Genomic DNA, 288,358 nt, shown 5'->3' with positions numbered 1-288,358 from the left:
AAAAATAATAAAATATGAAATAGTTCTAAGTAAAATATTGAACGAAATAAATAATAAATTCAAAAAAGGAAACAGCCTAGATGAAATTATTTTTAAAAGATCAAGCTACTGTTAAAAATACAGTTTTTAGAATGAAAACATAATCATTGAAATTATAAAGTTTCTTTATAAGTAAACTAACAACTTAGATAAAGCTGAAGACAGAATTAGGAAATTAAAAGATTACCCTAAAGGAAGTACACAGAATGAAGCAGACAGAGAAAAGGAAATGCAATATATGAAATTAAAAGATAAATAGGCTTGAAGAACTGAATGAGAAGGTCTCATAAAGTAGTAATAGAAAGAATGGAGGAGAGGAAATATTCAGACATAATGTTTGAAAATTTTTCAGAACTGATGGAAGATTCTGAAAGATATATGAAAGATATCCATACCTACACATATTGTAGTAAAAGTTCAGAACACCACAGCTTAAGAGATCTAAAAAATAGTCATTTCTTCTGCAAAGAAATGATAACTATCTAAAGGCAGGCTTTCAATAGCCACAATAAAAGCCAGTAGCAATAGAATTATGTCTTCAAGAAATTATTTCAAGAAAATAACTCTCAACCTACTATTTTGTATCCATCAAAATTTCTTCAGGATTGAGAGTGAATTAAATATATTTCAAGCATTTTTAGATGAACAAAATCTGAGATAAAAACAGTATACTTTCACAAGAAATTTCTGAAAGATATACTTCTGAAAAAAAAAAAAAAAATCCCGGAAAGAAGATCTAAGGAGAAAGGTGAGCAGAAATTGGTAAACATATAGATAAATCTATATAAACTGTGTCTTATAAAATAATAAATAAAATGTCTAATTTGGGAAGTTAAATGATAGAACTTAAAGAGTAATAGCATGGAAGTCAGAAAAGGTGATTGGAATAATTGTTCCAGAACCCTTGTATTGTTCAAAAAGGGGAGGGTATAAATGGTTGATTAAATTTAGTCATTGTTAAGTTAGTGGACATCCCCTTAAAATGTCAAAATTATAAAAGAAAATAAGTTAGAATATATCATTTCTAATCAGTAAAGTAAGATAATTGGGTAATAAAACAAGCAAATTTGGAAGAAAGAGAGAAAGAAAAAAGGAAAGAGAAAGAAAAAAAAGAAAGAGGGAGAGGGAGGGAGGGAGGAAGAAGCATAGAAAAAAACAAACAGAAAGTATAAATGAAGATCATAGAAATAAGTAAATATATATCACTAATCACAATATTTATGTATTGATATATAGACCAAACTTGCCAGTTAAAGACAGAAATTTTAAGGCTAAACATAAAAATTCTACATTAGACACACCTAAAGTATAAAGAGAAAATGGTTGAAAGTTATGTCCAACAAATAATAGCCTAAAGAAAGCTGGGGAGAGCCATATTAATAATATAAAAAGAGTCTTTAAGATAAAAAAACATTATTAGGAAGAACAAGTGATACTACCTAAAGTTTCAAATTACCAGTAAGATTTAACACCTAGGTATGTAATATGGCTCTATCTCAAATTACACAATGCAAAACATTCAAGAACTCCAGAGAAAAATTGATAATCATCATGATAATATAAGAATGAAACACACCTTTTTCAATTATTGATAGTTCAAGCAGAAAAAAGTCTATAAAAATATGAATATTTTGGACTACCAAACTTGATTTAATGAAGATAGATAGATAGATAGATAGACAGATAGATATTCTTCTCAAGCACACATGATACATTTATCAAAATTGAATACATTAATCCATAAAGCAAGACTCATCTTACATACAATGTGTATGTGTGTGAATATATATATGTTCTACATTATATAGAGAGAATATAAATAGTCTATGTGGTGTGTGTTTTTGTGTACTTGTGTATATATTGTATTCTCTAGCCACAAAGAAGTTAAATCAGAAATCATTATTTAAAGAGATGAATTTTTAATATCTTCTCATGAAAAATTTCTAACACATGCAAGAGTAAATTAAGTAGTACATGTTGAATGCTCATGTATCCTTCATCTAGCTTCAATGATTATTCAACTCGTAGTCAATCTTTTAGCATCTATACATCCACGCCCATCTGAATTTTTCTGAAGCAAATTCATCCATAAATATTTGTAACTCTGTAAAGGAAGGACTTTTTTCTTTAACAGAATGATAATACCATTATATATATTTTAAAATATATAAAATTCCTCAAATATCCAGTCAGTGTTCATATTTCCTTGATTATCTTATATGTTTTCTTAGTTTGTTCAAGTCAGGATCCAAATAAGGATCATACATTGCATTCGATAGATAAATCTGTTAAGTCTCAAGTGGGTATATTATTAAGACCCCATATGATTGAAATTCTAAAACCACACTTCTAAATAACTCATAGATCACAGAAGAAATAATAACGGAACATTGAAAATACTTGTTACTGAACAAAGAGCAAAATACCAACGTAGTGTTACTTTGAAATGCAATGAAAGCAGTAATTTGAGGAAAACTTTACACTTTAGTGCTTATATTAGAACAAATTGTGGAAATTAATGATTTAAACATCCAACTTAAGAAGTTGGGTAGGGGGTAGAATGATAGACTATAAACAAAGAAAACAGAAGGAAGAAATTTAAAGAAAGAATGGACTACTGAAATAGGAAACTAAAATATAACACGGGATCAATGTGATGGAATACATAGCCCCAATTCTTTGACACTCATCCCATTGATAGGAGGGGTCTATTTCCCCTCCCCTTAAATCTTTGTTCTGCAACGACTCTGACCAAGAGTATGGCAGAAGGGATGCTTTGCCAGCTCTAGGTCTAGCCTTTAAGAGGACATGCAATTTCCACTTCCCATAGAACATTCTTAGCATTCCAGGCTGCAATGTAAGAAGTATAAATACTCCATTGGAGAGGCCATGTGGAGCAGCCCTGTGATACATGGATAGAGGGAGAAACCCAGCTGAGCTCAGCCCTCTAGTTCTCCTTGCCAAGGCATCAGGATGTGAGTGAAGCTATCTTGGACTCTCCAGACCAGACCAAGAACCAATAATACCACCAGGTAAACCCAGTCAATACCATATGACGCAAGAGAATGAGCCAGGAAAACTATCCCTGAATTCCTGACCCACAAAATCATGAGATAATAAAATGGTGGTTGTTATAAGCCAATAAATTTTCACGGTTGTTACACAGCAAAAGATAATGAGAGTAATAATGCCAAAAGTTGGTTCTTTGAAAAGACTAATAAAATTTGTCTCTAATCTCTAGTGATATTTGCCAAGGGAAGAAAAGACATAAAACATTTTTTTTTAATTAAGAAAAAAAAGGGCTTGGATGCTAACTAGACTTATTGTGGTGATCATTTGGCAATATATACAAATATGGAATCATTATGTTGTACACAAGAAACTAATATAATGTTATATGTCAATTATACCTCGACTGAAAAAAAAAAAGGACCACGTATCAGATTATATATCGAAGAGGTAACTCTGGATTAAAGCCATCAGGCAGGATGGGGACAATCTGATGTGGCAGAACAAGCAGTTGTTTGAGGTTTGGATTCTTCCACTAATTAACTTTGGGAAAGTTATTTAAATCTATCAGACCTCAGTTTGATAAAAATGAACTAACTAAAGCTCCTTCTATAGTTATAATTCTTTGACATTGTGATTTTTCATATGTTTAGTCTTTGCTATTTATAGGGGCTGTACTTAAGAAATAGTGAATTCAGGGCAAGGAACAAAGTAGAGTTCAGAAGGTACCCAGTACTACTTGTTCTCTTTGCTTAAACTGGGGAAAATAATTTGGAGACTAACCTTCCTTTTTTTTTTTTTTTACAAAATTTCACTATGTCTATTCAAGATCTTTTTGTGTCAGTAAAGTCAATAAACATCTGTTGAATTAAATTCACACAAACACACAAAAAGGTTATTTCCCAGAATAAAAGAAATATCACATTAGCTAGTTTGATAGACATAGTCTACAATCAAAGAACTAGTTTTTATCCTTATATATTCTATACAAACACTGAATACTAAATTCTGGTTTTATAAAGATTTTTCAAGACTTTGAGAGTCCTACAAATGGCTCATGTTACAAATATGATGTGGAGCTCAATTGCATTTAAGTGCTTATCGAAAACATGGCCACAATTTCTACTTTGCTCTACATTTTCAGCAGTAACTTAAAAGTTTTGTAAGACTTAACAATTTATTTGTGTCTTCCTGTTGGTTTTTAACATGGAATTTAGTTAATAAAGTTTTGTAGCATGTTAAATTTCTGCTGATATTTTGGAATGATTTTGAACCATATGGATGGAGGGGGTAGAAGGGCCATAGTTCTATCAAAATGTTCTAGCTTGTTACCTAAGAGAAAATAAAAAGCTCTATCATGTTTTCACCTTAGTTTCTGGTGAGGACGTTTATTAGTTTAAATGCCTATTTAAATTTCAAAATATTTATATCTCAATTTTAAAATTTAGTGTACAAAAAAAAAGCTAGACCAATTGACATAATGAACAGGTTATAGGCTGCAATGGAAAGATTAGGCCATTCTAAAAAAGATATCACCAGGATTTTTGAAATTTCATTTTAAATTAGCAAAGCCCATATTCAGTTGTTTTCTAATGAGGATAAATATTTGCATGGTAAAATTAAGAAACATTTATGATTTAATGTATACAGTATAAACATAAGAAGCATCATACTCACAAATAGGTACAGATTACTCTTACTCTGAACATATAAAGACATCTTCAAATAGATATAGCTATATAATATTGACATATTTATGTAAGGGTTCTTTACATTCTTACTAAAATTAAGATTAAGACATCAATCTTGACCTTTACCCATTACTATTTCAAAAAATAGAATGAAAAAACCCTAGCCACATGCTTTTTTATTTCAAAGGGTCTTCTTTATCTTTATGAGCTAGCTAGTTTATCTACTACAAGGCATTAATAATTTCTTTCTTTCCAAGTTATTTTTAGGGTGCTTTAGCTTTATTAAGCTGTCTACCAAATGTTAAAACATTAAATAATGAGTTTTCTCTTCTATGCCTACCCCATAGATAGGAGATTTCTTGCTTCAAACTTCAGTGCACACATGTAAACACAATTACTCAAAACAAGGCAACAAGTGAGAATCAGGATTAAAATAAGAACTCAGACATTCTAACTCACAATCCAGCATTCAACCCCCTAGAACTTGCTGTTTTCCTTTGTCCTCTTTGCTGTGAACCAAGATACTTGTTCTTTAGCAGGGTGTTTCTGCTGCAAATCCAGTTGCTACTGCATTATGCAATGAAGTCAGAAGCCTGAGCTTGTGACATCAATATAGGTTGCTATGGTAACTCTTTCCATAAGTATTACAGGTTCATTGTAGGCTCAAAAAAGAGGACTTCAGCAGAGTAGCAAAATAGCTGGCATTATTCAGCCTAAATTACAACAGTAATTGGTGCAAAAAATGTCTTATACTAGCTATAGTAAATGCAGATTTTTATATTTATGTTTTACGTTGTTATTGAAAGTCATTTTCTATTTTTTTAAAGAAATGAAAATTCTTCAACAGAAGGACCATTGCCACTGACCTTCTGATATAACAGATCCACATGATCCAGGCAGAAGAGAGTCACACTGTAATATAGCTAATTATTCCCCACATTGTGTCACTCCAGAAGTCAAGTAATGTTATACATTATCTGTTATGAATACATTCATAATAGCATGATTCCAATCCAGTTTTCTCATTACAGGCATTATAGAAAGGTCCCACAGAGCTGTTTGTATGAAAGCAATTTTAGATGACAAGTTTTCCCAATGAGCGTGCCTATTTCTACCCGAACAATAGAAAAGATCACCTTTTTATTGCACATGTTCATCCTTATTTCCCTGAATATTTTTGCTAATGCCTCAGTTTTAATGGTTAAATCCATCTCCCTGTGTAGGAGACATTTGGAAATATTCTTTATCCATTACATTCTTTTAACCTGAATTTGAAGCTTGTGGCTGACAATTACAAAGCCTGAATTCCTTTCTTCCACAGCTCCTTTTTTTTTTTTTTAAATCACCTACCATCATCAACATGAGGATGTTAGTTCAATTCTGCAACCATGCTCAGGCTAGGCACTAGGGTCACAATTTGTCAGGTGTTAGGTATAAGAAGCATAAGACATACATGTCACACATGTAATAGCAGCAACAACACTATTTACTGAGTACCTGCCATGTGCCAGACACTATGGTAAGCACTTTACATCCATTATCTCATTTAATCCTCACAACAATACAGGGAGAGAGGGAAGTACTTTTACCCCCATTTTCTGCATTGGAGAACTGAAGCTCAGAGGGGTAAAGTCACTTGCCTGAAGTCGCAGAGGTAGCTAGGGAACAATAGCTGGCATTTGAACTTAGATCTGACTCCAAATATTTATCTTTTGACAGAAATTAAGGAAAATTTCTTGTTACTGTGTTAAAATTTAAAATTGTATCACAATCCTATTGATAAAGAATTCCTTCACATACACTTCACTGAAGCATAAAGGCAATGATAGTCTTCAGGTTGACTTCATAAACACTTTTGATGACTGACTTTCCTGTTTTTGTAACACTCAGCAGTTCAGAAAGTGTTTGTATGAAGATATTTTTATTCCCTTAGGTTATAAATGAAAATATCTCTCAAAAATATTGGTCTATAACTTTTCTTAGACAGTTGCATTGATATTCTCATATACTCCAAGCTACTGGACTATCTTCAGCTCAGATAAATATATTAATAATGTGTATAGTGTGGAGCAGTTTACAAATCATACTAAACATTCAGCACATTTTCATTGAGCCACTATTATGAGTCAGGCACTGTGCAAAATGTTAGATATGAAACTACAATAAAAAACTGAAATGGTCTCCAAATTAAGGAAGCATATAGTCTAAAATGGGAGTCATTGATCAAATAACAACATAATAAATGTAAAACTGGAACTGTGTCCAGACAGTAGAAAATAAGAAAGGCTGAAAATAAACAATCTAAGCAATTCAACCCTGAATGATACAAAGAGAACAGAAGAAACACAAAGAAGCAGAAGGAAGAAAATAATAAAAAGAAAAGGAAAACCTAAGGAAATGTAATGCAACATATGATGGGAACATCAACACAGCCAACTTCCTTCTTTGAAAAGACAAATAAAATTGGCAAACCTCTGGCAAGGGTGATCAAGAAAACAGAGGCAAGGCAAAAGTAAACACCTTTTGAAATGACAAAGGGAACACAATTAGAGATACAACAGAGATTAAAAAGGAGATAAGATGCAATGAACTTTATGTTAATACATTTGAAAGCATAGATAAAAGGAACAAGCAAAATTGATCAAGAAGAAACAGAATCTTAAATAGGCCTAGACACACCAAAGAAATTGAATTAGAAATATAAAAACTTCCCAGATCAAAAGCATGGATGGTGTCACAGGTAATTCTACCAAAATTTAAGAATGGATAATTCCAGTCTTACAAACTCTTCTAAATAATTTTTAAAAGCAGGAACTATCCAAATAAATTATTTTATGAGTCTAGTATAATTTGATTAAAACAAAAAGCTAAACAAAAACAGTATGAGAAAAGAAAAATAAAGAACAATATCTCCCATGAACATAAATACAAAAATCCTAAATAAAGTATAAAATCCAGCAAGTGTAATAAAATGCTATATCCCTCTTTTCTTCCAAATGCAACCATTAATCAGCATTTTTGAATCTATTATTCTCCACTTCTTATTTCACATCTTAGTAATAATATTGAACTGTGGCATTTCCAAGGACATACCTTACATTTCTCACCTCTGTGCCTTTCCTGATAATACGTCCTCTACCTTGACCTCCATTCCTCATTTAAGTAGATAACTCTTACTTAGTCTGGAAAAAATCACCTCATCCCTGTCTCCTTCTGGCCAGAACTTTTTCTTATGATTTACCATATAGTACAAAGTATTTTAATGGGTGTCTTTCCCACAAAGAACTATATGGTTAAAGATTATGTCTTTTTCATCTTCTAATCCTTGGCTATTAATATGTGCCTGGAATGACACTAAATCTTCTAAATCAACTTCATGTAGTTTGCATTTCGACCACATAGTCAGTCTGATGAACTAATAGAATGACCTTCATTTAGATCTTCAATATCACCTATATTTACCTCCAGTACCTCAAAATGTAACCTTATTTCGAAGTAGGGTCTTTACAGAGGTAATCAAGTTAAAACAAGGTCATTAGGATGGGCCCTAATTCAATGTAACTGTTGTCCTTTTACCAAGAGGAAATTTGGATAGACATTTGCAGAGGGAAGACTATATGAAGGAAGAATGCTATGTGAAGATAAAGGCAGAGATTAGGGTGATACATCTACAAGGCAAGGAATGTCAAAAATTGTCACAAATCACCAGAACCTAGGAGAGAAGCCTGAAACATAGTCTACTCGACAGCCCTCAGAAGGAACCAACCCTACTGACCCCTTGATCGTAAATGTTTACCCTCCAGAACTGTGAGACAATAAATTCCTCTTGTTTAAGCTAAGCCACCCAGTTTGTGGTACTTTGTTACAGCCCTAGGAAAATAATAAGTATCTTCAAGAAACCTTAGAATGAATCTAAGCTTCTTGCTAATGAATAAGGCAATTCCCAACACTTTCTTTCATTGGGTACCATATTGATAGAGCCAGTTCACGATAAAAATAGCTAGATCGAACTTTCACCTGTGTTTTTATAGCCTCACAGGGAAAATTTGCAAATAAATTTGCACAACCTAACACGCTGCCACCATTTGCTAAAAGAAGGTTAATATTTTTTCTGGGGGCTTCCCTGGTGGCGCAGTGGTTGAGAATCTGCCTGCTAATGCAGGGGACACGGGTTCGAGCCCTGGTCTGGGAAGATCCCACATGCCACGGAGCAGCTGGGCCCGTGAGCCACAATTGCTGAGCCTGCGCGTCTGGAGCCTGTGCCCCGCGACGGGAGGGGCCGCGATAGAGAAAGGCCCGCGCACCGCGATGAAGAGCGGTCCCCGCACCGCGATGAAGAGTGGCCCCCACTTGCCGCAACTGGAGAAAGCCCTCGCACGAACCGAAGACCCAACACAGCCAAAAATAGATAAATAAATAAATAAATAAATAAATAAATAAAAAAGAAAAAAAAATCCTTTAAAAAAAATATTTTTTCTGGAGAGAATGCTTTCCTGTCTGCCAGAAAACAGACATCTGATTCCTAAATGATCATTAAAATTTTTGTATTCTAGGCTTCTAAGACACATCTAAATACTCAGAATGGATTGTTTACCCATCAGTACATAGCTAAGTTCACATTAAAACATTCTCAAATATCAAAAAAGTGTTTTATTTTAACAACAATTAATAATTCATCTAATGTCTAACTTTAAGGGGTCTGATGGGAAGCATGGTGAAAGATTCTTATTGAAGTTTTGGAAGAAGTCAAAAACATGGCATGAATCATAGTTAGGAATCTATATGAATAGCCACATTACCAAAGAACACACAGAGCTAAAACATTAAACATTCGCTATGTTCCTGTCGAACACTGCAGTCCCCTTTAGGGAAAAAGGCATAAATAAATGTGTCCCTCTGAACTTACTTTTTCCAGCCGGGTGGAACTTGAGGGATGCTCTGAGCCAGCAGAACGGTCACTCCCATGCACCTGCAGGGGGAAACATATGGCTTTTAGTAGAATCTAACAGAGTCACTGATCCTGTTCCAGGACTTGATATGATTTCCTTCCTTTCTTCCTCCCTTTCTTCTACCGTCCTTCCTTCCTTTTTAGTATAAACATGCTTTTCTATTAAAGTAATGCATGCTTGAAGTTTTAAAGGAGCCCCATTGTTTTCTGCACAGAACTGTCAAAATGAAGGAGCATTCTGAAGCAGGCATCCTGTTTCTTGTTTTCTCAGTTCTGAGTATGAATTCAGCAGCATAACATATTGGTTGGGTACATGTTTCAGAGCCAAATAGCCCCTGTCAAACTGACAAGATCTCTTATTAGCTGTGTACAACTTTAGGAGTAGTATTTAGCCATCCTGTGCTTCCACACCAGTAATTAAGGATGAACATTGTACCGCCATCATATGGTCTGAGAACCAAAAAAATATGGTACCTGAAGAGCACATAACATAGGGACAACCACCTGGTGAATACTTAGTAAATGTAAGCTAATAATTATGCTTATAAAGAAAGAAAACACCAATTATATGATATTCTGGAAAAGTCAAAACTATAGCAATGGTAAAAAGATCAATGGTTTCCAGGGGTTTGAGGCACGGAGGGAGTTAGGTGAGGTTTGAACACATTAAGCACCTTTTTAAGATGGTATAACTATCTGTATGATACTATAATGGCAGATATAAGATAGCACACATTTGTCAAAATGTATAGAACTTTATAACATAAAGAGTGAACCTTACTGTATGCAAATTTTTAAAAAACCTATTTTGGAGGTCAGGGTATTCCTGGGTGGAATGCAGAATGTGATAAAACTAATTATATCATGAATGTATGAAATAAATATAAATATTACAAATGTATGAAGCAAACTCACTGCAGGGGCTGGGGGGAAAAGATGACCTAAGTAACTCTGGAAATGAATGGAGTCTAAAAGACTCTAGGCAAAATAAACTGTTACATAAGCACTGTGTGTTGGTAAAGTTGATTCTCAGGAGGATATCAGTAATTTTGATACTGCTATACATATATACTGGAATTGAACAATTAAGTAATTAGATGCTGGATGTTGGGAGCCAGGTTTCTCACTGTAGGTGCGGGAGATTACAGATAAGAAATAGGAGGAGGCCAGAAAGAACCATGTGGTAATAGATTAGCGTTGGAGACATCAGTATGAACTCATGTTTAGCTTGGTATAGATACAGATGATTACATATAGAAATAATTATAGAAATATGTATATACATGGGTTAGTATATACACATATAAGCCCTTGCTCTGTCAGTAGAGAGGGCCTAGAAATAATGACACCCCAGCAGCAACAAGCACACCTATCATCCAGATCTTGTTTTCTAATACCATATTCCAATTTTTAAAAAATCAGGGCTCCTTGGAGAAAGGCTGATTCTAGGACTGAGACAAAAAATATATAAGATGATCCTAGAGCATCCTGTAGTGCCAGAAAGTAAAAAAAAAATGCTTTTTAATAAATAATGGAGTATGCAAAGGGACATAGCAGACAACTGAAAAAGTCCCCAATTGTCAGGTTGGAAAATTTTATCAACAAAATAAGTGGCATTGGCTTATAATCCAAAACAAAAAATAAATCTATGAGTCCATACTGATATAGATAAATAATTGAAAAAATAAATAAATATCAATCAATAAATAAGGGAGAATAGACAAATCTCCCACACAGAAAAATTCCAAATAATTAGTGTCAATACTCTGCCTGCAAGGAGGTGAAGCATAAATTCCCACACGCTGGATGTGAGCTGTTCATAGTGACTTCCTTCCAAAAAGTACAGTATAGAAAAGGGGCAGAGAGAGCAACTTTATAGAAAAGAAACCTGGCACACTAACTCAGCCAATTGACCAAGGTAAAGATGGACAGTAATAAGTCATGTTGATAGTATGTACCCTTGACATGATGTGATGAAAATGGCACTTTACCTTTTTAGTCTTCTTCCCAAAAACCCACAACCCCAATCTAATCACAGAGAAAAAACATCAGGCAACTCCCAACTGAGGAGCATTTTACAAAATACTTGACCAGTACTTTTCAAAACTGTCAAAAGTCACCAAAAACAGGGTAAGTTTGATAAACTGTCACAGCCAAGAGGAGCCTAAGGACACATGAGGACTAAATATAATGTGATATCCTGGAGGGGATCCCCAAAGAAGAAAAGGACATCAGGTGAAAACTAAGGAAATTAGAATAAATTATAGACTACATTTAAAATAACATATCAATATCGATTCAACATTGCAACAAACATCCCATACAAACATACAAATATAAGATGTTAATAAGAGGGAAAGTATGTAGAGGATATATGGGAACTTTGTAGTGACTTAATCTGTTTTAAAATTTAGAATTTGTTTTAAAAAAGAAAAAAAAATAAAGACAGACTATTATGTTGAACCTAAAAACAAAAACATTAACCAGCATTACTAAGTATTATTTTTTTTTAATTCGGTAGACAATTAGTACAGGAAATACCTAGCAACTACTAGGACTTATAAACTTGAATGTTTTAATCATTACTCCAATTAATCCTGATCTAATTCTTATACTTGATTCAATTTACGTTGAATCTCTTCTCAAGGTGAGACCCTCCTCAAAGTTGATCTGTTATGTTCAGAAACTTTACCACCCACTTTAATTTGCCTACAAGGAAATCTTACAGATGTCAGTGGCTTTTATACTCAACCTGCAGTTCCTAACTCTATTTTTCAGCACTCCTTGATTTATAGCTCAAAGGACAATTTGCCCTTTTTAATCCAGTGAAAAACTATTTAAAAAGTAAAAGGTCAGTCACAAATTACATTAACTTACTAGTAACACAAATCCACACATGATGATTTCTCCCAATATAAATTAGGTTTCACATCACTTATGTCTCCTGTGTTTAGTTCTTGGCCTTCTGAAGTCAGAATTTACATATTTAGTTTTTTTCTCAAGTAATTCCTCATCTAACAAACTTCACCAGCCACAGTAGATTTTATGTGGTACTATTTTCTTTTAAAAATGTGAAACTGCAAAAAAAACAGTAACTTAATAGTTTTCTATATACTCCCAGGAAGTTGTTCCTTCCCTCCCTACTGTAACACAGAAATGTACCTCTCTGAATTGAAGCTTTTTGTGATGCCCATGCTTTGGGGGGGGCTTGAAAGTGACTGTGAACAGAGAGATGAAAAGAAACAGTACAGACAGGAAGTTGAGCTCCACCATCATACAGTTTTTGAAGGAGCTATTTGCATATGGTTATTCATCCCATTTCTCTCTCCTCTGTACACTCTAGATTATACCCCATAATCTCCCTATCAGTGTTCTCAGGTCTTGCACATGTAGAATCTGATATGAGTATAAGATAAGCATAACTTAGAATTTTATGATTCTTCACAAGGTCCTAAAACACCTAGAGACAATGGCCCTTGACTTAGATGGGGCAGGTAGAAATGCAGATGAAAACAGAGAGACTGAGAAATTTCACCACTTCTCAAGTGCTCAAAACCAGCTCATCTATTCCCAAGCCCAGAGGACCTTTCCCCCAACACGCCGTGTACATACACCACTCGGAGCCAACTTGAACCTACATTTGGAGGATATTTTACTCAGTGTGAGTATCCCCTTTCTTCCTTCTTGGTAAAGTATAAAGTGATGTGGTAAGTTGGTGATCAGCTCAGTGCTCCTACCTTGTTCACTGGAAAGAAAAAGACTTCCTCTGGTGACTGGTAAAGGGAACCAGCCCTGTGTCCAGATTGAAACTCTAACTTGAAAATTCCTCCCAATCATAGAAAATATTTGCAAATGAAACAACTGACAAAGGATTAATCTCCAAAATTTACAAGCAGCTCATGCAGCTCAATATCAAAAAAACAAACAACCCAATCCAAAAATGGGCAGAAGATCTAAATAGACTTTTCTCGAAGGAAGATATACCGACTGCCAACAAACACATGAAAGGATGCTCAACATCACTAATCATTAGAGAAATGCAAATCAAAACTACAATGAGGTGTCACCTCACATGGGTCAGAATGGCCATCATCAAAAAATCTACAAACAATAAATGCTGGAGAGGGTGTGGAGAAAAGGGACCCCTCTTGCACTGTTGGTGGGAATGTAAATTGATACAGCCACTATGGAGAACAGTATGGAGGTGCCTTAAAACACTAAAAATAGAACTACCATATGACCCAGCAATCCCACTACTGGGCATACACCCTGAGAAAACCATAATTCAAAAAGAGTCATGTACCAATATGTTCATTGCAGCTCTATTTACAATAGCCAGGACCCGGAAGCAACCTAAGTGTCCACTGACAGATGAATGGATAAAGAAGATGTGGCACATATATTAATGGAATATTACTCAGCCATAAAAAGAAACAAAATTGAGTTATATGTAGTGAGGTGGATGGACCTAGAGTCTGTCATACAGAGTGAAGTAAGTCAGAAAGAGAAAAACAAATACTGTATGCTAACACATATATATGGAATCTAAAAAAAAAAAAAAAGGTTCTGAAGAACCTAGGGGCAGAACAGGAATAAAGACACAGACATAGAGAATAGACTTGAGGATATGGGGAGGGGGAAGGGTAAGCTGGGATGAAGTGAGAGAGTAGCACTGACATATATACACTACCAAATGTAAAATAGATAGCTAGTGGGAAGCAGCTGCATAGCACAGGGAGATCAGCTCGGTGCTTTGTGACCACCTAGATGGGTGGGATAGGGAGGGTGGGAGGGAGATGCAAGAGGGAGGGGATATGGGGATATATGTATACATATAGCTGATTCACTTTGTTATACAGCAGAAACTAACACAATATTGCAAAGCAATTATACTTCAATAAAGATGTTAAAAAAAAAAAAAGAAAATTCCTCCCAACCAAAATTCCAGCCTGCCCAGATTTCTATACAGTGTGGCTTCTGAGTGAAATGGAAAAAGCAAGTGGAGCCAATTTATATACCTTATACTTCTTTAACATATTTGGTAATTCACAAGCCTTACAAAGCCTTATGCAGCTGAAAGCTTGGTGTCTATGGTTGAATTTGTGTGTGTGAGTGTTGGGTTGATTTGCCTTTTTATGCATCTGAAAGTCAGTTACAAAAGGAAGATAAGCTATTTTGTGAAACTCAAACGCTTTCAACCATAGTACTTGTGACAACTGCTACTGCATGTTTTATCAAATGACATGTGGACTTAAATTGAGATAACACATTTTTAAGCTACTGGGACTCTTTAAAATTAAATGTACAGGCAAGGTTATACACATTGGAGAGGCTAGATCCCCACAGAACCATGAAATAACATGATAGAAGACAACATAGCTATTTGCACCTTGCCTCACCTCCAATTCTGGAAGCTGGCTTAATTCCATAACCAATCCTGACTGCGTCTGGCCAAAGGTATCTTGTTCTGTTCCACAGAAGCCCGGTGAATCTGACTTGTCCCTGGCCATCTTCATTATGTAGTACCCAAGGGAGGCCAGATTATTTTACAGTCAAACCTCAGAAATGTGCCTGCCCCACAGCAAAGCAAGCAATCCATTTAACACCTTAACTTTCCCAACCAGACCAGACCTAACCTAAAATTAACCCTTCCATACAAAGTGACCCAAATCTGGTGTCTGAATACAGGCCTTTGAAAAGACTTGTCCAAGGGAAGGCAAAGGACTAACTACTCCGGTGTACTCACAATCCTTCTTTCTTCTGCTACCACCCCCCTGCCCAGATCTCACTTCTGTGATGATTCTGGATTAGCCTACTGAGTGCAGGATTCAAAAATAGAGGCTCAGGTTCTCATAAAAATGTTCTGCAACTTTAGGTCAAAATCACATTATTAATTGTGGTATTTTGCTCAGTTCCCAGCCAGGGTAATTTTGTTCAGTTCACCAAAGTATGCCTTTGCAGTTTCAGTTGAACTCCGTTTTTCCTCACTATTAAATAGAATAGTCAAAAAATTATAGGTCTGCTAGTTTTCACCCTACAAATAGATATATTTTTCGGTAGGTGAAGTGATGCTCTACTTATTCCCTTTCCCTGCCACAGATTTGATTCTTGTACTAACCGCTTTGACGCTCCAGGACCTGCAAAATTGTCAGTGCCTTTCAGTCTAATCCCTTTAAACTTTAAAAATTATTATTCTTCTGACATATTGTTTTTTATGTCATGCTATTTTTCAGAGAAGTGGTATTAGGAATGAACAAGTGATTATAGAAATGAGCAAGCCTCTCCAAAAAGAGGAAACATAAAAGATAAAGGTGACATTGAGAAGTAGAATCTCTTTTTTTTTAAGCCCCAAGCTAAAGCACACTGCTCATCCCACTGTGAAGGAATGCTAAGTAAAACTCAGTTTCCTTTGTTTTTTTTTTTTTTTTAAGATTATATCATGTGTACTAAGTTTATAGAAAAACAGCCTCTGCTTTTATAGAGCCTGAGAGTCCTTGCTTTATCACAGGAAGAAATCTGCACAGTGTCAGGTTCTAAACAGCTGTGTGTTCATTCATTGGCCAGAAGGCATCATGATGACAATGGGCCAGGGGTGTCAGGCTCTGAGGAATAGTAGGAGTAAACAACACTTCCTAATATCTAGTAATGAATAAGGTTCTATTTAGTCTTTCCCCCAAAATAACCCCTTGTCACTTTTCCCATTCACCTAATATTCCCCTATATAAATCCTAGTTACTGTTATTTTACTTGTTATAAATATGCTCAGGAGAAGACCTGGTTTTAGAGAATCAATCATCTCTCTACTCATTGGTGTCTTTATAAAATTTTAGACTAGTAGAAATCCAGTAAACTAATAAATGACAGAGTCAGATCTACTACAAATGGCTGTTGCTGAACAGAAGCAAAGGCATTACCTTGACATTTAGTGATAGAACTTTAGCAAATGGCAGTTCTTAGAAGAGAGTTTAAGTAGGAGTGAATTTTGAAGGCCTCTATAAGAAGGGGAAATTTTTCAAACATCATATGTATAATTGTTCTTGCATTACCCAAAAATTTAAGGTATGTAGACTTGAGCTCACAAAAAAAAGTAAATAATAGATGTTCTCTTAGTCAACAGTTAACAAATGTTTATTGAGTACCTACTACTTGCCAGGAAATTTCTAGGCACTGAGGATGCAATGGAAACAAGGCAATGTCCCTATTCTCAATATAAGCTCTTACATTCAGAAGAAGAAAGAAAGAGGGTAAACATGTAAATAGACAAGATCATTTCAGGAGATAGTAAGTGCTATGAAGAAGATAAAAAAAGAAGTATAACTGGGAGTTACTGACGAGATGGCATTTGAATTGAGACCTGTTGAAGTCATGCATATCTGACCATGTCTTTATAAACGTGGTTCTGAGATTGGCTTTCCCAATTTGAAATGGGTGTTTCTGAATAAGGGCCTTACCTCCATCTCTCTCTCCACGTACCTTTTTTTTTTTTTTTCCTATCTTTTTTCCTCTGTCTCCCAATCTAACCTTCCTCTCTTTCTACCTTTATGCCTACAGGTCACTCTCCTTTTTCTTCTCTCTCCCCTTCCCCTTTTCCCTTATATCTTCCATTTTGCTTTCTTCCTACCTCTTCCCCTCAAGCTCATTGCTTCCTCTCTGCAATGTTTTCCTTAGCTTCTTAAAAAATGAGTCTGCCTGGCCCACTGAGGCCACCTGAATTTCTGTTCTAACACTTTCCTTCTTACTTTCCTTACCATAAAGCAAAACTCTTTGTATTTCTTGTGGAATTTAACAAATATAGTCTTACATTTGCTTCTCTAAAGTAGTTATGTCCTTCTTAACTTACTTTAGCCTTTGAGTTCTCTCTCTGTACCCCTTACTAGGAAAAAAAATTGAGATATGCAGTGTTATACCAGGTCAATAACACGTAAATATTTGAAAATTTTTGAGTGTTTTGATTCTCCTGAATACATGTAAATTTTAAAACACAGTGCTGTATTTTATATTTGGAGGAAGTATGTGCTCCAATTATATGCTTTTAACTGCAATCTCTTCGATGTGTTTCAATGATTTTCTCTACAATAAAAGTATGCAATTATCTATACTTATTATGAAAGTCATATTAATAGAACTTTTATTAAAACAGGGAAGGCTTAATGTACCATAATAAGACACACTGAAAATATTTATTTTCAGCTACAGCCTCATAAAAAATGTACGTTTCCTTAGAAAGGAACTCTGCACAGAATTATTTTGTGTTAATTTAATTCTACTAAAATGGAAGTACATTTTACAAATTAATACATACATAAAGTAACACATTCTGGTAGGTTATTTCTAATTTTTGTTGTAATTTTCTTGAATGAAACTTTAAGTTTGAAACTATTTACAAAGTCAAGAAATGACTTAAATAAGACTGGGTAAAAATAAGAAAGAACAACAACATAAACATTTAAACAATGTCGAATAGGACTCACTGTAAAGATATTTCACCCCAGTACATTCTCATTTCAGAAATATGGTAAATACTGGGACTTCCCTGGTGGTCCAGTGGTTAGGGCTTGGCCCTTTCACTGCCAGAGGCCAGGTTATATCCTTGGTCGGGGAACTAAGATACTGCAAGCGGTGCAGCATGGCCAAAAAATAAAATAAAATAGAAAATTGTAAAAATTAAAAGAAAAGAAATGTGGTAAATACTGCATGCTTATCTGGTAAAATATACAGTAATAAGACACATCCTCAAACTGATGAAACTCCTGCACGTTTAGAAGATTCTTCCACCACAGACAGTATTCCCCGGCCAATAACCCTTCCTCGGCATGCTCACACAGTGTCCCATCTAGCTGTCAGCTTTGGCCTACGGAGGTTATAGTTTGGCCTCACAGCTTAAACAGGAATTTTTTTTTTTCTCAAAAGGGAGTACACCTTTGTCTTCTGAATTTAAGGATAGGTAGGCCCATCTTCCAGAAAGCAAAATATTTCAAAGAGGAAACTCTAGGTGTAAGGGGACCACAGTGAAACAAGAGCGCCAGTAGAGTCTGAGGGCTGTGGCAGAAATCTGGGGCATTGGCTACTGGGTATTCATTTCACTCCACACCAGAACTTCAAGGGGTAATTCTAGGACAGACGGAAGTGTCAAACAAAAGAGATTTTCATCATGTTCTCAAGCGAAAAACCTACTGAGTCCTTTCCACTTCACTCTTCTGACGTAATTGCTCTGTGACTTCATTTCCTCAGTTTGAAAATGGGAACTGGATAAATCTCATAGTGTTGTTGTGGGGATTGAATTAGTTAATTCAGTTAAAACACTTAGAATCATGCCTAAAACATATTTATCATTCAGTTAATGACAGCTATTGTCCTTGCTGCCACTGCTGCTGTTGTTATGATAGTTAATAGTACCAAATGCAGAGATGGTACTAATTATGTAGTTGTGGGACTTAAAAGAATCTGTAAATCTGAAACATATACGTAACCTAGATGCTAGAAACATCCATGTTTACCATCATTTTCTAAGATCCTTGTCAGATATATTTCATCATTAAACTCATCTTTCTAATTACCTAAAAAGAAACTTTTATAAGTCTAGTTTTATTTAATGTATTTTAGGCAACTACGCTTGAAAATGCTTTAAGGAATAGAGAAAACAAATTCAAATTAGGCTCCTAGTTTTCAGGGAAACAACCAACATAAGAGACCATTATCATCTGTGGGAGAGTTATTCGGAAACTATGGGATTTACCATATAAAACAGATTAAGGAGGACTTTGCCTATCTTGGTAAATTGTTTGCAAAATGGCTGATTTAATATCCTTCTCTGCACCATGGGGAGTTCCCTCCTATGATGACTCTGGATCTGGCTATATGACTTGCTTTGGCCGATAGAACAATAGCAAATGTGGTGCAAGCAACAGAGTGAAAAGTGCTTGTATTAGTCAAGGTTCTCAAGAAAAAAAGAACCAATAACACTCCCTAACACCATACACAAAAATAAACTCAAAATGGAGTAAAGACCTAAATGTAAGGCCAGACACTATCAAACTCTTAGAGGAAAACATAGGCAGAACACTCTATGACATAAATCACAGCAAGATCCTTTTTGACCCACCTCCTAGAGAAACGGAAATAAAAACAAATGGGACCTAATGAAACTTAAAAGCTTTTGCACAGCAAAGGAAACCATAAACAAGACGAGAAGACAACCCTCAGAATGGGAGAAAATATTTGCAAATGAAGCAACTGACAAATAATTAATCTCCAAAATTTACAAGCAGCTCATGCAGCTCCATATCAAAAAAACAAACAACCCAATCCAAAAATTGGCAGAAGACCTAAATAGACGTTTCTCCAAAGAAGATATACAGATTGCCAACAGACACATGAAAGAATGCTCAACATCATTAATCATTAGAGAAATGCAAATCAAAACTACAATGAGGTATCATCTCACACCAGTCAGAATGGCCATCATCAAAAAATCTACAAACAATAAATGCTGGAGAAGGTGTGGAGAAAAGGGAACCCTCTTGCACTGTTGGTGGGAATGTAAATTGATACAGTCACTATGGAGAACAGTATGGAGGTGACTTAAAAAACTAAAAATAGAACTACCATATGACCCAGCAATCCCACTACTGGGCATATACCCTGAGAAAACCATAATTCAAAAAGGATAATGTACCACAATGTTCATTGCAGCTCTATTTACAATAGCCAGGACATGGAAGCAACCTAAGTGTCCATCGACAGATGAATGGATAAAGAAGATGTGGCACATATATACAATGGAATATTACTCAGCCATAAAAAGAAACGAAATTGAGTTATTTGTAGTGAGGTGGATGGACCTAGAGTCTGTCATACAGAGTGAAGTAAGTCAGAAAGAGAAAAACAAATACCATATGCTAACACATATATATGGAATCTAAAAAAAAAAAAAATGGTCATGAAGAACCTAGAGGCAAGATGGGAATAAAGACGCAGACCTACTAGAGAATGGACTTGAGGACATGGGGAGGGGGAAGGGTAAGCTGGGACAAAGTGAGAGAGTGGCATGGGCATATATACACTACCAAATGTAAAATAGATAGCTAGTGGGAAGCAGCCGCATAGCACAGGGAGATCAGCTCTGTGCTTTGTGACCACCTAGAGGGGTGGGATAGGGAGGGTGGGAGGGAGGGAGACGCAAGAGGGAAGAGATATGGGGATATATGTATATGTATAGCTGATTCACTTTGTTATAAAGCAGAAACTAACACACAATTGTAAAGCAATTATACTCCAATAAAGATGTTAAAAAAAAATTACATTTACTTTAATATATAAATTGGCCAGGTTTCTGGAAATTGCAAGAGAATTTTTAAAATAATAAATAAATAAATAACTTTTATAAGTTCATTAAAGAATATCAATAAACTCCAGTATATTAAGAAAGCATAGAAATTAATTAAGAGAAACAAATAAAGAAAAAGAGTGAAAACGAAATCTACGAAACTTGCGACAATAGAAGAAATCAGTCTAATATATAATATGTGTACCTGTATATCAGTCTGAAAAGTGAAAGTGACTTTGGTAAAGATCTAGTTGAACTTTACTTCACATTAGAGAATCAAAGCAAAACTGTGGAAGGTCATCAGTAAACATCTGACACTGATGTAAATGCAATTGTAAATTCAGTTAAAATGTTCAATATTGAAGGTAACATTATTTGATTTTTGTTGATAATATAATAAATACGAATTTTGGAAGAAAAAAAGAACCAATAGACTTTTATATTATATAAAAATTAATATATTATTATGCTAAAATACATTAATATATTAATGCATATAGGTTTATATTTATAATTTAAAATATTAAATATGCTAAAATGATAACATTTATAATACAATAATATATTATTTGTATGTATAAAACCTATTGGTTCTGTTTCTTTGGTGAACACTAATACAAGCATCTTTCACTCTTCTGCTTGCATCACATTTCTCTCTCTCTCTCTTTCTCTCTCTCTCTATAAATAGAGAGAGAGAGAGAGGGAAAGAGAGATTTATTTATTCTAAGGAATTGGCTCAGGTGATTATGGAGGCTGAGACATTTCATGATCTGCCACATGAAAACTAGATACCCAGAAGTGCTGGTGGTGCAAGTTCCAGTCCGAGTACAGAAGACTGATGTCCTAGCTTGAAACCAGTCAGGCAAAGAGCAAATTCACGCTTACTCACCCCACCTTTTTTTCTAGTCAGTCCTCCAAGGAATTGGATGAGGCCCATCCACATTGGGGAGGGTAATCCTCTTTATTCAGACTAACAATTCAAAGGTCAGCCTCGTCTCAAACACCCTCACAGACATACCCAGAATAATGTTTAACCAAATATCTGGGCACCCGTGGCCCCATCAAGTTGACACATAAAGCTAGTCATCAGTGTTCATCAGCGGGCTTCCCCTCTTTTGCTGCTGGACTCTTCCTCCATCATGTAAACAAGTTCAGGTGAGCCGGCCCGAGGCTGAGGGACCACATTGCAGAGAGAGACTGCAAGTCTACCTGTCTCAGCTGAGGTCCCAGATGCATGAATGAATTCCACCCCCACCAGCCAGACCACACAGTCCCACAGAAATGTGAGAAACAATAACTGTTTGAGGTTGAAACCATTAGGTTTTGAAATAGTTTTTTATATAACAAAAGCAAACCGATTTGCTAACTGAACACAATTTTAAAAGCTGATGTCGGGAGAGAGAGAGAAGATGGCGGAAGAGTAAGACGCGGAGATCACATTCCTTCCCACAGATACAGTAGAAATACACCTACACGTGGAACTGCTCCTACAGAACACCCACTGAACGCTGGCAGAAAACGTCCGACCTCCAAAAAGGCAAGAAACTCCCCCCGTACTTGGGTAGGGCAAAAGAAAAAAGAAATAACAGAGACAAAAGAATAGGGACGGCACCTGCACCAGTGGGAGGGAGCCGTGAAGGAGGAAAGGTTTCCACGCACTAGGAGCCCCTTCGCGGGCGGAGACTGCGGGGGGCGGAGGGGGGAAGCTTCAGAGCCACGGAGGAGAGCGCAGCCACAGGGGTGCGGAGGGCAAAGCGGAGAGATTCCCGCACAGAGGCTCGGCGCCGAGCAGCACTCACCAGCCCGAGAGGCTTGTCTGCTTAGCCGCCGGGGCGGGCGGGGCTGGGAGCTGAGGCTCGGCTTCGGTTGGATCGCAGGGAGAGGACTGGGGCTGGCAGCGTGAACACAGCCTGAAGGGGTTAGCGCACCACAGCTAGCCGGGAGGGAGTCCGGGAAAAAGTCTGCAGCTGCCGAAGAGGCAAGAGACTTTTTCTTGCCTCTTTGTTTCGCGGCGGGCAAGGAGAGGGGATTCAGAGCGCCGCCTAAACGAACTCCAGAGAAGGGCGCGAGCCGCGGCTATCAGCGCGGATCCCACAGCAACAGGGGCGCAGAGGGAAAATCGGAGAGACTCCCGCACAGAGGCTCGGCGCCGAGCGGCGCTCACCAGCCCGAGAGGCTTGTCTGCTCCCCCGCCGGGGCGGGCGGGGCTGGGAGCTGAGGCTCGGCTTCGGTCGGATCGCAGGGAGAGGACTGGGGCTGGCGGCGTGAACACAGCCTGAAGGGGTTGGCGCACCACAGCTAGCCGGGAGGGAGACCGGGAAAAGGTCTGCAGCTGCCGAAGAGGCAAGAGACTTTTTCTTGCCTCTTTGTTTCGCTGCGCGCAAGGAGAGGGGATTCAGAGCGCCGCCTAAACGAACTCCAAAGAAGGGCGCAAGCCACGGCGATCAGCGCGGACCCCAGAGACGGGCGTGAGACGCTGGGGCTGCTGCTGCCGCCTCCAAAAAGCCTGTGTGTGAGCACAGGTCACTCTCCACACCTCCCCTCCCGGGAGCCTGTGCAGCCCGCCACTGCCAGGGTCCCGGCATCCGGGGACAACATCCCCAGGAGAACGCACTGCGCGCCTCGAGCTGGGGCAACGTCACGCCGGCCTCGGCCGCCGCAGGCTCGCCCCGCCTCCTCCGTACCGCTCCCTCCCCCCGCCTGAGTGAGCCAGAGCCCCCGAAGCAGCTGCTCCTTTAACCCCGTCCTGTCTGGGCGGGGAACAGACGCCCTCAGGCGACCTACACGCAGAGGCGGGTCCAAATCCAAAGCTGAACCCCAGGAGCTGTGCGAACAGGGAAGAGAAGGGGAAATCTCTCCCAGCAGCCTCAGAAGCAGCGGATTAAAGCTCCACAAACAACGTGATGCGCCTGCATCTGCTGAATACCTGAACAGACAACGAATCATCCCGAATTCAGGAGGGGGACTCTGGGAGCAGGAGATACTAATTCTTCCCCTTTTCCTTTTTTTTGTGAGTGTATATGTATATGCTTCTGGGTGAGATTTTGTCTGTATAGCTTTGCTTTACAATAGCTTTATTTTACTTCACTATATTGTAGCCTCTTTCTTTCTTTCTTTCTATTTTTTCTCCCTTTTACTCTGAGCCGTGTGGACGAAAGGCTCTTGGTGCTCCAGCCAGGCATCAGGGCCGTGCCTCTGAGGTGGGAGAGCCAACTTCAGAACACTGGTCCACAAGAGACCTCCCAGCTCCACGTAATACCAAACGGCAAAAATCTCCCAGAGATCTCCATCTCAACATCAAGACCCAGCTTCACTCAACGACCAGCAAGCTACAGTGCTGGACATCCTATGCCAAACAACTAGCTAGACAGGAACACCACCCCATCCATTGGCAGAGAGGCTGCCTAAAATCATAATAAGGCCACAGACACCACAAAATACACCACCAGACGTGGACGTGCCCACCAGAAAGACAAGATCTAGCCTCATCCACCAGAACTCAGGCACTAGTTCCCTCCACCAGGAAGCCTACACAACCCACTGAACCAACCTTAGCCGCTGGGGACAGATACCAAAAACAACGGGAACTACGAACCTGCAGCCTGTGAAAAGGAGACCCCAAACACAGTAAGATAGGCAAAATGAGACGACAGAAAAACACACAGCAGATGAAGGAGCAGGCTCAAAACACACTGGACTTAACAAATGAAGAGGAAATAGGTAGTCTACCTGAAAAAGAATTCAGAATAATGATAGTAAGGATGATCCAAAATCTGGGAAATAGAATAGACAAAATGCAAGAAACATTTAACAAGGATGTAGAAGAACTAAAGAGGAACCAAGCAATGATGAAAAACACAATAAATGAAATTAAAAATACTCTAGATGGGATCAATAGTAGAATAACTGAGGCAGAAGAAAGGATAAGTGACCTGGAAGATAAAATGGTGGAAATAACTACTACAGAGCAGGATAAAGAAAAAAGAATGAAAAGAACTGAGGACAGTCTCAGGGACCTCTGGGACAACATTAAACGTGCCAACATTCGAATTATAGGGGTACCAGAAGAAGAAGAGAAAAAGAAAGGGACTGAGAAAATTTTTGAAGAGATTATAGTTGAAAACTTCCCTAATATGGGAAAGGAAATAGTTAATCAAGTCCTGGAAGCACAGAGAGTCCCATACAGGATAAACCCAAGGAGGAACACGCCAAGACACATATTAATCAAACTGTCAAAAATTAAATATAAGGAAAACATATTAAAGGCAGCAAGGGAAAAAAAACAAATAACACACAAGGGAATCCCCATAAGGTTAACATCTGATCTCTCAGCAGAAACTCTGCAAGCCAGAAGGGAGTGGCAGGATATACTTAAAGTGATGAAGGAGAAAAACCTACAACCAAGATTACTCTACCCAGCAAGGATCTCATTCAGATTCGATGGAGAAATTAAAACCTTTACAGACAAGCAAAAGCTGAGAGAGTTCAGCACCACCAAACCAGCTTTACAACAAATGCTAAAGGAAATTCTCTAGGCAAGAAACACAAGAGAAGGAAAACACCTACAATAACAAACCCAATACATTTAAGAAAATGGGAATAGGAACATACATATCGATAATTACCTTGAATGTAAATGGATTAAATGCTCCCACCAAAAGACACAGGCTGGCTGAATGGATACAAAAACAAGACCCATACATATGCTGTCTACAAGAGACCCACTTCAGACCTAGGGACACATACAGACTGAAAGTGAGGGGATGGAAAAAGATATTCCATGCAAATGGAAATCAAAAGAAAGCTGGAGTAGCAATTCTCATATCAGACAAAATAGACTTTAAAATAAAGACTATTACAAGAGACAAAGAAGGACACTATATAATGATCAAGGGATCGATCCAAGAGGAAGGTATAACAATTGTAAATATTTATGCACCCAACATAGGAGCACCTCAATACATAAGGCAAATACTAACAGCCATGACAGGGGAAATTGACAGCAACACAATCATAGTAGGGGACTTTAACACCCCACTTTCACCAATGGACAGATCATCCAAAATGAAAATAAATAAGGAAACACAAGCTTTAAATGATACATTAAACAATATGGACTTAATTGATATTTATAGGACATTCCACCCAAAAACAACAGAATACACATTTTTCTCAAGTGCTCATGGAACATTCTCCAGGATAGATCATATCTTGGGTCACAAATCAAGCCTTGGTAAATTTAAGAAAATTGAAATCGTATCAAGTATCTTTTCCGACCACAATGCTATGAGACTAGATATCAATTACAGGAAAAGATCTGTAAAAAATACAAACACATGGAGGCTACACAATACATTACTTAATAACGAAGTGATTACTGAAGAAATCAAAGGGGAAATCAAAAAATACCTAGAAACAAATGACAATGGAGACACGACGACCCAAAACCTATGGGACACAGCAAAAGCAGTGCTAAGAGGGAAGTTTATAGCAATACAAGCCTACCTCAAGAAACAGGAAACATCTCGAATAAACAACCTAACCTTGCACCTAAAGCAATTAGAGAAAGAAGAACAAAAAAACCCCAAAGCCAGCAGAAGGAAAGAAATTATAAAGATCAGGTCAGAAATAAATGAAAAAGAAATGAAGGAAACAATAGCAAAAATCAATGAAACTAAAAGCTGGTTCTTTGAGAAGATAAACAAAATTGATAAACCATTAGCCAGACTCATCAAGAGAAAAAGGGAGAAGACTCAGATCAATAGAATTAGAAATGAAAAAGGAGAAGTAACCACTGACACTGCAGAAATACAAAAGATCATGAGAGATTACTACAAGCAACTCTATGCCAATAAAATGGACAACCTGGAAGAAATGGACAGATTCTTAGAAATGCACAAACTGCCGAGACTGAACCAGGAAGAAATAGAAAATATGAACAGACCAATCACAAGCACTGAAATTGAAACTGTGATTAAAAACCTTCCAACAAACAAAAGCCCAGGACCAGATGGCTTCACAGGCGAATTCTATCAAACATTTAGAGAAGAGCTAACACCTATCCTTCTCAAACTCTTCTAAAATATTGCAGAGGGAGGAACACTCCCAAACTCATTCTACGAGGCCACCATCACCCTGATACCAAAACCAGACAAAGATGTCACAAAGAAAGAAAACTACAGGCCAATATCACTGATGAACATAGATGCAAAAATCCTCAACAAAATACTAGCAAACAGAATCCAACAGCACATTAAAAGGATCATACACCATGATCAAGTGGGGTTTATCCCAGGAATGCAAGGATTCTTCAATATACGCAAATCAATCAATGTGATACACCATATTAACAAATTGAAGGAGAAAAACCATATGATCATCTCAATAGATGCAGAGAAAGCTTTTGACAAAATTCAACACCCATTTATGATAAAAGCCCTGCAGAAAGTAGGCAGAGAGGGAACTTTCCTCAACATAATAAAGGCCATATATGACAAACCCACAGCCAACATTGTCCTCAATGGTGAAAAACTGAAACCATTTCCACTAAGATCAGGAACAAGACAAGGTTGCCCACTCTCACCACTATTATTCAACATAGTTCTGGAAGTCCTAGCCACAGCAATCAGAGAAGACAAAGAAATAAAAGGAATCCAAATCGGAAAAGAAGAAGTAAAGCTGTCACTATTTGCAGATGACATGATACTATACATAGAGAATCCTAAAGATGCTACCAGAAAACTCCTAGAGCTAATCAATGAATTTGGTAAAGTAGCAGGATACAAAATTAATGCACAGAAATCTCTTGCATTTCTATACACTAATGACGAAAAATCTGAAAGTGAAATTAAGAAAACACTCCCATTTACCACTGCAACAAAAAGAATAAAATATCTAGGAATAAACCTACCTAAGGAGACAAAAGACCTGTATGCAGAAAATTATAAGACACTGATGAAAGAAATTAAAGATGATACAAATAGATGGAGAGATATACCATGTTCCTGGATTGGAAGAATCAACATTGTGAAAATGTCTCTACTACCCAAAGCAATCTACAGATTCAATGCAATCCCTATCAAACTACCACTGGCATTTTTCACAGAACTAGAACAAAAAATTTCACAATTTGTATGGAAACACAAAAGACCCCGAATAGCCAAAGCAATCTTGAGAACGAAAAATGGAGCTGGGGGAATCAGGCTCCCTGACTTCAGACTATATTACAAAGCTTCAGTAATCAAGACAGTTTGGTATTGGCACAAAAACAGAAATATAGATCAATGGAACAGGATAGAAAGCCCAGAGATAAACCCACACACATATGGTCAACTTATCTTTGATAAAGGAGGCAAGCATATACAGTGGAGAAAAGACAGCCTCTTCAATAAGTGGTGCTGGGAAAATTGGACAGGAACATGTAAAAGTATGAAATTAGAACACTCCCTGACACCATGCACAAAAATAAACTCAAAATGGATTAAAGACCTAAGTGTAAGGGCAGACACTATCAAACTCTTAGAGGAAAACATAGGCAGAACACTCTATGACATACATCACAGCAAGATTCTTTTTGACCCAGCTCCCAGAGAAATGGAAATAAGAACACAAATAAACAAATGGGACCTAATGAAACTGAAAAGCTTTTGCACAGCAAAGGAAACCATAAACAAGACCAAAAGACAACCCTCAGAATGGGAGAAAATATTTGCAAATGAAGCAACTGACAAAGGATTAATCTCCAAGATTTACAAGCAGCTCATGCAGCTCAATAACAAAAAAACGAACAACCCAATCCAAAAATGGGCAGAAGATCTAAATAGACATTTCTCCAAAGAAGATATACAGATGGCCTACAGACACATGAAAGAATGCTCAACATCATTAATCATTAGAGAAATGCAAATCAAAACTACAATGAGATATCATCTCACACCGGTCAGAATGGCCATCATCAAAAAATCTAGAAACAATAAATGCTGGAGAGGGTGTGGAGGAAAGGGAACACTCTTGCACTGTTGGTGGGAATGTAAATTGATACAGCCACTATGGAGAACAGTATGGAGGTTCCTTAAAAAACTACAAATAGAACTACCATACGACCCAGCAATCCCACTACTGGGCATATACCCTGAGAAAACCATAGGTCAAAAAGAGTCATGTACCAAAATGTTCATGGCAGCTCTATTTACAATAGCCAGGACATGGAAGCAACCTAAATGTCCATCGACAGATGAATGGATAAAGAAGATGTGGCACATATATACAATGGAATATTACTCAGCCATAAAAAGAAATGAAATGGAGGTATTTGTAATGAGGTGGATGGAGTTAGAGTCTGTCATACAGAGTGAAGTAAGTCAGAAAGAGAAAAACAAATACAGTATGCTAACACATATATATGGAATCTAAGGGAAAAAAAAAAAAAAAGGCCATGAAGAACCTAGTGGCAAGACGGGAATAAAGACACAGACCTACTAGAGAATGGACTTGAGGATATGGGGAGGGGGTGGGGTGAGATGTGACAGGGTAAGAGAGTGTCATGGACATATATACACTACCAAATGTAAAATAGATAGCTAGTGGGAAGCAGCCGCATAGCACAGGGAGATCAGCTCGGTGCTTTGTGACCACCTAGAGGGGTGGGATGGGGAGGGTGGGAGGGAGGGAGATGCAAGAGGGAAGAGAAATGGGAACATATTGTATATGTATAACAGATTCACTTTGTTATAAAGCAGATGCTAACACACTATTGTAAGGCAATTATACTTCAATAAAGATGTTTGAAAAATAAAAAAAAAAAAAAAAAAAACAATCTGCTTCTATTACCTACTGAATGGAAGAAAATATTTGCAAATGATATGACCAATAAGGGGTTGATATCCAAACTATATAAACAGCTCATACAATTCAATATATATATATATATACATATATATATATATATATACCCAATTAAAAGATGGGCAGAGGACTTGAATGGACATTTTTCCAAAGAGGACATACAAATGGCCAATAGGCACATGAAACTCAACATCTCTAATCATCAGAGAAATACAAATCAAAACCACAATGTGATGTCACCTCACTCGTGTCAGAATGGCTCTCATCAAGAAGACAACACATAACAAATGTTGGCGAGGATGTGAAGAAAAGGGAACCCTTGTACACTCTTGGTGGGAATGTAAATTGGTGCAGACACTATGGAGAACAGTATGGGGGTTCCTCAACAAACTAAAAATAGAGCTACCATATGATCCAACAATTCCATTCCTGAGTATATATATGAAGAAAATAAAAACACTAATTTGAAAAGATACGTAAAAAAAAAAAAAAAAAAAAAAAGCTGATGTCACAGTTAAAACCAAGACCATATTCTAATCTGTGCTTAATAAATTTCAGTCTAAGACAGAAAATTCTACTCTGTACCTATTGCTTGGATACAGAGCATGTGAAATATGTAAAACTATTTTGGTTTTTTGTTATTAGCATCAAAGGATTTATACAAATTTTTAAAATAACAGATCAAACTTTAAAAAATCATAGTTGAGTAGACACAAATGTAAAACGAATCCCAAGATCAACTTACAAAAAATGGCAAGAAGCAAATTAAATTTTATGTGAGTATAAAAAAATACTGGAGATACCACTTCAGTTCTAAAATAATGACATAAACATTAACTTCAAGCACCTTCAATATCAAATAGTAAAAGTTTTTGTAATATAATTCACATTCTATAAAATTCACTAAGGTGTACAATTCAGTAGATTCTAAAGTACTTAGAGTTGTGCACAAATACCAGAATATTTCATCACCCCAAAAAGAAACCCTGTACCTGTTAGTAGTCTCTGCCCTCTTCTTCCCCCCCAGTCCCTGGCAACCACTAATCTACTTTCTGTCTCTATAGATTTGCATATTTTGGACATTTTACATAAATGGAATCATACCATATGTGGCCTTTTATACTGGCTTCTTTCACTTAGCCTTGTGTTAAAGTTCATCCATGCTGTAGCACTTATCAGTACTTCATTTCTTTTTATTGCCAAATAATATTCTACTGGATGGATATACCATATTTTGCTTATCCATTCATCAGTTTATGGGCATTCAGGTTGTTTCAGTTTCTTACTACTATGAATAATACTGCTATAAACATTTGTGTACAACTTTTTGCATGAACATATGTTTTCAATTCTCTTAGATATACGCCTAGGAGTGAAAATGCTGGGTCATATGTTAACAGTATGTTCAACATTTTGAAGAACTTCCAAACTGTTTTCCATAGTGGCTGCACTGTTTTTCATTCCAGTCAGGAACGTATAAGGGTTCCTATTTCTCCCCATCCTTAACATTTGTTATTTTCGTTTTTATTTTTTTATTATAACCATCCTAGTTGATGTGAAATGATTTTGGTTTTGATTTCCATTCTCCTGATAACTAATGATGTTGAACATCATTTATATGCTAATTTTCCAACTACGAATCTTCATTAGAGAAATATCTGTTCAAATCATTTGCCCATATTTTAGTTAGGGTATTTTTCTTCTTATTTTTGAGTTGCAAGAATTCCTTATATATACTAGATACAATGTTCTTATCAGATATATGATGTGTGAATGTTTTATTCCATACTGTGGGTCATTTTTTCATTTTCTTGATGTTCTTTGAAGCACAAAATTTTTTAATGTTGATAAAGTCTAATTTGTCTATTTTTCTTGTGTTGCTCACGCTTTTTGTGTTATATTTTTAAAACTATTGCTTAAACTAAGATCATGAATATTTACTCCTATGTTTTCTTCTAAGAGTTCTATCACTTCAGCTCTTACTTATAGGTTTTATCCATTTTGAGTTAATATTTGTATTGATAGATAGGGTGAGGCAGGGTCCAACCTTATTCTTTTGTATATGAATATGCAGATGTCCCAGCATCATATGTTGAAAACACTACTCTTTCTCCCATTGAATTGTCTTGGCACGGTTGTCAAAAGTCAATTGACCATAGATGTGTGGGTTTATCTCTAGACTCTCAGGTTAAAATGTTATGTGATCTATGTGCCTATACTTATGCAAGTACCACACTGCCTTGATTACTGTAGCTTTGTAGTATATTTTGAAATCAGAAAGTGTGAGTCCTCCAACACTATTTTACTTTTTCAAGATTGTTTTGGCTTTTCTGAGTTCCTCACATTTCCTTGTGAATTTTAGGATTAGCTTGTGCCTTACTGCAGAAAGGGGAGTTGGAATTTTGATAGGGATTGCATTAAGTCTGTAGATCACTCTGGGGAGTACTGCAAACTTAACAACAGTAAGTCTTCCCACCATGAGCACGGTATGTCTTTTTATTTATTAGGTCTTCTTTAATTTCTTTCAACAATGTTTTGTGGTTTTCAGTGTACAAGTCCTGTGCTTCTTTGGATAAATTTATTCATAAGTATTTTATTCTTCCTGATGGAATAGTAAATAGAATTGTTTTCTTAATTTCATTTTGGGATTTTTTTATTGCTAGTGTACAAGAATACAATTAAATTTTGTACAGTCATCTTGTATTGTGCAACTTCACTAAACTCTTTTTTTGCTCTAATACTGTGTGTTTGTGTGTGTATACACTTAGAGTTTTATGTGATACATATTATCATATATATATGATATTGTCATCTGCAAACAGAGATACTTTTACTTCTTCTTTCCAATCAGGATGCCTTTTGTTTGTTTTTCCTGCTTAGCTGCCCTGGCTCATACCTCCAGTACAATGCTGAATAGAAGGGGTGAGAGTGTACCTCCTTGTCTTGTTCTTTATCTTAGAGGGAAAGCATTCAGTCTTTCACCTTAACTATGATATTAGCTGTAGGGTTTTGTAGATGCCCTTAATTAGGTTGAGGAAGTTCCCTTCAATTCCTAGTTTTTTGAACGTTTGATGCTGAAATAGTGTAGGATTGTGTCAGATGTTTGTTTTGTCAAATGTTTGTCTTGAATTTTTGTCTATTGAGATGATAATTTTTTCTTTATTCTCTTAATATGGCATATTACATTGATTTTCATATGTTGAAACAACCTTGCATTCTTGGGATAAATCTCACATGGCCATGGTGTTCACTTTTTATATGTTTTGGATTAATTTGCAAGTATTTTGTGGAAGATGATGGTATATTTATTCATAAAGGATATTGGTTTGTAGTTTGCTTTTCTGTGATGTTTTATCTGGTTTTGGTATCAGTGTAATACTGGCCTCATAGAATGAGTTGGGAAGTGTTCTCTCCTCTTCTTTTTTTTTTGGAGGGTGGGAGCTATGTGAATAATGGTATAAATAATTTTTTAAACGTTCAGTAGAATTCACCAGTTTGCTTAGTGATATTCCTGAGCTAATTCTGTAAAGTCTCTGTTCTTTGTCATGTGTGGCCACTGAAATCTTCTTCAGTTAGCTTAAGAATCAGCTAATGATAAGTAATTTTTTTAAAATTCCTGAAACCAATAAATCTCCCATTCTTTATTGAGCAGCTTTGTACACATGTTAAAATCTCCAACACTCAGCTTACAACTCTGTCTTAGCTTCCACTTCCTGCTTGGCTGCTTCAAGGTCAGCCAGAGGTGAGAGCTAAGGGCCTTCTCAGGTTCTTTCTGAGAATGCACACAGCACTACACATGTGCATGAACTTTTAGATTCCCAGGAACACGTCCAAACTTTCCAAAGCCCCTATGGACACCTCATTGCTCGGCTTTTTCTTTTCAAGCTGTTTTGGTTAATCTGTTGTCTGTGCCAACTGTTAACTATCACCTTAGGCATTATGGTTTTGAAACATCTGCCTGTAAATGTTTTTCATAAATGCCCCTTGGGGAGAGGCTTTTAGTACTGGGCAACCTTGAGTCAGATCAAAAAAAGACAAGCTTTTCCAGTTGGAAAACCATCTAACAGATCAAATAAAATCAATTCTTTGCAAATGCAGCTTTGAAAGAGCCCAAGCTCTGTTCTGCTTCCTCAAGTATTGGGAATGCAGGCTCTTCTTTTTCAAGGCCACTGCTGAGTTGGGGAGTGGGAGTTTGGAGTGGCTCTCCTTACCAATATTTGGTAGTTTTTCTTGAATAAGTACTTCCTGGCTTGCTTCCTTTGGTTAATTTCCAGAGTTCTGGAAAAAAAAAATGATCCTATTTTGCCAGTCTGTTGATGTTGCTGTTGTTGCTTTTACGGAAGGATACATTTTTGGATGCCAGTTTCACTACACATCGCCATTAATAGTAAATTAACCTTATCAAAGTTGAACTAATGTGATACAGTCAGTTCACCAGTATTGACCAGTAATCTTATGACAACTCAATCTTGCATACTAACAGAGGGAAAAATATACTATAATTAATTAATTAATTAACTAAAATAAATAAAAATATGCTAGTGCAAATCAGGTATTTCAACCATGAAACGTGGCTGCAGGTAGTGACACAGGAATACCTTCTGCAAATATGAAGAACAGTTAAGTATAAGCATACTTGTATAAGAGAAACACTATTCAATGGCAGCTCCAGGATCTAAAAGAATAAGTCAGAATTTTTTAAATTAGGACTACAAATTATAAGATGCAGCTAAGAAATTAAGAGTAAATTCTACTTGTAGAGTTAACTCATCAAAATGAAAGCAAAGGCTCTTTATTAGAAACAGCCTGCATAAGAATATTAAACTCACTTCGTACTTAAACTCTCATCAAGGATGATTGATGATAGAAGAAAAAACTAAGAAGAAACATATTTTTGTGACCATACTTTTATTTGCTGACACTACAGAAAACCAAATCTCTACTACACAAAGAATGAGTTCATAATGGAAAAACACCGAAGCATCTAAATTTGACTGTATACTGTACTAAGTCAAAAACAAACTCAGAAAATGCTCTATGTGAAAACAAAGTTGATTTGCTATTGATCGTATTGGTAATTTTGCATTTTCTATCAGCTAGAGGTTTATTTTTAAATTCAATCTCCCCTGACTGAAATGAGGTTTTTAAAAATCATGTATTTCATATTTGTCCTCACAGCAGTCAATGAGGTAGATGAGATAAACAGAACTATTCTGGGAGACACAGAATTCTAAATTAAATGATAAAGTGTGTCTTAAAATGACATGCAGTGCTTTGTGACCACCTAGACGGGTGGGATAGGGAGGGTGGGAGGGAGACGCAAGAGGGAGGAGATATGGGGATATATGTATATGTAGAGCTGATTCACTTTGTTATAAAACAGAAACTAACACACCATTGTAAAGCAATTATACTCCAATAAAGATGTTTTTTAAAAAAAATGACATGGACTAAGTGCTCTTTCAGTTGGATCATTCAGTATTTAAAAGGCCACTTTAATCTGATACCTTTTGGGGCACAGACAACAAAAAGACTTAGTTAATGATTGTACATCATTATAGGGGGCAATTTAGAAGTGTATACAGAGCCAAACCCTACCTACAAAGTCATCACAAACCCCTAGGTTAACTAAGAGGACTGCCATTGTCCTTTACATTACACCACATGGCTTTAAAAAGCTAACGTCCTTCTAAGAGTTTGACTGTCTCTCAGGATAGTGGATTAATCCCTAATCTCACTTATCTGACTTCTCATTGCAATTACAGTCACTTGCACAATGTGAATAATTTATCGTCCACTATTAGTTTTATGTGTTTTAACATTGTCTTTTTATGTAGATAATATGCTCCAGGAGTTCTTAAATTTCTCTATCACCCTCTCCTCTCCATTCCTCCCTTCTTTTATTCATGGGGTCTCATTCCATTCCATCCCATTCTTTCCTGGGCAACAAGTGCCTCAATGCTTCCCTCTACTAGAGCAATTCATTCGAACAGTTTTGAAACCCTAAAATCTTGCCTAATTAATTGAAAGAAACATTTCAACTTTACAGTGGTTCTGTCCTGTCTAAATATAATTTTGAGACTTCCTCCTATTTCATTCCTCGTTTTCAAAAACTCATTGTCCAGTCTTATGTCTGTAGAGGGTTGCCTATTTTACTGTCCCCATTCCTCATTATCTAGTCACTGAAATATGGATTCTACCTCAACTATGCCACTGAAACAGTTCACTCTTTACAGACTTTATCTTACTGGAAATTGCTGTAGCTCTTGAAATTGACCGCTCTCGCCTTATTAAACACTCTTTCTTTGGCTTCCGTAATACCGAACCCTCTTTCCTCAGCCTCCTCCTCGGACCCACTTCATATGCTCAAACACTGTTCTCCTTGCAGATCTCCTAGAGGCTCTCCTCTTTTCACTGTATATACTCTTCATGTGTGATTTCATCTTTCCCTTGGCAACAATTTCTAGCTTTAAATGAATGATTCCCAAATAATCTTTAGCCTGGAATTTTCTCTAGGGCTTTACGTCTCCATATACAACTGCCTTCTGAATATCGCCATTTGTATGTCTGACAGGATCCAAAATGTAATCCATCCAAAATTGAACTCATTTTTAGTCCCATAATTTCTGCTTTTCCTCTCAGATTCTGTATCCTAGTGAATGCTGCCACTGAATAGCAGATGCACTTGGATTCCTCCCCAAAATCCATCCTTGCCCTTTTCCTCCTTCCTAATAAAACTGCAATTTGTTCAGATTTTCGCCCTCCTCCATGAGACCCCTGAGCTCTAGCCCTGGGGTGTCCTAGTTCGTGGAAAATACTTTAAATCAATAATGGTAGAATGATTTCCCTTGCCAGTAAGTGGGTTTGCATGAGCATGTGATAAAATTCTGGCCAGTGAGACATGAGCTGATGTCTCCTGAGGTGTTTCTGGGAAAGGTTTCTCACTCTTAATAAAAGAAACAGGAAGAAACTTTCCCCTTTGCTGCCCTTGAATGTTGTTGGCCTTGGATTGTTACCTGAAACTGTCTCAGTCATCTTGTGTTTCCAGCAAGAATTTGCCTGAGAACAAACACATGATACAATAGAAGATAGAATCAAAAGAATGGTAAAGAAGCAGAACTAGAGTCCCATTCCTCAGGCTGCTCTTCTCTTGAATGATGGTTCAAATCAGTGGTTCTCAGACTTAGCCTGCAAAGACTTCTAAAATAGATATTGCTCAATTCCACCTCCAGAAATAGATAAAGAATATGTGGTACATATACACAATGGAATATTACTCAGCCATAAAAAGGAACGAAATTGTGCCATTTGCAGAGACGTGCATGGACATAGAGACTGTCATACAGAGTGAAGTAAGTCAGAAAGAGAAAAACAAATATTGTATGATATCGCTTATATGTGGAATCTAGAAAAATGGTACAGATGAACTTATTTGCAAAGCAGAAATAGAGACACAGATGTAGAGAAAAAACATATGGATACCAAGGGGGGAAGGGGGTGGGTGGGATGAACTGGGAGATGGGATTGACATATATACACTACTATGTATAAAATAGATAACTAATGAGAACCTACTGTATAGCACAGAGAACTCTACTCAATGCTCTGTGGTGACCTAAGTGGGAAGGAAATCCAAAAAAGAGGGGATATATGCGTATGCATAGTTGATTCACTTTGCTGTACAGCAGAAACTAACACAACATTGTAAAGCGATTATACGCCAATAAAAATTAATTTTAAAAAATTCCACATCCAGGGTTTCCCTGGTGGCGCAGTGGTTGAGAATCTGCCTGCCAATGCAGGAGACACGGGTTCGAGGCCTGGTCTGGGAGGATCCCACATGCCGCGGAGCAACTGGGCCCGTGAGCCACAATTACTGAGCTTGCGCATCTGGAGCCTGTGCTCCGCAAGAAGAGAGGACGCGATAGTGAGAGGCCCGCGCACCGTGATGAAGAGTGGCCCCCGCTTGCCACAACTAGAGAAAGCCCTTGCACAGAAACGAAGACCCAACACAGCCATAAATAAATAAATAAATAAAAATTTAAAAAAATAGAAATGACAAAATTTAAAAAAAAAAAAAAAAATTCCACCTCCAGAGATTCTGATTAGGTAGGTCTATAGAGGGACTCAGGAATTTGCATCTCTAACAAGTTCCCAGGTAATGCGAGTACTGCTTGAGAAAAGTACTTTGAGAACCACTGGTTTAAATCACTGACCCAAGTTTCCTACTATGTGCAGCCAAACGCATTTTAATGGATAAAGCTATGCACTCCATTGTCAAAACCAGAATCTTGTGTCTCACTCCAAACTCTCTTCTTTTCTCCACACGTACAATCTATCCTGAAATGTTATTCATTCTACCTTCTAAATAGTTCTCATATTTGTATGCTTTTTCCATAGGGAACATCATTTCTTAGTTTAAGCCACCATCATCTCTCCCTTGGATTACTGCAGCACTCCAACTAGCCTTCTACTCCCACTCTCTCCCCTTTTAGCAAGCAGTTCACTGCCATCAGGGGAAGATTTCAAAAATGCAAATTTTGTCATTTCTCATTTGCTTACAACTTCACAGAGGCTCCTCAGGCCTTCTAGTACCTTGAACAGCAGTCCTCGGTCCCACATACTGCAGACTCATTCCTGGTCGCTCTGCATCTCACACTTGCCTACAACAGCTTTAGCTTTCCAGAATGTCTCTAGTTCCAGAATGTCTTGAGTTCACTGTGCTCTTGGCTCCTCTGTGCCTTTCATACACTCTTCTGTTCTCTTCCACCCTAGCCCCTTCTCCTTTACTTGCATGGCCCTTATTTATCTCAAATTAAAGGTTCTGTTTAGATATTTCTTCCTCAAAGGATTCTTCCCTGATCTCCCAAGTGTGAGTTTGAGACATCTCCCTCGAGCTCTCACAACACTCTTTGCTTCCCTTCCAACGGCATGTCTTTTATTGCCTCATAATGACCTCTCCCCTCATCTGTACACTTGGGGGGATCAGGGACCATGTCTACCTCATCCGCCTTATGAATCCCTCACATAATGCTTAGGACCACACTGTCATTATCCTCCTCATCACCTTCCTCATCATCTTCATCATCTCATCTTCCTCCTCCTCATCTAACAGACACTAAACTAAAGGTCTTACATATTTAATGTTCTAACTACCGTATCTTGTCCATAAGGAAAATTAGGTTCAAAGAGATGAGGTGATTCACCCCAGGGGGCAGTTAGCAATGAAAGGGCAGGATTTGAACCCAAAGTGAGTCTAAACCTAGAGCTCACTCTGCATTCCTTCTTCTGCTAACAGTATAATGACCCCTGACTTTCCTCTAGGAAACCACCCCCTCTCCACCCATTCCCCACCTTCCCTTGCCTGAGATTTCACTTCTTCTATCACCAACCATCCCTCCCACCCCCTGCACACTTGTGCCACACATCCAGTGGCCTGCGGGAAGAGGCTTAATTGCAGTTTGCCAGAGGGGTGCAAAGCCTGTCAGTGGTCCCATTCCCAGTTCACCCAGGTATCTCTTCACCACTCTCTGGGGAATGACTGCCCAGTGATCCTTTCCACTACACAGGTACGACTGGGTGTATATTGGAGAGAAAGTGCTATCCTTTCAAGAATTTATGTAGTATGCCCCAATCCAAATTCTGAAAACACTAGGTCCTAAGAGGAAAAATAAGTGTCAATGGACTCTTTAGGTTTGATAAATTAATAAAGCTAATAGAACAAAAAGAAAAATTATTCTGAAATACAAAAATGAAAAATCCAACTGTTTATAAAGCCCATCTCCAGGCCTCTCCTGACACTTGCACACTCCTCTGTTGCTATCCTGTCTGTCTCTGCGGCATATGACAAATCCTGTGAACTCCTGAGCACAGGACTGTTTTTCATCCCTGGATGCTCATCACCAACAACAGTTCCTGACATAATACTGGTGGTCAAAAAAAATGCGAAAGCAGTTGTGCATACAATCCAATGTTTCCATCAAAGTCTCTTCCCTCTCAGCAAGATAGCTGAAAAAGAAATTTGGTTGAATAATTTTGAATTTGAGCTTTAAATTTGTCTGCCCAGGGGCGAGTGTTAGTATCTGAGAATTCAAATGGAAAGTTAAGTTGTCCTCTCTTCTGTCATCTCCAATCCTCTGAGGCAGAGAGATTTACATAACTGTCACCCTGCCCGTATTCCATCCAAATTTCACTTTGCTGCCACACATGGCCCCTCTGACCCTGGAGTAGCACTCTCTTACGCCTTAATCAACTTCCTTCACTCTGGGGCAGCCTATATACAGCCTCTCATTTTCTACACAGGCAGGCATCTTGATACCATTCAGTATTCTCTAGTGACAAGGCCACGCATGATAGAGCAGAGGGAAGGGCAAGGTGAAGGACAGACCCCGGGGCCTTCCTGCCATCACTCCTCTCTTTCCTTAGCCAGGCAGTGGCTGCCCTGGAGAAACGGTGTACAGATGCCTGGCAGCCTACTGGAGCAAACTATTCTTGACACTGAAGAAGTTTTTTTCTAGTCAGCACTGTGATACTGTAATGAGTAGACTTAGAGCCTCAAAATTAAAGCTTCCTGAGAAAAGAACATCCTGAAGATTGTTTGACTATATCACCGAAATTCGTTTTAATGCATGGTGACTCAATCCTGTTTGTTCATTGCAAACAAAACCAGGGCTGATTTGTAAGGGTGTGCCTGGTTAAACATACGGTAGACACCCTCTTTATTAAGACTAACACCTGGTTAGAAGCTGCAGTTTAATTTGTGGACAGTGTTTAGTTTTCACACAGAATAGAAATTGAGAAAGAGGTAGTTAAATGAGATTGACAGATGTCAGATCATGAGTGTCCTTCTATATCCTTCATTTTTACTATAAAGGACATTATTAGGACACTTGGCAAAACTTTGAATGGGGTCTGAAGATTAGAGGGAGGTGATGTATCATTGTTAATGTCTGATTTTGATGGTTGTATTACCGTCATCTTGGGCACCTACCATATGGAAAGAACTGTGAGGTACAGAAAAAAAGGACAAGAATTGTCCCAGGTTAATTACAGTGTAACAGGAGAGATATCAGGTGCATGTAAAAGATGGGACCTCAGACACTCCTGAGAGAAACTTTTGTATAGTTTTTTGAACCAGGGTTTCTCTATGGTCCATTAGAATCTTTCTTCAGCTATTTTTACACCTTGATTCTGATATTTTGTCCTATTTTAAGGGGACTTATAGAGTTTGGTTTGTTAGGTTGGGAAAGAAAATCTTATGTACTATTGTGTTTTAGTGGTACATTCCACAAAGCTTATCAGTTCTTCCTTTGTTTACTTTGTTTTTCTAGGAGAAATGTATGGAATTAAAACAGACTAAAGGACCAGGCTGTATAACACTACTTCAGGAACCTCAAACTTAAAGCCAAGGTACATGAGCTCCAATCCTCACTCTATTAATAAACTACTTGCTGTGCAAATTTTGGAAAATATTGACCTGTCTCCCTCATGAGGTTGTTCTGAGGAGCATATTAGATGATTTATAAAAGTAAGTTGACAACCATTGTAAAGCAATTATACTCCAATAAAGATGTTAAAAAAAAAATGTAGGTTAACAAAATATAATATGCAGTATAAAAATAGGGTGTCATATTTAAAGAAGTTACTAAAATAAGAAGATAAACACAAAGCCTGTGTGAAAAAGAACACATGAGACTGCTTTTTGCTTAGAATCACCTATTTTCTCTGCATACTTTCAAAGACCTTTGGAGTAGGGAAGACTTTCTGAATCTTAAGTGCTTGTCTTGTCTGAGAAGTCTAAAGAGGTAGAAGTCCTCTTCTACCATGTGATATTTAGATTACATCTATAAGTAAATTTAACCCAATAGGTGCTAGACTGTATTTTTGGTTATTCGGCGTAAAGGTCCAAATCAAAATTTGAAGTTCAAACGCTTCTCTCTGGCTAATTTGATCAATTATTCCTTAGAATTATTTAGAAATACGGCATGACATAACCAAAAGACCAACTGACTATGACTAACAGACTAACATCATCAGTGTGGGGAGCCTAATTGGATAATTTGGGTTCAAAGTGGATATGAGGAAGTGGACTCCATTTTTTTCTGTGCACAGAGCTTAGTTCACACCCCAGGCTTTCACAGCACTGAAGCCACTCACAAGAGAATAAGATTCTTACCTAAGCATCTAGGACTTTGTTCCTGCAGCATAGCATAACCACCTAAGCCTTACATCTAATCATTATTTCCTTTTATCTCATACAGTAACCCTTACATTTATTAGCAGAAAACCACCGTATAACACCCTTTATTCTACATTGCTATTTTTTTAGTGTGATGCTTATATTCTCAGTACTATTTATTGTACCATATTTTCACAAAATTAAAAAGGGTTAAAAACTTTTTTTTTTTTTTTGGTCTAAATATTGAAGATCAGTTCATTCAGATAGTATAGAGTGGATGAGTTTTCTAAAAGAAGATTTCTTTTCTTTCATATGTTCTTTGAAGGCTGGCAAAGAAAATGTATAAATACTCCACCAAGTCACATCTTGTTACGAGTCATTTGATTAGTGGTAGCTGGCATGTAGAGCAATGAAAATGCAGTTTTAAAAAATTAAATGCTGAGCTGGTCGCACTCAGACACCAGGCAAATATAAATACGAATCCTGTGATTTTATCATAAGGAGGCTACTTGTCTTATTTATTTCCAGCTTCCAGCACAGTGTCTGATCATAGTAACCCCTCAGTAAATATTTGTTTTACATGATCTAGTAAAATAGAAACAGCCAGAGAAAATAGCTAGATCTGAATATGGACTGTGGTAAGTTTTCTTCTTTGCTATGCTTTTCCTTTCTTTTCTAGAAGCCAAAAGTGTTTTCTATACAGGTAATTCACATCAGCAATTCCCTTACAGCAAATTTCCAAGTAACTATAAGTCTCCTTAAAAGGTTACATAGAGAAAGTCACTGTTCACAGTGGTTAGAAAGCATTTTAATAAGGCAGACTGCAGCTTTTTGAAAAGGATATGAAGTAACCTGAGCCCTGCACAATAGGCTCTTACCCTAGACCACCCTGTATAGAACTGCTTCTTTTTTTTTTTTTTTTTTTTTTTTTTTTTTACATTTAAAAAGAAGTTAAACCCATATTTATTTACTAGCACTGTTAAACATTACACAAAACACATTCAAGTGGCAAGTAATTATAATGCAAGCCCTTGCATGGCAATCCAAATTTATTGAACTACTGATGCTAAGTTATACAAAATTGCACCACTTTAATTAAGGCTTTTAGTTTACATTTGGCCACCTCAAAAGTAGTTGTAACATTAGGTTGGTCAATTTAAATACTGTGGCTCCCTGTTGGATAGACACACAATCTTTACACCCAAACGTTAATGCATACAAAGCAACAAGGCATTGTTAAATAAAACAGCAATAGTTACTGCAACTTAGGCCTTGTGACCAATTACACATGATTAAAATTACTTCCCACATTCACATCCACAGTACTCGTCCACCATTTAACATCTCAACCAAAACGTTACACATGTGAAACAATCACTAACAGGCAAAAATACTAAACCTGTATATTTGGTATTGCAAATACACTTATGCATGAGCAAGCAGGGGATTCACAGTGAGAATCTACAGCTGCAGAAGCCTGAAAATGATTTACAAAAATTGTTAAATCATTAAAAAATTGTTTGAAAATATACACTTCTTGTTGTAGACCCCCACTGTACACACAACTATAAACATTGTTCCCTATGTAAACAAAAAAGGAAACATATAATAAAAGATTTGAAAAGTCTGGACATTTCCTTCCCAACAGATATTAAAGGCAACGTCTTTAATCTAAGACATTATACTGAAAGGACTATCATATTTTAAAGACAAGATCACTGTCTCCACAGGTTTTTAAAAATTAAAAAAACTATATAGCTGTGTTAATCAAAGCGCTTATTTGTACAATACAATGATAATGACCTTGAATTTCTTTAAAAAAATTACAATAAGCTACAAGTATCAAAGAAGCGAAGTTATCTGGAGTAGTCTATATAGGAGCTCTTTGGACTTTCTTTTATTATGCTAAAATAGTGGTGCTTTTAGGATTTACATTATTGTACTCTCCAATACAAAGTATGGGGCGTGTTAAAGTATACAGTACACCATTTTCATACATGTACAACATTGGTGGATGAAAAATGTCTCTTAGCAGTAATACTGGATTGTAGCCTCTGGTTTTACCAGCTGCATACTCTAGGACTATTATATAAGTAAAAATCTCTCTTGTGATACTGGAAAATGATTAGAATGTGCAAACTGATGTAGTAGCTTTCATCCGCCTCTTAAAGGGTACCACCACAGAAAGTCCATTTAAGATGTTGGTAGGTTTAACAAAGTTGGAATGCTGGCACTGTTGAATTGGGCAACAGTTCTTCAGACCTGGCTCAGAGCTACAATGCATTTAGTATATTAAAGCAGCTGACATGACGACTTTTTGCGGGCCTTCCCAGGCACTGGAGTTTTTCTGTTAATTTGCCGCACTAGGTCATAAAAGATCTCATTAACATTTATTTTTGATTTTGCAGAGGATTCTAAGAATGCACAGTTGTTCCATTGTCTTGCTAAATTTTGACCTTGTTCCTTTCCTACAACTCTTTCATCTTCCAAGTCACACTTATTACCAACCAGAATCATTGGAACATCATCAGTGTCTTTAACTCGAAGAATCTGTTCTCTCAGATCTTGTAAATCATTAAATGTGGACTGTGCTGTGATGGAATAAACTAAGGCAAAGCCTTGTCCGTTTTTCATGTACAAATCCCTCATTGCTGTAAATTGTTCCGTTCCTGCAGTATCCAAGATTTCAAGCATACACTGTTGTGCATCTACTTCAACTTGCTTTCTATAAGAATCTTCTATCGTAGGATCATATTTTTCAACAAAAATTCCTTGAACAAATTGTACAGTCAGAGCAGATTTTCCAACTCCTCCAGAGCCAAGAACGACTAGCTTATACTCACGCATGGTGCAAACTTGTAAAATCTAGTACCTCTCGCGCTGTCACCGGGTCCCCGCAGCCAGCGTCGCCTCGCGCCCCCCCCCGGGTCGCTGCTACCGGCGCCACGGCGGTCCTGCCGCTACCGCCGCCGCCGCCGCTCCGGCTGGCTTACACGCCTGCCTCTGGGCGAGGTTTTCTAGAACTGCTTCTTACAACACGATTTGCAGGGGGAACAATCACCAAGGAAGAATAAATTAAACATGCAACCATTTTTCAAAGTGAGTTATTTTATATTCTAATAGTTTTTGTATGAGACACTTTCTAATTACTCTCAAACTCTTCAACATAAGCACTGAAAAATAAACCCTTAAATTTCTTTTCTCTAGGCAAAATGTAAAATCGAGGCTAAGAATCTATACTGATTGTGGGTCTGGTTCATCCAATGACACTGCAAATTCTTTAACTTTCTTCCCATCTCCCTACAAAGTATTATAAACCAAGAAGAATTTTCAACTTGAACATCATTATAAATTTAGGGGATGTGGTAGACACAAATGACACATCTGTATTAAAATGAAAATATAGACAGAAGGTCTGGAAACATTGTTTGTCTGTTTTTTTTTTTTTTTTTTTTTTTTATTTTTGGCTGTGCTGGGTCTTCGGTTCGTGCGAGGGCTTTCTCTAGTTGCGGCAAGTGGGGGCCACTCTTCATCGCGGTGCGGGGACCGCTCTTCATCGCGGTGCGCGGGCCTTTCACTATCGCGGCCCCTCCCGTTGCGGGGCACAGGCTCCAGACGCGCAGGCTCAGTAGTTGTGGCTCACGGGCCCAGCTGCTCCGCGGCATGTGGGATCTTCCCAGACCAGGGCTCGAACCCGTGTCCCCTGCATTAGCAGGCAGATTCTCAACCACTGCGCCACCAGGGAAGCCCTGTTTGTCTGTTTTTAATTTGTTTAAGTGGATGTGCTGTATGTCGTGAGGCCAGGAAGTAAACAAGGTTATCATGTTACAGTCAGAACCTGGAGAAGTTAGAAGCCTTTGTCCAGACAGGTATGGACAGAAACCACCCAGAGGAAGACTTTGCCAAGCTTTGAATATGCTGGTGCAAGAAGAAAAGAGTACGAAAAACAACTAAGACAAAAAGATCAAAGACGGTGGGTCTGAGAGACAGTAATATGAGGAGGGAGTGAGAGAGAATGAGAAAATAGAGGAGGAAAATCAAAGATAAATATGTCTATTCCAACATACTTCAAAAGTTTTAAGAATGTTTATATACACAATGGAATATTACTCAGCCATAAAAAAGAATGAAATAATGCCATTTGCAGCAACATGGATGGACCTAGAGATTGTCATACTGAGTGAAGTAAGTCAGACAGAGAAAAAGAAATATCGTATGATATCACTTATATGTGGAATCTAAAAAGAAATGATACAAATGAACGTATTTACAAAACAGAAACAGACGCACAGACTTAGAGAATGAATTTATGGTTACAGGGGCGGAAGGGTGGAGGGAAAGGATAGTTAGGAAGTTTGGGATAGACATGTACACACTGCTATATTTTAAAAGGATAACCAACAAGGACCTACCGTATAGCACAGGGAACTCTGTTCAATGTTATGTGGCAGCCTGGATGGGAGGGGAGTCTGGGGGGAGAATGGATACATGTATATGTGTAGTTGAGTTGCTTTGCTGTGCACCTGAAACTATCACAACATTGTTAATTGGCTATACTCCAATATAAAATAAAAAGTTTAAAAAAAAGTGTTTTAAGCTGGGACGAAGTGAGAGAGTGGCATGGACTTATATATACTACCAAATGTAAAATAGATAGCTAATGGGAAGCAGCCACATAGCACAGGGAGACCAGCTTAGTGCTTTGTGACCACCTAGAGGGGTGGGATAGGGAGGGTGGGAGGGAGATGCAAGAGGGAGGACATATGAGGATATATGTATATGTAAAGCTGATTCACTTTGTTATAAAGCTGAAACTAACACACCATTGTAAAGCAATTATACTCCAATAAAGATGTTTAAAAAAAATAAAATAAATGTGATGGTAAGAACTCAAAAAAAAAAAGAATGTTTAGATACTTTGACATGGTAATTTTACTTCTAGGAGTATACAATAAAGGAATAGCGTGAACTTTGAATAATGCATAAGAGTAATTTATGTTGAAAAAAACTAGAAATAATCTTGTGCAAAATAGGAAAATATTAAGTAAATTATGAAGCACTAATAAGATGGAATATTTAAGATGTTTAATCTTGACATAGAGTATTTCAATGACATGAGAAATTATTATGGCAGAATGTTAAAAAGAAAATAAAATTGTAACTAGAGTATAATGTCAACTTTGAAAATAAAAAAGAAATAAAGCTTGAAGTAAATATTTTTAAATGGTAAAAAAAAAAAAAAATGATAAACATGTCCATTCCAAAGAGAAATTCCTGAGACCAAAGACAACGATCCCACCTACTACATGGCCAGCAGTGGCTTAAAACCCTTCTTAGCATATCTTTGAATTCCTAAGAGTTTATCTTCTCATGACTCTTTGTCCCTAGCCCCTGCATCTACTCATGCTGTTTATTTCACCCCATGTCAACCTAATCTGGAAACCTCAGTATCAAGCATTATCATCAATTTTCATAAAATTGAAACTCACCCTGAACATTTCTGAGTTGAGTAGAAATCTACCGATGATCTTAATCATCAGGATGACTGATAGGAGAATGAATGATGAGACAGAAATACACTTCACATTACATTCTGCCATTTTACTGGCCTCATTCCATCTTCCTATCTTCTCTTTCTTTTCAGGAGTGAAACACAAAATCTATTTTCCTGTCTTACTTGGAACATCTTAGCAATGCCACTGAAACCTTTGCACCAGCCATAACTAAGCCCCTGGCTATATATAGAAGGAAGGGAGAGCTGTGGAGGCTGACTTTCTACCAATAATTGTCAATGCTTTCTTCAATTTCTTCTTTTTCTTTAAATCTTTGACCGCACTGTGAGGCATGCAGGATCTTAGTTCCCCGACCAGGGGATCAAACCTGTGCCCCCTGCACTGGGAGCGCAGAGTCTTAACCACTGGACCACCATGGAAGTCCCACTTTCTTCCATTTAAAGTAGGATGGTGTGAATATCATATTTTCACTTCATTACAAATATCAAACTTCTTAGGGATGTTATGCAGTCAATAAGATCTTATTTTCAAAGAACATTTGTGAACATAAAATGCTTATGATATGATAAATGGGGCATAAAGATATATATGTGATATAATAATTTATATAAAAGTCATATATATTTATAGTTGTAAAAATGACTTCAGAAAAATATATAAATACTTTTAAAATAAAATATTTAAAGTATCTCTGAACAGTGGAGTTGTAGGTGATTATCACTTTCCCCTTTAGAGTCTTCAGTAGATGTTTTATCATGAAGAATTTTTTTTTTAAATCAGAAAGAAAAATAAAACTCTTACTTTTAAAGATGTCTTAGGGTCATACTAAGTAAAATTGTTTTTATATTAAAGTAATATCTGGTTAGTTAGAGTTACAGAAAGCAGGTGAAGTCATTGCAAGTTTCCCTTTAAATGTGAAATACATACTTTACTTGTCCTTGAAACTCAAGCCATTTGATTCCTTGAGACACTATGGATTTGATTTCTCCTTGGGGAAGTCAATCCTTTTCAGAGTTTAAGTGATGCATTAGCTGAAAAGAAAGAGAAAAAGACAGAGAAATTGTAAAAATAATATATAAACTAGAGATGCAGTTGCATATATTTTTTAAAGAATTTCTTTCAATAAAAATTTTCATTATGAAGGATTTAACCAAGTTTTATAGTTTGAGGACTCAGCTATGATCTTCTAAAGTTTGGTGAAATGATGAAATTCTACCTGAGGGCCAACTTCTTAAAAAGTTGTTGATAATGATAATGATAAGAATAAGAAAAGTTCCTGTCCTTAAGCACTTCAGATTCTATGGAAGACACTCAAGACACTGGTAGGAAACCAAAGTTACACAGTTCCTTTCTTGCCTTGAGCCTCTAATTACAATTAATGCTTACTTTTCACCTCTGAAAAAATATTGTTACTACTTTGAAGTAATCATACCCAACTTCTTCCTCCTTCCTTCCTTCTTCCCTTTCTTTCTTGCTGTCTTTCTTTCTACACACCCTATACCTGCACTGTGAGGTATAGTAGCCATTAGCCACATGTGGTCATTGAGCACATGAAACGTGGCTAACCCAAGTTGAGAATAAAGTACATGCTACATTTCAAAGACTTGGTACGAAAAAAGAATGTAAAAGATCTCAGTGATTTTTTTTGTCATTTATTACATGTTGAATGAGATATGGTGGGTTGAATAGAATACATTATTAAAATTAATTTCATTTTTTTAACTTATTTTAATTAATCTAGTTAAATTTTTAAAAATTATATAAGGCTCACATTACATTCTGGCACATGTGCATTGCACTAAATGCACTCAGTTTGTGCATTTAGAAAAAAAATAGAGAAAGAAAAAAATAGAGGAATAAAAAAGAGAAGCTTACCACTTCTCAAGACATATTTGTGTAAAACGTAATGACATATGCTTTTATTTTAGTAGTCAGTTATGAGGGTCAGCCCATGTGAACAAGCATACAAGATTTAGCTAAGAAAGAATTGTGTATGAGCACTAATAGTTTTTGTGTATATTGTGATACTGTAAAGTACAGTGGAAACTAGTGACTTATCTCTTATCTTTGTGGGTAGGGTGTGAAGGAAGTTCTTCTCTACCTTGGTAATTTGTTTCATATGATTGAAAACAAACACTTTATTTACAAAACTCATCAACAGATGCATTCTTACGGGGTTGTTTTTTTTTTAACATCTTTACTGGAGTATAATTGCTTTACAATGGTGTGTTAGTTTCAGCTTTATAACAAAGTGAATCAGTTATACATATACATATGTTCCCATATCTCTTCCCTCTTGCGTCTCCCTCCCGCTCACACTCCCTATCCCACCCCTCTAGGAGGTCACAAAGCACCGAGCTGATCTCCCTGTGCTATGCGGCTGCTTCCCACTAGCTACCTATTTTACGTTTGGTAGTGTATATATGTCCATGCCACTCTTTAACTTTGTCACAGCTTATCCTTCCCCCTCCCTATATCCTCAAGTCCATTCTCTAGTAGGTCTGCGTCTTTATTCCCGTTTTGCCCCTAGGTTCTTCATAACTATTTTTTTCTTTTTTTAGATTCCATATATACGTGTTAGCATATGGTATTTGTTTTTCTGTTTCTGACTTACTTCACTCTGTATGACAGACTCTAGGTCCATCTACCTCACTCCAAATAACTCAATTTTGTTTCTTTTTATGGCTGAGTAATATTCCATTGTATATATGTGCCACATCTTCTTTATCCATTCATCTGTAGATGGACACTTAGGTTGCTTCCATGTCCTGGCTATTGTAAATAGAGCTGCAATGAACATTGTGGTACATTATCCTTTTTGAATTATGGTTTTCTCAGGGTATATGCCCAGTAGTGGGATTGCTGGGTCATATGGTAGTTCTATTTTTAGTTTTTTAAGGCACTTCCATACTGTCCTCCATAGTGGCTGTATCAATTTACATTCCCACTAACAGTGCAAGAGGGGTCCCTTTTCTCCACACCCTCTCCAGCAATTATTGTTTATAGATTTTTTGATGATGGCCATTCTGACTGGTGTGAGATGATATCTCATTGTAGTTTTGATTTGCATTTCTCTAATGATTAATGATGTTGAGCATTCTTTCATGTGTTTGTTGGCAATCTGTATATCTTCTTTGGAGAAATGTCTATTTAGGTATTCTGCCCATTTTTGGATTGGGTTGTTTGGTTTTTTGATATTGAGTTGCATGAGCTGCTTGTAAATTTTGGAGATTAATTATTTGTCAGTTGCTTCATTTGCAAATATTTTCTCCCATTCTGAGGGTTGTCTTTTCATCTTGTTTATGGTTTCCTTTGTTGTGCAAAAGCTTTGAAGTTTCGTTAGGTCCCATTTGTTTATTTTTGTTTTTATTTCCATTTCTCTAGGAGGTGGGTCAAAAAGGATCTTGCGGGGCTTCCCTGGTGGCGCAGTGGTTGAGAATCTTCTTGCCAATGCGGGGGACATGGGTTCAGGCCCTGGTCTGGGAGGATCCCACGTGCCGCGGAGCAACTAAGCCCGTGAGCCACAACTACTGAGCCTGCGCGTCTGGAGCCTGTGCTCTGCAACAAGAGAGGCCGCGATAGTGAGAGGCCCGCGCACCGCGATGAAGAGTGGCCCCTGCTTGCCACAACTGGAGAAAGCCCTCGCACAGAAACGAAGACCCAACACAGCCAAAAATAAATAAATAAAAATTAAAAAAAAAAAAAAAAAAAGGATCTTGCTGTGATTTATCTCATAGAGTGTTCTGCCTATGTTTTCCTCTAAGAGTTTTATAGTGTCTGGCCTTACATACAGGTCTTTAATCCATTTTGAGTTTATTTTTGTGTATGGTGTTAGGGAGTGTTCTAATTTCATTCTTTTACACGTAGCTGTCCAGTTTTCCAAGCACCACTTATAGAAGAGGCTGTCTTTTCTCCACTGTATATTCTTGCCTCCTTTATCAAAGATAAAGTGACCATATGTGCGTGGGTATATCTCTGGGCTTTCTATCCTATTCCATTGATCTATATTTCTGTTTTTGTGCCAGTACCATACAGTCCTGATTACTGTAGCTTTGTAGTATAGTTTGAAGTCAGGGAGCCTGATTCCTCCAGCTCCATTTTTCTTTCTCAAGATTGCTTTGGCTATTCGGGATCCTTTCTATTTCCATACAAATTGTGAAATTTTTTGTTCTAGTTCTGTGAAAAATGCCAGTGGTAGTTTGATAGGGATTGCATTGAATCTGTAGATTGCTTTGGGTAGTAGAGTCATTTCACAATGTTGATTCTTCCAATTCAAGATCATGGTATATCTCTCCATCTATTTGTATCATCTTTAATTTCTTTCATCAGTGTCTTATAATTTTCTGCATAGAGGTCTTTTGTCTCCTTAGGTAGCTTTATTCCTAGACATTTTATTCTTTTTGTTGCAATGGTAAATGGGAGGGTTTTCTTAATTTCTCTTTCAGATTTTTCATCATTAGTGTATAGGAATGCTAGACATTTCTGTGCATTAATTTTGTGTCCTGATACTTTACCAAATTCATTGATTAGCTCTAGTAGTTTTCTGGTAGCATCTTTAGGATTCTCTGTGTATAGTATCATGTCATCTGAAAACAGTGACAGCTTTACTTCTTCTTTTCCAAGTTGGATTCCTTTTATTTCTTTTTCTTCTCTGATTGTTGTGGCTAAAACTTCAGGAACTATGTTGAATAATAGTGGTGAGAGTGGGCAACCTTGTCTTGTTCCTGATCTTAGTGGAAATGGTTTCAGTTTTTCACCATTGAGGACGATGTTGGCTGTGGGTTTGTCATATATGGCCTTTATTATGTTGAGGAAAGTTCCCTCTATGCCTACTTTCTGGAGGGTTTTTATGATAAATGGGCGTTGACTTTTGTTGAAAGTTTTCTCTGCAACTATTGAGATGATCATATGGTTTTTATCCTTCAATTTGTTAATATGGTGTATCACATTGATTGATTTGCATATATTGAAGAATCCTTGCATTCTTGGGATAAACCCCACTTGATCATGGTGTATGATCCTTTTAATGTGCTGTTGGATTCTGTTTGCTAGTATTTTGTTGACGATTTTTGCATCTTTGTTCATCAGTGATATTGGCTTGTAGTTTTCTTTCTTTGTGACATCTTTGTCTGGTTTTGGTATCAGGGTGATGGTGGCCTCGTAGAATGAGTTTGGGAGTGTCCCTCCCTCTGCTATATTTTGGAGTTTGAGAAGAATAGGTGTTAGCTCTTCTGTAAATGTTTGATAGAATTCTCCTGTGAAGCCATCTGGTCCTGGGCTTTTGTTTGTTGGAAGATTTTTAATCACTGTTTCAACTTCAGTGCTTGTGGTTGGGCTGTTTATATTTTCTATTTCTTCTTGGTTCAGTCTCAGAAGTTTGTGCTTTTCTAAGAATGTCCATTTCTTCCAGGTTGTCCACTTTATTGGCATAGAGTTGCTTGTAGTAATCTCTCATGATCCTTTGTATTTCTGCAGTGTCAATGGTTACTTCCCCTTTTTCATTTCTAATTCCATTGATTTGAGTCTTCTCCCTTTTTTTCGTGATGAGTCTGGCTAATGGTTTATCAATTTTGTTTATCTTCTCAAAGAACCAGCTTTTAGTTTTATTGATCTTTGCTATTGTTTCCTTCATTTCTTTTTCATTTATTTCTGATCTGATCCTTATGATTTCTTTCCTTCTGCTAACTTTGGGGGTTTTATGTTCTTCTTTCTTTAATTGCTTTAGGTGTAAGGTTAGGTTGTTTATTTGAGATGTTTCTTGTTTCTTAAGGTAGGATTGTATTGCTATAAACTTCCCTCTTTGAACTGCTTTTGCTGCATCCCATAGGTTTTAGATCGTTGTGTTTTCGTTGTCATTTGTCTCTAGGTATTTTTTGATTTCCTCTTTGATTTCTTCAGCGATCTCTTGGTTATTTAGTAGTGTATTGTTTAGCCCCCATGTGTTTGTATTTTTTACAGTTTTTTTCCTGTAATTGATATCTAGTCTCATGGCATTGTGGTCAGAAAAGATACTTGATACAATTTCAATTTTCTTAAATTTACCAAGGCTTAATTTGTGACCCAAGATATGATCTATCCTGGAGAATGTTCCATGAGCACTTGAGAAGAAAGTGTGTTTTGTTGTTTTTGGATGGATTGCCCTATAAATATCAATTAAGTCCATCTTGTTTAATGTATCATTTAAAGCTTGTGTTTCCTTATTTATTTTCATTTTGGATGATCTGTCCATTGGTGAAAGTGGGGTGTTAAAGTCCCCTACTATGATTGTGTTACTGTTGATTTCCCCTTTTATGGCTGTTAGTATTTGCCTTGTGTATTGAGGTGCTCCTATGTTGGGTGCATAAATATTTACAATTGTTATATATTCTTCTTGGATCGATCCCTTGATCATTATGTAGTGTCCTTCTTTGTCTCTTGTAATAGTCTTTATTTTAAAGTCTATTTTTTTCTGATATGAGAATTGCTACGCCAGCTTTCTTTTGATTTCCATTTTTCCAATATCTTTTTCCATCCCCTCACTTTCAGTCTGTGTCCCTAGGTCTGAAGTGGGTCTCTTGTAGACAGCATATATATGGGTCTTGTTTTTGTATCCATTCAGCCAGTCTATGTCTTTTGGTTGGAGCATTTAATCCATTTACATTTAAGGTAATTATCGATATGTATGTTCCTATTACCATTTTCTTAATTGTTTTGGGTTTGTTATTGTAGGTCTTTTCCTTCTCTTGTTTTTCTTGCCTAGAGAAGTTCCTTTAGCATTTGTTGTAGAGCTGGTTTGGTGGTGCTGAATTCTCTCAGCTTTTGCTTGTCTGTAAAGGTTTTAATTTCTCCATCAAATCTGAATGAGATCCTTGCTGGGTAGAGTAATCTTGGTTGTAGGTTTTTCTCCTTCATCACTTTAAATATGTCCTGCCACTCCCTTCTGGCTTGCAGAGTTTCTGCTGAAAGATCAGATGTTAACCTTATGGGGATTCCCTTGTGTGTTATTTGTTGTTTTTCCCTTGCTGCTTTTAGTATTTTTTCTTTGATTTAATTTTTGATAGTTTGATTAACATGTGTCTTTGCGAGTTTCTCCTTGGATTTATCCTGTATGGGACTCTCTGCGCCTCCTGAACTTGATCAACTATTTCCTTTCCCATATTAGGGAAGTTTTCAACTATAATCTCCTCAAATCTTTTCTCAGTCCCTTTCTTTCTCTATTCTTCTGCTGGGACCCCTATAATTCAAATGTTGGTGCGTTTAATGTTGTCCCAGATGTCTCTGAGACTGTCCTCAGTTCTTTTCATTCTTTTTTCTTTATTCTGCTCTGCAGTAGTTATTTCCACTATTTTATCTTCCAGGTCACTTATCCATTCTTCTGCCTCAGTTATTCTGCTACTGATTCCTTCTAGACAATTTTTAATTTCATTTATTGTGTTGTTCATCACTGTTTGTTTGCTCCTTAGTTCTTCTAGGTCCTTGTTAAATGTTTCTTGTATTTTCTCTATTCTATTTCCAAGATTTTGGATCATCTTTACTATCATTATTTTGAATTCTTTTTCAGGTAGACTGCCTATTTCCTCTTCATTTGTTAGGTCTGGTGGGTTTTTGCCTTGCTCCTTCATCTGCTGTGTGTTTTTCTGTCTTCTCATTTTGCTTAACTTACTGTGTTTGGGTTCTCCTTTTCACAGGCTGCAGGTTCATAGTTCCCGTTGTTTTTGGTGTCTGTCCCCAGTGACTAAGGTTGGTTCAGTGGGTTGTGTAGGCTTCCTGGTGGACATGACTAATGCCTGTGTTCTGGTGGATGAGGCTGGATCTTGTCTTTCTGGTGGGCATGTCAACGTCTGGTGATGTGTTTTGTGGTGTCTGTGGCCTTATTATGATTATAGGCAGCCTCTGTGCTAATGGATGGGGTTGTGTTCCTGTCTTGCTAGTTGTTTGGCATAGGGTGTCCAGCACTGTAGCTTGCTGGTCGTTGAGTGAAGCTGGGTCTTGGCATTGAGATGGGGATCTCTGAGAGATTTTTGCCGTTTGATATTACGTGGAGCTGGGAGGTCTCTTGTGGACCAGTATCCTGAACTTGGCTCTCCTACCTCAGAGGCACAGCCCTGATGCCTGGCTTGAGCACCAAGAGCCTTTCTTCCACACGTCTCAGAATAAAAGGGAGAAAAAATAGAAAGAAAGAAAGAGGATAAAATAAAGTAAGATAAAATAAAATAAAGTTATTAAAATAAAAAATAATTATTAAGAAAAACAATTTTTAAAGTAGAAAAAAAAAAACAGACAGACAGAACCCTAGGACAAATGGTAAAAGCAAAGCTATGCAGACAAAATCACACACAGAAGCATACACATACACATTCACACAGAGAAAAAGGGAAAATATATATATATATCTTTGCTCCCAAAGTCCACCTCCTCAATTTGGGCTGATTCGTTGTCTATTCAGGTATTCAACAGATGCAGGCACATCAAGTTGATTGTGGAGCTTTAATCCACTGTTCCTGAGGCTACTGGGAGAGATTTCCCTTTCTCTTCTTTGTTCGTACAGCTCCTGGGGTTCAGTTTTGGATTTGGACCCGCCTCTGCATGTACGTCGCCTACGCTCAGACAGGACGGGGTTAAAGGAGCAGCTGCTTCGGGGGCTCTGGCTCACTCAGGCCAGGGGGAGGGAGGGGTACGGATGCAGGGCGAGCCTGCTGCTGCAGAGGCCTGTGTGACATTGCACCAGCCTGAGGCGCGCCGCACATTCTCCCGGGGAAGTTGTCCCTGGATCATGGGACCCTGGCAGTGGCGGGCTGCACAGGCTCCCGGGAGGGGAGGTGTGGATAGTGACCTGTGCCCGCACACAGGCTTCTTGGTGGTGGCAGCACCAGCCTTAGCGCCTCGTGCCCGTCTCTGGGGTCCGCGCTGATAGCCGCAGCTTGCGCCTGTCTCTGAAGCTCCTTTAAAGCAGCGCTCTGAATCCCCTCTCCTCGCACACCAGGAAACAAAGAGGCAAGAAAAAGTCTCTTGCCTCTTCAGCAGGTCCAGGCCTTTTCCCGGACTCCCTCCCCGCTAGCTGTGGCGCACTAGCCCCTTCAGGCTGTGTTCACGCCGCCAACCCCAGTCCTCTCCCTGCGATCCGACCTCCGAAGCCCGAGCCTCAGCTCCCAGCCCCGCCTGCCCTGGCGGGTGAGCAGACAAGCCTCTCGGGCTGGTGAGTGCTGCTCGGCGCCGAGCCTCTGTGCGGGGATCTCTCCACTTTGCCCTCCGCACCCCTGTGGCTGCGCTCTCCTCTGTGGCTCCGAAGCTCCCCCCTCCCCCACCCGCACTCTCCGCCCGCCAAGGGGCTTCCTAGTGTGTGGAAACCTTTCCTCCCTCACAGCTCCCTCCCAGAGGGGAAGGTCCCGTCCCTATTCTTTTGTTTCTGTTTTTTTCATTTTTCTTTTGCCCTACCCAGGTACGTGGGGAGTTTCTTGCCTTTTAGGAAGTCTGAGGTCTTCTGCCAGCATTCAGTAAGTGTTCTGTAGGAGTTGTTCCACATGTAGATGTATTTCTGATGTATTTGTGGAGAGGAAGGTGATCTCCGCGTCTTACTCTTCCGCCATCTTGAAGCTTCTTATGGGTTTTATAATTTACACATCTTCATAGGATTATTAGATATTTTAAGTACAAATTCTACATACATGTAGATATATCTTTATACCAGAGAAGAGCCTCTAATTGTAAACCCAATGACCATGAAAATTATAAGAATGAAACAGCACTTCTATTTTCTCCTTAAGAGTTAAATCAAATTCTCTTCCCATTTGCTGTGACTCAGAGTTAGTATTTGTAGTTTCTAGGTTAAATGTATGGAGTCAGTGAAATGTCACTAGAAATTTTAAGACTCATAATACATAAAAAAGACATTTTTAGCAAGACAATTACTAGAATAATACTGTATCTTTCTATTAAATGTATTCTTCAATTTTTATAGAAAGAACATTCAAAATTTTAAACTCAAGTTTGGTTTTTAAAAAAAATGCTATAGGGCTTATTTGTATTTTCCCCAATAATACAGTTTATAGTGTTTATTTGTAATATAAACCCCATTATAAAATATTCCATATAAATTTTACAAGGATCATTTTTACAGTGAAATGTCTGTAATATATTAAATGTGCTTTTCAAATAATTTTGACTATAATAAAACATTTGAGCAAAACTCTGCTAAGCATATCTTACCAGAATCCACTCTCTGTCTCACCTTAAATTACTTTGAAATAAAGAGTAATAGCAGGCTACATGATACATAGCCACACCTCTAATGTGTAAAAGATACATTTAAAAGGAAAAATATATGCACACTTTTTGTCTGATGGAATCATTGCCTTTAATATAGATCACAATAAATAAAATGGTCTTTGTTTTTCCAACACATCCACTCATCTTTCTCTCTTTAGAAATCCAAAACTTCTAAAATTCTCATTTCTGTGATTTGTTTGTTGAAAACTTGATTAAAATTTTACATTGATTTGTATAAACTTTGAACAGGATAATTTTTTTTCATTGAATAAATTTTTACTGAGCGTCTACTATGTTCCAGACACTATGTTAGGCCCTCCGGATATGCTGATGAACAAAATTATTATGATCCTTGCCTTCAAAGAACTTAGAAATTGAAGGAAAATTAGACGTTTCATAAATAATCTCACAAACAAAAACGCAGCTACACACCTGAGGAGTCCAATGAAAGAGAAGCACAGGTTTTACAAAAAAGCTTAAGAGGTTGAGGGAAAGGGTTAACTTAGGTTAGGGAAGTTAAGGAAAGTCTATCTGAGGGAGTAACTAGTTCTGCCTGGAAGAAGAGAAGGATTTAGCAGGTGAAGCACTGGAGGAGGAATGTTCTAGGCAGAGAAAGGAGTGTATGCAAAAGGCTTCCAATACAAAAGAGTTCCATGCATCTGAGGTACTGAAAATAGCTGGGTAGCAGCAGTCTGTGGGGATGATGGGAGATTGAGGCCAGCAAGATTGACAGTGGTCAGAGCTCACCTAGTCTTATATGTTCTTTATTGAGATAATTGGCACAGCCTGAATGGGGCTTGAACATAAGAGGGTAGTGAGGTTAACTTCCTGGTTTTGATGGTTACATTTTGGTTACATAACACAATGCCCTTATTTGTAGGAAATATACACTAAAGTACTCAGGATTAATAAAGCATCATTTGGGCAATTCACGCTCAAATATTTCAGGGAAGAAAAAAGTTCTTTGTGTGGTACTTGCAACTTTTTAGTAAGCTTGAAATTGTTTCTAATAACAAAAAAAGAAACAAAATTGGAGAGTGAAATTTCCTTTCTCCTACCCTTTAAGAGATTTCCATTCCATTTTTGTGGTTTGTTTTTTTTTTAACAACAACAAAAATGTGAATGGAAAAATTTTACAGTATTCAAGGAAATATAACTTGTGGGGCAATTTGTCTTCCTTATTAGATACAGATTCATGTAATATGTTTCCTGTATATCCAGAAATGAGATATTAGGAAGCAGTTATTTTTTTTTAACATCTTTACTGGAGTATAATTGCTTTACAATGGTGTGTTAGTTTCTGCTTTATAACAAAGTGAATCAGCTATACATATACATATATCCCCATATCTCCTCCCTCTTGCATCTCCCTCCCACCCTCCCTATCCCACCCCTCTAGGTGGTCACAAAGCACCGAGCTGATCTCCCTGTGCTATGTGGCTGGGAAGCAGTTATTTTTAATCCAGTGCTCTAACTGGGCTTTCTATAGACAGATATACTACTCTGTGTAGACAGGTGGTTTGGAACAGAGAGAGGGAAAAACAGTTTCCACCTGGGTGATCTACCTGTAGAGCACCTTTCTTTGACCCTTCAAAGTTCAGTGTTCCCCCAGGCTCTAGGACAGCAAAGACACTATCAGGCCTGCTCCGAACATTTGAGGAATGAATGGAGGCCTACATACCAAAGGTTGGAATATTTTAAAATTATAAACCAAGCTAATAAACTATCAAATAAAATATATTTTATCTTTCTTGACAGTACACCTTCATAGACATCTAGAAGGTGCATTTAGAATTTATAAATAAAAATTCGAATTCCAACTTAGAATTCCTCCCTAGAATACATAGTTCAAGGAAGAATGACCCATACCCACTCTCTTCCCACATCAGGGTCCCGCCCACATGCAAAGGCTGTTCCTTACACGTATGTGGACATCTCCACAGAGAGCTGCTCCCTGTATCACCACCCCTTGGGTCTAGGAATAAACTGTAGGAATTCCTCCAGTATCTCAGTGATTCTCTTGGGATTTCCATTACATGATTTTTTTTTATAACATTCCAGGACTTTTGATAAACATATACATTCATGTCTAATATTAGCTAAACATTATATGTTTACTAAACATCTATAGTTTTGTTTACATAGGTTCTTCTTCTTTTCTTTTCATGTAATATAAATAATAACTTGTATAGCTCTTCAGCATGTTTTGTTGCTCTAGAATAAGTCTTGGAGATCTATCCAACTTTATCTCTGATTTTGCCCTAAAAAATCATAGATATCATTGTGTACATCAGATTGAATGTACAATGGCCAGACCACGTAAATGGAACCCTGACACACAATCTATAGCAACCAGCTCAGGAAACCAAACTATTAGCTAGAGTAACCAGCCCAGAAAGCCAGCCTGCTAACTCTAAGTCAGACTTGTAGGAACTAGCAACTGACCCAGGAAGTTAAACAATAATCCCTAAAACAGTTAGCCCCAAATGGCCAGGACTTGATTAATAACTGACAGCTTCCCTAACTTTTGTCCTGGCTTCCAACTTAGGGCCAGTTAGGGGGCATATACTCACCCCTAACCAATCACATAGGATTTCCCACTTCTACTTAGCCCACCTACAGCTTTCCTATACCAACAGCCTTCAATCAGAGAACACCTGAAGCCTTTCCTTTTATTTTGTATACAGCTTTCTGGCTCCTCTGCCTGTCTTTGCGTCTCTGCCAAACACAAGTAATAGTGGCTGACTCTTTTCCTATAACAAGCTCAGAATAAATAACCTTTGCTTGTTCTCATTTGGTTAGTCTTTGTTTATTTCCACATGTAGCAGGCAGTGATAGATTTCATGCTTAATATCATTTATTGTAATGAAGCAGTTGGCAAATTTAACTCTAACATATGTTCGGTTAATATTTATTTATTTTTAATTTACTGAATTAAGTAGATAATTTAACAATTATTTATTATTTTATCATTAAAATTTCAGTTGGACTTGTTTCCTTTATAGAACTAGCTGTGGCTCTAGTAAAAAATAGAATGTAGACTGCTTAAAAAATATATTCACGGGCTTCCCTGGTGGCGCAGTGGTTGAGAATCTGCCTGCTAATGCAGGAAACACGGGTTCGAGCCCTGGTCTGGGAAGATCCCACATGCCGCGGAGCAACTAGGCCCGTGAGCCACAACTACTGAGCCTGCGCGTCTGGAGCCTGTGCTCCGCAACAAGAGAGGCCACAATAGTGAGAGGCCCGCGCACCGCGATGAAGAGTGGCCCCCACTTGCCACAACTGGAGAAAGCCATAGCACAAAAACGAAGACCCAACATAGCAATCAATCAGTCAATAAAGAAATCTTAAAAAAAAAAAAAAAAAAAAAAAAATATATATTCACAAGGCTTTATTCATTTCCACAGTTAGCAATAAAAGCAAACTTTTCAACAGTAATTTATGCAGTGAATGATAGATTCTTTGAGTTCTGCACATAAGGATGAGTCATTACCAGGGTGTTTTATATAGTGAAAATCAATGGTCATATCTATAAAGACTTTTTACATAATTCACTTAACAAAAAGATGTTAAATCTGAATATATAATTGATTTTATTATTGCAAAAGCATTTGGTAAGTGGAAGAAAACAGCATGACACTTAGAGCAGTAGAATTCTAACTCATCATAGGTTGAAAATTGACATGAGTTCCCAGATATCTTCTTAGTCCCTATAGTAAGCTGTTTACAAGGTCTGTGACATGAAGTTATTCTAAAATTCAAACCATGAATCAAAAGAAATCATTCTGAAGACAGATAAAGTAACTGGTAAATTCTAATTCCAGTATTTTCTGTTTTCCACAGATAGTAGCAAAGCCATTTCCAAATTGCAGCCATCTCTTCCTCTCCCCTTCATTGGGTACAAATCTTCCTCCAGTCTTCCAAATCACTCCCAAAGTCATTTCTTCAACTTTTTCTTCTTCCATTTTCCCAGGAATTTCTCAAGCTGTAGATGGGAGGTTCTCCCTCAGAATCATCAGAAGGCACCTGTAAAAATGCAGATTCCTGGGTCCCGCCCCAGATCTTCTGAGTCAGAATCTCAGGGCGTGGGGCCAGAGGAATGTGCATTTTCACAAGCTCTCCAGATGATTCTATTGCACATCTGGAGTTGAGAATTACTGTTTAAAACAATTGTCTACCTCAGAAATCTCGTCAAATCTCTTGGATTCACAGATGGTTTAATATGATAATGACAGCATAATATATATTTTTAACCTTAGTTTCTTTTTTGAAATTGAACTGGTTTCTCTAACTTCTGATACGATATATTTACTAGATAACTTACTGTCAATCCACAACTCAGGAAAAATAAAACCAAATTTGTTGTATTTGCTGCAAAAGAATCTCCTGCCCTTCCTTCTATCAGTCTCTTAGTTACCAACTATTTAAACATTTAAAAATAAGAGTCACTAATCATGTAGCTTCTTCTTTCATTAAGTGTCTGACTATAGGCAAATTTGATCTTTAAGTCAATTACTATTACCTGAGCACCTACTATGTGCTAGGAAGTGGTGATATAAAGATGAATCAGACCTGATCCTTGCCTTGAGATACTTACAGTCTAAGTAGCATGACAGTCCAATAAATAAATAATCCTCTGTGCTAAGTGCTATGGTGTAAACATGTCAAAAGTGCTAAGAATACATAGATAGTGAACCAGTTAATGATTCCTATGGGGACTGTGAAAGGTACAAAGAGGAGGCAACATTTAAGCTGGCGTTTTCTGAAAGAGAAGTAGCTCACCAGGCAGAGAGCAAGGAAAGGACATTCAAGAGAAAAAAACAGGACCAAGAACATGGGGATATAAAAGCAGGTTGGATAGAATAGTTCTTTTCCTGGTACATGCTGTGGAGTGACCATGGTATAGCCATAAAGGTGGGCTTGCCCAAGTTATAGAGCGTCTTGTGTGACATGCCCAATAGTTTGGGTTTATTCTATAGGCATTGAGAGTCACCAAAGGGCTCTGCTTTCTTTTTTTCTTTTTAATTAAATTATTATATTTAAGAAAAATGTAGATGTAGGAATTTAAAAGTCAAATTTTAATGGTTCTGATGAACCTAGGGGCAGGACAGGAATAAAGATGCAGACATAGAGAATGGACTTGAGGACACAGGGAGAGGGAAGGGTAAGCTGGGACAAAGTGAGAGAGTGGCATGGACATATATACACTATCAAATGTAAAATAGATAGCTAGTGTGAAGCAGCCGCATAGCACAGAGAGATCAGCTCAGTGCTTTGTGACCACCTAGAGGGGTGGGATACGGAGGGTGGGAGGGAGACACAAGAGGGAGGGGATATGGGGATATATGTATACGTAGAGCTGATTCACTTTGTTATACAGCAGAAACTAACACAACATTGTAAAGCAATTATACTCCAATAAAGATGTTATTTAAAAAAAAGTCAAATTTTATTACAAGGCTTAAAATAAAATCAGTATGTTTTCTATTTCATCCCTTTCCATCCCCAAGTCCTGCTCTCCTCAGGCAGCCACTTTCCTTACTTAGAGTTACTGCTAGTATTTGCCTCCATATTTCAAAATAATATGGAGCATTGAAGAAATTTCATTGTGAAATCAACAAATATCAGTATCATTGAGTCTTTTCTTTTAGCTGATCTCTTCTGCAAAGAGGAATTCTCTGGTCTCCTGCCCAAGAGAGGCAGTGGGATCAGGCTTCACTATTAGTTACACAGATTCTGACTCATCCATCATATGTTCTACTTACTTGACTTTTCCCTGGACAGCAGTTTCTGATGCTTAACATGTCCAGAAGACTTCCTTTGATCTGAAGTTACGTCAATTATTTACTATCAAAGAAATTATTACATTAATTTTAGCTTTATACTTTGAAGATTATAAGTCACCTAAATTGTATATAGCAACTGGACCTAGTTTCTATGAGACAGATGAGGAAAGTGAATACAGCTGTAGTAAGGGTAAAGGTTGGGAAATGCTGAAGTCTTCTAATGTAGAAGTCAGTAATCTATGGTGCATGGGCCAAATCTGCTTCACCACCCATTTTTCTACAGCCCATGAGCTAAGAATGTTTTATATTTTGTAAGTAGTTTAAAAAGCTCCAAAGATGGGGGAGACCTTCAAGATGGTGGAGGAGTAAGACGTGGAGATCACCTTCCTCCCCACAAATACATCAGAAATACATCTACATGTGGAACAACTCTTACAGAACACCTACTGAATGCTGGCAGAAGACCTCAGACTTCCCAAAAGGCAAGAAACTCCCCATGTACTTGGGAAAGGCAAAAGAAAAAAGAAAAAACAGAGACAAAAGAATAGGGACAGGACCTGCACCTCTGGGAGGGAGCTGTGAAGGAGGAAAGGTTTCCACACACTAGGAAGCCCCTTCGCGGGCGGAGACTGCGGGTGGTGGAGGGGGAAGCTTCGGAGCCACGGAGGAGAGCACAGCCACAGGGGTGCGGAGGGCAAAGTGGAGAGATCCCCGCACAGAGGATCAATGCCAAGCAGCACTCACCAGCCCGAGAGGCTTGTCTGCTCACCCGCCGGGGCGGGCGGGGGCTGGGAGCTGAGGCTCGGGCTTCGGAGGTCAGATCCCAGGGAGAGGACTGGGGTTGGCGGCGTGAACACAGCCTGAAGGGGGCGAGTGCGCCACAGCTAGCCAGGAGGGAGTCCGAGAAAAAGTCTGGAACTGCCGAAGAGGCAAGAGACCATTGTTTCAGGTGCGCGAGGAGAGGGGATTCAGAGCACCGCCTAAACGAGCTCCAGAGACGGGCGTGAGCCACGGCTATCAGCGCGGACCCCAGAGACGGGCATGAGACGCTAAGGCTGTCACTGCAGCCACCAAGAAGCCTGTGTGCAAGCACAGGTCACTATCCACACCTCCCCTCCTGGGAGTCTGTGCAGCCTGCCACCACCAGGGTCCCGTGATCCAGGGACAACTTCACCGGGAGAACGCACGGCGCACCTCAGGCTGGTGCAATGTCATGCCGGCCTCTGTCGCCACAGGCTCGCCCCGCATCCGTACCCCTCCCTCTCCCAGCCTGAGTGAGACAGAGCGCCCGAATCAGCTGCTCCTTTAACCCCGTCCTGTCTAGGTGAAGAACAGACACCCTCAGGTGACCTACACGCAGAGGTGGGTCCAAATCCAAAGCTGAACCCCAGGAGCTGTGCGAACAATGAAGAGAAAGGGAAATCTCTCCCAGCAGCCTCAGGAGCAGCGGATTAAATCTCCACAATCAACTTGATGTACCCTGCACCTGTGGAATACCTGAATAGACGACGAATCATCCCAAAGTCGAGGTGGTGGACTTTCAGAGCAACTGTAGACTTGGGGTTTGCTTTCAGCACCTAACTTGTTTCTGGTTTTATGTTTATCTTAGTTTAGTATTTAGAGTCTATTATCATTGGTAAATTTGTCTATTGATTTGGTTGCTCTCTTCCTTTTTTTTTTTCTGCTTATATATAGATATATATTTTTTTCTTCTTATATATAGATTTTTTTTTCCTTTTTCGCTTTCTGTGAGTGTGTATGTGTATGCTTCTCTGTGTGTTTGTCTGTGTAGTTTTGCTTTTACCATTTGTCCTAGGATTCTCTGTGTTCATTTTTTGGTTATTGCGTGTTTTTTTTTAGCATAGTTTTTAGCGCTTGATATCATTGGTGGATTTGTTTTTTGATTTGGTTGCTCTCTTCTTTCTTTCTTTTTTTTATTACTTTTTAATGTTTTTATTTTTAATGCTTTCTTTTAATTTAATAACTTTATTTATTTATCTTTTTTTTTTTCTTTTTCATCCCTTTTCTTCTGAGCTGTGTGGCCGACAGGTTCTTGGTGCTCCGGCGGGGTGTCAGGTCTGTGCCGCTGAGGTGGGAGAGCCGAGCTCAGGACATTGGTCCACCAGAGACCTCCTGGCTCCATGTAATATAAAACAGTGAAAGCTCTCCCAGAGATCTCCACCTCAACGCTAAGACCCAGCTCCACTCAACAACCAGCAAGCTACAGTGCTGGACACCCTATACCAAACAACTAGAAAGACAGAAACACAACCCCACCCATTAGCAGAGAGGCTGCCTAATATCATAATAATGTCACAGATCCCAAAACACACCACCGGATGTGGTCCTGCCCACCAGAAAGAAAATATCCAGCCTCAACCACCAGAACACAAGCACCAGTTCCCTGTACAGGGAAGCCTACACAACCCACTGAACCAACCGTAGCCACTGGGGGCAGGCTCCAAAAACAACGGGAACTACGAACCTGCAGCCTGCGAAAAGGAGATCCCAAACACAGTAAGTGAAGCAAAATGAGAAGACAGAGAAACACACAGCAGATGAAGGAGAAAGGTAAAAAGATGCCAGACCAAACAAATGAAGAGGAAATAGGCAGAATACCTGAAAAAGAATTCAGAATAATGATAGTAAAGACTATCCAAAATCATGGAAATAGAATGGAGAAATACAAGAAACTTTTAACAAGGACCTAGAAGAACAAAAGAGCAAACAAACAATGATGATCAACACAATAAATTAAATTAACGATTCTCTAGAAGGAATCAATAGCAGAATAAATGAGGCAGAAGAACAGATAAGTGACCTGGAAGATAAAATAGTGAAAATAACTATCACAGAGCAGAATAAAGAAAAAACAATGAAAAGAATTGAGGACAGTCTCAGAGACCCCTGGGACAACATTAAACACACCAACATTTGAATTATAGGGGTACCAGAAGAAGAAGAGAAACAGAAAGGGACTGAGAAAATATTTGAAGAGATTATACTTTAAAACTTCCCTAATATGGGAAAAGGAAACAGTCAATTAACTACAGGAAGCACAGAGAGTCCCATACAGGATAAATCAAAGGAGAAACATGGCAAGAAATATTAATCAAACTATCAAAAATTAAATACAAAGAAAAAATATTAAAAGCAGCAGGGAAAAACAACAAATAACATACAAGGGAATCCCCATAAGGTTAACAGCTGATCTTTCAGTAGAAACTCTGCAAGCCAACAGGGAGTGGCAGGACATATTTAAAGTGATGAAAGGGAAAAACCTACAACCAAGATTACTCTACCCAGCAAGGATCTCATTCATAGTCGACAGAGAAATGAAAACCTTTACAGACAAGTAAAAGTTAAGAGAATTCAGCACCATCGAACCAGCTTTACAACAAATGCTAAAGGAACTTCTCTAGGCAGGAAACACAAGAGAAGGAAAAGACCTACAATAACAAACCCAAAACAATTAACAAAATAGTAATAGGAACATACATATCGATAATTACCTTAAATGTAAATGGCTTAAATGCTCCAACCAAAAGACATAAACTGGCTGAATGGATACAAAAACAAGACCCATATATATGCTGTCTACAAGAGACCCACTTCAGACCTAGGGACACATACAGACTGAAAGTGAGGGGATGGAAAAAGATATTCCATGCAAATGGAAATCAAAAGAAAGCTGGCATAGCAATTCTCATATCAGACAAAATAGACTTTAAAATAAAGGCTATTACAAGAGATAAAAAAGGACACTACATAATGATCAAGGGATCAATCCAAGAAGAAGATATAACAATTGTAAATATTTATGCACCCAACATAGCAGCACCTCAATAAATAGGGCAAAAGCTAACAGCCATAAAAGGGGAAATCAACAGTAACACAATCATAGTAGGGGACTTTAACACCCCACTTTCACCAATGGACAGATCATCCAAAATGAAAATAAATAAGGAAACACAAGCTTTAAATGATACATTAAACAAGATGGACTTAATTGATATTTATAGGACAATCCATCCAAAAACAACAAAACACACTTTCTTCTCAAGTGCTCATGGAACATTCTCCAGGATAGATCATATCTTGGGTCACAAATCAAGCCTTGGTAAATTTATGAAAATTGAAATCGTATCAAGTATCTTTTCCAACCACAACACTATGAGACTAGATATCAATTACAGGTAAAAAATCTGTAAAAAATACAAACACATGGAGGCTAAAAATACACTACTAAATAACCAAGAGATCACTGAAGAAATCAAAAAGGAAATCAAGATCTCCCTAGAAACAAGTGACAATGAAAACACAATGATCTAAAACCTATGGGATGCGGGAAAAGCAGTTCAAAGAGGGAAGTTTATAGCAATACAATCCTACCTCAAGAAACAAAAAGCATCTCAAATAAACAACCTAACCTTACACCTAAAGGAATTAGAGAAAGAAGAACATAAAAACCCCAAAGTTAGCAGAAGGAAAGAAATCATAAAGATCAGATCAGAAATAATGAAAAAGAAATGAAGGAAACAATAGCAAAGATCATTAAAACTAAAAGCTGGTTCTTTGAGAAGATAAATAAAATTGATAAACCATTAGCCAGACTCATCAAGAAAAAAAAGGAGAAGACTCAAATCAATAGAATTAGAAATGAAAAGGGAGGAGTAACAACTGACACTGCAGAAATACAAAGGATCATGAGAGATTACTACAAGCAACTCTATGCCAATAAAATGGACAACCTGGAAGAAATGGGAAAATTCTTAGAAAAGCACAACCTTCCGAAACTGAAACAGGAAGAAATAGAAAATATAAACAGACCAATCACAAGCACTGTAACTGAGACTGATTAAAAAGCTTCCAACAAACAAAAGCCCAGGACCAGATGATTTCACAGGTGAATTCTATCAAACATTTACAGAAGACCTAACACCTATCCTTCTCAAACTCTTCCAAAATACAGCAGAGTGATGAGCACTCCCAAACTCATTCTAAGAGGCCACCATCACACTGATACCAAAACCAGACAAAGATGTTGCAAAGAAAATAAAACTACAGGCCCATATCACTGATGAACATAGATGCAAAAATCCTCAACAAAATACTATCAAACAGAATCCAACAGCACATTAAAAGGATCATACACCATGATCAACTGGGGTTTATCCCAAGAATGCAAGGATTCTTCAATATATGCAAATCAATCAATGTGATATAGCATATTAACAAATTGAAGGATAAAAACCATATGATATCTCAATAGATGCAAAAAAAGCTTTCGACAGAATTCAGCACCCATTTATGACAAAAACCCTCCAGAAAGTAGGTATAGAGGGAACTTACCTCCACATAATAAAGGCCATATATGACAAACCCACAACCAACATCATTCTCAATGGTAAAGAATTGAAACCATTTCCTCTAAGATCAGGAACAAGACAAGGTTGCCCACTCTCACCACTATTACTCAACATAGTTCCTGAAGTTTTAGCCACAGCAATCAGAGAAGAAAAAGAAATAAAAGGAATCCAAATCGGAAAAGAAGTAAAGCTGTCACTGTTTGCAGATGACATGATACTATACACAGAGAATCCTAAAGATGCTACCAGAAAACTACTAGAGCTAATCAATGAATTTGGTGAAGTATCAGGACACAAAATTAATGCACAGAAATCTCTAGCATTCCTATACACTAATGATGAAAAATCTGAAAGAGAAATTAAGAAAACCCTCCCATTTACCATTGCAACAAAAAGAATAAAATATCTAGGAATAAAGCTACCTAAGGAGACAAAAGACCTCTATGCAGAAAACTATAAGACACTGATGAAAGAAATTAAAGATGATACCAACAGATGGAGAGATACACCATGTTCTTGGAATCGAAGAATCAACATTGTGAAAATGACCATACTACCCAAAGCAATCTATAGGTTCAGTGCAATCCCTATCAAACTACCAATGGCATTTTTCACAGAACTAGAAGAAAAAATTTTACAATTTGTATGGAAACACAAAAGACCCCGAATAGCCAAAACAATCTTGAGAAAGAAAAATGGAGCTGGAGGAATCAGGCTCCCTGACTTCAGACTATACTACAAAGCTACAGTAATCAGGACTGTATGGTACTGGCACAAAAACAGAAATATAGATCAATGGAACAGGATAGAAAGCCCAGAGATAAACCCACGCACATATGGTCACCTTATCTTTGATAAAGGAGGCAAGAATATACAATGGAGAAAAGACAGCCTCTTCAATAAGTGGTGCTGGGAAAACTGGACAGCTACATGTAAAAGAATGAAATTAGAACACTCCCTAACACCATACACAAAAATAAACTCAAAATGGATTAAAGACCTGAATGTAAGGCCAGACACTGTAAAACTCTTAGAGGAAAACATAGGCAGAACACTCTATGACATAAATCACAGCAAGATCCTTTTTGACCCACCTCCTAGAGAAATGGAAATAAAAACAAAAATAAACAAATGGGACCTAATGAAACTTAAAGGCTTTTGTACAGCAAAGGAAACCATAAAAAAGACGAGAAGACAACCCTCAGAATGGGAGAAAATATATGCGAATGAAGCAACTGACAAAGGCTTAACTCCAAAATTTACAAGTATCTTATGCAGCTGAATATCAAAACAACAAACAACCCGATACAAAAATGGGCAGAAGACCTAAATAGACATTTCTCCAAAGAAGCTATACAGATCACCAACAGAGACATGAAAGGATGCTCAACATCACTAATCATTAGAGAAATGCAAATCAAAACTACAGTGAGGTATCACCTCACACCAGTCAAAATGGCCATCATCAAAAAATCTACAAACAATAAATGCTGGAGAGGGTGTGGAGAAAAGGGAACCCTCTTGCACTGTTGGTGGGAATGTAAATTGATACAGTCACTATGGACAACAGTATGGAGGTGCCTTAAAAAAATAAAAATAGAACTATCATACAACCCAGCAATCCCACTACTGGGCATATACCCTGAGAAAACCATAATTCAAAAAGAGTCATGTACCACAATGATCACTGCAGCTGTATTTACAAGAGCCAGAACATGGAAGCAATCTAAGTGTCCATCAACAGATGAATGGATAAAGAAGATGTGGCACATATATACAATGGAATATTATTCAGCCATAAAAAGAAACGAAATTGAGTTATTTGGAGTGAGGTAGATGGACCTAGAGTCTGTCATACAGAGTGAAGTAAGTCAGAAAGAGAAAAACAAATACCGTATGCTAACACGTACGTATGGAATCTAAAAAAAAAAGAAAAAGAATGGTTCTGAAGAACCTAGGGGCAGGACAGGAATAAAGACGCAGACGTAGAGAATGGACTTGAGGACACAGGAGGGGGAAGGGTAAGCTGGGACGAAGTGAGAGAGTGGCATGGGCATATATACACTACCAAATGTAAAATCAATAGCTAGTGGGAAGCAGCCGCATAGCACAGGGAGATCAGCTCGGTGCTTTGTGACCACCTAGAGGGGTGGGAGAAGGAGGGTGGGAGGGAGACGCAAGAGGGAGGAGATATGGGGATATATGTATATGTATGGCTGATTCACTTTGTTATAAAGCAGAAACTAACACACCAGTGTAGAACAATTATACTCCAATAAAGATGTTAAAAAAATTAAAAAATTTAAAAATAAAGATTTCAAAGTAAAAAAAAAAAAAATCCAAAGATGAATACTATTTCATGATGCACAAAAATTATATGAACTTCTAATTTTAGTGTTCATAAAGTTTTGTCGGAATATTACAGTGTTCAATTTTTACATATTGTCTATGGCTGCTTTCATGTTACAACTCTGTAACTGAGTAGTTGTGACAAAAACTACATGGCTTACAAAGCCTAAAATATTTACTATCTGACACTCTTTACAGAGAAAAGTTTACTGACCCTTGTTCTAGAACAATTAGTTGTGGCAATGCAAAGAGCATCAGGTATGAGGATTAAATGCAGGTAGTCTGGGTAAAGAAAATAGATGAGTAGTAGAAAAACTGGGAGGAAAGCTTTCTGCCTCAAGTTTTTTCTTCAGTTCTTTCTAATAGTCATCATTCTTCTGGGTAATATTAGGTCATGGAGCATTAACCCTGAGCAAATTTAAATCATTAATATTTCTCCATGGAACTTTCCATTTCAGGTTCCCCTCTCACTCTCTCCTACATCATTATTGTCTATACCACTTACCAATATATCTTTAATTACCTGCATACTTACACGCACATGACCTGTTCCTCAAATTAACTGTAAGCTCCTAGTGGGGTTTTTTTTTTAAAAAAAAGGGAGACTATTTTACCCTCTTTTGTTTTCTTATATTTCTAAGACCTAGAATGAGATGCTTATCCACGATGCTCATGAATGTTGAAGGTGATAATAATCTCCTGGGCATTTTTTGCACTTTTTTCTCAGGGAAAAGAAAATAAATCCTACAAAAAATATATTTCCAATTCTAAGAATTCCAACAAGATAGACTTTGATGGAGCTGAACCTTTTAGATGAATAGCACAGTCTAGCAGTTTGGAAAGTACCCAATAGAACATGTGTTCCTTGGTTGAACAGTTGATGAAAAGAGACCTTTAGATCTCTCTTGATTTCCTTTCTTTGGGACTCCACCCCGCCCCCCAACACACATACACACACACACAGGTGCACACACACACACACACACACACAGGTGCACACACACACACACCCTTCAATCATTCCATCCTGCTGTATTCCAAATCAGAGAGAAAACTTCTTGACAGTGAAATAAAAGTAGAAGAGCTTTGAAATAAGCATGTGCTAAGACGTAGAGCGAAAAGAAAACAAAATCCAAAAATAATTCAGGCTGATGTAGCTTGTGTCTCTGAATTTCACCCAGGATTCTGAGGAAAGAGTGAACTGCAGTTTTCATTTAATTCAATAAGACTCCCATTTGGCAGGGTTAACCTTTTCCCTCTTGTGTCTTCATTGTGACTTAGTTGATACAAATTGCTTTCATTAGGGCATTAATGGGCTTCTGGCTGTAGTCTCAAATGGAACCTGTTGCAGTGGTTCAGTGCGCAAGTAGTCAGGATGCTGTTAACTGTGGTTTAACATTAGGAAGGAAAGGAAGCAGGCTTATAAATGATTGCTGAAAGGTTCTGTCTGAATGGAAATTCTGGAACCTTAAGAGATCCAAACAGAATCACAGATTACAAACCTTTCTGGTCTAAGATGAAATTATTGAAGACATTCTCAAACCTTATTCAGTGACATCATCTGTATATTGTATGAAGGAAGCCTTGGTATATTTGACACTAATAAATTTCTCTAATGTAACCAAGTAAGAGTCAAGTTGGAAGAAAGGGAAACAAAGTGTGTTACATGGGCTGAAGGATTTGCCAAACAGAACGCAACGGAACTCCAAAGGTTCTGAGACAGACTTTAAGGAATGATAGGACGGGAAAAACAAACTGGCAATTTTTCAGAAAGAATAATAAAGATTAAACTGTCGGACTTCCCTGGTGGTGCAGTGGTTAAGAATCCGCCTGCCAATGCAGGGGACACAGGTTCGAGCCTTGGTCTGGGAAGATTCCACATGCTACGGAGCAACTAAGCCCGTGTGCCACAACTACTGAGCCTGTGCTCTAAAGCCTGCGATCCACAGCTACTGAGCCCGTGTGCCTAGAGCCTGTGCTCCGCAGCAAGAAAAGCCACTGCATTGAGAAGCCCGCACACCGCAACAAAGAGTAGCCCCCGCTCACCGCAACTAGAGAAAGCCCGCGCGCAGCAATGAAGACCCAACGCAGCCAAAAATAAATAAATTTATTTAAAAAAAAAAAAAGATTAAACTGTCATCATCTCTATCCCCCACAATGCCAGCCAGCTGATGATGCAGAGATACCAGGCTGCTTTGGAGACAGTTCTCCCAGCTTGACTCACAAACGCAGAGGACAACATATATCCAAGATGTTTGCCACTTTGCTACTAATTTTGGAACTCAAATGTGAGGAAATATTTCTTCAGTAATCTCAGTAATCCCATTCAAACCACAAAATAGAACAATGGACCCATTGAGCATCCTCCGTCTCCATAATAACTGAATATCCCTCATTGTTTGAACCGCGTCTAGGCTGTAAATTGCAATAATGGAGCTGAGAACATGGAATGTAGTAGGCGCTTGGTAAATATCTTCCGAACGAATGTATGGGTGAACTACTAGGTAAATAACAGGAGGTCTGGGTGTATGGCTGCACAAATCCTGCCAGTACAGATAAAACAAAGCATAAAGGAGTTTGTATGTATCATGGATAAAGGCAAACATTTTAAAGACTAGGTCCAAAGCAGATTTGCTTATAGAATTCTATGTGGGAGAGTTCTTGGTGAACACATTTCCAATTGTGATAAAAATATCAGCAGCACATTTGTTTATTTATTATCCAGCAGACATGACCAAATTAGTGTCTGTTCTTGTCGTTACTGTTTGATAGATCCTGTTTATTAAAGAATCAATGATTTCATCCTTGGAGAGAGAGGGATTTGTGATATTGCTATGGAATCTTTCTGCTATTCATTTGGGTAACATTTTGATCTTCTCTGGAATAGTACACATTGATCATGGCATGAAAATATTTTTTTGTCATCTTGTGTGAATAGTACCTAGAATTTGGAAAATATGCTATTCCACATGAAAGTTGAGGAACTTGCTTGAGGGCACATAGAAAATTAGGGACGGGGCAGAATTATGTGTCCCAAGATTTAATCTGACCCTAAATTCTTTTGCTCAGAATAATGCTCTGTATTAATCCTTTAATTCCTAGGAATACATGCCCTTCTAACCGAAAAGCCGCCTTTCTGAAATTTCCTTTTGTAAGCTTCAATAACTATTTTGTTTCCACTACTCCTTGAAAACAATGTTTTTGTTTCAAGTGTCACAAAATCAAATGTCTACAGGGGCCAGGCAGGCAAAATACACAAATTAAGTGATGAGACAAGTGGTAAGTGACACTGAGCCCCAGTTTCTGGGGGATGTAGATGATGGGACTGCGAGAAACTGGAGATAAAAGCCCAATGTTGAGGATCCAATTTTCTAAGAGAGGGCAGAAATTCACATTGGTGTATAAGGCTTTTAAATTTCATTGTGTTTATTTTGGTAACTAATTAAAATGTAGAACACTGTCCAGGCCAAACTAAGCATGTCTGTGGGCTGCATCTAGTTAGAGGGACAGCTCACTTCCTTTTTATACTGCCAGATTGAGCTGCTGGGGGTATTTTGCTCTCTGTTTAGATTGGCTTTTAATTTATCAGCAATCAATCACATTGAAGAAAGTACAGGAATGCCTTCAGTAATGCCAACATAGATGGAATTGTACAACCTCCCAGGATGGCTACTCAGCAGGACAACACATTTGAAGTTGAGAGGTAGTGTTGTCTGCTAGTTAAGTACATAAACTCTGTTGCCAGGTTGCCTGGGATCTTTCACTTACCAGCCACGTAACCTTGGGCAACAGATGTAATTTCTTCCTGGCTCAGTTTCTCATCTGTAAGATGAAGATAATGACAGTTATCATGACAGTTACATGAATACACACACATACACACACGATACTTAAAATCTAAGTTAGTGCTATCTAATTATTTGCTATTACTTATTAATCACAAATCATAGCATTGTTGAAAAGTAACAAACGTTTCCATGTTTATGTCATATTAGACAGCCACTGACTCCACAAGTGGCCTCAGAAAACTTTCTTCCTCAGACAGAACAGGTGCAAGAATCAGGCTGCTTTGGTATAAATTCCCACTATTTTGTCTTTAACACCAAATGCCATCACTTCTCGGAAATGTCATAACTGCATATTTCAATGAGAGGAATATATAAGCAAATTTTCGAAACACTAAAAATACTAGCAGTTAATAATATGTTAAGTTAATTTTTCATTTTTCCCTTCTTTGGAGATGATCCATTTTTTTTTTTTTTAATTTATTTATTTATTTATTTTTGGCTGTGTTGGGTCTTCGTTTCTGTGCGAGGGCTTTCTCTAGTTGCGGCAAGCGGGGGCCACTCTTCATTGCGGTGCGCAGGCCTCTCACTATCGCGGCCTCTCTTGTTGTGGAGCACAGGCTCCAGACGCGCAGGCTCAGCAATCGTGGCTCACGGGCCCAGTTGCTCCGCGGCATGTGGGATCTTCCCAGATCAGGGCTCGAACCCGTGTGCCCTGCATTGGCAGGCAGATTCTCAACCACTGCGCCACCAGGGAAGCCGATGATCCATTTTAAAGTCAGGGACATTCTGTTCCAGAGTTGAAAGGCAGAAAAATTAAAGGAACTTTATTTTCCTCTTTTATAGGTTATTGAAGCATGAAACTTATTGACAGATGCTTGAGCTAGATATAAGTTACCATGCTATTTCATCCAAGATTGTTTTCACATTCTGGAGGTTTTAATTTTTTTAAAGGGTACCCCCAATTTTTTTGAATGTCTAGAGATAGAGAAAACAGAAGGTCACATGTCATCTTATCTATGTTACTGAAATAATCATATGTTTGTGAATAGTAAATGATAACACAAAATTCATTTTCTGTGGCACAAGCATATTTACCCACCAATGAAAATTCAAGATACACTGCCCTTTAAAGATTCCATAACTTTGTTTTTTATTTCCTGTACTCCTATAAATAAATTTAAATTGTCAGGCCCACGTGCTTTCATTCTACCAAATCCTTTCTTCCCAAGGCAGGAGAAGAAAATGGTGAACTCTCAGAAATAATGCTGGTTGAATTTATTAAGGTTGCGAACATCTACTTCCACTCTGATCTCATCAAGTGCTGCTAGACAGTGGCCTTATGCTCATGTGAAACCCAACCCAGGAGCCAAGAAAAGCAGAAGTGCAGAAGCACTGACTCACATAAGATGGGAAGGCACATTAGAAATGACTTACTCCACATGCCACCTCACCCTCCATTTAACAATGAAGTACCAGTGCCCAAAGCGGGATGTGATTTACAAATGTACAACTGGATATCCAGGGGTCAGAAGCCAAACCTAATATTGCCAATTGATTAAAATATCTTTTCTATCCTGAACTGTGTCTACAAGCTTCTAGAAGTGTATTAAAATTGGAGATGCATAACTTACAAAATTAACTGGTTTTCCTCTCATAACTATTTCAAAATGCTCAGTTTTTCTCAAATATGATGGGTGATTCACCTGCATACAAATCACCTGAGGTCTATGGAAACTACAGATTCCCAAGCTCACTCCAGACCTACTGGACAGGGAGGAGATTTAGAATTTGGCTACATGCAGTTTCAGTATACAACTCAGGGGATTGTTATAAAAAATAAAGTATGAGAACCACTGACGTCTAGGATCTGTGATGTACATTAATACAGGTGGAATTATTGGAATAGGGAAAAACATTCCTACTTAATTTACTCACAAATTGATATACTTTAAAATCTCAAACTTGAGTGGTTAAACTGCTTTAAGGAATAGTTGCTTTATAAATTCTAAATGTGCTCTTGTGTATGTGTACTTAGTGATTTTTCATAGTCACTTTCTCATCTGGTTTTGAATCTTGGGGAATGACCCAAAATGACTCTTACTCAACAGTCAATGAAAGCACTTAGCATATATAAGGTTAAGGAGTTGTACTTTGCTGCACTTAAAACAGATGTGCAGCTAGAATTTAATCTTGTGTTTCTGAAAGGAGACTGTATGTGCAGGGTCAGGGCATCTCAAACCCAAACAATGGCATAGGAACTATCATCTGAAGATGATGCTTTTGTGGCACACTATTTTCTTGATTTATTCCTTAATGTAAAAGAACTACCATACTTAAAATGAAACATTAATATAGGTTAGAGTTTAAATTGTATATCAAATTTAGAAACATGACAACTTTTAAAATGCATTAAATCAGGAAATGGCATTTCAAATATAGAAGATCCACAGACAAACTTTTAGAATTTGAACTTAAATGTGGCTCTCTTCCTTGTCCTGCAGCCACTATTTCCTATCAGCATCATTCAGAGTAAACCTGGCACTCTATGTACCATGTGGGTGAATTGAGGCTTTTTTTGAGATTCTATTTTAAGACCAAAAAAATTCTTGTTTTAATTTATTGGTAAATCCCCAAGGATGCATGCTTAGTATTTCATGACAAAGGAGCTATTTCTCCTTGTTTTCTGAAAATGAATATAATATTACATCATTTTTGTATTCTTATTGTGGTAAAATATCTCTGCTTATTACATTTCCAGTATGCATAATTCATTTTTATTATTGCCACATTAAACTGGAGCTGTTTTCTCGATGACAGCTATTCCTTTTAGACAACTAGATACCCAGCACTCTTCTACCCATGATTTTACATCTTATAGGAAATGAATGTATTTAGAACAATAGTCAAAATTAATTTAACAATAGTCTAGAAAGATGAAGAAAGTTAAAATTATCCTTCTGAACTACTGTCACCAATCCATTGAAGATAATGAACATCTATAAAGTAGGGTGCATTATGCACCGTTTTCATTACATTTTCCATGCATTTGTTTTACATTGTCATATAAAGCTGGAGCCATCTGTAATATTGTCACACATTTTATTTACAATTATATTAGGACATAGGTTGAGTTTCAATGATTGCTTTCTGCAAATATTTGTGAAAAGATCTTAAATAAACTAGGTAGGGCTGGATAAATGTTTCCCAAATTTGTACTAGATTGGTTCTACAATGACTCAGCAAAATATTAGTATGCTTACATCTAAAATTTTATTGGGAAATGAGGGGCAGAGAAATTCCATCTGATTGGCTGACATTTAGAAGAATTAAGACCAATAATCAACCACTTCCCAGGAGACAAATGCAAGGATCCAGATCCTTCCATATCTGGAGTGTTATATGAATGCAAAGCTATGACTTGCTGTGAAACTCTACACCTGGGACCACATTTCTGCACCTGGTCAGCCTCACACTTTTTTTTTTTTCGTCTTTAAATTATTTATTTATTTATTTATTATTTTTTTTGGCTGCGTTGGGTCTTTGTTGCTACACGTGGGCTTTCTCTAGTTGTGGTGAGTGGGGGCTACTCTTCGTTGCCATGCGCGGGCTCCTCATTACCATGGCTTCTCTTGTTGCAGAGCACAGGCTCTAGGCACGCGGGCTTCAGTAGTTGTGGCACACGGGCTCAGTAGTTGTGGCTCACGGGCTCTAGAGCACAGGCTCAGTAGTTGTGGCGCACGGGCTTAGTTGCTCCGTGGCATGTGGGATCTTCCCGGACCAGGGCTTAAACCTGTGTCCCCTGCATTGGCAGGCAGATTCTTAACCACTGCACCACCAGGGAAGCCCTCAGCCTCACACTTCTAATCAGTAATCTCTCCAAAGTTCATTCCGGGTCAGTTGTGCTAAATTCTTTACAATCCCATTAGCTTGTAGAATTATTAAATCTCATTTTGCAGTTGAGAAAACTAAGAGTCTGTGCCCTTAATAACTGTAGCATATAATTGGAAACATCTTTTTTTCTTTTCCTTTTTTGTAAATATTTTTGTTTCTTATCCCTTTACATTTGGTTGCAATTCCTTTTCTTTTACTAAATATATTACCTAGGTGAATATACATAAATACATGCTACCATATTACACATAAATAGTTTAATATGTCTCTCCTAGGTTCCAAATGTAGATATTTGTACCTTTCTGGGAATGGGAAGCATCCTTTGTTATGTAAACGAAACTAGTGACTAGTAGTGTAATATCTTTGGACTGAGAAGTCATTCCAGTCAATCCTAGCCAGTATTCTTCTATTGCAGAATATTAATAAGGCCTTGTTGTCTATTAACCCTTAACATTTTCAAAGCGGACAATTGATTATTACAACTCCAAGGTAAGCAGGAAAGAAATTATGGTCTTTACTTTGGAGATGAGATAAGTGAAAGGAGGGGAACTCCAGTCAACTGACCTAACCAAGATTATATAGTTAAATAATGGCAGAGTTTTGTCTAGAATCTTGGCCTTCTGATGACTCATTCAATGTTTTTCTAATAAAATGTCTCTCAAATAACACTTAACTTTCTGATTATTCAATCTTTATAGCTCACAACTTTTATGAATTTGATAATTTTTCCAGAAATAAGTAACTATATATGGAATACCAAATTGAGCTGAAAGCAAAAAGATGTGGAGATACAAAGCAAAGATGTAATAAATTCCAAGCATATCATAAACAATCATAAAAAATATTTTCCGGAACATTGGATTTGAATTCTCAAAAAATTTATTCTCCTCTCTGAAGACCTACTTTCTCTGCTTATTCATTATCCCTGTTTTTCTATGTTCTGTCTGTAGTTTTGTATCTATTTCCTTTTTCCTTTCTAAGGTCCTAAATTTTCATATTTTACAAGTCTAGCAGCCATATTAACCAGCCATAGTTTTGTCTCTTAACTCAAATTTTCAGTAGATATAACAAATATACTCAGCCCTGTCTTTGGGTATGTTTCAATCAAATATGATAAATAGGGTGAAGACTCATATATAAATAATACCACTGAAGCCCACCAAGTCAGGATAGAGGATGGGCCAGGCAAACACCCAAAACATGTCCACCGTTAATAAACACTTGTAGAACATTATCCTAATTGCCACAATAAAGGAAACACACGGTGTTATGGATGAACATGGAACACGTGCTTAAACTAGACCAGAAGACATCACGGAAAGTTCCTAGAGGAGGTGATATATGAGGTGAGATTTGAAGGATGAATGGCTAATAAGAGTTCAGGAAAGACAGTGAAGTAGTGTGTTTAAAGCAACGGAATCAACATGTACAAAAATAAGAGGTATCAAAGAGTTTGACATGTTAAGGGAACTGTAGGTATTGCAATATGAATAAAGCAGAAGGTTAGAAGGGGAGAATAACAAGAGATAAATCTGGAGAGTTCAATAGGGACCAGATTACAGAATGTTAGCCAGGCTCACTAAAGGCTGTGATTTTATCCTAGAAACAATAATACTCCTTTAAGGAATTATAGGATTACTTATTAAAGGAATAATAACCCTTTAAGGAATTTTAAGAAGAATTATGATATGGAAATTCTAATAATAATAATGTTAACAATAGCTAACTTGTTTTGAGTCCTGCTATATCTCAGGAACCATGTTAAATGCTTGGCATCTAGCCAACGTTAGCTCTCAGAAAAACTCCAAAAGGTAGATACTGTGAGTATCCGTACTTTTCAGATGAGATCATTGAGCTAGTCAGTAATAAAACCACAGCCAAGAATGAATTTGAGGGGAGCAAGATTAGAGACAGAAAAAACAGTTATTGGGTTGTTGCATCAATCCCAGCCTGAGATGACTGGGACTTCGTCTAAAGCAACAGACAAGAGCATGGAGAGGAAGGGCTGGAGAGGCAAGCGATAAAGGCATCAGGACCAAGAAGATGTTCAGATTCGATATGGGCGAAAGGGAAAGGAAGTAGCCGGGAGTAACTCCACGTGCAATGGAGAGGTCATCTGGGATGATAATAATGCCAGAAATGAGAAGTAAATTTGAAGAGAAATATGTTAGACTTGAGACATCTCTCAGATACAAAAGTAGAAATATCTAGTGAGCAGTTGAATATACAAGTAGGGGGCTCAGGAGAGGCACCAAAAAAATAGGTAATTGCTCAAACAATTGTAAGGTATTTCTCACTCACATAAAATTCTAGAGCAGGTATTTCAGGCTGGTGGGTGGCTCTCCCTCATGCAATTATTCAGGGGCCCAGGCTGACAGTAGCTGTTCCAGGTTCAACATGTTTCTCTAGTCTCTGTGCTTGGAGAAAAGAGTGGAAGTCTGGGGCCAGAGAAGTCCACTTAAGCAAGTGAGGAGGAAGTTGCATATGTAACTTTTAATCATATTCCCCATGCTAGAACCACTGTATGTCCACACCTATTGCAATAGGGCTAGGAAATGTGATCCCTAGCTTAGTTGACACAAAGCAGTCAAAATTCTACAATTATGGAAGAAGCAACAGCTATAGAAGAGTAGCTGGAGAGTTTAGAGCCTTGGAAGTGAATTAGATTACCTAGGAAGAATGTTTAAATTGAGAGGAAAAGAAGGCCAAGAATGGGATGGACATATTAATAGTCTTTTTCAGTCTATGTGAGAGCCATCAGGGAGATTTCCTTGTCTTTTTGTAAATCTTGGGTCACATTGCTTACCTTGCCCCTCTGCTTTTTTAGCATTTGATAACCTAACTCTTGATTATCTATTTCATAACATAAAATACTATGGTAAGAAATGACCCCATTTCCAGTTACAATGCCAGGTTTATCACCCTCACCGCCAAAAGTATACTGTAGTCTCGACCTTCTGCTTTATCTGCAGAGAAGATCAGCTAAAGCCATAGAAAGCATTTTATAAAAACTCTGTATAACAGATAATTTGTAGGACAATTAATATATTAGCTAAACGAGGTTTAAAAGGGTCTGAAGGGGATGAATGATGGTCAAATACTAATAAGATAAAATTTCACAGGAATACATACAATACAGTTTCAAAAAACTAAGTTCATAAGAAAAGAGGTATCAGAGCTTGCTTGACAACAGTTAACATAAAGACCTCAAGTTTTATTTGATCACAAGATCAATATGCAGGAACACTGTGATACAGCTGCTAAAAATGTAAAGCAATTTAAGGCTTTATTAGTAGGTTTGGCACACACAGCAAAAAATGTTCGTTCACAAAACATTTCACACTGAACAGTTGGGAGTGCCATGCTAGAATTTACAATGTATGGTCACCTTGAATTCTTCCCCTTCCTTTTGCTAATTTCAATTAATATCAGATCCCATCTATTCTACTTTTTAAATATTTTATGACCCTTGTAATATTGAATTGGAATTGGGGATGTGAGTATGAACTCATTTATATATATACATACATTCATACCCATAATATATATACTATATAATTTTACAGAAAGAGGTATAAACACATGTATCAGTGTGTGTGTGTACATTTCTTAGATCTGTCAAATGGATGGGCCTAGAAGTAAAGACACCACAAGAGCAATGATCACATCTAACACCCAGATCTTTGTCTCTAAATACCATTTTCCACTAAAAGGAACCAGGGATCCCGAGAGAAATGAGCCCAGGGTGGGGCAGGGAAACCACAAAATGAGTCTGGAACTTTCTGTGGTACCAGAAAGTAAGAAAGTGCTAAGATAGGGACATGTCAAAAAAGAAAGGGGATCCAGCTTAATGAATACTAAAGACGAGTGGATGAAGGTTTGACGAGCAAGAAGATATTTACACAGTTTCAGCATAATCACCACAAGTTACTTATTAATTACAAAGAGAAAAAATAGTAACTTTATAGTAAGTTAACCTAACAAACACAAATTTATTAAAGTTATCAAGGCTAATGTCACTCATAACAAGACAAAACGATATGATATGCTTCCTGATATGATACCCTGAGAAGGACACAACATCACTTCTATGCTGTTACACTCAAAAATACAAAACCTGAAGCAAATTGTAAGGAAACATAAAAGAAACCCAAACTGAAGGATATTCTGCAAAGTTATTGGCTTTACTTTTCAAAAACATTAAGATCATGAAAGAAAAAGAAAGGCTGAGGAACTGTTTTGGATTAAAGGAAATGAAAGAAACATAACAATTAACACAACGTGTGATCCTGGATTGTATCCTGGACAAGAAAAAAAGCTATATATTATTCAAACAAGTTGTGAAATTTGAAAAAAACTATGAATTAGATATAACATTGTACGAATGTTACATTTCCTGACTTTGATAGAGGTACTTTGGTTATGTAAGAGACAGTCCTTAGGAAACACGTATTAAAGTATTTGTGCATTAAAAGAAGATAGAGAGAGAGGGAAAGAACAAATGCTAAAGTAAATGGGGCAAAATGTTCAGAATTGTTGAATCTGGGTGGAGGATATAATACAGTTCTTTGTAATAGTTTTTGTAACTTTTATGTAGGTAAGGAATTATCTCAAAATTAGAAGCTAAAAAGATAAACTTCTGAATCTGACCCAAATAATTAGCAATAGGTCGTTTCCCGAATCTGGTAAATACTTCCAATGCAATCTAGGAGGTTCAATCTGCTATGTACAAAGAAAAAAATGGAAAAGTGTATAAAGTCTTTGGTTTACATTACCCCTGTTTTTCAATATGCCTTATTAAAACATAACCTGTACCCGGGAAATCATATCATCGTCCAGCAATCATCAGGTAGTCAGCTTTCAACCATGGAATTTCAAAAACTAAGAAAAATATAAAACTAGATATAAAAGACTATGTTTTAGGATACTAAGTGTGATCTCAAATAATCTAAAAATATGCCATAGGTGTCACATTTGGGCATTTTCATCCTTAGGATATATCTGCCAGAGCTAACACTGAATGCTAAAAAGAGAATTCTCAGCAGAGTGCTCTAGCCTCAGAGTTATAATTCAACTTCACTAGTCACTAGATGAATTTTAAAAGATACCATTTATATATTTAGCATATTTATATTCCTAACAAGAACCCTATAAATAAAATACTATTATCCCAATTTTACAAATGAACTAAAGCAAAGAGATGTTGAGTAATTTTCCGAAGTTCACACAGCCTGTAAGAACTTGAGCTGGGACTCGAACCCCATAGCGCCACCAAAGATAGTGCCTTTTCTCCTTTCTCATCTCTACTGTTACGTGACTGACATAAAGACTCTAACACACATATTCTAAGAGAGACTTTGCTCAGGTGTGGTAAGTAGAAGAAATTCTATATAGAGTCAGTGTAGCTATCCTCTCACCGAGGAGTGTCCAAAAATGTTATTCATACTGGCAAAAATACATATGAAACAATCTAAATGTCCAATAATAGAAATTGGTCAAATGAATCGCGGTAGATAACATTTTCAGAGAACGCTAATGAGCGTAAGAAAACAAATGCCATAAAATGATCATTAAAAAAGAGAAGAATACAAAATTATTTAGACAGTATGATTCATGTATATATACCTATAGAATAGATTTAGTATATATATGTGTGTATATACACATACATAGGAAAAAGGCTAGAAGGAAAGAAATGTTTATCACGGAGTATTGCAGGTTACTTAGGTTTACATTTGCGTACCTTATCTTTATTTTCAAAGCTTTCGAATAGTAGTCTCCATCATTTTTATAATTTAAAAAAGCCAATAAACAGCACTGAAAAGATTCAATGTAGCTTTTGAAAAGATAAGAAGAAAAATAATAGACAAGTAAACCTAAGAAAGCTGGGAGACTGGGTCTACATTCATCAAATAGGCCAGGAAGTGAAACGAGAGAGTCCCAACCAGTTGTAGGTTCTGTGAGGAAGAGATCTGGTGAGTCACTGACCAAGAGAGCTAGTAAACAGTATGGGAGAATTGTCAGTCTCACAAACACCCTCACGTAGGTTTCCAATGACGACACTGGTGCCATCTTCTAAGTGAGGGGCAGCAAAAAGAGTCAAGAAAAGTGTAGTGTATCTAGTGTTTATAACAACATTCAGAGAAAAAAATCAAAAGTAATAAGTCTCTGAATTCAGAAATTAAAAAGAAATGAAAATAGAGCACTGAAACTACTCTGTACAATACTATAATGATGGATACGTGGCATTTTGCGTTTGTCAAAACCCATAGAATGTACAGCATCAAGAGTTAACCTTTAGGGCTTCCCTGGTGGCGCAGCGGTTGAGAATCTGCCTGCCAATGCAGGGGACACGGGTTCGAGCCCTGGTCTGGGAAGATCCCACATGCCGCGGAGCAACTGGGCCCGTGAGCCACAACTACTGAGCCTGCGCGTCTGGAGCCTGTGCTCCACAACAAGAGAGGCCGCGATAGTGAGAGGCCCGCGCACCGCGATGAAGAGTGGCCCCCGCTTGCCGCAACTAGAGAAAGCCCTTGCACAGAAATGAAGACCCAACACAGCCATAAATAAATAAATAAATAAATAAATAATTAAAAAAAAAAAAAAAAAAGAGTTAACCTTTAATGTAAATTATGGACTCCGGGGCATAATGATGTGTCAATATAAGTTCATCAGTTGTGACAAATGTACCACTCTCATGTTGATAATGGAAGAAGCTGTGTATGTGTGGAGACAGAGAATATATGGGAACTCTCTGCACTTTCCACTTAATTGTACTGTGAACCTAAAGCTAGTCTAAAAAATAAAGTTTCTTAAGTAAAAACTAAAATGAAAAAGAAATAAAAATGGAATTTTGTTATAAAATCTAACACAGTTCTCTAATCATTCCAACTTTAAGCTATGAAATCACTGAAGGAGATTTAATTGGATTGATTCAATTTAGATTGATTTAATCCAGTTGGATTTAATTGAATTAAAATTTAATATGTGCCTCTATATTTTGTGCCTACATTCCCTAAGAAGTAGAATTATTTTTTTGGTGAGTGTGCATATGTGTGAGCATGTATGTGGATTCATAGATGATAGAACTAGCTACTAGAGAGAAAAACAATTAAAGGCAAATTCTTGCCCTTTAAGAGAGTGGATAGTCTAGCAGAGAGGCAGACATGCAGTCAGCGCCACCTCTGCTGACATACATGCCGTGTACTGCATGTACTCCAGGGGGTCATCCACATAGCTGACGAGGAAATGACTGCTATAACTTGGAATTGCTTGGCGGTCCTATAAAAAGTTACAGGACGAAAAGAAGGGTGGGCCATGGGGGCCTACATGACTAGGCACCCAGTTTCTTGGGGGCAGTGATGGAGGCTTCATAGGCCAGGTGACGTAGAACTTGAGACTAATAGGATGAAAAGATGGACTGCACGTTCCAAGCATGAGCAAAAGCAGAACTGGGGAAGAGAAGACAGTGTTCCATGCTTCTGTAAAGTAAAATGCAAGGTGAGTAGTGACAAAAGATATACTGGAGAATTAGGCAGGGACCAGAGGGTGAGGACACAGAAACTGAAAATTTTATACTGAAGGCAGGGAGTGAAGAGACATGAGGAGATTTGAACAAGGACATGACAAGATTAGATTTTCATTCTAGAAAAATAATCTTTGGGCAGCAAGGAGGTGTTCCATACTAAAGACAGGAAGCCAGTGAACTCAATACTGCAATAACCTAAGGGAAAATAATGAGGATCTAAACTGGGGTGAGTGGTGCAATGGGGAGGAGAGGAGGAAAGAGACCAAGAGCTACTGAGAAGGTAGAATCCTAGTGTCTTCATACATGCAAATGACACAAATGAAGCTGAGTATACACACAGTGAGTATTTAAAAACATCCAGTTAAGAAAAAACAAATAAACCACTAGCTATCTTGCTATATTAGCACCAAAAAACACACTTATTATTAATAATATCACTGAGTGAAGCCCTCTGGTAGGCATTCCGTAAAAATCATTTAAACACTGTCCATCATCCAAGAGATTCTAGAGAACAAAACTTCAAATATAAAAATGGCACACAGAAACTCAGCTTTAAAGTGATTGAACATGAACAAATACATGAATATCAAAGTGTGTACTTTGAGGAATGGGGAGCTCAGAGATCTGTACTTGGAGGCACAATAAAATATAGAGAAACAGCCACCTCCCTTTCAAACTACTAGGACATTGAGGACACAAAACTTTAGCTGTGTGTAGAATGATGAGTTTGGACTTCTGGGAATAGGAAAACTTTCCACATAAAAGAAACAGCCTAGAATGGTTTGTAGGAAGGGGTGGGATAATCTGATAAAAGGAGAACTGTGTCAGTCTTCTTGGGGAGAGCTAATCTGTTGGATCTCTGAGGTAGAGAGTAGGGAATCATGGTTGCAACTTTCAACGGGGAGTCGTTTTGATTAATATTACTGATATAATGCCCGCACTTATCACTTAATAATAGTAATTGCTAAATTGAACTATGTAAGTTATGAGTACATATAACATTCACCCCATATTGTGGCTTATTAGATAGAAGTAAACTTCGAATTACATCACAGTTTTCTTAGGCATTCTTTCCAGGGTTAATTTGAGTGTTGTTACTTCTATTGCTATAGGTTTCCAGTTTTCAAGTATAATGACAATGTGCTTAAAAGTGCATATTTTAGCAATTAAAAATACATTTCTATTTTAGGTGAGAGAAATAAGCTGCATGACAAGAGGAACGCTTGAACAACAAGGAAATCATTGTCATCCAAATATCCTTAGGGATTAAAAAATAAAAAGAAACTAAAAAGAATTCAGAACATGTTCAGTACTACAATATTTCTGCCACAAAATATTGGTATGATAAGCATGTTTATAATTGCAACCAAACAACCTTCACCACTGGTAACTATAGGGGTAGAACAGCTTTTGCAAACTATAGCTTGTAAACAGAAATTTACCAGGCTAGAATTCTTTTATTCCTTATAAACATTAATGATAATATTTATTTTAAAAAAACACCCAAATAAAGGCAGTGATTTATCTTTTTAAATTTACAAGTCAGAAAGACAACACACGGGGCTTCCCTGGTGGCGCAGTGGTTAAGAATCCGCCTGCCAATGCAGGGGACACGGGTTCAATCCCTGGTCCGGGAAGATCCCACATGCCGCGGAGCAACTAAGCTTGTGCACCACAACTACTGAGCCCACGTGCTGCAACTACTGAACCCCGTGCGCCTAGAGCCCGTGCTCTGCAACAAGAGAAGCCACTGCAATGAGAAGCCCGTGCACCGCAACGAAGAGTAGCCCCCGCTCACTGCACCTAGAGAAAGCCCACGTGTAGCAACGAAGACCCAATGCACCAAAAAATAAATAAATAAAATAAGTAAATTTATTAAAAAAAAAAAAAAGACAACACGCAATTGTCATTTCGAATTGAATACATTTTTAAATCTTCATCAATCTGATCTGAGAGGGATTCACTTCTCACTCCACTGTATGCTAAATAATGATAACAATAAAACAATTTCTACTGAGCATGTACTATGTGTAAGGCATTGTTCTAAATGTGTTCCATGTGCTGAGTAATCTAAACCCCAAAATCCCTGTGAGGAAGTACCTTATATGATGGGAAAAGTTAGCACTATCTACAGTTTTAGGCCCTGAAACATTCTCATAAAGATTAATGTTTTCTGAGTATTAACAGGGAACAGGACACAGTATAAAAATTTCAACTCCTGAATTAAGATACTCAAAAAGAAATTTAAGGACGTACTATAGGAAAGTCATAGTAATTGGACTTTAAAGAAGATTTTTAATGAGGAGAAGAAAATTTGGCAGATGACGAATGTGGAAATTTTAGAGCTGAGTCAGATTTGGCCTAGAAGAAGAATTCACAAGAAAAAGGATATTGAAAGGAATGGAGAAAATCTGGTAGAGGATAGGGACTCATCTTTAAAATAAAGCCAAAGCATAATCCTGGTTCTGTTGTTGTGTTTTTTGTTTTGGGGGGTTATTTGTCATTCTATAACTTGAGCTATTCACAAAGGCAGTGTGGGTAGAAAAAAGGGTTCATAGACAGAGGGTCCAAAAAACTGAGTTTTCACCTTTACTCTGTCATTTATTACATTTATGGCTGTGTGACATTTTACAAGTAATTCTTCTCTGAGCTTTATTTCCTTACTCCTAAAATAGGGGCAATGATAGGTAAGTATTGTTGTGAATATTAAATAGATAATATCCTTTTAAAAGTGTAAAATGCTATACAAATGAAGGATATCCTCTGCATTCGTTTCAGGTTCAGTCACTGAACATTATTCTTCCTTTTCTTGATGTTTTTTCTTGTTGGCATAACAAAGTATCTTGGCATCAGCTTAGAATTCAACTATGCTAAGCTTTTGAAATTCTTAAGTAGAAAGGCAGTTAGATGACAGAAAGGGAAAGTGTTTCTGAGCCTGGAGCAGGACTAAATTCCTGAGCCCGCACTTCAACAACCCCTATACTCAGGTTCACAAGCCCCAAGTTAATAGAATTGTTCAGCCAACCCAGTCCATTGCTCATCAGGGAATCTATCCTTTGTGGACAGCTCCGGGCACGGGATAAGCCTGATCTTGGAATCACACACAACGGAACAGTAGATAGTACAAATGACCAACTGAACAAGTCTATATTGTGGTAAGAGACAGTCTATTTTCTGATCACAGTATATATATCTTGGAGAAGTTTAGCTTAATGGAAGGTTACTGCATATATTGTAGGTCTAACCCTCTTCCTCATCATCCTGTCCTGATGAACTCAGCTGGAACAGTGTCCGGAGGTTTGGGGTTGCACAACAGTGAGTAGGGGAAGCAGAGGCGGCCAGTCTGTGCCTCAGAGTTACAGTGGTGGTGGCTGGAATCAGTGGAAAAATATCATACTTTGTGCCCAAGGGCATGCCATTACCCCAGAGCCAGAGGTAATGGCAGAAAATCATGTAATGTATCCATTGGGGCAGAACAAAAGCCTGAGCCAAGATCTGGAGTAAAACAGGACAGAGGAACTGAGCCAATGAGGCAGGAAACCAGCCTAACAGAATTTTGATTTGCTGTGCTGACATTCAGTGTAGATTCACTAAAGGAAGGTACAATTCAAGAGTGTATAACTAGAGTGAGTGTAATAGATACATGTATATTTATTATTGTTGATGTTTTCATTTGGTTTTTGGTTTTTTTCTAACATTTTGAATAAGTACCTGCATACATAAAACATTTCAAGACATAATTAATGATGGATTATTGATTACGGGGACACCAGCATCAGGCACCATCACAGCCACATCACTCTGACCACCAGCTGTGATGCTGAACCTTAGGATTGTTACAGTCTTTTGAGTTTTCTAGTTGTTTGGGTTGTGAGCAATCAAGAGTCTATGCAACATTTTCCAAATTACTGATTTAGAAAATTCATTAATCACAAAAAGTAAATAAAAAGTCAGTGCCAACAAAGGAAAATCACAAAGGCAGAGATAGTAAAATATTAGGAGGAATGGCATTTATTCCAGTACTTGGGTAGAAAATCAACTAAAAACTTGGACAAGTGAATTGAAGTGAAATACAATGAAAACCTGGGAAAAAGATAACTGAATCCTGGAGAATGGTTAATTAAACCTGGGAGGAAAGACAAAGTCAAGGTGAATTAACAGAATATTTGCTATAGATGCTGCTTAAAGCTTTGATTTCGAATCTTGAAATTTTCACTGATGAGGTATAATATACCCCTAAATTCTAATCATCTCCACAGGTTATAAATGAATATAAAAACTTGATGAAATGTTTTAAAACAACACATAAAGTGATAGTTTTTAAAAATGGAACGGGAGACAGAAATTGAAATGTGGAGAAAAAAAATAATGCTCATTTGTCACAAATTCTGAAATTTATACCTACTATTCCTTTCCTTAGGTAAAGGTCAAGGGGGATAGTAAAGACCTAGAGAGGTGGATGGCTTAAATTCTTCAGGGAAGCATAGGTTCAGATGTGTTATGTGGAGGAGCTGGGGTCTCATATAAAAGCTACTGCACTGTGCAATGTCATCTAACATTGATAATGTATGTCAGAGGGTCTTGGTCTCTTAAAAAAAAGGAGTGTGGGATGTTATGTGATCTTATGTTGCTGACAGCAGCCCTTGCCTTACCTTGAATCCATGACTTTAGATAATCTGGATGTCAACACGTTTTCCTCTAAAGGGAGAAAAAAAAAACTGTGTGACACTTTTCAGAGTATATAGGAGAAAACCAAGGTGAATGTGGGTAACTAACTCTTGGGACTTTTATGATAATATTTTAAAATAAAATTGATGACTTCTTTCTAGAGTTTAAAAAAACGTATGTCAAAATAATAATAATAGTAATAATAATAATAATACAAGGATGTTGAATATAATGAAATATGGTAGGATAAGAAAAATGAGGTATTAATCAACATGATTTTTCTCTCACTCATTGTCTGCCCCTCTAACCACCGTCCTGCTTTTAGGCTCAGAGAAGTGGGTTCCTGTTTGGTCCATTGGGAGGTTGTGAAAAATTTGCTGGCAATCAAACAAGACATCTTAATTTTTAAACTTAAATTTTAAAAAGAAAGATTTAAGAGGCAGACAAAAGTGATGAGGGAAAGAAAAAGGAATTCTGTCTGTCCTTTCTGCCCTCCCCATACAGACACGAGAAGGGTAGGAAGGAAGGGTTGAAGAGTTAGGTGGAAGCCTGGGGAACCCTACTCTTCCCATATCCTCAGATGGAGTGCAGAGTTGGGGAAGGGCACCACACAAACATAACCATCTTTTCAAGTATCTTCTTTCTCCCTTCACTCCCTTTAAGTTTGATGATCCACAAGTGGAGAACCTGTGCCTTCTTGAATCTGAGCAGAACCCTGCAGGGCCCCTCCAAGTACAAAGGTCCCTCCGTGTCCCCTACCTCTTGTTTGTAGAAAAGCTGAGGTCTCCCAGGCTTCCCCTGAGTCACAAAAGAGCAGGCTCAAGCAGTTAATGATTAGGACAATACAGTCACAGAATCTTAAATTCCTGTCTGATGCACATTCCTGAGTTGTTTTACAGATACTATAACTGCCACCAGAGGGAAAAAGCTAACTGCATGATGACCAGACTATAGCTATGACATAAGCTGCTCCCTCTTGAGCCGTACTGAATCTATGGCTAGCACAATTCCAAGAACTGGCTTCAAGAGAATGGGATTAACACTATTGTTCATAATAATCTGTATCTTTGTGGGCATCAAAATAACCGTGGCTTGTTCTGCCCATATACGTAAACGGGCAACTAAAACTGTCAGCAGATTGACACGTATACACTGATGTGTATAAAATTGATGACTAATAAGAACCTGCAGTATTAAAAAAAAAAAACAAAACTGTCAGCAAGGAGATGCTGCAGACCCACGTCGACATCTTCCACTCTAAGAATATGGTGTCCTATGTCAGCATGAAGAAGTTACAGAAGATGGACCTTCACCCCTAATCCCATAGAAATGGAATCATGTCTGACAGTGGGGATTTATAAACAGCTCTTTGCAGGAAGCAGCTCTTTGCAGGAAGCAGCTCTTTGCAGGAGGCTCTTTGCCTTGCCACTTTAGTAAAGCTATATCTTAACTAATTTTTTTTTAAATTTATTTATTTATTTATTGATATTTTAACTGCTTTGGGTCTTCGTTGCTGCACGCAGCCTTTCTCTAGTTGCGGCGAGCGGGGGCTACTCTTCGTTGTGGCTTCTCAGTGCGGTGGCTTCTCTTGTTGCAGAGCATGGGCTCTAGGCACGCGGGCTTCAGTAGTTGTGGCTCACGGGCTCTAGAGCGCAGGCTCAGTAGTTGTGGCGCACGGGCTTAGGTGCTCCACTCATGTGGGATCTTCCTGGACCAGGGATCAAACCCATGTCCCCTGCATTGGCAGGCAGGTTCTTAACCACTGCGCCACCAGGGAAGTCCCTATCTTACCTAACTTTTTTTTTTTTTTTTTTTTTTAATTTATTTATTTATTTATTTTTGGCTGTGTTGGGTCTTCGCCTCTGCGCGAGGGCCCTCTCCAGCCGCGGCGAGCGGGGGCCACCCCTCACCGCGGCGCGCGGGCCCCCCACCATCGCGGCCCCCCCCGTTGCGGAGCACAGGCTCCAGATGCGCAGGCTCAGTATTTGTGGCTCACGTGCCCAGCTGCTCCGCGGCACGCGGGATCCTCCCAGACCAGGGCCCGAACCCGCGTCCCCCGCATTGGCAGGCAGACTCCCAACCACTGCGCCACCAGGGAAGCCCCTTACCTAACTTTTACATGAGATGCCCCCAGGCTTAACTAACCTCTGGCCCAAGCACACCTTTCAAATATTTTGCCCACACAATGCCTCGCATAACCTGTTGATCCTTTTCTTAGATTAAAGAAGCAGAAATGAAGAATAAGTGATTAACAGATCTTTTCCCCAGCTTCCCCTTCAGTAATCTGGAGAGCAGACTGTGTGAACAAGATAGAATCTAAAGAAAGATCACAAGAAGTCAACAAGCTTGCACACAATGGGAGATGGTGAGAATCTGACCCCCTACCTTAATGATTTACTAAGATTATTTCCCTTTTCCCTTTAAAAACTTTCATGGCTGAGCAGAATCTTCAGAGTTGGTTCTGGGACATGAGTCTGCCTTCTCCCCAGGTTGCTGGCCTCCTGAATAAAGCAATCTTTTCCTTTTCCAACCAACACTTGCTTCTCGAGTATTGGCTTTCGAACGGCGAGCAGCTGAACCTGAGTTCAATAACATTCTGTTCTAGGTGAGGTCCAGGGGAACTGCAAGCTCCCCAGAAAAGAAAGCACCCACCCCCATCTGGTTGGTGAAGCCAGTAAAGTACAAAGATAGCAGGACAGTAGGCATGAGAAGGCTGAAGAAAGGTCCCCTGGTTTGAGTCTCACAACTGGACAAAGGGAGGTCATATTAGATGGATATGGCATGGGCACTCCCCCCTAGAAATCTGTTGAGTCCATGGCTACATCTCAGCAGACTGTCATCTGCAGGGAGTAGAGTTGGCCTCCTAGGACCATCTCTTTGCCCTTTGAAGGACTGTGATTTATTTCCTGTGCTGAAGACCTGGCAAGTCAAACCAAGGCTGAGAAGTTGACACTTCTCTTTCTCCACCAGGGCAGCATTGAGAGAGGGGGACAAAAAAGCAAACACCTTGGAATGACTGAGTTTACAAGCTTACGGTTGAAAAAGCCCTTAGTTTACCTGATGTGACAGGACTAATTTTCTACATCAGGTTCAGAAAAATGGAGGGTGGGCTTCAAGTCAGGAAATAATTTTAGCATTTGAAGATGAAGAAAGTTTCACTTTCTTGTACACTGTGAACTTTGTGCCTGCTGCTATAATAATCATGTTTTAAATAAGCTCTTTTGGGGATCTCTGTCCCTTTCCCAAATATCCTCCTGGATAATTATTTGGCTGCCACCAAAGCAGCAATCTGAGTTGTATGGCAGCCAAGAAAATCTCAGATCCTACGAGTGCTAATTGGACATCACAATTCGTGCTCAGAGGCATCAGGCAAAATGGGCTTCACTCTGCCAGAATTGTTTTGGCTTCCATTTTTAAGTTAGCCTCAATCTCTCATTCAAAGTTTTCTGACCCCTGAAGCTACTTTCCCGGCGAATAGCACCCAATTCTCCACCCAGGTATAAGAAATGCTCATTCCACTGGATCTGGAGAGGCCAAGGCTTTCTATGGGAGAACATGAGGGTTTGCAGCTGGGTAGAGTTTTGTGCTTCTCTGAAACTTGATCACTTTAGAATTAATAAGAGCAAGTATGAGAATTAATTCACAAGGAACAAGAAGTCATAAACATTAGACAATAATATTCTGGCATATGATCTTTCTATTTAAAAAATCCTATAAATATAAATCACAGCTTGTAAATCAAATTACTGAGAAACAAATGGATCAGTGATATAACTCTAGATTTAACTGATTAAAATTTGAAAACTTTTAGTTCTTAAATTACAAAATGGAGGCCCAAATAATCACCTCTGCCAGATCTCTGTAGTAGATGTTTAGGTAATGAAGGAATGTTTGGGAAAAAAGGAAATTAGTTAGAATGACTCTTCAAACAACTCTTGAAGATTTCAATTTTTTTCCTCTATATACAAAGTTTGAAACAGAGAAAATGACCTAAAGAGGACACTACTTTGGTCATTTACAACTCTGAATAAGTCAAAGTTCTTTGATTTGAAGCATACTTATATTTTTCCTAAAAGAGATTAGTATGTAATGTACTAACAAACAAAACTTACATTCCTATTACCTTTTTTTTTTTTTTTTTGGCTTGTTGGTATTTACTATTTGATCTCTATAGCATGTCTTATCTTTTCCCCATTTCACAAAGGGACATTTATAACCTGAGGGGTTAAGTGACATGCTAAAGGGTTATTTGGCTTATACTAGAAACCAGAAGGAACTCCTGCCTTCTGGCCCAGAGCCCATTGATTCATTCTATCTCAGTCAACTGTTCCATGCCCCAGGGGCACAGCAGAGATGAAAATAAAGTCCCTTACAAATAAATGGATAGTGTGTCAGGTAATGGGCTTTGCTATGCCAGGATTGTTTTGGCTTCCATTTTTGGGTTAGCCCCACTCCCTCATTCCAAATTCTATGACCCCTAAAGCTACTTTTCAGGTGAATAGCACCCCAATTCTCCACTCAGGTGTAAGAAACACTCATTCCATTATATCTGGAGATGCCAAGGCTTTCTGTGGGAGAAGATGAGGGTTTACAGCTAGATAGAGTTTTGTGCTACTCTAAAACATGATCACTTTAGAATTAATAAGAGAATATATTAGAATTAATTCACAAGGAACTAGAAGTCCCTTACAAAAAGGTGGAAAAATAAAACAGGGTAAGGGGTCTGGAGTGCAGGTGGGAAGTACCGGGGTGGTGTGTGTGTGTGTGTTTGGGAGGGAGGGAGGGGGTAAAATGTGGAAACGGATCACACAAATATCTGGGGAAAGAGAAATATTGGCCAGAGGTCAGCTAAATTCAGCCCACCACCTGTCTATGTAAATAAAGTTTTATTGAAACACAGCCATGTTCCGATGTTAATTGTCTATGGCGGCTTTTGTGCTATATTGGCAGTGTTGAGTCATTGTGACTTAAGCTGTATGTGACCCATAGAACTGAAAATATTTACTCTCTGGCCCATTAAAGAAAACATTTGCTGACTCCTGGTTTATGCAAAAGGAACAACAAACGCAAAGCCCTAAGGCACAAGTGCGCCTGTTGTGTTCAAGGAATAGCAAGACAGCAAGTGTGGCTAAGGTGAGGGAACCAGTGGAGCATGAGAGGAGATAAGGACGAAGAGAGTGGAGACAGGACCCTGCAGGGCCTTTACAGGCCACTGTATAGAACTTTGACCTTTACTCAGAGTGAGATAGGAAACCACTGGAGGAACAGACATAATCAGACTTATATTTTAAATTGATCACTCTTTTTAGAATAGATGAGAGGGGGTTAGTTTGGGATATACTGTAATAATCCAGACGAAAAATTATTCAGGCCTGGACTAAAACATGAAGGTGGAAGTTGTGAGAATTTGTCAAATTCTTAATATACGAATATCTTGTACAGATAGTGCCGATGCGATTTCCTGGTAAACCTGAAATAGAGATATGTGTGGTGTGGTGTGTGTGTGTGTGTGTGTGTGTGTGTGTGTGTGTGTGTGTGGCGGGGGAGGCTTGGGAAGTGGGTGGTCCCAGTTCACTTTTGTGGGCCTGCACATCTGGGAGGATAGTGACCATGAACAGACGAAAGGAAGATTGTTGGGGGTGTAAGGTATAGCTTGTGGTTGGAAGTGAAGAATTCAGCTTGGACGGTAAAATTGTAGATGCCTTTTGGATATCCAAGTGGAGATGTCAAAGAGGCATATATGAATCACAACCAGAGTTCAGGGGAAAGGTTTGAAACAGGCATACAAATTTGGGAGTCATCAACGTTTAGATAACATTGAAGTCACAAGAACAGAATAAGATCACCTAGAGAGTTAGCTACAGATGTCACAGAGAATGACTTGAATAGCTACCATTTAATTTCAATGTATGTGACAGGTTTTGAGCTAGGAACTTTATACTTTTTGTCTCTTATCTTACAACCCTCTACTTGGGTTGTATTTTACACATGAGGAAATGAACACTTAAGTGACTAGTCTGACACTACCTAGTTAGTGACAGAATCCAGGTATGCCTGCCTCAGTGGTAGAGCCCTCTCTGCTCTGCCAGGACATAAGGAATAGAAATACAAGAGTGAGCATCAGCTCTGCGTATCTGAATAGTTAAAGAAGCAGTAGAGCTTCCCAAGTACATTACCCATTAACACGACATTATCACCAGATGGGTACCTCTGCTCTAAGTTTCAACTGTAGTGAGACGCTTCTTTAAGGAAACCACTAGGCTGGTGAACCGTGATAATGCTATCATGGAACTTCCTTCTCAATTTCCTGAACTTAACAAACTCTCTCATCATGAACAAGCAGAACATTTCTCATTTAAGAGCAGATTAAGAAGTGGACACTGCAGAGGAATTTATGCATCGATGTCATGCACTGCATTGTAGGCAAACTACAGGTTACTAAGGTTAGATGCTGTTACAGGACGCTGGACAAATCCTTGATTAAGTCAGAGGAAACAAACCTCATGACTGAAAACTGAGTATGAATCATTTGAAACAGCACAGAGACAGAGAAGATTACTAGCAATAGATGTGACCCAAGATGTTACTAAAATCCTTATAGTGTTGCTTTCATCCTCACAAAGTAAACGTTTCTTGGTTGCCTGATAATCTCAAACTTGATCTTGTTTCCACTGGCCTCTCAAAAGTGCAGTCATTCAAACTGCTAACAAAAATGTGGAGCAAAGAAAAGCCTCTTATCCTCCTTCCCTGTCTTCCTACAGGCCTGGGTTGAAAGTAGTCATCACTTATTTTATGCCTACAAAAATCAAAAGAGGCTCATCTCTCCATTTTGAAGGGTGAATAGGAACTAACCTGTGTGCATAAGTGAGAACTTCCACTTACCCCAGTAAGGGGGCCACACCTTGGGGTTACACCCTAGTTATAGTTATGAGGAAACCAAGGAAGGGAAGTTGTGTTTGAGGCCTGCTGAACAAGATTAAGTCTTGGTGGAAATATTTAGGTCATGGTGGTCTGGATGAAACGTAGTAGGAGTAGTTGGAGGTTTTGGATGAATAATAGAGAATTGAGTGATTCCAGTGTCTTTCCTCCTCCACCTTCATGTTTCCCAACCCCAGGTGCTGCTTCCATGGTAGCCCATCCTCTGCAGCAAGGTACCATGACAATGAGTACACACCCAAAGGGAGAGCGTTATTAGTATGGAGACTTTGAAATGATATAAGGTAATAATCCTCAGGAGAATCAAAAGATGCATTTGGCATTGATGCTTGTCACTCCTTTTAGGGATTTTGCTTCTTTATCACTGTATTGCCATCTTACTGAGTGCCACAAGCAAGTTGTGTCGTGTTTGTATTTCCCAGAACACCCAGCAAAGTAGCTGTCACCCAGTGGGCACAGAGCAAATGTTTGCGGAATGGAATACTAATCATCACCCTGCTGGCAGAACACATAAGCACCAGGATTCAGATTCCTGATCCTCTGTTTTTGAAACTGTACTAGTATAGCACACTTCTGTTTCACTCTTACTTTATAGACTTTAGACATTTTGTGTCCCCAACATCATGATTATTATCTCTCTGGATGTATTTATGGGCCAGGAACAAATAGAACTAAACCACTCAAGTGTACCTAGTCACATTTCTTGTCCCTTCCCTGTGAAGAGTATTCTTTGTTTGTGCTTCTGGGCTATTCACTCTTTTTTTTTTTTCCTGATTAACTGAGAATATTAGCTGAGTGTCAGAGAGAAGAGAATACAGGCTGCTACACAAGAAAGTATATAGAGAAGAAAATGTCAAGAGGTTTGAGGAGGGGTAATTCAGAGATAGTGAGTAAGTTATCCAGCAAAGGCTGGGCTTTCTAAGGAGAGAGGGATCTAGGGTATTGGAAAAACTGCCATGAGGTGGGGAAGAGTTGGGGGGGGGCGGTTATAAATAGGTGAAGAGAATTCTGGGGCAGTCATCCTAAGTATTTCATCATCCTTCAAAGGTTATCTTAAGAAATCATTCAAGAAAGATCTAAATTGTTCCCCAAGGCTTTGGGAGCTAGGGGTGTGTGTGTGTGTGTGTGTGTGTGTGTGTGTGTGAGAGAGAGAGAGAGAGAGAGAGAGAGAGAGAGAGAGAGAGTTATTGTGCTGAGAATTAAAAGGCTCAGTTTTATTTGGGGTACAGTTAATATCTTGGGTACTGACGTTAGTAGCAGTTTGGTTTACTCACATGTTAGTAGGTTATTTAACAGAGATTTTTCATTAAAAATTGCATGCCTGAAGGAACTTAGTTTGTGTCATTGGTCATAGAACCAGGAACAGGACAGTGGCCACTGGAGGTAGAATTGTGACTACAGGTGTGTGAAAATAGAATAACAGGGTAATATAAAAGAGCAGATGACCAGGAGGCCAGAGGTTACCTAAAAGTTGAACTTGTTTGACCCAGAGTTGAGGGAAGCAGTTACTACAACTACAGATTTGTAGACACATGGTTGTTGGACTAAGTGTGTGGTGTTTATTAAAAACACAGTCAAGGAGTCCATTCTGAGTTTAAAGCTAGATACCTGGTCCTATTTTGAGGAACTCCATCTCTCGTACTGAGACTATGCTTACCCACCTTCTATATACATCCTCCCACACTTAGTAAGTATCCCTTGCATATTTTCATTGTTGGTATTATTCTCTTGGCTCTTGATGGGTCCTTGGAGAGAGGCTTGCTCCCACTCTCCTTATGTTAAGGTTTCTGCTTTGATTCCTTTTGATTTCTCAGGTCTTTAGGATTAACCAGAGAGAAAGGAGAGTTGGCATCTAAGAGTTCTACAGCCAGATGGCTGAGACATGTGACACAGCTGTGTCTAGCCTCAGCGCCAGAGACGGAAGGCCCTGTCCTATCAGCCAACCACAACTGACACCATCTCACTGGGCTGCCATGTCAAGTGATTCTCTCTGAGGGAAAGAGGGTTCAGTTTTCTGTTAGCATGCTTGCACTTGATTATTGACCTGTGTGCTGAGCAGTGTTTAATTTTTTTTTTTTAAAGTGTGGCCTGGCAATTCCCTCGGAATCACACTTGGTGTGCTTGACCTGCCCTAAGGAATACTTTTCAGAAGTATTATCATATACAATTTATTCTCTTTTGTGTGTGTATGTTGGGCGGGGCACATTTGGAGACAGGGGACAGGTGGGGTGGAGAAGAAGGGAGCACTGGGGTTGGGGGTAGAACAAAATATTAACTTTAACTGCTTTTCAAAGCTTATTCAGTTTCCACAGTATATTAAATGTATATTCTACTGTGTATATTCAATATTATACACAGTATAATTAAATTTGTACTTCATTAATTGCATAAAGTACAAACTTTGTCATTAGCGCTTCAGTCCACAAATCAAATATAAGAAGTTATTTACAACAAGATTTAAATCCTAAAATAAGATACTGAAATTAAAAACTCTGGGAGCGTTATTCCTCACCTCAAATATGGTCCCTGTTGTAGGAATATTGTTCCCACTGTAGAAAGAGAATTTGAAATATTTGAGAATTTACTGAGGGAATCCTGATTGCCCAGTTTCTAAGTTTTAAGAATCCGACAGTATTTTTCACTTATATTACTGAATGCCTCATATTTTATGCTTAAATGCTCATTTGGCTCAATTTGTTTTGTTTTGCACTTCTGGAATTTTCTCTTCCCTTTAATTTACTGACTTTTGTCTAGGCATTTTTGTATTTAGTGTAATGATACTCTTACAAATAATATTAAATAGTGATACAGGTAATCTATGGAATAATGAAGGCTCATTAATATCTGCCTAATCAATTTTTCTAAAAGGCTAGAGCTTGACAAAGAAGATCACAACGTAGTGGATCCTGTTTGTTCCCAGACAAGGCTTGTTTATTTAGCTGATGATATTTGTCGAGTTCACTCAGGTACGAATGGTAACTGGAGATTATCCAGGAGTCATAAATGTGGAAATTACATTGTAACGCCACTCTTCTAAATGCTCAGGCCAAAAATGGGGGCATCATCCTTGCCTCTTTTTCTCTGATAACCACCGTCCTGTCAGCAAATCCTCTTGGCTCTACCATTAAAATATAATCCAGAGTCTGACCCTCTCTCACCACATACCATTCCACTCTAAGCCACCATTTCCTTGCTGGATGACTGCAGTAGCCTCTTAACTGTAGGGAGAATTGTGAGTATCGGGTAAAAATGACAGTGAAAGAAGGCTACAATATCTCTACGTTCCTTTACATTTTGGGCAGGTCGTGGCTAAATTTCTGGAAGAATATTTGATTTCAAGAACAAGAAACCTATTCAAACTCATTTACACAAAGAAGGAAAGAAAGTGTTGCCAGATTTCACAAGGAATAAAGACTGGGAACTGGAAAGTCAGGAATGGAGACTTTTCTCTCTACCTCACTAGACTCCCTTCTCTGTGTGTAGTTTGTGTGTCTGCTCTGTTCTCCTGGGTTCCATAGACATCTGCGCACTCTCAGCTTTAATCCCAGCTCTGCATGACTTTCTAGTTGAAACTAATTAGCATCTTTATGACTCAATGCCAGATTCCCAGAAGATGATCTCCTGGGTTGGCTTATTTCAGGTGTTTGCCTTTGATCCAATCAGTTTAGACCAAGACATATGGTCACCAGATCAAAACACAGTTGCCCAGTTCCAGCATTTCAGCAGGGCCTAGGGGACCCATTCAGAAAACGGGTCATGAACTAGGCAAATTAACTAATTAACATCTCTACTGCAATTTATGGATAATTTAAATTCAATATTCTGTTAAATGCTGCAGTGAATCAATTATTGTCATGCATACATCCTTTGGGACTCAATAAATGAAAATTAAGTTGATATAAATGAATGCTAGCAGGTGAGGTACAGTTGGTCTACCTTCCAGAAAGTTTTTGCCAATAACATAATTTCTTTTTAAAATATTTATTTTTAGTTGCTACTTTATTCCCTCAGTCAGCATCCAGCTGCCCCTGTGAGACCAATAACAGAGCCTTTGTTAGCCTGGTAGCCTTTAAACAAAATAATGAAGACTGGCAGATTGTTATGGGAATGTTATGAATTCTTAGTCTTTGGCCTTTCATACCAAATAATTTAGTGAGCTGCCTTTTTGTGTGTCAAATTTTTTTTGCATTTTAATTTTCATTGTATTAACTGACTATTGTTTAGAGCTGTCCTGACTCAGCTAAATGTAATACAGCTATTTATAACTTGTCAGTGGTATATATTATTATGCCATCATCTCCTGGTCCATTCTTTAAAATGCTCAGGCCAAAAATGGGGGCATCATCCTTGCCTCTTCTCTTTCTCTAATACCCACCGTCCTGTCAGCAAATCCTCTTGGCTCTACCATTAAAATATAATCCAGAGTCTGACCCTTTCTCACCACATACCATTCCACTCTAAGCCACCATTTCCTTGCTGGATGACTGCAGTAGCCTTTTAACTGTAGGGAGAATTGTGAGTATAAGGTAAAAATGACAGTGAAAGAAGGCTACAATATCAGGTAAGAAAGCAGGTAAGAAAGAATTCCATTTGGGAGAATGTCACTTACCCAAAGGCAGAAATCTATTAAATTGTTTGGAATCAGCACACTGATGCACTCATGAAAACAAAACAAAAATAAATAAATAAAATTTTGTTGAGAGATTACTACGGGTAAATACTATGGGTATGCTATGTGCTAAATTTTAAAAGGAATAATACAAATTATTGAATTTTTAGTCATTTTATTTTAGACTTTAAATTCCTCATTAATTTTAATTCTAAATTAAAATCCTAATTTAAAAATCAATTGATCAATTGAAACTGACTTACAAGAAATATCATGAGTTTGAGGATCCATTATTTTATCTTTGCCATCATAAAGGTAGATATTTGGGAGCAACTGTTTTTTTTTTACCTAACAGAATTCTGGATATGTCTCTGAGCTAGGAGAAGACAGACGGCAAGTTCACAAAGCTAACCTACAGTAGCAGATACGCTCCATATTCATCCTAAATTCTACGTTTCCTCTATGAACCAAAATTTTGGGAATACCACGATGAGTTCATAATCTGATGAGAGGGATGAGGTAGGAAAATCAAAACAAAATCCCACAAGTCAAAAAGGCGGGACTGGCTTAAATTGGTGATCTGAAGTTCCTTTCACCCCAAGGACCCTGATAGTAGTTTTTCCATTCTACTATGTGTAACTAATGTAATGCAAACTTTACATTTTTCCCCTAGTTTATCCTCCAAAACCCTAGGAAGCAGGTAGTATTAATCTTATTTTTCACATGAGGAATCTGACCCTTAGGAACAGTAAGGAATTTGCCCGAGGTTGCCCACATTACCACAGTCTGGATTGAAATCCATGTCTGGCAGACAACAAAGCCTAGGATTTTTCCACTCTACCACAAGGCCTTTCAGCAAGAAATTGTCCCTTCTCCAAAGGGTTTCATAATCCAATGATGACAAATCATCCAACAGATTTATTTTCAAACTAGATGAAAAGGTGGATCATAAACTTCTGCAGGGAAGTGACCTCTCTGTTTTGCAATTTACCCCTATGGAGGCATTTGTATTTTTAAAAAGCTCCCCAGGTAATTCTGATCACCTCCCAGCTGCCTCTTCTCCCTCCTTTTCACCTGGTCGACCCCTCCTCACCTGGACTGAACTATGGTGAATTCACCATCGCCGGGCCTTTTCCGGCCAATTAATTTACCCTCTTCATTCCTCTTGCATGATGCCATCAATGAGCTCATCATATCGTTTCACAATTACTGATTCACATGAGGTTCGCCCCCTTTTGACTAGGAAGCTTGTTGAAAGCTTTAAGAGTTGCATTCTGCGTCTTCAGTACGCAGCACAATATCTCACACTCAACAAAATGTGTTTCAGAGGACTAAACTGGTAAACAACAATCTCAGAGCCACTTGGAAATAGCCTGAGAAAAAGCTTCAAATCTGGTTTATCGCTCGTTACACCTAGTGAATTAACTGAGTAATTCAGTAAATATTAAAACACAAAACAATTTTGTAGGTCCCAAGCGTAAGCCACCGTCCTTTGATGCGGAAGCTCCACACAGGACTACGTTTGCCGAAATCCCTGAGGCCCAGTCGTGGTTGGTTTGCTGACGGTTCTTGAAAGCCTGTCACATCAACCAATACTGTGACGAGAATTTCCCTACGCAGGGCAGTAGGCGGCCAATCACAAAGTAGAGGGCGGGCACTTCTGATTTGGCTTCAGAAAACCCCCAGTAGCTCAGAACCGTCAGGGGTAGGGAGTTAGTAGCCTAGGAGAGTCTCCTTCCTCTCCACCCCCTCCCCACGAATTAGAGTTAGTCTTTATGCGCTTCCATACTTCTTTACGTTTTCCTTAGTATCTACATCCTTCCTAATCAAGTACCTCTGCTTCCCATCCACCTTTCCTTGTTGAACTCACTCTCGGGAAAGGGTACCCGCATCATTAATCTCTCCTCCTTTTCAAACTTGAGCCAGACATTTGTCTCTAAGCATCCAAGTGGGATTGTGACAGTGAAGCAGTGGAAAGGTTTGAGCGAAAACTTCATTCTTCCCTCCTTTCCCCTTGCGAGAGTGGAGAAGCTACTGGGGATTACTTAGTGGATAATCAGCATTACCGGGCGGATTGAAGGTCTGAGTGTCCGCGCTGTGTTTACTTCCACCCTCGCTCCCGCTCCCATCTCCACCCACGGTAGCGTGCGGACTGAATCCAAGGCTGGCGTGTCACTGGTCGGGGCTAACACCCAGCCCTGGAGCCGTTTCCCTTTGGCATCCTCTTCCCATTCTAGCAGCTACCTGCCACTGGCCATGCTTTCATCCTACCAACAGTAACAGCTACAGGAAAGAATTCATTTTTCCCCTTCTAGGTTCATCTCCTTTCCTGGTACCTTTCTAAGTCTGTCATCCCCTTGCCACAGACATAACCGTTGTCTAGACGCTGTTTTTCAAAATCCAAATCCAAATCAATCCAAAACAAAGCCCATCAATAAAGCAACAACAATAATATTGCAGCCAGCAGCCGGCAGTGTGTGCCTCATTAAAGGGTGAGAATATAAACCCCCGCTTTAATGACCGATTTTGAAATAAAGGATTCCTGCTGCTTGTTAGTCATCAACATTTTTACTCTCCCAGCTGCAGGAAAAGCAGCTGCATCCTCTGGCAAGGCGATTGAGATGGGAGAAATTTAGCCACGGTCTGGGATTTTCGCAGAGGATAATTTAAGCCCCAGCTCCACTCCGGTGGCGGAGGAGGGGGTGGGTACGAGCGGTGCGCATGCTCAGCAGCCCAGCTCCGCCGAGGCCCAGCTGCCGCCACCGCCGCGGCCGGGGCTGTAACCGCGGCTGCTGCTGATCCCCCGAGCGGGCGTTGGTGCCGTGTGCCGAGGCGCCCTGTCAGGCGAGAGGGAGCGGCCGGGCGGGAGCGCGGGCGGCGGCGGAGCCTGAGGAGGGCAGCCGGGGCTCTGAAGGAGCGAGGGCGGGCTGAGCCAGCCTCGGAGGAGCGAGGCGGAGAGCGCGGGGACCCACCCCGGGCGCCCTGCGTGCGACGGCCGGCGGGCAGCGGCGCTGAGCGGCAGGGAGGCCGAGCGGCGGCGGCGGCGGCGGACGGAGAGCCGGCGACCCCCGGGAGGAGGAGAAGCAGGAGCGGGAGGAAGCGCCGAGGAACTGCGGGGCCCGGGTGGGCGGCGGGGCCGCGGGCCATGGACTCGGCGGCGGCGAAGGCGAGCCGGGGCGGCGGCGCGGCGCAGAGTCAGCCCGCCGCCAGGTGAGGCTGGGCGGAGCGGGCTCGGGGCGCCGCCGCCACTGCTGTGCCGCCGGGCCGCGGAGCGAGTCGGCGGCGGCGGCGGCGGCTGAAGCGGCGCCACAGCAGCCGCGGCGAGCAGCGGCGGCCTCGGAGGAAGAGGGGTCGCCGCCCGGGGTTCTGGCGGCCGCGGCTTTCTTGTCGCAGTATATCCTGTTCGGATTATCTTTTGCTTCTCCCCAGCTACCTCCTTCCCCTCACACTCACACTCTGTCCCACTCCTCCGCGTCCTCGGTCGAAGCTGCCCTCGGCCCGGGCTGGTTCCCCCCCGCCTGGGGACGCCCCTTACCTCCCCTCCCGGGCTGCGGGGGACCCCGCCGAGACCATGAGGAAATTCAACATCAGAAAGGTGCTGGACGGCCTGACCGCCGGCTCGTCTTCGGCCTCGCAGCAACAGCAGCTGCAGCAGCAGCACCCGCCTGGGAACCGGGAGCCCGAGATCCAGGAAACGCTCCAGTCCGAGCACTTTCAGCTGTGCAAGGTGAACGGAGCGCGCAGCCCGGCGCAAATTGGGGTCGTTTAAGGGGCAACTCAGGCTTTACACCCGAGTCGAGGGATAGAGCGCCAATAATAATCATACGTCGAATAATGGTCTCGCTCCTCTAGCACACTTTGCTTGGTGGGCTATTTTGGAGATTGACATCATCTTACTCCTTTTCGTTGATTTTCACGTGCAGCAATCATTTCAAGGTTGCTTCTAATATATTATACTGACCTTTAATTCGTATGCTTAATCTTATGGCTTTTATATTCAAGCATTTTAATACATAATTCACTGACTTCCAAGTTTCCTTTGGGAACAGTGTCTAATGAATATTGTTTATCAAAAAGCCAAACGTGTTCAACTAGATATTTGCTCATCACTTTTCCCTTAAAATGTGGTAGGAGGCTTAAAATATGAAATCATAGGGTCTTTCTATCATTGTGTTTGGTGAAAAAGTTAGAGCTGTGATTTTTGCCTATTAATGGCACGACAGTTGCCATAGCGGTCTGTAATTCAGAAAGAATGATGCAGCGAATTAATTCACCAGCTGCTCAATGAGAAATACAAATTTGTGTTGGTATTAATACCAGGCATTCATAAGTCAGAGTTTCTTAAAAGTGTGTACATACTTTTTTGCCCCAGTGTCCCAAAATTATTAAGGATTTAATAGCAAAATGCAAAATATATATGCTGTGTTTATTTTCATTCTGTTACAGTTGCAAAACGATGAGATAGATGTTTGCTAATTGCTTTACTGAATCCTTAATTAAAGTAATTATGACAGCATTTCCTTAGAAGTACTTGTATTTAGCATCCAAATAAAGTAATGATGAAGTTATCACACTTGAAAAAAAGCATGAATTGCATTTTTAAATGAATATACAGAATTTTTGACCACTGCAAACTTCAGTAATTTGTTCTCAGACATAATAGAATATTAAATTTTTTTTCTAAAGACTACCACTATGATGGAAAAGCAGAAATTAAGATGTAACACTGGGATAGTTTTTTTGTTTGTTTGTTTTTGGTTTCAGATTCTATGTGCATAGGTTTTTGTTTGATGTAGACTTCATAGTTTTTTTTTTTAATAGCAGTGCCTGTATATGTGTTTTGCATCAATTATGATTGCTTCTAGGTCTAATGCCTCTATTGACTTTTCTGTTTTAAAACTTTGCTTTCTGCCTTGGTTGCTGTGATGTCACTTGCCCATCCCTAGACTGTTCGCCATGGATTTCCCTATCAACCCTCAGCCCTGGCCTTTGATCCCGTACAGAAGATCCTGGCAGTGGGAACTCAGACTGGTGCTTTAAGGCTGTATCCTTTCATTTAATTTTATTTTACTTTTTAACTTTTACTGTATTCTCCCCAGTCCTTCTGTATTGCTGATTAGTTGCTTTTCCTGTTTAATGCCGAAGAAATGGTATGATCAGGTATTATGTGAAATCATGTGGTTGTGTCTTTCCCCGTGATTATACTTGCATGCAGGTTGTATGTTGCTGTGATGTTTCTCAGCTCAGTTTATAGCAGCTAAACACGTATCCACATAGAGTTCTAAAGTTTTGCTATAATAATTACTGTCTTTGCAAGGAAGTAGAAGTTTCTAAGGGGAAATATATCTGCTTATACTAGTGGTCTATTGAACGGACTATGTTGAGGGTGAGGTTTAAAGACAATAGCACAAGGCACATTTTATTTGCTTTTCTAAAAATATTGTGCATGGTAGATGTTGAAATTATGACTGTTTATTATTCTAATGAATTAGAGGTTGAATTTGAATTTGTTTCTGACTTGTCCATCTAGAAAAATCATTAGAAAACAAATACAGGTTTTATATAAATAGTTATGAAGTATTGCTATTTCTAGAAGTTTTAGAGCATTTTCTTAGTATAATGCAGATGGAGAAGTGTACTGTCTTGATACGTTTTCCCTTTCATCGTCTACGTTTGTTATGTATATGTAAATACTGTTAGGTTAGCTGTACTCTTAAGTATTAGTATAGAGAATTATTTTTCTTGGTTATGCATGAACTGTAATTGTTTTGTCATAGCATTTTTTTCCAAATACCTACTCATTCTTCAAGATAATTTTTTCAGTCTGAACAATGGAGAATACTTCACAATTCCTCTCAAACTATTTAAATTGTGTTTACTTTTACTATGATATTTACCCGTATTAACCTAAATGCCCTTATTTTTAAACTTAAACATAAGATTTTAAAAAGAAAATGCTTTGTTCATCCATCATTAGGATATCTGCTTCCTACATATTATTGAAGTAACATGTTGGTAATAAATAGAAAAAAACACTAGATGATAAGAAACACGGAGGAGCAGGAAACTTTACTCCCCACGTGTTAGATTTATCTGGCTCCTGAGAAGGAGGAGGGGAGCCTGCATTTGAGTTAAACATGTGTCTTACCCTTTTTTATAATCTTTTAAAATCTTCATTTCAAAGTAGTGCTATATGTGGTATCAGGATATTTTATTTGTGATCAGTGTGCTATGTTCAAAATGCTTATAAAAGTTTTCACTGAATTGTGTTACTAAGTGAAGTCTGTCATTCATAGTAAATACCAGTAGTGCACTCATACCTGTAAAAATGGTAAAATCTGACCAGGCTAGATCTGAATCTGTGAATTTCTAAGACAGTATATCTAAATAGTTCTTACCCAAATATCTAGATAGTTGACACTAAAATATTTTTTACTTCAATTGTATAGATATTTTTATTCCGGTATCCAGTGATCAATACCTTCTAGTTTAGGGCTCCTGTTTTAGTCTTGTGAAGATGGGAATAAAATTAATTTCGGTAGTGTGGGTACTGAGTGTTCAGCAAAACCCCGTGTAGTGACGTAGTGTGGTATTGGATCCAGATGGACTGTTTAGAATGAAAAACAAATTTTTTTTTGTTCGCAGCAAAAGAGTATCACCTCTGGACTAAAAGGGAAAAAAAAAAAAAAAGTTGAATTAAATCAGTTATTTTTAGATTATTTTGGTTTTCTTTTAAGTGGGTTCAATTTTTACTGTTTTCCCAGTTGAGACCCAGTGTGGTCTCAGTTTTCTTAAGGTACATAACTTTTTTCTTTTAACAGCCAGTCTGCTCCTTTTATAGCTTAATATAATCATGAGTACTGCAAGCAAGGCTGATTTTATAAAATCAAATATTTTTCTTAGACAAGACTTTTTACCCCTACTGCATTTGAGGAATTAGCAAATTACACAAAGGGAGAAGTTAAAATGTTAAGGCCTAATGCTAACTGTCAAATGAAAGCAAGGATCAAGTGTATAAAATCATCACTTATATGTCTTTTGCTTTTATACATTTTTTATAGTTAAATACTGTATGAAAAGTGAATCTGTAATTTACAGTTACACTGTAAATTTTTTTAGAACCTCTTACTGTATTTACAGTGAAGTTAGGAAAGCAGTTTACCAAATATATTTTTACTTTACCTTTTTTACGAGATTTATATGAACATTCCAGAGTGATAAATTGGTTTGCCTACCAGTAATACCACTAGTCATTCCTTCTGTTAGGTTTAAGTAGGAGATAAGCTTATGAGCTTTCTTATGGCTTTGATTTGTAGAAAATCTAAAGTAAAATAGAAATCTTTTTTTATTTTAAAGTAAAATAAATATCTTTTTATTTATCTAAAATAAAAAGACTAAGATCTTTTTATTTTTATATAATTTCCACATATGTGGCTTAAAATTTATTAATTTTTCTGTTCTTTGTTTTGAAAGCTAGACAACTATAGTTTATTTCAAAGCTCCATATTGGTTTAATGTGCAGACTTATTGTAAGTCTCTTCTCTTACCCTAGTTCTTTTATATTTTTCACTGTTGCATTTGGCTTCTTATAGTCCTTCTCTTCATTTTCTTCTCATATTAGACTCTTGTAGTCTGTAATACATTTGTTCTAAAAGATGTCTTCAGAGCAGAAACAAACTTGTAAATAAAGTCTTCTTTCATCTAACTGTGGAGCAGAGTAGGAGGTTTTCAAAAGTGGGACTGGGTTATTAGAATGTGAATTGCATGCCTAATTTAACTAATAGAATGTCTTTCTAAATGTTGGAGGACTATACTAAGTTATCTATTTTGAGGTTAGAAAAAAAATGATGAAGAATTTACATCTGATATCTAATGTTTGTAGACAAGAATTGTGAAAATCTGAGTCCTTAAACAGTATCTAACAAATGATGAAGCAAGATAAATTTAATGTATTTGCTGCATTAACGTATAGCACATGGCTGATGTCATTATAAACATGCTTTATGTTCAACCTTTTTGGCTTCTGGAGTGAATATGAGGTTGGAATGAACTTACTGATGGGAAGCAGGAAAGCATAATTTTATATGCCAAGTTGTACAGTAATGATTTAATTATCTTAATTCTCCTCCTTTTGCCATGTAGAAATAGGTGCAGTTTGGTTCTTCTGAGTAATCTAAGCATCAGAACGATTGAGATAAAGTAATCATCTATCCCTGTATGGAATAAGTAAAGGGGAGAAAAAAGGTTCTAACTGAAGAATGAAGGCATTTCTAGTAATTCTGCTGTTGTCCTTATCTGGACTCCTGGTTTACTAGTATAATTTCGAATTGCTTCATAGTCTGTTGTAACTGTGGGCTACCCTCATCTTATTTTTAAGGTATTTTTGTCTAAACACAACAAGGTTGTTTTATGTATGAGTGTTTCAAGGACTATGCCAAAAAATGGACTTTAAAATTTACTTAATTTTTGTAAAAAATTGAGTTTTTAAGTATCAAAATTATCAAAGGATCTCATTTATTGTCTTCCTGACTTGTGGAAAATATAGTAGGCAGTCTCTGCTTTGATAAGGCATGGGCTTGTCTTTTTTTTTTTTTTTTTTTTTTTTGATGGTGAACTTTGACATTTATTTAATCCATTGCTTTAGAATGAGAGTCTAGTTCTTGGTGAAATTAATCCAGACTTTAAAACACTTCTCTTTGTTTGTTTGTTTATTTTTATTTATGGCTGTGTTGGGTCTTCGTTTCTGTGCAAGGGCTTTCTCTAGTTGCGGCAAGCGGGGCCACTCTTCATCGCGATGCGCGGGCCTCTCACTATCGCGGCCTCTCTTGTTGCGGAGCACAGGCTCCAGACGCGCAGGCTCAGTAGTTGTGGCTCACGGGCCTAGTTGCTCCGCGGCATGTGGGATCTTCCCAGACCAGGGCTCGAACCCGTGTGCCCTGAATTGGCAGGCAGATTCTCAACCGCTGCGCCACCAGGGAAGCCCCATGGGCTTGTCTTTTAAATTGCAGTGTAATTTTGCTGAATGCAGGCTTACAAAATGATTTCTGTACATTGGAGTTCATTTAACAAGCACTTGTTAAGTGTTAACATTCAATTATGAATTGTGGCCTTATTTCTTGTTCGTGTCTTGCCACTAAAGAATTATGTGTCCTTGAGTTAGTTTTTTCTTACTTTTAAAATGAAGGTGCTGTATTAGATGATTTCTTCGAGAAACAACTTTGTGATTCTAAGTAGCTATATGTTGTTCTAGGTGAGTATGCAAAAGAAATGAAAATATGATTCTTATGTTCAAGGACTAGAACTAGATAAACATAATTGAAATAAGAGTTATTTAGGGTCTACTGACATAACACAAAGTCAAATTACAGGGAAGTTTATTGCGTTTAATGACACTTCTGCACATTAGTAGATGAGGCTTGAGAATGGCAGGGAAGGAGGAGTCGGAAAATTATTCTACGCTAACAGTGTGGGCAAAAGTAGAGAAAAGGGATCATGGTAGTTTAGAGGAATACTAAAGACTGCTTGGAATTGTGATCCTAATTGAGTTGGAGGGAGAAATAAGGAACCAGTAGGTGGAAAAACCTCGAGTGTTAGCCTGAGTTATCTGGGTGTTATTCAGTAAGGAATCATTGTAGCTATATAAGGAGATATGCTCTCAGGAAGACCTTGTGATTTTTAGGATGATTAATAGTGCAGTGGTGTCATGGATGAAAAGAATAGAACCAAGGGAACCTTAATATGTAACTAAATCCATATGGGTAGTAAAGTGGATCCAAAGCAGGGGTAGTAGAATGGGAACTGGAGAAGGACTTGATGACTTCTTTGTATCAAATCTTAGAGGGAGGAACTAAACGTAATGATAAAGTTTTCGAATACAGCACTGAGGCAATTACAAGAAAGAAATGGAAAACTTGGTAAAGAGGGTGGCAGAGTAATGTGGAGTTTGGAATTATGTAATCTTTTACTTTTATCCTATTGCCATTTCGAGAAGGTAGCCTAGACTGATTCTAGCTTGAGAATTTGATACGCTTTTACATTTGATTTCCTTTGATTTGGTCCTCGGTGATTTCCTGGATTTTGTTATTGAATCGAAATAATTTAAAGTCACTGTTAGCTGTTTGGCTTTGTCTATTTATCCTTGATCAGTGTCTCTCAGTAGTGCTAGTATTTGGGGCTGGATAATTCTGTGGGTTTGTCTAGCACATTGCAGGCTATTTAATATCCCTGGCTTCCACTTATTAAATGCCAGGGTTACCTCTGCTGTTAGTGTGGTAACCCACATGCCCTCACACACTTCCAGGTGCTCCTGGTTGAGAACCACTACACTTTGTCCTAGTTCTTCACCAGTTAAGTAGGAATAATAACCCAACTAGCTCGTGAAGTGAGCGTCAGGATTAAATGCAATAATGTGTATGTTTTTAAGACCATGCAAGGACTGTTTTGGTGACTATTCAATATGATATTATTATAAATATGAGAGTTTTTCTATGGTTTTAATGTTCAGTTCTTTCATTCATTTATTCCAGCAAATACTTGCTGAGAAGCAGCTAGCTGCCAGGCTCTGTGTAGGAAGGCCTTAATTTCATTATTTTTGTAGCTGATGTAGTCAGTCTTCGAAGGAAAAGGTCTTAAAGTACTGTTTTTGTCTTCTTTAAAAATGGTTGTGTTCTTTTCAACCACAAGTTTCCAGGATTGCTATTTAGATGTGATAAGATAATACGTGAAAGTTTGTTTCACATAGTAGGTGGTAAATGATTGTGAAAGTTTGTTTCACATAGTAGGTGATAAATGATTGTTTAATGGCTTTGTACTATAAGATAGGTAGAATTGCAATGTTTGACTTGCTGCTTATTAATTTTATTTTATTGTAATTAACAAAACTGGAAAAAAGATTTGGAAATAGATTTTTGTTCAAAGTAGTTAAAAGTGAAACAGTTCAGCTAGAATTCAGCCAAATTTTTGTTACTCTTCTACCCCGCCATCCTTTTTGTTCATAGAAGAATTCTAGTCATTTGAAATTCTAGCCGTAGAGGAGAAACAAGGACTTCGAAGTACTTTTACTTCTCAACTCTTAGCTCCTCACTGAAGAGGACTTTGTATAAAAGGAAGAATGAGTACTGTGTCAGCTATAGGTTGTGATTCTCAGCGTGGATTACTGCAGCAAGGAGAATAGGCGCATTTACTTTAGAAACTACCAGAAAAGGTGTCTGCCTGGAAACAGTTATTTTGCAATGAATTTCCTGTGGAGGGAAACAAGGTATGATAGAATCTGAATGGGATTGAAAAGGGATATGTTAATTACTGGGGAATCAAGTCTGTGCTTGGTAAGCCTTTTTGCTTTAAGTAAGTTTGGTTTTTATTTCTGCTAGGTATTCTCTTTGTTTTCCATTTGTTTTTTAGTATAACTTGCTTTTAAAAATATAACTTGACTTTGCCATCCTGACAGAAAAAGGTAAAGGAATGTTGGAAGAATTACCTTATTAAAAGCTTGTGTTCTAGTCTTCAGACTAATTTTGGATAAGCCAACTAAAATCTCTAGGCATTAGTTTCCTTTTCTGTAAAATGAGGAAATTGGGATCTGTGATTTCTAAGAGTCCTTCCAGCTCTAGGATCTTGAATTTTTTTCTGTGGAGGATTTGGGAATGCTCTGGACCATCTCGGTCTAGAGTTGTCTTCTGATTGGTTGTTCTGAGTATCTGTTAAAGAGGGTGAAGTGTTGGACTCAATCCCATTGTGGGTCCCTTTACTTTGTACCCATTGCCTGCATTCGTAATAAGTCAGCAGATGCACAGTTGTAAACTTTTTGTTTACAAAAGGGAGCAGGAAAAAGCATGTGAGATACACTTTTTTCGTTGATGAAACAGCAGCTCACATTGAATACTAGGATGGTGGGTTGTTGCTTTTCCTTTGTTTAATCGGTATGGCCTTGTTAATGACATAGGAAACTTGGGCCATTTTTAAATATTATTAACAAAGTTTACTTTCCTTTATTGGGTGTTAATGGTCAGGATGTAAATTAAAATGAGATTGCTTAAAAATAATACTGGGTTCCTAATCATATGATTTTATTAATTTTTATGTAAGAAATTTAATAGAGACTAATTTCATTGACTTGCTAGCATGTAATTTGAGTAATTGTATAGTAAGTTGGAAAAGTAATAACTAGCAATGTACATGTAAATAAGTGGACTATAGGGGTGATTATCACTAAATAAAAGATAAGCTTTGGGTGTCTCGTTTTGACTTTAACTTCATGCATTGGAAGTGACACCTTATTTACAAGAAGGAAATTTATAATCAGAGTGTCAGCATTGTGACTGATAATGCTTAAATGAGAATATCCTCTCCTGATTTGGTGCATTATCATCATCGGAAGGTGTATTCAGTATCTTGGGATTGCAGATTAATGAAATGTCTTTGGTTTGAACTAAACAGATGTCTGTTCAAGAATATAGCAGAATGACAAAGAGAAAAGGATGTTTTACTATATACTACCTTTTATATTTGAATGCCTTTTATTAAACATAATATAGTACTATAAAACTTCCTAGGAAGCAAAACAAAGTGACTGTTGACTTGATTTTTGTAAAATAAACTAAGAGTTCATAAACTATAATCATAAAAGACTACCAAAAGGTATTTGATACATCTCCCTTCCCTTAGTCACATGTGATGTAAATCATTCTAAGGAGAAAATATCAATAGTACCTTCGGATTTAATTACTCAAACTTCTTCCTATGAAGATGTTCAGGCTTCTATATAATAGGTCTTGTACTTTAATTTAAACCTATTTCTAATATTTATTTGCAACACCAAAGAAGAAAGACAAGTTAGTTGTCTTCCATATATTATTACAATTTTTAACATTTTTGAAAAATTTAGTAACAGTCATCTACTTGCAGATTTAGCAATCCCAATTGCTTTAATCTCTCATTCTTTTGTATTTCATTTTAAAGAAATTTTGGATACTAGCTCTGTTTTATGTGTAACTTTTGTTTTTATTTTTGGGCTTGGGTGGAAGGAGGGGAAAGGGAAAGAATCGTTGACAATTTATTCCTTACTACTCAGTGTTCCACAATGGGCCATGTGTTTAGTGATTCCTTAAGTCTAGAACAGCGGTCCCCAACCTTTTTGGCACCAGGAACCGGTTTCATGGAAGACAGTTTTTCCACGGATGGGGGAGGGGGGATGGTTCGGGCGGTAATGCGAGTGATGGGGAGCAGTGGGGAGCTGCAGATGAAGCTTCGCTGGCTCGCCTGCCGCTCACCTCCTGCCGTGCGGCCTGGTTCCTAACAGGAACCCTAATGTGTTGGGGGCCCCTGGTCTAGAATACATTTTTCCCTGTTAAAGTAACCCTTTAAAGCCCAGTGCCTTTCTCTTTGTGATGTATTTTTGGTTTTAATTCCATCCCTTTTTCCACCCATGTAGCAATCTTTTTCTTAATTCAGCGTTTAAAATCTAAATTTCTACATTACCATCCTTTATACATAATATCACATAGTCATTAAATGGCTAAAATTAGTCCTTTTGGAAATTATAGCTATAATATTGAGGGATTTTTATTTTAAAATAAACTGTCAGAAATGTTACAGCATATGAGAAGATGCAGTAGAATCCAAAGCAGTGCAAATCAGAATCAAGCAGTATCCTCTGCCTTATAAAGAGGCCAGAAATTGGACAGTGGTCAATATACAATTATAAAATCAAAACAGAAAGAACATACAGATTCTTAAGTGATTAGCTTAATATCTTCTCTACTAAAGATCATATAAAAGATGAGTGTGTGTGTGCATACAAATGAAGTAATGAAGGTCTAAATCTGTAATTCAGGAGTCTGCAAACTTTCTGTAAAGTGCTAGATAGTAAATATTTTGGCTTTATTGTCTCTGACCCAGCTACTCAACGCTGCCAATGTAGCACAAAAGCAGCCATAGACAATATGTGAAGGAAGGAGTGTAGATATTTCAATATAACTTTATTTATAAAATCAGGCAGTGGACTGGATTCAGCCCACAAGCTGAAGTTTGCCATCCCTGCTTTAGTTTATTAGGCTTCCTTGCTTTTAAATTGGAGAGGAATGCTCAGGAAGGAATTACTACTGACATTTTTATAGTTAAGTTTCATAAATTACACTTGCATATCAGTTTAATCTTTTAGTCATAAATAGAAAACTATTTTAAAGAATCAATGATATATGGTACTGCTATATACCAAGTTAAATTATTTTCATAAGTATTTTTTGATCCTATGAAAGATGCATTATTTTTCTGGTGAATTATAATTAGTATGATAAGATGACTTATCAGGCATTGTTTGGGGACAGTTCAGTGTTCAGTTCTATTATTGAAGTATTCAGCTTGTTTGAGCCCTTTACTTCCTAATTTTAATTTAAAATATATTGGCATTTGTAGCTTTTTCCTAATATTTTCATTAATATTATATAGAGCTATATAGAAACATTTAGATACTTTTAAAAATAAAAATGAATGTAAACATTTTATTAAAATATTGTGATTTCTTAGATGTCTGCAAATTTTGATTAAAAATAAATCATTTACACTGTGGGAGAAAATAACCTGAAAAAATGTATTAACAACAATAACAAAAAAAACTCATAAAGCTCTTAGAAGCAAATTTAGGTGCATGGTTACCTTCTTTAGGAGTCAAATATGTTGCATGTCCCTTCTTGGAATGAACATACATGGGACAAATTGAAAACATTATATCCGCCATGAATAATTTTTATAGTTGCTCACTGTTTACATCGTTTTTCATCAGCAGTAAATATTAATTTTATTCAGTAAATAAGACTAATTTCTACTTAGTTTCATTTTTCCAACGGGTGTTAATCCTTTTGGAAGTTGTTATATAAGACAAATGAAATGATGACGTGCTGAGCATATTTCTTTATATTTACTGGTGCTATGATTTAAAAATGAGCATTGATCTAGAGTAACATTCCCTTAAACTGGGAGTGAATACAAAGGTTTTTAACTAAAAACAATAGCTAATACTTTTGGTTTTAGTACAGTCTTCGTTTGGAAATTAGGGTTTGCTAAACACATGATGTTAATTGCAAAATAATTTAGACTTAGATATTATATGGTAATTATTGTTAAATAATGTTTTGTTTTATGGTTTTTGGTTGTGTTTCCGTTTCAATAAGGGCTGTCTGGAACTTCTGAAGCTTTTCCTGGTGAGGTTGTCTGTAGAAGAGTGATTAATCCTACCCTTTCTTGAAAGTACATAATCTTTTCTTGTAATAGCAGCACCTCTGCTTTTTCACAGCAGTACTCTGCCAAAAGTGACTATAAATCTAGTGGCATCAACTATTGCAGTACTTTCTGCCAAATTGCTTTCCTTTTGTGTATTTTTTCCTTTTTGTCTTTTGAAAGGGAGGAAAAGTATTGAAACAGATTTTCCATCTATGCTGTCTTTGTACTGTATTTTTCATAATGTGTTTTATTCTTCTTTTAAAATTCACTTGGCCATACTTAAGAACTTAGCCATTAAGCATCTGAGAATGGATGCTGGGATAAAAGATTGTTATATGATATGTGAGAATGTATGTTCCTTTCTGTTTCTTTAACCCAGGCCATGATTATTTATGACTATATTTCATAGATGACTGAGCAAATGGTTCATTTGAAAGTATATTTATGTATCAAAAGCCATTCTGAAGAATTGCCTGTGATAATAAATATAATTCATTTTGACCCCTTTAGAGACAGTCCTAACTCCAAAGCAGTAAATTATAAGGATGAATATTTTTGAACCACTCTATTCAAAAATAATAAAAAATTCTTATTCAAAACAATAGTGGAAGATGTAACTAGAGGCCTATTTCAACCCAGTTAATGCTATAATTATATTTTAGTCTAGATGCTGCAATTACTTTGTTTTGATGTTTCACTCACATGAAAAGAAAGCAGTTGACTGACAGTTTTTCAAATACCATTTGACATTTACTGTAAAATATTACAATTGTGTTGGATTAAGGAAGTTTTAAATGTTGACCTATGCATCTTTCATGGTTAATTTTAGCATTTCGTTAAATTTTTACTGTAGAAATAGTGCACGTTATAGTTTTGCTTAAATAGCAGACTAGCAGGATGTTAGAATTGTGAGTGAGCAGTAACAGTTATGTCCACCCTTATAATCATCAGAAAATGGCTAGCTTCATTTCTTAACATATTAATTTTTTGGCAGACTTTACTTTTTAGAGCAGTTTTGGCCTCACAGCAAAATTGAGCAGTAAGTACAGAGATTTCCCATATAACCCTGTTCCCACTTGGCACAGACTCCCCCATTATTAGCATCCCCCACTAGAGTGGTACATTTGTTACAGTTGATGAACCTATATTAACACATCATCACCCAAAGTCCATAGTTTATGTTAGGGTTCATTCTTGGTGTTGTACATACTGTGGGTTTTGACAAATGTATAATGACATGTATCCACCATTATATTATCGTATAGAACAGTTTCACTGCCCTAAAAATTTTCTGTGCTCTACCTTTTCATCCCTCCCTTTCCCCTACCTCTTGGTAACCAGTGATCCTTTGACTGTCTCCATAATTTTGCCCTTTTCAGAACGTTACATATTTGGAATCATATAGTAAGTAGCCTTTTCGGATTGTCTTCCACTTAGTAATATGCATTTAAGTTTCCTATGTTTTTTCATAGTTGATAGCTCATTTCTTTTTAGTGCTATATAATAGTCCATTGTCTGATGTACCACAGTTTGTTTATCCATTCACCTACTGAAGGACATCTTTAGTTGCTTCCAAGTTTGGGCAATTTTGAAAAAGTGGCTCTACATATCCACGCACAGGTTTGTGTGGATATAAATTTCATTTCCTTTGGGTGAATACCAAGGAGTGTGACTACTAGATTGTATGAGTATGTTTAGTTTTGTAAGAAACTGCCAAACTGTCTTCCAAAGACAGCTGTACCATGTTGTATTCCCACCAACAATGAACAAGAGCGCTTTTGCTCCACGTCATCGTCGTCATTTGGTGTTGTCAGTGCTGGGTTTTGGCTCTTCAATAGGTTTGTAGTGGTATCTCCTTATTCCAATATGCATTTCCCCAATGACATATGTGGGGCATCTTTTCATATGCTTATTTGCCATCTGTATATCTTCTTTGGTGAGGTGTCTGTTAAGGTCTTTGGCTCATGTTTAATTGGGTTGTTTGTTTTCTTATTGTTGAATTTTAAGAGTTCTCTGTGTATTTTGGATAATGGTACTTTATCAGATGTGTCTTTTGCAAATATGTTCTTCAGCTCTGTGGTTTATCTTGTCATTCTCTTGATACTGCATTTCACAGAGCAGAAGATTTTAATCAAGTCCAGTTTACCATTTTTTTTCTTTCATGGATGGTGCCTTTGGTGTTGTATCTAAAAAGTCATTGCCATTCACAAGGTCATCTAGGTTTTCTCCTATGTTATAGGAATTTTATAGTTTGGAGTTTTACATTTAGGTCTACCATCCATTTTGAGTTAATTTTTGTGAAGGATGTAAGGTCTGTGTCTAGATTCATTTTTGGTGGTAAGGGGAGGGGAAGCGTTATTAGGTCGTAGTCTTTTAGTGAGCCTGTGCTTCTGGACTGTGAACTACACAGGTGCTCCTCAATTCCCCTCTCCTCCCACTTCCCTCAGAGGAGTTAGGATGGCTAGAGTGGGTTGAAGTTGGATATTTCCCTTCCTTCAGGTCATTTAGGCTCTGATAAGCCCCCAGCAGTTTAGGCTCTCGTTAGTTTCTCCAGAGGGCAGACCTTGTTATGAACAGAACGCTCCAGTGTATTTAAAAATGGTTGCTTTTCCCTTTCCCCCTCCTGGAAGTACGAGGGGATTTTTCTCAGATAGTCACTGTGAGAACCTGGTAGAGCCCATGGAGGTAAAACTCACTAATGTATGGGGATCCCTCCCATGACTGGGTCCTCCTGGAGTTTCTAACAGACTTGTCTACTTTAGGCCTCCAGCAGTTCATCAAGTACAGTTTAGGTTTTCCTGCCCCAGCACTGATTTCTGCAGAGGTGTCTGCTGGTTGGTTTGTTTCAGTAAGCTGTGATTTTCTGTATTGGCCTATCTGTGTCTGCAATTTTAGGGGCAGCCATTTGCCCTGTGACCTCACTTGTCTTATGAACCTAAGAAGAGTTGTTGATTTTTAGTTTGAACAGCTTTTTATTTATTGTTAGGACAGAATGACAACTTCCAAATTTCTTATGTGCTGGACGAGAAATAGGAAGTCTGTATTAATTTTTATAGGTGAAAAACACATGATCTTCAAAAAGAGGTTTTTAAATTGATGTTTGTCAAGCAGATGAAACTATACAGTTAGGGGGACTGTACTATGAAAGTGAAAATAATTGCTATTTGACAAAGGCTTTGTATTGCAAATACATTCATAGGTCATAAAATACAAAATGAGATGTTCTTCACTATCTTAAACTTTGGTAAAGACTTAAGTTCTTGTTTTGAGCATATTCCTATCAAGTTGATTAGAACTAGTTCAGATGGAAGTAGCAAATTTTTAGAAGTTTGGAAAGTAAGACCTGTGATGAGATATTAAGGGGATTCATGATAATTTTTCAGACTTTCTTTCTTCAAACAGAATAATTTAATTATTCATATATATACACAATATGTGTGTATGCATATCAATATATGAATTTTGTGGAAGATAATGCTTAGTTATACTCTTGCCCACAAGGTTTTGCAATTGTTCTGAACCATGGCTATATACATTAGAATGATTTGTGGAGCTGAAAAAAAAACCCAAAACAATGCCCAAACATGTGTTTGGATTTCTTCTCTAGATATTCTGATTCAGTGAGTCTGGCATGGGGTTTGACATCTGTAATTTTTTTTTATCTTAAATGTCCATGGATGCTTATAATGTAGAGCCAGAATTGAGAAGTACTGGTTAAATGTTTGGTAGGCAGGGTAGTAGTATTCTTAGTGAGGCAAATGGTAGATAAGAATCATGTTCAGTACAGTGTGTGTGGAAAGGATGTCATTTTAAAGCAATCATAACATCTTGAGACTTGTGGTATCACCAACCATAAGGAAATAAGCTGACACTTTGCTCTGTCATTGCCTTTGGAGAGAGGGCTATGAAGCTGTACAAAATATTTATGAAGATGGAAAGGAACTGGAATTCCACGTTTGAATTATTCCTCTTTCTAGCAGTGTATCACTGGACATGAGAACCAGCAATAAAAAAAAAAGACCGTGGAGTCTAATTATGAGGTTGAAAAGTCTAGTCTCAAACTTGCAGGTGATCCTCACACTGATGAGACGGAGGAGGCAGGCAAAGCAGTTCACAGAAGAGCACTCTGCAGCACGCGTAGGTTGTCTTAGTTATCACGGATCAGTATATGTATTTCCATTTTTTCTCTGGTTATCTGCTACTTTTAGAAATTTTATTTTTTTGAATAGGTTGTATTATCTTGACCAGGATAAATGTATGATGTACTGCCCCTTTTATTTGTTGCCCCCCATTTATTCCTCATAACAGTATAGAATAACAAAGAAATGAAAGCTTTCACGTGCTAATTGATTTGTTGTTTATGTTCAGGGTAAATGGTAGAGTTGGTCTGATGCTAAAGTTCACCCTCTTTTCGTTTTAAGGATGCTTTCATCAATATTCTTTGACCACACTATGGTGGTATTTAGATTTTAACTTCATTATTGAAAAATAATCACATTATGGTTCAAGACTCAGGCCATTAAAAATAAAAATCATCCACTGACCTTTTATTCACAGAAAAGTAAGCCAATTCACAGTAGACACCTTGAAGGCTTACTAGAATACTTAAAGAGTTATGAATTACCCTGTTTGCTAAAAGTCTAAGAATGTACTGAAAGAAGTGGTAACAGAAGGTAGTGGAAATCTTCAGGGTTTCTGATGGATTAAAATTATGCTCTTGGGTTTAGTATTTTTACTGTGGCAGGAAGGAACAATTTACCCTTAAAAGTCTTTCTTGGTTTGTTAGCAGAATATCTGCTCAAAGAAAGTTATTTCACAGAATATTACATAATTAAACATGGGATAATTTATTAGTCACTTATGAGTTCATGAAAAATACAGCTTTCCATATTCTTATTTTTAAACTTTGCAGGATGTAAGTGTATCTTCAGAAACTGCACAGGATATCAAAGTTCTCCAGTTCTTTTCCATTTTATAGGTACTCCAATCTTCTCTTTCTAGGTTGGAAAATTGAAAATGTCACTTCTGTAGATGTTGGAATAATGCCAATACTTTCTTTGCCTTTTTCCTTGGTGACAGGAATTGATGAACAGATTCTCTGAGAAGGTACATAATCTTAAAAATCTTAACAGTTTCCTAAGTATATACCACTCTTGATATTACCACATTCTTCATAAAAGTAGAGGTTGTCAAATATGTGTATAATCAGTGGTAGTGACAGCAGTGAAACTTGCCTAGGAGTTGTACTTTCAGAACTTATCACTGGCTGGGGTCCCATTGCCTGCTTCTTTTACTATTTTTTATTCTACTAGTCACAGGTGATGCCTGTTGAAGGCAACAAGGAAGTACCAACAGTATTCAATATGATTATATAAAAAGGAAGGAGGAAAACAAAAGAACAGCATGGACATAGAATACTGTAAGCCAGGCTAAAGCCCAAATGAACTGACGATCGTGAAAGTAATTGGAAAGTGTTTTTTCTTTTCAAGCTAAATTCTTGTCTACAAAATGAACACCATTTGGGAGTATCTGTGCACCTATCTGCTCTCTTGCTTTTATATTTCTATTGCTAGAGTTTAAAACTTTTGAGGATAGGGACTATGATTCATATCCCCAATGCATATTGAAGTTCTCAATTAAGAGAAATGAGTGGGTTAAGCAGACATGGTTAAGGAATATTCTGTTGCTTGCTCTCTTTACGTTTTAAGAGCTACAAGATGGGAAATGTGGAGACAAAGTAGAGTCTTTAGTATAAGAGGCTCTGCTTTGTTTCTTCTTTAATTTGCGTTATTATTGCTATCCAAATGGTAATTTTTTCCTGATAGGCTATAGGGTCTTAAGTGTTTGTGCGATAATATTTTACAGTGGTATATTTAGGTATGGATCTTATTTCATTTATCATTCTGGGTACTTCCATCTGAAGACACATTTTTTTTTTTTTTTAGAAGCTAAGTATAATACATTTTTGTCCTGTTACTTCTTTGATAACATTTTTTTTCCTCTTACTCGATGTTACCTTTCCTAAAAGTCTTTTATAGTACATTTTTTTTCTTATATTTTCCAAGTTTTTTTTTATCTTTTGGCTGTACATTTTTTTTTTAGCAGGTTCTTAAAACAAAGTTATAGCAGACATATATGTTCAGCTTACTATCTTGAACCAAAGCATCTTTTCCCTACTTTTTAATACATTGTTTTTTATATTGGAATTTCCTGAAAATTTTTTATCTGTATATTTTAAGGATTAATGTGTATTTTACACTATTAGATGGAACATAAATGATCATGATTTATAAAGGAAAAGACATATTTTTCTTGGGATTTTACTTACGTGTTTCTAAAACCATACTATTTCTTTATATGATTGAAGTTTTCATTTATTTAAGAGAACACTGCATTTTCATTGTTTCTTATCTGTTGAATAATTCCTGTGTTCAAATCTTGAATGAAATTAAAATGTTTAAAAATTGGGTGCAGGACAGAAAGAAAGAAGATTAATTGCAAAAATGTTTAACTCTAGTCTTATTTTGCCCTCTTACTATGCTGCATTTCATTTAGATTGCTAAATAGTTATATTCATTTGTTGCTTATAAAAGATATTTTTAAATCTCAGATAAAAGGGATTTTTAAATTATATTTAAGAATATAATGTTTTAACTTGTTTCATTAGTAACTACAATCATTTTTGCTTTAAATTCAGTCTTTTATTTTTGGCTATTTGTTTTCATTCATTCAAGCTGATTCTTTTTTAAGATACGTTTTATTGAAATATTTGAATATACCATAAAATTCACCCTTTTAAAGTGTACAGTTCAGTGCTTTTCATTATATAAGAGTTATGCAATCATCAGCACTTTTTAATTTCAGAACGTTTTCATTACCACAGTAAGAAACCTTATACCTATTAGCAATCCGTCCCCATCACCCTCTCTACCCAATCCTTCACAACCATATATCTACTTTCTTTTTCTACAGATTTTATTTAGGACATTTCATATAAATGCAGTCATATAATGTGTAGTCTTTTATGATTGGCTTCTTTTACTTAGCGTGATATTTTCAAGGTTTATCCATATTGTAGTGTGTATTATTTCTTTTCATGGCTGAATATTCCACTGTATAAGTCTACTACATACTATTTATCCAGTGATCAGTTGATGGACATTTGGATTTTCCTCTTTTTTGGCTATTATGAATAATGCTGCTGTGGACATTTGTGTAGAAGTTTTGTGTATGTATGTTTTCATTTCTCTTGTTTTTATCCATAGCAGTGGAATTGCTGAGTCATATGTTAACTCTGTGTATATAATAGAGGAATTACCACTCTATTTTCCAAAGTGGCTGCACCATTTTACATTCCTCCCAGCAATAATTGAGGGTTCTAATTTCTCCACATCCTCACCAAACCTTGTTGTTGTCTTTATTACAGACATACAAGAGGGTGTGAAGTGATAGTTCATTATGGTTTTGATTTGCATTTCCCTAATGACTAATGATGTTGAGCATCTTTTCATAAATATTTTGGCTATTTGCATATCTTTTGAGAAATGTCTATTCATTTTTCTTTCCCCATTTTTAAATTGGGTGGTCTTTTTGTTCAGTTGTTAAAGCTCTTTATATATTCTGGATATTAAATCCTTACAAGATATGATTCACAAATATTTTCTCCCATTCCGTGGATTGTCTTTTCACTTTCTTGATGGTGTCCTTTGAGGCACAAATGCTTTTAATTTTGATGAAGTCCAATTTATCTTTTTTTTTTTCTTTGTGGCTTGTGCTTTTGGTCTTATATCTAAGAAACCATGACTTTATCTGAGGTCACAATGATTAACTCGTATGTTTTCCTCTAAGAGTCTTATAGTTTTAGCTCTTACAGTTAGATCTCTGTTCCATTTTGAGCTAGCATTTGTATATAGTGTGAGATAGGGATCCAAATTCATTCTTTTTCATGTGGATATCCATTTGTCCCAGTACAATTTGTTGAAAAGACTATTCTTTCTCCATTAAAGTGTCTTGACATCCTTGTCAAAGTCAATTGATCATAAATATTTGTTTCTGGACTCTTAGATCATTCCACTGATCTATGTATCTACCCTTATGCTAATACCACACTGTCTTGATTACTATAACATTGTAGTAAGTTTTGAAATTGGAATTTTGAGTCTTCCAACTTTGTTCTTTGTCAAGATTATTTTGCTGTTCTGGGTTCCTTGCATTTCCATGTGAATTTTAGGATCAGCTTGTCAGTTTCTGGAAACAGCTGGGATTCTGATATTGTGTTAATTTTGTAGGTCAGTTTGAATATTGCCATCTTCACAATTATTATGTCTTCTGTTTCATGAGTATGGGATGTCTTTCCATTTACTTAGATCTTGTTTCAACAATGTTTTGTAGTTTTCAGTGCACAAGTCTTGCACTTCTTTGGATAAATTTATTCCAAAGTATTTTATTCTTTGTGACATTCTTATAAATGGAATTATTTTCTTAATTCCACTTCAGATTGTTTATTGACAGTGTGTAGAAGTACAGTTGATTTTTGTATATTGATCTTATGTTGTGCAACCTTGCTGATCTCATTTATTCATTCTAATAGTTTTTTTTTGAATTTTTTAGTTTATTCTAAATTTTAAGATTTTGAATTTTCCATCTACGAGATCGTGTAGTGGTAGTTTTACTTTATTTCTTCCTTTCCAACATGGATGCTTTGTATTTCTTTTTCTTGCCTGTTTTCCCTGGCTAGAACGTCCTGTATAAGGTTGAGTAGAAATGGTAGAAGTGGACATCCTGTCTTTTTCCTGAGCTTAGCACAAAAGCATCCAGTCTTTCAGCATTAGTATAATGATGTTAACTGTGGGTTTTCCATATATGGCCTTTGTCAAGTTGAGGAAGTTCCTTTCTCCTTGAGTGCTTTATCATGAAAGGGCATTGGATTTTGTCAAAGGCTTTTTCTATTGGTATGATCATGTGGTTTTTATCCTTTACTCTACTAATACAGTGTTTTGATTCTGTTTTTTGAAGACAGGGTTGTTTACTCATTTTAGTATCTTATTTAACTTTACTAGGAACTGTTCCTCTCACATGGCTATAGTCTCTAAAATGTTTGTTGGCTCATCATTTTACACATGATGATATTTGTAAGGAGACTATTCTGATTCTAGTTGAAATTTTGAGATAACAGAACTCCAGCTTTTTGCTTATTCTGCTTGTCCATAGTGCTTCATTATTAAAATAGGTGTTTATTACCATGAACGAACATGAAAAATGAACCTAGAAAAAAATTTTTGATTGGTTTATTGTTTATGCCTAATTGGTTTTATGGTGTTTACTTTCTACTAAAAGTTACATTTGGTCTAGTTTTATTGTTTTAGACAAGTCTGACTTTAGTGATACTGATTTTAAGTATTTCCTCATTGTTAATTCTCCAGTTTTAAAATGACTTAAAATAAGTCAGGAAGTGACATTTACATGTGAAAATTGGCTGTTTGAGCAGTGAGGTTTGATTTGTGTGTGTGTCTGCCTATCTGTGTATGTTCTGGTGTTAGACTGTTTGGGTTCAAACCCCAGCATCCTTACTGACTAGCTGTATGGCTTTGGCTAATCTATTTAACCTTGTTGTACATAGTTTCCTAATTTGTAAAAACAGAGCTTATAATAGAGGGTACTCCTTGTGAGGTAATACAGGTACAGTGCTTGACACATTAAGTTCAACAAATCTTAACTAGTACGATGATGATGATGTACTTAAAAGCCTCCAAATTCCTCTTTTCTCTCTCCCTTTCCAACCAAATATATACATATATATAATAACCATTTAGACAATTGGATGAATGCTTATTTTGATTTTTAATTTGTGGTACAGTATTATAAAATAAAAGATTTTACTGGATCTAGTCTTTGTTTCTGCTTATCTGTCATTACATATGTCTTCCTGATTATTCTTCATTAACTGGTAGGTTTATTATGTTATTTTTTTCCTTAAATATTTCTTTTTCCCCTATTGCTTGGCATTACTAAGTATTAACAGTTTTATTAAGAAATGCAAGACATTTGGTCCTGTCTAAAACACTCATAAAACATTTGGTCCATGCCAAAAGTTTCTTTAAATTTAGTCCTATCCAAAATGTCCATGAGCATATTTGGTCTATGCAAAATGGTTTTGGACAGGACCCAATATCAAGAACCTTTTGGTGTGGACCAAATGTCTTACAGTTGTTTTAGACAGGACTGAATGTCTGCTCACCCTGAGGATCATGTCTGAACTCAAAGATCATGTCTGTATTCAATGACTCTGCTCCCAACCAAACAGCCTTGCCTTCTGCAGCTCCTCTTCAGGAGTTCTGATGGTGCTTATCTGGACAAAATCCATGAGTGTAGCTGTGCAGGAAGTATCTGGCCTGTGTCATGGGTCAGATAAATTGCTGGCTTACTCCGGAAACAAAGATGACTGGTAGGGTTAGGTAGATATCAAAGCTCTTGATAGGTGAGCAGTAGAAAAATTGAGACTAAAGGTATCTAAGATAGGAAGATTGCAACATTTTTAAAAGAATACATTGGAGTTCAGAATTAGAAAGTAAGATAAATTGACACCAAGAAATACTCAGTGTAGCCTATAATTTGGATTTGCCTTACAGTGGATTCATGTGTATATAAAAGGGCAGATGTCAGATTAATAAGTGAATATTTCTACATATAAAAAATATCTTTGCAGATTGTTTATATGTAATCTTTCCTTTTGGTTTTTCTTCATCTTAATTTCAGATGCTTTGTTTTCTCGTGTAGTTTTGAACATAGCCACAATAAATGTGAATTTTCCAAGACCTTTGTTATAGTGAGTGACCATTTTTTAATAAAACTGTTAATACTTAGTAATGCCAAATATTAGGAGAACCGTATATGCAATAATCATTATAGGTAGGAAAGGATATGAATATTTGCATGTATGACATGGTCTTTTGTGATCTAATATATTGAGTTGACATTCTTACATTACCATTTTGTTCATTGTACGATAACTTTAATTCTTGTTAAAGTAGTGAATACATTGTGTTAAATAATGATAATAGCCACCATCTGGTTAGTCTACAGTTTTAATTCTCACCACCATTCTGCAAGCTAGACTAGATAGCATTTTATAGAGAAATTTGAGAAGTGTAGTAATTCTTCGCAGATCCCAGCAACTAATTATGGAGCTGGCATTGTCTTGAAAGTAGGTGTCTTAATTCTCGCTGTGCCTCAGATGTTCCTGTGGCACCTAAACGATAACAATGGACACAACAACAACAACAAAATACCCACTCAAGCTTCTTCTCCGGCAATTTGGGTTTAGTAAATCTGCAGTAGAGCCAGAATTCTGATACCACCAGGATTGAGAACTACTTGCTCTGAAACTTCTGTTCTTTCCACGCTAATATCTCTTGATTATATATAAGCAATATCCATTACCTAAAATTTAATTTTAAACTTTCTGTTATTATGAAGTAATTTGTTATAAAATTTTTCCCCATAGGGCTTTTTTAGTGTTAGGACCCTTCAGGGTCGGCTGCAGCAAAGTACTACCCTTTCCAAAGGAAAAGGGAAATAAGTTAGTAGTCACCTTGAAAAAAAAAAAAAAAGCACTTCTCTGAGCCTCAGAATTAACATCTGTGAAATATGGCTAACAAACTTTTTTTTATTTATTTATTTTTGTCCGTGCAACGCGGCCTGTGAGATCTCAGTTCCCCGACCAGGAATTGAATCCAGGCCCCAGCAGAGAAAGCCCAGAATCCTAACCCCTAGGCCACCAGGGAACTCCTGGGATAACAAACTTCTAAAGTTACTGTGAGGATTTAAGACACAGTGGCTAAAACTTAGTAGATACTCAGTAAGTGGTTCTTATTTTTAAGAAAATATATTTATCATCTTAGCTAGAAGTAAAATGACTATAAATACTAATGTCATAAAAAGCACAGTTTTGTCTAGAATAGTGTCACACGCAGAGTAAGAGTAAAACCTTTCTTGATCTCCATGTAACTGACTTCCTGGATTTACAGACACTTTTTCTTTTTAATCTATTTAGTTTTTCATATTTTATTTACTTATTTGGTTGCACCGGGTCTTAGTTGAGGCAGGCGGGCTCCTTAGTTGCAGCATGCATATGGGATCTTGTTCCCTGACCAGGGATCGAACCCAGGCTCCCTGCATTGGGAGCTCAGAGTCTTAACCACTGTGTCACCAGGGAGGTCCCTACAGACACTTTTCATTCTCTGTGAATAAATATTGATAGATGCTCACAGCATACTGAAGTTTTAAGACCAGTAGGCTATTTTCCAGGAGGCCCAAATTAGTAAAGGTGTTTGCATATTCTTTACTTACCATGAATCTGTTTTGTGTATTCACAAATCTGTTTGTGTCTTTTATATTTGATATTATAATCAAGTAATTCACTTTAATAATATATAACAATAATGATGAAATGTGAATGCAAATAGTGTTTTTAAAAATATAAAAATCCGGGCTTCCCTGGTGGCGCAGTGGTTGAGAGTCTGCCTGCTAATGCAGGAGACACGGGTTCGAGCCCTGGTCTGGGAGGATCCCACATGCCACGGAGCGGCTGGGCCCGTGAGCCACAGCTGCTGAGCCTGCGCGTCTGGAGCCTGTGCCCCGCAACGGGAGGGGCCGCGATAGTGAAAGGCCCGCGCACCGCGATGAAGAGCGGTCCCCGCACCGCGATGAAGAGTGGCCCCCGCTTGCCGCAACTAGAGAAAGCCCTCGCACGAACCGAAGACCCAGCACAGCCAAAAATAAATAAATAAATAAATTAAAAAAAATAAAAATAAAAATAAAAATCCGGGGCTTCCCTGGTGGCGCAGTGGTCGAGAATCTGCCTGCTAATGCAGGGGACACGGGTTCGCGCCCTGGTCTGGGAGGATCCCACATGCCGCGGAGCAACTGGGCCCGTGAGCCACAACTACTGAGCCTGCGCGTCTGGAGCCTGTGCTCCGCAACAAGAGAGGCCACAATGGTGAGAGGCCCGCGCACCGCGATGAAGAGTAGCCCCTGTTTGCCGCAACTACAGGAAGCCCTAGCACAGAAACGAAGACCCAACATAGCAATCAATCAATCAATAAATCTTAAAAAAAAAAAAAAAAATATAAAAATCCAAAATAGATACTTTGGAAAGACTTCATGAAGGTTAATCAGTTAAAATTTCCTGTCTGATGCTATATGGATGAGAAAGCAGTAGATGACTGGAAAAGAAATAATAAGACTCTGTGTGAATGTTGCACTTAGTTTGCATTTCCAGTATCTTTAAAATGCCATTTAAAAAATTAAACTGCAAATCTTATACCCGGGTAGTTACAGCTATGTTTTATTTGAGAAAAACAATTCTGAACCCTAAGTAATAGATCCACACTTAAAGAAAATAATCTTTGGTGAATATCACAAGATTAGCAGAATTGTATATGTTTTATGAAAAAATAGGTAAGTAGAATTTTTAATCCTCTACAGTAGCTTATATGTTTAATTAACTTAGTTAATCCTGATCTGGTCAGATAAGAGAAATTTTACTCCATTTATATAAGGTGGGAATATAGAATATGCTAATTGGTGCCAGAAAGAATTTTAACTGGAAAGATTAGAATTACTTAGAAATTAGTAATTTCTTAGGCTTACTTAGAAATTAGTAATTTCTTAGACTTACTTAGAAATTAGAAATACTGGCTAAAAGGTGAACGTCTCTGCTGTCATCTGACAAAAGAAATGGATACACAGAAATGTAGACCTATCTTTGGCCTATCAGGGTGTGACGTGGCACTACCAAGTGCCAATAGTAGCAATTTCAAATTTAGCTTCATGTACTTGCATTTGGGCAATTGATGTAGCAAAAATACTACTACTGATATTAATAATAGTAATAAAAACTTTGAAGTATTTAAAGAGTAGGGTACTATAGGCTAAACATGTTCAATTAGTCTACTAGTTTATAAAATAATAGAAGAGCTAATTGCTAGTAATAAAATAAAAGCCATTGAAAATAAATATCACCTAGAAAGACTTCTAGAAATCAAAGGGAAAAATACATATATAGAAAATAGGAATTTAACCTTTTGGTACAATTATTTTTAATTAAGAACCATAGGGCATGTACTAATAGAATATAGAAATAGTCTATTCATTTGAATGTGACTTTGTATAAAGAGGGCTATAATTTTATTAAATCCCATCAAATTTTATTTTTAGATTTAACTTTTTATTTTCAATTAATATTAACTAATGAAAATATTAGTGTAGCAGTGTGTTAAAATGGCTAACTTATCTCAAGTTTATGAAGGTAAAAAGCGTATAACAATACCTGGCATGTAGTAAGTTCTGTAAGTGTTTGGGGTTTTTTGTTTTTGTTTTTTTACTCAGCATAACTTACCAATTAAGAGTATAGACTCTGGAGCTAGAATGCTTATTCAAATTCAATTTCTGCTATACTTTCTAGTTGTATGACTTGGGACAAGTTAATTTCTCTGTGCTTCAGTTTTCTTATCTGTTTATATGGGGAAAATTACATATTCTTCATGGTTGTGAGGATTAAATGAATTAATATATATGACAAGTTTACTATAATGCTTAACACAGAAAATGCTGTGCGTTTCCTGTTATATGCAGATTAATGGATATTTACATATTAATCTGTGTTCAAGCGTATTGTAAAAGATAGATACATTCATTGGTGATATAACCTGCCACAATTACAAACATAGTTATGTGGTTCTTCATTATATTTTTAGCTACACTATTTAAAAATGACACTACAGGAATGAAAGATGCCAGTAAGAAGATTGTACCTAAAAGCAATATTCTAAAATGACATTTGTCTACTTTTCAGGTTTGTTTCTTGACTTCAGCAAAATTGGAAGTGCTACAGATCAACTCCCTTTTCTCTTCTTTTTATTTTAAGGGAAAGAAAAAGACTTGGGCCAGAGTAAAATATGTAGCTTGGTTCTGTATATTGCTGTTTTTAATTGTTTTTTTCTAGAAGGGACAGTTGTCTTATTTCTGTTAGACCTGAAATCTCTGAAAATTCTGATTATCAACAGGAACTAGCTGATTAGATTGCTGTGTAATCACCTAACTCTAAATCTCAACCTTAGTAAATAGCCTGTATCAGGTCATTGAAATATTTGAGTCTATTATATAACTTATCAATTGCTATAAAAAAGCTCACACATAACCATAAACTCCTTAATGAAATTAATGACAGCTTTGGTCGCCCAGGAGTAGAATGTTATTGCCAACATGACAGTGGAGCTGCAGTAATCCAGCTCCAGTTCCTGATTAATGAGGTTAGTGAATTGCTTTAATCTCACCTGCTTATGTATGAAATAGGGCCATATCCCATCTTTCAGAATTCTTGCATGCAATTATATTTAAATATTTGAGCAAAAATGAATTTCTTGTAGGTCAGAGCTAATAGTAATTCACTTTAAGGCATCATCACAGACAGTTACATAAATAATGTAAGATGTTTCTCAAAACAGTGCTGAAAATAGAATGGCATAAGGTAGATCTTTTTGGTACAGTGTGCTGCATTTAAATTTTATTTCAAGAATATTGAAAGTTATGTAACATATAAAAGTCTACATTAAAGTTTTTTCAAAGATTGACCTTATTGTAAATAACAAATTGTATTTCTCCAGTGGGTTGTTTTGAAATACATCCAGGAAACCAAAATCCATTAGAAACTGGTTATTGTCCAAAGTTCTCGTTGTGTCACTTATTGGTTGAAGTAATTGATGCCTTTCTTTCTGATAGAGTGTAAAGTTTGGAAGGAGCTAGAGATACATCATTTTATTAGCAGAGTAAACAATGTGTTTGCAGGTTTTAGAAAAGTATGAGCAGCTCTGACAGTAGATGTTTACTGCAAGTAGTGACAGGCAGGAGAAGCTAGAAGGAAAAAAGCTAGAAGCTAGAAAAGCTAGAAGAAAAATTACTCTAGAAAAGATTCTGCTATACTTAGATGTGAGGATAGTTTGTGGGCATTCTTTTTGCCCCTAAGTCCTTGAGTTTCATGGAATAAATTTCTAGATGTATATGAGAGAAAAAAAAATACTCGATACTTTCGGATTTTGATAAATCTTTTCTTCATATCAGAGGATTTAAGAGAAGCAGTATTGATGTAAAGAGTTAAAGAGGGTAATATAAAAATTTTAGTAAAACTATGATCCAAATGATATGCAATCGTGTAGGTTTTTCAGGGTCAGAGGAAGTGTTTAAAAACTTCAGTATTCTGTGTAGGGCTGAATAATAGGCATTGTAAAATGTTAAACTACACACATAAAAATATCACAGTGTAGAAAGTTGTTGAATCCATATGTGAGATTATTTTTCCTTTTTTTAAAAAAAAATTTTATTATGAAATAATTAGACTGGCAGTTAGCTTAAGAATAGAGAGGTCCTATGTACCCTTCCCTCATTTCCCCCAATAGTAACATTTTATGTAACAATAGTAAAATATTAAACCAGGAGAAAGACATCAATACAATACTCTTAACTAGACTACAGACCTTATTTACATTTCACCACCAGTTTCTACATGCACTCATTGTGTGTGTGTATCGTTTCATGCACTTTTATTCCCTACATACATTTCGTGTAATGACCAGCAGGAACAAGATTACAGATCAGTCCCATCACCATGAAGGAATGCCCTCAGGCTACCCCTTTATAATTAATTGCACCCCCTCCTGCTCTCAGTCCCTAATCCCTGGCAACCACTATCCTATTCTCCATCTTTATACTTGTGTTGAGATTTTTTTTTTAAGCAGTATGAGCCAATGTAAATAACACATGGCAAACAGATTACTTATCCGCCTAAATTTTAGAAATCTTAACTAGTTGATGCTCTCATTATTCATAACACAAGCTGCTTTTCTATAGAATTTATCATAAAGTTCTTTGATATGACTGTTATTTTACATGCTTAAATGTTACATTTTTAAGTACTTAAAAATGACAGTTTTAAAGAATGCTTAGCAGAATATGAATATTTACATGGTGATGGCTATGGGAATCTGACAATTGGGAGTAGCTATTTGCTTTCAGTTTTGGAAAATCACATGTAGGTAAGTGAGCCACCGTAGGCGGTCAGCTGTGATTGCCATTTTGGCTCCACATCTTCTCTTCTTCCTTGAAATACAAAGATGGGGCAAACATCTTGAGAAAGAAGATGACCTGGTCTGAAACTGGTGGAAGTAAGAATGAAAAGTACAAATCTTTTATACCCTGAATCCTTTTAGTTTCTCTGCTTCAAAGTGATAGAGATAAGAGGATGCTTTCTAGTGAAAGGAAGAGTATGTGGGCTTCCTGGATTTCTGTTTTCCAATAGTCATATTGTAGCAATAGGAGTTACACAGTAGAGTAGCCCTCATAGAATTTCAAATTGGGAAGGACTTGGAGAGATCATTTAATGTAAATCTTGTCTTCAGAGCTATTTTAGTTCTCTTAGATAAATGAGAAACTCTCCTATTTTAAAAGAGGGAAATTTTAAGATTTCTCATAATAACGTAAAGGACTGGAATTGCAAATCTTTTTTGAAATTAAAGTTCTTCGTGTTGCATCTTTTGTCTTATTCTCTCAGTGTAGATGAGGAGTATCTTCCTCTTTTGAGGAAAAACATTCATATGTCTTAATAAATCAGCCTTAGCCTATAGATTCTTAATCCTATTCACACATCAGAGTCACCTCTGGAGATTTTTTAAAATACACCTGCAATGGTCCTTGATCTGAAATTTCTGATTTGTCAGGTCTGGGGTGAGACTGAGCCCCTTGCATGATTCTCACATACTGCCAAAAGTTTTCTTCTCCAGACTTAATAGTATTTAATAGTACCAGCTGTTTTAACTTTCTAAATTAGTCAGATTTTTCAGCCCTTTGGCCATTGAAATTATACAGTGCTGAATGCTATTTTTGTTTTCCATATCATTCTAGTAGTAGAATTATGATCCAAGCAGAGTACATTCATAAGGATTTGTCTTAAGCCAAATAAAATGGGAAGGTTACTTCATATCATATAGTCAAGGAAGGATGAACTATAGGGACCAAGTAACTTATAGTCTGACTTCTAATTTTACATAGCTAGTTATCAACTAAAACTATATCCAACTAGATCCTAGTACACTTTTAGTTTATAAGGTATTAAATTATACTTTAAATTGTTGAAGTTGAAACATAATTTTTATACATACGTATACACATAATACACTCTTTTACATCTGCTGTTTAGAATTTGGGTGAGGCAAATGTTTCTCAGAACTAAATCTATTGGCAGAGAGTTTTGAAGTTTGGGAAGATTTTTTTGGTAGCTCTTTAGTAGCATTAATGTTTGTAAATGTATTCTATATAAAATATATTACACTTTATTTTTAAGGGAGCTCTTGTGAGTGCCTTGGCTGATGACACCTTACATTTATGGAATTTACGTCAAAAGAGACCTGCAATACTACATTCACTTAAATTTTGCAGAGAAAGGTAAGAATTTTCTCAGTTATTTTATATATATATATATATATATATATATATATATATATATATATATGTTATTTGCTATTCTTTTTTGAAATTTTCCTTTGAATTTTATTCTTTAATTTCATTTTTTTTGTGATGGATTTTATGCACAATCTAAAAACTAATTCAAAAACTTCAAAGCATATACAATAAAAAGCAAGTTTCCTTCCTTTCCAGACCCATCTTCCTCTCCAGAGGTACCCACATAAATTTCTTTTGTGTCCTTCTAGAAATACTTAACGGTCTGTATACATAAGCAAAAATCTCTCCGTATAGCTATTTTATTTGCATAAAAGAGAAGGCATTACAAATTCTTTCTGTAACTTGTGTTCACTTAGCAATATATCTGATAGGTCGTTTCATATTGGTATATTTAAATCTTCTTTAGTCATTTTCATAACTGCATGATATTTCTTTGTCTCAAAGTGCCATATTTTATTCAGTCTTCATCGATTGACTGGACATTTGATATATCCAGGACTGGATTTGGTATAAATGGACACATATCATTTTCAGTCTGCTGTTCATTATGCTCTGTGATGTTACATATATTTCTTTGTCCACTTACGCAAGTATATCTGTAAGATAAATTTGTAGACGTGGAACGACTTGGTCAAAGAAATCTCTCACATGACCTGAGTTTTGTGCTTTGATTGGAAAGGCCATTTTCACTCCAATTTTATTAAACGTTCTCCCATATTTTTTTATAGTGCTCTTATAGCTTCATTTTTATGCTTAAACTTTGATTCATGTGGAACTTATTTTGGCATGAACTATGAGTAAGGAATATAGTCCCCCCTCCCCCATTGCTCATGAGATATATTTTTGGTGTGTGTTTGTGTGTTAAGGTTAAGAAATCTGGGTCTAGCTAGTATCTAAATGCAGTGGAGTTAGTGTCAGGCCATGCTGTGGGAAGGCAGGCGTTAGACTGCCCAATCCATGTCCAAGGATCAGGCCATGTCCCTGTTTTGATAAATATCAATCCATTCAGGTTGTATAAACTGATCAGTCTGTTTGTGAGCCTGGGCTTCTGCCCACAGTGGCTTTCCAAAGTAGGCAAGCTGAAGAGGCTGCTGGGAATATAGCAATCCAAACTTTTCTAGCCAATGCCAGGGCATGTCTACATTGTATGCCAGGCCAGAGCTGACAGGGGGTCAGTAGCAAAGTTTGCTATTGGGCTACATCTTGTCTGGGAAGATAAATCATCTAAGTGGCTTGGAATCATGGTTCTACTTCTAGGAGAAGTAGAAGGAGGGGTTAATGGAAGGAGGGAGGGATGAGGTAGGGGAGGAAAAGCAAGCAAAAAGTCAAGATTCATTCTTTTCTGCCTGATGGCAGTAGGGCTATCTCAACTTGCTGGGCAGAGTTTCTTTGTCTGTTTGCCAGTGGGATCTCAAGGGGAGCCCTCCATCAGCCTCGAATGCCATAGGGCTGGTGGAAATAGTGGTGGGCCTCTTAGTCCCAGTACATATCTTCTTGCCGTCAGTCTCATACTGGAAATAGAAGTGTAGATCTAGCAGAGTTGTTGTCAACCTGGTGCACTTTTACCCGCCAGAGGGCATTTGACAATGTCTGGAGACATTTTTTTATACAGTTGGGAGTTGGGGGTGGGCGAGCAGTGCTAATGGCATCTAGTAGATAAAACCAGGGCTACTGTCAAATATGTTACAAATCGCAAGACAGCCCCCCATCCCATAACAAAGAGTTATCCGGTCCAAAATATCAATAGTGTCAAAGTTAAGAAAACCTGTGCTCTAGCACATCAAAGTGGTGTCATTTGATCGGTGTAGTGCTGTAGAAGTTCTCTTAAACCACCACCCACTGAAGAGTTTCTTCCAGGATGTAGAATTCTAGTAGAAGAATATTTCTGATAACTCATTCTCCAGTGGCATGCCCATATTCCTCATTGAGACACAGGAATGTGGCAATATGTGGTCCAAGTTCACAAACATACACTGCAGGTTATCATGGTAATCTTCAGGAAGGATCAAACCTCAAGGAGTTCCAGAGTGGCCAGAGTCCCATGATTGTCTGGTACATAGTAAGTCTCCTCTATAGTACCCCTAAGGATGGTCTCCAAGAAATTCTGATAAATGTGGATAAGGAACAGTAAGCTAGTCTCTAAGGTACCTGTAGGCACATATCTTGACAAACAGAAGGCACCTTTGTGTGAAATACAAAAAAGTAGCCCTTCTTGGTGGATGCAGCTTCAGAGTCCATCACTCCCCTCCTTGGTTGGGTGCTGTTATGCAGGGCACAGCCTGTACAATTGTATGAGGTGACCCTAAAAGTTACAAATGAAATGAACTGATGGAGTTCCCAGTTTTGAGTTCTGTAATACTCTTTACCCACCTCACCAGCAGAAGCTAGTTGATTCTGTTCAAAGTTGAGCTTCTCCTCGGCCTTTATTAGGACAACAAGAAACAAGAAACTGTAGCATGAGTAACTTGGTCCTTGAATATCTTCTTTGGATGAAATCCTCTAGGATGGCTGCAAACTTGTATGGCAGCTTTTGTACTTGCGTGCTAAGAAATGGGCCTGATGCCTCATGCGTGAACCTTGTTATATTCTCTCAAGACTAAAGTTCAGATTTCCTCAAATGGCAAGAAGGAGAGAGGTGGCATTTGGGAGGAGCCTACTTTTCCTCAGCACCTGGTTACAAGTTGGGAGGGGAAGGCATAGTAGAGGCTTTCCGCCAGCTCTAGCAACCTGCCTATGGTGGCAAGGCTTATTCTGCCCCTCACCCTGAACTCTCTGTCATTCATGACTTTTCGTAATGCCCTGTAATCAATACTCTGATGGAAGCCTTCTGTTGGAGCAGCTGCCCCAGGCAGGGGAGGGATAGAAGCCTGTCACTTCCTGCCCATCCTTCCATCTCTCTCATTTGTAGAAATCCATTCTTTTCTTTACACAACTGCCTTGCATTCAGTTTTTATATCTGTATCAGTATAGTCTGGTGTTATGCTATGGTAACAAAATACTCAAAATCTGAAAGACTTAAAAGAGCAACAGTTTATTTTTACTTATGCTATATGTTCTTTGTGGATTTGCTGGAACCCTCTTCCTTTTCATTATCAGTTTTATTCCAGAATCCTGGCTGAGGAACAGCCAGTCTTTACAATATTACCAGTCACTGTAGTGGAGAGAAAAAGAATATGGTGAAGCATGTTTCGGCTCTTAAAGCTTCTGCCTGAAAGTGATACTATCTCTTCCACTCTCATTTCTTGGCCCAGAGCAAGTCACATGGCCATCCCTAGTTTTACTCATCTAACCAAGAAGAAAAAGAGCTAGAATATTTATGAATACTTGTAATAACTACCACACAGCTTATTTTTATTGTTGACATTGAAGTACAATAAGCAATAGCCTAGTTAGTTTTCCCCTCATTCCACAATGGATTTGGGCTAACTTAATAGTTAAGTTACTCTATTTCATTTTTATGCTATTTGCATTTTTATTTCTGAAACTAGGAAAGGGAGGAGAAATATGAAAATTTTATAAACCAGTTTTATTACATTCTGAACAATTGTTAAATAATTCAAAGTTTTAATTTTAATATTGTCTTATTTTAATAACTAGTTAAATTCTCTTATTTTAGTAGAAATTCACATAAATAGAAATTGTAATGATTTAAACTGTATTTTTTCATAATGTAGATTTTTTCTGGTTTTAAAAAAATTGTGCTAATATACATAACATAAAGTTTACCCTCTTAACCATTTTTAAGTGCACAGTTCAGTAGTGTTCACACTGTTACGCAACCATGTAATGTGGATATTTTGACAGAATTTCACTTTTATAGTTTTTAAGAAAAAAATATAGAAATTGGAGTCTCAAGTCTTGGTTTAACTACATGAATTTAGACGTTACTTCACTGCTTTGTGTGTTGGTTTTGGTAGAAACTGTGCATTTGACAAGTAAAATTCTATCTGGCAGTTGCCTTATCAGAATATGTTCCATTTAGCTTCTATGTTTTTTTTTTTTCCCCTTTAAAGGAAGTTTAATTGGAGGAAGTTGTGGGTTTATAAGCAGCTACAACTGTCAGCTAGTCTTTCTTCATCACCTTGAATTAGCATGACCAGTATTCTTATCCATGTTAAATTTTTGCATAACAGTTTTTAAATAAGAATAAACTATATATCTGGGCTTTCCTATTTAGGACTTACTATTCCCTAAGTGAAATTTAAGAGGATAGAATCTTTTCTCCATAAATATATTAGACACCTGAATTGCTGAGTCTGTATATTGAAACCAATACATTTCTTTTAAAGGTATGTTTTCTTTTATTCTAACACTCTGATTTCCAGTTTATTTACTCTGATTTAAGCTTTTTCATTTGATGATAGATACACCTATAGGTTTAGGGAATAAAATAAGCCTGCATGCATTCTAAACTCATGGTTAGGAAAATACAGTATTATATGGATTAATAATCCATTAATAATCAAAATTTCATCTTAACAATTATCAATGGAGCATCAATGTCCAAAGTCCTCTAAAGGGGGAAAAATAAAAATCTGAAAAAAGGAGTAATCCATTCAGATAACAACGCAGCAGTTGGGAGAGCTGGTGCCTATAAGGTACTTCAGGAACTGACTGCTGCTGTAGCATCAGATTTTCTTAGTAGCATAAATAAAATAATGTAGAAACAAAAACTAATTTGTCCCATTATATTCTTATTATGATACTACTAAATACTGTGTTTTGCATATTTATGAGGCTTACAGTTTGCTTAGTCTGTACAAGAACAGGGCATAGCTGTAAAAGAGAATTTAGCTAGATATCGACCCTCAAAAAGTCTACACAGTATGGAGGTTCCTTAAAAAACTAAAAATAGAACTACCATATGACCCAGCAATCCCACTACTGGGCATATACCCTGAGAAAACCATAATTCAAAAAGAGTCATGCACCACAATATTCATTGCAGCTCTATTTACAATAGCCAGGACATGGAAGCAACCTAAGTGTCCATCGTCGGATGAATGGATAAAGAAGATGTGGCACATATATACAATGGAATATTACTCAGCCATAAAAAGAAACGAAATTGAGTTATTTGTAGTGAGGTGGATGGACCTAGAGTCTGTCATACAGAGTGAAGTAAGTCAGAAAGAGAAAAACAAATACAGTATGCTAACACATATATATGGAATATAAGAAAAAAAAAAAAAAAAGGTCATGAAGAACCTAGAGGCAAGACGGGAATAAAGACACAAACCTACTAGTGAATGGACTTGAGGATATAGGGAGGGGGAAGGGTAAGATGTGACAAAGTGAGAGAGTGTGAGAGAGTGGCATGGACATATATACACTACCAAACGTAAAATAGATAGCTAGTGGGAAGCAACCACATAGCACAGGGAGATCAGCTCTGTGCTCTGTGACCACCTAGAGGGGTGGGATAGGGAGTGTGGGAGGGAGGGAGATGCAAGAGGGAAGAGATATGGGAACATATGTATATGTATAACTGATTCACTTTGTTATACAGCAGAAACTAACACACCATTGTAAAGCAATTATACTCCAATAAAGATGTTTAAAAAAAAAAGTACACAGGTCTTCCAAAGATTTTAAATTAACGTATTTAACAAGAAAAAAATCATAATCTTGGAACAGATTCTACACCTGGAATTACAGTTTTTGTGGTAATGGCAAAATATTTTTCTTTGAAAGCAGGTTAATGAAAAGTCTACAAGCATTAGAAATGAGAACGATTTGGTGAGAGGAAATTCAGGACTGGAACAAAGGAATGGAATGATATCCAGGCTTGTTAGGAAGGCAGGCAGAGGGGTCTACTACTCCAGACTAATTCTAATCCACAAGAAGAGTTGCTTGTTGATATGGAAATGATGAGTCACCTTGGGAATTTTAAGTGTAGAGAACCACATACTGAGACAAAATTTAAAAAGGAAACAAACATTCTCAGGGTTCAGAAAAAAAAAATGTTTTGATTTGATGACCTTGAGACTGTGAAAGTCAGGAAATGTTGGATAACTTCCTAGAGTAAATTAATAACTAAGAAATCCTGACAAGGGAATTAGAGACAGTCAAAGAGACTGGCCTAGTTGCACAAGGGCTTTATAATGTACTCAGGTATAAAAAGATATGGAAGGAGGAGATACCAGTAACAAATACCTAAAGATGTAGAAATCACTTTGGAATTGGGCAGTGAGTAGAGGAAACATGATAGAGAAGCCTAAATTGTTTTGACAGGCTGTTTGCAGGACTCTGGACTTGGCGACTGCTGCCAGAGAGAGCTCAGAAGGAAGAGAGGAACATGATTTTGGAAATTGGAGGAAGTTCCTTGTTAAATAGTGGCAAGGAAGCTTAAAAGAAGTGTCTCTCACACAATGTATAAGTGTTAACTTGTATATTTAGCTGAGGAGATTTCCAAGGAAAGGCTTGGAGGTGTGATCTGACTTTTTCTTGCTGCTTTATAGTAAAATGCAAGAGGAGAGAAATAAATTGATGGAAGAATCGTCAAATGAACCAGGACTTGATGATTTGGGAAATTCTTACCCTGATCTATATGGCAAAAGGGAGATTGCTTCTGAAAGTGTGGCATAGGGAAAAACATGAGGGTGTGGCTGAACAACTTTTCACTAAAAATCTTCTATAGACCAAAAGGTCAAAGTATTTAATCACATAAAGGGCTCTTTTAAGAGATTGAGAATGCCCTACAGATCTTCTCAACCAAATAGCCTGTAGGAAGTTTGAGTATCATCCCTCAGGCCTGTCAGCAGCAGGCTAGATAGAGAAGGTGTTATCTCCAAAAGATTTGTGGGTGTGACTTTTGCTAATGCAGAAGACCCAGTGAAATGTGTTCAAGACCCACAAGTTTCTTGAGAAAGTTGTACAGCAGAAACATTGCCAGCTGGGACTTAAAGAAACAGAGTACAATGTGAAAGGAGGCTGCATCCGGAATCAGGCCCATAAAAGTACTCAGCTGTAAACAGTTGCTGTCTTTCATGAAAAAGGATGATTAGGAGGGCAGAAATGAGAGCCACAGAGGCTTATTCCAGGCCTTGAAGCTAATTAAGACAAATCCAACATTTGCCCACCTGGATTTCAAAACTGTTATGGAGTCCTTTTTACCTAACACTTTTTTTCATTTTGAACAGGAATTACTACAATTGTTATCCTACGCCTGTCCAACCATTGAATGCTTGGAGCGTTGGGGGCAGATAATCTCTCTTCAGTTTCATAGGTCCACGGATGGAGTGGAATTTTGCCCAAGATCTATCTGTACTGAATGGTAACACTCAGGACCCTCATCTGCAACAAATTTAGATGATGAGATTTGGAATTTTTGAGCTGATATTTTCAGATTTGGGACTTGAATTAATGTTGTGATTGGTTGAGACTTTGGGAATATTGAGATGGGTGAATGGAGGGATTGAATCTTTGGAGGGTAAAGGGAAGTCTATTAGAGGCAGAATACTAAGATGGTCCCCAAGATTCCTACCCCCTGGTAACCACACATCTTCTCCTAAGTATTCAATTCTAATCAAGGTACTGCTGTGGAGGGATTTTGCAGATGTAATTGAGATCCCAAATCAGTTGACCTTCACAGAGGGAATGTATCTAATTGGTTTTAGACTTGGATTATCTGACTTAAAATGGCAGCAAGTACATGGAATTGCCCTGCTTGGTTTGGCTTATCTCTGGAATTCAGTTTGGTTTAAGTGTCTCCCAAAGTATCAATATATGGGTAACTTGGGTAAGATATGGGCACTCTAGTGAACATCTAACTAATATTAGGAAGAAGTGGACTGAAGAGTGCATGGTAGGAAGATAAACAACCAATGTCCACTGTACTTTTCACTGCCTTCAAAGTGAAGTTGAAACTTAAATATTTAGCATTCCCTAAAAGATCTTGCAAGATCTGTGACTCTTCTTTTTAATCACTGTAATTTTATTTCACTATATTTCTCCCTCTCTTTATGATTATAATCCAGCCCTGACTTTTCAGTTTTTTAATGAACTGTCCTCTCTCCTGCTTATTTGTATGAGCTGATCTCCCTGCTCAAAAGACACTTAGGATTCTCTTTCCATGGCTAGCTAATGCCTGTTCATCTTTAAAGTCTTGTCATTTCCTTTATAGGTTTTTCTGTAAGTTCCCGAGACTAGGTTTTGTATTACCCCATAGTATGGTGTTCTTTCCCTAAAATAGCACATACCATTCTTACTCTTATTGCCTTGGTTTCTTGATTATCTTCTCGATTAGTAAATAAATTGTAAGTATTTTCCTTATTTTATTCTTGGCAGCAGTCTCAATGCCTGACATCTAGTAAATGCTCAAAAAAAATGTTTGATTGGTACCACATTGCCATTGCAGAAACAGAGGGGAATCTCTTTTTTCTAGAAGGCATGATCCTCCACAGACTGTGTTAATTACCTGGGAGATGGGTTCTAAGAGGGAGAGTCTTCAAACAGAAAAAACAACAAGAGTATTTGCTCCAAGCTAACTTTATATATAATCTTTATTCCTCTCACTAATCCAAAACTGGCTAGGTTGTTTGATTACCCTTGGACTGCTATTTGGTCTTTGGCTCATAGCAGAGCTTTTAAATTTTTTCTTTTTTTGTAAAAAGAGTGAGATGGGAGAATAGAGCTTTGAGCAGTGTATTTCTTTTTCCAAAACCAGCATGCCTGTGAGGTACAGCAGACTTGCATCTGTAATAATTTGGCAGGGATTTTCAAAATGAAAGTGAAAATTTTATTTTTCATTTTCCTGCCTTACCATATTAGCAAGAATTTCCAGAACAGTGTTCAATGATATTGTTGATAGCAAGTATCTTTTTCTTTGTAATAATTTTAATAATACTGCTTCTAGGGTTTTACTGTTAAGCATAATATAGGACGTAGATTTAAGATAGAATTTTTCCCCCTACGAGTTGGTGGTCAATTATGGAAGTTAAATTTTAATTGAATGCCTTTATAACATCTTTTTAGATTATCATGTGATTTTTCACTTCCCTTTTCCATATTGATTTAATCTATGACATTAATAGATTTCCTAACACTAAGCATTCTTGTATGCCTGTGAAATTTTTTGAATAAAGTTGAAAATTATTTTACATTGTTAAATATGATTGTCAGTATATTCTTCAGGGTTTTTACTTCTGTTCGTGAGATTGACAATAACAGGAAAAAGTTATATTCCAATTTTGGTATCAAGGTATCCTTCCCTCATATTAAAGAATTGAGTAACCTTTCTGTCTGTCTTTCTTTCCTCCCTCCCTTCCTTCCTGTTCTAGGTCAGAGAAATTAATAGAGGGATTATCTATTTTCTGAATATTTTCAGAGTATGCTTAAACTTTTTAGGGCTAGAAATTTTTTTGTACATACTTTAAATATGTTCAGTTTCATTTATGGTTATTGATCCTTTTTGTTTTCCTCTTTCTTGAATAAATTTCATGATTCAGAGTATGATGAATTTCATTAAGATGAGAAGGCTTGTATCCCACTGTATTCTTGTGTACTTAAATTTACTTTTGTATTTTCTATATTCCCTTTCTCACTTTGTGTTAACATATTTCTAACATGATTTATCAGAAGTTGTTCTATTTCACTGTCTTCCAAATGAAGTAGTTTGTGGATTTATTAAGTTTATTCTTACCTCTTATTGATATCTAATTTGTTGATTTTTATCTATCCTTCTCTTTAGTCTAACTTAAAGTTAAAATTTATTTATTGTAATTTGCTTAGAAATAAAAATACTTTAGAGCAATAGGGTGAATATGATAGAGACAGTGATAAGATAAAGGCAGAGGATGGAGATTTCAGCCCAAGAATTGTAGGGATCTTTTGGGTGGAGAAGACAGGAGAAAACAGAACAATGGGGAGAGAAGTAGTGATCAGAGGCATAAGTGAAGAAAGTTTTGTGGAGCTAAAATATCTTTAGGTTGAAAGGTCTAACTTCGGACATAACCAATAGAATTAGAAATACCTTTTTGAGCTATATTCTAACATTGTCAGCTATGGAAGAACTCAAAAAATATAACATTTATCTGACACTAAGCCCCCTGCAATACTCATTCTTTCAGACTTTGTTAGGAAGCTGTAAAGTTAGATGTGTCTTAGAAGTGTAAGAGTAACTGCTAAGATAGAAAATATATAATATTAAAACCATTAGAGAAGGAAATGAAGAAAATAAATAAGGGTCAGGAAAAGAGATAAAATGATAGAAAGAAAAAGGATGTTTAAATAAGGTTAAAAACTTAGTTCAACTATATCAATAATGAAAATCATTGTAAATATACTAAAATCATCTACTGAGATTTTGAGATTGGATTAAAAAACAACAAAATACATCTATTAAACTGTTTATAAAAGATAAACATAAAGCATAATTATACAAAGTTTGAAAGTAAATGGAAGGAAAAGGGAAAAAAAGCACAGATCATGCAACAAAGGTTACAGTGTTCCTAGAAATAACACTAGCAAAAATGTATACGATCTGTGTGGAGAAAATACTAAAACTTTATTGAAGGAATAAAAGAAGATTTAAACAAATGGAGAGCTTCAAAGGAAGGAATACTCAAGTTTTAAAATGTCACTCCTCTCCAAATCTATAAATTCAGTAGTATTTTAATCTAAATTTTAACACCATTGTTCATTGGACTTAAGCTGATCTAAAATTCATTTGGAAATAAGCTGATCTAAAATTCATTTGGAAGAAAGAAAGGCTCAGAGCAACCAGGACAGTTTTGAAAAAGAAAGATGATGGGGCTTATTTTATTAAATATCAAAAATTATTATAAAGGTATAGAAATTAAAATGGTACAGTAATTAAAGAGAAAGAGAAATGAATGAAAACACAGTAAATGGACTCCAGAAACATGTATATGCAGAGAGAGAGATCACACACACTTGATATATGACAGAGGTGGCATTACAAACAAAAAAGGATGCAATAAACAAAAGATGCTGTGACAACTCTTATCTAAATAGGGAAAAGTGGTCCCTACCTCATAAGTAAAATAAATTGCAAGCCAGTTAAAAACTTAAATGGGAAATGAACACAGAAAAATTAAAACTTGAAAGAAAGTGACACAGGGAATATCTGTAAGACCTGAGCAAGGTGCGCTTAACTAGCATACAAAAAAACCCACATGCTAAAAAGGAAAGGATTAAAAGTTCTGTACAACAAACACACTTACCATAAAGTTTTAAAAGACAAACCCCATCCACCAGGTGCTGATGCATAAGAACACAAGATTCAGAATAATTTGTACAGTACTCTTTTTAAAAACAATGACTCCCTCCCCACCCCAAATTCATGTTGTCTTATGTGTATTTAATGAACACGGAGAAAAAATATGGAAGAATATGTTGTTCCAGGCTGTTAATATGACTTATGGAAAGAGTCAATTTTAAAGGAGACAAACATAATAAAAACTAATAAAAAATGACTGAGATAGTAAGTTTGTGTAAATATACAAATAGGGTAATATTTATGTGTGTGTGTATATATATATATATACACAGAGAGAGAGAAACTTCTTTAATAATCAAGCCATAGACTGGAAGATATATAGAGTATACCTATCCAAACAGTAAAGAGCAATCTAATATAGAAATGGAAAAAAAGTACAGTTAACAGTTGCTGATGAGTACCAGATTGCTTTTGTTTATCATAGCATCTGTTGTATAAAAATACTCTCATCTTCATTCCTCAAGATAACATCATTAAAAACAGAACTTTAAGAAACCCCCCACACAACAAGGAACAGTTTGTTTGTTTTTTTTCCAGATGTTATTTATTATTTCTGTAGTTGACATATACTGTTTTCCTATTTGATATTTACTGTTTTACTTACTGATACTCAGTTTTTTTGATAGCCATTGATGATGTTGCAGTAAGGTCTCATTTCACAAGGAAGGTTAATACCATGATTTATTTGTCATATTTCCAAAAGTTCTTAAATGTTTTGTAAAAATTGGGATGTAATTGATAAAGCATATAGTAAATCAATACAAATGTAAAATGACCTTCGAAAATCTCTGAAGCTTATTTTTTGAAATATTTATTACATTGTACTGCTGTGTTATAGATGTGATGAAGATTTTTCTAAAGTAGCTGTGACAGTTTATCAGAAAAGATATGTGGGACTACAAATAAAAAGGAAATCCTTTGAACAGATTTATAAATTGCTGTCAGCTGACTACTGTTTCAATATATTTCCATGTTCATTAATGCAAACTTAAATTTTCATCTAATAACAGTATAAGGTACAATTAATTTAAGAAAAGTATCTAGTATTTGCTTTTTTATTTTCTTTTGCATTAATTCACTTGATAAACATTGATTAAGATTCTGGTTCATGCAAATACTGTCATCAATTCCGGAAAGACATGGAAGTTATAATTGTCTCAGGGAGATGAAATGACTAATTACAATGCAATGGAAAACGTGATATAATATAAATGTAGTGAAATTTTCTTAAGAAATTTTAAAGATTAACCAGAAAAAGGACATGTCACCATGTTTGGGGAATTTTAGATAAAGCATTACAAAGGAGCCCTTATGAACAGATTTATAGAGTTAGTAGCAATTTCCTACACTGACAAAGGGGAAAGGGAATTTCCATTATGTTCAGATGTACTGTCATAAAGCAGTCTCACTCTTGTTAGACATTGTTAGGTGTCTAACAATGATAGGATAATTTTGGAAGCAAGGACAAGGTCTACTTCTTGAAAAGCGTTTTATGCAGTTATAAGAAAGCTATTCTTAACCTTTTTCCAACTTTAAATCATTAAATGAATAACATTGTCTGAACAAGATACATTGTAAGTGGGTATTTTTTTGGTTACTATAAACTATCATAGATAAGTAGATAAGGTACATTTCTTTGCTGTATTAGTCAGGGTTCAACACAGGAACAGAAAGCACTGTAGATATTTTTAGCATAAAGGGATTTAATTCAAGGATATAGCTGTTTATAAAATGTTTGGAAGTGTGCTAGAACTACTGAGTTTTAGAACTTAATATTCCTGCCATACAACTGCGTCTCACCATGTGCATCTAAGGAGTAGATCTGGGAATGCTGTATCTGGTCCCCACTCCTATCTCTTAGTGCCTCTTACCTCTCAGGTTTTCATGAACATTCTTGTCAGCAGAAACATCAGCAGGAAGATGGTCTCTGCCTCACTTCTGCTTATAAATCTTAAGCACATTCAGTTAGTATAAACTTAATCTCATCTAGAATTCCAGTTGTAAGAGTGTCTGGTAAATGTAGGTTTTAGCTTTCTAGCATCTGCAGTACAAGAAGGCATGTAGGAGGATATGGGAGAGGCTGCTGAATATCAGTTGACCAAATCCAGCACACTTTACATCTATAACCCCCTCTCTCAGACATTTATACCACAGTGTGTCACTAAATATTGCTTCAGAAGCATTATGGTAGAAGGTAGGAAGCCATTAGAGTTTCAGGTAAGATAATGGTGTGTGTGACCTCTCTTGGCTTTGAAAGATAACTCTTAGGGCAGCTTGGAATTGATTTAACAGTCAGTGATAATGGTTTAAATTAGGGCCAGGCCATGAGGATAGAGAAAGGAATAAGTCAAGAATATCTGATTGGACATAGAGAATGGACTTGAGGACAAGGGGAGGGGGGAAGGGTAAGCTGGGACGAAATGAGAGTGTAGCAATGACATATATACACTACCAAATGTAAAACAGATAGCTAGTGGGAAGCAGCTGCATTGCACAGGGAGATCAGCCCGGTGCTTTGTGACCACTTAGAGGGGTGGGATAGGGAGGGTGGGAGGGAGACGCAAGAGGGATGGGATATGGAGATATATGTATACATATAGCTGATTCACTTTTTTGTACAGCAGAAACTAACACAACATTGTAAAGCAATTATACTCCAATAAAGATGTTTAAAAAATAAAAAGAATATCTGATTGTTAATTAACGTAATAAATCCTCACAAATTTTTATAGTTCATTTGTCCATTTAACAAATATTTATTGAGTACTCATTAGGTGCAAGATAGTGTGATTTTGCTGAGACTATAAAAGTGATGACATATTTCCTGTCATGTCGGGCTGATCAAATGGTGGTATAGGCATGTAGAAGAGCTTATTGGTTCATATTTCTTTCTATGGATTAAACTGTAAAGTTGTAATCATCTGTGTATTATGCCCTTGCTTATGGGTGATTAATTTCAACATAGGAGGCTGTGCATGTTCTTTTGCTAAAGAAAATTGGTAATAGTAAATCTTCCTAATATGGAGCTTGTTGACTACATAGTATTTGAAAAACTGCTGCTAAGGATAGTGAATAGGATATACATATCACCCCCTAAAACTTAGCATGTTATACTTTTTTTTTAAGTCCTTCAAGCAAGTATAAAAATTATTGTGTTCCCAGTAACGCTTTGAGTAGGATATCTGTGTCTAAGTCCAGTATAGGGATTCAGAATGCAGCTCCATTTAGTGACACACTGAGGGAATGCAACTTTATCATCTGTGTATTTCTGATATATTGGTTTCAATCACCCCCTTTTTTTGGCTTAACTTTTCCATTTTAAAGTACCTTATCAGTCTCAATTTAATATGCCATTCTTTCCTTTGTTTTTTTTTTTTTTAAATTAATTAATTATTTATTTATTTATGGCTGTGTTGGGTCTTCGTTTCTGTGCAAGGGCTTTCTCTAATTGCGGCAAGTGGGGGCCACTCTTCATCACGGTGCGTGGGCCTCTCACCATCGCGGCCTCTCCCGTTACCGAGCCCAGGCTCCAGACGCGCAGGCTCAGCAACTGTGGCTCACAGGCCCAGTCGCTCCGCAGCATGTGGGATCCCCCCAGACCAGGGCCCGAACCCGTGTCCCCTGCATTGGCAGGCAGACTCCCAACCACTGCGCCACCAGGGAAGCCCTAATATGCCATTCTTATAATATATAACCTTATTAGTGTTCACTGAGTTTTAATGTTTTCCATGTGATCTCAACTATATGTATTATAAATTATTTTGGGTATAACCTTTTGCCTTAATAATGTCAGCACATAAGCTTAAATTAACTTGGTCTCCTGGTATCAGTAAAAACTGAAGTCACTGTCATTTATTATGATCTTTATCACATTAAAATAAAAATTAATCTTTATAATAAAAATGCGTGAAAAACAATAGTCATGAATTTGGTTTTTTGTTTGTTTTTGTTTTTTTTTTAATTTATATATATATTTATTTTTGGCTGCATTGGGTCTTCGTTGCTGCACACAGGCTTTCTCTAGTTGTGGTGAGCAGGGGCTACTCTTCATTGCAGTGTGTGGGCTTCTTACTGCGGTAGCTTCTCTTGTTGCGGAGCACGGGCTCTAGGCACACGGGCTTCAGTAGTTGCGGCTCACGGGCTTAGTTGCTCCGCGGCATGTGGGATCTCCCCGGACCAGGGATCGAACCCGTGTCCCCTGCATTGGCAGGCGGATTCTTAACCACTGCGCCACCAGGGAAGTCCATGAATTTGTTTTTAATCTAAGGTAATGTTTTAGCTTCATGATACATGCACTTGCATTCCTAAAAAGTTTTCCTGCGGTCTTTTTAACCTAATTCTAGAACTATAAGAATTTGTTTTCCTGTATATATTTTTTTTTCCTGTATATTTTTATAGCTTGTCTTCATTTTCAACTAAAAATTTTAGTTGAGTGGATTATATTATGTAATAGATCAATTATCTATTGCTGCATATCAAAACATCCCAAAATTTAAGAGACTAAAATAGCAGTTATTTTGTTTGCTTACAATTCTGTGGATCAGCAACTTGAGTTGGGCTCAGCAGGAATGGTCTTCCCCTGTAGTCGCCTATGTACCGTGCTCATCTGGTTGCTCAGGTGGCTTGGATGATCTAGCTTGCCTTACTCACATGTCTGGTGGTTGTTGCCGTGTATGGGCTGGGCCAGTGTCTCCAAAATGTTATTCTGGGCTTCATCACATGGCATCTGGGTTCCAAAAGCATAAGGAAGAGAGAATCCCCAATGTGCAAGTGAGTGCTTTTCAGATTTCTGGTTGTGGCACAACAGCTAATGTTCCATTGCCCAATGCAAGTCACATGGTCAGTCTTAGCCTAAGTGGAGGGGAGGACTATACAAGGGAGAGGATACAGGGAGGGAGATGAGATCTTTTGGGGCCATCACTGTAGTATTTTGCCATATGTGATATTTGGTTCACTGTTGAAACTTTCTATTTATTTTCAGTATTTTTCACATCTTTTGATCTGAACTCCTTATGAAATGGCTATTCAGTGCCATTTGTTTCATGACTACTTTTACTGAAAAATATTAGATTTCTATCATGGATCACTTTCTTAGATTCATTAAATAACAACAAATCTCTCTCTATATATGTATATGTATATGTGTACATATCAGACATGTACATAATATATGTATATAGTTTTTAATATGTGTATATAGTTTTAAGTATGCTAATATATGTTATTCCTTTTAAATAATCAATTAATATAATAGTTTCATCAATTTAATTATTACATAAAAGCTTACTTAGTTATATATTCTTTTAATTTTCAACAGAGGAGGCTAAGATTCTTATTTTGTAAACAAGGAAATAAGGTCATGTTTATCTAACAAATTGAAAGGACACTCTTAATTATAATAAGTAAAGTCTAGTTTGTGTTAACCACCAGTTTTATGTTTTGGTAACTGACTGATTAAATTGCCCCAAATTTAGAATCTTGCAGTTCTTGGTAGGGCATGTTGATTGACTTGCTTTCTTTAGTAATATGTTTTGGGGGACCACATTTTCTTATTGGACTTTCCCTAAATCACTGGCATGGTATTATTTTATTTGATTGCAACATGGAATTTTATTTTTCTCACTATTCCTAATCCAACCTGTTCATTACCCATTAAAATTTGCTAGTTAATAAATTATCAAGTTAATTGTGATAAAAAACTATTTGACTTTCCCCCTTCTCAGTTGACTCAAATAATGATGGTAATAATGGAACAGAGTAATTTTTAAATTTGGTGGCGCATTGTACAAATATACTCCTATGATTCATATTTTTTTTTGAAGTGTACAAGACTCATTCTAGGGACAGTATTAAAGTCTTCGTGTCAGATCTGTAAGTAAACAGTTTAAGTTCCTCCTTAAAATGTTAAATATCAAATAGGATAAAGATTAAAACATAAAGTTGCTTAAAATTTCCCAGCAATGTAAGTTGGTTTTATAGTTGACTGGGGGAAAAAATCTTACTATGGCAGCTTATATTGAAAAAGTGAGCCTAGGGGAAAGTTCTGGATTTTCTTCTGAACAGTAAAGAATTTATTCTTCATTTCTTTAAATATTTGAGAAACAGCTGCAGTATGGTATTGCTGTGCTAGGAACAGAAAATATTGTATGATACATCCAAAACGTCTGCCCTTAAGGAGATAAGTTCAAACTTTGTAAACACATTATTTAAATAATTTTGTTAGTATTAAAATCAAAGATGGATCATGTAATTGTATTAAGCCAGTAACTACTGTTTTTTGAAGAATAATGGGAAATTGCAAAATAGCAGAACAGATCAGGAAGTTGGATATTTCTGATTTTTTTAAATCAAACTGTCATTATTTTGACTTATTTTGAAATTATTTTTGAATTTTCAGAATATTTGAGCTATATTCATGTTTTAGTTTAAGGCACATTTCAAATGAAATATTTGGGTTTTGTTTGTTTGTTTGTTTTAATATTTATTTATTTATTTGGTTGCTCTGGGTCTTAGTTGTGTCAGGCAGGCTCCTTAGTTGCGGCTTGCCAGCTCCTTAGTTGTGGCATTCAAACTCTTAGTTGCGGCATGCGTATGGGATCTAGTTCCCTGACCAGGGATCGAACCTGTGTCCCTTGCATTGGAAGGCGGATTCTTAACCACTGGACCACCAGGGAAGTACCAGAAATAGTTGTTTTTATGATATTTATTGCATTGTTCATTTTGTATCTGGCATGCTATTATTGTACCTTATTTTCTTCATGTCATTAAAATTTCCCTTATAACTTCTAATTGGTAGAGTATCACTTAGTTTTTTATAATAATTAGCTAACATTTATTGAGCACTTACCTGTGTCAGGCCCCATTTTAAGCATCTACCATGCTTGTCTTATTTGATCCTCAGGTGAACAGTGCGGTAGATGTGCTTTACCACTTAGAAACTGAGGCTCTGAGAGACTGAATGGTTTACCGAAGGCCACATGCTAGTGAGTGACAGAGCTCAAATTAAATCCCAGCAGTTTAACTCCAGAGCTTGTGCCTATGTATTAATCAGAGTCACAATCTTATTTTTCATAATTCTTAAAGCCACAAATCTCTGAAAACAAAAAATTTTAAAATAGCTTAATTTAGGTATAATTGACATATAATAAATGGCACATATTTAAAGTAATAAGCCATTTGATAAGTTTTGACACATATATACACTCATGAAACTGTCACCACAATCAAGATAATGAACCTACCCATCACCCCAAAATGTTTCCTTGTGGTAATCCCTCCCCTCTTCTGTTACTGGCCTCTACCCTCACAATCCAGGCAACCATTGAATTGCTTTCTGTTACAATAGTTTAGTTTGCATTTTCTATTGCATATAAATTGTATGTGAAACAATAAACTATGTCTTTTTTGTCTGGCTTTTGCTCATCTTAAGGATTCTGAGATTCATTGGTGTTGCATGTATGCATGTTGTATGTTGTATGCATGTTCTTGTTTACTACTGAATAATATTCTAAGTATATAACACAACTTTTTCATCCATTTACCTGGTGAAGGACATTTGGGTTATTTCCAGTTTGGGTCTGTTGCAAAGCTGCTATGAACATTTGTGTACAGGTCTTGTGTAGACATATGCTTTCCTTCTTTTGGGTAAATACCTAGGAATGGGATGGGTGGATCATATGGTAGGTGTAACTTTTTAAGAAACCTCCAGTGACTATAGGTAATAACACTGTGCTATGTATTTGAACTTTGCTAAGAGAGTAGATCTTAAATGTCCTCGTCACAGGAGGAAAAAAATTCTTACTATACCTGTGGCTATGGATATTGACTTGACTTATTGTGGTGATCATTATGTAATACATACATATATTGAATTATGTTGTACGACTGAAACTAAAGTTATAGGACAATTATATCTCAAGTAAAAGAAACTGCCAAAAATTATACCTCAGAAATAATCAGTGTGTTTACAAGGTGCTAGCACCATATCAGGTAATATATAAATACTTATTATGTACCTTTGTAAAATGTGGAAAATTCTGAATTCTGAAACCTATGTGGCCCTAAAGTTTTCATAGAGGTACTGTGGACTTACTGCCTTGTGAAGTAATAAGGTACTATAAGATGTTTTTTTGATTCAGTAGTCATTTCTTTGCTTTGTTAAATTTACATAAATCCTTTGGAAAGATGACATGCTATCATATAAAACACTCAACAAAAAATATAGATGATGAACCTTAAGTAATTATCTAAATGAACACTAGCTCTAGGAAATAGTGTGACCATGAGTTGCATGTATTTATTTGAAGTGTTTTCATCTTGAAAATTCTCTGTAATGAAATTATGTTAATGGGAATAGCAAATGTTCTGTATGCTGTATCTTGCCTAATGACTACTGTCAGTTTGAGAGTTCAGCAGTGATTATCATCATTGTGTATTACTGAAAGGGCTATTCCATTAAAATTTTAAATAGTATATTTTGAGAGACACAACAGGTAGTCTGAAAAAAATGAGCATTATATGGTTTCATAACATACTATCTTTATTTATTTGTTTTTACTAAAAATAAGTTCTACAAAAAGGACAAGGTATTTTCCATTCTTAACCTTGTTATCAACTGAGCTTATATAGAAAATGTTAGAAATTGTTGGAATGATTATAAAGTTTAATACATGCATGTAAATTATTATAATGTGTCAATGAAGGACTTTTATATCATCAGGACTTAGAAGGAGACAGTTTTGAGTATATTCCAATATCATTGTCTAAGCCTAAGTACAGAGGATCTTAGCCCTTCCAAAGGCTTACAAGTTAGTGAGGAAGGTAGACTCTCTTACAAGGCAAGCCTGATAGAGATACAGAAGTGTTGGGATATCAATTTGAATGAAGGTGGTATTTTAACTGAATCTTGAACAGAAGAAGAATATGAGCAGGAGGAGCATTTTGCGTAGAAGGAATAGTAAGCACAGGTACCGAGATGGGTTAGTGTGTTTAATAACTTCTGAGAAATACAGTAGTACCGAGGGGTGATGTGTTGGACTCACTTTGTGGCTTTAAATGTTAAATTTTTCATATGTCTGAAGTAACACAGTGGATGACATAGCCAGATTTGAAACACATACTAATGTCAAAACTCATCTTCTTTCTATCAGGTTATGCTGTCTATTTACTGTAAGGACTTACATTTGACAGTAAAGTTGAATTAGCATAATTGAATATTAACTACAGTGAGTTGATAAATCTGATGGTTGTATCTTTTTTGCTTTTCCTGAATTGTATATGTCATTATTAACCCTCTAATACAGTTAATAAAGTTTACCAAATATTTTTCTGATTTCCTTTTTGGATATATTTTCTCTTGCAGGGTTACGTTTTGCCATCTGCCTTTCCAGAGTAAGTGGCTCTATGTGGGCACTGAACGAGGTAATATACATATTGTCAATGTGGAGTCCTTCACACTCTCAGGCTACGTCATTATGTGGAACAAAGCCATTGAACTGTGAGTTTGAGCAAATATTCCATATCTGAAACTATCAGTACCATATATGATAATATTATGTAATAGCTAATTAGTAAATATAGAATTAAATTTTTAATATTAAATACAGATTTATTAGCCTTTTGCAAGTATTGCCCCATTGGCAGTTTGAAAATTTAAATGCTTTACATATATCTATATAGATACATATACGTATTATATATAAATATGTTCACATATATATAAGCTATAGCACAAGTTTAATAAAACCATTATTCTTATTAGGTGAAAAGCATTCCAGATTTTTTTCTGTTCATTTATCATCTAATTATTTTTCTTTCAAATGCTTGGTCATGCCCCACTAAATTGATTTCATGACCCACTAACGAGTTGCCACCAATGTTTAGAAAACACTGATCTAAACCACTACTTGCTATGTTTTAGTAATCACCAAATATAATGCAAATGTTTATAGTGTAACATTGCAGAATTAATTTGACAGTTAATTTTCCTTAGTTTTGATATGGTAATGATTGCTTTTATTTAACAGTAATGACAACAAAAACTGGGTTGTGCTATGGGGCCCTAAGGATCTTTAGTGCTAACTTTTCACTGTCTTAGAATCTTATCTCTTTCTCTAATTTTTTTCTTACTTTATTTAGACATAAAAATCAGAATTTAAGGATATTGGCAAGGTTCATTTTCAACATTTCTTCTTGTTTTTAAACAAATAGTTCCGTATTGTTGCATTCCACAGAATTTGACATAAGGGTGAATTTGTGGCGTATCTCCTAAGTGATGTGTTGTTGCAGCTGTAATGGTGTATTAAGTTTGGTTTTCCTTCCTTTATCAGGAACATTTTTATTTCTCAGTCCATTGGTACAAGGTTTTCTAGGTCTGTTCTTTGAGTTGATCACAGCATATAGTGGGGAGGCCTGGTGCAGTTGTCTTTGTGGTTTCACAAGTGGCTCTCAATGAAGTGGACTGGTCTCTCAACTCTTAGAGTTTATGAATGGGTTATTTCTGCTTATTTCTACTCTGTAGGCATCAGTTCAGCTACATTCTTATCTGTATGACTGCTTTTTTCTCTGAGCAAATATTGGTGGCATTATTTTGTTGATTTTTTAAAAGCCATAATGGAATTTTTCTTATTTTGGGTATGAACTGTGGAACTAGATGAGATGCCCCAACTGGAGGCTAGAATTGAGTAAAATAAAGATAGCAATATTTTAGATGCTGCTTTATTTTAAAATATTAACTTTGAGAATTCTACCATGAGAATAAATTTTCTGTGCTAAAATACAAAATTGAAGATTCTTTCCTATACAGAAAGTGTACATAATTTTAAATTTTGCTGACTTATATCAATGTGAGAGTCACTATTTTTCCTGATTCCTCTTTTGATCCATATTGAGAACTGTACATCTGTTACTGATCACTTGCTGAAATGTTTTCAACCTTTGTAAATATATCTTTGTTTTCCATTCATTATTCTTATTGTAATGAATATGTAATTGTATTGCAATTTTTAACTGAGAAAAAACATCTTAACTTTTTTTTTTTAGGTCATCTAAATCTCACCCAGGACCTATCGTCCATATAAGTGATAATCCAATGGATGAAGGAAAGGTAGTTTTTTTAAATATATATGTTTATTACTTAAATGCATGAATTTTGTATTTTTTAAATATGCATACTATTCCAGAACTACACTTACTCTGCAAAGTTGAGACTGATAACAAAGGTTGTATATCATATATACTTAATTGCTTATTTATGCATTATGAAGAACAAGTGAAAATTAAAATATTTACATTTTAAAGAAGAATTCTAAAACAAGTAAAATTTAATAAGTACAGTTAAAGGTTGTTAACTTGTTTTTGGCTTATTTAGAATAATTCCCCTTATTTTCTGATAATCCTGACAAAAACCATTTTCTTTTGGTTTTGAATTCTTTTTTACACTAGTTAAACAATTTTTATAGCACTTATCACATAACACCTTATGTTAGAGTTGTCTCTGTATCTCTCTCCCCTAAATTTTTCTCCATAAATAGCTCAAATCAATAGAGATTTTTTAAAAATAATATTTAATTTTTTTATACTTGAAACCAGTTTCATGCAGTCATTACCTAGCTATTGTTAATTTACGTTCATTAGTACACTGAAAAATAATAAAATTTCCTTTTCCATGAATCTCTTACTTCCTAATTCAAACCAATCTCTCAGTAGTTCTATTTAATGATATTTTTTCTACTTATAAAATTTCATGAAAATTAGTCTGCATCAATACCAGAAAGTTAATCACTATCAGAAATCAGTGAAATGAAAGTTCTGGATTTTGTGAAGTTTATTCAGGTTTTTCCTTTTCTCAGTTAGTGAGAGTGGTGGAGCCTATATGTTGTGTTAACACTGTTCTGTTAACACCGGGAAAACAAAAGAATAGCGGTACTGTTCAGAGCCAGCTTATATCATACAATTGTATGGTTTGAGAGAAACTACATGAAGCAAGTTACAGTAAACTATATCTTCACTTTACTTACTTATTTTTGGTATAAGATAATTGTCTAAAAGCCAGTCTTTGGGTGGGAGAGCTGGTGGAAGAATTGAAAACTTCCCTTTCTTCTACGTTGTATCAGTCAGTAAATCATTTCAGTCCTTCCATTGCAGTGTCTTTTCTATTCAGTCTCTTTACGACCACTGCAGTTCAAGGCATTCCAACCCATTCTTTTTTTTTTTTTTCCAACCCATTCTTGAGTCATTTCCAGTTCAATCTTCCTAGAGTGCCATTTTAATCTTATTGCTCTCCTGTTCAAAAGTTTTCAGTGGTTCTGCAGTATCTAACAAACAAAACAATGTTTCCTTAAAACATAGCCCTAGGTTTCATTATCTTTGAGAACATCTTTAGCTGAATGCTATGCTGAAGCAAATAGTTACTGTTGCCCAAATGTGAGCTGCTCTTTACTACCTCCATGCCTTATTTATATAAGTCCCTCTGTTTGGAATTCTTTCCCACTGTTCTTTCTCTGCTGAATTCCTACTCACATCTTGAGGCTCAGATTAAACACATATCTTTCATGATACCTTTCCTGATAATCCTAACATAAAATGCTTTCTCTCACTTCCAAATTTATTAGCACCTTAGTTGTGCAATTTTCTATTTATAAGTACCACATCCTTCAGTTAGTTCTTCTATTTTTTAATATTTAGGAGATTGTAGGGATTAAAGTTTAACTTGTTGGCACAGATTTCTAACATTCTTAGGAAGATACAGCTGGCTAGAGGGGTTAAAGTTTACTTTAACCCTCTTATGTTATTAAGATCTGGATGGGTAAAATTATTTTTTTAAAGTTACATAGCTACTAAGTGGCAGATCTAAGGCTAGAGCTTAAGTTACCTGTGTCCTGAGCAATCCAGTATTGTTTATACTGTATAGCAATTCTTAAATTTTATATTTTTCCATCTCTTTCCTTATTCCTTAAGTTCCTCTCTTACTGCCCCCATCAGAAAATGCCATATACATGTCCAAGATATTTAGAAGGAATAGAAAAAGGTAAAGGAAACAAATACCAGTTTTGTTTTTTTTTTCCAGAAAGAGTATGTATTTCAGATTGCCGAAGAAAGAAGAGTTTATGTTAGGAAAATTAAGTGTACTTCCTACCAAGGTGGGAAAATCTATTTTGTTAGTTTCAATGACTGGGTCTTCCAAATGTCCCCGTAGTCTGAAATCCACTAAGTTGCGATTTAGTTAAAGTTACTGGGTCTGCCCCCAAATTTGTTTATATCTCCAGATTACTTGAACAGTTATTGGCTAGCTACCAATCATTCATGTTTTTTGGTTTGTTTTTTAATTTGTTTATTTATTTGGTTGCGCTGGGTCAGCAGGCGGGCTCCTTAGTTGTGGCATGCAAACTCTTAGTTGCGGCATGCGTGTGGGATCTAGTTCCCTGACCAGGGATCGAACCCAGGCCCCCTGCACTGGGAGCGTGGAGTCTTAACCACTGGGCCACCAGGGAAGTCCCTTTTCATGTATTTATTAAACAAATATTTATTTAATAGCTACTATGCATTAGGCAGTATATTAGATATTAGAGACATATAGATGAAAATGTATTTACTAGTGTAGGAGAAGAAGCATCTCCATCTGTCCAGAGGAACTGAGTAGGCTTACCCAAGGAAACAACACTAAATGCTTAAAAGTGAATAAAAAGTGAATAAAAGTGAATTAAAAAGGGAGAAGGTTTCAAGCAGGGGGAATACTGAGATTTGGAAAATGCCAGTGCAGGAGGTGGTAAACAGTAGACGGTTTGTGAGGCAAGAACATGCATTTCATTCCGGAACTTATTCATTCACAAAAAATGTATTAAGTACCTACAACATATCAGGCTGTCTGTCTTATGTTAGAGGTATAGTAGTAAACAAGGTAAAACCAGTTCTTGCTTAAATAGAACAGTGTTACAGTTTGCAAGAGAATTCAGATAAGGAAAAAGACATTATTTTATTGTCTAGTGACCCTTCAGGTTAAAAAATGTACAGGTTGCTGTTGGAGCACATAGGAAGGGCATTGACTTACATTTGGTAGGTCAAGGAAGACTTTCAGGAAGAAGTGATAGCTAAAATGACATGAAGGATTAGTAGGATTAGTCAAGCAAAAAGGATGACATTCGAATGGAGTGGCCCAGTTAGGATGACAGCATGGGCAAAGGCGTAAAGGTAGGAGAGAGCATGACCTGAAAGATATACTGGAATGTATTGGGTAAGAGGGATGTGGAAAAGGATGAAGCTGGGGAGGTGAGCAGAGGCCAGACCATGATGTATCTTGTAGGTCAGATTATTCAGTTTGTACTTGATCTAAAAATAATGGTAAGGCATTAAAAAGTTTTAAACAAAAAGCTTACATTACATGATCAGATTTGCATTTTAGAACTATCACCCTAGCTACAATATGGAATGGGTTAAAAAAAGGGCCAAGACTGGAGAGTCAGAGAGACCAGAGACTAGAGAAGGGATTTTTGTATCTTGAACCAAGAGGGAGGTATTGGAGGTGGAGGAAAGTAAATTAGAGAGATATTAGAGTGTACTTTTTAAATTACTTGATGATTTTACCTGGTAAGGGAGAGACTAGAGTTAAGGATGACTCCAAGGTTTTTGCCTGAGCGACTTAATGAATATTAAAAAAAAAAGAATGCTGAGAGAGACACTGCAATAGGGAATACCAGAAAAGGAGGGTAGGGAAGAAAATAATGAATTCGCTTTTGGACACATTTATTTTGAGGTTTTTGTGGAATAAATATGTGAACATGTGGCCACTGGAATTATAAGTCTGAATCTCATGAGAGAGGTCTAGGCTAGATATAATTTGGAACTAATCAATATAGAGATGTAAAGAGTAAATGTATAAGTAAACAAGATGTATAGAGTAAGATGTATAGAGTAAATGAGATTGCCTGATAATGTGTTAAATTAGAAAAGTCTGTAAACTTTAAAGCGCATGAAAATGTTAATTTTTATTAGTAACCTATATTAATTAATGAAAGTATACCATCTGGACTTCAAAATGGTACTGTTTTCATTTTCAATAATCAGTTGTATGATATATGTTGAATCCCTAATGATCAAAGGCATATAAATATGCAATGCAGTATTCCCATATGTCATCCATGTGATTAGTAATTAGCAATGCAGATGTTTAATTATATTGTAATTTCATACCTGAAGCATATGAATGATAATAATTATCTTTATCGTCAGCAAATAAATGTTTCATATGATTTATGTCATTCCTAGGTAATGTGGCATTTTCTTTTATTACAGCTTTTGATTGGCTTTGAATCTGGAACAGTAGTGTTATGGGACCTCAAATCAAAGAAAGCAGACTACAGATACACCTACGACGAGGTAATAACATTATTTTTGCTAATCAAAAGCTGTTGTCATTTCTCTAGCTCTGAACGGCTTCTCTAAGAACTTAATTAGTGATTTTTTTAGGCAACCTTTTTAATTGCAATAACGCACAGTTTTTGCATATATATGAAATAATATATTAAAATAGGTCAAAAGATAGAAAAAAAAACTCTGCAACTCCTGTCATTTGGCCATCCAGTTCCCTTACCTCACATCCCAATGTTAGTTTCTCATGTATTCTTCCAGAGATATTTTCTGCATTTACAAACAAATTAATAAATGTATGCTATTTTAAAATTTTATACAAGTGATAGTATACTGTAAATATTTATAGTTTGCTTGCTTTAGGATCCATATAAAGACTGTGATTGATTGATTTTTTTTTAAAAAAAAAGGTGTCTTTTTTTGCCCTCAGATTTCCTATAAATTGGATGGTTTACTGAGGCATGATCATATTTAGTTTAATTTTTTTCATTTTTAGCAAGACCATTTCATAGATGATGCTGATGTTCTTCTACCAGGTTGAATATTAGTGTCTGTTTGTGATATTAGCAGCCAGTGATGTTCAAGGCCTAGATCTATTAGTGCGTAGTTGTTGCAAAATAGGGAAGTTCTAATTTTATAATTCCTTCTCTATCTATTATCTGGGACACTTCAGTAAAGAGAAACTTCTTGTCTACTCTTCTGGTTATATAGTAGGACAGTTCAGATAGGAAAGGCAGGATAAATGCTTGATTCTTTCTTTTTATTTCAGTATTTACTCTAAAGGGGTTGTTCTCTAGTAATCTTAATGATGGGTAATTTGTTCTTGTTTTCTGTTTCACTATGTACTCAAAGATTTAAACATATTTCATATGCTTTAGTACACTGAAGTTATTATCCTTATTGATTTTCAAATTGTCCTTTCTTTGGTCAGTGAATCTCTTCCAGTTGTTTCCCGAGTCCTCTGGTGATAATACTCTTGGATAGCTTCCTTGCCATCTGTTATAACAAAGTATACCTATTAATCTTGTATATTTCTGTCCCAAATTTAGAATATCTTTTTCCATGAAACTGGCTTCTTTCAGTGTGAAATGGTATCTGGTGACCATAATTTGGGTACCAGGAGTGTTCACAATTTCCAATTTAGTGAATAGATCTAGGAAATGTGTAAGTGGTTTTGTTTGTTTGTTTTTGAGAAATATGTCATGTGTTCATATTGATGCTTTCAGTTACTCAAGCAGACTACCTTGAGCAACTGTAGCAATACTTGGAATACTTCGTAAATGTCTTCGTATTATCTTTGTAAGCTTGACTTAAAGAATTTCCTTTGCTTTCATAGCTGTATACTTTTTGTATTTAAAGCTTTTTAGTTAGTAAGTATTCTGTGGTTCACCAATCAAGATCTTGAAGTTATTTTAAAAGAATATTTTTAATAAAGAGTTCTTGTCATTTCTCTGGAAGCTTTGGCCTGTAGAGCTGTTTCCTATGTCAAAATGAAAGCACATTTTTAAAATTGACTTTTTTTTGTTTTGCTTTTGTCATTTAAATAGTTATCTTGGCTTTAGCCACTATGGAGTCACAGGGAATTTACCATCTCACCTTAAATACACTGGAAAAATACATGAAAGAACCGTTTTTAGAAATTAGCAGGTAGTGTAGAACAGGGATTCCTTAGAGAGGGGAAGCAAGGTGAGCCCTTCAATTGCCTTAGCTTATGGCCTGGAGAGATCTTCCAGGTCTCAGCCCATGAAAGGGAAAGGGGGGAACCTAGGTTAATAAGCCCAACAGTCTCCCTGAGTTGAGGAGACAGAGTTGGGAAATTGGGGAAGATATCCATAGCTTATAAGACAAGGTAACAGAGAGTAGAGAACTGCCTAGAGATAGTTTTAAAAGTTCGCAAGGAGCCCTTCACCCTGCGTCTTCAGCTGAATACTGATTACTGCATGAGTGTGAGGCTTGGAAAAGATCCACTGGAAAGGAGTAGGTAGAACAATTCTCATAGCACACAGAGGACTGAGAATAGTTCACATTCCCAGCAGAATGGAGAAAGCTTGTAGTGGACAGGGTATCAGGAAGAGTACTCAGAAAGGTACTGCCTCAGTAGTGGGGCCAAACTAGCCCTGCATTACAGACTGGCTCAGCTAGCCTAACGGAGCTTAAAAGCAAGCCTTAAAAAGTCTAAGCTGTTTCCAAGCAGTATTTTTAACTGCATCCCAGAAAAAAAGGCTCAAAAATCTTTAAAAGTGTATAACAACCCATCATAAATTTCACAATGATTAGCATCCAGATAAAAATCTATGAGGCATGCAAAGAAGCAGGAAATATAATGCAAAAGGAGAATAAAATGCAGTCAGTAGAAACAGACTCAGAAATGATACTGATGGTGTAATTAGTAGACAAGGATACTAAAACAAATATTAAACAGACTCCATATGCTCTAAAAGGTAAATGAAAGCATGAAAATGTTGAGGAAAGACATGCAAGACTTCAGAAACACAAGTGTAATTTCTAGAGATGAAAAATGTCTAAGATGAAAAATTTTCTCTGGATGGGTTTACCAGAAGATTTGATATTGCAGAAGAAAAGCTTGATTAACTTGAAGACACATAGCAGTAGAAATTACTCAATATGAAAGATGAGCAAAGAATGAGCAGAACATCAGTGAACTGTGGTACAACTTCAAGAAGACTAATATATGTGTAGTAGGAGTCTCAGAAGGGAGCATGTGGACAGAAAACATATTTGAAGAACTAATGACCCAAAGTTTCCCAAATTTGATGAAGACTTTAAACCCTATAAACTTCTAGAATATACAGATATCTTAGAAGTTCAATGAACTCAAAGCAGAAGAAACATGAAGAAAACTACACAAAAGCACGTCATATTTCAGTTGCTTAAAAGTAGAACCTAGTGATACAGAAAATCTTAAAAGCAACCAGAGGGTGGGGAGGTGGAGGACAATTAAATACATTAAATACCGAAGAGCAGAGATTAAAATGATAGCAGATGGTTTCCTTAGAAACAACGCAAGCCAGAACACAGTTGAATGATACCTTTACAGTTCTGAAAGAAAAAAATTGTCAACCTAGAATTATATCCAGCAAAAATATCTTTTCAAAAACAAAGGTAAAATAAACACTTTTACACACATAAAAACTCAAAGAATTCATCATTTGCAGATTTTCACTACAAGACATGTTAAAAGAAGTCCTTCATGCAGAAGGTAAATGATATGAGATGGAAATTTGGATCTACTCAAAGGAATGAAGGATACCACAATGGCAGATATGTAGGTAGATATAAAAGCCTTTTTTTTTAAGGGATAATTAATTATTCAAACCAAACGTAATAAAAATGTATTGTAGGGTTTATGACATACATAGAACTAAAATACAGATAATAACAACACAAAGGTCAGGAGACCGAATATTGTTGGTTAATAAGGAATAATCGGGTTATTTTACTGTACCTAAAGTGATGTAATATTACTTGAAAGTGGATTCTGATAAGGTAAAGACATATATTGCAAATTCTAAAGGGAACATCAAAGCAACAACAACAATAACCCAGATAAGTAAGCCAAAAAGGAAATAAAATGAATTAAAAATTTTTTTCAATCCAAAGGAAGGCAGAAGAAAAGGAAAAAGGAAGCAAAGAATAGATGGGAGAAACAGGAAAAAAAATAGCAAGATGATAGATTTAAATGCAACTATATCAACGATCATATTAAATGTAAATGGTTTGAATACCCCAGTTAAAAGGCAGAGATAGTCAAATTGGATTAAAAAGCAAGATCCAACTATATGCTATCTGTAAGAAACCCACTTTAAATATAAAGACACAGATGTTTTAGGAAACAGTAATGTTAGCACTAATGAAAAGACAGCTGAAATGGCTGTATCAGCATTCGCAAAGTAGGTATCAGAGCACTCCACTTAACTACAAAATACACATTCTTTTCAAATATACACAGAACATTCATCAAGACAGACCATATTTTGCACCATAAAATCAGTTTTTTTTAATTTTTAAAGATTGAAATGATAAAAAATGTTCTCTCACTCTAATGGAATTAAATTAGAAATCAATAATAAAAAGGTAGGTGAAAAATCTATGAATATTTGAAAGTAAGCAGTATAACTTTTAAATGACCCATGGGTCAAAGAAGAAATAAAAGGGAAATGAGGAAGTATTTTGAACTGAAAAAAATATAAAAATATGACACTGAGTCTATGAAATGCTGCTAAAGCATTCACTATAGCATTGAATGCTTGTATTAGGAAGCAAGAAAAGTCTCAAATCAATGGCCTCAGCTTCCTCCACAAGAAACAAGAAGAGCAAGTTAAATCCAGAGTAAGCTGAAGAATTGAAATAATAAAGAACAAAAATTAATGAAATAAATAACAGGAAAAAATTAAATCTTTATTTTATGAAGATCAGGAAAATTGATAAACAGCCAGAGGGATAAGAAAAAAGAGAAAAAGACACAAATTACCCATACCAGGTATGAGAAAGGGGATATCACTTTAATTTCTACAAGAATGCAAAGAGAGCATTAAGGATATATGTACAGCTTAAATTCAGCAACTTAGAAGAAATGGACAAATTCCTTCAGCGACAGCAAATTCCTTGAAAGTACCAAAGCTCACTCTAGAAGAAATAGTTAACCTGAGTGACTCTATATTTACTACAGAAATTGAATTTTTAATGTATATATTTCCCTCAAAGAAAATTCCAGGCTTAGAAGGCTCACTGGTGAATTTTAGCAAATAATGCCCATTATACCCAAATACTTCCCAAAAATATAAGAGGAGGACACACTTGCCAACTCATCCTGTGAAAACAGCATTATCTTCATACCAACCAGACAAAGAAATTACAAGAAAACTACAGACTAATGAACAGAGATGCAAAATCATAAAACTTAGTAAATATTAATACACAGTTGATCCTTGAACAGTGCTGGTTAGGGGCACCAACCTGCCGCCAGGTTGAAACTCCACATATAACTTAGAGTCAGCCCTCCATATACTCCATTCCTCCATATCCATGGTTCCACAAGCGTGGATTCAACCAACCACATATTTTGCAGCATTGTAATATTTACTATTAGAAGTCTGCATATAAGTGGACCTGCACGATTCAAACCCATGTTGTTCAAAGGTCAACTACACAGTATACATATACTTACACTCTACTTACATAGTATATACATTACTGTAGCATAAAGTTTACTATACTATATATACATTATTGATATTTATATGTTTACATATATATGTACTTGGGTAGCACATATGTAGTATTACAGGTAATGGTATTAGACTATTAGGAAAAAAGAAGTCTTTTATCAAGTTGTATTTGTACTTTAAACATTGCAGAAATAATGGAAAAAGTTGTGCATGTTTGTTGCATTTAAAAGTTCACATTTGGTTATTTCTTTTTGTAGGGTATTTTCTGTTACTTGTTTCTGTTATCCAAAAAATTATGAGTTATTGGTCCTTGTAATTAGCTAGTATTTATTTTTGGAATGCTTAATAATTTAATATCTTAAAAATTAAAAGTACTTTTAAACAAGGATGTATATTGTTTTCTTTAGCAAAGTAGAAATATTAGTTCTCTCTATATAATATATACTTATGTATATGTTACACATTTTTATATATGATAAGATTAGAATGTTTTTATTTATAAGTTCCAGATAACACTAAACCTCTCTTGTATTTCTTTTATCACTTTTAAAAATATATATTTAAATAGCTTTGTGTATAGCTTCTTAACACTACTTATATTTTACAGAAATAATTTCATCTATTAAGGCGACTAAGAAATTGCTTATTTTAATTTTTTTTAACAAATAAATTTATTTATTTATTTATGGCTGTGTTGGGTCTTCATTGCTGTGTGCGGGCTTTCTCTAGTTGCAATGAGCAGGGGCTATTCTTTGTTGCAGTGCGTGGGCTTCTCATTGCAGTGGCTTCTCTTGTTGCGGAGCACAGGCTCTAGGTGTGCAGGCTTCAGTAGTTGTGGCATGCAGGCTCAGTAGTTGTGGCTCACAGGCTCTAGAGCGCAGGCTCAGTAGTTGTGGTGCATGGACTTAGTTGCTCTGCAGCGTGTGGGATCTTCCCGGACCAGGGATTGAACTCATGTCCCCTGCATTGGCAGGTGGATTCTTAACCACTGCACCATCAGGGAAGTCCCAGAAATTGCTTATTCTAACATTGAGTTTATGGAATGTCATGTGTATATTTTGGAATAAGTTTATTACTGTTTTAAGATTTTATATAGAATTTTGTTAGAGATACTTTGACCCTAAAACATTGTATTAAATATTGGCATTTAAAAATACAACTGAGGGACTTCCCTGGTGGCACGGTGGTTAAGAATCTGCCTGCCAATGCAGGGGACACGAGTTCGAGCCCTGGTCTGGGAAGATCCCACATGCCGCGGAGCAACTAAGCCCGTGTGCCACAACTACTGAGCCTCAGCTCTAGAGCCTGTGAGCCACAATTACTGAGCTCCACGTGCCACAGCTACTGAAGCCCTTGTGCCTATAGCCCATGCTCCACAACAAAGAGAAGCCATCACAATGAGAAGCCCATGCACCACAATGAAGAGTAGCCCCTGTTGCCGCAACTAGAGAGAAAGCCCATGTGCAGCAACAAAGACCCAGCACAGCCAAAAATAAAAATAAATAAATAAATAAAAATACAGCTGATTGTCTATCATCATTTAAATTTTAAAATGTGATCCATAAACATTAAATTATTTTATTTAACTTAAATTTATAAGCATATGAGGAACCCAAATAAATGGACATTGAATGATGATACTAAATGATGGCTTTGTATGTAAGGGAAACTCTTAACTTCCAGTTACATGGTTTTTGTGCTGCACTCGGCAGTTCAAGACATTCTAGTAGGATAGCTTCTAGAGTCTATTGACCATTAAGAACAAGAAGTGTATCAACTTGAATAGAAAAGAAGTAATTTAAAGAGAACGTAGGAGAGTCATTTTTAAAATTTTTTTACAGACAAAATTTAAATAATATCAGAACAAAAAATTGAAGGGTAACAAACTTTGGTCATATAAAAATATTTTTCATGAACATTGGGGTGCATGTATCTTTTCGAATTAATGTTTTTGTTTTTTTCGGATATATACCCAGGAGTGGAATTGCTGGATCATATGGTAACTCTGTTTTTAGGTTTTTGAGAAACCTCCATACTGTTTTTCACAGTGGCTGCACCAATTTACATTCCCACCGACAGTGTATGAAGGTTCCCTTTTCTCCACATCCTCGCCAACATTTGTTATTTGTGTTCTTTTGATGATAGCCATTCTGACAGGTGTGAGGTGATACCTCATTGTAGTTTTGATTTGCGTTTCCTTGATGATTAACGATGTTGAGCATCTTTTCATGTGCCTGTTGGCAATCTCCATTTCCTCTATGGAAGAATGTCTATTCAGTTCTTCTGCCCATTTTTTAATTGGGTTGTTTGTTTCTTTGATGTTGAGTTGTATGAGCTGTTTAAATATGTGGGATATTAATCCCTTACCAGTCATATCATTTGCAGATATTTTTCTCGCATTCAGTAGGTTGTCTTTTCATTTTGTTGATGGTTTCCTTTGCTGTGGAAAAACCTTAAGTTGAATTAGGTCCCATTTGTGTATTTTTGCTTTTATTTCCTTTACTTTAGGAGACTGATCCAAACAAAATATTGCTGCAGTTCATGTCGAAGAGTATTATGATTATGTTTTCCTCGAGGAGTTTTATAGTATCTATAGTATCCAGTCTTTCATTTAGATCTTTAATCCATTTTGAATTTATTTTTGTATATGGTGTTAGAGAATGTTCTAATTTCATTCTTTTATTGGGTTGGCCAAACTATACGTGTAGCTGTCTGGTTTTCCCAGCATCACTTACTGAAGAGACTGTCTTTTCTCCATTGTACATTCTTGCCTCCTTTTTCATAGATTAATCGACTATAAGTGCATGGATTTATTTCTAGGTTCTCTATCCAGTTTCATTGAGCTATGTGTCTGTTTTGTGCCAGTACCATACTGTTTCGATGACTGTAGCTTTGTAGTATAGTCTGAAGTCAGGGAGTCTGATTCCTCCAGCTCTGTTCTTCTTTCTCAAGATCATTTTGGCTATTCAAGGTCTTCTGTGTTTCCATATAAATTTTAAAATTATTTGTTCTAGTTCTATGAAAAATGCCATTGGTATTTTGATAGGGATTGCATCGAATCTGTAGATTGTCTTGTGTAGTATGGTCATTTTAACAATATTGATTCCTCCAGTTCAAGAACACAGTATATCTTTTTATTTGTTTGTGTCATCTTCAATTTCTTTCATCAGCATCTTATAGTTTTCGTAATACAGATGTTTTGCCTCCTTAGGTAGGTTTATTCCTAGGTATTTTATTCTTTTTGATATAATGGTAAATGGGATTGTTTCCTTAAAAGATACATGCACCCCAATGTTCATAGCAATTGCAAAGATATGGAAGCAACCAAAGTGCCCATCAACAAATGAATGGATAAAGAAAATATGGTGTATATATACAATGGAATACTACTCAGCCATAAAAAAGAATGGAATTTTGTCATTTGCAGCAACATGGATAGACTTTGAGGGCATTATGCTAGGTGAAATGAGTCAGACAGAGAAAGACAAATACTGTATGATATCACTTATATGTGGAATCTAAAAGATACAGCAAACTAGTGAATATAACAAATAAGAAGCAGACTCAAAGATAGTAGAGAACAAACTACTGGTTACCAGTGGGGAGGTGGGGGAGGGGCAATCTAGGGATCAGGGAGTGGGAGGCATAAACTGTTGGGTGTAAGATAGGCTGAAGGATGTATTGTATAACGTTGTACAACACAGAGAATATAGCCAATATTTTGTAATAACTGTGAATGGAAAGTAACCTTTAAAAATTTTATAAAAATTTTAAATTTTTTAAATAAATAAATGAATAAATTTTAAATAAATAAATTTAAAAGTTTAAAACGTAAAAAATATTTTTCAGATAGTTTTTAAGTGGCTCAGACATATAAAATAAATTTCAGATTTTAAAAGTCACCTTAATAATTACTGTGAGAAATGGGTAACCCATCTTAAAGCTCACTCTGAGGTATTTTTAATTGACCTTAATTCCAAATGTACATTTTTGTCTAAAAATTCTAAAATTTTAGTTAATTTCTAAAATTTGTTCTCATCTGTCAATGCAACTAGTTTTTCCAATGGAATATTGATTATAATTGCTTGGTAATTTATGTTTAGTTATTGTTTATTCTAAGAAACTGTAAGAATACATTTTGTTTTCCTGAACTTGTCAATAATACATATATCACTATCATATTATCCCTATGCTCACTTAAGGAGTAAATAAAGTAAAAAACATTAAAATAGTGTCAGAACCAAATTAAACCTCATAATGACAGGAGGACTAAGTTATGGAAATTTAACATTATTGACATTAGCTTGGGAAATAAGCAAAAGTTTAAAATGAAAAATTAATTATGAATAACTTGGTGTTTAAATAAAATTTTGATTTTAAAAATGGAATTCTTTACCCCTCTTCTATAGGCTATCCACTCTGTTGCTTGGCATCATGAAGGAAAACAATTTATCTGCAGTCATTCAGATGGCACTTTGACTATCTGGAATGTGAGATCCCCTGCTAAGCCTGTACAGACGATAACTCCACATGGTAAGAATGTATCCCTTTTAAATACTACCTAAATTGTGATGGACAGTAAACTGTTTTGAGTTTGCATTTGGATTGGTTTGTTTGTTTTTGATGATAAGGATGGGTTTTCTTTCGTTTTGAATTTTAAATATTTATACATATAGAAATAATTTGTAACAACCAGGTAAATAAAATCTCAAATAACTATATTTGCGGTTGGAATTGGAAATATGAGCTTTGAGAAAATGAAGTTATGTAATCTTCTGAGTATTCTTTTCTCCAGTAGTCCAAAAAGTAGATAATTTTGTGAGTGATATAGGACTTACTTTAAACTGTTGTCATCTTAAAGTTATCAGTTGCAAGTTGCTAATGTATATATAATATGTACTGAAACACTTGGAACTCTAAGAAGGTGATTTTGTACATTAAAGTATTGTTTTCAGAGTCCCCAAAATGACCCCAAGTTTGAATCACTAGGAAGACTCATAGGACTCAGCAAAAGGATGCAAAGCAAAATCAGCACAGGGAAAAGGCACATGGGGTGAAGTCTGGAGGAAGCCAGGTTCAAGCTTCCAACAGTCTTCTCCCAGTGGAGTCACACAGGACGTGCTTAATTCCTCTAGCAATGAGTTATTACCACATGTGTGAAACGTTATCTACCAGTGAAGCTCACCTGAGCCCAGAAGTCCATAGTTTGTATTGATGTCAGTCCACAGGTACCCTCTGCTTTAGCATGTACCAAAATTTTAGATGCTCAGAAGGAAAGCAGAGATTGGTCATAAACCATATTGTTTGTATAGTTAATATAGCATAGTGTGCCACCCTTATCAGTCTTGGAATGGTGGAAGCTGTCTTGAAAGCCAAGTTACCAGTTGCCAACCAAGAGAGCTAATCTTGCAAGCTGACCTTTCTAGGGATAGTGGTCTCAAGCCTGCTTTGTTAACTTTTTTCTGTACAAGTAATATATACAGAACCTCCATGAAGGTTTTATTAGGGTGCTTATGAACACATTATGAAGACCTTGTTTGAATTTTGGATGAGGCCTAGGAATTTGTATTTCTTTATTAAATCTGCATTCTCCCAATTCTACCCTAAGAGATTCTTAACCAGCAAATTTAGGGAAATGAACTGTTTTTTAAATTGGTAGCATACTAAAAGAGTACTTTTGTAGTTATTGCTAATGTTTCATTGTTTGCTTTAAAATATGAATGCCCACTTTTTTAAAAAAAATTGGTACATTCTGAATTATTACAATGTAGAATATAAACAATCAAATTAAAAACTTATCTTTCTGTAGCAATATGCATTTTTAGACTTGTTTTCTGGTAAAAATAACAATTCTTTTAGCCACATATTGTAATATATTTTACCACTGCTTTTTGGTAGTAGTCATCTTCTGGAAAAGCACTTATTTTAAATTTGCTACAGGTCTATTTATGTGTGCCTCCAGGATAGCCCTTTTGATAGTAGGTTCCAGTTTCCCTAATGTATGTTTGTTCTTCCTTCTGTTAGTGCCTAAGTCCCTAATCTTTGTGGTACTCCTGAGTATTCCCATACATTTTAGCATCTCCCAACCCCACTGGAACCTAGGAATTCAGAAAACCAAAACAGTAGATGAGTAGTTTCAAGACCTTTAATTTCAAATCCAGAAGGAAATAAAAATAACATTGAAGATGGTAGAAATATGTAATATTGGTTTTAAAGTTTTAAGTTTATCTAAGTTTTTATCTTTTTTTGTAAGTCTAGTACAAAGAGGTTTTTTTCTTTCAGACCATTTGAGAGTAAGTTTTCAACATATTGCCCAGTCATCCCGAAATATTTCAGTATTTGTTTCTTACAAAGACATTCTCTTATATCACCAAGTTTTGCCATTTATCAAAAGGGTCTATCTGCAGGATAGATTTAGTTGTCATGTTTCTTTAGTCTCATTCAAACTGGAACTGTTCTTGAGCCTTTTCTTGACTTTCCTAACTGATAAATTTTGAACATTACAAGTCAGTTATTTTATAGAATGTGTCTCCATTTGGTTTTGTCTGATGTTTTTTCATGTTTAGATTCACGTTGTACATTTTCAGCAGGAATATCCCAAAAGGATTGATGTGTTCTTTTTGCAGCCTCAGGTGGAGCTTATGTTTGATTTGTCCTAGTGATGTCTCATACTCTGATCCCTTGATTAAGCTTCTGTCTACTAGGTCTCTCCATTATAACGTTATTTTTTCCTTTTGAAATTAATAAGTGTTTTTGATTTGTTCCTTTAATCAATAAGTGTTTTGATTTGAAGGAAATATTTGAGACTCTGTAAACATACCGTTCCTCATCAAATTTTTACCCTCTGGTTTTAGTATCTGTTGTTGTTTCTTGGATGGATTACTTATTGGTTACCAAATGGTGATTTTCTATTTAATCTTGATACTTTTTTTTATACTAAAAACTTAAGACCTTGAGAGCAGACTTTTAGAAGTAGCATAAATAGATTTCTACAGGGTTTGTAATATCTTAGCAAAAAAGGGTAACTAGTTAAAATTACTTTTTTCAAACAAGACAAAGAATATTTGATATAATAAGTTTTTTTCAAAATTAGAATCCAAACAAAATGTAAAAGTACATTTTTTGCTGTGGCAGATGTTAGGAAGTTGGATGGCATTTGTTGGCACAGTATAGCAGCCTAAAAATGTAGATCATCAGAAGTACTGTTTCTTTATACAATATGAATTATTTTCAGCAACAGTCATGTGGTAGATACCTGCCAAAGTTAAATTTATGCTGATAGTTGAGTTCAGTGGCAAAACTAAGTGCATTTTTATACATTAAAGCACAAAAATGTGTTTTTCATACAGTAACAAGGTATCACATATTCCATATATACATATACCATATTTGTGGTGTGCAGTTTTTGGTATACTAAATATCTGCTTTGATGGATTGAAATTTAGGGCTTTTTTTCATTACTATCTTGTGTTGTGGTTTCTTGCTCTTACTTTCTAACAGTTACGGTAAATCTTGGGTTTTTTTCATATCTAAACCATGTAAGGTAGTGGTTAAGTATATCTTATTCTTAAAAAAATTAATAAGCGTTACCTTGATAATTTTTTTTAAATTTTTTATTTATTTATTTATTTATGGCTGTGTTGGGTCTTCGTTTCTGTGCGAGGGCTTTCTCCAGTTGCGGCAAGTGGGGGCCACTCTTCATCGCGGTGCGCGCGCGGGCCTCTCACTGTCGGCGGCCTCTCTTGTTGCGGAGCACAGGCTCCAGACGCGCAGGCTCAGTAGTCGTGGCTCATGGGCCTAGTTGCTCCGCGGCATGTGGGATCTTCCCAGACCAGGGCGCGAACCCGTGTCCCCTGCATTGGCAGGCGGATTCTCAACCACTGCGCCACCAGGGAAGCCCTACCTTGATAATTGATTGGAACTGACTGTACTTTTATTTATTCATTGAACAAATATTGGTTCTACTATGTGATAGGCACCATTCTACACCTTGGAACAAATAAGCAAAATGTAAGTGAAAGTACCTGGAAACTGACATGCTATATACATATGTGATTATAGTAAATATAAATTTGGATATCTTATTTACTTGGTAGGATAGGACCAAAAGATTTTTAGATTAGTTTTCCCCAAAATGTATTTCACGATGCTAATTTTTCCTATGTTAATGAGTTATTTGGTGAAAAGGTATTTTATGATCAAAGAAGTTTTAGAAATACTGAATTAAAATTGAACATTTTCTTCACTACAAGACTTCTTAATCTTTAACGTACACTATGAATTTCTAAGAGGGAAGGTACGTATACACATGTATACATACATTTATACGATTGACCCTTGAAAAGCACAGGGTGTTGAGGTGCTCACCGCTGCCTAGCAGAAAATCTTCATATGACCTAAAGTCAGCCCTTGGTGTCTGTGGTTCTACATCTGTAGTAGTCTAGTATTTACTACTGAAAAAAATTTGCACATAAGTGGGCCCATGCAGCTCAAACACATGTTCAAGGATCAACTGTATATTTATTATTTATGTTGGTTTATATATTAATTTATTTTATGTAGCTTTTCCCAAACTTATTTGACTTTAGCATCTTTTGTTCACAGAACATCTTGTGGTTGTCTAGGGTTCTGTGGAATACACTTTGAGAAATGATGGCCTGGTGCTTGAATTATAATTTAATTATAAGACAGTTCCCCAGATTTGGTAGCTATGTTCAGTTTACCCTCTGGTGGCATCATTCATTGCTAAAGCTGTTTGATAGTGGACTCTTATTCTGTGGGGCATAGCAGTTATCTAGATAATGATGATAAAATGGCCAAGAAAGGAGAATAATTTGAATTCATTTAAGGTAATTTTCTGATATAAAGTTGTATAATTTTATGCGTATCAAGATGGTTGATAGTCATATTTTTTCAGAAAGTCTCTATTTGGGTGTCTGAAATTACTCAACAGATGATTTTTGACCAAAACAAACAAAAAGTGATATCTCCCTTTAATCTAGTTTTTATGAATATCAAAGAACATTTCCCTGGCAGTCAATCTGGAATGTAATTCTAGCTCTGCTGTCTGTGAAATACTTTGTAGAGATAATTACTGTTTTCTGGGACTTCGTTTCATCGTATGTAAAATGAAAGGATTGAACAAGGTGATTTTTAAGGTGTAAAGTTTTATGATTGTGTGGAAATTAAGCAGGATTTGTACCATCTATTGACACTGCAAAGTCATTTCATCTTGGTGGGCTGTAAATTCTGTATGTCTGTATGGTAAGCCTAGTGGGTAAGCTCTACTTCCCTCTCTCTCTCTTTTGGCTTGTTTCTCTCCTATGGCAGATAGGCTTTCATTTTTTAGGAGGGAAGAACTTTGGTAGTCCTGGCATGGCTCAGGTACTTACCCTGAAGCAGTCATCATGGTTAAGTGATTTGCTGACCCAGAGCCCCAGAGGATCTCCCATGTAACCCTGGGTATGTGCATGTGATATGTTGCAGAGTGAGATTTTTCTGCTTTTGTCATGTTCACCAAAGTCAGATTATTCTCAGAGGAAATGGAGATGGTAGATAGTCAAAATCAATAGGTATCCATTACAGGAAATGACATTTTAAGATTTAGTTCTTGGAGCTTATTCATCAGTACAATCAATCCATTTATCAAAGAATAACCCAGGATTAGAGAACTTCTATTCTGTTAAGCGTTGCTGAAGGAAAGATAAATTCAAAGTTCACATAAGTAAAGGTAACTTAATGTAATATTTTAAGGATGTGACATATTAAAAATTTCTATTAATCTACTTTTAAGATTTACCTGAAGCATAAAACATTCAATAAGTAACAAATCCATACAGCAGTTCTTTAATGTAGTCCATTACAGAGTTTTCCCTAGTTCTTATATTTGGGTGTTATAAGATAGCGAAGAGCAGAGCAAGGTTATTTTAGTCAGAAGGTGCAAAGACATAATCAAAAGCAGGGTATTCTTGGAAAACTGCTAATAGTTTAATATGACCAATGTTTAAAATTCCTTTGGGCGAGTAGCAGGAAACTAAGACAGAATTGCATACAGAGGCAAAAATATACATTGTAGTATGCTAAAGAGTTTGGACTTCATGATGGAGACCTAGGAAATGATGTTATAGTGAGAAATATAAAATTTATATTTGGAAATACTGCTTTGATGGTATTGCATCAGATGATCTGGGAGCAGAAGAGGGAGGTCAATTAGGAAGCTGTTGTCAACAGTAAATAATGAAGATGTCAATTGTGACTGCTAATGAGAAGAAATGGACATACATAATAAAATTCTGGAATTAGAATCAATAGGACTTTGTTGATTGTGGCTGGGTAATTTGGGGGGATGGGAAGCAGGGCATAGTAAGAGACAAGAAGAAATCACATGTTACATGGAGGTTTATGTGATTTATTAAGTCGAGTTTTATATTTAACCAGATCTTTTCAATGATTTATCAAAGTAGTTCACAGGTAGTTGAAAGAGTAAGCACAAATTTTTCTACTGAGGTGGCATAGCAGTTAAGAAGTAAAATGACACTTAGTGGTGAAATCCAGTGATGCTCTAAATGTTTAGTTATATGTGCTTTATAAAATCTTAGCTAGTGCCTTATTACTTGATTTGATTTAGAAAATGGTTAGTCTAGGATTACAGATGAATAAACCTTTCAGGAACATAAGCAGTAATCAGTGGCATAATTTTAAAAACCTGAGTTGAAAAAAGATCAGAGTATGCAAATCAAAAAGACTCACTAATTTCCAAGCAAGATTAATTAATGAAAAATCACTATAAAAACTGTAACATTTTTAATTTATAGAGATAATGAAACTACTCTCTTAGCATCCTTGCATGGGGTGGACAAAAAGTTTATTTATAAAGAAGTAAAAATCAGACCGGCTTTAAACTTTAAGTTTAAATGCTGGACACAGTAGAGCAATACCAAAAGACTATTGAGCAAGACAAAAGTTAAGAATTTTGTACCTGGCCAGGTTTTATGTATCTGGTCTTCTTCAGAGCAAATATTTAAATTCCTGACTGAAAGGTCATTTATCTCTGAACAGATTGAAATAGAGGTTGAAATTCTTACTTTGTTCCTTGTACAACATGAGGGACTAGCTTTCAGATTTAAGCCTCCTTTTTTCCATACCTTTCTGATTTCCCCAATTCTCTCTCCCACCTCAAGAAACCAGTCTTCTCCCCTGGCAGTCCTTTCCTGTCCCTTGATCTGGTGTTCTACTTAACTCTATCACTAGTGACTTGTTGGTTCTTGTAAGTTAGGATGCCAGAGGTTCAAGATTCCGTTGTGTCATCATTTTCTGCATAAAGATGTGAAGAGATGTTTCCCTGGGATCTAAAGGCAGAATTAGATGTTCTAATACCAGTTGAATGGTGTGTATTTATAAAAATTTAATGTAATAAAAGTGCCATTTCATATCAGTGGGGGAAGCTCTGATGGTTCAGTAATAAGGCTGGCAGGTGCATACCTGTATCACAACTCGTCACATTGTACACTTTAAATACTTGCACTTTATTGTCTGGCAATTATAGCTCAATAGAGCTACACAAATAGTGCCGAAATTATTAAAGAAAAAATACCTTCCCTATATCAAAATATACTTCAGAAAATAAATGTAGTAAATGAAACGATAAAGCAATTACAAGAAAAAGCAAAAAAAAAAAAAAATTGTACTGATATTTGTGTGGGGAAGAACTTCCTAACCATGAAACCAAAGAGGCGGTGACAAAAAAGAATGATAGTTTTTTTTCATACACATACACATATGATGATACGGGATCGTAGCGTACCAGCCTCTTCTCCCTAAACGTTCCCCGGCATTAGCATCCCAGTCCCCTTTCCTGCCCCACCAGGTAAGCTATGTCAAAAACCTTACAGGTGTTCTTCCAAAATATATGCATTTCTAAAATCATATGTATTTACACACACATATACAAACATATGAGATTTTTTGGTCATTGTTTTACAAAAATAGAATAATATTAGTCTTTTTTGCATCTCACTTTTTTTTTTAACAAATTTATTTATTTATTTATTTATGGCTGTGTTGGGTCTTCGTTGCTGTGTGCGGGCTTTCTCTAGTTGCGGTGAGCGGGGGCTACTCTTCGTTGCGGTGCACGGGCTTCTCATTGTCGGGGCTTCTCTTGTTGAGGAGCACAGGCTCTAGGCACACAGGCTTCAGTAGTTGTGGCACGTGGGCTCAGTAGTTGTGGCTTGCAGGCTCTAGAGCTCAGGCTCAGTAGTTGTGGCACACAGGCTTAGTTGCTCCACGGCATGTGGGATCTTCCCGGACCAGGGCTCGAACCTGTGTCCCCTGCATTGGCAGGTGGATTCTCAACCACTGCGCCACCAGGGAAGCCCCCTCACTTTTCTTAATCCACTGTACTTGAGGAAAATCTCTCCATGTCATCTGGCATAGCCCTAATTCCTTCATTTTAATGGTAGTGTGTCAGCCAATTGTTTGTCTCACAGTTTTTCACAGTTTATTCAGCCATGCCAAATTGATGGGCATTAACTTTATTTTCAGTTTCTGATCACTACAGATTGTGCTGCCTTTACCTTTCTGTACGTATTCGATAGGAATTGGTCCTTTTGTTTCTGTGGAATAAATGCTTATGAGTAGAATTACTACTCCTCGAAATATACTAGTTTTACATATTTCTATTTTTCATAAATGTTCTCAAACTGCTTTTCAAAAAGACTGTATCCTTTGCATTTTTACCAGCCACGTATAAGTACCTCTCTTCCATTGTTCCTGCCAGCAGTGGTATTATAGCTCATTTTACTTTCTTTTTTTTTAACTTCCTGTTTGCCCAGAGTCTTAGAGTTGGCCAGAGATGAATGACTGGGGCCTTTTCCTTTCCTAGTTCTTTCCTGGGCATGCACACTGCCTTGCACATGTATACAGCCTTTTAGATCCCTAGAGTATGTCCAGTTCTTCAGGATTTTTTAAAAACTCCTGCCCAGGATCTTATTTGCCTCAACTAAAACCACAGCCTTAGGCAGCTGTGATATCGCCAGCAGATTGCTATTATTTCTGTGATGCCCTGGAGGCAGGGCTTTTTGTCTCCCGGAGCTGATGTCTGCTCTGTCAAGTGAAATCCCCACAATGCCTTGGGAGTAGAGTTTTTCAGGGAGCTGCAGACTGGGACAAAGTACTGACTGCCCTCTAGGGGATCTGGTTTTAATGCAACTGCAGATAAACTTCGGTCCTCTCTGTTGGCTGATGATGCTATTGCCTTTTCATGGTACTGGGCCACGGAGCCGGGGAACAAAGGGAATAGGAATAGCCCTTGTCAAAACATCCCAGTCCCCCTTGTCTTACCAAGGTTTGGTCATTTCCGTTGAGTAGATAATGTTAACGCTCATTTTGTGGCTTCAGTTAATTTGCAGAGTTCTGAAGTGATTAATTGTCTTGCTAGTATTTCAATTTTAGTAAGTGAGAGAGTTCAAGGAGGTCACACTTTGTCATTCTGGAAGTCAGTCTCCTTTTTTAGTTTTGTTAGCTGTTCATAGGCATTGAGCCCACCATGTGAACTTTAAGGTCATTTTGTCCACATCTAAGAAAAGCTGTTGGAATTCTAATTACATTAAATTTGTAAGTTAATTTTGGAAGAATTGCCATTTTAGGATTTTAAGTTTTCTTAAATAGAAACATGATTAAGACTGATAGACTTATTTAATCAATCACAAGTGACACTAGGGAGAGTATTTGCAACATATGGACACAATGTTAATGACCTTTGAATATTAAATTTATTTTTAAATATAAAGAAGATAACATACAAGCACGGGTAAAAGATATAAGTTATTTTTGAAAGAAGAAATACAGATGATCATAAAGCCTAAGAATTTTCCATTAGGGATTAAATCAATACAAATTAAAATGAGATACCCTTTCCACTTACCAAATCAGAAAAAAAAAAGGAGCACTGTTCAGGAAGCGTGTGGCAAAATACTCTCCTACACTTTCTTCTTCCTTTCTGGAATACAGTTCTACCTAAGTATCTCTTTTCTAGAAATTAATCCTAAAGAAAAATTATTAATTTATTCACTGATTAAATAGTTATTGAGTGTCCACTCTGTGCCAAACAATGTTTGTCACCATGGATGTATCAACAGAAAACACACACTTAAAAACCTTTGCTTTCATGGAATTTACATTCTTGTTGGTGAGGCAAACAACAAACAAAAGAAAATACAAACTACATTAGAATGAGCTAGTTACTATGGGTGAAAAAGCTGGGAGAGAGGATAAGAAGTGTTGGGATAGCGGTGTGTGTTTGGGATCTTCACAAATAATATAATAATGGTGAGACTGATTAATCCCTAAGAAATGGGAATAATGTGTTTTATTTTCTTTAATTTTTCTGAGTTGTTAATACAATGAACATGTAAAAATAGATAACAGAAATCAACCTTTTTAAAAATAATCAAAATTCTTTGACAGTATGAGTTTCTGACACATTTTATAGAGGTTGGTTTATTTTAGCAGTCTTCTGGACATTGCAATGGATGGATTTTACTTTAAGAGAATAAATGTAAATGAATTTATTAGCATAGGGATTTAATTTTGCAGCCTGTCACTCTGGGTAAAAATATGATTTAGTTTATTTTTCTCAAATAAGCTATTTTAAAACTTGAATTCATTGAGCAAGTTGAGACCCTATTTTGCTTATCTTCAATTAAGAACATTGGAAAGACTGAATTTCTCTTACTAGAATTTTATCACATAAATGTTGTTGACAAGTTATTTTATTTACTTTTTGGCACTGAATTTCAAACCATAAATTGATCATTTAAAATATCTTATTTTGTGTTAAATACTTCTTTCAAGACCACTTTAAAATGTTTCATGGTGGATTTCATTATATTTCATTTTATAAACTATCAATGTATAAGAGTTTAGAGTAACTTAGAATTTTAGAATTTAATGCAGGAAAATATATTTTAGGAAAACAGTTAAAGGATGGGAAGAAGCCAGAACCATGCAAGCCTATCCTCAAGGTGGAATTCAAAACGACCAGACCTGGGTAAGATTTTACTTCATTGACAGTATTCGTTGTATATAATTACTGAAGTAGCACTGATGGCTCTCTTATCATTTATTTTTGAAAGCCTACTTTAGAATGGTCTAACCCAGTCATAAATTTTATGCTTTCTTTATTTAACAAGATAACTAAAATGGATAATTTTCAGATAAAATATTTCATTGTGTTCTCTCTGTCTTTAGTAGTTTCACAATATATCTTGGAAAGTTTGAATTATTTTTCTTGTCCAACTTTATATGTTCTGTTAGCTTAGTCTTCAGTAGCAGTAGTGTTTATTCACTAGTGAAAATTGTGGAATAAGCAGTGAAGAAAAAAGATTTAAAATTTAACCTATTTATACAATATATGTTCATTATGAAAGTTATAAGTATTCTTCAAAAATTAAATCTTATTTTAAGAATATTTGACAATTCCAATAATAAGTACAGCTTCATATCAAAAGAAGATCATCAGTTATATTTGAAGAGACTGATTTACACTGTGAATTAGGTATAAGATTTATATGGTTTTTACAATTTACATATCTTACATATTTTTTTGTATATATCAAATGTTATATTTAAAAATATAATAAAGGAAAAAATTTTTTAAGGTTTCTTTGAAAATTCCACATCTCTTTAACCTCTGAAGGAGCCCCTTTATTTATGTTCTAGTTTCCTAGGAAAGGTGTATGGTTTTATTTACTAGAGCTATGTTGTAAGAGAGTGAATTTATGTAGTATGTATAGTGCAGTGGTTCTCAAATTATGGTCCCTGGGCCAGCAGCCTTAGATGAGAACTTGTTAGAAATGCAAGTTCTCAGCACTCACCCCAGACCCACTGAATCAGAAACTCTGTCTGTGGGTGAAGCCCAGCAATCTGTTTTTACTAGACCTGCAGGAGATTCTGATGCACACTAAAGTTTAGTACCACTGGCACATTTTTTTATATACCAGCTTATAACCACTGGTTATTATAACTGGCTTACTTCCCTTTTCAATCTGTTCTTTTCTCAGTCTAATTCAACTCAGCCTTTTTCTCATTCAAAAAAAAGATAGTAGGCTGAAGAATCTTAAGATTGCTGTTATTTTTCCTTGATCCTCTTTAGCCTTCCTCTGGGACCCAGAAGATATACTGTGTTCAGACAAAAGGTTGAGTGAACTCCAAGAGGAATAGCATCTGTTTAATTGACCGTGGCATCCCTCCCTGTGTGACCTTTGGCACAGAGTTATTATTTGACTTCTTTGTGCTTTAGTTTCCTCATTTATGACATAGATGTGATAATAGGTCAAAAGGTTGTTGTAGTGAATTAAGTGAGATAATCATGTATTCAAAACATTTCACACAGTGCCTGGTACATAATGAACTTTCTATAAACGGTTGCCCTTATTTTTATTGGGAAACCTCCAACTACCAATTGCCTTTTATTTGCTGTAGTTGTTCTATGGCAAAGGTATGTGAATAGGAAAGCATAACAGCGAAACGGGGTGGGGTGGAGAACCAGAAGAAAAAACGCTATGTTTATAATACAACATAAAATGAATTGTCTAAACATTTAAACTAACAGTGCTAACTGTCTTCTGAATTATCTAATCATTTTAACAACTAATGGTTGGCAACAAAGGCAAAAATACAAGGAAGACTTTTTTTTTTCCTCTCTGTGTTCTACCTATTCCCGTTTTCACTCCTATATAGTGGTAATATTTATAAGTTCCGGGTTTCTTCAGTATGGCAGTGATATTTTTCCTTTCATAGGATCAGAAATGAAAAAAGTCTGGCTCTTTTGTATGCATTTGTAGGTACTGTTAAATAGATCAATAGGATAACCCTCTGGTAACAGTCTTCTCCAGCTTTCTAATTTCTTTTTTCACCTGGGATAAGATTTTCAGTAAATTAAATGAGCTCTTTTTTTTCTCCCTCCATGACTCGTTTCCTTGAGATATCTCCCCAGAATTCTAGCACATAGCCAACATTGGGAACTACTGGAACACCCCTCCCATCGAGAGCAGAATCACCCTCCGTTAAGCAAGCTAGGCAGCTCTCAACCTTTCCTGTTCCTAGCAAGTGTCTCGGGCAGGTGCCAGCAGAATGTGTTCTATCAGTTCATGTTGGCAAATTACCAGATTTTATTAGAAGGGCCATCCTTCCCTGCTCAGCATCTTCCACATTTTCTTCTCTTACCTAGAAATAATTCAAGGCCGAAGAATTCCCTCTCATCCTTTATAGTTCAGCATAGATGTCACTACTTTTAAGGATGTCTTGGCCATGTGGACTAGATTGTGTCCCCTAGTAATATACTCTCAAAGCATGCTGTATTTTTCCTTTCTAAAACTTATACTTGTCATTAATAATGAAATTATTTGTTTAATGCATGCCTTTCCCATTAAATATTCAGATTGATGAAAGCATGAGGCATACCTGTCTCACTTCTAATTGTCCTAGCACAGTGTTATTGAATGTAAGGAAGAAGAAGATAGGCTGGTGTATAGAAAAGCACAGCCATGAAGACTTAGCTGTTTTCTGTTAATGATAAACTAGCTGTTACTGTTAATGTTAAAGGTAAACTGACAAAAAATGGAATCAAGATGTTGTGTAACTTTTATTTTCTAATAAAGTATATATTACACCAGGGTAGACAAGATTTTTCCCTTACATAGGGAACAGTGACAACTTAGTTAATATTACATTTTAATAGCACTTATATTAAAGATATGCAGCTATTCTTTACATGGCCAGTTCTTAATAAAGAGTCAAAAATTAAATGGTAAGTCAATTCTGTTGAAGCTGTTTTTTGTAAAATCTAACGTGACTCAAGTGTGAAGTCCTGCAGCCAGTGATGCTTGAGCAACGTGATTAGAGCGTGAGCTCTTGAGCCGGACCACCTGCGTCTGAATCAGCCTCAGCTGTCCACTCAGGTGCTACCTTCGGCAGATCAACTAAGCTTTCTGTGCTTGTCCCTTCTCTGTAAGGTGGGAATGAGAGTAGTACCTACCTCAGAGTTGCTATGAAGATACAACAATTTATATAAAGCACCATTTGAAAGAACCACCAGGTTGAGGGGAAGCCTCTCTGTTAGGGAACCTAAAAGTGAATATGATCACAGCTAAAGGTGGCAGTTTAGTTACATTTGGAGAAGCACAGCTAAGAGATTAATTTACTCCCTTTCTTCATAACACATGCTATGACAAGCCTTTTGTGTACAGGACCAAAGAGTAAATATTTTAGGCTTTACAAGCCATATGGGTCTCTTGCAAGTTATTCAGCTCTGCTACTATAGCCCCAAAGCAGCTGTAGACAACTCTTAATTGAATGAATGCAGCTGTGTTACAATAAAACTTTATTTACGGACTTGGAAATTTGAATTTCATATAATTTTCAGGTATCATTATTCTTTTGGGTGATTTTTTCAACTATTTAAAAACGTAAAATCCATTCTTAGTTTGCAGGCCATACAAAAACAGGCAGTGGGCCGTAGTTTGACGACCCTTGATAGTCACACACATACATACGCATGATGTAGTTAAGTTAATCTTTAAGGAAAAGTTGTTGGGCTTTTGTGTTTGTTTATCCACTTACTCTACCCCACTCCCACCCCTGGTGGCAGAATTTGTTTTCAAGTAGTTGAGTAGATATGGTGATGTCTTTAATTTTATATGTGGGCTAAAAGCTGTAGGTAGATTACCTATGTAATATAAAAAACCAGATTACAGTAAAAACTCAGGGTACATTCATGATATTCATGAAAATATCTAAAGATCTATTTCAGTAATCCTCACAAACTTGCTACCATTGAGTTTCCCCCACTGCTACCAGTGTCGTGTTTCTGATGAGAGAATCCTAACTCTCAGAAGCCCCAAAACTCCCCTGTGCACAAAGTTATTTCTCCAGAACACGGGCTCACTTTCTATGATTTTTATCCTTCTTGACTGTAGATTGTTCTTAAATAACTGTATCTGTTAACACTTGTGCTGGGCCTACTATGTGTGTGCTGCCAAAGTGCTTTACGCGTATTTATTTAATCTTAGCAACAACCCCATGAGGCAGGTATTATCTCATAGATGAGGAAACTGAAGAAGAAAGGTTGAGTAACTTGCCCAAACTCATACAGCTCATAAGCAGAAGAGCCCAGATTTAATTAAGTCTGTACTCTTACCTGTACTCTACTACTGCCTGCTCTCTGTTCACATTAACCACCAATCCCCAAGATTACACTCATACCTGCAGATCTCCCAGCAACAATTGCTCTGCTAAGCTGCTTGCTGAAACTGCAGATGAAGAAACTCACCTTCAATTCATTTACAGATATGTTGATCATTGACGACAATGTTTTGGGATCACAGGTTTGGTAACAGTCTTTACATCAATAAGTATGTTTGTATTTTCTCATCCATGGAACCTCTGCTTTTCTCTGAATTCTTGCCACCAAAGTATTGTTCAGCAGATGTTCCGTCTGCTCATCCATCTCTCTCATCCATCTCAATTCTTGATAAGCCATAGCAGCAAGAAGAGAAACCACATTCAGAATCACAAGTGGTTTCCTTTTGTCTTAGCAATTCTTATATTCTTAGTTGAGACAAAAATAGCATCTTATATCTTGAACTCAAGACCCTTACTTAGATGGCTTGGCTTTCAAGCGCCAAGAAGAAAAGAATTAGTAGATAAAGTGAACATCCATTACTTGCCAGGTATTCTGCTATGCAATTGGAATGCATTATCTTTCATAATTCTCATAACAGCACTATGACTTGGGTACTTTTATTGTCTCCTTTTAGGATTATAGATAATGAGCCATGGAGAGCTTAAGTAACTCGCCTCATGAAGTAACAGAGCTGGAATTTGAGCCCAGGTTGACTCCAGAGCTGGAGCTCTTCATCAGTGTACTAGGCAGTATCACAAACAGCCTGGGTTAGGATGGGATTATCCTAATGATTCACAAGTCACTCAGTTCACCAAGAACTGTATTCTCTTTTATATTTGCTAGTTTATCAGGTCGTCTTTTTAAATTTAATATTAAATCATACTCAATACAAGTAATCACACCAATGTGAGATGAGAGATCTGTCTGTGCCTCTAACAGGCTGGATAACTTAATGCAAGTAACCCTAGCTACTCAGGACTAGAGAGTTTCACAGATTGCTTCCAGGATGCATATTTAATTCTAATTTGATGATTCCCACGTTTGATTTTATGGTATCCCTTTGTGGTCATGGCACTTGGTCTTATACTCACTGTTTAGGAAAAATCCACAACCAGATTTACATTTAATTGTACCTAATGAGAAAAGACCTCTTTGAGTCTCTTAAAATTTCACATGCATCATCAGATAACCTTCCCTGTTTTCATGTTACTTTTACCATGTTGGTCAGCAAGTTTCAACCTCAAATTGGCTAATTCTCATTGTATCACTATCTTCAGAGACATTCTTATGACCCACCCCAGATTTATCTGTATTATATTCATTCTCTCAAAAGTTCAACATTTTCTCCCAGTCTTACTCTTCAAACCTTGTACCTAACTGGGATAAATTATTGTTCACTTTCTTGATTTTAAGATAACATTTGACGTGCAGTGCCTTAACGAACACTATTATGGTATAATCCTGTGTAGCTAGAAAAGTGAGACTACTAGATTGATAACTCTGTCTTCTGACATCAGAATACTTCACATTAAGTATATGCTCAAGATTGGGTTTTTTGTCCGTGGCTTCTATCAATTTAAAGTACTAAGATTCCTCTGTTTTTAAGCTTCTCTCTATATTAGTTTTTTTAAAATTTTATTTTATTTATTTTTTTATAAGCAGGTTCTTATTAGTTATCCATTTTATACATATTAGTGTATATATATAGACAATTCATTACTGCTGAAATATAATTGATATCACATATTTAATTAAGTCTACTGATGTACAAATCCATTTTTATATCATTAGCAAGTTTTACTTGTTAATTTTGTTTGAAAGTAAACGTGTATCAAGCCCTTGAAATATATTTAACCAGTAGTGGTTACTAGAATGGAGGTGATGTTTCCTGAGTATAAGACAAAGAAGCACATACAGAATGGTTCTCTGACAGCTCAGAACCCTTTAGCACCAAGGCTCCCAGCACTGCTATTTTATCCTGGAAGACACTAAAATAAAGATGTAGAAAGGAAGACTAGTAGACTCTGAACAGGGGGAGAAAAAAGGAAACCCAGGATATCAGGTTCTTGAAGTGTTTGTAGGAGAGAGTAAGGAAGCATTGTTTACTTCTGTAGAAAGATGGATTAGAATGATAACAGAAGAAAAATTAGGAGATATATATTGTAGGAAGGATTAATTTGTAAGGGTACTTTATTAGCATCATTTCAAACATGAGCCAGGATATAGGGACATTAAATTTAAGAAAGAAAAAGAAATGGGTGGATTCACAATAGAAAATACTCATTTAGAACATGTATTTAGTGAATTCACCAGTATATATGAGTAGCAGTTATATGTCATCAAGAGTAAGATGCAGATTTTAATTTTTACTTTAAATTAGGGAAGACCTCCATATGAGTATTGGCAGAAAAGAAAGAGCCTTTGGAATAGGAGACACTGAAAATGAAATAATTTTTTTATTTTTTTTTAACGTTATTATTTTTTTAACATCTTTATTGGAGTATAATTGCTTTACAATGGTGTGTTAGTTTCTGCTTTATAACAAAGTGAATCAGTTATACATATACATATATCCCCATATCTCTTCCCTCTTGCATCTCCCTCCCACCCTCCCTATCCCACCCCTCTAGGTGGACACAGATCACCGAGCTGATCTCCCTGTGTGATGCAGCTGCTTCCCACTAGCTATCTATTTTACGTTTGGTAGTGTATATATGTCCATGCCACTCTGTCACTTCGTCCTAGCTTACCCTTCCCCTTCCCCGTGTCCTCAAGTCCATTCTCTATGTCTGCGTCTTTATTCCTGCCCTGCCCCTAGGTTCTTCAGAACCATTTTTCTTTTTTTTTTAGATTCCATATATATGTGTTACCATATGGTATTTGTTTTTCTCTTTCTGACTTACTTCACTCTGTATGACAGACTCTAGGTCCATCCACCTCACCGCAAATAACTCAATTTCGTTTCTTTTTATGGCCAAGTAATATTCCATTGTATATATGTGCCGCATCTTCTTTATCCATTCATCTGTCGATGTGCACTTAGGTTGCTTCCATGTCCTGGCTATTGTAAATAGAGCTGCAGTGAACATTGTGGTACATAACTGAAAATGAAATAATTTTAGAAGAAAGTTTTAGAGTGGATTTCTCATGTTGAACCCAAAGTGTACAGATAGAGAAGATAACTTTCTTAAATATTGAAAGCATTGTCATATGATTATATGATCCATTCTTCTGGAAAAAATTTTTTGGCCACAGAACCAATAATCTTAGGATTAAGATTAGGTTTTAGGTCCTGAAATGGAACATTGAAGTAGATGACAAGAATAAAACGTGTGGTAGAGGGGAGTGTGCTGGCTAAAGGATGCAGTGAAGCCGGGGAAATTAAATGATGGAAAACAAGAATTCTTGGCCGCTGCTGCAGTGACCAGCACATATTAAGTGCTCAGTAAAATGCTTGTCAAATGGATGAATCATAATAATATCCTGACTTGATTTGTATAGTTTTTCTTGAGTGGCCTAGGAAGCAGAAAAATTTTCAGCATAAGCTACATTTTAACAGTAATTTAATACAAAGTGTAATGACCAATACGGAAATGACATTAAAAATTGGCAAACTATTTTCATGGTATTTCACATGAAAAATGCACTTTTTAAAAAGTTTGATTAGTTGCAAATACTGTTGTAATTCCACTATTCTAAAATAATTTTTTTCATTTGTTCATTTTCGCTAAGTCTTTTTTCAAATACATATCCATTTTCACTTAATTATATTCTTAGAGCATATTCAGTTTGGTATTTTTTTTCCTACTTAGTAGGTCTAAAGTATTATAGTTTTTATCAATTTTTTAAATTAGTTTCAAGGGTTGTGTAGTTTACTCAGTCATACCTCCCTTTTTCTGAACACTTAGTTTTTTAATATTATAATCAGGTTTATAATATAATTAATACAGTAGTGAGCATATTTCTCCTGATATTACAGAGGATTCAACAGAAGATTTTTACTATTTTACAATTACAGTAAATTTCCAGTGGTGAAATTTTGAAGATAAAATATTTTTATAAATCTTGACAAATTGCCACATTGCTTTTTGAAAGTATACTTTAAAGAACTGAGTATAAAATATAGTAGTTTCATCCGTCTCATCAATGTGGGATGACTTTTTTTGTTTTATTAATTCACTACCTTAAAAATCAGCATTTATGCTTTAGATTTATCTTAAATTCTCTAACCATAATTTGAACTCCTAAATGACTGCTGTTAATGGAAAGGCAGCCTGCTGTCATAATTGGGGTTGAAGTTAAATTTGTTTTTATCTGCAGGCAAAGCAGCAATGATTCATAGAAACTTTCTAATTTAATTTTCTATAAGCAATTGTCCAGCTAAGCTTTTATGTTTTGACGGGGACCAGAAATTATTCATATGCTTTTCTATAGTTTTGAATATGTATTATTTATTAAAATGTACAGCTTTATTTCAAACCTAATTGTTTTCAAAATTGTTCTTATTTGTTATGGCTATTCAGATATCCCCTTCTTATACTGCCTCTAGTTGATTCATTCTACTTTCCCTACTACTGAAGCTCATTCTGAGCTTTCCTTCAGTTTCTTCTTTTAGAGCCATGCCTCCTCCATCTCTAACTTGGTTCTCTGGTGCATCCTTAAAGCTTTATGGATTGTTCGAGCTAATGTAAGCGTATATTTTCCATCATTATACATCCTAATCTACACATTTTGTCCCATCCCTAAAATGCTTACACTTGAGATCTGTACATAGACTAAATATCTTAGTGATAGTTCACTGATTATTCTAGTACTTTTACTTAGATGTTTATAATATATATTGATATCAGCTTATATAATTTAGATTATATTTTTCTAGAGGACGAGAATCAAATCCATGTAAGGCTTTTTCTGCAATAAATGACATTTAAATGTTCTTTTATAAACAAGCTTTGAAATCATACTTGTAACTCTGTGAACCCTCATATATGGTCCATTTAATCAAAAATTAATTCCATATGGCAAAGATTACATTAAAAAGTTTAGATTTCTTTTTGAGAAAAAAGAAAGCCTAATTGTTACATAGTTAAATTCTCCTATGTGTATTGATTCTAGAAAGAACCAGAGTAATACACTAATATGAATTGCTGCTATATCCTTATAAATCTTATGCATCCTAACCAATCTGTATATAAAAACTGTAACAGATTGAAATACCAAAGCATAAGTTTTGTAGAATTTGTAAGGTTAGGATAAGTCTACTAAACTCTGTATCTTTATCTCATTAATTTACCATGTTGATGCTTACTGTTTGTTTTGCCTTCTAGTTTAACTTCACACTACACTTGATGCTCTGTCCTGCAAAGCACAGGTAGAGAAAAGTTATGTTGCCATAGACATGGCAACTTCATCATACTAGCTTTTGTTATGATCATCAGCCTTTTGGGCTACAAGAGAGTACTGTAATTCTTCTAAAGTTATTAAGGTTCATGAAATATTCAGTTCATAGGAGCACTTAAGCAAATTTCTGCATCCAAGGTAGGGAAGGTGTTCTGAGATCTTTTTTCCCTTTCATAATTAATCATTACGGTCCATTTAATCACAAATTAATTGCATATGTCAAAGACTACCTTAAAAAGTTTAGATTCATGAATTCTTCTTCTGCCCTTATCTCCAAATCTGTGGCTTGTAAACCAGTCATTTAAGTGAGGATTTCACATGTTAGAGGACTGATGCTAAATAACTCTTTAAAATTCTTAAATAATTAAGGAAGACATTAAAATTTGTCTAGTACAAAGAGAAATCATAGGACTTTGATAAATATCACTATACTAGTGGTCAAAAGTTGATAATTTAGAAAAGAACGCTACTTTATTTCTTTGCATTGTACAAATAGAATCCCCTTTAACAAACTCAAGCCCACTATTAATACCTTTATTAATTATAATACCCTTTTATATAATTATATAATCTCAATAATTACAATAACCAATTAATTGTTATAACCTTTATTAAAATGAAAACCTGTCATAGCATATTTTCTTTTGTGTGGGCTTAATTTTTAGGTGTATGCAAACAGTCCACAAACTAATCTAAGGATCCTTTACACTTTTAATTATGGAAAATCCCAAAGAAATTTATTTATATGGGTTTTATCTATTGATATTTACCATATTAGAAATAAAGGTTAGAATTTTTAAAATATGTATTACTTTACTTGAAAATAATAAAAACCCTTTGCATGTTAACATAAAAATATATTTTAAAATAACTTTAAAATTCTAAAAAAAATGAGTGGAATTGTTTTATTTTGGAAAATACTGATTCAGTGAATCATTCATATCTTCTAGTGTTGATACATTTTATTATGTAATATATTTTTTAATTGTTAATATTACCACTGATCTCATCAGGAAAGTCTTTAAGTATTGGGAAGCTGTGAAGCTCAGCATGACAGATAAAAGTTTTCCAAACTCTTGATATTTTTACCTGAAAGGCTAGATTTTATCATTGTAACCAAATAATCTCAATTGTTTTTCTTAAAATAACAGACTCATTTGATTCATTTTTGAGAAAACGACTATCAGTTACCCAAACCTAACTAATGGCAGTTTGTCAGTCATCCTTTAAGCAAAAATAATAGCAATTCAGTTCATAACTCAAACAGTAGTACAAGCGCTTTTCTAGAAATAACTGTCCAATTCAGTATACAGAAGCAGTGCTTTATGTATACCTCCCATTTTCTCAGCACAGTATTAAAAAGACATTGCTTTACATGCTACTAATAGAACCCCTTTTAATAAACTTAAGCCCAAAGGTCAACATGAAAAATTTTAAATTAGTCATTTTACTGCTTCATCAAGGACATTTTAAAGTGAGAGAAAAACACCTCTTTAACCTGTGGCAATAAAAAATACAAATAACTAGTGCTGTTTGGTGCCACTGCTTTGATTCATGCCGAGGTGCCAGGAGTTTTATTCGCCTACTGTTACTTTTGTGCCATCAGTGCAAATATCAACATAGTAAAAAGGTGAGTGACGTCTTTATATCACAATGAAAATGGTTTTGTTTTACCCTTAGTGACTGTTTGGCAAAGGTGCTGGGAACCCCTAGCAGTCACAGACCACGCTCTGAGCGTCACTGTTGTGTGATATGTGGGTGTTTAGAGGAGTTATCCGAAAGGAAATATTTTGAGGTTCCATATTTTTGATACCTTAAAGGATATGTATGAAGTCCGATTACTCATAACAATCTAACATAACAAAAATAATAAAACATTTAACATAAAATTATTTTAGAATCTTATATTTTATGCAAATACTGTAATATACAAATCCACTTTACCAAAGCTGTATTATCATTGTTAAATTGGGCAGTAAATGAACAGGAACTTGTTTAAATATGTTATGTTTCTTTATTCTTACCCCAAACTCATATCTTTTTATCTGAATTAGCAAAAGGGTCTTAGGGTTAGTCACTAGTGAAACATGGTCTGGAGGTGGCTCCCCTAGTTCCAGAGGGTCCTCTTAAAATTGGCAAAGGTGCAGATCTGAACTAGAAAGATACTGGAGTATCACCATCATCATACTAGTAAAATACTTCATTATCATAGTGATTTATTCTTAGGGTACCCAGGTGTTTCTCTGTTCACTCAGATAGTACTGTGATGAAAACTTCTCATAACTAAGCAGTAAACCTGTTCTTGGAATCAGTCTGTCTACCCAGCCACGCCCAGCCAAAGAGTTCCGTGCTTTCTGATTGAAGTCCATAGAGTGTGAGGGGTGTGGGGCCTTGTAGTGAGATCCTTAATGACACTAAGTCAAGGCTAAGTCAAGTAGTACCAATTACTAGGAGGCTCAACTTTCTGTGCTCCACTACTCAAAGTGTGATGCATGAATGGTTCCATTCTGCTAACTGGTCTGAGTGCAGAGGTAAAATACCATACTGTGTCCTGAAGGAGCTCACAGTACAAACGGAAAGTAGATAAACAATGACAATTCGGTGTGGAAATGTTGAGAAGAGGGTGCTTAGGAACACAGGAAGGGTACCCAACTCAGGGGGGGGAGGATGAGTCAGGAAAGGTTTTTTGTAGAAGATAATGATTGGACTGAGTTTTAAAGGAGGAACCAAAAAAATGAGGGGGAAGTACATCTCAGGCAATGAACAACTAAATGCAATTGTAATAATATAAGCTGCAGGTTATTAGGGTCAGAACTACAGAAATTGTGAAGATGAAATAGAGGAGACAGGTTCTTGAGATCCTAACGGTGTAACAGGATATGTTTGCACGATTTGGGGGTCATGGCATCTATTACCACGTGTTGCTTTACTCCCTGTGTTGCAACCGTGCTGACCTTTTAGTTCCTCAGATATTCCAAGCTCATTCTTGACTTGAGGGCTTTGCAGTGGTTATTCCTGCAGCCTGGAATGTATATCCTTCTCCCCCAACCCCAAGATCTTTGAATGGCTGGCACCTCTTCATTCTGGTTCCGGTTCATCTGTCGTTACTGTAGGGGCCTTTCCTGACTGCTCTATTTTACAGTAACCCCTCTAGCCCCTTCCTTATGTTCAGCACATCACTCAACCTTGCTTTATTTTCTTCACAATACTTGTCACAATGTGTTTACTGTCTGTCTAGACTAGGCATGAGAGCACCATTTTATTCTCAGGCGTACAGGTGCTCAAAAACTATTTGAGTGAATAAATGGGTAGTATTATAGAACTGAGTTGAGCAAGTTCGTTATACAAATGGCTTTTTGGGTAGAAAAAATACAGAACGTTTCACCTGGAAACACAGCTTCAGCCAAAGCTGTTATCAGGGCCAGCCTGGGGAGGCTGATCAGAATCAGGAAGCAGACATGCGTTCCTAAGGTGTCTATAGCCCCTTGCAAATCACCATCAAGGTTATAAAACGTTCAGACTAACACCTTCCTCACCTAGGTGCCTGCACAAGTTACAGTCTTGGATAACACCCAACAGCATCGTTCAAGAAATTCTTCTTAAATTCCTCTTAAAGTAATGGAATAAAACTTAATTCGCACATTACCTAGAAATAATCTAGATCCCTAGAACTTTTAATATAATTCCAAATGCCAACAAAACCTTTGAATTTTTACAATTTTCACCATCTAGGATTAAAATATTTAATTTTATCATTGTATTTGAGACTGGTTTTTCCTTGTAAACTATTTCATTAATATTTACGCCTCAAGATTTGGGGCATTACAATGAAAAAAATATATAGCCTGTGGGATTCCTAAGTCAGGTGATTCCTGCCTGGCAAACTGCACATAAAATAAGATTTTTTAAAAACAGCACATAAAATAAGAAAATATATATATATATATATATATATATATATATGCATTTATTGCTGAATTATGGAAACCTTTATTATTATGAAAAAGAATATTACCTTGGTGTTCTTTTTAAACTATCCATTTATTTTTATCCATGTTTTTTTCACTGTATTTTTTTTTCTCCTAAATTTAGAAAAGAAGTACAGGCCATTTACAAGGCCACTGAACAAACACATAGTTGCCTTTTGAGGACAAACCTACCTAAATGCCATGGTGTTATTTAATACGTTAACAGTTTGTCCAATAAGCTGATCACCTACCTGGCAATACCTACTTGGTATCTCCATGGAAATTTTATTCTGTAATGTAACTCAGCATCTTCCTGTTCATGGTTCTTACATTAATAATACTGTTTGTTTTTTTTTTTAAGTTGGCTATATGTAAAAACAAACTTGTCAGACTATTCTTGAAATACTGCATATAAAATACCTGGCCCAGGCCTCTCACTCTATAGGAGTATAAGTTGTTAGACTCTTCACCCTTCTTCTTAGTATTTTATATTCAGTTGTATGTTGTATTTCAAAATACAGATGAGAAGAGATATATTCTGTTTATTCACTATATGTGATGAAAAGTAGAAGAAAATTAAATATACTTTCCTGACCACAGTCAATAATCACAGTAAGCCAAAAGATTAGAGCAATGAATGTATGGGTATATAGTTCTATTCAGGGCAAAGTTTTAATCTCTGGTTACTGTCACTTAGCTGAAAAACTAAGATTACCCAAAACAGTTTAGCGCTGAAAAATCTAAACGTTAGTAAGCTAGACAATGGTTAACATAACATACATTTCTGTTAATTCATTCATTTACCAGTGAGGCACTGTTTTGGATACAGCAGTGAACAAAGTGGACAAAAACCCTTGCCCTCATGGAGGTTACATTTTCATGAGGAAAACCATAAGCAAAATAAATTAGCTCAATGGGTGATAATGATTATTTGATGATAATGACAATAATACTAGGTAATTCTTACTAAGGGTAGTCTGTGTGCCAGGACCTGGCCCCAGTGTTTTGCAAATATTAATTAATTCAATAATTGTCTGAAAATAAGATATTTATCACTCTATCTCCATGTTACAGATGCAGAAGCTAGGCATAGAGAGATTAAGCACCTTATCCAAGGTCATACAGAAAGTAAAGCCAGAGCTGAGATTTAAACAGACAGTTTAGTTCCAGAAGTAGCACTTTTAACCATTACATATTATTACATACTGCTTGTACTAAGTGTGAGAGGAGGGAGATAGCTACACTGGACTTAGAGTAAGCATTATGAAACTACCTAAAAAATTGTAAATGAAGAGATTTAAGAAAATCATACATGGAACACTTTAAATCATCTGTATAATGCACCATAAACAACTTCCCCACCAACAAATGGGAAGGTACATGTGTCAGATCAAGAGCTAATTTCCTTAGAATGCAAAGAACTCTTACAAACCAATTAGAAAAGAGTTACTAATCCAATAAAACATGGACAAAAAACATGAACAGGCAGGTCAAAGATAAAGAAATACACACAGACCAAAACACAGGAAAGGATATTTAGGTTTCTTTCTTTTTTGCATATTTAAATATATTTAAAAGTAGATCTAGATAAATCATTAAATTTAATAATGACTAATAGGGAGACGAGAGTTATAGGGCTAATTAGAAGTGGCAAAAAGGCAGCTGATAGATGTGCATGGAAGTTGTAGTTTGAGAGCATACCAGCCAAGGTTCTAGGAGAGAATTAAGCCCTACAGAAAATGATTTGAGCGACCATTTTCTCAGTTTTCTCAAGGGTGATTTGTAGCTAGTACATTGTTGATGCATCAATGAGAAGTTAATTCATTACATACAATGGATGCCTTAGGGTATTAGCATTCTCTCTTAGAATTTCTGTTGAGAAGGTCTCGTTATTAGGATTGGAAATAATGACAGTGCATTTAAGAGACTTATCAGGAGAAATCCAGAGAGAATATTTTGAAAATTGTATGAAGAGGATAAAGGGAAAAAACTTAGGGACCAAAGGGGAGGTATGAGAGTCAAATGTGGTCAGTGTTCATTCTTACTGTAGGTTAATTTTCAGGAACTCACCTGGGTCTTACCTAATGCAATTTAAAAAGCTACATGTGAGTATTCAATTAAATGATGCATAAAAATGTTAAAATTTAAGATTTTATTATTTCACTAAAAAAAAATTTATGATACAGCAAGAAAATAGACTCCACTATGCTATTTGTAATCCTAACTATGTATTTTATTTCTAGGGAACCTTTTATTATTTTATCAGGAGGTTTGTCATACGATACTGTAGGAAGAAGACCTTGCTTAACAGTTATGCATGGGAAAAGTACTGCAGTGCTAGAAATGGACTATTCAATTGTTGATTTCCTGACGCTGTGTGAAACCCCATACCCAAATGGTAAGCTTTGTGTCTTTAAAGTTCATTCTCTATAGATATGTTATTCAGAACAAAGACCTATATGTTATCTAAGTAGTTTCCTTATCCTATTGTGCTAATTCTTCCATGGGAGAGATGCTACCTTCATAACTTTGTAAATTTTATTTGAGAAGTAAATTTTGTTTTTAAACTGTATCTGTTTAATATTACATTTTAGTAGTAAGTGCCTTTGAAGAATAAACAAAACTGTCCACATTAAGAAACATTTTAAAATCCTCTAAATTACTAGTGTATTAGTTACGGTTCTCCAAAAAAACAGAACCAGTAGGAGATTTTAGAGAGAAAAAGAGAGCAAGAATATGAATTTATTTTAAAGGAATTGTGAAAACTTACTGCAGACTGAAAATTCAGGAAAGAGTTTGATTTGCAATCTTGAGTCTGAATTCTGAAGGCTGGAAACTCAAGCAGGTTTCTAAGTTGCCATCTTGAGGCAAATTGCATTTTTCAGAACACCTCCTGTCTTTGCTCTTCAGGCCTTCAACTGATTGGATGAGACCCACCCACATTATCTAGGATAATCTGCTTTACTCAGAATCTACTAATTTAAATGTTAGTCACATCTAAAAAATACCTTCACAGCAACATCTAGACTGGTGTTTGACCAGACAGCTGGGCACCATAGTAAAGACAAGTTAACACGTGAAATTAACCATTACAACTGGCATGTTATTATTTCAAGAGGAATTTAGCTGGGTCTTTTTTTACTTTATTTGAAGTTAATTGAGATATAAATATGTAATGCATTTTATAGTTAACATGCACATAGAAAATACCCAAGAAAGAGATTATAATATTATGGTAGTACTCTAGTGGGTTCCTGTGAGATCCAGTATGAGTTGTTCTTATGGGTATTCAGATTTAAATTTGGGGTTTGTTGTTCATGTCCTGCCTTGGACTTTGCAATACCATGGAAGGTACTGTGAGCTTCTTGTCTAATTCATCTTTACCGAATAAATAATTTTTTATGGGGTATTATATAGATTTATCTCATTTAAAACATACTGACCTTGCATTGTATGAAGTATAACATCAGAATGTTAAATACTTGAGAGAATGGAACAAAATAAAATAAAAACTAAGCAAGAAATGTTTGTTATCTCATTTGCTGTCCTCTCGCATATTTAAAACTATTGTTCATGCATTGTTTTCCTATTCCAGATTTTCAAGAACCATATGCTGTGGTTGTTCTACTAGAAAAGGATTTAGTACTTATAGACCTTGCACAAAATGGGTAAGAAATAAAATTTGGTGAGCAATTACTTTAGTGTGTGGTGAAAAAAAGAGTCTCTTTAGCATAGGATTGGCTGTTTCATTTCTTTGAAAATGCTACATTTATATCCATAACCTGGACCTCTGTTTAGAACAACAGATAAACGTTTCTCATTACCTGCCAAATTTCTCTGTTACGTTACTCATAGAAATTTCTTGTTTAAGTCAAAATTTGTTGAATTTCTGAAATTTCATATGATTCAACTCAATACTTGGATACTCTGGGGGCACACAAAATCAGATATGTCCAAAATTCATCCCCATCACAGCTTTCCTCCAGATAAATTCTTGTAGTCTCTCCACCCATATTCAGTTTCTGTTGCCGTGTGTCATAAACATTGTCAGGTAATTTTACATGCAACCCCAATCATGTTACTCTTTTCTTTAAACCACTATAGTTCTCTATTGGTTTTTTGTGTAAAAACAGTTTCTCAGCCTGCTTCTCTACACTGAAGGAATTAAGGGTACATTTCCAACCTGGTGCCTGTTCGCTAGAAAAACTGAATGGTGTGTTAAACAAACACCACACTTCTATGTCTTTTCTTACGTAGCTCCCAACAGCTGAAACATCCCACTTGCTTCACTGCCATCAAAAATCCACATAACTTTCAAAGGCAGCCTCTTCAAGCTTTTCTTATTCTCTCTTAACCAGATATATCATATCTGATCCATAAATTCTCACCATAGCTCCTTAGCAACTTTTTGTGGTATTTCCCATATTCTGCTTGTTCGTAGATGATAGTATGTTTACTTATAAATTTTTTGAATGGAAGAACATTGTATTACTTATTTGTATTTCCTGAGAGATAATCATTAAATATGGTTTTAAATGAGTTTACCCATTCAATATTTCAGTGTTTCTCGACTGGGGGCAATTTTGCCCCCCAAGAGATATTTGGCAATGTCTGTGTAGACATCTTCTGTTGAGGGGAGGGGAGCTACTGGCATCTAGTGGTAGAGGACAGGGATCCTGCTAAACATCCACAATGCACGGGACAGTCCCCATAATAAATTATCCGATCCAAAATGGGAATAGCACTGAGATAGGGAAACCCTAAAGTGTAAGTGAACAGTATTATTTACCTTACTTTAAAGCATTCCTAAATTCATATCAACTTAGTGTATGCTACCTGTAATAATGAATTTTTTTTTTCTTCTTGAAAATAACAAGACCATGTGGAACAAAGGATAACTTATTATTAAATAAGTTTAAATATTTTTTAAGTTTTCATTGTTGTATTAATCATAGGTAATAATTCATTAAGTTAATATTTTTCTTTTCCTGTTGTTAAAGATATCCTATATTTGAAAATCCCTACCCTTTGAGTATACATGAATCCCCTGTTACATGTTGCGAATATTTTGCTGATTGTCCTGTGGACCTTATTCCTGCACTTTATTCTGTTGGAGCTAGACAGAAACGTCAAGGTTACAGCAAAAAGGTACTGAACATGAGTTTTAGTAATTACTGTTACATTTCAGTATTTTATATTTATCACCTTGGAGTGGTTGATAATGATACCTTTTCGAGAGAAAATCCTTTTTGAATATGAAATATGTTGTTTACTCTTGTCATAGATGTATTATGAAGAAATATAGTATCCTTGGAAATTGCTTTATGCAATAATCTTTTCTTACAGGAATGGCCCATTAATGGAGGCAGTTGGGGCTTGGGTGCTCAAAGCTACTCAGAAATAATTATTACAGGGTAAGTAAAAGTCCATTTTCACCTAATGAATCAATAATAACTAAACAAGATTAAGACTACATGAAAATTAATTGGGCAGGTAGTGCTTGCAGTAACATAATAAGAAATAAGTTATTGTATAGAACCTGCCAGTTTACCCTAAATTTTACCTTTTTCCTCATTTTGGTGACTATCTTTTTAAGTAACAATATATTTAACTTCAAAGAGAGAAATAATGTAATTTTTTTTTCTTCAACACATTCTTAACTCACTTGCTTTTCACAGGCACGCTGATGGGTCAGTTAAGTTCTGGGATGCTTCTGCGAGTAAGTATTCTGAATCGTGTTTGTTACATGCTCTACAATCATTGCTTTTATATAGCCTGTTTTGTAATAATTGCATAACCAACATTTAATTTGAAATTTAGAGACTATAAATTTAATACCTGCTTTATCAAGTATATGAGTTTAGAATTTATAATAGATAAAGACATTTTAAGGATGTTAATTAGTAAGTCAAGAATAATTTTCAGCAGAAATACCCAAGTCCTTTCTTCAGTATTTCTTCAAACCTTCTCTTCCTAACTCAGAGATAGGAAAAGCGGGAATATGTTTCAAATCAACAGAAATCTGAAAAATTTTAATGCCTGATTCTAAACTTATGTCACAAAAGTTTGTGTTGTCTTTGAGAAATATATATGGTCGCTACATTAGCAAAAAAGGAAAGAATGCTTTGAATGAATAATGTTTGCAATTAGAATCCAGTTAACTCAGGGTATATTATGTTTCATCATGTAGAAGTGTTAGATAATATTGGTACCTTTCAGAGAGAAAATATGTAGAAAATAAATCTGCAAAGCAAAATATGTGCCTTACTATTTTTATTATATTTATGCAATTTTTTTAACAAAATCTTTTTGTTACTCATTGTTTTTTCAGATAATTTAAATTCATCATAATGGTGATTTTTTTTTTCTTTTTAATGAATACAATGAGTACACCTTTTTTGGTCAGTGAGTACAGTGAATGCATTATGTAAAAGAATAGTAGAGAAATGTAGACCTAGGAATAAAACTGTGGTTCAAAAAATATAGTTTATTTTCCTTATGTGGTATGACTGATTAAATATTACCTGATATTTATTCTTTTTATATTAAGATATCATATTTTATCTTTTTTTTTTTTTTTAGTAAATCTACAAGTATTATATAAATTAAAGACGTCTAAAGTATTTGAAAAGTCAAGAAATAAAGATGACAAGCCAAACACAGACATTGTAGATGAAGATCCGTATGCCATTCAGATCATCTCCTGGTGTCCAGAAAGTCGAATGTTGTGCATAGCTGGAGTTTCAGCTCATGTCATTATTTATAGATTCAGCAAACAAGAAGTGATTACAGAAGGCATTCCGGTAGTAGTCTCTTAATTAGTTTCAATGTCAGATGTCTGACATCTTAAAGTTTTAGAATTATTTAGGAGGTTCTTTGCAGTCAGTTTTAAAACACCTCAGTATTTACATTGCCATCTATCTTCTGTGACAAAACGTCATATTTCTTTGTATATCTTCTTACTGAACATTTAAATCTTTAAATATATTCTGTTTCATTTAAGGAAAGCTAATGTAAGTGTGAGCATACTCTAATTTAGTATTAACAGGCGTGCCATAAATTCTAAAATCATAATGCATGTGTGCGTGTACTTGCACACATACACACGATCGTTTTTAGAAAGCTGAGTCAGGAACGTTTTTTATCTTTGCTAAATCCTTACCTTTAGAAATCTCACTAAATTTTTCCTTTACTAATGTTCTTTCCACTGTAGTGTACATGTGTATATGTATAAACTGTAATAAAATGAACAGTAATTATTAGGAGAGGGTAAACTTTTTACTTTTACAACAGATGCTTGAAGTTCGACTGTTGTATGAGGTAAGTGATGTGGAATCTCCAGAGGGTGAACAGGCACCACCTTTGCCGACACCAGTCGGGAGTGCCAATCCTCAGCCCGTTCCTCCTCAGTCTCATCCTTCTACCAGTAGCACTTCATCTGATGGGCTTCGTGATAACGTCCCTTGTTTGAAGTAAGTTATCTAAAAATACAGGTGTTTTGGAAGTTATCTTTTAATTTAGATAAATTGTAAGCATTCGTAAAGTGAAGTAACATCTTCCTGTGATGGAGTAAAATGACATAACCACATCTCTTTTTGTGTTTCACCGTGGTTAATTCAACTCTTTTTTTCTGTGGCACCAAGAGGAATATGATTGCATTCCATGATTTTATCCTTAAAGTACTAAGATTTGATCTCTAAACATACTGGTAGGTGAGCATGGATCTTTCCTCTAAAGCTTCACCTTCTAAATCCGTCATTGTTTTTTAGTCTGGATTTATATGTGGATCAAATGTATATTTAGGCTGCTTTCTTCCACTCTGAAAATTCTGTTTTTTCAGTCTTTAGAGATTCAGTTGTTGGGTAATCATTTTCTTGTCTTTTTCTGAATCTTCTCTAGCATCACAGTATCGTTATTTAAATGCCTTCATTGTGGAAATCCAGATTTGAATACATTTTGCTTTTTTACAGGAATAAATTGGACAAAGTTTATTTTTCCTTTTTTCCTGTCCAATTTATATTATTGAGTGTTTAAATTTTGTTAAGCATACGTGCCTTAAATATGGCACAGAAAGGAAAGAGGAAAGAGTTAAAATCATTGAAGGAGTTCATGAAGACTTATTAAAAGTATTACATTTACAGAGAAGTCGGTTAGGGCAGTGACGGAAAACTGGTCATGGAAAACGTCAGAGATTCAGTACAAGAGTGGGGGACAGAAGCCAGGCTGTAGTAGGTTCAAGCTGGGGCCGGTGGCGAGAAAAACAGTTTGCATTTGTTAACAGAACTGGGCTTTATACTGTTTTGGCTTTAGATCTGCTAGAATCTTTTATTGGTGAATGGTTCAGCAGTTCCTGTGGAGAATGTCTGTGTAATCAAAATTGCATTCACCCCAGAGATAAGGCAGATTGGTTTATATGACAATCACTTGTGATATAAATCTATAGAAAAGTAGAGTTTGGTTTTTTTTAATCTTCTTTATATGTTTACATGAATTTGAGGTTGTGTGTTCTATGCCAGTGGTTCTCAAAACTGGGATGATTTTGCTCCTCAGAGTGTGTTTGGCAATGTCTGGAGATACTATTTGTCACAATGGGAAGAAGGGGTGCTACTGGCATCTAGTGTGTAGAGGCCAGGGATGATGCAAAACATCCTACAGTGCGCAAGACGGTGCCCCGCGACAAAGAATGACCCGGTTCAGAATGTCAGTAACGCCAAGGATGAGAGACTGATCTGACCTAACGAATATAAGCATTGAGGTTAAGCACCTATCAGTACATTCTCAGAAAGGTCTCAAGTTTCTCCTCCCTCTCTCCCCCCTCCCCTTTCCCATCCCCCTTCCCCTTCCCCTTCCCCTTTCCTTTCTCTCTCAGGTATATATACACACACCTCCTTTCTGCTACAGTCTGGCATATGTTTAGATAGAATGAGACTTGGTAGTAAAAGAATTCTACATCTTTCCCTTTTGTTACTTACTCTGTACTACTTTACTTTAAACTTAAATTTGTAAAATTTTTGTTAATGCCATTTCTTCTGATTTTAATGTGTGTTTCTCCTGCTTTTTGTCAATTTAATTTTTATAAGCATATAAAGTACAATTTGTCTTTGAGGTTTATTTTGGTAACGTATTTCTGGTAACAAGTTTGAGATTTTTGTCTAAAATCCACACATTCACTAGTGACTTTTTAAAATCATAGGCAATTTGAGTTATATTTCTTTTTTTTAACCATTTTAATAGTTTTCAGGTTAGTGCAGTTATTTATTAACTTCACATTGTTTTAGTCCACAATCTCAAAAGCCAATTTTTAAAAGTCAGAAATATAGCTAAATTGATGTGAAAATAACTAATACTTAGATTTTTTTTTGTTTGTTTTTATACAAAATGTTTTTGTACATAATTGGGTTGGGGAGTTTTTTGGGTTTTTTTTCTATTGAAGTCTAGTTGATTTACAATGTGTTAATTTCTTCTGTACGGCAAAATGATTCAGTTATACATACATATATATATATTCTTTTTTTAATATGTTTTTCCATTATGGTTTATCATAGGATATTGAATATAGTTCCCTGTACTATACAGTAGGACCCTGTTGTTTATCCATTCTGTATAGAAGAGCTTACATCTGCTAACCCCTGCCTCCCACTCCATCCCTCCCTGTACATAATTGTTTTTCTGAAGAAACATTTTAAAAGCAGCTATTCAATTTACCTCTTTTACCAATGAAAGTTTGGTTTTATTTAAGTATTTCAGTTGTGCTTTTGCAGGGTATTAGTCCAAACCTACAAATTATTTTGAAACTGCAAAGCCTCCAAACATTATTTTGACATTTAAAATACATTTGTACAAATTACAGAGCTTTTTATAAAAGTTCAACCCTTTATCTTTAAAAAGTAAACAAATTAATTTGTATATATTAAAAACATTAAAATGGTAACTTGCATATAACCGTTGTAGACATTAAACGTAACGCCCACCCAACCCCCATTTTGTATTTTTAAAATCTAACATATTTCATCATTTCTTGATTCAGTTTCTAATTTTTTACCAATTGGGGATTTTTCAGCAAGTTTGACTTATTTTTGCTTCAGAACTTTTTTGTTCCTTCATACTGAGTAAAATAAGAATTCCATGACTTCTGTGTGTCTTCATCACTTACACCTTAAATGTGCCTGAATATGCACTTCTAAAATTATCCCCGAATGCCTGTTCCTGCTCTTGAGAATCTAATCTAATGTGCACATTAAATATGCCAGAGGGAGGGTAGACACTTCCTTGAACCTTATCTAATTTATACAGGGAGAAAATAGCACACTCAGACTCTACAGGCTGTGCTTATATCAACAGAGGCTGTCTCTGGTGGAGGTGAAATGCTACTCAGTCTTTATTTTTGTCTTTCAAGATGGATGGCTGTAGCCAAGCAGTGGGTGTTTCCCTGAGGGAAATCAGAACTTCTGCATCAGCCAGTGTACTGTTCTGAGTGTGTTAACTTGAAGACTTTGCACAGGCAGATGTGACCGCAACTCAGTTTGTTTTAGGGGTACCCTCGGTGATTCACGTTTACTCTGAAATTTCGACAACATCCTGACCCTTTTCTTACCTAGAGTGAGTCTAGCAAGTAGGACAGCAAAAAGTCTGGTGTCATGGTGTTCTTCACTAGAAGCACCAAGTAAATGATCCAAAAGGTTCTCTGAGTTTAGTGTCAGGAGATTGAACATCGAATAGACTTCCTGCTGTCCTTCCCTTATACACTCACTCCAGAGCAGAAGCCCCAAGAATTGTTGGAGTAACCAGGCTTTATATATGTTTTGCAAGAACAATTACTGGAGAGAGTCTGTGCAATCAAAAATGTTCTCACTTTAAAGTAAAAGTAGATTTTTTTTTAATAGTAGAAGTAGTCACACACAAATAAATTGCTCACATTTTAAAAAAATTTTATCTTCCAAAATCACTTGAAGTTTGCAAGTATGACAGGGTATTATAGCTAAGTAACTTTATTCCTTAGAAAGTCTCACATTTATAAACCGCCCCCCTTCACTCCCTCTAACATGCTTATAACAAGTTTAACCAGTATAAGTTTTGTATGAACTCACTCAGTATAAGTGAGTATAACTGTTTGCTGAATAGTTCACTTGAAGATTCTACCATCACCTCAAAGTTAACCACATCTTCCTCTAAAACTAGCTCTTCATCTTGACATCTTTTTTCTTTCTTTTTTTTCTTTTTTGGAACTTAGAATCACTGTCTTCTTTTTCTCCCCTCCTGTATCTCTAATCAGCCTCCAGCTCATTCATTCATTCAGTAAATATTGAGTACTGTCTCTGCCAGAGTATTAAAAGTAACTGCAAGGTGTCTACCTTAATGGAATTTACAAGCCCTTTTGAGACTTACTTCATGTGTTTGAAATCTACCTTATTATTTCACATCACAAGAATCACAGGAACTTCCACATGGGTCTCATTGTACTTCGTCTTGCATACCTCTACGGTTAATCTTTCCAAAATATTTCTTATAAATCTTCACTGGCTTTTAATTCTTTAATAATGAAAATATATTACTTTTGTATAATCTGACCATTGACAAAACTCTTTCATAGGCACTCACAGTGCTGTCATACTGTGATTAGGTAATATTATTCCCACTTCTAGACAGGAAGACAACTAGTAAGTGGCAGAACCAAGACTCAAACTCTAGCTTTTTTGAGAGCCCTGAGTTCTTTCTACCAACATCAAACCTTTGCAGATGGACCTTAAAGACCCTGTAAAGTCTGGCCCTGGCCTGTCTCGCTATAGTGATTTTTTTTTACTGTTAACTACACACACCTTCCACTGTGACCAAACTTAGACACTTGTTAATTTTTGACTATGGGTTATCCTACTTTTTTATCCTGTTGGCATATTTTTTGCAAAAGCAATTTTTTTAACACTATGCAGCAGTTATTAGGGGAAGAGTCTGTGCAATCAAAACTACTACCAACTCAAAGTCAAAAAAGATTTTTTTTTAATAGTAAAAGTGGTTATACAAACAAAAATAAATTGCTCACATTTTTTATACTTTTACCTTAACTCCTTATGTTTTGGGCCAGTTTTCATTTAGTTATACCATACCTTTTTCAAGTTTTAAGCCTACTTTTCTAACTTGGATTTTTTTCTCTAACTTGATTTTTTTCCTCTTAATACCTAAGTGGCTGCTTCTCTTCATTCTTCTCCCCATCCTTCCCTGTTCTTCTTCCATCCCTCCCTCCCCAGTTTATATGTGGAACTTACATATAATTTCTTATTTTTGTGATTTATCTAGGTGTTTCATCTCCAACTAGACTAAATGATTCTAGAGGACAGGATTCTGATTTTTACATTTTTTATATTTTACAATTTTATATATAAAGTTATTTTCTATATAGTTATTCATGCATGACTTTATAATTACATAGGCTAATAAGATAATTGAAGATGGGTTAACAGGTAACATGTTTTCCTTTCTTACAGAGTTAAAAATTCTCCACTTAAACAGTCTCCAGGTTATCAGACAGAATTAGTTATTCAGTTGGTATGGGTGAGTGGAGAACCACCACAACAAATAACCAGTCTGGCAGTTAATTCTTCCTATGGATTGTAAGTATAATTTCTGTGTTTCTCAGTCTCTTCATCGTGTTCCATGCATTTTTATATTTTTAAAAAGAGAACGGATGATCTTTATTATAGTATCACTTAAAAAGATGTTGTGTAACTTTAATTTCAGAGCAAACTCAGTGTTTATTTGGAACATAGTTCTGTTTTGAATAATTTACTCTGGATATGCTTATACTGCTTCCTGATTTCAAGTTAAATATCTTACGGACCAGTGAATCTATCCTCTCCTGGATGTACTCTGAGACATAATTTCCTTGTAATGTTTGGTATAATGAAGGTCTAACAACATCAACCCAGAAGACTATGTTCTAAATTGATTCTATAAATGTTGAACCATAGCTGTATAATTTGTTCTTTCTCCTTCCATAGTTAACTTGTGTAAATTGTAAAGGCATAGTAATAGTTAAGTAAAGTATTCATCTATACTACAGCTGTATTTTTATTTATCAATTCATGCCTTCAAGTATATAGTGTTAGTAGTACATAGTTTTTATTATAATAGGATAGATTGATTTATTTTTTTAATAAATAAATTTATTTATTTATTTATTTATTTTTGGCTGTGTTGGGTCTTTTTTTTTTTTAAACATCTTTATTGGAGTATAAATGCTTTACAATGATGTGTAGTTTCTGCTGTATAACAAAGTGAATCAGCTGTACATATACATATATCCCCATTTCTCCTCCCTTTCGCGTCTCCCTCCCACCCTCCCTATCCCACCTCTCTAGGTGGTCACAGAGCACCAAGCTGATCTCCCTGTGCTTTGCGACTGCTTCCCACTAGCTATCTCTTTTACATTTGGTAGTGTATATATATCCATGTCACTCTCTCACTTCGTCCCAGCTTACCCTTCCCCCTCCCTGTGTCCTCAAGTCCATTCTCTATGTCTGCGTCTTTATTCCTGTCCTGCCCCTAGGTTCTTCAGAACCATTCTTTTTCTTTTTTTTTTTTTAGATTCCATATATACGTGTTAGCATACGGTATTCATTTTTCTCTTGCTGACTTACTTCACTCTGTATGACAGACTCTAGGTCCATCCACCTCACTCCAAATAACTCAATTTCGTTTCTTTTTATGGCTGAGTAATATTCCATTGTATATATGTGCCACATCTTCTTTATGCATTCATCTGTCGATGGACACTTAGGTTGCTTCCATGTCCTGGCTGTTGTAAATAGTAAAAATTAACTATTAATTAATAGTTAAAATTAATTGTGGTATAAGAGAAACCACATGCTAACTGCTCAGTCCAGAGCTATTTATTATGTGTAGGTCACTGTCTCCTTCCTTGATTCTAGCCCTAGGGACTCATTCATCTTTCTTCTTCCTCCTTATAACTACTACCACCTACTCTATCTCTTGCGGTTGTGCACCCAACTAAGACTGGCTGTAGTCTGAGATAGTGTTCTCTAATGTCTTTTATTTGGGCCCCACAATGTACAAACACAAACGTTCCCCTTTTTAATATTTTACTGCCCACAGCCATAAGAGAAACAAACAGGGAATAAGAAAAGGAACCGATAGAAAGTTTCAAAGAAAGTTGCAAATCAGTTGATCACATGCCCCATTGGGCTCACAGTTGTGTTTTGTTTAGCCTTTTTTGTGTATTTTTAAAATTTGAACTAGTTGCCAACACTATTTAATGTGAAAATCCATATTTAGAGCTTTAATTGAAAAATTTGATTATCTGGCCCATGTCTCCATTCCTGGTCAGCAGTATTCAGCAGGAACTGAGTTGAAGCTTCCCCTCTTTAGATGGGTTGTCCACTCTCCAGTTCACCACAGTCCTTAGTTAGCCTGTTTTACTTACTTATATAGCCCCTCTATATATTTTAGCTTTCAATTCCTGGCTTAAGGGATCTTAAAAGAATAAAATTCCTTTGTTCATAGTTGGTTTGTACTTCCCGACTCACAATTGAAAAGGTATTTGGAAGAGTCCAAAGGGAGGCCTCCAAGATTTATGCTTTCTACTTTTTATTTTTTTTGTTGTTGTTGTTAATTTTTATTTATTTATTTATTTATTTATTTATTTATTTATTTATTTATTTTATGGCTGTGGTGGGTCTTCGTTTCTGTACGAGGGCTTTCTCTAGTTGCGGCAAGTGGGGGCCACTCTTCATCACGGTGCGCGGGCCTCTTATTATCGCGGCCTCTCTTGTTGCGGAGCACAGGCTCCAGACACACAGGCTCAGTAAGTGTGGCTCACGGGCCTAGTTGCTCCGCGGCATGTGGGATCTTCCCAGACCAGGGTTCGAACCCGTGTCCCCTGCATTGGCAGGCAGTTCTCAACCACTGCGCCACCAGGGAAGCCCTCTACTAATAGTGTTTTGTTTCAAAAGGAATTTTCTTAGAGACCCATCATGATTTTTTAGCCCTGTAGACTGCAATACATTTCCTTGTAGCTGTTTATCTGTGCTAAAATATTTGCTCTTTCGCTATTCCTAGGGTAGTTTTTGGCAATTGTAGTGGCATTGCAATGGTTGACTACCTCCAGAAAGCAGTACTCCTCAACCTGGGCACTATTGAATTATGCGGCTCCAGTGATCCTTATCGGAGAGAACCCCGATCTCCTCGTAAATCTCGACAACCTTCAGGAGGTAAGAAGAAAAAAGTCCTGAGCTTTAGGTGTTCCATAAATGCCGAGTTACTTCTGTGAATATGAGTACTTCCATTAGGTAGATAGCTTGTCTGATTTCATCTGTTTGTATAAACTGTATCAGCCTTCTTTTTTGTTTTGTGTTGTTATTAGCTTATGCTTTTGTTTTTAATATTCTAGGATTTTATTTAACATTGGGAAAGAACCACAGTTTCAGACTTCTTTAGCTAAATTATAATGACAGGAAAATTCATCCCATTATTATAGAACAAAAGTTAATTTCACAGTTCTGTCCCTTTTATTGTTTAGTATTGTGAGACCAACAGTTTATTGTTTTGACTATTTAATTCAAAGGAATCATTTCCCATGTGAAAAAAAATGTAGATGCAAAAGTGAATTTGAACTCTATGAAATACAGCATTCTCTGATAGCTTTGATTCAATGCAAGCCCAGATCCATTAAGAATTCTCTCCATACCATTCTTTTGTGTTTGCTAGGTAATTAGTCTTATTTTAAATGTTTTAATACTAATTCCTCATGGAACACATGTATAGTTAGCTGTTTATAATAGTACTCCTCACCTTTTTTTTTCCAAACCTCATGGCACAGACAGAAAATGGCATTGGATCTCTGGCATATAGGGATATATTAATGAGGCCTCTAGCAGTAACTGGCCTCTGGGCTCCAGACTCCCCAGGACCTGCCCAGCTGGACCAGGGATTGAGGGGAACTCCATTTGGGGCAGACTTAACCTAACCCATTTGCAGAATGCCATTGGGAAACTCTGATCTATACTTCCTAACTCAATCTCTCTGAATTAAAATTCTTTCTGAGATTCATCTCTCAGTTGCTTTCAGGACATTATTAGCTGATACTAAATGCTTCTCATAATTCGTGAGAGAAGAAAAGAAAAAGGTGATGGGATGTAGACCTTACTATCATTTTGGTGATAGTTGAATATTTTTTTTGTTTTTGTTTGTGTGATCATTTTGTCATGTGTTATCTTCAGCAGAAATCGTTGTCCCAACCATACCATTCTAGTATCTTTGTCTCCTTTTTTTTTTCCTTCTGCTTTTCGTTGCTTCACTAAGGTATGCTGATTGTGACTTCTTGCATGTGCGGCGTTTCTAGCTTATATTCTGAATCTGTGAAAAAACTCCGTTCTTCTTTTTTATGTAAGTTATTTATTCCATGTCGGTAAAGTCATGACAGTGTATTTTGTCTGTAAAATTGTTTTTTCTCATTTATTTTTAAAAGAGCCTATTGAAGCATCCTATATCGAAAATAATATACTCATTCTTTAAATTCATCTCATAATATGTATATGAAAACAGCTATTGAAATGTTTGTGTCGCAATCCAGTTTCTTTATAAAGCAAAGGAACTAACATTTAGAGTCAGAAAGTTAAACATTGTCTTGATAGAAGAGTAGTAAAAGTTTTATTACTCCTGAAATTAATTAATTTCTTTTCTTGTTAGTACCTCATCATAGTTTACATAAAATTACTAGAAATTAAATACCTAAATTCATCCAAGGATAGAGACCAGTTCTACCGTGTGATTTTAAATTTTTTTTCTTGAATTCCATTGCTTGCTACTTTATCCTGTAGTAAACCTTACAATATTATTCATATTATTATTTGCTTCATTTTGTATTGAAGAGTTACATGTTTAGGCACAATAGAACTACTTAAGTTTTCATCAGTTTAAGATATTTACTTATTGTTGTTATGCTCACTTGAACAATATTTAGGATTATGTTTTAAATAAAAATTAAAAGAACATTTTAAAGCATACTTTAACATTTTAAGAATATTTGTGCCTTCTAAAATACATTATTTATATTTCAAATAAAATCTAATGTAGAATAATTGGTACTAAAATTCTTTAATTGCATTGATACGAAAATGATATTTTTGCTAAAGTGTATATTTTATAATATGTTCTTGAAGTGTAGACCAAGTACCATGAAATTGTCCTTCTATCTTTTGTAATCAGTATGAATGGAGAGATTTTTTTTTTTTGCTACTAATAGGTGCTAATATATTTTCGTAAAGAATAAGATGGCACTCAAATTATTTTATAAGGTAAAACGTTACTGTTTAAGTTTAAATGTTTTATAGCTGTATAAAATATCTATAGTATTTTCATAATAAAAATTATGAAACTGTCACAGGGACAGGTAGTGATAAAGTATTTCAACTACCTATATATATATCTGCTGATAGTCTTAATTCTGTTAAAAGTGAAACGTGATAATATACCTCTTGTTTTGCTGGCCACTTTTTTCACTCAGTGAAGGACACAATAAGGAAATTTCTATTCTGAATATAATATCTAATTAATGATGTGAAAGTAATAGACACATGAGAAAAAGTGCTTACTTAGGCTTGGAAATAGATAAATATAGAATTTAATAAAGAAGGAAATTAGATGCACAAAGCTGTATCTAGACTTTAGGGAAGATATTTTCAAAAGTTATAGAGAGGAGGCTCTAAAAATGAAGTTTTGGGCTCTACAGTAATTGCAGTTACTGTCAAGTCATCAATATTTTCGATAAGACAGTAAAAGAAATAGCCCAGTAGTACTAGTTGAAATTTCTGTCTTCGTGTTTCTTATAAGAAATGAAAGAGACTATATAAGAAATAAGGGATACAGTCAAGGATGGATAAAAATGTTGCATAGATCAATAAGTACTGTGTGGAATTAAGGCTGAATTCCCCAAAATGAGAAATATAGCAAAATGTTTGGTTACAGTGAAAACATAGTTAAGGAAGGATTAGGACACCACTTTAAGGATGATTTGCAATGATAGTTGAAAAATAGAGTATAGAACTAAATCACTTTGTTGCTCAACTCTCCATTAAGAATGATTTTTCTCTCTGGAAATTATGAAAAATAATAAAGAGAAATTAAAGTTTAAGCCACATTATGCAAATAAGGCAAACCAAGCAATAATGAAAAGATATCAAGAGAATTTGTAAAGAAAATTTGTAAATGGTACCCCCAATTGATGAAGGTCAAATATTTTACAAATCAGTAAATTTGATTTACAAGTCAGTCAGAATTCTAGAATGATTTGCTAAGTAGTTGATGCCTTACGTGCATATTGAAAATAGAGATAATAATAGAAGTCAGCAGGAATTCACTAAAAGTAAGTTGTTCCAAAATCAGCATTACTTTTTTAATCTGGTAGCTACATTGATAGTTCATGGCAGCCTGTTGACATAATATTTCCTGAAGTTAATTGGGTATTTGATAAAGAATTCCATGATACTTTTCTGAACCAAACAGGTGGAAGTGACCTAAATACCTAGTTCAATATGATGGTTGCAAGATTAAATCAGGAGTCAGCAAACTACAGTCTGCGGGCCAAATCTGGCCCATGGCCCACTGCCTGTTTTTGAAATACAGTTTTATTAGAGCAGCACCATGCTAATTCACTTAGGTGTTATCTATGGCTGCTTTTGTGCTTCAATATTAGAGCTGAGCAGTTGCGACAAATTGGCCCCAAAACCCAATCTGGACCTTCACAGAAAACATTTGGCAACTCCTGGATTAAAGCATGGTACCTAGTGGGTCGGTTTGTGGCCTGATACTAATTTGATGTAGTGTGCCTCAGTTAGTGGATATGTAATACTGAATAACATATGATTATACTTTGTTGAACATTTTAAATAGTTAATTAAACTTCCTGTTTAAACAATTGAAAGAGAAGGTGTGCTTATTTTTGCTGTTTAAAGGATAACTAATACATTTGATGGCAGAATAAAAACCCCAAAGGTAATTATAGGTAGAAATCATAAGCTTAAACCAGGGAAATGAAGTTTATCAGCAATAAATGTTAAGTCCTGTGTTTAGATTATAAAGATAATTACATGTATACAGAACAAAAAACTGGCCCAGGCAGTTCATGTGAACATGCTTGGAGGTTTCGTTGTTAGTTTAGGCAGATTTGTGTTAAATCTCAGCCCTCTTTTTATGTGTGTTACATTAGAGAAGATGCTACTCCGAGGCTCAGAGTCCTCAGAATGGGGGTGATCACTTCATAAAGTTAGTGTAGTTATTAAGTGAAAGGGCATATGTAATGTGCCTCATCTTGTGACTGGAATAGTGTTGGCGTTCAAGTGGTTGTTCTGTTACCACAACTTAAGGTACGCCAATAATACGACATAACTGCTGAATATACTAGTGTGAGAGATACAGAAGATTTTAAGTTATCCATTTATATTGTATTTCTTCCTCTTTTTAAAGCAGGCTGTAGAGAAAACAATTTTGGGCTCAAATGTACTCAAGAACTTCTGGCCAGTAAAATATCTATTACAATGACAGTGAAATTGACTGTCTTTAGACGTAATTAGGTGTTTGTCACTGAATAAGATACCTGAAACACTCAGTGCCTCAGTTTCTTCTTCTGTAAAATGAGGATAATACTGTCTACCTCACTGGCTTCAGTGAGAGTTAAATGTGTCAAGAACTTTGTAATTGTCATTTATTACCAGCTAGCTAATTGGGTTGGGATACGTTTAGGCAAAACCTAGATAACTGTATTGCTAGGAATATTGCTTGAAGGGAATCTGGCAGCAACAGAGAAAATGGATTAGATTATATGCTATGAAATCCTTTCATATATATTCATTCAGTTATTCAACAAATATTTATTGAGCACCTACCATGTGCTATGCACTGTTACAGGTAATAAAACAGACAAAAATCTCTGTCCTCATAGAACTCACATTATACTGGAAAAGACAGAAATTTTAAAAGATAGGTAATGTACAGTAAGTTGCATAATAGTGCCAAAGGGAAAAATAATTAAATGAGGGGCATTTGAAATATCAGTGACAAGGGTGTTACATTCTAAATAAAATATCTTGAGCAAAGATTTAAAGGAGACAGCTGTTTTCCATGAGGATGTCTGTAGAGAGAACATTTCAAGCAGAGAAGAGCAAGTACAGTGGCTCAGAAGCAGTGTAACTGGTGAGTTCAGGGTTACAGTGAACGGTAAGTGTGGCTGAAGTAGGGAGAGCAAGGGAGATGGGGAAGTACGTAGAAGGAGAGGAAATAAAGTCAGAGAGGATACACCATAGTCACATAATATATACCACAGTCATATACCATAGGATCATATACATCAACCAGTCATGTGGAGCTGGACTTCGGCTTTTACCCTGAGTCAGATGGAAGGCACGGAAGGGGTTTTTAGCTCATTCAATAATTTAATATCTAAATTAAATTATCACTATCACACTCTTCAATTTAGCTTCTTAAATGTTTCTTCCTAGGCTATTTTAAGAATGGGAATTACATCTCATACTACATTTTTATAGAGTTTAGTAGCAGTTGACAAAATACCAAAGGCTTTAAGTTTCAAATTTTATTTAGTACCAGGATCATTGTAATACTGGACTATATAATCACTACTATTTATTTATTTACTTAATTGAGGTATGATTGACATGTAATGTTATATTAGTCTCAGGTAGACAATATGATGATTTGGTATTTGTATACAGTGCAGAATGATTACCACAGTAAGTCTAGTTAACATCCGTCACCTCACGTAGTTTAAAAAATTTTTTTTCTTGTGATAAGAACTTTTAAGATCTACTCTCTTAGCAACTTTCAAATATGCAATACAGTGTTATTAACTGTGGTCATCATGGTATTCATTACATCTGCATAGCTTATTTATTTTATAACTGGATGTTTCTACCTTTTGACCCCCTTCACCCATTTCTCCTCCCATCCCCCGCCACCTCTGGCAACCATCCATATTTTTAGATTCCACATGTAAGTGAGATTATATGGTATTTGTCTTTCTCTGCCTGACTTACTTCACTTAGCATAATGCCCTCAGGTCCATCCACATTGTCACAAATGGCAAAATTTCATTCATTTTTATGGCTGAATAATATTCCATTGTATATGTATAACTCATTTTTTCGTCTGTGCATCCACCAGTGGACACTTAGATTGTTACTATATATCACTACTGTTTAAAGACCTGCTATCTTAGTGTTTTATCAAGAAAAAGTTTATTTATATATACAGATATTTTGTCAGAGATTAATAAATGCATACCTATAATTACATCTGTCATCTTAGAACTGTAAAGACTAGTTTTATTATTTTTTTCCAAAATCTTTAGTGTGATGAAAGTTAAAAAGAAAAAAAAAACTACTTGTTGTCATTCAAAAGCTTCCTATCCAATGAAGACAAATAATATATAGTTCAAAATAGAAAACACTCCTCATAAACCCAATTCAGTACTCAGTGTTCTCTAAATGTTACTATAAGAGCTTTCTTAGGGACTGTAGAGGTTGTGACGTCATGAATTTTACCAGACGAATTGAAAAGCAGATACTGGTCATACATGCACATATGTCGATATCATACCTGACAACTTCTGAGGCCTAGACGTGCAGCCTCTTGTCTGTTGCCCAGCTATCCCAAGCTCCTGGTGTGTGTTTATTTGTAATTTTTAAATACTTTGGAAGAATTCTTTTCATTTCAATCTCCAAGCAAATTAATTTCCATATTGTTTACTTTGCATTTTGCCATGCCTTATAGTTTTTGTCTATAGCGTAAAATACCTTGCTAGGGTTTCTCCTAAGAATTGAGGCCATCCTATAAGATAGATTAGTTTTATATGATTCATATATATCTGTGAAAAGAAAGTATTTCTTTAGAGCTCTTTTAAAAATGTGATAGTATAGTTTTTAAGAGTTATAGCCCTAGAAGATAAGTAATGTGCAGTACAGGCATACCTCGGAGATATTGCAGGTTCAGTTCCAGACCACCACATTAAAGCAAATATGGCAATAAAGCGAGTCACATGTATTTTTTGGTTTTCCAGTGTGTATAAAAGTTATGTTTACACTATACTGTAGTCTGTTAAGTGTGCAGTAGCATTATGTCTAAAAAAACACAATGTACAGACCTTGATTTTAAAATACTTCATTGCTAAAAAATCTAACAAACCATTATCTGAGCTTTTAGCAGGTCATAACCTTTCTGCTGGTGGAGGGTCTTGCCTCAGTGTCGAAGGCTGCTGACTGGTCAGGGTGGTGGCTGCCGAAGGCTGGGATGGGTATGGTAACTTCTTAAAATAAGACAACAGTGACGTGTGCTGCATCGATGGGCTCTTCCTTTCACGATTTTACTCACAATCGAACCCTCTCAAACCCTGCCGCTACTTTATCAACTAAGTTTATGTAATATTCTAAATCCTTTGTTCTCATTTCAACAGTCTTCCCAGCATCTTCACCAGGGGTAGATTTCATCTCAAGAAACCAGTTTCTTTGTTCATCCATAAGAAGCAACTCCTCATCTGTTAAAGTTTTATCATGAGATTGTAGCAATTCGGTCCCATCTTCGGACTCCCTTTCTAATTCTAGTTCTCTTGCTGTTTCCACCACATCTGCAGTTACCTCCACTAAAGTCTTGAACTTCTCAAAGTCAAACATGAGGGTTGGAATCAACTTCTTCCAAACTCCTGTTAATGTTGGTATTTTGACCTCTTCCCATGAATCACATATGTTCTTAATGGTATCTAGCATGGTGAATCCTTTCCATATGGTTTTCAATTGACTTTGCTCAGATCCATCAGAGGAATCACTATCTATGGCAGCTATAGCCTTACAAAATGACAGAAATATATTATATGTAAAATATATATATATAAAATATATAATATTATTTAAGAAATATAATAAGATGTGCAAGTTGAAATTACTCCTTGACCCATGAGCTGCAGAACAGATGTTGTGTTGGCAGCCATGAAAGCAACATTAATCTCATAGTACATTTCCATCAGAGCTTTTGGGTAACCAGGTACATTGTCAATAAACAGTAATATTTTGAAAGGAATTTTTTTTCTGAACAGTAGATCTCAACAGTGGGCTTAAAAGATTTAATAAACCATGTTATAAACAGAAGTATTGTCATCCAGGCTTTGTTGTTCCATGTATAGAGCATAGGCAGAGTAGATTTAACATAATTCTTAAGGTTCCTAGGATTCTTCAGAATGGTAAATGAGCATTGGCTTCAATTTCAAGTCACCAGCTGCATAGCCCCTAACAAGAGAGTCATCCTGTCCTTTGAAGCTTTGAAGCCAGGCATTAACTTCTCCTCTCTAGCTATGCACGTCCTAGATGGCATCTTCCAACAGAAGGCTGTTTCATCTACATTGAGAATCTATTGTCTGGTATAGCCACCCTCATTAATTATCTTACTAGATCTTCTGGATAACTTGCTGCAGCTTCTACATCAGCCCTTGCTGCTTCACTCTGCCCTTTTATGTTATGGAGATGGCTTCTTTCCTTAAACGTCATGAACCAACCTCTGCCAGCTTCATACTTTTCTGCAGCTTCCCCACCTCTCTCAATCTTCATAGAATTGAAGAGAGTTAGGGCCTTCCTCTGGATTAGGTTTTGGATTAAGGGAATGTGGTGGCTGATTTGATCTTCTATCCAAACCACTGAAACTTTCTCCATATCAACATTAAGGCTGTTTCACTTTATCATTCATGTGTTCACTGGAGTAGCACTTCTAACTTCCTTCAAGAACTTTTCCTTTGCAGTCACAATTTGGCTAACTATTTGGCTCAAGAGGCCTAGCTTTGAGCCTGTCTGGGCTTTTGACATGCCTTCCTCACCAAGCTTAATTATTTCTCATTTTGGATTTAAAGAGAAAGGAGAGCGACTGACTGACTCTTCCTTTCACTTGAACACTTAGAGGTCACTGTAGGGTTATTAACTGATCTACTTTCAATATTGTGTCTCAGAGAATAGGGAGGCCTGAGGAGACGGAGAGGAATGGGGGAAGGGCGGGTCAGTGGAGCAGTCAGAACACACACATTTATCAACTGAGTTTGCCATCTTACATGAGCGTGGTTCATGGTGCCCCAAAACAATAAAATAGTAACATCAGAGATCACCGATCACAGATCACCATAACAAATGCAATATTTCAGACTTTTGTATTATTATTATGAGAATTACTGAGATGTGACATAGAGACACGAAGTGAGCAAATGCTGTTGAAAACAATGGTGCTTGTAGGCTTTCTCAATGCAGGGTTGCCACAGCCTTCAATTTGTAAAAAAAAAATACAATACAAGCAAAGTGAAAAGTGCAATAAAACAAGGTATGCTTGTATTTTAAATATTGCAAAGTTAGAAGCACACGGTATTTTCTTAATTATTATTCAGTGATATTTAAGGGAGGTACTTGAGATATACTTAGGGGAAACCACTTTGAGGTTTGAGTTGAGAGTCCTTATGATGTAAAAATCACCAAATTTATTACCAAGTATTTATTCTCCTTCAAGTGAAATCCAATAAAAAGTATGTCATATGCCCTCAAATTGCCAACTTTAAACAAAATCCTGTGTTATATCTAATGTCCCTGAAAAATAGCCAATTATCTCTTTTGGAAATTGTTTCTTATTTGTTTAACTGATGACTGCTGTGTTAGTTTGAGGTGTTTTAATATCAGAATACTCCTATATTCTTATCTCAAAACTAATGAGCATAGTATCAATGCCAGCATAGTCTGCTAACCTGCTGGGTTTTTTTTTAAATGGACTGTCATTAAATACATACTGTAAATAGGAGGTAAAACTGCACTTATATAAACTTGTGGTGTGATTTGGTTTTGGTTTTGTTTTTTAGCAGGTCTGTGCGATATTAGTGAAGGGACTGTAGTCCCAGAAGATCGCTGCAAATCTCCAACTTCTGGTAATTTGGTTTTTATTTTATTACTAATTATAATTCTACAAAAAATACAGCCTGTCAAATTTTTATAGATAAGCGTTTAAAACACACCTACAAGGAACTTTTGTGTCACATATTTATTCTTAAAATCATAACTGTATTCTTTGCATTCTCATTAAGTGAAAAGGAATGCATTAGATAAAAATCTACAGCTGTTACCTGTTAAGAGTCATGTAACTGTTTACTTAGCTTTCTAATATTTACACTTTTTTGGGAAATTGTATTTTACTTCTTAACATTGGATCGAAGGTTTCGTCATCTACAGTTTTGTCTTTGCTCTCAGCATGCTGGAGTCATCTGGTAGAATAGTGCTCTAATCCATGAATAGTGTTCACCTAAATGTTATGAAAGATTTTTAATACTTATTATCTAATGGTGACTGTGGACAGTGAGAATAATTGTAGACTAGTTACATTTGTTTTTGCTTTTGATCAAAGTAATACAAGATATAATTTTATATCTGTAATAAAGCATTTGTCCTTTCTTATCCGTATATTAGTCTCATGTAACCTATGTATATATTAATATTTCAGAGTAACATTACTTTTTGAGTCTCCTTACAATTAAGAGGGTCCTGAATTTACTATTTTTTTTAGTGGATTGAAACTTTGCTAAAATTTAATAAGGTTAACTTCATAATTTTAACTGACGTATTTATTAAATCATTCTGGCTGGGAATTTTCATCATCTTTCTACTGGAAAGATTGTTCTTAACATAAAGTAACACTGTTCTTAGACAGATTTTGATCCTTGCGTAGGTAGTTCTATATCAGAAATAATTTTAAGAATGGGAAAAATTGAGAGGTGCATTTTACTTTACTCCCTCATATTTCAGTTTACCATTCTGTTAGATCTAGGACCAACAGAACTTTTGTGAGGTTTTCTTTTTAAAATTGCATTTTCCTGATATTGCTCAAGTTAATCATTTCTTTTCTTAAAATATATGCACCTTCTGGTTTTCTTAATATTCAAATTTCATATTTAAGTACACTCATTACACTAATAAAACATGGAATACAGGAATCACTCATATCATTAGCACCTAATATTAAGGCTGAACGTTGGTAGAATAACATTGAACAAATAATATGGAACAACACGTACTTCCCATCTCACAGGACTAGAGTTATTTCTGAATATGATTTAGAATTATAATATCTCTTAATTATTACTCTTCTTCCTCCAACCATATACAGTACTATTCTGATCTTCTCACCTTCCCTAAAGGCCATATGAATGCACTTGTCAGTATGTTAAGACTATAAGCCACATTTGATAACTTGGACATGTGATATATTGTCTTTCAGTATATTAAATGACTATCAAATGTGTTTTAATAAGACTCAGCCCAAGTAAATTAATACTCCTTTTCACCCTAAGTCAGACTTTCAATAGGTGTATATTTCTAGCAATTTGGAGTAACCCAACAAGAGGTAATTGTAGATAAATATGTAAGTACATTTCAGCATAATTATTCAATAGATAAATATTAAAAAATGCATACTGGTAAAAACCCTCCAGGTTCTCTCTTGTACCAGAGAAACTCAAACATCATTCAGCATTTTCAAATACACTGTGCTCTTTGGTTCACATGAAAAGAAAATATAGTTTTAACGTGCAGAAATTTGTATGTCACCAGGCATATTTTTAGGTGAGGTTGAAATGCAAAGTAAAAATTGTGACCTCAGAAATCATTGATAAATCATAAATTCTCATCTTTAGATATAAACTCTTAGTTTATTTAGTTTAGTCTTTGATTATGCTCTGAAAGAACGAAGAGTTACCTGAAGAGTTATATTCATTCATGCAGATCAGAAAAGACTACTTTTAAAAAAAACAAACCACACTTTGGTAGACAGTAGTTGTACCTAATACATGTTTCATATACCAGGAGATGGATGTCAGTCATGCATAAGTACTAAGAACTACCATAGAAACTAAAATAAAGCTCTGGAAATAGTTACTAGAAAACAACGTTTGTGTTTATGAGAGAAGAAATGTATAAAAAGTGGGTTGGGAGTTCAACTGAATTCCTAATAAATACTAAGAAGAGGACCTCTATTATAAAAATGAAAAGTAGCCATATGCCCTTTATCAAAACCAATATGTTCATTTGAAATAATACGTATAAGTGAAGAGAAACTTTTCTGAAAGGCTTTTAAAGCCCATAACCAAGATTTGTGATCTGAACAGTTTAGCCAACTAATATCAAAGCTCTATTCAAAAATCATCCTGAGAAAATCTAAGTTATGAATATAGTTTTCCCTTTCCATTTATCTTTAAATAAACCAACAATCTCTCTGAAATAGAAAATTAATTCTGCCATCCTGAAGTAACATACAAAATTATTTCTGCCATCTTCATTTGATCTTTATTTCAAAGAACTCAGATTGCTTCACTGAGCACTTCTCTAATGTTGGGATATATTTTAGTGCTGCATCCAAAATGTGTGTGTGTGTGTGTGTGTGTGTGTGTGTGTGTGTGTGTGTGTGTATGTATATATACATTTCAAATTAAAGAAAACCCAAGGCTACATACCATGAGATGGTGCCCTCAGGAGTTTCTGTGTGCCCTAAAAAAACCCAAAAGCTGTATGTATTTTCTGTGTTAATTTAATCTAATTTTAAAAATATATTCAAGTAGGAAATGCTAAAAACATTTTTGGAACTTTTTCATGAGCTGTCACAGAAGTTATGACAACTGGTAGTAGGCATTTTCAGTTCGGGGAAAAATATATCTGCTTCTTTTATTCACATTTACGGCTTATGTTGCCTATTTTTATGTTAGAAATACAGGACATTTTTATAATTTTATATTTGTGTTCAGATATGCTATCTTGCTATTAGCCTGATATGAAATATATCAAATAAAACAAGTGTTAATAAATTTTTGTACATCCATGTGGTTATGTAGTATCAGAGATGAATATTTTAAAGTATATGTAACATCTTCTCATAACCATTATCTTCTTTAAATCTGAATTATATTATATGAAAAAGGAGTGTACCCTATTTCTATTCCTGAAAATGTTGCTGAGCTCAGTGTTACTTATGTAATATTTTTTGATATAGGATTTATGAGGATCTATAAATGCTATTTAGCAAAAATAACATAGTTTTAAAAGAGTAATTTTTATAAGACTGTCTTAGAAGTAATTGGATCCTGCCAATGTTGACAGGCTTTACTTGGTCTGAGAAGAGACTTCAAGGATGTTTTCCACCTGGCCACAGAAAGAAAGTACGATTTTGTGGGGGAAGGTCAAATTTTGACCTTATTTATTAAGGCTCAGTACTTTCACCGGGATAAAAAAGAAATCAGCGTAGAAAAACCATTTTATTTACTTCCAGTTATGTTCTAGATAGTCATTTCTAGCAGAAAAGCTTTATTCGTTCAGCACATGTTTACTTAGAGATTCCTACATGCAAAGCACTCCACTGAGTCCAAAAGAGATGCAAATATCAATCAGATAGGGTCCCAGCTTCTCAATTCAGTTCAGTGGGAAAGGTCAGGTGTGTGTAAACTTAAAATATAGGGCGTTAAGTGATTAACATCATAAGAGAAGTAACAGGTGAACTTTTACAGGAATTCAAAGAAGGGGAGGTGATTTATAGCTGGAGAGATGGTGAAAATTTTAATGGGTGAGATATCATTTGAAATGTGTTATAAAGATAGGTAGTTTGACTCTAATAATAAAGTCAACTAGAATACTACTTAGGATTCCCTTTATAATAAAAGGTTTGTGTTAGAAATTAAAGAAATACAATGAAAATTAAGAACATCTTTTTAAGGAAAAAGGACTAAAAGCTTAATTATAAAATTATTAGAGAAACGTATTGAAAGTCACAGTTGAAATAAAATATTTCTTACCTCATTAAATTTAAGTAAATATTTGAACATATCTAAAATTATAAGTATCATCCTCAGTATTTTAAAGACCTCTATGGTACTAGTAGAATTTATATATGATTTTAAAGTTTGTATCTAGAAAGCTAACTCTAAAATAAACTTTACCAGTATAGTACTTATACAGGATTCTAAGTGCTACTAGATAAACCTTATTCGGTTAACTAATATCAAGAATTTTTACATTTTCTTTCAGAAACAGATAACTCCTGATATTTTTCTTTATCTGTTCTCTAACTTATAAATGTATACCAAGATTTTGCCAAATGGTTGTAACTTATGGAAAAATTATTATACATTAGGGTTAATATTTATATATACTAGAGATTGGTCGACCATGAAAGATAATGCACTACTGATTGCTGTTCTTACTGTAATATTATAAGAATTATTATTAACTATATACATGATATTTTCTTCTGGCCAGTAGTATGGGAACTTGTTTTAGGGGTTACCAGATTACTTTGTTTGTACTTTTCCCTGTGACAACTCAGTGTTTGTGACTGACTATGTACCTGTTCCTTCCATTGTCTTCATTTGTGTAGGTTCTTCATCACCACACAATTCAGATGATGAACAAAAAGTGAATAATTTTATAGAAAAGGGTATAGTATCTTTATTTTACAGTATTTTCTTTTAATTACATTTAATTCATTTAGTTTACTTTGAATAGATTTTGACATTTTGTATCAAAATATTATTTTCAGTGAAGATCAAAAGCAGAAAGTTTTCCAAGATGGTAGCCAGTGATATAGGTAGGAAATAGACATTTCTATTTTGTTTCTAATCCTTGCTATATGCAATGCTAACTCAATACCAGAAAATTATCTAATGCATTGCATTTTGTATATATTAATTTGTTATTCCTATGCTAAACAATCATCTCCTGGGCTGTGTTTCTTCTAAACTCATTGGGGCAATAATTATTAAAAATCAGTTAAACTGGGGTTGCAGTTCTTCCTCTGACTTAACAGTGTGAATTGTTCTATTAATTTTTATTTTTGCTTTATCTTAAAATAAAGCAGGGTTCAATTTATGCCATACGTAGTACAGTTTTATACTTCAAAGTTTTGAAATTTTTTTCTTTATAGTTTTATTTGTATTTTTTCCTACCTGTCTTCTATCCTCACATTATCCAGACTCCAGATTTCAAGGAAGTGGTTCTTTAAAATATTGACGTTTAGTCCGTAATCTGTACTACCCTTGGGTTAAATGGGGATTTTCTACGACTCCTTCCCCCCAAGTAAAAATGAGTGATACTTTGAAATTAATTACTCAGTCCAAGATTTTCAAAGTTTCAAACTGGGGGATAAAATATATAATTAAACTTTAGGGACATAATCAAACTAGGGTTTTTTAGTCATAAAAATTTGAATTTTGTCTGAAGATTTTTACAAGCCTGAGAAACACCATTTTACTAAAAGAGAATACATTTAATCTTTGATGTAAATCCAAAAATTTTATTACACTGTTAACGTATTACTTATTTCCCCCAAAACTCCCACCATATATTCATGGAATTGTATTAAATTAGATGAATTTCTAGGCAGCTGGAATAGATTTACGTCTTTTCAACTGATAAAGTTTAATATGTGGTAAATTTCTAAAATTCTTAGACGTAGCATCCATCTTGTTTGCATGTTGTAAATTGAACCCTGCTTAGTCATATTAACACTGGCTGACTTTTAGCACCTCTGGTCATTTTTTGAATAACGCGGTTTATTCTTGGGCAGAGGGCTCTTCATTTATGGAGTATCAATTATTTATCTCTATGTATTTGTGGTACTTTAGTGAATCATTTGGTAACATTTAAATCACTTTCATTATCTACGAGCACTACTGCATAATTCTTTTTCAACCAATTTCCTTTAAAGATATACTATCTTAATAGTACTTTAGAGGTTCTTTTACTGTCATGTAATGTAAGAAGTTAGAAGGGACTTTTCTACATATAATTTATCAAAGAACTTGTAGAATTTAATTACCTAGGAATTTTACCTTGCATGAAAGTTACTTTGTACATAATTAAATTTCTCAAATAATTTATCTGTTTGATTTTCGATCCTGGGGTTATGTTTGCTTTGTTAAATGTTTTGACTCACTTTCCTTTTTTTTCTGTGTTATGAATAGAATATGTAACGTGGAATATCTGAGTGTGATTATTTGAAAGGCTTTAATAAATTTCTTAGGATTGAGAACATTATTGGAAGGATAGTTCTTTGGTAACATAAAAAAGAAAGCAAGAATGTTATCAGCAAGTTTTTTTGTCATGCCACTTTCTATAGTTATGTTTTTTGGGAAACATATTAACTTTATTCAACTTTTCAAACTTATGTTAGCTATACAGTTATAAATAATTATTTTTCGTCTCCAGAAACCACTGTTATATCTCCTATTTTTATATATAATGTTAATTGTTTTCAGTTGGAATCTTTCAATATTTTTTTGAAGTATAATTGACTTACAATATTATAATAGGTTCAGGTGTACAACAAAGTGATTCAGTATTTTTATACATTATCTACCATACAAAGTTATAGTATTTGTGACTGTATTCCCTGTGCTATACATTACATCCCTGTGACTGACTTACTTTATAACTGTTTTTTAATTCCAACATATATCCCAAGGTATATAGAAGGCAAGCTTACTTCTCAATTTTTTCTTCATTCAGATGGAGACTATGCCATTTTAGATTGTAAAGTTTTTTCAGTTTAAACAAAAAAACACAGTTTATCTCCCTACATTAGTGTCTAGTTTCGTGATAAGACTTAGCATAAAATATGCTACTGAAAAACACATAACACGTCAATGAAACATTGGGAAAAAAATTCATAAAATCTCCTAAAGACCTCTCCTTTTTTCTATCAATACTTACAACTTAATAGTATCAAATGTGCTAGGACTCCTTGAGCGTTCTGACCTCACTATGTTCCCTATCATCCAATCCCATACTTGCTCTAAAGGATCCTGAACCTCATAAAATTATCACCTTGTTCTTCCTCAATCTACAGACATTTATTGCTTCAGCTTAGGCAGTTATGCTGTGGCCTAATAAAGGAAAGCATAAGAATTAAGCCTCGAACCTCCAAGATTGGCACTGGTGAAAGAACGACCTTATGTGGAAGGCTGACAGAATGTATTGGCTCTGAAGTTTTGTCCCTAAGTTTTACTTACACTCTGAAAGTAACTGCTGCTTGTGTCATATTGGAGAGGATGGGGCCAGGGGGTGTACAGGATGTCATTTTCATGTTAACAATCTGACTCAACCGTGGAAAATCAACTGTTTTTTGCTGCCTGACAGTACAGCTGAAATAGCTGAGACGGTAACAATCTTTTTAAAATATACTTAACAATTACAATTTTCCTAGCACGCTGTAGCAACCATTTATAAATATTTTTTTCTTATTTAATCCACTCAGTAACCTCAATTAGCTACTTACTGTTATTTCCCTGTTTCACAGATGAGGACACTAAGAGTTAAAGAGTATGTAGAGTATCTGTTGGCTACACAGCTAGCAAATGTCAGAGCCATGATTTATACTGAGCTTGTCCAACTCCACTGTTTGTCCTCTTAACACTATCCTGTATTACCTCTTAAGAAGATTTACTGAAGGCTGTAAGGATTCAAAAACAAATCTGTTGTGTGATTTGAAACTAGATAATCTGGCTCTGACCCTGTTCTATCTACATGGTAACCTGGAAAAAAGGTGGCTCATGTTAAATTCTGTCCAAGCACTAGGTCATGGGGGCCATCATGGTACCCATCACGCAAATATAATATACAGTGCCTGGAAGTCTACCTTCCCCAAAGAGCAGACTCAAGTGAAAGTAACTAGAGTGGACAGTAGGGTTCCCGAACCCATCTACCCAAAGTCTGGCTTCATTGTTTGTTTCCTGACCGACAGCTAACTCAGGTAAATGATACTGACAATGACTTCATTGTTCGTGCATAAGAATAGCAGCCTAAAAAGACATAACTTTAGTCTTGTGAATTTAACAGTAAAAATATAGCATAGTATAATGCAACTGCAGCATCCCTATGCATGTAATACACATATAGTGATTTGTTTTGCTTGTTCATACCTTATGAATAATTTTTGTTAGTAAAATCTTAATGGCCAACATTTCCAAAATCAATAACTTTCCTGTAGTTAGTTAGCAATTTCTGTAAATCATTTAGAAAATAAGATTGCTTATCAATTTTTTATTTGTTCATTATTTATATTTTATAAAATTTCAGAAATATATAAAGCTTTTTATTATTCTGAGTTTATATAAAAATAGTCCTAAAATATGTATCTTTGTTAAAGTATTAAACAAATTTTTCATGATATACTTATGAATAAAATATGGTCCAGATGTTAGCTAGATTGTTAGATCTTGAAATTACACGATTAAATTTCTCTAAAGATCATTCTATTTCATTATGAGTCTATTTCAGTCTGAAAGTAGATTTCTAGCTGGATCCTGTAGTCTACAACCCTGCCCATGCCCCATCTTATTACTAATTTTCATATAGAAGGAATGATTATCAAGTTGATTACATGAAACTGAAGGGGAAATAATACTGGAGATGAAAGAATAAAGATTTGAAAGTATGGTGACTTAATTAGTGCTGTGCCAAAACGAACAGAATATTAGCTCTATTTTTTCTTAATTGGGGTGTAGTTGCTTTGCAGTGCTGTGCTAGCTTCTGCTGCACAGTGAAGTGAATCAGCCATACGTATACATGTATCCCTTCTTTTTTGGATTTCCTTCCCATTTAGGTCATCAGAGAGCATTAAGTAGAGTTCCCTGTGCTATACCGCAGGTTCTCATTAGTTATCTGTTTTATACATAGTGGTGTATATATGTCAATCCCAATCTCCCAATTCATCCCACCCCAGTAGCTCTATTTAATGCACACCTCCTAAGTTCTAGACATTTTACTAGATATTTGTCATATGGTATTTATTAATATAGGAAAGGTAATACCTCCAGGGCCCTTTTTATGTCTCAAATTCTGAACTAGCAGTTACTTGGGGAATAATTGATTTTCTTTCTTAGCAAAAACTGAAGTAATTTTTGAAGTCTACTTAAATGAAGATAATGTCCAAGTGCTGTTTTCATGAGTTCTCCTATACATGAGTGCCAATGATTCCTTTTTTATATTGAAGTGTTCTAACAGACTTAAATCTGTTCTGAACCATTATATTCTAAATCACTAACTTATTAAATCCTACAGTTTTAAAGCAGCTCAAGCCCCTTTATTTTTCAAGGAAAGAATTTGAGCCTATCCAAAGTAATATCCCATGATCATGACTTAGTCAAGATCAGAATCCCGGTCTGTTGACTCTACACTGTAGCATGTCCCTGCTCTCATAGTGTATGGTCTCTTCTTGTGCTATCTTCCCAATTCTTTTGTATTTACAATTAGAAAAATAAGTTCTCAGAGGTTTATTTGGAGTTCGCCATATGAATTTGAAAAGGTATGTATGAAATCAAGTAGAATTTTAAGTTTTAAAATTATTCTAATTCATTATAAAACAAATTAGTAGTGATATTTCTAGTTTATATTCCCCAATATTCAACCCAAAATGTGGCTGCTACATCTATAGAAGTTCATCTTTACATTTAATCCACAATATGGCTACTGAAAGAACAGAAGCTCATCTGGAAACAGAAGATGAGTCAAGTGTGCAGTAACACCGTTTTTACAGGTAACTTTAATACTTTCCACTTTGAAAAAAGCGTATTACTTACTCTTAATTGTCAAGAATGAAATTTCACAGACAGGTACTTTAAAACCATTATACAAGTAGGAATTCCTCTAAATGAATTCTTTTTTCTTTTTCAGGATGACTAAAATCTGAAGAGTATGGCATATTGTGTACTCAAACTCTAATTCTATTTCTTAGTGTATTTTCTGTCAAATTTCATAATAAAATCTGCTCAGCAAAGTCTGTTTGTGTTTTATTACCAGTACTTACTGTATATGCGTCTCTCTATAGAATCATCTTTTTCTTACATTAGAAGGATATGCAATGATCTTTCTAGAAATAACTTGCTGTTTGCTTCCTAACATAAAGAAAATTAGTCCAAATTAAAGTTACGTTACTGAAATAGTTTTTTGTCAACTGTCGTTTGAACAGTACTATTGATGTGGCAATTTATTTTCTGTCATTACTTATTGTATTTATTTGCTAGAGTTGCCATAGGAAAATACTGCAAACTGGGTCGCTTAAACAATAGAAATTTACTTTCTCTAGAATAGTTCTAGAGGCTAGAAGTCCAAGATCAAGGCATTGACAGGTTTTTTTTTTCCTTCTGAGGCCTCTCTCCTTGGTTTACAGATGGTTGCCTTCTTTCTGTGTCCTCACATAGTCTGTTCTTCTAGGCACGTGCACCCCTAGTGTGTCTGTGTATCCAGATTTCTTCTTCTTATATGTGCCAATCAGATTGGATGAGCACCCACACTTAGAGGCCTCATTTCAACTTAATCGCCTCTTTAAAGGTCCTATCTCCAAATAGGTCGTATTCTGAGTTAGTAAGGGTTAGGGCTTCAACATATGAATTCGGGGGGAATAATTCAGCACACAGCATTTATTATGTTAAGTTTATGTAATACCTTCTATAGGAAATGCTTTGAGATGTTTTTAATTATGGTGATATCCTAGACGTTAAGTTTTATGAGTTTGTGGAAAGTACGTAGAGACAGGAAAAATAATGAAGACAAAAGCTCTAAGAGTTCAAGAACTAAGAGAACTTGTAATAGCCAGATCTTTAGCAGACAGGTATTAGTATCTCTTTAAAGTTTCTCCTTCATCTTAGGTAATGGATAAGTGTTTTGTATTTCCAAAAGTTGTCCTTTTGATTAATAAGCCTATATTTAATTTGTCCTCTTTTTCTCTCTATTTCATTTCGTGAAGAAATTCAGCTTCTTTCTAAAAATTCCAATAACAGTTTTTATTTATATTTTCATTCATTGCCATGTTTATTGAACATACACATTAAGTGCTAGACACATGCATAGATGCAGTAATTTGCAAAATAAATTCTGTTCCCAAATTCATAGAATTTATATTCTAGGATGGGAGGTAGAAACTGACATTATTAGTTCAAATGACTATTAAAATAGTGTGTGATAGGAGAGTTTCTACTTCTTGGTCCCACTTTCCCCCTTGGATTGCTTGCTCTATCCTACAAGCTGATTTTTAGTCTTTTTTTTTTTTTTTAATTCTGATTGCTTTTATTTAATATGCATACATTCCGACATTATCCATGAAAAGTGTTGCATTGGATCTCTGCAGGTGAGAAAAGTGATATTGTCACTTTATTCTAACTATTGAACTGCTCTCGATGTAAACAAAGATCCATTTGCTTTTTTGGCATCTTCTTCATCCTGTCATAATAAGAAGTCATTTTACCTTTTATTGTTGGTACATTGTTTAATATAAAATTCATAGTTCTGTTTTCCTTTAAAAAACCTTCCTTAGAAAAATAAGATGTGGGACACAGTGGGTAGAAAAGCTAAAGGAAAATTTCAAAGCATCTGTGTAATTTCAGAGAAGCAGTAAGAATCTCTATAATTGAGAAACTTTTCTTTGCAAAGAACTAAAAAGCATCAACCGTGACGAAACTGGCAACTCTGGTATAATGGCCCAAGCAGTCCCCTTGCCTTAAGATTTGCTTCTCTTGAACATCATGCATCTTTCCTTGGTGTTGAAACTACCATTGCAGACATGATTGTTGTGATTAAGTGTAACTTCATTATTCTTTACAATCAAACGCAGCTCTTTACTGCTTATTCAGCCAGCCAGCTTGATATTCTCATTCAGGTTTATAAGAAGAGAGAGCAAAGACTCAGGTTAACAGCCTGCTGAGACATATCTCTGACTCCAGTTTTCTTCAGACTGAAGAAACTTCTTTACTGTCATTCCCATTGTTTCTGCTGTGGACAAAGGCATAGAAAAAGAGAGCTATTTTATAGTTTCTAGTGACAGAGGATTTCAAAGCAAGGAAGATACTGGGTACCAGGGCAAGAGTTGAAGAATACACAGATAAAGAAGAGAAAAACAGGCAATTTGCCTTCCAAGAACTCATTCAGATCATATGTTTTCAGTTTGAAAACCTCAGTGGAAGCTGAGTAACTTCAAAGCATGAGCAGAAGTTTCTTTTTCAGTGTGATGAAATCAGGTGACAAGATAATTGTGTTGGCAAGTGCTTCTGAGACTCCTGAGAAGTAAAAATATGAGCTTCAGAAAATGCTGGATAAAGTCTGCAACTGCTTCCTCACAAAATTACAACCAGAGTACAGTTTATAAGCCAGGAGGACTAACTAGAGGTTCTCCAGGAGTGGATCCACCTCTCCTGGACCTGCCACCAAGGAGGTTGATTAAACACACCTGAAAACAAGGATATTCCTCTGAAGTAGTCACAAAAGCTGAAAGATAGAAACATTTAGCCTAAATTTCAACTTTAGACCTTGGGTTTGGAACTTAGCCTCTACAGAAGACGACAGTAAAACTAGTCAAAATACATGAGGCTCTTATTTCCAGGCATTGAGCAGTCCAGGACTGTCATCCTCACGAGAAAGAAAAACCATGAGGTGAAACACAGTTCTCTGCCAGAGAATACTTTTCCTGTTGCAGTGCAGAGTGATTAGAACCCAAGTGGAATTGCAGTCTCATTAAGCCAAGGAGGAAGAAATTGGAGTTCTGGGCTTCTAAAGTGACTGGAATTTGTGAGGGAGGGCACTAGAGAAGAAGGAAATGCTTCAAGGGGGATTCCTAGAAGTCCCTGTGGAGATTCAATGCAAGTCCTTGCCTTAGGGCTGGGCCGCATATGAGCTGGTCAAGACTTGAGTAGGCCTACTTAACAACCACCTGCTGTGAGGCTGAGAGCTGGCCAGTGATATCAGAGGTCATGCGATGCTGGGAGTAGACCTAGTGAGACCTTGCTGAGCACCTCATTCATTCTGTTTATATCCCAGCAAGGCCACTCTTGAAGAGTAAGGATCAGTTCTTAGCATAAGAGCCATACCCTAGAACAAAGTTCTAACTGAAATAGACCCACCCCAACAAAGAATAAAACCAAGCTTGATATCCACCAGTAATTTAACTGCATGGCAGAACAAAACTCAACACCAGTTAAGGTTGATGGTATAATCCAGGCTCCCTTCAACATATTATCTACTAGTCAGTCAAAACATATGTCCACATTCAATCAAAAGTTCCTAGACATGTGAAATAAAAATTCAAAATCATGAGAAATTATGACCCATAATCAAGAATTTAAAAAATCAGTAGAAAGACTATAAGATGACCTAGATGTTGAAATTAGCAGCCAAGAGTTTTAAAGCAGCTGCTATAATATTATGTGTTCAGGTACTGAAATGGGAAAATGGTCATAGTGAGTGAACAGATGGAGAATATCAGCAGAGAAAATTAAAACTTTAACAAAGTGAAATACTAGTACTGAAAAGTTCAGTATCTGAAACTATATGATCAATTCATCAGATGGGTTTAGTATCACTAGATGGAGACCACAGAAGAAAGGGCTATGGAACCTGAAGGCATAGATATAAATTACACAGGAAATGCCAAGGAATGAAATCTTTTCCCCCCTCCACCGCTTCCCCATAAAAATATAAATTACTCAGGTTATTTCGCTTCTTATGTTTAGATATAGAACATAGTTTTTGAAATGAACTTAAAAAGAGATTGAGCTTATAGTTGTGCATGCCATTCTATATTTATATCCTAAAAGTTTTTTTTTCCATTTTCTTGTTAATTGGAATATTACCATAGAATTAGAATAAAGAAATATTGGGCTGTTTACAAGTATATTAGTAGCTCATCTGTGTAACATTTTACAGTTTATGAAAAAGTCATTTTGTTTATTATTAATAAATAATAACTAACGTTTATCAAATCCACACTGTGTGTAAGGTATTATGCCTAATGTTTTGCTTATGTCATCTTATATAATCTTCATAACTGTGAAATTGTCATTATTATCTATTCCCATTTTACAGATGAGGAAATTTAAGGTTTAGAGAGGCAAAGTGATTGGCCTAAGGTCACACACCTAGAAGTCGGTTGAATTAGATATAAACTCATATTTGGTCTGATTCCAAATCCAGTCCTAACCACCGTACTTTACACTTCCACATTTTACAAACTAGATGTTGAAGCTTATTCAAGAAATGTTTGCTGTGGACTTATTGTATCTACATACTGGGTTTGATGAATTAGTCTTGTTCCCTATCCTGAAGTTGCTTTTAGTCTAGGGACCTTGATGCTCTCTGTGGTCCACATAACAGCAGCAGCAGCATCTCCTGGGAGCCTGTTAGAAGTGCAAGAATCTGATTTCACAAGATACCCAGGTGACTGGTGTGCACATTCAAGATTTATAAGCACTTGATTGAGTTTCAGAATAACTTAATCAAATCAGAGTAGCGGGGTCTAGAGAGGCATGCACATCATCTGATTCTGAAAGAGTATCTTTAGACTGTACCTGACTGATTTTTCTCCTTCGGATATTGTATAGATATTATTTATCAGTCTACGTGCATTGTACCTTTGATATTTGGTGAAAACCTCTGAATTCTTTCAAAAGTTTAATATTGCATTTTTAAAAACATTTTGGGAGGGGTATAGTATCTTCTAGGTTTAAGAGAATTGGATATTAAATACAAAAGCAGCCATTTATATGAGATCAACCAACCAGAGATTTCATTTGGCTATTTTAGTTTTCTGTTACTTTTTATCTTTTAGCTGGGATTGATTAAGTCTGTGTGAAAATGGGATAAGACTGATTCATATATTTGACCCATTGTCGTTATTTTTTAAAGGATGCTAATTAGATTAATGAAGCTTAGAAATAAATACTTGATTTCCCCCTGTCCCTTCCCAGTTTGCCTAATGCCTCTTTCCTAACACTGGATTTGTCATTTTTTTAGATGTGGAAGTTATGTACTATGACTGGATTTCTCTTTGTTTACATGGCGCCCTTATGGACTAGCAGGGTCTGTTCTTTAAATATCTCCTAACAGTCCAAAATTTAACCCAATATACACATTCATGTATTAACAAACAAATGCTTTTTCAAAATTTCACATAGGAAGCACTGTTCTGTTACGCATGCACTGCCACTAACATGATAGATGTTGTTAAACACCTCCTAACTTTAAATCACTTCCTAGATTTAGGCAATAACTGATTTTCAGGATGGAAAGTGAATTTCAGTAGGTTTTTACATAGGCTTTTGTATTATTCTAATCCAAAATAGAAATATCTGTAGTTTATATTTTTGTAAATACCCTAATTTTAGACTGAGCATGACTTTGTTTTTTTGTTTTTTACTAAAATGTAAATTGAGTTGTTGACATATATGAAGAAATGGAAGAGCCAAATATTTTTGTGATGTAATCAAATACTTCAATTTGATTGTAGATATAGGATGTCCTATATTCAAGAGATTAACTTAAAAAAGAATGAGCCTAATACCTGTGAAGACGAGGAGCTGGAAAGATTTTATTGTATCACATACCCAAATTCAGTCTTATGCCTCTATTGTCCTTATCTGCAACACCTTCTTTCTGAGAAATGACTTTGCTTCCTTAGAAAAGCCTAACCCTTTCCTGTGAGCCTAAGAAATAATTAACAGTTAGAATTTAAAAGGCTTCCTTGAAGTGAGAGCTTCAAGCACTCAAAGATGTTACAGTCAAGTAAGTACAAACGTTTTAAAAAGTTGAAAATAAGATTTACTTTCCACCCATAACATTATTAATCATATCTTAATTATCTTAACATCTAGACTTAGTAAGAAAAATATTCACTCCTATCTTGAAGAGCAGTTGGTATGAATAAGCATGAATCAGATATTCTTCAGAACTTTAAAAATGCATTTTATTTTTCAGCAAAAATGTCAAGAAAGTTAAGCTTGCCTACTGACCTAAAGCCTGACTTAGGTAAGTAAAATAAATAAATGAAAATACATAGTAGTTAAACTCTCTTTAATGGGAAGACAAGGAAATCAGGAGATTTAAAATGACCATAGACTAGATTTTCAAATCAAGTTTAAAATGACTAAGTGTTTAAGGATTAATAGCCTTCAGGATGCTATCTGTAAATTGTAAAGGATAATTATAATATAAATTTAAGCAAATCAAAATAATATATTTCCTCAGCCCTGTCATACTTTATATCTAAACAAAATTTAGTGTAAGATTAAAATATGTGTGATTTTAGATTAATTTCTATTAACCATCTGAAAACTTATTTTGAACTTTATTATTCATAAACTTATTTTATGAGAATTTAATATTTTCAAAATAAATGACTAGTTTTCTGTATTACAGTGAATCTCATATCAAGAATCATTATTACTTTTTGATGATAATAAGGTGGGAAATATATCTTTTCTGTTTCACTTTCTATGCAACCTATCCATTAGGAAAGCAGAGTGAATATATTCACACATTCCTTCTGCTTTATATCCAGCTCCAAAACAGCTCCCTGGTATCCCAGGATAGGGACAAATGACATTTCAATAAAGACAAAAATAAGATTCCATATAGTAAATATAAAGCAGGATTTCCATTTTAATTTTAGAATTTCTATTGCCTTTAAGTGGATAAGAAGTATGACTGCATACGGATGATTTCACCCATGTTTGTCTTAGAAACAACTAGATTTTCTCCTTTGTATTTGCTCACCCACCTCATCTTCTCACTGTTAATTCTCTAGATTCCTTGACTATCTTCTTATGCATAATACAGACTTAGGTATTGGTCCATTTCACCTTACTGATTTTTAGCATTTCCAAATCATAGTCTTATCTCAGTTATACTGATAGCATGTTACTATGAGTGAGTAGGCATAATATCTTCCACTGTCATCAGTGAAAGTTTCCATTCCTGAACATAGGAAAAACAGTTTAGTAGAACCCTGTAATACCCCTGGTGTTAAGGGAACCAGAAATAAATTCTAGAATGTTGAATAACGTATGTTTTGAGAAGAGCATAGTTCCCTTCACTATAAAAATGAAAGATGCCATTTGAACCCACGTGCATCTGAGGCTACCCTTAGGCATTTTTTTTCCCCAACAAGAGGATCCAGAGTTTTCATCAGACTCTCAAAGATGCCCATGATTTCAGTAACACTGAATACTACTACTTAAAATGGTTTTGTGTCTTTTAGTACCTAAAAATCTGATGAGAAAACACATGTAGAAGTACTTTTTAAATTAGTAAAAATAGGATGTCAATTACTTTTTAAAAGAATATTCACACTTATGAATTATTTAAGTAATTTAATCAAAATGGGTGCTGTGTGCTTTTATAGATCATCTTTATTCAGTTTATCTTTTACTTGTGTGCCCGTGTATCTCAATGCCCTAAGCTAATTATAACTTTGATTAATATATATGTTGAAACAATACCCATGTTGCCTCAATAATTTCCCCTTAAGTCATTGTGCTACTGAACTATGTTTTTGGTAGAGATTCTTAGCTGGTAATTCTTTTACATTGGCCAGAGAGTCAACGGGGAAAAACAACTATTATCCATAGGCTCAAACTGCCAAATGTTGCTAAAGTAGCTGAGCTGTTGGACTTTCCTGCAGCTGTGGAAGCTTCTGTGAATAGAATTCACTTTTGTTTATAGGGGAATTATGCAACATTGTACTTTCACCATAGCTTCACCCTAGATTCCATGGCCCACAACTCAGGAATCATGGGCGATATTGTTAGACTGCTGATGTCACTTTTCAAGTGTCAAGAACAGGAGGCAAAATATCAAACTGTTATGTATCTTTATGTGAGTAAGTATTTTGTCCTAATTTTTACCCTGACCAAATTTACCTCTTGGCGTTATGTTTTGATTGGGGAATATAAAATTTTGTTGCATAAGGCTCTGTGTGTCGGGAGAGTGTGATATACACAGGTGGAGTGTTCTAGGCATACAGAGAATAACAGGAAAGCAATGATTTTATGACTTGGTTGTATCACTAGAGCTGGATGGAGGCATTAATGACAATTTTTTTCTGAGTTTAGATCGGCCAGAAAGACCACATGTTCCAGTTCTGTTTTTTTTTTAAATCTAAAGACTGAACTTTAATGCTCAATAATAACTAAAACACTCCACTCGTATGATATTGGTGATATGACTAATCCCATGTTTATCTGGAGTTGCCTAACAGATGTTTTAGACTTGAACATGGGCACAAATCCAAACTCTTCCATTAACTAGCTTTCTCAGTCATTTAACCTGTCTGAGCCTCTACTTTATTATTTGTTAAATTGTGATGATAATACTTTTCAGGGTTATTATATAGATTCAATAAAATGATAAATGTAAAGTTTATGATGGTATGAAGCACATGGTAGGTCCTACTTAGTGGTAGCTACTTCATTTCTGCTCTTATTACTAAAATGAAAACGAAAATTTCTATTCCATTTGTTAAGCTTGCCCAATTTCTAAAATTTAAGCCACAAAGACCCACAACATCTAACTTAAGAGCAGTCAGTGGTAGTTACAATGCATGAACTGCTGAAGATTCTAACTTGTTTCAAACAGTTCTACACAGGTAAAATAAGCAACCTAATTCTCTTAAGTTCAGAGTTGATTCAGATTCAGTTCATTTTCCCATATTGATCTAGCCATAGGAGTTTCTCTGGTAATCTAATTTTTATAGAGAAGTCATATAATAAAAACACAGTTGTAGTTTATGAATTTTATATAGTTAAATTACTCTATTAAATTAAAATAATGTTTACTTGGCCTGTGAATTAACATTTGAAGTATAGATTGTTGTGAATCACCTATTGTAATTTTAATAGGTAACAGTAAAGGTTTTCATACAGCTTAATTTATATTGAAATTTATAATATTAAATTTTCTTGTATCACTGATTTTCATTTTTATCACTAGGTCACAACTGATAATATAGGTGAATATGTCTGTTCATCTTGTTGTGTGTATGTCTTATCAAAGTAACAAATACTTTTATCATTGGAAGATAAATTTTAAATTTCTGGTTTTTTACTAAAATAACTTTGGGAACATAAAGAGTTAACATTTGGAATCAATATCATATTACAAACTCATCCAGTAATGAGCTATTGCTTATAGAAAGTTGTTTTATTTACATTAAGTAGTTCTTTTCTACTGTGTCATAATCTGTAACAGGAAGCACAAACTCAGGCAAAAGAAAAGCATTTTAGAAACTATAGTTAGAAATAACCCATGCTGTTGTCATAACTAGTGGCTTTATTGTTTTCAGAAGCTAACTATAATCAAAATTATGTTGTATATAATTATTGTTTGGGAGAATTTTTTTTTAACCTATGAATCTAAATTTGATTACAAGAAGCTTTTGGGGGGTGTAAGTAGGATTCAATTATACCTTTTTTATTCCGTAAAATACAACTTAGAAGACTTGAGCGTGTTTTTCATTTTTCACAACATTATGAAGTCATTTCTTTCACAATAGCATTGGAAACATGTGATTTGAGGAATGACTTATTAGATGTGAACAGCAGAAGCTACTGGAAATTTTAATATATCCCAGTGGTGTAGCAGAAACACATTGCTTTAGATACTTCAAACTGTAGGTCTGTCTTCAGCAAGTATATGTTGAATACCTTTATATGCAAGGCACTATGCCAAATTCTGCAGGGCATCAAAAGGAGAGAGCCCTTGTTCTCAAGAAATTTACAGTCACATTAGAACAAGGCCTAAGACAAGTCAGAAATAACTACAGAACAAATGTACTATTCATGCCGGGGGGAGATAAAAAGCTATCAAGATTCAAAAGAGAAAAACTGTGTATGGTTTTAGGAATCAGGATAAACTTCATGAGGATGACAGTACTTGAGATGGAGAATAAACACCATCTAGATAGGTAGAGAAAAGGCAAGGGCACGAATCAGAAAATCACAAGCAAAAAAGTAGGTAAGCTCCAGGTATGTTTGGAGAACATTGAATGGCTCGGTTTATTTCCCACAGTGAACTGAAGCAGGGCAGCACTCTGGCAGATAGGGCCGGGAGGGTAGGTTTAAGATATTTCGTGGAGTCTTAAAAACCTGAGTAAGAGTATAAGAGGAACCGTTGCGGATTTTTAAGATAGAGGTGATAGAATTAAAACTGTACCTTGTAAAATTTAATTGAGTTGTGATAGAACCGTGACAGAGTGAAGGTGGGGAGATCTCTTGGGAATTGTAGTCTAGATGAATGGTGATAAAGGCCTGAACATAGGGTAATGGAAATTGATTAGTACTGGAAAGAAGGAAACAAACATTAGAATAGCGTAGGACTTGGCATCCCATCAGAGACATGTAAGTAAAGTGAAAGGGAAGAACCGAAATTGGGACTCATCTCAAGTATTGTTTCCCTAGGAGAACAGGGGTGTCATTAATATAAATAGTGCCATTAGAATAATTTAGAGCCTTGGGGAAATGACGTATTTTGATTTTGCATAGTGAGACATAATAGGAAAAAATTTTTATAAGCCTTTGGAAATGCATTCCAAGAGAAAAGAGGCCAGGGCTTGAAACAGGCTTGAGATTGGCCGCAGAGAAGGTAGCTGAAGACAAGAGAGGGTTTATTAGTATAATTTACAAGTATCTCTGTCATTACAGACAGAGCCGGGTAAAGGGAATATACCTGGCATCAAGTTAAGTATGAGCCAGATACCAGTTGTACAGTTTAATGAAAAATGCCTTAGATGAACATTGGTTACAGTTAAAATCTCATTTAAAAAAAAAATAAGATTAAGGCTTTCATATGGAAAGATTTGAAGGAAAAAAGTCCATCATACAATAAATTTGAAGGTAGAATCAGAGTACTTATAAAAGCATTTTTTTTAATGTAGAAAATTGAAAATACCCACTTTCCTGGTTCTACCTAATCATGAATTATATTACCAAAGGAAGAAACAGCACCATGAGAAAGGGTAGTAAGGGCTAAGATTGGAAAAGCAGCCAGGATACCAACAGAGAGCTGCACCAAAACCACAGAGATCATACATCCAAACACTCACTGGGATGACCCCAGCTCAGTTCTGAGAAGTGCGGATTTGTCCCTCTGTGTTTCAAATACAAGCAAAGGAAAAAATTGTTAGCATAAAAGTAAATTGTTTTTCTTTTCAATTAAAAGAAAATTAAAATTAAATATGCTGTAGATTTTATCTTTTTGCAGATTAACTATTTGGCAAAACTTATACCAAGCAAAAAACATGATATTTTATAACTTGAACAATCTCACAACATTTTAAATTGTTTCAGACATAAAAGATAATTCCTTCAGCCGATCACGGAGTTCAAGTGTAACCAGCATTGACAAAGAATCCCGAGAAGCAATCTCTGCTCTTCATTTCTGTGAAACTTTTACTCGAAAGGCAGATTCAGCCCCCTCCCCATGTTTGTGGGTTGGTACTACATTGGGAACAGTGCTTGTCATTGCACTGAACCTTCCCCCAGGAGGAGAGCAAAGACTTCTTCAGCCAGTAATTGTGTCTCCAAGTGGTATGTATGCTCTGGTGCTATACTTCTATTGAAGGTTTACTTTAGTATAATTTAATAGAAGCCTTTGCTTTTCATTTTTGAATCTAAGTCTAAATGGGGATAGTTATAGTCTTGTTTTTAATTGAAGGAATACATGCAATAAGATTCCAGAATATCATTTACTTACATAGCCATTCAGGTTTTATATTTTTTTAATCCTAGGATCATGTCTAAAATGATTACTACATAAGAAAATGAAAAACAAAAAACAAAAAAAAACAGTGTTGTTCTACTGCATTCTAGGATACCTCAGAATAGTATGTTCTATAAGCAAAAGGATGGTACATATTTAGGGAAAAAACAAAAGTATATTTTTAAACATTATATACTTGGCTATTTTTAATCTCTAAGTGTGAAGTCTTAAAATACATTAATTTTCTTCTTTGAAGAATTAGAAAAGGTGATTTAATAAAAAAATTTTAAGAAGAAAAAATTTACAGTCTTCCTGTATTGAAAATGAGATTGAATTTTATCACATGTATGTGGAATCTGATAGGTCTTGAAATAATTGAGAATTCTGGTTTCTGTTACTAATCTATGCTGATCTAGATAGAAAAAAACAAAAACAAAAACATGGTTTTGTTCACTAGTGTATTTCTTGTTTATATAGTACATTTTAACAATACTTAGAATTTAGAATTAAAATGTAATTATCATTTCTAGTTCTACCATTTCTGAACTACCTTTACATTAAAGGAACAGTTTGATTTATTCATTCAGCTCAATAATTTACTATATACTACATACCTAGTTGTTAGAAAAAGTTACATAATGATGATTTTCTTGACCAATCTCATTTCTTATTAGTAAACAAGTATGTGTATTGGAAAAAAAACTAGAAAGATGAAAATCAAAATGTTGATAGTAATTATCACTGAATAGTAGGATTCTGGGTAATTTTTATTCTTTTTACTGATTTGTAGCTTCTAAATTTTCTACAACAGACAGTTTGTGATAAGAAAATGTTTCCAATAAATAAAAATGAGAGAGAGGGATTAAATATAAATAATCTACTATTAACTATATTAAAAAATATTTAAGATTTTTCCAACTTGCTATAAAGTCAAATTAGCTGTAAATCTACTTTGATATAAAATAATTTTCATGTGTAAGAACGAACCTTTGGGTTTCTTTTCAATGTTGGAATCTTTGAGGTTTGTTTTTAATAGGATGTCTATTTTAAAATATAACAAAGACATTTATATCATATTATCTGTATTGGAACTATGATGAGAAGAGAGGTGTTTTCCAAGCAGATGGGTTTCCATGCCTAAGAGCCTGAAATGGTCTATTTTGTCCCCAACTGTTTTTTGGTTTTTTTTTTTTTTCTTCAAGAGGAGAACTCAACAATTACCACTACCCTGCTGGAAAACATACTATAATCCTGCCAACTATAGGACAAGCATATATTTAAATATTGGTACATTTTTAGAAAATCCACGTACTGGGATTACTATATCTCATATATGTTCATATGGACTATAAACCATTCCCAAATTAGCAAACCATTTAAAATAATTAAATTGTCTACTTGCCAAACCTGGACAATAGACTAACGCCAGAAGTAGCAAATAAATTGCAGGATGCCCAGTTAAATTTGAACTTTAGATAACATATTTTTTAATATAAATATGTCCCATCTTTCTCTTTGGAAAAATAATGCAGAATTTGGGACACACTTATACTAAAATAAGTATTGATTGTATATCTGAAATTCAAATTTAAGTGGGCATCCTTTATTTTATCTGGCCACTCTGCAATAGACAAAATATATAAATATGAAGAGGAAAGGAAAATTTTGTCTTCTAAGAAAAATTTTGACAGAACACTGGGATCTCTTCCTTTTAGAAACAAAAGAATATAATATATGGATAATTTTTTGCAAACTATAAAATATAAGTATAAAGTAATAAAATATGAAAAAAATCCTCTAAAATAAGAACTGAAATGCTAAATCGGTTCTATACCCTCCCTTCTATTGCTTTCCAAATCCTTAATATTAATAGTATCATTCAGCTTACTTAGAAATGAGCATAAATCATATTTACCTATTCAAGGATATGGAGGAAAGGGAGTCCCATTAATTAAAGTAAATCAAGAAATATAACTACTAATTTAAGACTGTAAGTTGACCAAAGCAATGTCTTGAGTGTATTTGACATTTACTGGTAAATAGTTTTTTTGAAGTAATGTTTAGAAATATGTGGAAACTATTTTTCTCATTGACCCTGTAGATCAGTTCTGTCCATTAAAAATGCAGTGTGAGCCACGTATAGTATTCTAAATTTTCTAGTAGCCATATTAAAAAAGTTAAAAAAAAAAGTGAAATTAATTTTAGTAACATATTTCATTTAGCCCAGTCTATCCAAAATACTATCATTTTAGCATGTAATCAGTATTTTTATATTATTGTGGAATTTTCTTGTAATTTTTTTTTGTACTAAGCCTTCAAATCCAGCATTTATTTCACTCTTACAACATGCCACAATTTGGACCAGTCACACTTCAAGTGGCTAGTGGCTGCCATATTGGACCATGCAGCTCTAGATGCCATCTGCTTACTCTCATACTCAATGGTAGTGCACTTGCCAGGTATGAGACCTAGTTCCAGACATCCTAGCGTTTATCTGTTTGGTAGCAATTATAGTTGCACTTATTTATTTGGTAGCACTTATTGATATCTTTTTCCAGATTCAAATATCATGCCTGAAGTTTGAATCCTATCAGTGAGCCAGTGTACAATTTCGGTTCAGTATACATTCTACATATTTTTGAGTGTCTAGTATGTGTCAGAGTTGGAATAAACATATTTACTGTGGGATTAAAATATTTTTTATTTACTAAAATTACAATTTTAGGTACTATATTGAGGTTAAAAGGGGCAGTCCTGAGAATGGCATTCCTGGATTCCACAGGCTGCTTAATGCCACCCGCATATGAATCCTGGAAAGAACACAATGTTCCTGAAGAGAAGGATGAAAAGGAGAAATTGAAAAAACGAAGACCTGTCTCTGTATCTCCCTCCTCTTCTCAGGAAATTAGTGAAAACCAGTATGCAGTGATATGTTCTGAAAAGCAAGCAAAAGTAATCTCACTGCCAACTCAGAACTGTGCTTATAAGCAAAACATTACAGAGACCTCATTTGTTCTTCGTGGAGATATTGTATCATTGAGTAACAGTATCTGCCTTGCCTGCTTCTGTGCCAATGGACACATTATGACTTTTAGGTAAGAGTTAGATTTTTTTTTTTTTAAACACAAATATAACATTTCCTCCCTCAACACATAATGTTGCAGAATTATATTCAGTTTGAAAGAAAGGCTTTTATTTGTTTACAGTCTTATACACTGAGAATTTATTTTCATTCAGTTCATAGTGAACAAATACGTGAGGAAAACAAATCAGTTTTATCTCCCACTCAGTTACACTAAATCGTAAGGTTTATAAGTTCCCGGCTATTTTTACCTCCTATAGTATTTGTTCAAGACTAAAACCTACCTGTCTACTAACAAGTTTTTAATCTTTTTCTCAAGTTTGCCAAGTTTAAGACCTCTATTGGATGTGTATTACTTGCCCCTTACCAATATGCGGATAGCCAGAACGTTCTGCTTCACCAACAATGGACAAGCATTATATCTTGTTTCACCTACAGAAATCCAGAGACTCACTTACAGTCAAGAGACCTGTGAAAATCTTCAGGTAAATAACAAAAATATTACTATAATTTCTTCAGAGGTGAAATATTTTCTAAGGTCCCTTATATTGTCCATCCCTTATACTCACAGGAGTGTACAAATGAGCCTACATGAGAAAGCTCAAAGCCTTTCTTGAGAGTTTGAGAGCACATGTTTTGAGACTGGTGATAAAGTGTCTTCATCAGACTCTTGTTATAAGAGGGACTCCATCTCCTTGATCCATATTTTTTCTCTCCAGTGATGTCAAAGAAATACAAAATACTACATACATTTTATACCCACTCTCCACATAGAATAAATATCTATTATACAGAAACAAAAAAATCCTTTTTAAAGATGTACGTTAATGTGAAAATAATTGTATCTCTTTTAGAGCAAATGTGTCATTCCTTCTCATACTCTGTAGTCATGAGGATGTATACACATTATAAGAAAAAATAAGATTTGATAGTTTTCCTCTGAATATTTTTGTTGATCTATTTGTGAGAGATTACAAATTCTTTAAATACAAAACTATATCTTTTTTAAATATCGAGTGCTTTATTTGCTTGCATATATATTAGAAATAATCGGTTTAGCTTCAGCTTTTAAAATAAAAGTGCTCTTAAAATATTAGAGCTAAAATATTAATCAATATTTGATATTTAGAGGAAACAGTTATTTAAGGGAACTTCATAGTGAAAGTTTTTGCGATTAATTAGCCCTATTTTCCTGGTTTATAAATTTGAATTTGTGGCTTATTTTTAGAAAATGAGCTTTAGAGTCAAGAAGACTGAATTTAAGTCCTAGCCGTGCTAGTTACACAATTATGTGACCTTAGACAAGTTTCTGTGTCTGAGCTTCATTATCTTTAAAATGAGGATAGAAATAATATCTAATGTCATAGGGTCTGATGTAAATTAAAGAAGACAATACACGTAAAGTGCTTATTATTAGCACAGTGCTTAGTACTGAATATATGTTCAGTGTCAGCTGTTTGTGTTATTTCAGTAAGGTAGACTATACTAGAAACATACTCTTAAATGATACCATTATAAATCTTGAGAGTGAAACAAAATTACATATCTGATATTATTAAATTCTCATTTACATTTGGGTGGACGTGTTTTTTTAAAGATTCCTAAGTTTCTGAATTAAAATTATGCTTTTTATAGGAAAGGTAAAATTTTCCTGTAGTGTTTTCTTTCATTAGTAAAATGTTACTATATTAAGAAATAATATGGACAATTGAATATATTCTTAATTCATTTCAATCTGAAATGTGGTCTTAATTCAACTACTCAAAATTCTAAACTTCATCACTTTTCTGGAATCAATTTATTCTATCCTTGGATCAGTGTTTTATTATTTTAGTAAAAATCAATAGCAGCTACAGCAACTTTACCTATTTATGTTTAAATGAACTGGTCACTTAATAGTACACTCAATTTATCTTGATAACTATCTGCTATATGCTTTCATGATATGGTAAGTGAGAAATGAACTCTGTTCAAGGAGCTTGTGATAGAATGTTTTCTTTGGGCAATATTGGCATTTTATTTACCTCTGTATTTTCAGTGCCTAAAAATAATGCCTTGGTAAAAACCTGTTGACTAATGAATACCATGAACTCTGTGGTTTCCAGAGTACCCTATTACATTGTGCATTTATTTAACTTTAACCAAAAAAAAATTAGGAAGATGTTTATAAACATTAACGGAATTTTTAGCCAAGATGGAATAATAGGAACCAGATTAACCCTCCTGCCTGAAACAACAAAGCATACACAAACATGAAATAATAGCTTTCAAGATCCTAGACATCAGGCAATGAAATGAAAATAATCCCTGAGAGACAGGAAACAAAAGAGGTGCCCCAGCATTCATGCCTTGATAGAGTTTCCAGAACATTGCAGAGAGAGCTGTGCAGAGAGAGAACACTAGAGATCTACAAAGGGTGCAAGAGTACTCAGTAGAGTTCTGTTCAGCATATACGTATGGATAAACTCTCTGGCCAGAGAAAGAACCATCTGAAAGGAATAGAGGATTAGAGGGAAAGATGCCTTTTCCCAACATCCAGATGGGAAAAACTTATAATTCATTTATGAGTGTTTTACTTTCCTAAGGCTGCTATAACAAATCGCCACAAACTTGGTGTCCAGAAACAACATAAATTTATTCTCTTACACTTCTGAAAATTAGAGGTCTGAAATAAGTTTCACTAAGCCAAAATCAAGGTGTTGGCCAGATCATGCTCCTTCCAGAGGCTCTAGAGGAGAATCTGTTCTTTGCCTCTTCCATCCTTTTGTAGCTGCCAGCATCCCTTGGCTAGGGGCCACATTAGTCCACTCTCTGCCTCCGAGGTCACATTGCCACCTCCTCTTGTTTGTGTCCAATCTCCCTCTGCCTCTCTTTTAAAAAGACACTTGTAATTGGATTTAGGACTCATCCAGATGATTCAAGATAATTTGCTCATGGCAAAATACTTCATTACATCTACACAGACCCTTTTTTCCTTACAAGGTAGCATTTATAGTTTCCAGGGATTAGGACCTGATACCTTTAGATGACCATTTTTCAGCAGACTTCAGTGGGAAATTGGGTAAAGTACTCTTGGCTCATTAGTGAGGAATATTTAGCCTTAAACTGAGCACTGCTCCAGAGTTGCCTAACAAATCATGAAAGCAAGACCCAAAAGGGTCAAAATGTTACCTAGTATCCCAGAATGAAGCTCAAGATGACTCACAGTAAATTAAAAATATTCAACACCTAACAAAATAAAAATCATAATGTCTGGCATCCCATCAGATGACCAAGCATGCAAAAAGACAGGACAGCATGACCCATAATGAGAAGACTAATCAGTCAATAGAAACCAAGCCATAACTGACATAGACACTAAAATTAGCACACAAAGACATTAAAGCAATTATAACTGTATTTCATGTGTTTAAAAAGTTAAGTAGGAATATAGAAGATACAGAGGCCAAAGTTGAACTTCTAGAGATGAAAATCTACAGTGTTAGAGTTGAAAAATATACTGGATGGGGCTTCCCTGGTGGCGCAGTGGTTGAGAATCTGCCTGCCAATGCAGGGGACATGGGTTCGAGCCCTGGTCTGGGAAGATCCCACATGCCACGGAGCAACTAGGCCCGTGAGCCACAACTACTGAGCCTGCGCATCTGGAGCCTGTGCTCCGCAACAAGAGAGGCCGCGACAGTGAGAGGCCCATGCACCGCGATGAAGAGTGGCCCCCGCTCGCCGCAACTAGAGAAAGCCCTCGCACAGAAACGAAGACCCAACACAGCCAAAAATAAATAAATAAATAAATAAATTTTTTAAAAAATATATATATATACTGGATGGAATTAACAACAGATTAGACATTACAGAAGAAAAGATTAGGTAACTTGAAAGCAGAGCAATAGAAAAAAACAATTGAGCATTTATACTTGGAAAATTTATAGCACTGAAACACCTATATTACAAAACACTATATTAGAAAAGAAGTTCTCATCAAACCAGTGACTTCAGCTTCTACCTTAAGAAACAGAAAAAGAAGAGCAAGTTAAACCGAAAGTAAACAGAAGAAAGAAAAGAATAAATATCCAAGTGGAAATCAATGAAATAGAAAACAGGGAAACAATAGAAAAACATCAATGAAACCAAAAGCTTGAGCTCTAAAACCGGTAAAATTGGTCTCAAGCCAGACTGATTATGAAGAGAGAAGTGACTTACCAATATCAAAAATGAGAGAAGTGACTACTATAGATTCTACAAATGTTAAAATGGATAATAAGGAAATATTATGAACAACTTTAGGCCAATAAATTCAAAAACCTGGATGAAATGGGCAAATTCCTTGTGAGACACATATTACCAAAGCTCACTCAAGAAAAAATAAATAACCTGAAGAGTACTATAGGGAAATTGAAGTTAGAAACCTTGGACAAAGAAAATTCCAGGCCCAGGTGGCTTCACTGGTGAATTCTATCAACATTTCAGGATGAAATAGTACCAGTTCTATACAAAACTCTTCCAAAAATTAAAGTGGGGAAATGCTTCCCAACTTGTTAATGGTAGGTTCATAGAATATGGTACCAAAACCAGACAAAGATTTTAAAGTAAAGAAAATTGCTTATAGACCAATATACTTCACAAATATAGATGTTAAAATTCCAAAGGAAATTTTAGCAAATTGAATCCAATGGTATATCAGAAGGACAATTCTGGTCATGATAATTCATCATGACCAAGTAGGATTTATCCCGGGAACATGGAGTTGACTTCACATTTGTAAATCAGTCAATGGAATTCACCATATTAGTAGACTAAAAAAATAGGAAGCAGTTGACAAAATCCAACATCCATTCCTGATTTAAAAATAGTCAAACGAGGAATAAGTGGGAACTTAAAGGGCATCTAGGAAAAATCTACACCTAACATAATACTCACTGTTGAGATACTGAATTCTTTTTTCCTTAAAATTGGAAGCTAGAAAGGGATGTTTACTCTCAACACTTCTATTCAGTGTTGTATTTAAGGTTCTAGCCAGTGCATTCAGGCAAGAAAAAGAAAGAAAAGTCATCTCGATCAGAAGGGGAAAAATAGACCTGTTGTTATTCACAGGTGACATGATCATCTATATAGGAAATCTAATGAAATCCACTTCTAAAAACTACTAGAATTTGACAAGTATGCAGGGTATGAGATCAATATGGGGAAAAATTTATTTCTTTACTAGCAGTGGACATTTGGAAATTAAAATTTTTAAAACACCACTTATAATAGGAACGAAAAATATGAAATACTTCGGGATAAATCTGACAAAAAATATGAACAACTTCTACATTGAAATTCACAAAATATTGAAAGAAACTATTAATAACCTGAATAAATTGAAATATGTCCTTGGGTCACAAAACTCAATATTAGGGTATTGATTCTCCCAAAATTGACCTATAGATTCAAGGCAATCCAAAACAAAATCCAAGTGGGATTTTTTTTTTTTTTTTTGTAGGAATTGACAAGTTTACTCGAAAATTCATGGAAATGTATGGGAGTAGGCAGAATAGCAGAAAAACTCAAAAAAGAATAAAGTTGAAAGTCTAACACTACCTGATCTTAAGAACTATTATAAAGCTACAGTGATCAAAAGAGCATGATATTGGCATCAAATTAGATAAATAAATCAATGGAACAGAGTAGAGAGTCTAGAAATGAACCCACACAGACCTGGACAACTGATTATTTTTGTTTCTTGAAGTATAGTTGATGTATAATATTATGTAAGTTATAAGTGTACAATGTAGTGATTCACAGTTTTTAAAGGTTATATTCCACTTATAGTTATTATAAAATATTAGCTATATTCTGTGTATTGTACAGTATATCCTTTTAGCTTATTTTATACGTTATAGTTTATACCTCTTAATCCCCTATCCCTATGTTGCCCCTGTCCCCTTCCGTCTCCCCAGTGGTAACCACTGGTTTGTTCTCTATATCTGTGAGTCTGCTTTTTTGTTATATTCACTAGTATGTTGTATTTTTTAGATTCCACATATAAATGATATCATACAGTATTTGTCTTTGCCTGACTTATTTCACTTAGCATAATGCCCTCCAGGTCCATCCATGTTGCTGCAAATGGCAAAATTCCATTCTTTTTTATGGCTGAGTAGTATTCCTGTGTGTGTGTGTGTGTGTGTGTGTGTGTGTGTGTGTGTGTGTTACATCTTCTTTATCCATTCATCTGTTGATGGACACTGAGGTTGCTTCCATGTCTTGGCTATTGTAAATAATGCTGCTGTGAACATTGGGATGCATGTATCTTTTCAAATTAGTGTTTTTTGTTTTTCTCAGATATGTAACCAGGAGTGGAATTACTGGGTCATATGATAGGTCTATTTTTAGTTTTTTGAGAAACCTCCATACTGTTTTCCACCATGGCTGTACGAATTTACATTCCCACCAACATTCCCAGTGTACAGGGGCTCCTTTTTCTCCACATGGACAACTGATTTTGACAAAGACACAAAGACAATGCAATGGAGAAAGAATTGCCTTTGCAACAAATTATGCCAGAAAATTGGATGTTAAAATGCAAAAAAAAAAAAAATGAGCTTTGATCCATGCCTCACACTATATACAAAAATTGATGGATCAAAATGGATCATAGACCTACATGTAAATCCTAAAACTATAACACTTCTAGAGGGAACCTAAGAGAAGATCTTTGTTAACTTGAGTTGGGCAAAGATTTCTTAGCTATGACACCATAAAAGAACAAATTGATAATTTCAACATCAACAAAATTTAAAACTTCTGCTCTTCAAAAGACACTTAAGAAATAAAAAGATAACCCACAGACTGGAAGAAAATCTTGGCAATGTGTCTGATAAAGGATCTGTATCCAGAATATGTAAAGGACTCTTAAAGCTCAGTAGAAAGAAGACAGACAACTCAGTAAAAACATGGGCAAAATATTTGGACAAATGCTTCACCATGAAGAGATGCTTAACATCATTAGTCATTAGAGAACTGCAAAGTAAAGCCACAATGAGATATTGTTAAACACTTACTAGAAAGGCTAAAATTAGAAAGAATACCATGCTAAGTTTTGACAAGGATGTAGAAAATTTAGAACTCTAATACACTTCTGACAGGAATGAAAAAACAAAAACAGTACAACCGCTTTGGAAAACAGCTTAGCAGTTTTGTAAAAAGTCAAACATCTATGAACCAAAGACATAGTCTTTCTACTCCTAGTTTTTTAACTCAAGAGAGAAGTAAATTTATATTCATAGCTGTTTTATTTGTACTAGCCAGAAACTTACTAGCCAGGAAGTTACCCAAGTGTCCATCAACAGATGAATGCATGATCAAATTATAGTATATCCATACAGTAGAATACAACTCAGCAATAAAAAGGAATGAAATGTTGGTAACATTCAATATCATGGATGAATCTCAAAACAGTTATACTGAGTAAAATAAGCCAAGCAAAGAAGTGTATATATTGTATGATTCTATTTACATAAAACTATAGAAAATACAAATTAATCTATGGTGAGAGAAAGCAGATTGGCAGTCAGAGATAGGAGGTCAAGAAGCGGGGTGAGAGAAGGTTTTACAGAGAGACACAAGGAAGTGCAAGTGATGGATATTCACTTTCTTGATGATGGTCATGATTTTAAGGGCATATGTGTATGTCAAAACTTGCCAATTTTTACACTTTAAGTATATGCAGTTTATTATGTCAATTACCTCAATTAAAACTATTTTTAAAAATTAATGGATTTCAGGACTTTTTATTAGCATTAAAGTGCAGTTAGTCAAAAGTATATGTTTATGGATCGAAATACTTAAATTTCTTTCTACAGCATTATTCTAACCATATCTTGAGTGAAAACACAAGGAAAATTTACAAGTTGTCTTTCAAATTGATGACGTAATTTATCTGTGAAACTTAAATAAAACTTACCATAATCATAAAGAGGTCGAACATGCCGATTAATTCAGTTTAAACAATTAAGTTAATAACTGTTCTAAGCACCTCAAGATTGTAACTTACAAACAAAACTCCAGGTATTCACTGTAAAAAATTGATGACAGTTGAACTGTTTAGGTTCTCTTGAATATATTATGCAGCAATACTGAAATTTATTACTGTGCTTATCTTGGAAGATATTTATGTAGTCTCAGTATTCTTATAACAGAGTTTTCTTAATCAAAGTTATTAAAATCAGTGATTATTTGATGTAATAAAAAGAGTTTAGTTATTATAAATAATACTGCTGTGAATATTGGTGTTTTCATTTTCTTCAGATATATACTGAAGAAAGTGGAATTTTGGATCATAAGGTAGTTCTATTTTTAGTTTTTTGAAGAACTTCCATACTGTTTTCCATAGTGGCTGCACCAATTCACATTCCCACCAAGAGTGTACTGTGGTTTCCTCTCCTCCACATCCTTACCATCATTCGTTATTTGTAGACTTTTTGATGATAGCCATTCTGACAGCAACCAAGATATGGAAGCAACCTAAGTGTCCCATCAGCAGGTGAATGGATAAAGAAGATGTGATAGATAGATGCATACATACATACATACATACATACACACATACATACACACACACACACACACACACACACACGCACGCACACAATGGAGTACTACTTAACCATAAAAAAGAATGAAATTTTGCCAGTTGCAACAACACATATGGACCTGGAGGGTATTGTGCTAAGTGAAATAAGTCAGACAGAGAAAAACATACTGTACATTATCACTTATGTGTGGAATCTAAAAAATAAAACAAACAAATGAATATAACAAAACAGAAACAGACTTACAGATAGAGAAACATACTAGTGGTTACTGGTGGGGAGAGGGAAGAAGGGAGGGACAATATAGGGGTAAGGGATTAAGAGGTACAAACAACTATGTATAAAATAAATAAGCTCTAAGGATATATTGTGCAATACATAGAATATAGCCAATATTTTGTAATAACTTTAAATGGAGTATAATCTATACAAATATTTAATCACTCTGTTGTATATCTGAAACTAATATAATATTATAAATCAACTATACTTCAATTTAAGAAAAAAGAGTAGTGATAAAGCACTTACATTGACTCATTCATGAAATTAGTCCTATATTTTACCACTTAAGCTTATAAACACAAATGGCAAATGAAATCCAATTGTCTAACATCAAACAAGTATATTTGTTTCTGTATATTCATATTTTAGAGTAGTTTAAAAGTTGCAGACATTGTTTCAAACATAGTTTCCTATTACTAGATGTAGAGAAATATCACAGATAGTACAAATCTATTTCAATTTCACCAACATTTATTAGTCATTAAAGTTGTGTTCTGAAGAGTAAATTTATCATAATTAAAATCCTTATTTAAATACAAGTGAAAAAATACCTATAGATACTATTTTATATTGTTGAAATATATACGTTTTTAACATCAATACTTCTCCCCAAATCCTAATACTAACTGCAGACAGTGCAGACTCTTTAAGAAATACCTAATTTTAAACTTCCGTCAAAGATATCTATGCACAGTGTTAATCTAATGATAAATGACTTGCGTATTTTCTAATTTGTTTCATCTCTATGTGAAAGGAGATTTTTCTATTTAGTGTATACATCATTGAGTGTCTAATCTTGGCATTGTATGTTATCTTCAGTTTATTAAAGATAATCTTCATTATCTTTAATCCTGGTAACATTCCCGAGAGGTAAGTATTTTTATCACTTCTTTATAAAGTTGAGGAAACCAGTTCCCTGTGAGACTGATTTGCCTAAGATTCCTCTGCAAGTAAAAGCCAGAGGTGAGAATCAAACCCAAGTCCACGTGGTTCCAAAGTTTATACTCATTCCAGTACACTGTAGTGATTTTTGATTTATAACTGTAATCTTTGGATTTTTAAATTTCTTAACTTTTACATTTGTAAGATTGCAAGCTCATTAAACACCAAATAAATTAAGAGCTGTAAATGATAATTCTAAAGTGAGGTAAATTTCAAAAAACATTTTTATGCTGTGACTCTGTGTGTGTGTGTGTGTGTGTGTGTGTATATATATATATATATATATATATATGTCATATTACTCTTGATTTAGCATAAAAGACACTCAAATGGTAGCTATTTGCCATTTGTTTTATCAATTTAATAGATACAGTTTAAATTAGAATCTGTGAAGTACAGTATAAAAAAGATTGGAAATATGCCTAAAATTCACCTTCTTTATATAGGCTAATATAAATTTGAATTAAATAATAGGTATTAGTGTATTCTATGGTGGGTTTTAGCAAGTTTGATTTATTGACTTCAGGAAGTTTTTCATTCTAGTTTTACTCCACTTTATAGAAATCCAGAGGAAGAGAATAAAAATGTAAAGCCTTCAATCCACTTCAACATTATAAATGAAACTCTGTGTTGTATAGTGTTAATATTATCTCCTTTCATTTATAATCTGGTTGGAGAGACAACATTAATATGGATATATCTGGGAATTCCCTGGTGGTCCAACGGTTAAGACTCTGCGCTCTCACTGCCGTGGGCCCGGGTTCAACCCTGGTTGGGGAACTAAGATCCCACAAGCTGCGTGGCGCGGCCAAAAATATATATATGTGTACAGATATATCTAAATGTAAAATCTTTGGACATCCTTTATTAACTTTCTTAGCCCAGCCCTAAGGAAGAAACTCTAAAAAATACATACTTTAGCTCCAACTGTAATAATGTAATATCAAAATACAACAGAACTACCTGGAACCAGTGGTGTACTTGTCCTTTGTATCATAGCTACTTCTCTTTAATGGGCAGAAATGCAATCCCAAAGCCTCACTATACTTTTATTTTGCTTCTAAAGCTTCCCAAAATTGCCTTGCAAATAATATTGCTACCATCCTTTTTTTTTATAGAAACTCCTCTTCCCTCTTTATGTCTCATCTACAAAGTCAGTAAGATGTCAGCAATTTTTCTTATCTCCTGACTGACTTTTACCATTTCTGTGCTCTGAAGAATATTGACAAAAATTTCAGAAAAATCTGACAATATAAAAAGAAGCCTTTCCATCTCCCTGCCAGATTTCTGAAATTCCAGGTTTATGTTGGCATAATTCTCTTCCCAGCATATGTTTATGAAAAAAGAAGTATGTATGTCTTTCTAAACTACTAATTTTCTGACTCAGCTATTTTGGATAATTCCAAGACTGTGTATCATCATTACACTGGACTTTTCAACTTACTAATAGATTTTCTTCTTTCTAATGTAAGAAGACCTAGTTATTAATCCAGTTACCAATTCTTGATAAGAGTTATATGAACACTTTGTCATTAAGATTGGAATCTCCTTACAATTTAAGCAGGAATATCATCTTTGCTTAAAATGTGAAAAAAGTAATCTAGCCAAAGTAGCAAGCAGCAAGTTATTCTTAGTCAAGTTAGTCTTAATAACTTACTGTTTGACCAAGTCAGAATGTTCTAGATCTGATCATTTGAAGTGTACTCATTGTTTGTGAACCTCAACAGGTAATGTTATAAGTTTGAGTTAAAGAGTTTACAGTGATGGTTTTGTGAATTATAGTTTAGTGTCCCTGAAACTTTAACAATTACAATTTGTTTTGATTTTAAAGGAAATGTTGGGTGAACTCTTCACTCCTGTAGAAACACCTGAAGCACCAAACAGGGGATTCTTTAAAGGCTTGTTTGGAGGTGGTGCACAATCTCTTGATAGAGAAGAACTATGTAAGTTGATTTATTTAATTTGGATAATATGTCTATAAAACAGAAACATTCAAGCCATATAAATTTTTCTTACATGTATAAATTATGTTCACCTTTTTCCTCTCTGTCACAACAATTGATAGACCCATGTTTTAGCAAAATACATAAAATTATATTCTGCCATATTCTAACTCAAGTCAGGGGAATAGTTTACTCTGGAAACCAAAATCGGAATGGCTTCAGGTGGCTAAAAAGGAATATTCACAGCTTTAAATGAATAATTTAAAAAATATTTTTTGACTTTCATTAAATATGATCTTCATTATTTTAATTCTGTAATTGACTTTAGTTGATGACCTTAACTTTGAAAAGTTTTTACTTAAACATTTATTTTATCTTACAAAACTTCCAGAACTAGTCTCATTGCCCTTAGAAGGTTATTTAAAATATAAAATCTGGTTCATCTACTACCTTCCATAGAATTGGCACAAATCAGAAATTGGTCCTTGAATGAACTAATGAATCAATGAATGTCTGACCTTTCTTTCAAATTGGAGCTCTTAGCTATCCTTGAATTTTTATTTTCTTTTATTCTTTCTTTTTTGCTAGAATATTTTAGAATTTTCCTTTTCTGTTTGGTTGACTAGAAAGACTGTAAGATTAAATACCAACAAGTAAGTGTGTAGTGCAAGTTCATTTTAAAAACTTACCCAAATGATTGTTCAGTCATCTGGGTAATGAGGAATGGTCAGTTTTAATTCATTTAAAAAATGAAGACTGTTCTTCAAGTCACGGGGGACGGATATTTTATTTTATTTTTTTTAATTTAATTTATTTATTTTATTTATGGCTGTGTTGGGTCTTCGTTTCTGTGCGAGGGCTTTCTCTAGTTGTGGCAAGCGGGGGCCACTCTTCATCGCGGTGCACGGGCCTCTCACTATCGCGGCCTCTCTTGTTGCAGGGCACAGGCTCCAGACGCCCAGGCTCAGTAATTGTGGCTCATGGGCTCAGTTGCTCCGCGGCATGTGGGATCTTCCCAGACCAGGGTTCGAACCCGTGTCCCCTGCATTAGCAGGCAGATTCTCAACCACTGCTCCACCAGGGAAGCCCGGGACGGATATTTTAGAATAACATTCTTACTGAGGTTAACTGACAAAGTTATACAAAATTCAAACATATATACATTTTTTACTTCTCAAAAACATGGACGAGCTAACAGTATAGTGAAGACAGTACCGTGGGGAAAGGTGGTGAGCGTGGCAACCTGAGGCCACTTTTACCCTGGAGTACTTTGCTAATCTAAAGCAGCAAGCTGAGATTCTAAACTGTGTTAGGACTAGCAAGGTAGGCTCCCAGAATTGGCTAAGATGGGAACCCTGATAAATAACTCTTTCTCTTTGCAAGGACCCCAAAGGGCCACAGCTTAAGAGTAAAGGTGAACTGGAAGTAAATCAGCACACACACACACAGACACACAGACTTTGAGCTCAGCTTGAGATGATCTGAGTGGCCCAGAAAACTTTCAACTTTAATTAAGATTTTTGCAAACTGCTAAAGTCCCCAGCAACTGGCAGATTCAAATGAAAATGTTCTCTAAAGAAAGATAACATATTCAGAGTCCTCAAATCATTTTTAGAAATAATTTTTCAAATATGTAGTCAGGTAATCTGGAATACTAGGAATCAACACCATGATCAATAAAACAGAAAAAGCCAAAGCAGAATCACAGGTACTTCAAATATTGGAATCATCAGACACAGACTATAAAATAATTATTCATATTATGTTCAAGAGGATAAGTATCAATACTGTACCTGAACATTTTATCAGGTAACTGAAAACTGTAAAGTCAATACAACAAATGTGTAAAAGACTAAAATGAAATTCTAGAAATGAAAGATTCAAAAACCAAGATTAAAAGCTTAGTGGATGAATTTAACCACAAATTAGACACAACTGAAGAAAGAATTACATAACTTAAACGTAGGTCAAAATAAAACATCCAGAATGTAGCACAGAGAAACAAAAGATATAAGAGACATAGGAGAAGATAAAGGAAATAGAAGTTGCAGTGAGAGGGGCTAACATATGTTAGACCTTCTCAAGAAGGAAATAGGAAAGAATGTGATGAAGAATCAATATGTAAAGAGATACGGCTGGGTATTTTTCAGAATTGATAGAAGACAGCAATTCACACATTTAAGAAGCCAATTAATTCCAAGAAAGATATTTTTTAAAAATCCACAACTAGATAGGTCACATGAAAATAATGTGTATCAAAAACAAAGAGAAAAACTTTCAAGTGGCTAGAGGAAAATGATAGGTACCTTTTAACAAGTTATGGACTGAGTTCTCAACAGCCAAGGTAATAGGATGATCTTCTATCATCCTATTATCAGAAGATAGTACTTAATCTAGAACTCTATACTGAAAAGAAAATATTCTTCAAGAACAAGAGAGTTTTAGACAAGTGAACAAATAAATAAGCCTCACTATCACACTAAAGGGAATGCTAAAGGATGTACTTCAAATAGAGGGAAAATAATCTTGATGGAATGTCAGAAATATAGGAAACAATGCTTTGGAAAGAAAGTAATAAATACATGCATAATTATAATTACTGAAACCTTTATAAACTGTAAAGCAAAGTCTTGTGGTATGTGTATACACACATAAATAAACAATGTGATCCAAAATATTGCATAAAATCAAGGGAATTAGAAAGGATAAATGGATTCGAGGTGATCTGAGATCCATGCATTTTTTGAGAGACTTGTAAAAAGTATCTATTAGCATTAATAAGTTAAGGATTCTTATTGTCATTTCTAGGGTGACCTCTGTAACCTAGATAAGTAGTACATAACTTGACGAATATCAGGAAAATCATAGTCCTTCCACAAGGAGGGAAGAAAGAACACAAAACAGGCGAGATAACTAGAAAGCACATGAAAGATGGTAGATTTACTTAAATATAAATAACCGTAGTAAATGTAGGTAGAATAAATATTCTAGTTAAAAGATAAAGACTATCAGACTAAATTTTAAAAGAAGGAAAAGTATATTGCTTACAGAAGACACATTTAAAATATAAGAGATAAATACTACCAAATGTAAAATAGATAGCTAGTGGGAAGCAGCCGCATAGCACAGGGAGATCAGCACATAGCACAGGGAGATCAGCGCATAGCACAGGGAGATCAGCGCATAGCACAGGGAGATCAGCTCAGTGCTTTGTGACCACCTAGAGGGGTGGGATAGGGAGGGTGGGAGGGAGACGCAAGAGGGAGGAGATATGAGGATATATGTATATGTATAGCTGATTCACTTTGTTATAAAGCAGAAACTAACACACCATTGTAAAGCAATTATACTCCAATAAAGATGTTAAAAAAAAATTTTTAATAAAAAATAAAATAAAATATAAGAGCACAGAAAGATTGAAATTTTAAAAGGTGGAAAAGCACAAACGCAAATGAATCATCTGCCTGGTACGACTGTGTTAATATCAGAAAGAGTAAACATTAAGGCATTATTAAGTATACCTAATATTTTGACTTCAGTATATATAAAAAACAAATATGGACATAACTGCTAGAAGAGACAATTTCTCAATCATAGTGGGGACTTCTAAAATATATCCATTGATTGAGATATAACAGCAGACAAAAATAGGTTGCAAGGGTACAGAAGATATTAACGACACAATGAAGGAACTTAAACCTAAAGAACATTACAGAATATACATTTTCAAACACATACAGAATGTTCATAAAATGTATTCTATTGATATTTGTAGGGAAATTATAGATGAATACTGAAGTATTTTGGAGTAAAATACCAATTTCTATAATAAATTTTTAAGTATTCCATTCAAAAATTATATATATACAGACACAGTGAAATGGCAAAAAAAAAATGTTATCTATTATGAAAATTAGATCATGGATATATGGATGTTTATTATACAATTCTTTTTACTTTCCTATATGTTTGAAACATATTACAAAAAGTTAGGGTTTTTTTTTTAAGTTTGTTATGTTAGATGATTTTTTTAAAAAATCAACAGATTTCAATGGATTAGAATTAAGAGTGTGTGATCTAATCACAATGCAGATGATATGTCAAGACCAAGTTTGCATTGTTCCAGGAATTCAAAGCTGATTTATTATTTTTAAAAAAGTTAATTGGTAGTTCACCACATTAACAGATTAAAGAGAAAAATCATACCACCACCACAATAAATGCAAAAAAGATGTGTTAAAATTCAGTATCCATTCATGATAAAAATTCCTAGAAAGTAATTTGATAAATTATAGCTACAAATGATACAACATTTAACTACCAAAACTCTATAGCAAATATCACACTTAGTACAGGAACATTAAAAGATATTTTAAATTTTTCATTTGAGATAAGGTATGAGATATAATTCTGTTACCACATATACTCAACAATGTATTAAAGTCCCTAGAGAGTGTGGAAAGGGAACTACAAAGAAATAAAATGTACAAGAATAGGATAGGGAGAACAAAATAATCACTTGTGAATGTTTGATATGATGACATATTTAGAAAGCCTAAAAAATCTGTAGCTAAATCATTAGAAATAATGGTTTAGTAAACTGACTAGTTATAATCAGCATATAAAAATAAAATTTATCGGGGCTTCCCTGGTGGCGCAGTGGTTGAGAGTCTGCCTGCTAATGCGGGGGACACGGGTTCGAGCCCTGGTCTGGGAGGATCCCACATGCCGCGGAGCGGCTGGGCCCGTGAGCCACAATTGCTGAGCCTGCGCGTCTGGAGCCTGTGCCCCGCAGCGGGAGGGGCCGCGATGGTGAGAGGCCCGCGCACCGCGATGAAGAGCGGTCCCCGCACCGCGATGAAGAGTGGCCCCCACTTGCCGCAACTAAAGCCCTCGCACGAACCGAAGACCCAACACAGTCAAAAATAAAATAAAATAAATAAATAAATAAAGTAGCTATAAAAAAAAAATTGGAGTCATCAAAATATAAAAAATAAATAAATAAATAAAATAAAATAAAATTTATCATATCATATTAACAGTAAAAAATGAAATTTAAAAAATTGCTCTTTGTATTAGTTTTCCATTGCTGCTATAACAAATTACCACAAACTTAGTGACTTGAAACAACAGAAATTCTATTATCTTACAGTTTTATAGGTTAGAAATCAACATGGGTCTCACTGGTGTGTTACCGGGACTGTGTTCCTTGTTGGAGGCTTTAGGAGAGAATGGTTTCCTTGCCTTTTTCAGCTTCTAGAGGCCATCCACATTCCATAGCTGGTGATCCCTTCGTTAATCTTCAAAGCTAGCAACTTTTTTGCATCTCTCTGTTTTTCTGAAGCTACATTTCTCTGCCCACAGCTGGGGAAAGCTCTTTGCTTTTAAGAACACATGTGATTACATTGGGTTTACCTGTATAATTAGTCTACCTTTAGGTCTTTAACTTAATCACATCTGCAGAGTCCCTTTTCCCATGACGGTAACATATTCACAGGTTCCAGGAATTAGAGTGCCGTCATCTTTGGGGGTTTGGGGGGGCCATTATTCTACCTACCACAAGAGTATGAAAAAAAGTCAAATACCTAGAAATAAATCTTAACAGAAGATGTTCAGGGACCTCCATGGGGAAGGTAGAAAATTATCGAACTTCGTTGAGAGAAGTTAATGACCCAAATAAATGAAGAGATATACCATGTTCGTGCAGTAGAAGATGCAATAAGAACATCCCTTCTCCCAAAACTGGTATATGCATGTACACAAATAAACATTTAATGAAGTCCTTATCAACCCGCCCCCCAAATTTTGTAACTGTTTCTAAATTTTATATAGGAATTCAAAGGGTCTCACTACTTCTATTAACATTATACTAGAGGCTTTAACCAGGACAATTAGGCAAGAAAAGGAAGTACAAGCATGCAGGTTTGGAATGGAAGAAGTAAAATTACCTCTCTTCACAGATGACATAACCCTGCATATAGACGATCTTAAGGAAACCACACACACACACACACACAAACATTCTAGGGAGTTCCCTGGCGGTCCAGTGGTTAGGGCTTGGCGCTTTCACTGCCGTGGCCCCAGATTCAATCCCTGGTCAGGGAACTAAGATCCCACAAACTGCACTGCGTGACCAAAAATTTTTTTAAATTAAAAAGTTTTTTAAAACACATTCTAGCCAATAAACAAGTTCAGCAAGATTTTAGGATACAAGATCCATATACAGAATTGATTGCATTTCTGTACACTAGCAATGAACAAACCAAAAATTAAATTAAGCCAACAATTTCATTTATAATAGCATCAAAAAGAAAAAATACTAAAACATATACTAAACATATGGAAAACATATACTAAAACATATACTAAAAACTTCGAACATCATTTAAAGAAATTAAGACATAAATAAATGGATTAATATCTTACGTTCATGGATTGGAATATTTAACATTGCTAAGATGGCAGTACTCCCCAGGTTGATCTATACATTCAACACAGTCCCTGTCAAAGTCCAAGCTGGTTTTTTGAAGAAAGAAACAAGTTGTTCCTAAGATTCATATGGAAATGGAAAGGATCCAAAATAGCCACACACACAATTTTTTCTGAAAAGAAGAAAGAAGATACAGGACTCACACATTTTGATTTCCAAAGTTGCTACAAAGCTGTAATCATCAAGAGAGTGTGGTACTGGCATTAGGATAGATACATAGACTAATGGAATAGAATTGAGAGTCCAGAAGTAAGCCCATACATGTATGGTCAATTGATTTTCTACAAGGATACCAAGAAACTTCAATGGTGAAAGAGTGGTCTTTTTGACAGATGGTGTTGGGACAATGGATATCCACATGCAAAAGAATGGATTGGACCCCGACCTCACACCATACACAAAAATTAACTCAGAGTGGAACAGAGGCCTCAATGTAAGAGCTAAAACTATAAAACTCTTAGAAGAAAACCTAAGTATAAATCTTTGTGACCTTAGATTAGGCAATGGTTTCTCAGATATGACACCTAAATCATAAGCAACCGAAGAAAAAAATAGATAAATTGGATTTCATCAGAATTAAAAGTCAAAAAAGATAGTCTGGTATCTGATAAGAGTCTGATGTCGAGTATTAAAAAATTCTTACAACTCAACAATAAAAAACCGAATAGCCCAATTTTTAAATGGGCAAAGGGTTTGAATAGATTTTTCTCCAAAGAAAATATACAAATGGCCAATAAACACACAAAAAGATGCTCAATATCTTTGTCATTAGAGAAATGCAAATCAAAACCACAATGAAATACCACTTCACGTTTACTAAGATGGTTGTAATCAAAAAGATGTACAGTAACGAATCTTCTCAAGGATATGGAGAAATCGAAACCCTCACAAGTTGCTGGTGGAAATAAAATAAAGAAAACAATAATGTAACCTCTTTGGAAAACTCTGGCAGTTCCTCAAGAAGTTAAACATAAAGTTATATGACCCAACAATTCCACTACTAAGTATATACCCAAGAGAATTGAAAACACATGTTCACACAAAAACTTGTACAAGTGTTCATAGCAGCATTATTCATAGTAGCCAAAAAAAGAAAACAACTCAAATGTCCATCAACTGATGAACAGATAAACAAAATGTCATATATCCATATCCATACAATGGAATATTATTCAGTTTTTAAAAAGGATGAAGTACTGATACATGCTACAATATGGTTGAATCTTGACATTAAGTGAAAGAAGCCAGACACAAATCCACACAGTGTGTGAATCATTTGTATGAAGTGTTCAGAACAGGAAAATTTGTGGAGACAGAGAGTGGATTATTGGTTGCCAAGGACTGAGGAGTGGAGGAAATGGAAAGTGACAGCTAATAATCATGGGTTTGTTTGGGTGTTTTGTTTTGTGTTTGAATAATGAAAATGCTCGAGAATTAGTGATGGTAGTTGCACAACCTTCTGAATAAACTAAAATTTACTGAATTGTTCAGGGCCAAATTTTATGGTGTGAGTTACATTTCTAAAGAAAGAAATGTATGCTGAAGAAAGGGAATCTGACATCAGTCTTTAACGTATTTTAAGACTTTTGCAGTTATCTAGATGTTAGGTGATGAGGGTCTAGGTTATAAAGGCAAAGGAAGCAATGAATTCCTTAGATCTTTTGAAAGAAGAGGTTGATCTATTTGGTAAGTGACAAGATAAATGGATAGAAAGAAAGGGATGTGGTTATCTACAACTTTTGGAGACTGAAAAGAAATACTGAATAAATTCTACATTTTTCTTCTAAGCCTAAGCATAGTACTTCAAGTAAGAGAAAGTATGGTGTAAATAAACTAAAATAAATATATTTAAATCTGTCTTTGAATTTAAATATTTTTAAGTTAACTTATCTTTAATTTTTTGGACACTTGAGTGATTTTTTTACTGTTATTAAAGTGGTATCAGTATACCCATTATTCATTTCAACAAATAATTACCAGTCACTTTTTTGCTCAAGTTCTATTAAATGAACTAGTATAGAATAGAATATTTATTAATGTACGCTGTGTTTTTGTATGTTTGAAAAGTATCTACAAATTATTAAAACAATCATAATAAAAAAGTAATTATATAGTAAAATAAATAAATACTTAAATTATATTGTCAATCAAGTGTGTTCTAATGCTATCAGGTAGTAGGATTTTATTAGTAAAAAATTTTCATTTTCTGGGTTACTCTTTCATTTATCAAATCATTCAGTTGGAGAATCATCCTCGGGAAAGGCTTCAAGAAGTCTTGCTCAGCATATCCCTGGCCCTGGTGGCATCGAAGGCGTGAAAGGAGCAGCATCTGGAGTTGTTGGTGAATTAGCACGAGCCAGGTTGGCACTAGATGAAAGAGGGCAGAAACTTAGTGACCTGGAAGAAAGAACTGCAGCTATGTTATCCAGTGCAGATTCATTTTCTAAACATGCTCATGAGGTATGTCTGTCAAATATTTAAGCCAAAAAGCCTGGGTAAAGCAAGTATGAAAATTACTGTATTTTTATAGCTGTTGTATTTCTACATATGAATTTTCATGTATCCTCAGTATGGTTGCAAATTCCTAATTTTTGCCGCCAGAGGGAACCATTACAAGAATATGTCTCAGTAGCCTTTGGTCTCTTACTGAAGTTTATAAATTTTGAAGGTACCTACTCACCTTCAGGCTTTTTGTAAACAAAGCCAGTGGCTTTGCAAACGGTTTCTTAGGGGATACAATAAGAACAACAAAGCTAATTTTCCTAAATGCCTCAGATTCTACCACTAACTTCTCCTAGAGAAGGAAATAATTTGCCTCTTGATTCTTTAGGTAGATCTAAATAACTGAAATTGGCCATTGTTTTTATTCAGTGAAACAATACTAAATCTGTCTGTAGACCAGTTCACACAGAGGAGTAATGTGCATTTTTGCAACGAATTCATCTTGATGAACTAGGAAGTTGTGGTGGAGCTTAAAAACAGCTGCTGTAAAGTAGCGGATCCCTAACTGGCCTTCTTACAAATACACTTTGTTAGCCAGAATAGTACCCCTGAAAAACTGAATTTAAAAGCCGTCAGGTGGAATACACGTTCTTCATTTTGACGCACAGTTCTGCCACTCCTTGATGCTTTTTACTGGGCTACTTCACACATTTAGTTCCTAGCCTAGCCCTCAAAGGCATTTTGAGTGTATTACCTGAAGAAGCCATATTAAGGTTATTTTTATATTTGAGTACCCACTCTGTCAGTAATAGCTCTTCTTTAAACTTTTCAGTCAAAAGTCATCTCTTCCTTGCTCAATAATGTTGACACCTAGAATGTTTGAGAGGTAACTTGACTTGGGAGAGATTTGTCCAAGCTTTCAGAGAGATTCAGAGATCTTTTGTGAGTGCTTGTACTAGGCCAACACACCTCAGATACAGGCTAGTGCCTTCAATCTAGGTCAGGCCTTTTGTTGGCATAACCCTGCCCCTGACTGTGATCTCTAAGGCATATAACAGTTCACTTAACCTCAGATATATCTACAGTCAAAATATTTAGCAAAGAGCTCAATCCCTAGCTGTTCACTCTTCCCTTCTACCAAACGTTCCTGAGCCATATTTGAGAGTCTAAGGAAGACAGTACGTTGAGGTGGTTAAGATCATGGGTTTTTTAATTAGACTACATGGGTTCAAATCCCAGTTTCACCATTGTGTTACCGCGGTTAAGCCCTATAAGCCTCAGTTTCTTCATTTGTAAAATAGGGAGACTAATAATGCCTAACAGACAAGAGTTGTTGTGAGGACCAAGTGAAATCATGTAGAGAAAGTATGTTACACAGTGCCTGGCCTAGAGTTAAGTGCTCAGTAAACTGTAGATGGCAGCAGTAGTAATTTCAGCCTTTCATTCTCCAGGTTCTTTAAACATTATTTTTAATTCACTTTAGAGAACTGAAAGTTACCTTATTTTTTAAGTTATTAGCTTAGGTCACCAAAGAATGCACTGAGCCAAAATTTACTTATGTCTTTAGGAAATGTGAGGACCTTCTAGGCTAGTTCTTCATAGATGCATTCCTTTTTCCTTGAAACGGAACAGTTCCTGCTTCTTGCTTTCCATATAAATACTAAATATAAAAATGAGAGAATGTTTCAGAATGATATCATGTTTTGGAAAAGTATAGCAACCAGTTGTAAGTGTTGTTATTCTGGCATTTTTAAAATGTGTTTTTCGTGTTTTCTCCCCTTTAGATGATGTTGAAATACAAAGATAAGAAGTGGTACCAGTTCTGACAACCAGAAATCCAACTAAGTCCAACTTCAGCCAGAAGGAAAAAGAATTTTCCTTTTTTATTTTATTGATTTCACTTTAGGAAAGTTAACATTAAAGAGATGTTCATCACTGGATACTGTTCTTTCCTAGCACAATCATGCACTGTTTGACCTCAGTCATGCGGCTTTAACTGAGGAGTGTTCACACACACTCAACGTGGAGTATGTGCTGTGGGCCAGCTACGAGTTGACGGTTTGGGAGCTAGGATGGTCATATGTTACAAATGAAGAAACAGAGGGATGTTGAGGAGACGTGGCAGGGACTTTTCCTGGGTCAGTCCTGTATTAAACTTTCACATGCCAAAAGATTCTGCGCTGTCGTTATCTGCCATCATTGTTTGACCTCTTTGAGGGAGAGGCAATAAGTCAGAAGTCCTGAAGCTGAAACAGTTATATTTGTGTCACTTACTGAATTATAAACGGCTGTCTTGGACTTTCCCTCCCTTCAACTGACTGGTCATCAGTATCATTAGTGAAAAAGACACAAACTGTTTATTACCATATCTTTAGACAGATAAGCTGAATGGTGGGCTTTAAATAATAAAAACATACACATAGTTGACTTGTGTATGGGCTACTCTTGGATTCTTGTTATTGTATACTTGTGTTTAGTCCATATTTTGTCAAAAGCAAAACAAGGCGATACATCACTTTTCATTGAAAAGAAAAGTGTAGAGCATGACTGAACTGCTCATGATTCTGGGAGTTTCCATGTAATGGCTATGCAGTGTGGAAAGTGAGAAAAACCTCCATTGTGGTGAGGAGAATACTTCAAGGTCCCTTGTCCTTGTTCTCATTAATTCAGCTAAACGTGGATTTGACCAAAATAATTACTGGTTAAATTTGTAGAAATGTTGAAATTGGCTAAGTTTTTAATTTTGCTTGAATTTTTATAAAATGTTTAACCCAATGTACCTTTGCATTATTTAATTAAAATTGCTTAAAAAAATGTTTCATTATTTCAGTAAAATGTTCAGCTCCCGTTTTAATATGCCCTTTACTTGCTAACAGTTCCAGTACACTCAGGTGATGAGCCAATTAAATCTTAGTGCACATGCTGTCGCATGGAAAAAATCACAAGCATCCTTTGTCAATAATTATCTATGTAAGAGTCTAGTCTGATGACGTACAAAGTATTTTCTGTAGAAATATACTGTAAAACTGTTCATGTCCTTTCAAGGTTTTAAAAAGCCAAAAGGAAAGGAAAATATGTGCATTTTGGTAACTAAATTATTCCTGTATTTGAGTATAAAGCAGATGAGACCATCGGTGGACAATAAATGATTGGTCCCTAGAATAGCACATAGGCAGAAAAGAGATGATGGGGTAGATCTGAAGTAGGTAAGCTCATTCTGCAGGCTCATCTGAGATTATTACTGATTGTTCTTAAAGCAACAAAGGACGAATAATATAGAAGCATTATACTTAGTATTAATGAAATTTAAGTATTTTCTTCTATAAAAAATAGTTTAAAACAGTTTTCTTTTGTCATTAAGAGATAATCAGAGCACAAATTGATAGCAAACATGATGGTGGTTTTTCTATTCCATATGATCATTAAAGGTATATTGTAGAACACCTTAATTTCACACAGTCTGTTATGCATTTTTCCTCTTTACTCTTTTCATTAATAAAGCTCTTATGTTTACATTTTATAACGTGCACTATGGAATATGAAAGTTTACATTAAAATTTACTTTAAATATCATTAGGAAGGGATTAAATATATGTGATAGAGATAACTGATCAAGCCAAAAGAAATATTTTAAAAATAGTCATTCTCAAAAGTTTTTGACTTTGTAGAAAGTACCTATGAGTAACATTTCTGTTAGTTAATGTCAGCTATATGATGAACATGTAGCAGTTTACAAATTGTTTAATTTGTATCATATATTATCTAATAAACCCATTGTTCCATGATATGTCACAGGAAGTATTAAGCCGTTTTTTAAAGGTACAGTTTTGTGAATGTCATCAATAAAATCAGTAGTTAACAGATTTGAAGTTGAGAAGCGCTAAGTAAAGTAATATACTGGTTGATTCCCCATTCATATGTAAGGGCATATTAGCTCCAATTATTTAATTTGCTGTGTTATTTTGTGTTAATTGTATATCAACTTAATTTTTATATCACTGTCATTTTTCCTGTTGTATATAAAATGAACCAATCTTGTAATTATTTTCAAATAGAGAAGTTAGATACATTTACCTGAGATGGATTTTATAAGAAAATCTTAAATTAATATTTCAAGTTATTTTATTTCATTTTTAAATTAATCTACAAATTATGCACAGCAAACTAGAAACTCACGTAGGATTAGAAAGCTTGAAGTATTTTTGAAAATAGGAAATAAGCTTCTCAGAGTTATACTTGATTCAGTCTGTAGATAAGAGACAGTCTGCAGTAATAAACTAACCCAGGGAATTTATTGTAATTTGAGAGGTAACATCTCTATTTTTTTTCTAACGCAAAAAGTTACACTCACCAGCAAGCCAAGATTTCAGGAAAACAAACCAAAAATTTAAAAAAATAGTCAAAATAGAAAATATTAGAAAAATGAAAGATTTTTGTGTGCTTCCTCCATTTCTTCAAACATTATTCTTTGTTGCCTGTGTCCTTGACTCTCAAATCATTGAAGTGTTCACTGATTAGCAGTTTGTCAGTAGGAAGTGGTTTCCCTATATGTACCACATACCTGGTTCATTTCACTCTTCAAACTAAAATCCATATGTAGTTGCTTAGAACGTTATTTGAAACCTTATATTCTGACAACTTCTGTATATTACATCATTTGAAGTTTTCAATTATCTTAATTCCCTTGGTTTGCATTTCAGTTGTACAAAGTGTTTCCAAAAATGGTTATAGATATAACTGAGCTATTACTAACTTCTTAATTTGATTTTTTTATGGATGGGAAAAAGTGCTGCTAATTGTCTATGTTATTATGTGTACTATATTACAATTTAATTAAGTACAGTACTTTAAAGAAAGAAGCATTTTCTTTTGCTTAGAACTTTTTAATTGTAGGTTTCTCTGAAGTTATTTCATGTAGATACGTGTTTTAAACAAGTCTGAAAGTGTTACATACTTTTAGGTTACAGGGGGTGATGAGAAAACAGCTGAGGAAAGGAAAAATATGTGAAAGACACCATGGACTTCAAAGTTTTACCCTGAGTTCTGTATTCCATATATGTTTTGCTTAAGGCATTTTCTCATGTGACATTAGAAAAGCTATATCCAAAGGTAAATTTTTTGTGGCAAAGATTTATTTTACATTTTAACTTTTGGGATTTTGTTTATTTGTTTTTGCAAAATAAAGAGCACTGAACTTTAAACTTGAATTTTTTCTGCAGTTTTTTAGGTAATGAAAACTTTTTATTATCATTTAATTCACATTTCTCCGTTCAAATCAAGTGATAACATATGTATAAAACATACCAAAATTGTGAATATGCTGCTAGCTGCACCTTAAGCAATTAAATGATCTTAGTTTTAAAACCTTCAATAAGGTTTTGTATAGTTTTCAAGGATAAAAAAATAGTAAAATCATTTGCTGCTTGTTTCAGCGTTCTAGGTCTTAAATTATTGCAACACTTTCAGATTTGTTTTAAGATCATACAGTAACATGTTATATTTATACATACTGCTAGAGAATATACTTTTAGTTTTAAAATGGAATTTTTATAAATGTACTCTTTAATTTTAAAAATGGTGAACTTGTTAAGTTTAAGTCAAAGTACTTAAAAAGTATGTATATTATCCATACAAAAAGTTATGTTTTACGCTTATAATAAGAAATATTGGTATCTCATATCGAGATACAATTAATTTTAAAGAATCATACATCATTCAAAAGTCTTCACACATGACAGGAAAGATATCATTACTATGGTTTAAAAGAAACCCTCTATTGAGCATTTTCAAATATTAATTTTACTTTGGGGAAAATGCCCACAACAATAATTACAAGATCTTTCTCAATAGCTGCAGCTTGCTGTTGGATGCCTACCTTAATTATTGTTTTAAATATATATATATATATTTAAAATAGTTTTCCAGATATTTTCTTCTACCTTTTTTAAAAATAAATTTCCAAAAATGAAAACAGAGTTTATGTATTTTTGTCAATGACGGTTTTTATTTTGTAGTTTATAGAATTTGTTCCTTATCAGCTTGATACTTGATCAAATATTCCTAGACTTTTTAATCTGTATTTACTTTGAAAAAGAGCACTTCTGTATCTTAAGTGTCCTCCGTTTTTTTCTTTTCCCTCTTAGGGTGTTTGTTCTCTTGAATTGAAATTTATGCCCCAAAATTATTTTTTTTTCATTTGAAAATGAATGTGAAGATACTGTTTACAGCTTTTGTTAATTATACTTTTCATCACTCTGATCAATTTCTTGGAAAGTGCTATGGGGATGATTTTTCCTGTGACTCTTAATGATCTTACTGTTACCACAGAAGTTTTAAAGCTTCTGTGGACAGAAAATAGTTGTAACAACCCCAACAAAAATCAAAGGGGAAACTTTCGCTTACCTTTCTCAGCTGAATTAAATGGTTTTAATAAATTCCCAATTATCAGGGTTATAACATTGCTTTCTTCAGTTCCTAACACAGTCTTAAATTATTAGGCACAATTCCTTTACAAATTGAGTACAGTAGTCCAGGGCTACGTGTAATTAAATTGCTCTTTTCATTGCACTCTTTGCATCAGAAAAATCATGACTGTGTTCTGCCAATATTTCGCAACGAGGCTTATAGTTTAAATTAAAATTTTATACCGTATGAGTTGTAAATAAATCAGTATTAATTTATTGTAGGTTGTTTGGCTCAGGCATTTAAAATGGATATAGGCTAATGACAATGGAATCCTATTTATTTGGGAGTTTGGGGTTTTTTTTTATACTTTTGCAATGTGTTTTGTGTTGTTTAAATTTTCTTCAACTGAAGACAATGTAAGGAGGTGGAAACAGATTTAACATATCAATGTGGAGCAATGCAAAGAGGGTAAATCATGTTTTAAATTTAAAAAAAATTTTTTTGTAAATAAATGGTACTGTGATACTTTAGGTGTGACCTCTGCTTAACGTGGTAGTTAGAACCAGAAAAACATTTTGCTTTCTAGTTATACTATTGGTTCATTGTAAATGCAACACCAAAAACAATATTAAAAAGAGCAAGATTAAGTTTTTCTAACATTGTCCACTTCAGGGGCAAGCATGGTTGGTATAGAGCTCGAGCTTGTGTACACATTAAACTGTACATGCAGGTAGTTTTCAGTTGCTGCACTTTTTTTTTAATCTTGCTCAGTCCAGTAACTATCTCAAAGGTGATTGCTGAAATATGCATTTTAAATATGATTAAAAAACCCATCTCTGTGTACTGTTTCATTTAAAACAAAAAACAAAAGAGCACTATTGCAAACACTAAAAAGGTGTTAAACTTTGTAGTTATTTTGCATTCCTGTACTTTACAACTGTCATCACAGCAAAAGGTTTAAATTAGGTAATGAAATATTTTTGTAAATAAATACCGTTAAGCTGGTATTTTAAAATAATGTATTATAAATTAATGTTTCTGGAAAATGTTCATATATATGTATATGAATGTCTCTTTATGCTGAAGGGCTCTGATTGGGCAAAATAAAATATTCTAATCTCTCCTGAAACTAAATAAGCCCTTTTTTCTGGAATATTTGTTTTAAATTTTTTCTCTGAATTGTGGAATTAATCCAGTAGTTTAACCTCAGCAAATAATAGATAAAATAGATTTCTACATCTGCAAAGGGAAAGCCAAGTTAATCAGGTAATTCAAGTAGAACAAACTATACTTTTCTTAACGTTCTGGACTTTTTGGTAAAAGTTACCTGCCCCTACATTGAGTGGGAAGTACAGTAAAGGGTGAGGGTCCAGACACTAGGCACCAGGTGTAGATGAAGACATCTTGGCCTTGAGTGTGTACGGAAATCCTCAGCATCTTGTTAAAATGCTGATTTGGATTCCAGGTGTCTCAGGTGAGGCCTGATTTTGCGTCTCCAATAGGCTCCCAAGTAATTACAGATGCCACTAGCCTATGGAACATACTTGGGAGTAGCAAGGTTGTAGATAATTTCCATAAATGGCCTTTTGCTAGTTGATATTATCAGTATCAGTGTCCAACTACTTGTACCAAAAATGAACATCACATTAATGGCTATAGAATAATGTAGCTCAAAGAGGACCGAACGTCCTTATTTATCATTGTTCCCATTGCATTTCAGAATAAAGAATATGGTAATTCTCATTAAATTGAAGGTTTATTTGATTTTGAAATCTGTATCATCTTACTGCCCACATGGTGGCAGTCATGTGTCACCTTATTGTCAGCCTTTAACAAGAGGCGTTTACAGTATGGTGTAACAAGGGAAAACAGACTTTGCAAAGGTTAATTTTTATGATTGATACTTTTCATCCAGAAAATTATTAAAATCTTAAATACGGAATAGACAAAATATCTAAGTTATTTGTTGTAAAGTGATGTAGATCTTTTGGTAGTGGTCTGTTATATTATCAAAAGAAATAGTATTTTTCCAGAAAATATAGGCATAAAGTGATAAAGTTTTAAAAAGTAGAGAGACTGTCTTCATGTATCTCTGTTCATGGCTTTTTAAAGAACCTTAATTTAGGGTGTGTCCTGTTTAAATGGTACAGTGCTGTCCACTGTTTTAGATAGAAATGTATTTGTCATTGTAACTCTTCATAGGTGTTTATAAGACGATTCTGATTTTCTTCCATTACTTTAAAAGATAATGTGATTGCTCTGTCATAAAACTTTTTTTAGTTTTTGTACAAATGTGATCTTTTAAAGAAGAAAAGATTTCTCAAAGTCATTTTACTTTTTCAAATTTTAATTTACATCAATAGTATGTATTCACTCAAAACTTATGGAAATATTCTGACCTTTAGTTTTGGTCACATCCAATTGTACACTATTTTAAAAAAACAAAACCCCATAGTTTTTCATAACTTCTAAAAACAACAACATTAAGCTACACATTTAATTAATAAAAAGTTTCAGGTAATACAGAATATTTTGTTACTAGCAAAGTCTAGAAGACTGAGAGCTTCATTTAAATATCAAACTCAAGTCCTTAATTTACTAATCTGTTGCAAATTTCTGTCATCCATGGAAGACCTAAGGTACAGCTCTCAACAGGTATCCTGATGCAAGGTTAACCAACAGTGTTACTATTTCACAGTGAGTGTGTGTGTGTGTGTGTGTGTGTCTGCTCCCAAACAGAAGACCCCTTTGTGCATCTCTCCCTAATTGAGTTTATCTCTGAATGTTTCTCTCACCCCACCTCCCTCCCTCTTTCTTTTTCTCTTTCTGTCTCTCTTCCCCGTCCCTATCTCCAATGCCTCTCACTCCAAATCTCTTTACTCTTTAGTAATGTTTATTTTAACCCAGCACAGTTCTTTGCCAATTTTGGACAGAAATACTATAATTTCTTAATGTTTCTCAGGGTCCCCCCCTAAATACTGGGTGAATTTGTAAATAATTTTTATAAGCAATAATGCCATCCCGACCCCTTGTGACCTCCAGACCTGCAAAATCTCAGCAGATAAAGTAAAAACTGTGTAGCGCACAGAAGACCTGTGCTGAGGCAGAGATTTTTAAAACGTAAATGCTGGAGGGGTGTGAGGTGACAGAACGTGCACGCAGCCCGCAGTGCCGGCCCACCCGCTTCCCTAGGGTGGCTAACCAGATGATGACTTTGCTTTCCAGATCAAAGATTCCAAGAAACCATTAGCATCACATGGGTGTAAAAGCCAGAAAACTACATTTCAGAAAATGTAACCTCCATGTCCCTTTAACAGTCATGTGACTACAGGTACCATTAGTCTAAGCAGGGGTTCTCAAGCTTGAGAATCAGAATCTCCTGGAAACCTTGGTAAAACACAGATTGCTGGGCCACACCCCCAGAATTTCATATTCAGTAAGTCTGGAGTAATAAGAATTTGTATTTTCAACAAGTTCCCAGGTGATGCTGATAGTACTGATCTACAGACCACACTTGGAGAACCCTGATCTAGAGCAGCGCCCTAGAGCCAGTTTCCCATTTATATCACAGATACTTTGGATGTTTCCTTTACTATCCTTTAATGAAATTCATAGATAATATATTTTCCTATATATGTAATTTTTAGAAATTGACCTAATAACCTAATACACTAGACATATGAAATGTGATTTATAATTTAAAAATTGTTTTTTAATATGTAAATCTTAAGATTATACACTAGAAGAACTATAAAAAAAAAAAAGGCCCCACAAATTTCCAAAACACTCCCTAGTAGGGTGGTCCCTTTTTCTGGCCTCCCTCCCCTTCTAGATCTCACTCCCACCCTCTACCATGGGAACCACTGGCCCAGAGAATTCCTGAGGGGCTATCAAAAATATGTTCATAAAAGCTCTGCCATGGTGTAGATAAGAAAGTATAGAAGTCTAGGCTACCTAAATGCTAGTATGGATTTTTAGCATATTTGCACTAATTCCTCTTATAAGTTCACTTTCTCTTTTACATTTAATCCATGCTTTTGAACTAGTTGGAGTGGATGAGTGAGCCCGGACTTACCTTTGTAAATTTGTGCCCGAAGCTCACAAATCTTAATACCTGGTGTGGTTCTCCTAACAAAAACTCCGAGCAGAGAATCCATTTATAAGATTTTATTACGTAACTTTTCTAATGGTTAGTCTATTGGAAACTTTATTTACTCCTCCTGATATCACCAAAACTCAATGAGTGATTATTGGTTAAATGTTAGGCAAGTGGATTTGCCTCTCATTTCATTCCGAGTTTAGCAAAAGTGGGCATTATATGTAGCTCCTTTCAAATGCCTAGCACGTTGGCCTGAGTATGAAGGCCAGTTTTCCATCCCTAAGTTTGGTACTAGTTATGCCAGTGAACTTTCCAAGTTACTCAACCTCTATTTGCCTGTTTCCTCATGTATAAAACTAGGCTCTAAATATTGGCCTTACCTACCTCACAGAGTACTTGTTGGGATGTAATAAAATAACTTCTGAAAATGGTTAGAAAACAAAATTATCACACAAACACAAGGCTTTATGACCTTAAAAATAGTAGTCCCTTAGAAGCTCTGTGAATCAGAAATATATTTGAACAGGAAAGAACAAGTAGCAAATCTAGTACCAGGATCAGCAAATCAGGTAATATTAAAACTGCTATACTCAGGATGAAAACAAATTGATACATTGTCTTTAATAAAGTGATTAATGGAGAATCAATGAATTAAAACAAGTTTGAATTTAATAAGCACCTTTAGTTCAACTGAATTTCATCTTTGTGGTGTGGGACCCCAGGGACCCAATCCAGGATGCGTTTATCACCAACTATCATCAAGCTATAAGATCTGATTAAAATTAATATGTAGTTGCCTTTCAAAATAGAACAACCAGAATCCCAGTGCCTGGCAATTTTTTTGTAGTAATTACGTTTAAATTTATAAACGTAATTTTTTTTCTCCCTGGTATAGAGAATAAATACATTGAGGGGGTTTAGTCATAGCAGAGTTAACATATTTTCACAGAGCATTTATAAAATACCTCTATAAATAAAAATAAAAATTGTCTGAAATTAGGATGTTGCTTTCCTGTCCTTTTACAGAGCAGATTACCTTTAAAAGACTTTGTTTCCATTTAGCTGGTAAGAGAGAGACTGGATCAGGCCAAGGTCCAAGACCTTGTTTGCTGTCTACCAACAATGTGACCGCACCTTACTTAACTTCTTTTAAACACTTACTTCCCTCAGATGTTAAATAAGAATGAAAGCAGTACCAATTTATAAGATTGTCATAATATATAATGTAACAGCAGAGGGACCTCGCTGTTAGGGCACCCTCTGCTCTGCAGCCTGAGAGACATAGTGTACAGATGAGCATGGGCTCTGGAGGGAGACTATTTTAAATCCCTCCTGCATGATATGCCTGGCTTTCAGCAAGTTATGAAACTTACCCATGCCTCAGTTTCCTTGTCTGTACGACGGTAGCAATTATTAAGTTAATACAAGTAAAGTGCTCAGGACAGTATCTGATGCATACAGTATTTCATTAAACTAAGATGCCACTGAGAGTAAGATACACCACTGTTTGCACCACTAACAAAAATGCTGATAAGTATATTTGAATAACCTGTCCTGATTTCCAAGATATAAACTATGTGAAAATGTGTCTAAGAATTGATGAAATATGGTAGTCAGCACTCAAATGCTTACCCTTTTTCAGAGAACTAGGAAATGAGACCCCCTCTGCTTACTCGTAATCACATGCAATTCCAGACTAACCCACGTGGAGGTGCAGGAAAGAACTTCCAAAAATTCCTCTCTTCGCTGTGTTCCTCGGCACAGTTCTTGTTCACGTGAACCTACTGAAGCTAGAACTCCCACGGCTGCATCTCAGGGGAGGTGGTGTTCCGGGAAACACAACATAACAGATGAAAAATAATTTTAGAAGAATCCCACGCTTGATTCAACTCTCTCAGAAGATGCTAAAAGGAACCCAACTCATAACCCCAAAACTCTTCTCATAGCCTTTTGCCTTTCAAATTTTTCATTGCTGCTTACTCTCCGAAGACTTCCTTCATATGTTTCATCCCGCTTTCCCCTTAGACTCTAGCTCCCAGATGTGCCTGAGGAAGAATGGTCTGAGCTCTCCCTTCCCCTCCTGGGTCTCAGGTAAGATGCTCTCCTGTGTCCCTCTGCTTGCTGGACACTGGGGGAGCTCTCCCAGGCCCTTTGCTGAGCCGTGCCATCCCAGCATCTCAGCTGCCATGCCAGCATGGTGTGCGGCGCTCCTCCAAATTCCAAAGGGAAGCGGTGTCTCAGTTCTCCCTACTCTTACACCCTCAAACTTTTCAGCCAATTCCATCTTTCCTCTACCCTCCTTGGAGCTAATCCCTAAAGGGTGTCAGGATCAGAGCCCCATCTTCTTTTCCCAGCCCAGCGTCTAAGATTGACACCTAGTCTGGACAGACAGGAGAAAATCATTCTGTCTGCTTCCTGTTTAGGCCAGAACATCAGCTCTTGACATTGAAACCCAAGCTGTCATTTACTCAAAAATCCTTTTTTTTTTTTTTTTTTTTTTGCCTGAAAGCTGCTGTCTATACCATGAGCTCCAAATTTCCATTTTGACATTCAAATTATTGACTTTTTTTTTAATTAGACAAATATTTTTTGGACACCAGAATGTGTCAGATTCTGCTCTAAATATTGGCAATGGAAAAGTGAACAAGATGAAGACCCTGCCCTGGAGTTTACATCCAGAGACACTGCCATTTTTCTTTCTGTCTGTTTCTTCAGTAATAACACTAACCTGAGGACACAGAGGGTAAAGTGCCTTTGCCACCTGCGTGAGAGAAAACAGGAATTTTGTATGTGGGGTGAGGAAATACATCATTTAAAACATCACCACATTATCCCACTATAAATATTTATTAAACACCTATCCTTCTCCCTACCTCAATACCCACATCTAATTCGTCACCAGTGCATCCTTTCTAACCTCACAAATGATTCCCAAATGTATCCTCTTTCTTCCTTTCCTGCTCAGTGACTGCCTCTGCTTCAGCATCTTACTGATTCTATTCCTAACCGGTCTTCCTTTTTCAGCCTCCTCTTTCTCCAGTATATTCTATCCCAGCTCCAATCGAGCTGTTCTCTTTTTAAATTTTTCAAAGACTCCTCTGATGACTGACGGTGAAGTTCAAAGCTTTAATTTGGCAACATGGCTCCTGAACAGTCTCCCTTCTATGTTCCATGATTCTGGTACCATATACCGTTCCAAACTCATTCCCTGCCATTTCCTCCTGCCCTTACAGCACGTGCTGTCAATTCTCCAGGCTCTCGTTCATGCTTGAAATACCCTTCATTTCTTTCATGGCCTGGAAAAATCCCACTCATCCTTTATGGCTAAACCGCAATGTCATTTTCCCTTGGAAGCTTTCCATGCCCCCAGGAATGATAATTGCTCTCTCCTCTCTGCTGCAGTAACCATTTCCTCATACCACTAGTTGGGTTCTTATCACACTGTGGTCCAGCTACTTGTTCATGCATCCATCTCCTCTCTAGATTATGGGCTCCTTGAGAAAAGACTGTCTTATCCATCTTTGTAACTCCTCCAGTATCTGGCATGATACCTGTCAAGTAGGAGGTGTTAATTAATATTTGTTGCTAAATTGACAAAACTCAAGAGTTTTGTCACATATAACATAATTACACATATGCATAAGCTTTCATATATACGCACATGCACATATACTTTTATATATTTTATATTTCATCTAAACTTTAATATCTCTGTATTTCTGCCATAAATGTTCAGTAGCTGCTATTTCTTTTGAAGTTCTCCATAAATATAAAATAGAAAACTGTCCTTTATTTTAAATGGACTAATATTCCATTTGAAGGCTTTTATAGTTCTGACAGTTCTGAAAACTTGACTGGTCCCTGAAAGCTTAAGATTAATTCCATAACACTTTGTATTCTGTACTGTGTATTATATTTAGTACTCTGTTTATGTTAAATAAGATTGCCTACATGGTCAATAAGACACAAGTCAACTATATAAGTCAGAGGCAGGAATCTAGGCAATGCCAAATAAAGTGATACAATGGTTTGAAGTAAGTAGATTCTTAGTCTATTTCATGATCACTATATAACCACTCAGAGAAGAACATTTAAATTCAGCTTTTCAGATGAGAAACTAGAATACTATAATCCCCAGGAGATTATTCTAGTCTTATTTCTGTCGTCTTTTTTTTTCATTAGTCTGTGAAATCATTTCACATGGAAAGACTTGAGATCCTCATTTGAAACTTATAGTCTAAAGAAAGGTAGAAACTGTAATAGTGTAAACCAATAAGAAGTTGTTACCTTGTGCTGGGTTGAAGTAAAGACCTAACTAGCTCTATCTTATCTTTAACAAACCATAACTTCCCAAGTGACGAAACTCAGCTGTATTTGTTGGGTTAGGGTGAGGGTAGGAGTCATAATATACGGTAACTTAAGCTGACTAGAATTTTCCATAATCCTAGGTGTTAAAAATCTAGGTAGTAACACCGTTCCTAAGAAAATCCCGCTCTGTCTCCATATGTAAGGTTGACTTGTTATTTATGATTATAATTGATATTAAACTAAAATTTTTAAACCATAGTTTAGAATTCAACTGATGGAAGAGGGGAAAAAAAAATCACTGCAGGCTTGTAGGATTCCACACCAGGAATTAGGATTTGTGAGTTTCAGGCACAAATTTACAAAGTTCTGGCTCTCTCATCCACTCTGACTACCTCAAAAGCATGGGTTAAATGTAAAAGAGAAAATGAACTTATAAGATGAATTAATACAAATACACGAAAAATCCAAACTAGCTTTTAAACAGTCTAGACTTCTTTTCTACACTTTCTTGTATACGTCATGACAGAGCATTTATGAACACACTTTGACAGCCCTTTAGGATGTGAACAGATAAGAAGGAGCTTTGGGTTTTAGGCAAGTCGTAAATGGTGTGACCTTCAGTATCCTCATTTTTGGAATAGAGATAACAATGCCTCCTTATGGGGCTGTTGAGAGAAAAAAGCAAATAATACGTGTAAAAGCGCTTTATAAGTAGAAGTATATCCCTATACAAATGAGTTACCCTGAGCAATGTGGTCTCAACGTCCTTGTCTATAAAATTTAAAAGTTGAATTAATATATAGCTCTAACTGATCTCTTAGTTACAGCATTTTTAATACTCTCATTTGATAGAAAACCCTGAAAAACTCTCCACTTAGTTTGTGTCACTTAAATAGAACCAAGACTGATTGCATGTTAACAAGCGATGTCTCTTTTTCTCATTTCCTTAGCTAATTGGCATGTGTGGTTAACTCCTGTATTGAAATAGAAATTACGCAAAAACTAGGTGAGAATGCATTCAATACGCAGGAAAGTGACTTGAGTGTATCTTAAACCATATTCAAAATATTTACCACTGGTGGGGTAGGGTCATCATCCTACCTGAACAGGCACCAGCCCAGTCAGGTCAGAAACCACTCATAAACATCACTAACAGCCACGCCAATGCGCGGGCGTCAGCACCACGCCCGACTTCGTCAAGAGGGCTACGAATGCAGTCACATGTTCTCCAGTGTTCAAATGACAGTAGTCCTAAATTGTCCATTTGCCCCGATTACACGGAACCCAATCTTTTCTAGAGCTTATCGTGCCAAATATAGGGTTTCCTAAAGTTGCCTATTTGTCCAAGGATCAATCCTGCCTTTCCAGCTGCTCCGCAAAGCCGTGTTCCTGGGGCTCAGGTGCGCCCCTAGAGGCGAGCTCGCCAAGTGCAAGTCCAGCCCCCCTGGCCCTTTTAGCAGCCTTCAGAGCCTGCCGTTGTGTGCTCTTGCTGCCAGCACACAACAGGAAGAGAAAAATTCTGCTACTGCTGCCACCCTGGCTCAGTTGGGCAGGTTCCTGCCAACTGACCCAGGCTGTGGCGGCTATCCCGGGACTGACAGGGCCACTTCTCCCCGTACCAGACTCATCACACTTCTTTAAACCTCCTGGGCTCCAAGTGCAATTGTCCTCAGTGATCCTTTCAGATCATACACACTTGCTATGTTCCCGGAGGCCTGATCAAAGCGTGCGAGTGGATGGGTCCAGGGAGACTCCAGCATCAAACTCACACATGCTTGGGGACGCCACTGTCCTCTTCAGTTGCGGGGCGTCAATGCTTTCTTGGATGCTTTTTTTGTGTCGAAAGATGATTATCATCTCACTTCTCACTGCTTGAGGAAAGAAAAATAGGGAAGCTTAGTGATACCACTTACTTCAAGTCTATTTCTAGGGAAGCTCCTCCCACTGCAGGGAAGGGCTCATTCTCAAAGTTGATGTACAAAGATGGAGTCAAGTCTCTCTCTGTCTCTCTGTCTGTCTCTCTGTCCCTTCACTTCCCCATCCCCTTATTTTCTGGCCCTTAGATTAACTAATTCCCAGAGGACTGAAAGGGAATAGCTCTTCCTTCAGAGAAAAACTGTACTCCTATCACTAGGGTGCACTGCACTCTTGCAACGATAGCCCCAAATAGTCCCCACTTATCCCCAGTGATGTAATCACATACATAAGAGTAAATTACTATAGAACTGAATACACACAGACTTTCAAAAACAAAAGAGAATAAATGAAATGTTAATTAAGAATGACCATAAAAACTGTGGACATTTTTGTTTTATTCTTTTCAGTATGCTAAATGGAATTTAGAATGCCCTTCCAAAATCCATCCACAACAACTTTTTTTCCTTGAGAATTTTTTATTTTATTGGAGTATAGTTGATTTACAATGTTTTGTTAGTTTCGGGTGTACAGCAAAGTGATTCAGTTATACACATACAGCTATTCATTCTTTTTTAGATTCTTTTCTCATATAGGTTATCACAGAATATTGAGTACAGTTCCCTGTGCTATGCAGTAGGTCCTTGTTGGTTATCTATCTTATACATAGTAGTGTGTGTGTGTTCATCCCAAGCTCCTGATTTATCCCTCCCCACCACCACATTTCCCCTTTGGTAACCATAAGTTTGTTCTTGATATCTGTTAAGTCTGTTTCTGAACAACCATTTTTTTAAGTGTGGAAATTCAAACAAGTGTCAGCTTTGAATATCACTGGATGGATGGTAAGAACTTGTGAACAGCCTGAGGAGAAGACAATCGTGGTGAATGAGACAAAGTGGTGTGTAGAAACACTAAAGGAGACGAGGCACAAGAGGCAGGGAGTGGACACCAGTGGTTAAGTTAGAAGGTTTACCCAAGGGGTGTGGAAGCTATAGACCCTGACATGCAGCCAGTGGCCGGGGAGACATGGCTTTGGTGAAGAGTTCAGGGCATTTCCGCACAATAACATCCTGAACTCTCTCCTACCCTTCGTGCCTGCCCTGCTTCTCTTTCTGTTTTCATTTTTACTTATCCCACTATTGCCTTGAATCCCTTTTCTCTTACCATTTCAAGTACGTTGAATTGGGTTTGGGTTTTGTTCCATTTAGCTATTTTTTCCTACTTAAAAACTCATAAAAATTTCAGTCTAGAAACTGAAGGTGTCCAAAAGAAAGATGCTACATAAATCTGAAGAAAAAATTAAAGAAAATGTCTACATGGTTGTAAAACATGTGGTATACTAATGCTCAGTGCATTTCCAAAAGAGCTGAGTTTAAACTGAGTCCTCACTCTGGATATTTCATATATATTGTGCAGCTTACATTCATTAAAGTAAGTGAGTATGTATTTACTCACTTATTCGTTCAACAGATACTTGAGCATATAATATATACCAAGCAACACATTCAACCATCGACATATGAAGATGGTTAATTAGACAGAGTTCCTGATCTCAAAGACAAAGACTTGGAAGTAGCTGGTAAAATGCTCCAGCAAATATCATGAACACTCTTTGAATGAAGAGAAAGTTTGAAAAAATTCAACAAAAAATATGAGATATAAAGAACAAAAACTGACAAAGGACTAAAAAGTATAATACAAAAAAAACCCTCATTGAATGGAATGAACTGAAGAATTGTAATAACAAAGGAAAGAATCAGGGAAGTTGAACATAGGTCAAGAGAAATAATCCAATGAGAACAATAGAGAGAAAAGAGATTGAAAGGAAAGATCAGAGCCTTGGTGACCAGAGATCACAGTCAGTGTAATCAGTGCTTTGATAACAGTAAGATCTAACTCTGAGGAGAGGTACCGACTCGGCCTTAGAAGGGAGGGTAGTGCTTCCCCAAAGGGAGAGGGGAATGAAGAGAATCCAAAGGATGAACAGATCAGGGCTGAGCAAAAACTGAAGTGTCATAACGTCATTCCAAACATTTAGGGTCAATTTGGGAAATGCAAGCAGTTCTGAGTGACCAGGATATACGGAAGGAGGGCAATGCCAGAAGTTGAGCCTGTGGAGGACAGATGGTGAATTTGGACTTAGCCTGAGAAGAATGTGAAGACACTGGGGAGTTTTAAGCTGGAAAGTAAAGAGATTAGATAAGTGGGTTAGAAAGATGGCCACAGCCCCTGGCATGGACACAGTCATTCACTGGATTCAATACAGGAGGAAATAAACTCCATGCTGGCTTCGGTATGAAAGTCCAGCCTGTTTAGGAACAAAAATGCTCAGTGGCTTTCACTGAGTGGGTAGAAAAGTAGAAAGAGAGTGCCTCCCCCTCTAACAACTAGAAGAAGCCAGATAATCTACTGGCCAAAATCATAACTTGTCTTCAACCCATCAGAGACCTAAATCACAAGGCCGCCACATGACAACAGAGCAAGGCTCCGTCATCACCAGGATTCCATTTCTCCCCCAGCCCCGTCCCACCTTGGCGGTCCCTTCCCCTGTATCCCCAAAACTCACAATCCTTAGCAGACGTCCCTGCTCTCCAACGGGTTCATGTCCTCCACATTGCTGCCCTCACTGTGCCCTCATGACTCGTCTCACTGTCACCCGCTAAGTAGAAGCTACTTTTCCCCCCTCATATTCCAAGTCCCTAAGGGCCTAGAAGTGGGGCAGGGATCGGGCTTGCTCTCCTTACTTCCTTGAAAATAAGAAACAATTAGATGAGAACTCTCTCCTTGTCCTACCACAAAATGTACCAGCCTTCCTGCATCTCACTCATACCGAGTCCCCTCTGTCCCAATAGGAGCATTCAGGCTCTAATGGGACCGCCCTCCCCACTTGTACGCCAGATTCTATCTCTTCCACCTGCTCAAGGATTTGCATCCAATTTTCCCCTCTCTCTTCTGCATCAATTTCTCTCTCTCTTCTGAATCATGATCATCAGCAAATAAACATACTCCAGTATCTCCCATATTTAAAGCAGACACTCCCTTGACCCCCAAGTCACACCTCTCCAGTTACATCACCATTTCACAGCAAAGTGATCGAAGTTATCTGAAATCACAGCCTTCAAAGCTCATTTCCCTTTAACTCTCCCCAGTCAAGCTTCTCTCACTTTCGTTCTCCTAAACCTGCTCTTGTCAGGTTGAGCTGTGACTTCCATGTCATCAAACCTCATGGGGATTCTGCTCTAAGCAGCATTTGATGTACTTTCTTCTCTTGGATTCTAAAGCACTGGCCTCTCCTCGTTGTCTTTCTTCTACAGGGGATGCTTTCCCGCCTTTTCCTTTGTAAGTTTCTTCTTCTCTACCAAACTGTAGGATGCCTTCTCTGTTCCATTTGGTCGCCTGGCTTTGAATATCATGACTCTGAAATTTATATCTTCAGCCAAGATCTTTCCATGAACATTGCAAAATTAACATATTCAGAACAGAACTTTTATGTTTTGGAACTAGACAGAAGTGGTTGCACATCCTTGTGGCTGTACCAAATGTCACTAAATTGTTGACTTTAAAATAGTTAATTTTAAGTTACGTAAATTTGACCTCAAAAAAAAAAACGACTAAAAACCCAGAACTTTTGGTTTTCTTCTCCACCAAAACTTAGTCCTCCCCTAGTATTCCCCATCTCAATAAACAGCACAGTTACCTTCCTCAATTTCCCACTTTCCCTTACATGCAAATCACGAGCAAGTGCCGTCACACCTACCTCCGAAGTTTCTCTCCAGCCTGTCTATGTCTGTCCATCTCCACTGTGGCCACCTTCGCCCAAGCCACTACCATCCATCCCTACAACTCTGATTAGTCTCCCTGCCTCTCTACAGTTTGTGCTCCATACAGCAATCAACGTGATATTTTTTAAATGTAAATCAAACTATATTACTCCCTGATTCAAGCATCTAATGGATTCCCATAATACTTAAAATAAAAGCCAAACTCCTTACTAAGGCTTACAAGACTCTCCATGGTCTGACCCCCTCCTACTGCTTCTCTGCTCTAAACTCTAACCACTTTGTTCTTCACTTACTATGCTTGAGTCACATTGGTCTTCTTTCTTTTCCTTGAAAATGCCAGGTTTATTTCTACTTCATTTGTTAATTTGTTCATCTTTCCTTCATTTGTTAACTTGTTTATCTTTTTTTCTCCTCTTAGAAGGTAAATAAGTGTCTTAGTCCGTTCATGCTGTTATAGCAAAATATCACAGACGGAGTGGCTTATCAACAACAGAAATTTATTTCTCACCGTTCTGGAGGCTGCAAGTCCAAGATCAAGCCGCCAGCATGGTCACATTCTCATAAAGACCCTCTTCTGGGCTGCAGATTGCCTACTTCTCACTGTGTCCTCACATAGCAGATGCAGTTAGGGAGCATTGTGGGGTCTCTTTCATAAAAACACTAATCCCATCATGGGGCTCCACCCTCACGACTAATCACCTCCCAAAGACCACACCTCCAAACATCAT

The 288,358-nt window shown here is 35.9% G+C and overlaps 2 protein-coding genes and 1 long non-coding RNA gene across 4 annotated transcripts in view; 1 reads left to right on the top strand and 2 right to left on the bottom strand.

The window, feature by feature from the left end:
* LOC102999809 (uncharacterized) overlaps positions 1-48,538 on the bottom strand; it is a 465,504-nt gene extending 416,966 nt beyond the window's left edge. Inside the window, exons 1-2 of the long non-coding RNA XR_009005227.1 lie at positions 48,476-48,538; positions 9,646-9,708 (exon numbers count right to left, since the gene is read on the bottom strand). This is a non-coding gene — a long non-coding RNA (uncharacterized LOC102999809). The remainder of the gene's footprint in view (positions 1-9,645; positions 9,709-48,475) is intronic.
* Positions 43,052-45,042, bottom strand: LOC130704757 (ras-related protein Rap-1b). Its single transcript, XM_057528040.1, has one exon. It carries the CDS (start codon positions 44,880-44,882, stop codon positions 44,328-44,330), a length of 555 nt encoding a protein of 184 aa, XP_057384023.1. The 5' UTR covers positions 44,883-45,042; the 3' UTR covers positions 43,052-44,327.
* A 57,601-nt stretch (positions 48,539-106,139) lies between the features above and the next one.
* Positions 106,140-272,323, top strand: STXBP5 (syntaxin binding protein 5). Of its 2 annotated transcripts, XM_007196901.2 has the most exons (28): positions 106,140-106,444; positions 107,664-107,761; positions 133,163-133,244; positions 136,328-136,428; positions 157,050-157,184; positions 158,729-158,792; positions 162,977-163,060; positions 172,650-172,773; positions 183,208-183,286; positions 199,032-199,186; positions 200,384-200,456; positions 201,789-201,936; positions 202,135-202,202; positions 202,467-202,507; positions 203,371-203,591; positions 204,082-204,260; positions 209,268-209,393; positions 211,858-212,009; positions 221,684-221,749; positions 226,234-226,293; positions 226,396-226,443; positions 237,594-237,644; positions 242,960-243,199; positions 246,097-246,466; positions 246,773-246,938; positions 258,079-258,190; positions 266,920-267,140; positions 268,907-272,323. In XM_007196901.2, exons 1-28 carry the CDS (start codon positions 106,289-106,291, stop codon positions 268,946-268,948), a joined length of 3,462 nt encoding a protein of 1,153 aa, XP_007196963.2. In that variant the 5' UTR covers positions 106,140-106,288; the 3' UTR covers positions 268,949-272,323. The 2 variants fall into 2 exon arrangements, with proteins under 2 accessions (XP_007196963.2, XP_007196965.2); XM_007196903.2 differs by lacking the exons at positions 226,234-226,293; positions 226,396-226,443.
* The last annotated feature ends 16,035 nt before the right edge of the window (positions 272,324-288,358 follow it).

This window comes from Balaenoptera acutorostrata, chromosome 14 (genome assembly GCF_949987535.1).
Source record: "Balaenoptera acutorostrata chromosome 14, mBalAcu1.1, whole genome shotgun sequence".
NCBI lineage: Eukaryota > Metazoa > Chordata > Mammalia > Artiodactyla > Balaenopteridae > Balaenoptera > Balaenoptera acutorostrata.
Note: the sequence above shows the minus strand (reverse complement) of the source record. Positions and strands in the feature narration are given on the sequence as shown.

Coding starts and splice junctions, on each gene's coding strand:
- STXBP5 (XM_007196901.2), top strand. CDS start 106,289: ATGAGGAAATTCAACATCAGAAAGGTGCTGGACGGCCTGACCGCCGGC. Junction 221,750..226,233: donor CTGCAAATCTCCAACTTCTG/GTAATTTGGTTT, acceptor TCATTTGTGTAG/GTTCTTCATCACCACACAAT. Junction 237,645..242,959: donor TGACCTAAAGCCTGACTTAG/GTAAGTAAAATA, acceptor AAATTGTTTCAG/ACATAAAAGATAATTCCTTC.
- LOC130704757 (XM_057528040.1), bottom strand. CDS start 44,882: ATGCGTGAGTATAAGCTAGTCGTTCTTGGCTCTGGAGGAGTTGGAAAA.